The 280146-nt window shown below is 39.9% G+C and overlaps 26 protein-coding genes and 1 pseudogene across 39 annotated transcripts in view; 15 read left to right on the top strand and 12 right to left on the bottom strand.

Annotated features, from left to right (window-relative positions):
• antkmt (adenine nucleotide translocase lysine methyltransferase) overlaps positions 1-2967 on the top strand; it is a 4346-nt gene extending 1379 nt beyond the window's left edge. For both annotated transcript variants that reach the window (XM_028600279.1, XM_028600280.1), the window contains exons 2-6: positions 1-15; positions 107-211; positions 293-433; positions 775-825; positions 1957-2967. The exon at positions 1-15 is cut by the window's left edge and continues 149 nt beyond it. In XM_028600279.1, coding sequence (XP_028456080.1) covers positions 1-15; positions 107-211; positions 293-433; positions 775-825; positions 1957-2190 — 546 coding nt within the window. In that variant the 3' untranslated portion in view covers positions 2191-2967. The remainder of the gene's footprint in view (positions 16-106; positions 212-292; positions 434-774; positions 826-1956) is intronic.
• A 600-nt stretch (positions 2968-3567) lies between these two features.
• On the top strand, positions 3568-22939 carry xpo6 (exportin 6). Its single transcript, XM_028598819.1, has 24 exons — positions 3568-4369; positions 5331-5421; positions 5966-6078; positions 6596-6793; positions 8860-9019; positions 9576-9653; positions 9820-10351; positions 11032-11158; positions 11284-11393; positions 11547-11655; positions 11852-11944; positions 13831-13900; positions 13998-14157; positions 14437-14529; positions 17731-17875; positions 18052-18201; positions 18385-18574; positions 18693-18848; positions 19209-19323; positions 19489-19660; positions 19909-20070; positions 20260-20358; positions 20919-21149; positions 22297-22939. Exons 1-24 carry the CDS (start codon positions 4367-4369, stop codon positions 22396-22398), a joined length of 3459 nt encoding a protein of 1152 aa, XP_028454620.1. The 5' UTR covers positions 3568-4366; the 3' UTR covers positions 22399-22939.
• A 1416-nt stretch (positions 22940-24355) lies between these two features.
• nme4 (NME/NM23 nucleoside diphosphate kinase 4) lies at positions 24356-27754 on the top strand. The gene is made up of 5 exons (XM_028598820.1): positions 24356-24591; positions 26104-26234; positions 26329-26430; positions 26619-26731; positions 26882-27754. The coding sequence occupies exons 1-5, from the start codon at positions 24450-24452 to the stop codon at positions 27000-27002; spliced, it is 609 nt and encodes a 202-aa protein (XP_028454621.1). The 5' UTR covers positions 24356-24449; the 3' UTR covers positions 27003-27754.
• A 1722-nt stretch (positions 27755-29476) lies between these two features.
• Positions 29477-41100, bottom strand: eps8l1a (EPS8 signaling adaptor L1a). The gene is given in 14 exon segments (XM_028599153.1): positions 29477-29563; positions 31193-31325; positions 35852-35991; positions 35994-36016; positions 36653-36797; positions 36915-37061; positions 37168-37276; positions 37540-37749; positions 37839-37987; positions 38064-38138; positions 38255-38343; positions 39460-39595; positions 40808-40866; positions 41043-41100. Coding segments are annotated over 14 exon segments (1560 nt in total).
• Positions 41101-46205: 5105 nt separating this feature from the next.
• Positions 46206-58662, top strand: slc6a16a (solute carrier family 6 member 16a). Its single transcript, XM_028599113.1, has 12 exons — positions 46206-46581; positions 50983-51208; positions 51794-51951; positions 52843-52969; positions 53066-53241; positions 54111-54221; positions 54393-54634; positions 55062-55254; positions 56283-56484; positions 56777-56936; positions 57046-57208; positions 57645-58662. The coding sequence occupies exons 1-12, from the start codon at positions 46579-46581 to the stop codon at positions 57996-57998; spliced, it is 2115 nt and encodes a 704-aa protein (XP_028454914.1). The 5' UTR covers positions 46206-46578; the 3' UTR covers positions 57999-58662.
• An 801-nt stretch (positions 58663-59463) lies between these two features.
• Positions 59464-74877, top strand: slc17a7a (solute carrier family 17 member 7a). The gene is made up of 13 exons (XM_028600246.1): positions 59464-59528; positions 67231-67483; positions 68057-68175; positions 68668-68782; positions 68864-68951; positions 70606-70692; positions 70997-71139; positions 71281-71430; positions 72573-72705; positions 73373-73483; positions 73759-73886; positions 73978-74047; positions 74259-74877. Exons 1-13 carry the CDS (start codon positions 59467-59469, stop codon positions 74552-74554), a joined length of 1755 nt encoding a protein of 584 aa, XP_028456047.1. The 5' UTR covers positions 59464-59466; the 3' UTR covers positions 74555-74877.
• Positions 74878-85176: 10299 nt separating this feature from the next.
• Positions 85177-87355, bottom strand: LOC114569321 (C-X-C chemokine receptor type 1-like; annotated as a pseudogene).
• On the top strand, positions 86669-89425 carry LOC114570115 (C-X-C chemokine receptor type 3). The gene is made up of 3 exons (XM_028600343.1): positions 86669-86740; positions 87997-88383; positions 88492-89425. Exons 2-3 carry the CDS (start codon positions 88006-88008, stop codon positions 89152-89154), a joined length of 1041 nt encoding a protein of 346 aa, XP_028456144.1. The 5' UTR covers positions 86669-86740; positions 87997-88005; the 3' UTR covers positions 89155-89425.
• A 4020-nt stretch (positions 89426-93445) lies between these two features.
• On the top strand, positions 93446-98827 carry zgc:55558. Its single transcript, XM_028599491.1, has 5 exons — positions 93446-93780; positions 94013-94125; positions 96152-96330; positions 96769-96928; positions 97106-98827. The coding sequence occupies exons 2-5, from the start codon at positions 94015-94017 to the stop codon at positions 97217-97219; spliced, it is 564 nt and encodes a 187-aa protein (XP_028455292.1). The 5' UTR covers positions 93446-93780; positions 94013-94014; the 3' UTR covers positions 97220-98827.
• Positions 98828-99656: 829 nt separating this feature from the next.
• pold1 (polymerase (DNA directed), delta 1, catalytic subunit) lies at positions 99657-111848 on the bottom strand. The gene is made up of 27 exons (XM_028599353.1): positions 111584-111848; positions 110343-110531; positions 109766-109879; positions 109255-109395; positions 108898-109023; positions 108545-108713; positions 107645-107759; positions 107412-107541; positions 107116-107282; positions 106885-106989; positions 106570-106710; positions 106318-106428; positions 106022-106213; positions 105849-105937; positions 105626-105742; positions 105213-105326; positions 104929-105076; positions 102803-102898; positions 102451-102588; positions 102076-102251; positions 101715-101867; positions 101499-101601; positions 101246-101378; positions 100691-100804; positions 100502-100554; positions 100017-100114; positions 99657-99918 (listed from the first exon to the last, which is right to left on the bottom strand). Exons 2-27 carry the CDS (start codon positions 110527-110529, stop codon positions 99831-99833), a joined length of 3318 nt encoding a protein of 1105 aa, XP_028455154.1. The 5' UTR covers positions 110530-110531; positions 111584-111848; the 3' UTR covers positions 99657-99830.
• A 1617-nt stretch (positions 111849-113465) lies between these two features.
• Positions 113466-126217, top strand: gys1 (glycogen synthase 1 (muscle)). The gene is made up of 16 exons (XM_028600035.1): positions 113466-113652; positions 116494-116612; positions 117009-117190; positions 118218-118409; positions 118648-118833; positions 119012-119156; positions 120458-120575; positions 120799-120919; positions 121014-121120; positions 121279-121338; positions 121494-121686; positions 123913-124039; positions 124131-124226; positions 124332-124495; positions 124594-124674; positions 124819-126217. The coding sequence occupies exons 2-16, from the start codon at positions 116495-116497 to the stop codon at positions 125065-125067; spliced, it is 2139 nt and encodes a 712-aa protein (XP_028455836.1). The 5' UTR covers positions 113466-113652; position 116494; the 3' UTR covers positions 125068-126217.
• A 30-nt stretch (positions 126218-126247) lies between these two features.
• Positions 126248-128661, bottom strand: aspdh (aspartate dehydrogenase domain containing). The gene is made up of 7 exons (XM_028599148.1): positions 128607-128661; positions 128313-128457; positions 128103-128187; positions 127467-127616; positions 127029-127252; positions 126796-126935; positions 126248-126442 (listed from the first exon to the last, which is right to left on the bottom strand). Exons 1-7 carry the CDS (start codon positions 128659-128661, stop codon positions 126405-126407), a joined length of 837 nt encoding a protein of 278 aa, XP_028454949.1. The 3' UTR covers positions 126248-126404.
• Positions 128662-130027: 1366 nt separating this feature from the next.
• tmem86b (transmembrane protein 86B) lies at positions 130028-131420 on the top strand. The gene is made up of 3 exons (XM_028598667.1): positions 130028-130078; positions 130243-130486; positions 130966-131420. Exons 1-3 carry the CDS (start codon positions 130028-130030, stop codon positions 131418-131420), a joined length of 750 nt encoding a protein of 249 aa, XP_028454468.1.
• A 305-nt stretch (positions 131421-131725) lies between these two features.
• Positions 131726-136169, bottom strand: hspbp1 (HSPA (heat shock 70kDa) binding protein, cytoplasmic cochaperone 1). Of its 3 annotated transcripts, none has more exons than XM_028599872.1 (8): positions 136032-136169; positions 135319-135449; positions 134440-134656; positions 134071-134295; positions 133688-133843; positions 133074-133170; positions 132848-132959; positions 131726-132421 (listed from the first exon to the last, which is right to left on the bottom strand). In XM_028599872.1, exons 2-8 carry the CDS (start codon positions 135436-135438, stop codon positions 132341-132343), a joined length of 1008 nt encoding a protein of 335 aa, XP_028455673.1. In that variant the 5' UTR covers positions 135439-135449; positions 136032-136169; the 3' UTR covers positions 131726-132340. The 3 variants fall into 3 exon arrangements, with proteins under 3 accessions (XP_028455673.1, XP_028455672.1, XP_028455674.1); XM_028599871.1 differs by lacking the exon at positions 136032-136169 and adding an exon at positions 135722-136000; XM_028599873.1 differs by lacking the exon at positions 136032-136169 and adding an exon at positions 135584-135653.
• Positions 136164-142171, top strand: tufm (Tu translation elongation factor, mitochondrial). Of its 2 annotated transcripts, XM_028599869.1 has the most exons (11): positions 136164-136243; positions 136625-136725; positions 137470-137516; positions 137619-137757; positions 137955-138121; positions 138325-138594; positions 138818-138950; positions 139200-139304; positions 139653-139804; positions 140728-140847; positions 141708-142171. In XM_028599869.1, the coding sequence occupies exons 2-11, from the start codon at positions 136689-136691 to the stop codon at positions 141876-141878; spliced, it is 1341 nt and encodes a 446-aa protein (XP_028455670.1). In that variant the 5' UTR covers positions 136164-136243; positions 136625-136688; the 3' UTR covers positions 141879-142171. The 2 variants fall into 2 exon arrangements, with proteins under 2 accessions (XP_028455670.1, XP_028455669.1); XM_028599868.1 differs by lacking the exon at positions 136164-136243 and having other exon boundaries at positions 136491-136725.
• A 6468-nt stretch (positions 142172-148639) lies between these two features.
• kcnj12b (potassium inwardly rectifying channel subfamily J member 12b) lies at positions 148640-153688 on the bottom strand. Its single transcript, XM_028599356.1, has 3 exons — positions 153520-153688; positions 153115-153255; positions 148640-150851 (listed from the first exon to the last, which is right to left on the bottom strand). Exon 3 carries the CDS (start codon positions 150706-150708, stop codon positions 149428-149430), a length of 1281 nt encoding a protein of 426 aa, XP_028455157.1. The 5' UTR covers positions 150709-150851; positions 153115-153255; positions 153520-153688; the 3' UTR covers positions 148640-149427.
• Positions 153689-159249: 5561 nt separating this feature from the next.
• On the bottom strand, positions 159250-174330 carry LOC114569316 (trichohyalin). The gene is made up of 22 exons (XM_028599144.1): positions 174311-174330; positions 173316-173376; positions 172012-172351; positions 171656-171758; positions 171400-171532; positions 170256-170312; positions 170100-170168; positions 169754-169843; positions 168030-168139; positions 167697-167944; positions 167336-167514; positions 167087-167197; positions 166640-167003; positions 164171-166590; positions 163931-164078; positions 163430-163535; positions 161896-162052; positions 161641-161733; positions 161212-161298; positions 160594-160735; positions 160171-160262; positions 159250-159999 (listed from the first exon to the last, which is right to left on the bottom strand). The coding sequence occupies exons 1-22, from the start codon at positions 174328-174330 to the stop codon at positions 159943-159945; spliced, it is 5187 nt and encodes a 1728-aa protein (XP_028454945.1). The 3' UTR covers positions 159250-159942.
• A 1120-nt stretch (positions 174331-175450) lies between these two features.
• On the top strand, positions 175451-179574 carry natd1 (protein NATD1). Its single transcript, XM_028599948.1, has 3 exons — positions 175451-175845; positions 177023-177141; positions 177335-179574. The coding sequence occupies exons 1-3, from the start codon at positions 175746-175748 to the stop codon at positions 177449-177451; spliced, it is 336 nt and encodes a 111-aa protein (XP_028455749.1). The 5' UTR covers positions 175451-175745; the 3' UTR covers positions 177452-179574.
• Positions 179575-181205: 1631 nt separating this feature from the next.
• tmem11 (transmembrane protein 11) lies at positions 181206-185064 on the top strand. Of its 2 annotated transcripts, XM_028599496.1 has the most exons (3): positions 181224-181380; positions 181687-181855; positions 183375-185064. In XM_028599496.1, exons 2-3 carry the CDS (start codon positions 181809-181811, stop codon positions 183889-183891), a joined length of 564 nt encoding a protein of 187 aa, XP_028455297.1. In that variant the 5' UTR covers positions 181224-181380; positions 181687-181808; the 3' UTR covers positions 183892-185064. The 2 variants fall into 2 exon arrangements, with proteins under 2 accessions (XP_028455298.1, XP_028455297.1); XM_028599497.1 differs by lacking the exon at positions 181687-181855 and having other exon boundaries at positions 181206-181380.
• A 667-nt stretch (positions 185065-185731) lies between these two features.
• dhrs7b (dehydrogenase/reductase (SDR family) member 7B) lies at positions 185732-191286 on the top strand. Its single transcript, XM_028599784.1, has 7 exons — positions 185732-185903; positions 188266-188422; positions 188629-188747; positions 189583-189793; positions 190065-190157; positions 190271-190423; positions 190735-191286. The coding sequence occupies exons 2-7, from the start codon at positions 188269-188271 to the stop codon at positions 190938-190940; spliced, it is 936 nt and encodes a 311-aa protein (XP_028455585.1). The 5' UTR covers positions 185732-185903; positions 188266-188268; the 3' UTR covers positions 190941-191286.
• A 5051-nt stretch (positions 191287-196337) lies between these two features.
• cramp1 (cramped chromatin regulator 1) lies at positions 196338-213284 on the bottom strand. Of its 3 annotated transcripts, XM_028598719.1 has the most exons (21): positions 213212-213284; positions 212317-212447; positions 210168-210544; positions 208394-208596; positions 208137-208290; positions 207594-207677; positions 207375-207423; positions 206937-207022; positions 205416-205539; positions 204716-204797; positions 203014-203970; positions 202428-202605; positions 201737-201909; positions 201541-201609; positions 201060-201141; positions 200663-200773; positions 199776-199933; positions 197853-198039; positions 197390-197557; positions 196915-197060; positions 196338-196564 (listed from the first exon to the last, which is right to left on the bottom strand). In XM_028598719.1, the coding sequence occupies exons 3-21, from the start codon at positions 210541-210543 to the stop codon at positions 196451-196453; spliced, it is 3501 nt and encodes a 1166-aa protein (XP_028454520.1). In that variant the 5' UTR covers position 210544; positions 212317-212447; positions 213212-213284; the 3' UTR covers positions 196338-196450. The 3 variants fall into 3 exon arrangements, with proteins under 3 accessions (XP_028454520.1, XP_028454519.1, XP_028454521.1); XM_028598718.1 differs by lacking the exons at positions 212317-212447; positions 213212-213284 and adding an exon at positions 210926-211143; XM_028598720.1 differs by lacking the exons at positions 212317-212447; positions 213212-213284 and adding an exon at positions 210769-210852.
• jpt2 (Jupiter microtubule associated homolog 2) lies at positions 213223-218965 on the top strand. Of its 2 annotated transcripts, none has more exons than XM_028598721.1 (5): positions 213223-213431; positions 214378-214583; positions 215942-216093; positions 217334-217367; positions 217595-218965. In XM_028598721.1, the coding sequence occupies exons 1-5, from the start codon at positions 213376-213378 to the stop codon at positions 217855-217857; spliced, it is 711 nt and encodes a 236-aa protein (XP_028454522.1). In that variant the 5' UTR covers positions 213223-213375; the 3' UTR covers positions 217858-218965. The 2 variants fall into 2 exon arrangements, with proteins under 2 accessions (XP_028454522.1, XP_028454523.1); XM_028598722.1 differs by having other exon boundaries at positions 213247-213431; positions 214378-214529.
• Positions 218966-223138: 4173 nt separating this feature from the next.
• On the top strand, positions 223139-253117 carry mapk8ip3 (mitogen-activated protein kinase 8 interacting protein 3). The gene is given in 34 exon segments (XM_028598951.1): positions 223139-224170; positions 229460-229580; positions 229910-229980; positions 231141-231232; positions 233708-233867; positions 234917-235148; positions 235687-235789; positions 236460-236578; positions 237442-237453; positions 238146-238163; positions 240060-240117; positions 240534-240686; positions 241693-241750; positions 242041-242192; positions 242719-242775; positions 242879-243049; positions 243820-243946; positions 244629-244679; positions 245126-245215; positions 245501-245656; positions 245954-246113; positions 246440-246640; positions 246741-246910; positions 246912-246940; positions 247095-247214; positions 247519-247599; positions 247723-247790; positions 248304-248452; positions 248557-248728; positions 248892-249005; positions 249685-249723; positions 250291-250455; positions 251065-251211; positions 251712-253117. Coding segments are annotated over 34 exon segments (4047 nt in total). The 5' UTR covers positions 223139-223864; the 3' UTR covers positions 251837-253117.
• Positions 253118-253207: 90 nt separating this feature from the next.
• Positions 253208-258524, bottom strand: nme3 (NME/NM23 nucleoside diphosphate kinase 3). Of its 2 annotated transcripts, none has more exons than XM_028599508.1 (5): positions 258391-258524; positions 256983-257113; positions 256753-256854; positions 256356-256468; positions 253208-254126 (listed from the first exon to the last, which is right to left on the bottom strand). In XM_028599508.1, the coding sequence occupies exons 1-5, from the start codon at positions 258458-258460 to the stop codon at positions 254009-254011; spliced, it is 534 nt and encodes a 177-aa protein (XP_028455309.1). In that variant the 5' UTR covers positions 258461-258524; the 3' UTR covers positions 253208-254008. The 2 variants fall into 2 exon arrangements, with proteins under 2 accessions (XP_028455309.1, XP_028455310.1); XM_028599509.1 differs by lacking the exon at positions 258391-258524 and adding an exon at positions 257214-258375.
• Positions 258525-259140: 616 nt separating this feature from the next.
• mrps34 (mitochondrial ribosomal protein S34) lies at positions 259141-261267 on the bottom strand. 2 transcript variants are annotated; one of them, XM_028600091.1, is made up of 4 exons: positions 261156-261267; positions 260458-260838; positions 259796-259838; positions 259141-259637 (listed from the first exon to the last, which is right to left on the bottom strand). In XM_028600091.1, exons 2-4 carry the CDS (start codon positions 260773-260775, stop codon positions 259339-259341), a joined length of 660 nt encoding a protein of 219 aa, XP_028455892.1. In that variant the 5' UTR covers positions 260776-260838; positions 261156-261267; the 3' UTR covers positions 259141-259338. The 2 variants fall into 2 exon arrangements, with proteins under 2 accessions (XP_028455892.1, XP_028455893.1); XM_028600092.1 differs by lacking the exon at positions 261156-261267 and adding an exon at positions 260935-261149.
• Positions 261268-261880: 613 nt separating this feature from the next.
• Positions 261881-269368, bottom strand: spsb3a (splA/ryanodine receptor domain and SOCS box containing 3a). 4 transcript variants are annotated; one of them, XM_028599468.1, is made up of 7 exons: positions 269066-269368; positions 268074-268268; positions 267458-267638; positions 265766-265953; positions 265515-265617; positions 265301-265426; positions 261881-264617 (listed from the first exon to the last, which is right to left on the bottom strand). In XM_028599468.1, exons 2-7 carry the CDS (start codon positions 268179-268181, stop codon positions 264226-264228), a joined length of 1098 nt encoding a protein of 365 aa, XP_028455269.1. In that variant the 5' UTR covers positions 268182-268268; positions 269066-269368; the 3' UTR covers positions 261881-264225. The 4 variants fall into 4 exon arrangements, with proteins under 4 accessions (XP_028455269.1, XP_028455270.1, XP_028455271.1 ...); XM_028599469.1 differs by having other exon boundaries at positions 268074-268265; XM_028599470.1 differs by lacking the exon at positions 269066-269368 and adding an exon at positions 268886-269050.
• A 2868-nt stretch (positions 269369-272236) lies between these two features.
• Positions 272237-278867, bottom strand: atp6v0ca (ATPase H+ transporting V0 subunit ca). The gene is made up of 3 exons (XM_028600573.1): positions 278586-278867; positions 275766-275949; positions 272237-273456 (listed from the first exon to the last, which is right to left on the bottom strand). Exons 1-3 carry the CDS (start codon positions 278659-278661, stop codon positions 273252-273254), a joined length of 465 nt encoding a protein of 154 aa, XP_028456374.1. The 5' UTR covers positions 278662-278867; the 3' UTR covers positions 272237-273251.
• Between the last annotated feature and the right edge of the window lie 1279 nt (positions 278868-280146).

The raw sequence follows: 280146 nt of genomic DNA, 5'->3' as shown, positions 1-280146 counted from the left end.
CCCTTGAGGCTACAGGTATGGTCTACATCTTCAATAACTATTGATGTAACTCATTTTGTACTATTTGTACATGTTTTTATCAGAAGCTCTTTAAAATTTCTTCCAGGTCCCATACATTCCTGCCAGCAAAGCTCAAGTAGACCATGTAATGACATTGCTGAGAGGTCGAAAGGGAGGCCTTGTAGATTTGGGATCTGGTGATGGTCGCATTGTAAGTATAAGCATATTTGGGCTCCTTTTTCTTCCACTGGAGCGCAATGGGTTTTGACCGGGGCTATTTTAAACCCTAAAGGTCTTGGAAGCCCATCGGCAGGGTTTCACTCCTGCTGTTGGTTATGAGCTCAACCCTTGGCTTGTTCTCATGTCCCGCTTTCATGCGTGGAGAGCAGGCCATCATGAAAAAGTATCGTACCGACGTGAAGATCTCTGGAAGGTTTGACATTTATCAATTGTACACATAAGTAACCATTTAATGAGAACATTTTACAGTATTATTGTAATTTGTCTTGGCAACAATATGTTATTGCAACAACATAATAGTTTGAATGGAAATGTCTGCTCAAACTAGAAAAAGATAGCAAGAATGACACAGTCAGACTCCCTCACATACACATACATTGTTCCTAGTGGTCTAGGTTGCCCTTCTGGTTTACTTTATTCTGGCCATTTGAATACTGAAAGAACATTGTTTTTTTATGTGATCTGTGTATTTGTGTTATTTTATGCTAAATTGTTAATAAAGTGGCCTATTTACCACCTCCCTTGTATCTTCAGGTCAACTTGACAGAATGCAAGAATGTCACAGTGTTTTTGGCTCCAAGCGTGGTGAGTAATATAGAGATCCATAGTGTATGAAGGGTACATAACAACAGTATTCCCTTGATGGTATAACATACCATGTGTGCACACTCTCCATGTGGGTTTGTTTTTGGCTGTTGCATTTTCTCTTGAAATTTTAGTTTTTACCTTGCTGGGATAACATAACATAATAACATAATCCTTAAACAGGCAGGAGTAATTGGACAATTTAAGAAGAAATTTTGGATTCTGTGGTGCAGCTACTTTTCTATAGGTATGATGAAGTAAAAATGCAAATGCTTTGTGTGTGATGGTCAAAGGTCCTCAGTACTGTGGAAATGTCTTTGTCTCAGCAAGTGTGGAACGTGGCTTTTCAGGCTTTGGACGTTAAAGGTGGCTTGTGTGTTTTTAGTACAAACAGTGACAACAGTATTCCTGTGTATAGTACATCCCTTGACATAGAGCTGGGCGATATGGAGAAAATCAAATATCACAATATGTTTGACCATATACATCAATGTTGATATTTCTGCAGTATTTTAGGGTTGACTTTTGGTGCTTTCACAAAAAGGACACAATGAGATTTTTAATAAATAATCATCAATAATGTCAATATAATGACTTAGCGGCTAAAAGCAAATAACAGAACATCTAGAACAGTCTGGTAAATTCAGAAAATTGCATCACTTTACTGATATTGCAGACTTTAAAACCAGGAAAAGACAACACTTGAGTCATATTACGATATCCAAAATGTAAGACGATATCTAGCTAGTCTCATATGTTTTGATGTCGATACATATGGGTGTGAGATATTAATATTATTAGGCGTGGTGGGTCACGCATAGGCATTACGGAAACTCTTGTCTCCAACTTAAAACCGGTTATTCCAGGGTGCATTTTTTGCACTTTTTTTTCTTAAATATTTCAGAGATTTCTTTTAGAAATGGAAAAGCAGCATCACTTCTAAATTGTTTGTAATTTGTTACCTGAGTACCATGACCTTACTACATTTTTACAGATCCCTGATACACCAGGGGAAAAAATCTAGGAAGAATCTTTCAGCACATGGTTGAGGTGCTGTTGCGTTCAGATGCGCATTATCATGGGTCAATTTTAACATTGCAGTAATTTTCTATTGTGCTCTTGTGTTCCTAGCTTTCATTATTGCAGCAGAAGTTGGAGGCTGAGCTTCCTGATGATGCCTTAATGGTAGCTGGTCGTTTTCCCTTCCCTGACTGGACACCCTGCAGGATTGAAGGACATGGTGTGGACAGGGCCTGGGCATATAGCATGCAAGCACAAAGACGGAACACCTTCAAGAAAAATGACAGACAGCTCACAGATATCGACCTCAACAAGGAACTAACCAAGGAGAAAGGATCCACTTAAAGCTACATGGGTGATTTGTTTGTACATTTGATTTGTTATTAGCAAAGTTTAAACCAGAAATTCCTGAGCAAGGGTTTCTGTTATATTCATAAATGGAAAACCATACCTTTGCCTTAAGAAAACTGTAGATATTTTAGGGATTACCTGCCTGGGGGGGAGGGGGGTGAGTAAACTGCATTTTGTTCTGCTGTGTTAAGTATATTCTAGAGATTCTTTTATTCCCGATTTGAATACCTGACCTTGCGTATCGGCTAATACTGAGCACAGATCCGATACCAGTGCGTATGGATGTGATACATTATTGCTATCATTGTTGTATGGCCTAGCTCAGGTTCAACGGCCTTTTAAACATGAACAAATACATACAGAAAATTAATGTCATAGAACTTTATGTTTTTATCAAGTTTCAAAGTTGGTCTTACAGTAAAAAGAACATAAATAAACTATTTTAAAGTAGATGGTGCTGCTAGTTTTGTACCTGTATGATGAGTAAAAATGTAAATGCTTTGTGTGTGATGGTCAAAGGCCGTTAGTGCTGTGGAAATGTCTTTGTCTCAGCAAGTTTGGAATGTGGCTATTCACGCTCTGACGTCAAAAGGGGTTAGTGTGTTTTCCCCCAATCTCCCAAACAGATTGTAACACTTGTTTTATGGGGTCCATAGTGTATAAAGGGTACATGCAGTATTATTGCAGCAGTAACAACAGTATCCCTGTAGTACATCCCTTGATGGTAAAACATACCCTCTGTATACATACTGTATGTAGGTGCATATTTTGTTTTGGGCTGTTGCATTTTGTCATGATTTTTTAGATTTTACCTTCATGTGATAATTTCTGCTATAAAAGTAATTGCTCTAATCTATGTATGGTCTTTAAATTCACTTAATGTGCTACCTTAATTCAGGTAATGTGTGTGCAGTATTTGGATGAAATTCCGCTGTGGCTGACATTTAATATTGGTTTACAGTGACTAAAACATGTCATTGTTGTAAGCAGCCACATATGGATATACAGTGTTAATTGATATGAGAAAAGGCGCAGTGGAGAAATTGTGTAATGTTGCTTAAATAAGTAAAAAGAAAACAGTTTCCACGCTGTCTCTAGCAGAAAGGCAGTATTATAGGAGCATTTTATTTATGGTTTTAGGACTTAAAATATAGGCTATTTAACGCTATGTAAATAACTTTTTAATACGATTTCATTTTATTCATAACTAATTGCGCGTTCTTTTTTTATTTTTATTTGTACACTGATACAATGTTACTCCCAAACTTTGTATTTATTTGTCCAAAAAGTGCTGTAAGATATACTGAAAATCATGCTTTTATTATTGTGACTGACTTGACACAAGCTGATTGGTTTGGTTGACTTTTGCAGCAAAAGAGGAAGTTGAGAAACAAACCCGATGAGCAAACCCTGTAACCAGAAGCTAGTTGTATTCTTGAGCCGCCCTCAGCATTGAGAAGGGGAATAACAGGAACAAGCGCGCATAGTATTATATATTTAGTGTTATTATAAATGTGTCTGATGTATAACTTAAGTGTGCATATTCACCCGCTTTGAAGTTACAAACGGTTAAGGCAAATTGTCGCGACCAATAGCCGTAGAAGCATGTCTAGGTTTGACAGAATGCTTTCATCCTTCTAGAAAAGCTAGCGAGTTAGCCATCCTCTGCAACGTTAGCAGCTGGGTAACTCAGCTTCAAACCGCTTGACATAGAAAGCCAATTAACGTTGCACATTTCTCCGGTGCTGCAGCCACGTTAGATTTTCCACTAAACATATTTCTATATTTAACCTGACGGTAAATGGAAATTACACGACAATGCAGCTAGCTAACTCATCAATTCGAGATAGCTGATTTAATCTTAAGCCTTTAGCTATGTTTGGTAAGCGAAAACACGTTTTATTCGAGCAAGGTAAAATTTTGCTGTGTGTTTAACGTTTGTTATTGTAAGCACAGTCAACGACGCCAACCTTTGCTAGCTAGTTTTGTGTGGAGTATCGACCGAAGCAGGCGAGCAGACCATGATGAGCCCCCTCTGCGGTTACGTTAGCCAGCAACACCTAAGCTAACGTTAGCTACAGAATTGGCTAGCTAGAGAGCTAATGTTGGCTTATTAGTGAAATTAATTCGAGAACAAGTAAACTGAAGAAAGCATCTGAGCCAGCTAAACATGGTAAGTATAATTAAACGCATATTATTTACCTAGTTATTCACGTTGTCTTCCTGTCTTATTTGCTAATAGCTAACGTGGAGGCATTCGCTTTTGATTCGTAATTTTTGAACTGAAACACTCAAAGTTTTGTTAATAATGTATTAAACTTTCTTCACATTCAGTTAATCGTGTATGATTGTGTGCATTACGATCCTCCATGTCTGTTAATCCATATAACGGTTTGTGAGAGGCCAGGTATTTCACGGGATGTGACAGTTCGTTAAGCCATGTCACGGTAACGTTAAAAGACGCCCATCTTGCAAAACCGAATATTTGCTGCGAGTAGTGTTGAGCCTTGGCAAGTTGTGGCTTATTTGAGGAATTCAAACCTGCCTGTCGCAGGAGCTACTCTATACAATCTCAATTTGCTATCTCATTAGTGATAGGCATAGGCACTAAGCAGGGCCCAACATCCTCCACCTACCAAAGCGTGGTACTAACCTACTATTGATATAACGCAGTTGTTTTTAAATTACAGAATGACCAAGACTGGGATTCTCATGCAATCTTCAATGCTAAACCATATAAGCAAATCACATACCATTGTGAATGGTAGACTTGCCAAGCTGTGTGAACTATATTTTCATGAAATTATGCCAAAATGTAAAGCACTAACACACAAAAACTCTTATTTAAATCAGTCTACATTCAAGCATCTGCTGTGCATGTTTAACTTTCTGCATGACAAGCACACCACTGAAGTGGATATAAAAAAATTCAACAACTTTTTCCCCCAGGTTCACACCACTGAATTGTATCTGTCAAATGGACAGACACTGGTCTAAGTGTGATTTTTGTCATGCTAATGAATAGATGATTATGACACAAATGCAGCATTTTGTGGTTTGGATTATGCATATTTTCAAATAAATAGTCTAAATGTGTGTTTTGTACGTAACTTTACCTTTTTTATATCCACTAGGCTTCAGAGGAGGGATCGCTGCGTGCACTGGAGAGCCTTATGACTGAGTTCTTTCACAGCTGCACAACCAATGAGCGGAAGAGAGAAATAGGTAAGTGTGACCTTGTTAAACCTACTGCTACACTTTAGAAGCAAGGGCATGGTCCACACGTATTTTCAGGGGTGCGTTTCCCACTAAACCAGGGTTGTAATGGAAACAATATAGGACTTATCTCTAAAACAATGAAGAGGGAATATATGTCATTTAGAGTAAAAAACTTGGACAACTTTTCCCCCCAGGTTCAGTTTAATATCACATTAACTTACAATTTTTAGTTATGTTTTAGTCAAGGTGAAGTAGATCTCTTTGTGGATCTCTTCTTGTTCTTTGATAAAACAGTAAAGGTTTATCCCTATGTGATACTCTTTCCCAAATTCTTTTAACAGTTGACACATATCTGGCTTAGCATGTCAGTATACTATAGTGTAGTTGTCACTGTAGAGTGTTGTGTCCTGAAATATATTCTTTGTATCTTCTTTTTTTTTTTAACACACTTCCTGTGTTGTGACGCATTACTTTTAGTGTGTCTGCAAGTCAAGTACTTCATTGTCATGTACCGCTGTTAGAGATCATGCCTACTTCCTTTTTTCTGCAGAAGAGCTGCTGAATAACTTCGCACAGCAGACTGGAGCGTGGCGCCACTGCTTGTTCTTTCTTTCCAATACTCTGAATGAGTATGTAATGATGTACAGCCTCACAGTTTTTGAAGTAAGTTCTGCTGGTGGGAGATGCATATTTTTAGTTCCTAGTACGGTCTAGGGCCGTCTTTACCGTTTTGTGCTTTGAAAATAAGACAGTACACAGAGAAAACTATTATTTATAGGTACTGAGAAGAGAATTTGTTTCACACGGTTCCTGTTTCCTCATTTCTTTAATACCGCAAAACAAGTAAGCCATGTGTAATACGTTTTGCATGGGATAAAAGGCTGAACATACTGTGACCCCTATTGACATACTTCTACCTTCTTTAATGCATATCTGAGATATGTATGCTTAAGTTTAGGTGTTTCATTTGCAGCATTATATTTGCAGTGAAAGATGTGTCAGTAAAAATGTGTTTCAGTGGGCAATATATTGTTAAAAAAAATCTTGCTAAATAAATCTTCACTCAAATGAATTACTGATTACACAGATTATTGAGAACTGTTACAAAATATTTGTCTGTATAATTTGTAGTCTCCTTCAGACACAGCTTTGATAGCGGATTGTTCCCTTTTACTTTAAGAACCTGGTAAACAAGATGTGGATTGGAGTGGCTTCACAAGACAAGATGGAGATTCGCAGCTGTCTGCCCAAACTCCTACTTGCTCAACACAAATCGGTGCCCTATTTCATCCGTAACAAACTGTGCAAAGTTATTGTCGACATTGGTCGCCAGGACTGGCCGATGTTCTACCATGATTTCTTTACAAGCACCCTTCAGGTAAGCCCTACTTATGTTGCTTCTGCTAAGGTTTAGTGTAAGTTTCAATCATCAGTAACTGGGTGCTGGTTGATGTGTTCTTAAATAGTCAACAAAAGCTGACAAAGACAAGTTACATTAGGCACGTTCAAGATGAGCCAGACCTGCGCAGAATTGATCACCGGTGATCGCCGCCCAATGCATGCCGGTGAGATTTGCGTCCAACTTGATCCCGACATGCTCTTGGCGTCATGCACACATGGACAACTATAACCTCACGAGATCAAGGTGGCTGCAGTTTTAAGAGCCAGGTGCCGCAATTGCTCTCCACTGACTGCAAGACCCAGGGCATGATGGGGAACGCCTGGCTCTCAGCTAGAGATGTTCTATCGGAGCCGATACCGATACTGGTATCGGTATCGGCTCCGATACTGCCTAAAACGCTGGTATCGGGAAGTACTGGAGTTTATGCACCGATCCGATACCACGTAATAAAGCCCTAAAGAAAATCTACATTAAAGTAGTTTATTTATGTTCTTTTTCCGTTATAACTGACTGTCAAACTGGAGAATAAAAGAAAGTTCTGGGGCATTCATTGTTTGTGTTTGTTCGTTCATGTTTCACAAAGAGTTTAACCTGAGCCAGACCGACAACAAAGATAGAAATCATATCACATCCATACAGGGATAGTAGTATACAGCTGTTAAAACATAATGAAATATATGACACTCTGGTATCAGATCGGTACTCGGTATCGGCCGATACGCAAGTTCAGGTATCGAAATCTGTATCGGGAAGCAAAAAAGTTGTATCGGGCCATCTCTACTCTCAGCTGATCGAACAGCTGATTGGTTCAGAATTGACCCAACACTGTGATGTTATATGGAAACTTTTTTATTGTTTTTGAATCAGAGAGATTTGAATTGCTTATTTGTTAACATAATACATGTTTAGTGACGTTTAGTAGACTAAATACGTTCAGATTACAGATCATCTACAAAATCAGCAGGCCTGCGGCTAAAAGTTGAGACACTTCTACACTTTTGTAGAATCGCAACCCTACGTCACGCTGCGGTGGTCAATCCTGTAAACAGCAATCAAACTTGTCGGTGTGAGAGTCCCGTACAGTCAACAGGAAACATCCCTGCCTCTATCGCTGCCGCAAGAAAGTTTTAAAACACGAAACGCAAGCACTGAACTGCACAGGAGTTTGTGTAACCGCTGAATGAACAAAGCATAGTCAGTCCGTCTCGCTTGTCTCTTTTCTTTCTCTGTGAAATGAAGCTGCCTTCAAGCAGTGGAAAACGTTGAGATCTATAAACGATCTGACGGAAAACAGTAACTGTGAAATATAAAGTCTACTTGTGCTACATTGGGGGGCGGGGTTTAAGAACGCAACATGACTTAACACAAATGTGTGGCTTCAGTGACACTTCCCCCACTGCACAACCCTGCAGAGAATCGCCCGATCACTGTTTCCCTGTCTGAACCAAGGTTATAATCATTAACGAAAACGAATGAAATAACGTTTTCGTTATCGCCTGTGTAGACTGTTTACATATTTATGACCATATTTACATTTATGTACCGGTGTTATTGTTGAATACATTGTGAATACACATTTCTAAAATTGTATGATGTTTTTGTTGAGTTATTATTACACTTAATACTAATTAATACTTAAAATACTTTTTCTGACCTTTTTGAATCTTGTCCCTGACAAATAACCCATATTACAAAAAAGACTAAAACTAACACCTAAACTAAAACTAAGCATTTTCAAAAAATAAAAACTAAAACTAGGAAACCCACTTTTAAAACTAAACTGAATTTGAAAACAAAAGTCAAAACAAAATAAAAATGCAAAACTATAATAACCTTGGTCTGAACGCAGTAGAATTGCAGCTGGTAGGACATGACTAGTGTGTACATAGATACAATGTCATGTTAAAGTTACAAAGTAAAGTACAAGTAGTTAACACTCTTTGCATTTAAACACCCATCTCCCCTTTTGTGGTCTAAGTGTGCAAAATGCAGTGATCTTTATTGATAGAGCTTTTGTTTGTCAATCTGTTTTTGGACTGCAGTTGATCCAGTCCCCAGCTCTGGCTCCATTGGGCTTGATGATGTTAAAAACCACATCAGAGGAACTTGCGTGTCCTCGAGAAGACCTGAGTGTCGCCAGGAAAGATGAGCTGCGTAAACTGCTGCTGGAGCAGGTACCGACAGTGCTTGGACTGTTGACAGGTGAGAACAACCTTTTAATACTTTGTGCAACTTGATTTCTGAATGTAAATAGATTTCCCATTTGTGTCCCAGTCCCATTTATAATTGCTGGTAGGTCAGTGGTTCAGTATAGAAACAAAAGAACATTTTGGCAAGAAGCAGCAAAGAGATGTATGCTCTTACTGTTTAAGCTACAGCACTATCTAGTTGGTGCAGAACTACTGGTTGATGCATGCACATGGGTGTAGATGACAGTGCTATTTGTTTTAACAGTGCTCTCTCTATGCAAAGTCAGTGTTATTGCATTTAAGGGATGTCTAAAATCCAATCAAATTTTTTTAGACTGAGCCACATCTGCAGAATTGCAATTTGAATTGGATATAAAACCACCTATGGTACAACCAGCTAATGAGGTTTAAATCTGACTTGTAAAATGCAGTTTCTGTTTTTGATGCCCAAATGTGACTTAAGATAACATCTGCTCAAAATTTTAGCCCGGCTGCCCGTCAAAGCAAATGTTTTGAAGGCTAACCTTCAGTTTATGTAGATAATTAGGTTATTGTCACTTGTTTTGCAGATATTCTGGAGACCTATTGGGACAAGCACAGTGTCATAGCTTCCACCCCGCCTCCCTCACCCACCTCAGGGGAAAGTGGTGAGTGGATTGTCCTTTTAGTTACATAAAACTGCAAAGACTTGCTAGTAATGTGGTGAGAATCATGGAATAGTTGTTGCCGGTTTGTATTTCGGTTTGTTGTTGTGTGTTAACAAGATTGTTTGTTTGTTTGTTTGTTTGTTTTTTGTTTTGTTTCTTCAATCAGTGGAATTGCTGGGTAGTTTGTTTCAGGGCAGCCAGTACTCAAAGCTGCTTTGCCAGCCCATGGCAGCATTGGACAATGAGAGTCAGCAGCTCTGTTGTCTCGTTTTGGAGTGTTTGGCTCACCTGTTCAGCTGGATCCCTCTGTCCACAAGCATCACACCCACCCTGCTGGCATCAATTTTCCATTTTGCACGTTTTGGGTGTGATCTTCGGACAAAGGCCAAGACAGGATGCTTCATTTCCTCAAACTCCTCCTCCTCTAATGGTCAGCTTAATCCTGGGACAATGCTACAAACATCGAATGGAGGAGGGCGAAATGGACAACAGAGTGAGGGCAACAAGGTGGATCGTGCCCGGCTTGGTGTACTCGCCATGACCTGTGTCAACGAGCTTGTGTCAAAGAACTGCGTGCCAATGGATTTTGAGGAGTACCTGCTGCGCATGTTCCAGCAGACCTTCTTTCTCCTGCAGAAGCTGACACGAGAGAATAACGCCCATACCATCAAGAGCCGCCTACAGGAACTTGATGAGAGGTTTGGCTCAGTCTATTAGTTCACACCAATATTTGTGCATATGTCAGTGTTTGCAGACGAGTGTATTCTACCATGAAAACTTCACCATGAGATATGCAGCTGGTCATATTTATTTTTCTTGTACTCAAAGCTAATTTGCAGTCAGTTGCATTGTGGTATTTCTTAGAATCTCTCAAAAATGCCTTTGTTTTCATCACTGCTGCTCTCTGCACAAGCTCTATACAGCCATGTACCTCAGCTCTGTCACATGATCATATTCTTTCAACCCATGTTTAAAACTGCACCATTATAAGTAACTTTTAAACACTGCTTGGTTTGTTTTTCAGTTGACTTGACAGTAGCTGAGATTGAATGGTCTTATGTCTCTATGGTCCCGTTAGATTTTATACATGTATGTTGGCTGTCCCACATAAGTCATTTAACTTAATTTCATCACCTCATGTGTGGCCATTATCAAACAAGGTTGATATTTTATGATCCGTTGTCAAGATGGATATTAGGGCTGGGAAATATTCTCTGACAATGTGGTACCCCAGTCTTGGATTAAGAAATCTTATTATTATTATTATTATTATTATTATTATTCTTATTGACCAGCATTGGCTATATAAGGTAACTTACAAGATGTTTGTGTTAACTTTCTGTTTTGTTTGGTTAATGTTTTCTCTTTCATCTTGCAGTTACTTGGAAAAGTTCACAGATTTTCTGCGCCTGTTTGTCAGTGTTCACTTGAGGCGGATTGAGTCCAGTCCTCAGTTTCCAATTGTAGAGTTTCTTGGCCTGCTTTTCAAGTTCACCTTCAACCAGGTAATGAGAATTGTGTCAAGCAGTCATTTGCATATGCAGTACAGCACAGGATTTTAATTCTACAGGTTTCCTTCAAAGTGTGAGTACTGAATGATTACAAAACCTGTTTCTCTTTGGTTTAACAGCCTACCCATGAAGGCTACTTTGCCTGTTTGGATATATGGAGTGTCTTTTTGGATTTTCTAACAACCAAAATCAAAAGCAGACTTGCTGACCGAGAAAGTGTTCTAAATAGGTAAGTTGCTCAAACATTTACTTATCCCTTTTACACTTTGAATGAATGCAACCTTATAAAACACAGGCAATGAAATGTATAAAATGCCTGATATATTGTTATTCATTTGTAGTTGCTTTTGTTTGCTTAATATATTTTTGTCTGGTTGAATAGGTACAAAGATGCCTTAGTTCTGCTATTGAGGGAAGTTCTGAATCGCATACAGTTCAGATACAATCAGGCCCAGTTAGAAGAGCTGGATGATGAGACTCTGGATGATGATGTAAGAACAATTTACCTGAATTTTTCAGCCTGTCAGTTGCACCTTTTTACCTAAAACTGCATGTCCTGTCTATCTCTACAAGAATTCTATAATAAAAGTTTATTATATTATTCACATATTAACCCCTTTAAGAGAGGCACACATTACAAAGGCCTACTTCAAAGTCTGAATATTCTCCTTTATTTGGTAACTATAGCAACAGACCGAGTGGCAAAGGTACCTGCGTCAGAGTCTGGAGGTGGTAGCCAAGGTGATGGAGCTGCTCCCATCCCATGCATTCTCTACTTTGGTAAGAGATCATAGTTGGTGTCACCTTGACATTTTGTAAAGTTGTAATGCATATTTCAGTGGACTTCAGTATTACCATTTTAAAATTCCAGCTGGTGCAAATTAGCTGCAGTAGTAGATTTTCTTCAACACTGACGTATAATTGTATTTGCTGGGTTCTTAATGTGTTTGGTGGCTAGAACTTTACAACACTAAACTTTGTGCATAAAGTAATACTGAAGATTATACTAGACCAGTTGGCCTTGATTGGCTGCCATGTGTGCGTTCAAATTCTGCATAAGGTCACTTCTGCAATCTGCTCCCGCTTGGTTCAATACTTAGGAAGCATGGCATGCTATTCCACTGCTTTGCTGACGACAGCCAAATCTATGTGCCACTTAAAAAGAGCAACTCTCTAAGACCACTGCTCGAATGCCTGGATGACTTCTAACTTTTTAAGTTTTAATGACACTAAAACGGAAGTGATGGTTTTTGGTGTCCACACTGGGATCCCTTCTGTCAATCTGGGTCCCTTGGCTCAATATGTCAAGCCAACCATTACCAATTTATGGATTAAAATTGACTCAGATATTAAGATGGACAAACAGATTGGGGCGGTGGTTAAAGCAGTCTTTTTTTCCAATTACGATTCTTACTAGACAGCACTTTGAGACAGTAATACACGCCTTTGTGACCACTGGGTTGGATTACTGTAACTCCCTATATGTAGGCATCAGTGCCGCTTCAGTTGCTCGTCTTCAGATGGTACAAAACGCTGCGGCGCGTCTCTTAATGGGAGCATGTAAATATGAGCACATAACCCCCGTTTTAGCTTCACTCCACTGGCTCCCCGTATATTTTAGGATCCAATTTTAAAATTTATTTACTTGTATTTAAATCCTTAAATGGTCTAGCCCCATCATACTTGTCCGACTTGCTTCACCCCTACACCCCAACCCGCTCACTCAGGTCAGCTGATCAACTGCGCCTGAGTGTTCCTAAAACAAGGCGGAAACTTAAAGGGGATCGTTCTTTTGCTTTGGCAACTCCAAAAATATGGAATGAGCTACCTCTGCATATTAGACAGGCTTCTTCACTGTCTACTTTTAAATCTCTTCTTAAAACTCACCTTTTTTCCTTGGCCTTTCCCGGCAGAGGCTGACATTTTTGTGCAATTATTTTGACTGTGATACTGTTTTATCTTTTAAATGTAGATGTTGTAAATGTTTTAAATTATTTAAAAAAAATTCTGTACAGCACCTTGTGCAACGTTGGCTGCTTTTAAAGTGCTTTATAAATAAATTTGATTGATTGACTTTAAACATATTAATGTAGTCAATAGTTTAACCACTTACCAAAATGACAAACCTATGTTATATTTAACTGCAAGTACCCACAACAATGATACTTAATAATTCATGCTATGTTACTAGTTAACGTTTATGTACAATGTGAAGGTCAAATTTCAGTTAAAACATTTCTTTTTACTCAGCTTAAATGATTTCTTACATCTGAATATAACCTTAACAGTGAACTTTAATAGTGCTGCGGCAGAATTGGAATTAAATTTTACAGAAGTTATGTACACATTTCACATATGAGAATTATGTGTTTCACTTTGTTTTTACAAGAGACAATTCAGATGCCCTAGCACAGCACTAATGCATCACAACATTTCATAAGAATGTAACACAATCAAAACCCATTTTTTAGGTATTAGTTGAGGTAACTGTTTGTTTTTTGGTAATAATGTTAGTCTTAGTTTAGTTTAGCTTTAAACAACATGTCAGACTAGAACACAAATCAGGCATATTGCAAGGTTTAGTAAAATGCTGTATCTAGTGAATGCGCTGTCATACTTGATCATACTGAAATTGAGTTCTGTCCTTATTCCTCTTTTCTCTCCAGTTTCCAGTCCTCCAAGATAATTTGGACGTGTACCTGGGTTTGCAGCAGTTTATTGTCACCAACGGCACAAGTAAGAATTTGTTTTTTGAGGTACATTCACATTGAGTGATGCTAATTTAATATATAGTAACATGTTGTGGTGACCTATCGTGGTGTCCTTTTTTCAGATCGGAGGCTTAATATCTCTGCGGAGAATGATTGCCGGCGACTTCACTGTTCTCTCAGGGACCTCAGCTCTCTACTTCAAGCTGTCGGACGCTTGGCTGAACATTTCATTGGGGAAGTTTTTGCTGCACGTTTCAATGACGCCCTGGTAGTGGTGGAGAGGTCAGTGCTCTAATATTCTTCCAAAACGTTAAAAAGTGATTTTTGTTCTAATAGTACACAATAAATGTTAGTGAATCTCAACTCGCTCTTAAGTCGGTTGTTTTCTGTTTTGGTGTTCTATTTAAATAGTTCAGTGTTAAAATGTATTCAGTGTTTTTCATCATATGATACAATGTGGTGTGCACTTACTAATAATAAATGGTGGTGGTTGATTTTCTGTTGGCTGTTGCTCCATTTAAAGAGCAAAATATCACTAACCGTGTGAACGTTGTTTTCAAGGTTGGTTGAAGTGACTTGCTACGGCTCTCAGACCAGCCTTTATGACCTGGAGACCGCTGTGCCTTCTGTGCTCAAGCCAGACCTCATTGACGTGTGAGTATCTCATGTTTAAAGCAAAACTCAAAGTCAAATTTATTTCATCCATAAATTGGAAATTACAGTGTTCATACCCGCCCAATACAATAAATATAAAAATGTATGTAACTCAACCCTAACATGGGCGTCACACTATTTGCATATGAGAAAAATTGTTTATAAAAGTCTCCGTTACAAATAACAAGACTACACTGTTCTGTTTGCGTGTTGCTGTTTGTGTTTCCCAGCATCAACAAAAGCCAGTTGAATAGCAGCCCTGGCTGTTTGCACAGTTTTGGTATAGTTACCTCTTCTTTATAGCAAAGTTACCTCTTCTTTATAGCTATCAGAGCTGCTAGTTTACATAATGAAGCTCCAGAACAGTTTTATTTCTGGGATTGACTTGACCTGACTCCAGATAAATCTTTGATTCATTTTAACTAGGGCTGCACGATGTTTCGTTTCATTGTCTACATCGCGATGTGCGCATGCGCGATAGTCACATCGCAGGACGTTGCGATATTGACGCTAAAACGTTTTTGCTGCTTGATAGAAAAGTAAATTTTCACCAGTCTCCTTTTACATGATTGTTACACGCCGACCCTTCCCCTTTAAGACAGGTAGCCATGGGGGCAACGTGTGTATGTGACGTAACGTAAGTCCGACAGGGTTTGTTTTGGGAAGAGAGGCTGCTGCCGCTGACACAGTGATGCAAAAACGACATCAATTAAATATGACAAGCAGCACCACTGCATCAGCTTTCTATCGTTTTGTCATACACTGCATTTTATGATCTCTGTCAGAGGAGCAGAAGTGTTAATGACAACTTCTATATATTTATTTTGAATTCAATTCACAACGTGGATGAGACTGTGCGGGGGTCGTACATTTTCTCTCTCTCTCTCTCTCTCTCTCTCTCTCTCTCTCTCTCTCTCTCTCTCTCTCTCTCTCTCTCTCTCTCTCTCTCTCTCTCTCTCTCACGCATACATACATGGGCCTATATATATAATAGCCTATGGCCTCCATACACATTATGGCTATATATTTAGTGTAAAACACTACAAATGTTTGTATGAAAAGAACTATACAAATATAAAGGCTAGGCATATATTATATACACACAAACGCACTCTATCGGCGTGGATCGGCTCTTTAACCGAATAAGCTTAACATCTACCACCTTCCACCCACCTGAATGAATTATTTTCTCCGATTTAGAAACGGATGGACGTTTAACTGGCCCTCTGCTGTCTCCGTTGCTTTTTAAATGATTTATTGTATTAATGTACAGTACATGCCAGAAGTTTGGACAGACCTTCTCATTCAATGTGTTTCCTTTTATTTTCATGACTATTTACATTGTAGATTCTCACTGAAGGCATCAAAACTATGATTGAACACATGTGGAATTATGTACTTAACAAAAAAGTGTGAAATAACTGAAAACATGTCTTATATTCTAGTTTCTTCAAAGTAGCCACCCTTTGCTCTGATTACTGCTTTGCACACTCTTGGCATTCTCTTGATGAGCTTCAAGAGGTAGTCACCTGAAATGGTTTTCCAACAGTCTTGAAGGAGTTCCCAGAGATGCTTAGCACTTGTTGGCCCTTTTGCCTTCACTCTGCGTTCCAGCTCACCCCAAACCATCTCGATTGGGTTCAGGTCCGGTGACTGTGGAGGCCAGGTCATCTGGCGCCGCACTCCATCACTCTCCTTCTTGGTCAAATAGCTCTTACACAGGCTGGAGGTGTGTTTGGGGTCATTGTCCTGTTGAAAAGTGGTTTCCTAGCAGCTACTTGACCATAAAGGCCTGATTCGCGCAGTCTCCTCTTAACAGTTGTTCTAGAGATGTGTCTGCTGCTAGAACTCTGTGTGGCATTTATCTGGTCTCTAATCAGAGTTGCTGTTAACTTGCGATTTCTGAGGCTGGTGACTCGGATGAACTTATCCTCAGCAGCAGAGGTGACTCTTGGTCTTCCTTTCCTGGGGCGGTCCTCATGTGAGCCAGTTTAGTTGTAGTGCTTGATGGTTTTTGCGACTGCACTTGGAGACACATTCAAAGTTTTCACAATTTTCCAGACTGACTGACCTTCATTTGTTAAAGTAATGATGGCCACTCGTTTCTCTTTACTTAGCTGATTGGTTATTGCCATAATATGTCCAATAGGGCTGTCGGCTGTGTATCAACCTGACTTCTGCACAACACAACTGATGGTCCCAGCCCCATTAATAAAGGAAAAAATGCCACTAATTAACCCTGACAAAGCACACCTGTGAAGTGAAAACCATTTCAGGTGACTACCTCATGAAGCTCATTGAGAGAACACCAAGGGTTTGCAGCACTATCAAAAAAGCAAAGGGTGGCTACTTTGAGGAATCTAAAATATAAGACATGTTTTCAGTTATTTCACAGTTTTTTGTAAAGTACATAATTCCATATGTGTTCATTCATAGTTTTGATGCCTTCAGTGAGAATCTACAATGTAAATAGTCATGAAAATAAAAAAACGCATTGAATGAGAAGGTGTGTCCAAACTTTTGGCCTGTACTGTATAAGTGTTTTCTATAACAATTTACTTTTGATTAGAGATGCTGTTTGTAAAAGTTTCCATGTGCGCAGAAATGCCACTGCAGCTGATATGGTCCGATATTTAAGCAGCAAAACTAACTGTAGTTATAAACTGGACAGAGTAAACAGAACTAGACCTTTTTAAATTCTGAAATAATCCTGTTTCCCTGCACTACACCTTGAAAACACAGCACCGAGTTGTTTTCCCTCTAGTCCTCTGGATGGAAACAAACTGTTGTTGGTTTTGTGGTTCTATTCTATCTGAATTCGCAAGATCTCGTGGGTCCTGGTGACTTCAGCTGTCAGTCATGACAGCCGTTACGCAACAAATCTGGACCTGGTGGGTATTGACAGACGGCGGAGCACGGAGCCGAGACGCAGCGGAACCGGTCCGCAGACGTTGTGCATTCGGTGGAAATCCCCAATAAAGCTAATATAGTTAGCCTAAAGAAACAAGGGGCCTGTCCCAACTAACGTTACGGTTTGGAGCCGCGACGCTGGAAACGTAACACTGATCTACAACAGAAGTCTCTGTCTGATATAACGTAATTTACACTGATTTAGGTGTTCTTGGACATGCAGGTCTGCTGTTTTATGGAGTTGTGTGTGTGTGTGTGTGTGTGTGTGTGTGTGTGTATTGATTATTACAGACACGCACAAGCCCTTGCTGCTTTGCAAGCCTACTCTCATTGGCTTGCACAGTTCTACAGTGAGGTCCACAGTCAAAACCAGAGCCAGTTCATGAACCTCATCACATCGACAATAGATGCCAGTAGCCCACTCATCACAGCAAAGGTACCTTGCCTTATACTCATGCTTAAATATGATTTATACAGAAAAATGCAAGCAAATAGTTTTGAAAACCTAAGGAGGATTTAAGGTTGGGCGGAGATAGTGAAAAGAGAAACGGAATGGAGAATGTTGTTACCAAATGGTTCTCCTTTCAACACTTTTTCTGTCTTTATTTTTAGGTACCGGAAAAGTTGCTGCTCTCAGCATGTCATCTGATGGTTTCCATCACCTCTACAGTGAGGCCTGTGTTCTTAGTCACTTTGCCAGCTGTTCGGAACATCTTCAACCTCATTACTGCAGAGAATCAGACCCGCAGACTTCCCCAAGAGGTACATGTTTTTTGTTTTTTGTTTTGCATATACCGGTAATATGTTACGACTTGATTATTTAATGGATATATTCAGTTTTGAGAAGTAGCAAAGTATGTGTACCTTCATAGGACTTCCATAGTCCTATGAATCCAGTCCTATATCCAAGATGGATGACTGGAAACTTCTATTTTATGCATACAGGCTCACATGTTGGTGTGTAGGGCTTTGTCCAACATGCTGCTACTGCCGTGGCCGAATTTACCAGAGAGTGAGCAGCAGTGGCAAACCCGCTCCAGCAACCATGCCAGCCTACTGGCAGCACTCACTCGTGAATATAAGGGAATAAGAGGGACAGTAAACATTACTCCACGGCAACCCGATCTGAATAACAGTCAGTATTTCTTTCTCTTGGTTTTGTTTTTTAAATTGTACTGCTATCCTTTTTCACATATTTTCATTTTTTATCCTAATGTAATTGTGTTCTCTGAATATATTTTTTTCTACTCCAGTGAAAGCGGTGATACAGCAGACCCTGCCTGTGCTTAGAGACGTAGTGGACAGCATTTCTGGGGAATCCACCAAATCACGTCAGATCTGTTACCAGAGTCTTCAGGAATCTGTCCAAGTGTCCCTCAGCCTCTTCCCAGTGTTTATTCAGCAGCCAGGTATGTGTCTCTCTCATCCACTGAAGGGATTTTGAGAACAGTAACACACAGATAGCAGAAGGGGAGGGGCAAAGCCTGATGTCAGGCTTTATTCTAGCAATGTACTTTGTTGCGCCAGACTACCTTACTATAGACCCGGCTTTCATCAGCACAGCAAGCAGCAATGCACATGAATGTCAACGCTTACTTTAATTTTAAATCCTATTGTTCACTTAAAAGAAAATATTAGGATGTCATGTTAAGAAGAGTCCTATGTCTCAAATTCAGTACAAAACCATACTCTGTTCAGATTTCAACAAACTTCATCACAAAAGGTTGTCTCACTGGCTAGCTTTGTTAATTGTCACTTCTCTTTCACAGATGTGACAGACGAGATGTTGGCCTTCTTCTTGACGCTGTTTCAGGCGTTGCGAGTCCAGATGGGTGTTGCCTTTACAGGACAGATTATTCACACTTTCCTCAGCATGTTCACCAGGTAAAAAAATAAAAATAATAATGGGAACTTTTACTAGTTGTATCCCCAGTAGTATTACACCCTGTCTAGATGGATAAAGGTTCAATTGGCATGGGGCAAACACTGAAAATACTGGTATCACTCTCTCAACACTAATTCATGTAATGTCACTTGTATGTGCTCCAGGGAACAGCTGGCAGCCAGTATTTTGCAAGAAGGCAGTGCGGGGTGTAGAGTCGTACAGAAGTTCCTGAAAATCTTGCAGGTGGTGGTGCAAGAGCCTGGTCAAGCTTTCAAGCCCTTCCTACCCAGCATCCTCTCTCTGTGCATGGAGCAGGTTTACCCAGTTGTGGCAGAGGTCAGTTAGTGTTCACCTTGTTGTCTTGTGTTAATATTTATTCTGGACTTCGATTTCATTTGCTTCTGCATTGATTAGCCTGCTAGCACCTAAACTTAAACTTAGTGTGTGGAAATCCTTCGGAAGTCATACAAAAATGTGCCTACAGTTAAATATGAACAATGTGGAAAACCAATGTTACAAAAATAATCTAATTATTATTTGGTCTGTGGAATCAAGACACTCTTGTCTTCTCTTGTCTTTGATAGAGGTCTTCCCCAGACGTCAAGGCTGAGATGTTTGAGTTGCTATACCAAATACTTCACCAAAACTGGAGGTACTTCTTTAAAACGTCAGTGTTAACAAGTGTCCAAAGAGGAGCTGCTGAAGAGACCATGGAAAATGAGGCCCAGTTCACAGCTGCTATGCAGGTGTGTTTATGAATGTGGCTAAAGTTGCCGTCATCATCATTATCATACCTTTTTTAATAGAAAAAGAAAATCAATTGATTTGACCTTTTTGTTTAAGCTTTCATATACAATAAATGAAATTAGCTAATTGTGCTTCTGATAATGGATAAAGTTATTGTTAAATCTATCTCCACTTGATTTCTTTTCCAGGCTTTTGGACAGTCTTTCTTGCAGCCTGACATCCACCTCTTCAAGCAGAATATCTTCTATTTGGAGTTACTCAACAGCAAGCACAAGTTGTATCACAGAGTAAGTTGAGCTTTTATGTCAGTATCTTTGTTTTTAGAGGCAAAACAGGTCAGTGGAGTTAACTCACCATCAAATTCTGAATTTCGCTCATTCTTCATTAGCGGTCTGCAGATTGTTGTCGAGGGGCAATTTTTCATTATCAGATGTCCTTTTTTATGAGGTTTTACCCTACATTTGTTAGCAGTAAAACTTGTTTGATTTAAAAATTGTCTCTTTTATTTTATGTTGCCCATCGCATCTTGTTTTAACAGATATAATCTCATTAGTAATCAGGAGGACAGATAACGCATAGTGGCACTCGGATTATATATTATCAGAATCCGCTTTATTTGCCAGGTATGAGGACATATACAAGGAATTTTGCTTTGGATTAAACATTGCTCACAATGTGCTTACTGATACAAAACAAACAACAAAAACATATTCTCATATGTCCTTACGCCTGTAATTAAGACATGTGTCCCTTCATTCACACATTGTAATTGATCGAGCGCTTCAGTGAGGGCTTATAATCAATATATAGACTCCATTCTCATCACTTTGTTTTTATTGTGCTTTAGAAGCTTTTCCGGACCTCGATGCTCTTCCACTTCATCAACGTGCTACTGCAGGTCCTTCTCCACAAAAGTCACGACCTTCTTCAGGAGGAAATCACCCTTGCTATTTACAACATGGCCTGTGTGGACTTTGATGCCTTCTACTCTGCCTTCATGCCAGAGTTCCTCAATGGCTGCCAGGGTGTGGACACCAGCCAACGGGCTGTTCTCGCACGCAACTTCAAGCTTGAACGGGTAAGCATGACATTGTTTTACTAACATTGTTTTTCTTCCTGCTTAACTGACTAATACTGAAATCACAGCTTCAAAGCTAACATATGCATTGACCTGTGCATTTTGTAAGTAATTCTCTACCTAATGGGCAACCATGGCAATGTGCACTCACCTAAAGGATTATTAGGAACACCTGTTAAATTTCTCTAAAATGATCACATCAGATGGCAGCTGCTTCAATGCATTTAGGGGTGTGGTCCTGGTCAAGCCAATCTCCTGAACTCCAAACTGAATGTCAGAATGGGAAAGAAAGGCGATCTAAGCAACTTTGAGCGTGGCATGGTTGTTGGTGCCAGACGGGCTGGTCAGTTACTGGGATTTTCACACACAACCATTTCTAGGGTTTACAAAGAACGGTCTGAAAAAGGAAAAACAGCCAGTATGCGGCAGTCCAGGGGGGCGAAAATGCCTTGTTGATGCTAGAAGTCGGAGGAGATTGGGACTAATTCAAGCTGATAGAAAATCAACTTTGACTCAAATAACCACCCGTTTCAACCGAGGCAAAGCATTGCAACCTTGAGGCGGATGGGCTACACCAGCAGAAGACCTCATCGGGTACCACTCATCTCCTCTAAAAATAGGAAAATGAGGCTACAATTTGCAAAATTGAACAGTTGAAGACTGGAAAGATGTTGCCTAGTCTGAGTCTCGATTTCTGTTGAGACATTCAGATGGTAGAGTCAGAATTTGGTGTAATGAGAACATGGATCCGTCATGCCTTGTTACCACTAGGTAGGCTGGTGGTGGTGTAATGGTGTGTGGGATGCTATCCTATCACTTTGGGCCAACAGTTCTAAAGAATGCTTCCAGCACCTTGTTGAATCAATGCCACGAAGAATTAAGGCAGTTCTGACGGCGAAAGGTGGTCAAACACAGTATTGGTATGGTGTTCCTAATAATCCTTTAGGTGAGTGTATTTTGCGGGTTGTTGGCACGTATGTTGTATTAGACAAAGACAGAGTTAACCATTACATATATGATGTAGCAAGGCGGCTTTGATTTCTCCACAACATGCTGCATGGAAAAAAACAAAACAAATCAAGACTACAGTGGTATTTCAAAGTTTAGCCGTAGGATTATTGTTCAACTTTTCTCTTTTTTTCTCAAGGACTTGCCTTCATTCACTCAAAGCGTGCAGCGGCTGGTGAATGACCTTCGCTACTACAGACTGTGTAATAGTAGCCTGCCGACTGGCACCATCAAGCTATAGCACAACGACTGCTGGAACCACTCCACACATCAACTATGATCTTCAAGGACTGCCTGTGCTGACCACTTTGCCCAACACTCCTACTCCAATCCAGCTTTGCTCCGTCTATTCAAAGTAATCGGAAGGAACAACACCCATCGTATTGTTGAGTAGTTGGAGGTTGAGGATGCTGCTGATGTTTCTCTTTGATCTCTACTGTAGAAGGTTGGCGCGTTATTTTTTTAAAGCAGCGCCCACCTAATGTGTTGCCAATGATAATTTGGCAAGAAATGTAAACCTGGTCTGCAGTTGGCTTTTGCCCAGACCTAGAGCAGTCTGAGCCAGGCCTTCTTTCCCATACGTCCAGAACAAAGCTGGGCTGGGACTGAGCACTTTGAACTCATTTTGAGTTTTTAATATGTCTGCTTTTATTCATTTTGCCTTTAATTTTTTTTCATCTCCAAAGGAGACAGACTCTCAACTTAAGATCTTTCATATCATTCCATTCTGAAAAAGTGAAAATCTGCTTGATTAATAAAGTGCTTTTTTTTAGTAAAACTCACTCTTGCAGTGGTTTGTAAGAATAATGGTTGTATTGAGAGATTCATAGGCTTGTCTGTAGGTTTACACTGTTTTGCTTTACACTTGTCAATGGCATCTTTTTAAAATTCCTTTTTAACTTAAATACGTCTACTTAACTGCTGAATAATTGTTTAGGACTTGAATTGTTTAAGAACACATGCACAAATAATCAAATAGTTTGTTTAGGTCTTTACAGAGCCAATGGATAATGCCGATTTTAATTGTGAGAATTGCTAAAGCTTTTGACAGAATGCAAAGCATCAACATGTGACAAATGCTGCGTGAGGACGCAGCATGCAGAAGAAAGGAAGCGTCAGCGTAGAAAGAATAATTAAACAACTTAACAGTAATGATGAGGTGAAACAGCTACACCAACGCAACCTGTTGCATTACATTTTCTTTTGATTGAGTTCACGGTGAGGGTTGACGTTGGTGTATGTCTATCGGGGCTTCTAGTAGCTCTGACGCTTTTCTTGGCTGCTGTCTTAATACTAAAGGCAAATGCTTGTTCAGTTAGGATGGTAGGTAAACCTACATAGTAAAGCTATGCAATTGGTGGATATTACAGTACAGGCTGTAAATTGATGTGACTCAGAACAGCCTACAAATTGAACATAATGGATTTGATCGTTCGACTCCCTCAATTTGATAAGATCTTGTTTTTGGCTCAAAATCTAATGTTTATGCTAATTATTTACTAGTTATGTCTTGAATGAATGTAAAACGAATATAAATGTTATTGTAAGATATTAGACTTCCAATAAGTGCAAATAGAACTTTTACAGACTAACCTCAGCATCAAAGATTAACCTAAAATGTTTTGAAATCCCTAGCTTTTCATATTTGTGGTTTACGGCATTCCACCAATTTTACACCTCAAGACATTATTTTCATTATTATTGGGTACTTTTAATGCCTTTTAAAAAAAGTTGTATGTGTTCTATGGCTGTCAAGTCTGTAACAATAACCCTAACCTGCTGTACAATGTTTGGAGCTTGGAGTGTTTAAGACACTAGTGAGTTGCATTATGGGAAGTGTAGGATCCATCAGTTTTGGAGCAAAAACAAAGGGTCAAAAATGCTTCTGGGGTATTTAATTTTTTTCCTTTTTTTGTTTGTTTCTTGCAAGTCCATCAACACAAAATTGTGGTTAACCTTAAACGTTTGAATATGCTGTAAAATTCGAATGTTATCAAAGCTCTGTTGGTAAAAATTGAAGTGCAGGATCAATGTGTTTATTATTAAATCCAAGGATGGAATTATACATCGTACAAGTGAAAGGTTTTGGAATCATTGATAAATTCTGGAATAAAAAAAATTCTGCAGAAATAAGAGACACCGCACACACGTCTGGCATCACTGGAGTTAAAGATGTTACACTTTAATCGACTATCAGGGGGAGGTTGGCAGACGGGGGTGACTCGTGAGTTTTGATTGAGGCGGGTTTACTTTCCTCTCTACAGGCTGACAAACGCACGTCAAAACGTGGTCATGTTGCAGCGGTGCATTTTGAAGAAATGTCTCCAGCAGTTTTTTTTCGGGAATCAAGAAACTACTAAAAGTCTGCTATCAGCTGGGTTTCGGACTGCGCTTCTGGGTGGACACCGATTTGCTGGGCACAGGAGCAAATCAAGTAAGTGACTGAATGTAATATATCAACTGGTCAGTAAGGCGGTCGGTTTTACTTTGTACATTTCTTGTGGTCTTTTACGCGCATTTCTTTTCACAAAGAACTAAATGGCACTCTTTCGGGACTTGAGTTTAATTCAGAAGTTAACCTGAGTTATGTCAGAAATCTCTTCTTTTTTGAGCATTTGATTATGACCTAAATATATATTTCTTTAGATTTAATGAATATATAACTGTTCGACATGCTTGGCACCGAGTCAAAGAGACTTTACCTCCGAGGCTCAACGTTCAGCCTATTTGTTGTTTAAACTTAACGGGGGCATTTGCGAAATCAAATTCGCTTGCCAAACTCATGGGTTCATGAACTGGAAATAGGTTAGAGACACAGGAGATACTGATGATGATGAGGGTAACAGCGATGCTTGAGAAACGGTGACCCGCGGTGTGCGTAATCGTGCCAAAGCCAGTGCGCATTCTGCGTAATAGACGAGGCACAGTACCATGTACGACACCCGAACCTTTTTCTCAGGAGGAAACTTCCATACAGTCCGTTAACGAGTCGATGGAGCCTACTTTACCGGCACAGGCTCCAGTCTGCAAGTTAAATGTCCGTAGATTGGGTTCGTCCCGTGACGAGTCACGTGTGTATGTAATTGATCGCATGCAGTTATTCATTAGCTCCTATAGCAGCTGCTGGCCTATTCTGTGCGCAACTAACTATCTAATCTAAATACATACTATCCGGTGTGTGTGTGTATGTTATCCTGCATGTGGGAGTAAATATTTGTCCTCTTCAAATGTGAGAGTCATTGGTGGAATGAAACTAGTAGCCTACATTTACTCAAGTACTGAAGTACAATTTTGAAGTAATTGTACAGTGCTTTACTTGGGTAATTACATTGTATGCAACTCTATACTTCTACTCTGCGACATTTTGAGAAGCAGTAGCAGCAAAAACTGTCATGTCCTGTTAGTAGTGTCCTGAGGAGTGTCCCGGGACAGTCAGACACTGTCCTGTGACTCCATGACTGTCCCGGGCCAGTCAGACACTGTCCTGTACACTGTCCTGTGACTCCATGACTGTCAGTCAGTGAGGCAGGCAGCGCTGCGACCACTGACTTCAAGGCACCTAACCTTAACCTTAACCTTAACCATAACCATTGCCTAATCCTAGTGCCTTCCAGGCAGCGTTGTCTGGAAGGAGATGTTGGGGACTTAAAACACCAATAAACAGGACAGTGTCTGACTGTCCCGGGACAGTCATGGGAGTCACAGGACAGTGTACAGGACACTACTAACAAGACAGGACAGTTTTTGCTGCCACTGCTGCTATACATTTTGGAGGCAAATATTGTACTTTTAACTACATTTATGTGTCAGCTTTAGTTACGTTGCAGATTCAGATTGTTAGAATCTGAAACAACTAATAACTAAATATAAAAAAACTAATAAATGATGATAGATTGTTATAGATTAAGCTACTCAGCAGCAGTATGTAAAGTAGCTGTCCCACCAGGTGTTCCAGATGTAAGGGAGCGGACTCTTATTGCTGTAAAGCCAGATGGAGTTCAACGTCGTCTTGTGGGACAAATAATTCAGCGGTTTGAGCAGCGGGGCTTCAAGCTGGTTGGCCTGAAAATGTTGCAGGTAAAGAAGTCTGAAATGAATCGGTTTGTCGATGTTTGTGTTGATGCGCAAGTTCTCTGTTTAATTTCTAACTGTAGCTGACTCTGTTGTGAAGGTGTCTGATGATCTCCTGTCTCAGCACTACTGTGAACTGAGGACTAAGCCCTTCTATCCAAGCCTGCTGCATTACATGACCTCAGGGCCTGTTGTTGCCATGGTGAGGACTCCTCTTTCTGCCTCCTTGTGGGATACTCCTGTATTTTACATTATTTCTGCTTCTTTTTCGAATTATTTCTACCTTTGCATTAGGTTGACAGCCATGAAAGGTATGGTTTTCAAATCTCTTTAAAACGTGAATATCTTGTTTTTGTGGGCGCATATATGTGTTGTTTTATTTTTGTTTAGGTGTGGGAAGGGCACAAAGTTGTCCAGACGTCACGTACGATGGTGGGACATACTAACCCAGTGGAGGCCCAGGCAGGCACAGTCAGAGGAGATTTCAGCTTTCATGTCAGCAGGTAACATGATGTAATTTGATCTCATTACAGTAAGTTACAGCATTAAACAATAACTTTGTGGCACTTTCCAGGTATTTCATCTTGTGAAGCTTTTTTTATGTGATTTTTCTGTCTTGGAGTAAAACAACTACGTGTGTTGGTTATTTAAAGGAATGTAGTTCATGCCAGTGATTCACCAGAGGGGGCACAGAGGGAGATCCAGCTGTGGTTTCAGAGAACGGAGCTCCTGAACTGGGACTGCTGTGACCAGACCATGACCTGTGAAGTGTGAAGACTCTGAGAGCCGGAAACAGTGAGAATCAGTAGCCTAATACTACCTCTTCTCTTGCGGCTCAGAGGTCTGTTTCTTGTGACCACAGGGATTAAAAAAGATGAGTCATATTCAGTTTTCCTACCAAATAATTTACCTCAGTAAGTGCACTTATGGTCACAAAGATTGTTGTTGAAACAAATGTGACATTTAATTATAAATCAAGCTATATTAGCAACTACACACTTACTTTTATAGCTATACAAGTAAAAGTTTGAATTTGCCCTTAAAGTGAAATGTGTGTAGTAATCATTTGTCATTCTGACCCTTGCAGCAGATAAATACAGTATTTCAATAATATGTGTGAAACATTGAGGTGTAATGTGGAGCCGTGGTGGATTCATTTAATTAAACATGAATGACGGATGCAGAAATAGTTGTTAGTGGCTCAGTACCTGATTCACAGCTTAAATGTATTGCATGTGGCTAACAATCAATCTAAATAGCTAGTGGTCTGGACAGTCTAAACTGCTATGAAGTTACAATTTACTATATGTCTAAATCAAATTTTATTACCAAAAGGTAATCTTACAAAGTAAGATCTAATTTGATTTAAAAAGAACTGACTTTCACCCCACGTAGCTGCTCTGTCCTATAATGATCAGCTCCAGCTGGCTAATAGATTCACAAATAATTGTGTTAATATTATAACTTTTTTCATCTCAGAGAGAAAAAATCTTTAAGTGGCGGAAATCCCCTTTTTGGCAATATTATATGACATTTTGGCAAAGCCTTGTTGTGTAATAATAAGTAATATGTAAAATGTTTTTTTGTTTAACCAATTATATGTAGTAGTTTTGTTTTGGAAGTAATGTGTTTACTTGAACTATGTCCTCAAATACTGTGTAATAAATAAGTGTAATAATAATACTTGACTGAAATTGTAACCAAGTACTATTGTAAAAATGAAATTGTTAAGTAATCATTCTACCTTTTTAAATGACGATAGAAATTAAATAAGAGGAAAAGAAATAACAGTTTTAAGTGCAAACCTTGACAGGAGTTGTCTGAAATAGTAATAGTTGTTCGCAGTTCAGCCAAAATCAAATAATCACTGTTTACACTAAAACATTTGACCTCTGAAGAGTTATTTGTAAAATGTGCTGGTGCTGTCAGTGTAAAAATTAAGGAAGTAACATGATGACATGATGATAAATGATTCAGATTGTAAGTATGTTGACATCTTCAGTGTCACTTTTGTAATCAATCATACAGCGGAAGAAAATACTTTAGTCTGTTGCACATAATATCAATTATGGAAATACTTATTCAGCATTCTTCTCATAATTTAAATAAAAGTGATTACTTTGATCATATAACTTGTCTTTGTCAGAATATGGAATGAAGGGTTGCAGTAATCTCACAGATATGATACAAAAATACACATCATTTAAGTTCTATTTAAGCCAATACATTGACAGCAATTTATCACGTATGTTACTGTGTTGTACATTATGTCATGATATAAGCCACAGCTAAAGTCACAATGAAAAAAAAACACAGAATCAGAAATATTTTAGTCTCCAATGAATATCATAGAAAGAGCCAGGACTAAAATAGTGTAATAATCATGTATCAGTCGAATGTGTATTTGGTCTAAAACAGCATTTGGCTGCAATAAGCAACATTGTCTTAATACAGATTGATGTGCAAGCAATAAAAACTCTAAATTAATCAAACCACACTGTTCTGTAGAGTCATAAACATTTTTAACAGATTGCATTTTTTTATTTTTTTTAAAGCTCTAAAAACCAATTTCAGTCCATTGTTGTTAACACATCAAACTAATCATCAGAATGTGTATTGTGTTTAGATATTGCCTAAACAAAGGATGAGAGAAATGTTAAAATTGTAAAAACTATAATGTTATCAAAAGTAAGAATAGCTTAAAGGTCCCATGACATGAAAATTTCATTTGAGGTTTTTAAACATTAATATGCGTTCCCCCAGCCTGCCTATGGTCCCCCAGTGGCTAGAAATGGCGATGGGTGTAAACCGAGCCCTGGGTATCCTGCTCTGCCTTTGAGAAAATGAAAGCTCAGATCGGCCGATCTGGAATCTTCTCCTTATCCTTTTCGGGAAAGAGACTTCAGATACAGTATTATGGGACCACTAAGGCCTATATAAAAGCTTCCAAAGACGCCATGTCATTGGACCTTTAAGTAAAACTCTTACAAAAAGTTAAAGTTTAAAACATGTAAAAATCTATAGTACATAATAGTCCCAATGTTAATCACAGTATTAGTGAGTGAGCTTTACTGACACACTCTAGCTAGCTTTACAGTGCACTTTTGCTGCTAGATCTGTAGCACATACTAGATATAAAAGCATGTATGAATAAACGATTAAAACCCATCTGCAACATCACTTTGTGCATCCAGTAAATGCAATACCACAGGTATCTCCATTCATCATCCAAATCTTTAATACCACTGTCACATTACATCACTCTCGGATTTCAGGTCAATCTTCAGCTTTTGTTTCTCCATTACCGTTTCTAGTTCCGAGGCTTTGTGCACATCCTGAGGAGGACACAAGATAAAATGTGATTTAACAGAGAAATGTCAAGGAAACTTTGTTTTTTGGGAGGGGAGGGGGCAAACTTCCAAAGACTAAAGAAAATCTGTTTTACTCTATTCATTTGAAACTGTCCTAAAAAATGACATATGCACTTACATTCTAGTCCCATTTAGTCCCATTTTAACCCTTAACAATCCGACGAACCGCTGGCAGACCTGGACAACCTTTTTGTTTTAAGAGGCTGTAGCAGGCTCAGGAAGGTAAAGTGAAGATATTGGTATCGTATGAAACTAGACCGTCTAAGGAATCCAGTCGTACCAACCATGTCATGCTAACTTGTTGTCAAGGAAGCAAAATAATGCTCCAAAGTTAAGCTAAGTTTTGGCGAGGGAAAAACTGGCATGGGCATATTCAAAGGGGTCCCTTGACCTCCAACCTTAAGATATCTGAATGAGAATGGGTTCTATGGGAACCTACAAGCCTCCCCTTTACCGACATAACCCCTTCTTGATATTCCCATATCGTTTGGAGCATAAACTATGCAGTTTTTCTCATGCAGTACAAATGTGTTGTTTTGCCTGTTCTAAAATTGTGTATTTAAATAATTCTGCATACTGGGGTCCCTAAACAGTCTTGGAGCATATATTGGGTATGACTGGAAAGCTGAAACTCTTGTGGACTCAATGAGCCCAATTGTATTCATATGTGATATGGTAGGCCCCATAGCAGCCATTTCAATTTAGTGAGACCATTTTTTGAAACTTGTGTCACTGTATAAAATGACTTGTTGTGATCTCTAGGATAATCACAGCCTCATGGAACTTTACAAACACAAACTAAAGTTCTATGGCATTCAGAGGATCTATGGCTTTCCTAGGTATATTGATAATAGGGGGGTTTCTGAGCAGATTTCAGAACACAAGTGCAAAAATGCAATTCTTACAAAAATCTCCAAATGTCAAAAGGTTTTTATTTCTAATCACAGCATGGATTTTGTACCTCAAGGTCTTGGTGTCTTAATGTGGTATTTTGGAGGGATTTGTGACCATTGTTATAAATTATATGAACATGTGAATGGCCATCATATACTTCCATCATGAAGTTCTTACACACTTTCACTTTTTTTTAAATTAATTTAATAATTACTTGATTCATTTTTATTTCGGATTCATGACTAGTAAAACTTGACACACATTGTTGAGTGCATCTCAAATTCATCTTCATGTTCCCAGCTTTTAAATGCTCATCTACTATTGTCCTGCTTTCTCCCCCTTAACCTCCCCTGTCCCTCACCCCTAACCCTCTAGAAAAAGGGGGCGGAATGCTAAGAGGGTAAACCTTATGAAATTCCTTCAGTACCAGACCAAGAACAAGAAGGATCTCTAGAAATTAACAACTGTAAAATCTACTCCCTGCAACTTTCGACCTATGAGGTCTGTAGGAACTTGTATGCATTTTGTGGTTGCTAGGTAACAATGTTTTAGTAAATGTAGGTCAGTAACAATGTCTTAGTCTTTGTCAAAGTCTTTGTATAAGTCAAGGTTAAGCAAACAAACCACTCATGGACACATGGACCCACGCAAACACACACAAGGAAACAGAGTACACCCAGAAAGAAACTGGTTACAAACCTCGAGAAGGGCCTTCTGCACCATAATTTGGCTGTAGGCTCTTGCACCTTCCTCTGGTGACACAGTGCGGAGCTCCTCCTTATTCAGGGAAAAAAGCTGCGCTCCATTTAAAATGCCCAGACTCTGAACTGTCCTAACAGAGGAGGAAGGAACAAAATCAGTGTTCAAGAGAGCTGTCATTGTCTGAAGTTCACCTATAACCTTCGTCTTTGTCAGAGAGAAGAATCTAAAGGAAATCTAAGTTAATCTCCTCCTAAGACTCTACTTCTTTATTTTTATACTAAATATCAGATCTTTGTCTTCTAAAGCAGTACTCGTAAATGAATTGATATCTGATAATCAAATTGATCTATTCTGTCTTACTGAAACCTGGCTGGGCCATGAAGAATATGTTAGTCTAAATGAAGCCACCCCTCCCAGTCATATTAATACTCAAATTCCTAGAGGCTCAGGCCGAGGAGGGGGAGTTGCAGCCATATTTGATTCAAGCCTGTTAATTAACCCTAAACCCAAACTAAATTATAACTCTTTTGAAAGCCTTGTTCTTAATCTTCAACATCCAACACGGAAATCAGTACAGCCAATTATATTTGTTGTTGTCTACCGAGCTCCAGGTCCGTATTCTGAATTTTTATCTGAATTCTCAGAGTTTTTATCATGTGTAGTCCTTAAATCAGACAAAGTACTTATTGTTGGTGATTTTAATATCCATGTGGACGTTGACAGCAATAGCCTTACTACTGCTTTCAACTCATTACTGGATTCAATCGGTTTCAGTCAGGTGTGCACAAGGCGATTGTTTTAACCACACCCTCGACCTTGTGCTGGCATATGGTATTGAAATTGAGGATTTAATAATATTTCCGCAGAATCTGGTATTATCAGATCATTTTTAATTACTTTTGAATTCTTGCTACCTGACCATACTAAACCAGATAGCAGCTTCTACACTAGATGCCTATCTGACAGTGCTATAGCTAAATTTAAGGAAAATATTCCTACAGCATTCCAGTCTATGTCTTGCCTTAACATAACAGAGGACCTCTATGTTAACCTCAGTCCCTCTCAAATTGATACATTTGTAGACGGTGCTACGACTTGCCTACGGACGACCTTAGACTCTGTCGCTCCTCTCAAAAAGAAGACGATAAAGCAAAGGAAATTAGCTCCTTGGTATAACTCCCAAACTCGCAAATTAAAACAAATCTCACGAAACATCGAAAGTAAGTGGCGCCCACCAAAGTGGAGGAATCCCGTTTGGAATGGCAAGACAGTCTGAAAACCTATAGGAAGGCCCTAAGAAAGGCCAGATCAGACTATTACTCATCATTAATAGAAGAAAACAAGAACAACCCAAGGTTTCTTTTCAGCACTGTAGCCAGGCTGACAGATAGCCACAGCTCTACTGAGCCATCTATTCCTCTAGCTCTGAGTAGTGATGACTTCATGAGCTTCTTTAATGATAAAATTATAACAATTAGAGATAAAATTCAACACCTTTTGCCCTTAACTTCTAACAGTTCATCTTTAAATGCAGGACCGCTAGAAAGAACGACGACTCCCGACATATACTTGGACTGCTTTTATCCTATAGACCTTCAACAATTAATGTTAAAGATATCCTCAGCTAAGCCGTCTACCTGTCTCTTAGACCCCATCCCAACGAGGCTACTCAAAGAAGCGCCACCCGTGGTAAACACTTCATTATTAGATATGATCAACATGTCCTTACTAACAGGTTATGTACCACAGTCATTTAAAATTGCTGTGATAAAACCTCTTCTGAAAAAACCCACCCTAGATCCTGAGGTCTTAGCAAACTATAGACCTATATCTAACCTTCCCTTTCTATCCAAGATCCTTGAGAAGGTGGTTGCTAATCAGTTATGTGATTTTCTACATAGCAACAGTCTATTTGATGATTTTCAATCAGGATTTAGAAAGAATCATAGCACAGAGACGGCACTGGTGAAAATTACTAACGACCTTCTAACTGCTGCAGACAAAGGACTTGTCTCCATTCTTGTTCTACTAGATCTTAGTGCTGCATTTGACACTATTGACCATACTATCCTGTTACAGAGACTGGAACACTTAGTTGGCATTAAAGGAATCGCACTAAGCTGGTTTAAGTCCTATTTCTCTGAACGATCCCAGTTTGTTAATGTTAATGATAAACCCTCCAAGCACGCTAAAGTTAGCCATGGCGTTCCTCAAGGCTCAGTGCTTGGACCAATTCTATTTTCCTTATATATGCTTCCTCTAGGTAATATTATTAGGAAACACTCGATTAACTATCACTGTTACGCAGACGATACCCAATTATATCTGTCAATTAAGCCAGATGAAAGTGGTCAGTTAGCAAGACTTCAAACGTGTATTGAGGATATAAAATCCTGGATGACCCACAATTTCCTGATGTTAAACTCAGACAAAACTGAAGTTATTGTGATAGGACCAACGCACCGCCAACTTCGTTTTCGAAAGATATAGTTACTCTGGATGGTATTACCCTGGCCTCCAGCACTGCTGTCAGAAATCTAGGAGTTATTTTTGATCAGGATATATCCTTCAACGCCCACTTAAAACAAACCTCAAGAATAGCCTTTTTCCATCTTCGTAACATTGCCAAAATTAGGAATATCCTGTCTCAAAACGATGCTGAAAAACTAGTCCATGCATTCGTTACTTCTAGACTAGATTACTGCAATTCCTTATTATCAGGTTGCCCAAATAAGTCCATTAAGACTCTCCAACTGATCCAGAATGCTGCAGCACGTGTTCTGACGAGAACTAAGAGAAGAGATCATATTTCTCCTGTATTAGCTTCTCTGCATTGGCTTCCAGTGAAATATAGGATTGAATTTAAAATCCTCCTCCTGACTTACAAAGCTCTAAATGGTCAAGCACCATCATACTTAGAAGAGCTCATAGTACCTTATTGTCCCACTAGAGCACTGCGCTCCCAGAATGCGGGGCTACTTATGGTTCCTAGAGTCTCTGGAAGTAGACTGGGGGCCAGGGCCTTCAGCTATCAGGCTCCAGTATTATGGAACCAGCTCCCAGTCGGGGTTCGAGAGGCAGACACCGTTACCACATTTAGGAGTAAACTGAAAACCCTCCTCTTTGATAAAGCTTATAGTTAGGGGACGAGGAGTTGAAGCGTCCACCTAACCCGCCCACTGCTTCTCCTCGTAGTCATCAGTTTTTTTTTTCTATACTGTATAATTAATAATCGAGCGAGAGTAGAGGGAGGCGGTCCAGTACAGCCCGACCCGGTTGGGGGAGTTCTAGCCCGACCAGGCACCTCTCTTTAACCTGCCTCTCTTAAGTTATGCTATTACAATTCTAGACTGCCGGGAGGCTGTTCCTCCCTAAGACACACTGAGCTGCTCTCTCATCTCTACTTGTTACTTTTGTATGCATCCTGTACCAGAAATTCTTGTTACTAATCTAGCTCTGGGGAGTTTACTCCCGGAGTCCTTATGTTTTTTCTTCGCAGAGCTATGCTCTGCGATTCTCTGCATTTCCCGGCTGCATCCTGTTGCGTCCTGCTGCATCCGCAGCCTCCCCGTGCTCTGCAGCGCCAACATCCCGCAACGCCCTGCTGTGATGTTCCTATGCACAGAGTAGTCAGGATCCGGTATAGGAGACTGCACTACTCAGTATGACACGATGTGCCCCTGCTATGACATGAACTTCCACGATAACCTTCAAAGTCAATGTGACTTCTAATGTGACTGTTATCACCACTGTTCATCACGCCCCCAACCGCCCCGTCAGACACCGCCTACCAAGAGTCTGGGTCTGCTGAGGTTTCTTCCTAAAAGGGAGTTTTTTTCTTGCCACTGTCGCAATAGCCACTGCTAATGCTTGCTCTTGAGGGAATTACTGTAATTGTTGGGCTTTTGGAATTTATAGAGTGTGGTCTAGACCTACTCTATCTGTAAAGTGTCTCGAGATAACTTTTGTTATGATTTGATACTATAAATAAAATTGAATTGAATTGAATTAATAGCACCCATAAATGTCCTCTTAGCCGACTGTTTATGTTCAACTCCAACTCACCTCAGTTCACAGTTAAGTTGCAATACATAAAAACTGGCAGGGAGGACATTTTGACATTTGAGGGCGCTATTGTACACTAAACAAAATCAGAGACTGTTCATTTGAAAGCTGCATGTGCTGTATACAGTATGTAATGCAACAAACCGTGGAGATTACATTGTCTTGTTGTTCTTCAAATCCAAATTACCCAAATGTTCAATAAGCACCCCCCATACAACTCACTGAAGCCAAGGCAGTCCACTTGACCAATAAAATCCACTTCTTATTTTACATTTCCTGGTACAGTGGAGTCAATAATGCTCTTGGATCATTTTCATTTAGTAGAATTCCATTCATTAGATTAAAACTATTTCAGTATAATCTGGGTAATAATATAATCAGTGATAGAAACGCATAGATTGAGTCATTTAGGCACGTAACCAGTGTTGGACATGTTGGATGTGATATTCCTTTTGTATTACTTGATATCCCAGGTGGATCTTGAGAACAACATGATTACTAAGTGATTACTAGGTTCTACAAACTAGCCTTGTTCTAAATCAGGTTTTTGGAGGTCTGGAGCTGGAGTTTCCTCCATCAGTGCACACTCACTGCTGACTGAAGCCTTTGGCGGTGAGCCAGGCCTCCACCTCGGCAGACGTTGAGTGGTAGTTCAGGGGAGAAGAAGTGTCAGCGGTGCGGGGAACCACCAGCGGACGAACTGAGTCTCTTTTCCCAGCTAACCGCCGAAAAAAAGCTCATCATTCATTTTTAGGACTGCAAATATAATACAAAATAACACACACACACACACAAACCAATTTAACACAATTCTCCAATTTATGACTAGTGCTCAACCTCCAGGGTTGTTTTGTGTTTAGTGTTCATGTAAGGTGTTACAAAAATTGCTATAACAAAATTTCTAATAATTTATACACCACATGGACTGAGGTTTGAGTATGGCCAGATATCTCTGTATTTACTATCAGCATTGTCCCAGTGTTTTGTAGGACTGAGATGTTTAAAAATCTGACTGGCACTGCCTTCAATTGCATCAAATATGCCATTTACTAACTAACAAAATATAGTGTCAAAGACATCAGCAGTGTCATGTGGCATGGTGTTCCATGGAGATACAGGGGCACAGCACTCAGCTTCTTCCTCTTAGAAATTAGAGCAACAACATGCTAGGAGGAGCATCTTAATAAAGCTATGTGTGTCTGCTGGAGACAGGACTTTAGTAGCACTTAAGTGACAGATGAGAAACTAACTGCTACTGCTGTTATATGCTGAAAGAACGTAAGAAGCTCCTGAGATCCAATATGTTTGTGAACTGATATTCCAACAAGTTCTTTTTTATGTTTGTACACATGATTTACCATTGCTCATAATCAGCATGTATGGGCATGTTACCTCGCTCACTGTTTTCTTCCTTTGTTGTTGCAGATGGTAAAACCATACTCTGTGGTCGCATTTGGCTTGTAGCAGTAGGATTGGTCCCAAATTGGTTTGGTGAAGCATATGAGAAGTACTTTGTCCGAGGGTAAATAGGAGTCTTCTGTTGTGGAAAGCCAGGAATTAATAAAAACTGAGATTGCATGAGACAAAAAGCCCCAGTGTGTGCAATGTTTGAGGCACTGTATCAAAGCTCTGGATGTGTGTGTTGTGTCTGTACTTGCACCTGTGACTCTCTGCGTACCACTGGGATGTCTCTCCCAGTGTTATTCAGTGCAGACAGAGGCTCCAGGATATTGGAGGGGACAAATCCGATCTGGTCAAAGCGATTTCGACACTTCCACCATCTCTTTGATGACTCAATAACCTAAAGAAAGTTCAGTCAACTTTTGTGATACATTCCAAGAATATATCTACATTTACAGGTGCGGCCCCACCTCCCCACCTATCTACTTCTAATTATGGGTGTGTACCTCTAGTGTTTCTCCTTGTAGCACAGAAAGCTCACTGCTGTTTCTTGCCACAAAGTCATAACTGCAGCAGTAAAGTCTCTCTCCCTCTGGTGGGAGCCAATTTCCTTCTCTGAAAATAGAAATGCCATTTAAAAGATAATATGCAACATGCTTAAAACAAGTGAACCCATTTAACAAATTCAGATATCATAATCCTAATTTCTAATGTGAGACATTGACATGAGTCATACTCAGACTTTATAACCTCCAGACTGATTTTATTAGGCAATATACTAACCATTAAGAAAGTGTTTGGCTAGCAGTGTCCCTCCTGTAATGAAAACATAATTATACCTTGATCTGTAACACTTCTTTCAATGCCTACAGACTTACACTTCATCAGTGCCTGCACCATGGCCCTCCGCTGTCCTTCGAGCTTGGTCGTGTAAAGTCTGCGCCTGCCTACTTTCCCTGAAAGCATCTTGTTTGTGCTGTGACGTGATGGGATCTTCAATAAGCTGGCACGTTGAGTTATAGGCCTGAGGCTGCCACCCATCCAGGAAGACAGGTGAGTATGGAGAACCAGACACACTAAGGTGCGAACTGGAAAAAGGGCAAGAAGATTTTGTTAGAGCAACATAACACACTCTCAAACCAAGATTTACACACACACACACACACAACACACAGACCAGCTTGAAATCCAGTTAGGTCCTAAGGAAGTCCACAGCTGTTTTTCCTCCTCAGTCAGGTGCTTCTGAAGCAGTGAAACAGCACCACTGGTCATAGCAGGACTGACCACCGATGAACCTAACGCTGGCCCTCCAGTGGTTTCCACCATCTGTGAAAGAAATGGTTGCTACAGTCAGTATCACAGAGAAAGAGAAACTACTAAATGAAACATTAGAAAGACTCACCAGTCTAAGAGGCACAAAGATGGGATGCAGCAGCTCTGGTGCATCAGGCTCTGCGATGGATGACTTTAGACGGTCCTAAATAATCCAGCAAAATGGCTTCATTTGAGTTTTCATTTGCAGAGGTTTTATCATAATTTACTTGTACATTTCCAGAGTTACTCAATGCTCAATTATGACTAATCTAGGCTTACGAGAAGACAGAGGGAGTACTTGATTTTCTGAAAGATGTCCACAAATTCTTCCTCTGATGGAGGGCAAGCTTTCAGGGTCAACAAATCATCTGCACACAGAAGAGCACCATCACAGCTACAACTTAACAGCTTGCATATGAAACACAGACACAAAACCACGATCACTGTTGTTATTATTCATGCATTGATTTTTCAAACTTGATATACAGTACGTTGGTGTCAGTATCATTTGTCAAGTCTTTTAATTATCTAGAACAATTTGTAAGCTGCCAAATCCAAGTTATATAGCAGGTTTTTTAGGGAAGAAAACAGAAACACTATGACGTCTTCAAGTAAAGGTGTGGAGTGCTTGTTCTAGCGTGTTTCAGCAAGTACTCCTACAAAACAAAGCCAGTGGTAGTGACTAATAACAATCTTCTATTACATTTTTAATACATGTATATGTTCACTATCTTTAGTTTTATCTAGGGCCACACCTATCCTATCAAACACTGGCCAGAAACCTGGGTCACGTTGCCTCTGACAACACAGGGCGAAGACAGATTGACTCAAACTCCTATTCACATACTTGCAATTTATAGTGTCCAATGATGAAGAAACCAAATCTTCTTGCTTTTCTTTCTAATAATCTTCATGTCCCAGTAAAAAATGCCATCGAGGTAACTTATGTATTCATAATCAAACAGGATGCAAACAGGATATAAAAAATGTCTGGTGTGAATTTTTTGACCATGTTCATACGACTGGATGGCCACGACCCAACACAATAAACAGGTGAATAATGCTTATTTGAAATTAGTTGAAGTTTTTAAAAATACATTTTAATGGTGCTTCTTAATGTCCCTGGATTGACTTGGGCCCAGCTTCAGTATCTCCTCTGTCATGTTTCTTGTTCATGCTTGCTGTATGCAAGAATTTTAAGAATCATCTGAAGGACTTTTTGGCACCACACGCAATTTCCAGCGTGTACAATAGTGTGCCATTATTCTGCCTTTGTCTCTACTCTTCTTCTGCAGTCGTACCAGAAGCCAGCACTAACCAATCTCCTGCCAAGCACCTCCAACTTCTGTCCTTCTCTGCCGCCAGCTGATCTCCATTTCTTCAAACTTCAAACCTACCTTAGACATATCATCTGACTACTGTACATATTTTTTGGGTCAAATGGACCCAAAAAATAGCTGATACAATGGAAGAACAACTCTCACCATCTTGGTCCTTATTCTTCTTGCTCTTTCTGCTTTTCTTCTTCTTCGTTTGGTTGAGAACACTCTGGGCCTCAGCTGTCTGCTGCAAGCGTGACATGAATCGCTCCACGTCGTCAAAGCAGTGGTTCATAATCTCCTAAAGAAAAATACTGTGTTTTAGCCATTTACCAGAGCAACTTACAGCAAGTGATTTTTTTAAGTTAACAGTTAATATTACTGGTAATTTAATAAGGTATTAGTGAGTCAAACAACATACAAGGAGGTGAAACTAAAAAGCTGCATTCAACATATGGTATGCTAACATGTGTATGCAATTCAAAGCAATAGCCCTGCAATAATTACATTTGTAATGCTTATACTGTTAAATATTTGAGAATGTGTAAAAGAGTTATTGATTTATGTGCAATCTTCTAAGTTGTTCCTCATATTCATCCGCCATATGAATATCTTATCAAATTCAATCCAATACAACAGCATCACCACAAACTACAGCCTCAAATATTACCATGGAGTTGGATAAACACCTCTCATTTTCTTAACCAACAAACTGAACATAATAACCTCCACTTGGTAGTTCTTACTGCAGGGCTGTAGTCCCGGATTGCAATAAATAACTATTGGTCACATTGGGAAGCTCAGCTGATGATGTGGGCCTGGTCAATTAAACTTCCAGAGGTAGTCCCTGCCATTTACTCAGGACTGAATCAAATCACCTCTTTCCTATCTGTCACAGGCTCTTGCTCAACTTTAAACCCCCACCTCTTTTTATAGCAACTAAATATTGTATTAACTCTTAATATGGCTATTGTAGGGCTGCTTGTGGTTAACTGTAATATCAGTAAACAGAAAAGTCAACTAAACGTCTAAAATAATATTGTATTGTATTGTATAAACTAACATCCTGTACATAACTCTTTTTATTCCAAGCATCATATGCATTACATATTTTATATTAGCATATGTTGATGTCCACTATTCAAAATGTAAACACCCAGTACAGAGTTTTTTAATATGACAATTTAATATGTCTATACATGGACATATTAAATTGTCTTTGTGATCTACACCTCCCGTGCAGAGCCTCAAGACTTATCAGTTACATACTTAAGAATGAAAATTTTACATTTCCATCCATATCGTATGGTTGCTGTATTGATTGTGCATAAATACAGTACACTGACATAAACTTGATGGGACCACATACTTTCTTTAAACTTCTTTGCACAGTTGGCCTCCTCTCATTTGACTTTAACATCTTATTGATTATTTGTAAGCTTTATTCACAAACCCTTTTGCCCGAATACACATATAAAAACATAATATCAAAATGATTTATGCATGTACATACCACTTCTCTCTCTGCATTCAATAGAGATGTATCATTTGACTCCCCACTGGCACCCTTTTCTAAGCAGAGGAAGAACAAAGCCATTAAAGCAAACTTGGATATATAAATAAAACCAAGCCTGCTATATTAAGTCAGTTGCAAGCAGCAGGACAACATGTGCACAGAATAACAACACATATTTGTGGCAAGAGCAGATGCTCACACATATACATACACATTAGGCAGATGAATATACCTTTGCCAAAATTTGTGTAGATGGGCAGGCCACTAGGAGGAGGCTGCTCTCCCGGCATTATCATGACTCTGACACCTGAATGCTTTCTAGGGGCCACCGGAGGCGGTGATGCAGACATCTATTGTGTGTGGATGCAGACAGAGTAAAATCAGCGATATATGTACAATCATGGATAAGGCTTAGGTGCTAAAATTTCTAGGTAAATGTTTACATAGAAAATGAAAAAATGACGAATGAGAGTTTTAGATTGTGACATTCCACAAGATTGTCCATCCATCCATCCATCCATCTTCGTCCGCTTATCCGGTGTCGGGTCGCGGGGGGAGCAGCTCCAGCAGGGGACCCCAAACTTCCCTTTCCCGAGCAACATTCACAAGATTGTAGGAATGCCAAATATTTACACCCGTATAATCACATGCATGTAAGTGACAGATGCACACAACAAGAAAAACCTGTCATGAGACGTATGGTATGTAGATAACACAACCACCAAAACTGTATAACGAAATTGTACCAGCTAAAGATAGATAGATAGATAGATAGATAGATAGATAGATAGATAGATAGATAGATACTTTATTGATCCCCAAGGGGAAATTCAAGATCCCAGTAGCTTAAAGATATCAAACACAACATACAAATACATCATAAACAGGATGATAAAATAACAAATCCACATGAATAATATGGACAATAAAAGAAAAGATACTAAATAAAAAATCCACATGAAGTACTAAGGGATGTATAAGCATGCGACGCTTGCAGTGACAGGGCAGGGACTGACCCTGTGATTCAGTATGCATGGTAAGGTGCTCAATGAGAGTGTGTGTCATGGTGGTAGTGCAAATATAGTTTGTTTGTTTGTTATAATACGTTTGTGCTTTGCAAACACATTGTAGCTTTGACATCTCTTTTCCTCATCTTCCAACATACTGATGAAGTACTGGACACTGCATTATCTATTTTTAAGCGTTAACAATTTACCATAAAATGCACATTGCGCAGACAAAGCCCATGCAATTACACTATTAATAATTAAGTATTCTAATGTATACAGATCAAAAGTCTCCTCTGAGCAACATATTACTGACACAAGCTCTATCTATGACAAGTATACCTGCCTCTCTAACCCTCTCTCAAACATACATACACACACACACACACACACACACACACACACACACACACACACACACACACACACACACACACACACACACACACACACACACACACACCTTGTTTGTACGAAGTTAACACACAGAATCTAGATGCATCACTGTACCTTTTAGTGCGGTTTGTGTGTTTAAATCCAGGGCACATAGACCAATCCTCATGCTGAGTTGTAAGAGCACTAAGCTGAGCTGTTTACACAAAAATCCTACCTTCTTGACATATGCAGAAACGAGAAAAACAAGTCTGGCTTTCCCTTCGCAGTTACTCTGTGAGGCTTTCGCTCTCGTCTGATTCTCTAAAACACTCACACATGCTCCCTCCCATTCTTCTCTCTGCACCTTTATAAGCCTCTCCCTCCTTATGACTGGCATTTCTATCATCAACCGCCTATGGCTTGTGCCAAGGGGCTATATGATCTGCAACATATGCAATTCCACAAATGCAATGAAGTATTCCTCAAAAACCCCACCACAGATTCACTGACATCAAGTTTTGCTTGAGACTATGCCAAGATAATGCTCAAACGTGAAAGGGGTAAGGAAAGGCTGAAGATTAATACAAATAAACTGAAGATTTAAATGCAATTCATTTTTGGGATTTTCCTCAAAGGAGAAATCCTATAAATTGGCTTAACTAATTTGTTCCGAACATTGCTTCCCTTTATGGCCACACAACCACCTACCAAACACATTCCTTAATACAATAATTTCACACTAAATAGCCCTTTTTCTTAAAGTTGTCTCACAATTGTCTGTTCTTCAAATGCTCTCATTGGCTAAGTAAAATCAAATGAAATTGTTTAACTGAGCTCTTGGTAAACAGTGACACCAACTGGTTGTTAACATCTGTCTGTGATGCTCTCCTCGTGTTTGACTGTTGCACAGGTCCAGGAGGTGTAAACATGTGGTCAAACTGAAAATTCAGAAGTTGATGGTATTAGCAAGTGTAGAGGAGAATGGGTCTACCACACAACCGCAAGCTTAATAGATTTACCTCCGTGCTTCATACTTTCTTTTTGTGCCAAAAAGCCTTGTGTTTTGGCACTGCATACTGCAGACATTCACTATATCCAAATTACTATACTGATACTATGATGAATATACTATAGTTATACCACTGTTCACACTGCAATATTAGCAGTTTTTAATTCATTTCTATAAGTTTTGTAAAAACAGGACATGCAACTTTGCAGTAACTGTGGGGATTTGGTTTGCAGTGAACAGATTATGTTGCAAACACTTTGATCTAGAGTTTTCTTGGTGGTTCAGATTGTGTCTTGACTTTGTGACATCTTTGACAGCAGCAATAATACACTGGTGGGGTGTAGGCATATTTGTGTATAGCCTTTCCCTGCTTTGGGTCAGTTATCTTCAGGTCAGCTGCTCCACTGCTGACCATAGAATACAAGTTTGTATGAACAGAAAATGTTCTCTTCCCATGGCCTGACTACTCAAGTGAGTTCTTGGCCACACGAGTGAAGCAAATCTGCTGAAATTACATTTTTTTCCTGTGTTTAATAAAGAGTAAATGTGCATGTTACACTGTTGATATGATACACATAACTTTGAGCAGCAACAGGTTTCATCTCAGCCTATGAATTTTTCAGTTGATCTCCACAATTAGTTTAGGATTTACTGTACCGCTTTGAGCCTTGCATTCATTCCAAGCTTTGACTTGTAGAAAGACACTTTATATAATCTGCATCCCAACAGTAGAAGTACATCGCTGCTCTGGTGACGCACACAGGGGAAAGAGGGGACACCCCGATGCCTGCCTTTTTTTTTTTCAGTTGGTGGAAAAGTGCCCTTTTCAACTGCCAGTTAAAACATTTATCGGTAACACTTTACAATAAGGTACACAAAAAATAGGTAGTTAATGATTAGTTACTGTTTTTGAAAGAGTAACAAATGATTAGTTACTGTTTTTCAAATGGGTAGTTACTGTTTTTCAGAAGTATAGTTACTGTTTTTTAAAAGAGTAACTAATCATTTGTTACTCTTTCAAAAAACAGTAACTAATCATTAACTACCTATTTTTTGTGTACCTTATTGTAAAGTGTTACCCATTTGTTTCATTATATGTTGCCTGTATCATCTGGCTGTGTAAAGGGTAAGCCCTTCATGTTACAGAAATAGGCAAAAATACACAACAGAGAGCTCATGTTTCAGAGGTAACGTTAGGCCTATGATGTTTATCTGCCTCTAAATGTCCAATGTAACCATGCGAATTTCTTCAGCCACTTTAAATGGAGCTCAGCGACTTCTAAACTTAATCACATTTCTCTCTCTTCTAAAACTGAACAGCTGTTAGAGGCGTTCACTTTTATTTTAACCAATCAGAAGCGGCCTTGAATTTCACGAGCCAATCGCAGCATGACATCCCTGTTTTAAACCTGTCTCTGCTGCTCAGTTGTCATTTCAGGCTAAGAGCACAACCCTCCTCCTCCCCTTGCACCTCCGGTCTTCATCTTGCACGGCTTCTGGTTCATCCTCCGGCAAGACTGCCGTCGGCTCTTCCCTTCGGTCTTCGGGTTCCTGTAGGCTATAGGCTATCTGCAACGAAGTCTCTCGATTGAAATACACTTGAGTGGTAACTGTGAAAAACCTGGTTTGTTACCCATATTACAGAGATAAGCTTTAATACAAATTTTGGATTCCTGAATTAATTAATTGGTGCCTGCAAATTAGGGTCATTTTGGCACATTTTTCTACACAGTTGGAGTAGATATTTTCCTGGCATTCAGCCAACAGGTAGCTGAAAATGTAATTTGTTTAGCTTTGTGTGACCGCAGAGGCTTGTTTTCATACACAATTCTTTAGGGCAATTATATCCTTGTCTGTGCCAATAAAACTTTTTTTGTAGTACAAATTTCCCAACACCAGTAGGCCTACTAGGCCTATAGACTACTTTAAGTTTTTCAGGATTACTGTTTTGGGATCTGTTATCATGAATGTAGGCCTATGAGGTGGTGATGACTTCACCCAGAGCATCTCTTTTACTCCACTACACTGCATGTACATACAAACTATATGATGCCTTACTTTTGCACTATTTAGAATGTATTACTGTATTGTAGCCTACATTACTTATATTTGTAATTGTATAGCCTATAGGCTACTTGTTGTAGCTACGTGTCCTTATATTGCACCGTGGGTTGGAGAAAAACGTATATTCAATTGCTCTGTATGTCTGGCACATATTGCAGAATTGACAATAAAGTTGACTTGACTTTACTTGATTGTTAGTTCATAAAATATAATCTCCCTCTCACAAAGCTACAACATTAAACTGCTGTATGGGAGGTAGCCTATGGCTCTGGACAGTGAGTGTATTTTACTTTTGATACCAAAAGATATGTAGGCTAGCCTACAAAAGATGCAGTCAAATATAGCCTAGGCCTATTGGCAAAAACAAATCGTATTTAAATGCGGCAGAACGGTGATTAGGCCTATAGGCCTAGGCCCTAAGACCACAGGGGACATTCTAACACGTTTAACGTGAAAAGGCTTAACATGGTTTAATGTACCTAAACAACGATCAATCATCACCAAATTTCTCATGGCCATATCTTGTCATGAACACTTAAGCCAGTCAAAAAAAAACTAAACCGAAATCCAACGATTAGGCCTATAGAAGTTATCTCACGTTAACGTTTTCTTCTTCATTGGCTCCAGGAAAAAGCTTAACGTGGTTTAATGTAGTCTACCTAAACAACGATCAATTATCACCAAATTTGCTTCAAGCAATATGAGAGAAATTTGGTGATGATTGATGAAGAAAACGTTAACGTGAGATAACTTCTATAATCGTTGGATTTTGGTTTAGTTTTTTTTGACAGGCTTAAGTGTTCATGACAAGATATGGCCATGAGAAATTTGGTGATGATTGATCATTGTTTAGCTACATTAAACCACGTTAAGCGTTTTAGAATGTCCCCGACCACAGTCACACAGCTCTCTTCTGCAAGTGTTTTTTTTTTACACAACGGCTACACACAGTAACATCCAGCAGTGTGTATTCTTGTGTTGTCCAGCCCCGCTGAACGTTTAGGGGAAGGGCTCTATTCAGCCCCCTCGGTCCTCCCATTGGCTCCATCTGCAGTTACTTCTCCTTTATGACTTCTCGGGTTGGCGACGACAGAGTTTTTTTCCAGCACAAGAAACGTGGCCGCAAGTTATCAGAACTTGCCTACATGGTCGAGACTTTTCTTCCTTAGCAGATTATATTTGGTACCCTGAATATTAGCAAAACCTAAGGAAGAAGTAAAAGAGTAACCTTGTGAGAGAAGGACAAAAAGTGACGAGCAGAGAAACCAACACCAAGACTTCTGGTCACTCCTCTCTTGGACCGTGCTGTCAGCATGGTATGTCCACAAATGTTTTAACACTTTATTAACGCGATTTTACGAGCTCTAATGTGCAAAATCCGTATGCTCTTATTTTTCACTTCTTTATTTTGCATTACTACCTTTTTTTTCTCGTTGTAAGTGTTGGACATAACTTAGGCCTACATGTAGCCTATATGTTGTATAGTTTGCCGTTATGCTTATCCAGTCATGAATAGGCTTTAAGGCTGTGGTTTGCCTCACTTTCGGTAATCTCGGGTATGCAGCTGATTTTCTGTACATTTTTTACATGCTTAATATGTTCAGCCACAGATATGTTACAAAACCCACAACAATTGTAGGCCTCTATATAAGCTATTGTGAGACATTTGAAATACCATTAGTACACTATGGGCTACAGCAGCACAGACCAAATATTTAATTTTATTACTTATTATTTTAAGTCTATGTTGATTTTTTACAATCAGTTAGTCCCTTTATTTTGGGGCACTGATAACATTGACAACAATCAAATCTGATGTGGATGTAAACAACCTCAAATTGAAGCTGAAAGGCAGCACTTTAACCTTTTTAAATCGAATGTGACACAATAATGTGGTATCCCATAGGCAATAAACTATTGCCAGCTGCGCGTGTGTGTGTGTGTGTGTGTGTGTGCGTGTGTGTACAGTGTGTACAGTGTGTGTAGTGTGTGTGTGCTGGGGAAAGAGTATGGTGTGTGTATTTGCTAGTGTACCTCTGCAGGGTGTTGGCAATTTTTCTTTCCTTTTAGATAAATGTATACTGGGACAAATTCCCTCCTTAAAACATGGTGAATCAGGTAGAGCTCTTAATATGCTGTAGCTCTCATTCTGCAGCTTCTTGGTGCAGTTGTGCTACAGCTGTTATTTTTTTAATAGTAGAATGCCTTGTTATTATGATGCCTCTTTAAATCCTTTGCATGTAATCTACAGGATTATTTTTCTGTATTTTGTAGTTGCACATGTGTTTACACAGTGTTTTTTTGCACAAGATCGACATCAGCACTACGATAGATCTTGTGAGCTACTTATTTAAATACAAGACATTAGTATTACAGTTATGTTTTGGCTCTTGTTCGATTCCTGTTTTTCTCACGTCAGTTTGGCTCTCTGATATTCATCCTGTAAGCAGCTGTGTTGAATAAAAGTTAAATATATGGCAAGTTTTCTAATGGCCTGATAAGTGTGATTGTTTAATTTACTCTTGAGCCATAATGGATGATTACAGAAATGTTAAAAGGTCCTGAGCAGGCAGATTGCCAAAAGGTATTTACAGAAGAAAAGAAAAAAAGACTCTGGCTCCTTTTCCGACATGACGTCCACATGTAAAATTGCAAGAGTGAAAGGGTCTTTATTCTGGCTGTTTGTTGAGGGTTAGGGTGTCTGCAAACTGAGACACACGTTTGTAACGCTGTATTATATTGGTCCTCTACATACCTCCACAACATATACAAAGTAGCAGTTTCAATAAAATTTAACATGTTATTGCAGGTTATGCATTACATCATACAGATTTATTTTTATTATTATTAAGAAATATTAATGTCATTTTGACTGTAGTTATTTAGAGTTTATCTGATGAAATGATTTTGTCAGATGTGATCCAGTAAACTATATCTGCACAAATTCTGAAGCCAAAAAACATTTCTGTCATCTATAAATATAAAAACAAAAAAGGTGCTTTTAGAGAGGAGTTAGGCGTGTCTTTGCTATCACAGTTCAACAAAGACAGAAGTGTGGTTGCCTGTTTTCCAACTGTACCCAGAGATAGTGCCTGCTGACCAATAGGCATGTGTGTGTGTGTGTGTGTGTGTGTGAGATAGAAAAATACAGTACTTCTTTCACAAAAGACTGTAGCTTGCAGTTTTTTTTCCCAGTTTCAGAAATAGTGGAAATAAACAGGAAATACCTCTGCCTCTCAATTTCAAACAAAGTACAGTTGTGTGTAAATTGGTTCGACAAACTACACGACTACCTGGTACAGGCTTGTTGTGTTGTTGAGAAGCGTGTGAGGATTCACTGAAATATTCAAACTTGTAGATCTGAGTTGAACTGTATCTGCATGCATGCAAAGGTTTGTTTCAATTACAACTTTTGTGATTAAGTTTGGTTCTGTCATTTTCAGTCATTTTGAAGTGCATTTAATTTTTTCTTTGAAAGGAAAGAGCTACACCTCCAAGGTTACTCACACATCTGATAGCCGTACTCTATCAGTTTACAAAATAGTAATACTGATTAAAATTCAGGTAACCTTCATCAATTGCTATCCACTGAATCTGAAGGCAAATAGGGCTGCAACTAGCAGTTTTTTTTAATCGATAATAGTATAATCTATAAAATCTTCAAATGGCTTGCTTTGTCTGATTAACAGTCCAAAACCCAAAGACGCTGGAGCCAGTGATTTTCCGGTTTATGTACTTAATAAAGAACACTAATAAAGAATCATTACTTGATTATCAAAATTGTTGCACATACATTATCCCAATTACTGACTTTATCTAACAATCAGCTCTAGAGGTAACATTAGATGGTGTTTGACATACATGTGGCACCACTACTACAACAAAAGCCTGTTTTGGTCCTTGATAAATAGGTCCTCAAGCCTAAAAGCCTTCTAATAGCAAGCCTCCTGCTTTGTTGCCAACTACATCCACCACATGGTGCACCTATGTGCCTCAGCACCACCCCCAGTGTGAACCAATGTAAACCTAACACCTCCCACTGGATCTCCCACCCACACAACACCAAAGACTATCCCTCTTTCACCCAGAGATCTGCCAAGTGGCTACTCCTCTTCCCACTTCCCCTTTATTCTATTTGTGTGTGCATGCATATTTTTATCACTCTCCCAGACTATTCTGTGTATGTGTGTATACATATTTCTCAAATCACCTGACATATCTCGCCATGTGTCCTGACCAACTACATACTTTTCTGGGTCATACACCTCCTGTAATTTTCCGTTCTCACTGACACCAGCAGTAGTACTGCGAGGTCATGTCATAAAGCCAGTTTGACACACGTTAAACCATTTTGGATCTTGCCCACTCATCTGAGGTCAGTTAGTTGGCAACAGTGTGTAGTTCAAGTGCAGTCTGATTATCTGATGTTCTTTTGCATAGAGAGTTTCCTTATTTTTTTGAACAGTGACATCTGACATGCGCCTTTTCTGTAAATTCAGTGGCAGATAATTCAGATGATATAATCACCTTTTTATTTGGATAATTTTCACATAAACCACAGTAGATAACACATATGTCTTAGAAATGTTGCAGGAATCGTTAATATGATGCACTCTGTGACAGTGTAAGCATAATATAGTGTAGCAAACAACACATTTCTATTGATGTTGTTGTCCTTGAGATTTTAGTCTTGGTTTGCAGCGCAAAAATGACAATTGTTTTGCGCACTCATTATTGATGCATGATTATTATTTTAATAATGATTTTATTTCACTATAAAAGCCACCAGAGTTTTGCCAGTTGAATGGTTTAAATGTGAAGCAGTAGGAAATGCTGGGTGTTCATTAGCAGTAATTTAACACAGCTCTGATACAGCTGGAGGAAAGTGAGCAGTAGACAGTTAAAAATATTAACGCTGGATTAGATGCATTCATCATTTCCTGTGAAATGCTTGTGCATGTGAAGGCAATTTGAAATCCAGTGCGAGAATGGTGGATTCCGCCACTAATAATAAAAAAGAAGATACAGAATGTATATAAAATAATAAATAATGTAAATAATGAAATATGTATTGCTACATTGATACCATACATAGTATCAAAAACGGAATTTGATTTCATGAAAATGTTAAGGATTATAATTTAAATAATAAATAAATAAACTAAAATATTTGACTTTTGATCAGAAACTGCTCTTTCTTCTTTGTCAGACTTTTTCCAACATGAAGCATATCCTTGTTTATTTATAAAGAATTGGAGTGCTGCATGAGTTACAGCATACATGTCTTACAATTGTGTTTTCACATAGCAGGTGAGGTGTGGAGGCCACACACCTTCTTGTTCCCTCCTCTGGCTCTTTGTAGCCATTTCCCCAGACACTGTACACCTTACATATTGTTATACACTGTTGTGGTCCTTGATAAATGATAAGTTGGCCCTAGTGGGTATCTGCAGACAGTGATGGCACTCAAACACATTCAGTGTTGCATGTGGGGCAGAACCTAGATTCTTACCTTTTACATTATTTTAGTTTGCAGGTGTGGGTGGAATATTTTGTCTATATACAGTACATAACTTTTCTTATTTTCTTGGCATAAAATATCATGTTTACTTTAATGTTTTGACTTTGACTGTCCCATGTCAATAAGTAGGCCTAACTTTCTGTCAACTGATTATCTGTGAAGTTTATCATTCTTCTTTTTCTTTGTTGATGTCAAGACAGAGAAACCTCCACTGGACAGCAACGAGGACGAAACTTGGCTGGGCGAAGGCCAGTCTCAAACTCAGCTTACGACTGTGTGCGGTCCAGATGGAGTTGAGACATGTGATGCAGACCGACCAGCATGGGACTCTAAGATCCAGTATGTGTTGGCCCAAGTGGGATTCAGTGTGGGCCTCGGGAATGTGTGGAGGTTCCCATACCTTTGCCACCAAAATGGAGGAGGTGAGTGTCTTTAAAGAAAAAATTGTATGTTTCAACTCAGTGGTTTTGACTGTTCATCATCATGGCAGCTCTCCTGAAACCAGTAGCTGACAATTTTGTCTATATGGGCATTTTAAAGTAAGAAGAGAAGTAAGACAAACATACAACAGCACATACTGTATCTGTCTATAAGAAAATGTAATAAGAAATGTACACAAGAAAATATGTTCAAAAATAAAGCCTGCATGTATGACATGAACTTCCACGATAACCTTCGAAGTCACTGTGACTTCTAATGTGACTGTTATCACCACTGTTCATCACGCCCCCAACCGGCCCGTCAGACACCGCCTACCAAGAGTCTGGGTCTGCCGAGGTTTCTTCCTAAAAGGGAGTTTTTTCTTGCCACTGTCGCAATAGCCACTGCTAATGCTTGCTATTGAGGGAATTACTGTAATTGTTGGGGTTTTGGAATTTATAGAGTGTGGTCTAGACCTACTCTATCTGTAAAGTGTCTCGAGATAACTTTTGTTATGATTTGATACTATAAATAAAATTGAATTGAATTGAATTGAATGTTTTAAAATCTTCTTTCCCTCCTTCCAGGGGCCTTCATGCTGCTGTATGTTTTTCTTTTACTGATTGTGGGAGTTCCACTTTTTTTTATGGAGTTGGCAGCTGGCCAGAGCATTCGCCAGGGCAGCATCGGTGTATGGAAGCACATCTCCCCAAAGCTGGCAGGGATCGGTTACTCCAGCTGCATGGTGAGGAGTGATTTTTATTTTTTTACATTGCTTTTGTTCTGGGTTTGGGATCGTACTCTTCATGTATGAATAAAAAGTTATACTTTGGATTACTTGTCAGTTGGGGCCAATAAAAGCCAAAATGGGGAAGCAATAAAATCAATTCACCATCCTGTATTGTACGTTTGCAGAATGATTACTCATAGTATCACAGCTAGGCTGCTGTGGTTGGGTAGCTGCCTGGCTGTTTCATTTTTGGGTTTTAAAGATAAAATGAGCCCCAGAATGAAAAGATTTATAAGCATGAGTGTCTTCCTCCACTTGCCTTAGCCAAGCCGTAGCATTGCACCTCATTTATCCCTTCTCTGTGAACAAATTTCTTTTTATTACTAGCCACACTGTATGTATACTTAAGAAAAGACGCTGATGACATAATGCCATGTTGTAATGTGAGAGAGGCAGTGTGCTGTAGTGCTGGCAGTTTGTTGCGTAACACTTTTCTCTACAAACCAGACACGGCAAACAGACTGGGCAAGAATTTCTGTGCACATAAAGCAGACAGTTATATACTTGTATGCTTAGAGGCCCATGTTTTTTTTCTTTTCCAAAAAGCCTCATTGCTCTGTTAGTCCCAGTCAATGTCAGTGTCACAATTCATTACAGCGACACTAAAAGAATACAGGTGTCAACAGGTTAATTGTAACTTTTGCATTAAAGTTAAATGCATTAAATTCTAAAGAAAATCCTTGATTTGTTGTTCTTCACTTGGAAAGCAAAACGTTGACCTTCATAGAACTTTTCATAGACTATACAGCCCAGCACATACTGTATCCTATATCGCAAAGGCCTTACTATGTAAATATTGATAATTCATTAAGTTATTTTATTCATGAACCCTTTCTTTTCCTCTAGGTCTGTTTTTATGTGGCTCTTTACTACAATGTTATTATTGCTTGGAGCTTGTTCTACATGGGTAATTCTTTCCAGTATCCTCTGCCATGGCAGCGGTGTCCAATTGATGTAACCACCAATGACACAGGTACTGACGCAACTGAGAAGTTATTCAAAATGAGATTTCATGTAGATGCCAGTCCAGATTATACAAAGTATAATGTTGTCTATCTTCAATCACCAGTGAAAGAATGTGCAGGTTCTTCCCCAACGTCATATTTCTGGTTTCGGAAAGCCCTTGACATCACAAATTCCATCGATGAAACCGGAGAGTTTAACCCCATCATGACGGGCTGTTTATTGGCTGCTTGGGCAATTGTCTCCTTGGCTATGATCAAGGGCATCAAGTCTTCTGCAAAGGTAAATTAACATCTCTTTTCTTTGTCACCCCAGGCCCGGGGATCCCTGTATCAACAACCAACACATACACACATTTATGTTAAAGTAATAAGGCGATATTTGGGGGGGGAACGCTTTCCGGCAGAGAGTTAGATGAGAAGATGGGTGGTGATGGCGCAGTGGATATGACACATGCCTTTGGTGTTGGAGATCTGGGTTCAATTCCCACTGCTATACATCAACCAATGTGTCCCTGAGCAAGACACTTAACCCATATTTGCTCCAGAGGCGTACGGCCTCTGACATATGTACTGTAGCAATTGTAAGTCGCTTTGGATAAAAGCATCAGCTAAATGACACATAATGTAATGTAATAAAAGATCAATACCACTCTCATGTGTCCAATAAATATAAGCGACAGCCTGTTAGCTTAGCTTAGCACAAAGACAAAACAAGGGGAAACGGTAACAGGCAACAAAATCCGTCTACCAGCACTCCTAAAGATCAGCCAAGAAAAAGTTTAGAACACACCCCCTGTAAAATTGTGAATTGTAAATTTTTACACATTGTTTGTTGGTATGAAATTAAAAAACAAGATATAATGTGTTAATTAATGAGCTTTAGAGGTGTTTGTAGGCAGAATGTATTACCTCCAGACTGAGCCAAGCTATCTGCATACCCCTGTTCCCTGTCTTTATGCTCAGCTATGCTAACTAGCTGTTCATCATACAGTATGAGAAGGAGTAGGACAGACATTGAAGTGGTATTAGTCTTTTTATCTAACTCTCCGACAGGAAGCAAATAAGCATTATTCCCAAAATGTCACATGTCCAAACCAAATGTTCTGGCACATAATTCATCTTCCATTTTGTTTTTTTTCCAAATCTTAGGTGATGTACTTTTCCTCAGTCTTTCCGTATGTGGTGCTCTTTATTTTCCTCATCAGAGGGTTGATGTTGGACGGTGCGATTGACGGAATCACATATATGTTTTATCCTAAAGTAAGCACAGATTTCATTGTGATCATATTCAAATCACATCTATTGATTATTATTTTTTAATCTAATGAAAATGTATTGGAGAGTATTTTAAATGTCATAGGACGTTTTCCAAGTTTGTAGCCTTTGCTATAATTTTGACTTAATGAGACCTTATTTTGTGGTATCTTTCAGCTGGAAATCTGGGGTAATGTGCAGGTGTGGCGGCAGGCTGCTACACAAGTGTTTTTTGCCCTTGGATTGGGCTATGGCTCCGTTATTGCATATTCCTCCTACAATCCAGTCCATAACAACTGCCACAGGGACGCGCTGATGGTCTCCGGCATCAACTTCATGACGTCTGTGCTGGCCTCGCTGGTGGTTTTCGTTGTGCTGGGTTTCCGTGCCAAGAACATCGCTCTACGCTGCGTGGCTGAGTACGGATGTATGCGTGTGTGTGCATGAATATTGACTAAACACATTACTCTCTACCACATTATTTCTAATGCTGCTAACTACTATTATACAAGCCTATAAGTTTGTATAATTGCAACAAACCAAAAAGGACCGTATTCTCAAAGACCATACCATCTAATTAAGTAAAGCAACTTGTTTTGCCTAAGGTTCAGGGTGTTAAACGTGAGAATTAATTACTCAGCTGATTGAAAAAACACTTTCATGTAATGACAGTCAAAGATTGATGAAATACAACAGTGGAGCCAAGGGTGGAATGTTATGCAATAATCCCTGATATTCGACCATTCCTAATAAATATTCACAATTAATAATAATATTGGAGCAAATGGTATTTCACAGCAGATATTGCCTGTCTTATATTTTATCTTTTATTCTAACCTCTTCCAGAAATCTTGGTCTTCTAAGCCTCATGTCGTCCCATGAATCTAACCAGCACTTGGTTGGCCCTGGTTGGCCTGGGATCAACATGACAGATCCCAGCTCTGTGTCTATAGCTGAATACAGAGAGTGGTACAGTCACCACAGCTCCATGGTGGGCCCTAACATCACTGACTGCAGTCTGGAGCAGGAGATGAATAAGGTATCCTTGAGATATAATTAAGAGATGAATTAACTTTCTTTATGTAGGGGTTATCAAGACAGATGTTGTGCTTCACAAAGGGAGAAACCCAGAAAAAGAATTATTTAACAGTGACAGGGATTAAAAAAAAATTTGAATAAGTCCTTAGTTAAAAAAAACAAAATTAAGGACTTTTCATTGTGAAACTGATCAGTAGATAGAGGTGATTCTTGGAAGTTCAAAGCGTGATCACCCTTAGTATATGGTTTAAGTGAGGGACATTTAACAGATTTTGATTAAAAGAGTGTTCATAGTGTCTTTGTTGAAATGTACAGAATGGATGCACTAAATTACATGAAATATGCACCCAACCCAAGTATGTATATATGTATATATATATATATGGTCACTGGTGAAAATCTGAATTTAAAAAAGTGTTATCTATCGATTACCATGAAACATTTTCATGTGATTACCTTAGAGAGAGAGAGAGAGAGAGAGAGAGAAAGAGAGAGAGATTTATAAGGTGCAACCTAGCTTGTTTAAAAAAAACAAATCACAAATCAGCAATGAACATTGCAATAACAATAAGAAGGTGTGGTGCTGAGGTTCCCAGGACCCCTAAGGAATCTGTGAGATACTGTAAAATATCCAGCCGGCAAGAGGAAGAAAACATATGGGGCACGGTATCTAGTAGGTTTCTCGGAAAGATGGGAGCAGGCTGTGACAGAGCGGTGAAAGGAGAAGCTAAAGAAATAGAGTAAGTAATTTTATCTAATAGTGTTTATTTTACTAAAACGGTAACTCACCCCTTACTGCAGAGACTACTACAGCAGTGCTTCTGGTATAGTGCTATCGAATTATAACTACAAATAGGGGTCCAAGCACTGGGTTGGGTAATGTGCTTGCATATGACGCTGCTGGAAATGCCAATCCCAACTCACAAGTTTTGTTTTCTCCATGGATGCATGGGGCCACCTTATACTTGTTTGCAATCCGTCAATATTTATTCCCTCTACCTTTTCTGTCTTCCCTTTGTATGAGCACAGGGTATTGAAGGGACAGGCCTGGCATTCATAGCATTCACTGAGGTGATGGCCCTTTTCCCTGCCAGCCCCTTCTGGTCCACATTGTTTTTCCTAATGCTGCTCAACCTGGGCCTCAGCACCATGTTTGGGACCATGCAGGGAATCCTCACACCTCTCATGGACAATTTTAACCTCTTGGGCCGCCACCGGACTCTACTCACTGGTAACGCACACATGTCAACATGAGATTTCACATGATGCTATGTCTTATAGGCACTGCTAATTTGTGTTTTTTTTAATGACTCTTGTCCAGGCATATTTGGTTAAATTGAAGATGTATACAGGTGAAATAGACAGGATATTTTTATGTCTATATAGGCCTGTCAGTCTACTTACAGACATCTAATTGCCTCTAAAGAGTACAATGATTGTCTGTTTGCAGTAATTGAAAATGACTAAAAGGTTCAGATAACTGCTAATATCTAACACTGTCTGCTTTCTTATTTGTTTTTCAGTGTCCAGCTGTGCTTTGGGGTTCTTAATAGGACTGCTATTCACTCAGCGCTCAGGAAACTATTTTGTGACTATGTTTGACGACTACTCTGCAACTCTACCATTAGTCATTGTAGTAATCTTTGAAACCATTAGCGTGGCATGGGTTTATGGAACAGATCGGTAAGAAACTAATAATACTATTAAATTTTTCTGTCCTGTTTCATTGTCTTTTTATTTCTTATTTTGAAAAGATAACTGTACATCTCATAAATGTTTCCCATCACTGCAGCTTCCTAGATGACATTGAAGTCATGCTTAAATGGCGCCCCCCGGTGGTGTACAAATATCTTTGGAAGTATGTTTGTTTGTTGGCGATGGTTGGTCTTCTGGCTGCAAGTTTGTTGCGCATGGTCTTCAAAAGGCCCACATACACTGCCTGGAATCAAACCACAGTAAGATACTGGACTTCTTTTTTTCCTACAAAGAACAATTCAATCTCTAAATCCTCTGTTATAGTTTATAATATATACATCTCTGTATATTTGTTCTCCCAACTGCACTCAATAACTACAATAGCAACTGTTGATTTGTTTTTAAGCTGTTAAAGCATATGTTGTAATGTGAGCAACTTAATATTCATTAATTATACTTTCATTGTGTGATTATTTTGTCTAAGTCTTTGTTTGGTACACAACTTTGCCTATTCGTTTTTCTATTCTTATCTATGGATGGGCTAGTATTAGCTGCTACAAAGAACCTGTTTCCTTCAGGAATCATTTAATCTTAACTTTGCACGTTTTTCATTATCACGGACAAAATATTTGGGGATGAAGTAATTTGTGCTTCCCATATTTCTCTCTCGGACATGCTGTTTCTTCCTCTCATCAGGCTTCTGAGATGACTCTTGAGTACCCTGGCTGGGCTCTTGCTATGATTGTATTGCTGATAGTCGTCGCCAGCTTGCCTGTGCCTATTGGCTACATCCATTTCACGTTGAAAAACCACGTGGTCCGTGACACTCGCTCTGAAGAGGGACGCTGCCAGGAGGTGCACCGTGAGTTGTACAATAAATGCAGCTCCACTGAGCAGCTGGATTCCAACTTCCAGCACAGAGTCCCTTCTGAGGAAGAGGAGGCTCATCCCAGGACTGCCTTCCTGCCGATGGGCAACGAACACTACCGGCTCTTGCCCCAGCAAGAGGTGGAAGATGATGATGATGATGAACAAGATACTGTGGTGTGAACATGTCTGTGGGAGGATAAAATGTTTAGATTCTAAACCTCAGAGAGTGTATGAGCAAGACCCTGCAAGAGATATTGCAAAGTGAACGGAGGGCGCTCATAAACAGAATTATTCTTAATCTGAGGAATCGTTGGGTTGCACAAATTATCACATTCAGCAAGTTCTACATTGTTGACAAGCCAAAGTTATTTTAACTATTTATATTATTGAAGATACATTACCAGCCGGAAGCTTTTTAGATTCTGTAGTTGTGAAACTACCACTCCTCCATGTAGCTCCCTCCATTCATTTTCTGAACCACTCACACGGTTTGGAAAATAAAACACTCGCAGATACATGGAAAAGGAATAAGCTGCTATGTTTAGTGAAACAAATAAATTATGTAAAGTTTTAGGAAATTGACAAACCACCAGCATGTTAAATTAGGGTTTGTCTGATGTGTGTGTGTGTGTGTGTGTGTGTGTGTGTGTGTGTGTGTGTGTGTGTGTGTGTGTGTGTGTGTGTGAGAGAGAGAGTGTGTGAGAGAGAGAGTGTGTGAGACAGTGTGAGATTATATTTGTATCATTTTACCTCATAAGACCATAGCAATGTTTTTACATGTGTTAAAGTGCTCAGTGTAGCAGTAGTGTATACTGTACTAGATGAGGACCTCAATAAAACTCTAGATGGCAGCAACCTGACTTGGGTAATCTTTTTATGATGTACACATTACTACTCAAACCTGTTAACACCTTACAAATCTCAAAGATAATATTGATGAGGATGTTGAGTATGGACATATGATTGTTTGTGTTTATTTAGATTAAGAAAAAAAACAAGAGTAACAATTATATTTTAGCGATGTTTTTTTGCATGTGCTTTTTACAGTGTGGAGCTTTGGTGGGATTGGATTTTATAAATTAACAAATGTTGGCTGCCAATAACTGCAGAGAATCGCAAAATACAGTATAAATGAAAATGAAGAGGTTGCAGGGAAAATAGGCAAGTGGCAAACCTGAACGTTCTTTCCCATCACACACACAGGAATGCCCTTATTATCCCACTTTAGCCAAAACAGAAAAAAAAATCATAATATAAACAATTGTAGGAAATGTATATGGTTTGTGCCACAGCCCAATTGGGGTTTGTTTAATAAGTTTGCCCTGTATTTTCAACTTTATTGCTTTCTCAGGTTGGTGGCAATATTCCTAGGTTTAAACCTGGCACAAAAGACTTGAATATTCGATATCATCCATATTCCCATAGTCCACACCATAAATCCAATAAAGACCAGCTGCATGCCATTTGTTACGGTGGACCAGAAAGGCCTACACCTTTCTGTGGCCCATCTGAGAGTAAAGTGGAGTGTGGTGCGGGTAGGGAGGGAGGAGAGAGGGAGGGATAGACAGAGAGAGGACTGTGCGCGTTCAGGCAGGACAGGAGGGCGCGCGGGACATCAGTACACCGGCCGGGTCAAGAAGCTGCAAGGATGGATATCCGACCAGATAGGTTTAAGGCGGTCGCGGCCAAAACTCTGGGGAAAATTAACAGGTACACACCTATTTCAAATATCCCTCACTCCACCTCTGACTTTTCCCCATTTTCACGCGTTTGCGGATTTTGTTCTGCGGGACACAGCAGTTCATTATGCTGCGGGTTCCCATCCTCTCTCCTCCCAAACAGTAGCCTAACTAGTGGAGAAAAAGTTTGTTCGATGTTGATTTCACCTGAGAAAAGAGGCGACTGTTGGGTGGAGAGGTTTAACCATTTAGGTATAGCGTTAAAAGTCCAGCTTTGCGCAACACATAGTGCAGTAATTGGATTGAAATTCTTGGCTGTCTTTTCATGGATATTTCATTTTTATTTGGACATAATCAAACAAATTACGACAGAAACCACCATAGCAAAAACTTAAGTAATTGATGGAGATGTCGTCGGAATAAAAGTGTGCAGTGAAAGCGCCTGAGGGACAAGAGGTAGGCTATTCTCGTTGTGGCTTGATGCTTTGTTGCACACATTTACTTTAAAAGTCATGGATGGCTGTTGTCTCTGAGACTCTTGCTTTCCCGTTTGTTTGTTTGTTTGTTTTTGTCAAATTTAGCACCGCTCAAAGTGGACTGATTAGCCTAAATTGGTGTTTCAGACGAGTGTGTAAGTGTGGTTACATAATGTGTCCGTGCGTTTTCTGAATGAGAACCTTGACAGATGGAACCAAAGCCCTATCTATCTATCTATATATCTATCTATCTATCTATCTATCTATCTATCTATCTATCTATCTATCTATCTATCTATCTATCTGTTAACCATAATAATCATTATAGTAATTCTTGTATAGTGATTAGTCGGTTTATTGATTAGTTGATCAACAGAAACTTAATGGAAAATATTTTGATAATCGATTAATCTTATGAGTAATTGTTTTTGTTGCAAAAATGTTACGTATCTAGTCACTTGCAGTAGAACTACTTCAGACAGTGTTCTGCATCTTATGTTATGGAAAATGGAATACTTGGGGTTGTGGACTGTTGGATTGACAAAACAAGCAATTTAAAAATGTCACACATGGACTGTAGGAAATTTGTGATGGACATTTCTATTAACCATTTTGACATTTTCTAAAATAATTGTAGTCCTATAGTAATAAAAGGAAATCTGTACATCTGTATCACCTCTACAGCCTTTACATGACACTCAGTAGCTCTTTGAGATGGTTAATAAAGAAGCTGACCTTGACCAGTTCATGTCTCTGGCAGTGTAATTTCTTTTAAAGATCATTATCACTGCAGTCTATTATTCATAAATGTGTTAAAGCACTAGATACTGTACATGTGAATACATTTAATACATAAGTTGCAAAACAGATTGGTGTTCTGATAATATTATTATTTTTCCGTCAAAAAAGAGAGATTAAAGACATTGATAGTACCTCATGCAATAACCATTGCTTTAAGCTTTCACGCTCTCAGGATTTGAGGTAGCAACCAAACGTATAAATCCCGTCCTGAAATAGCCTGTTTTTTAGTCCAGCTGTCGAGCCACGCAAATCCCTAAACTCTCCCCTCCCACTCACTCCATCCCAGCCCATGTCACTTCCTCCAGCCGCTCCCTCCATCTCCTCATCTCCTCCTCCTCCTCCATCCTCCATCCTCCATCCATTGAGCCATTGAGACACCAGCACAGATAACTTTCAGCCTATCGGGGTCTCTCAGATTAATGGACATGCAAATCTCAGGCTTTTTCTCTTTTACAGGTTGTGAGCCAAGCGTGTAGATGGCCACAGCTGATGCTATATTTTCGTTGGCGTTTCCCCGGCTAAGCCAGTGAACTCTGGTTTTATGGTGCCACAGTATTAGGTACAGGCAACGGTTTAAAAAGAAAAAGTGACTATTTCTGTTTAGAATTGATGTGGAAAATGCATGTTTTGAGGCACGCATCTGTGTGTGTATATATATATATAAATACACAGGATGTCCTGTGTATATATATATATATATATATATATACACACAGGACATCCCTGCACTGTAGATGGGTGTGTTTGTGTGCAATCTCACCACTTCACAGACAAAATCCCTCCTGATGAAAGCAGCCAGGAGTTCATCTATTATTTAAACATTTTCTCCATCAGAATGCATCTCCTGTTTCTATATTAAACTCCACTAGGTAAGCATAAACTTCATCACTGTAAGGTCAAGTGTACTCTGCATTTCTTCTCTCACTATTCCCTCTGTTATCGTCTTCAAATCAATGCCTAAATATCATCTATTCATCTCCTCATGCCAAGGAATTACTCCACAGCCCTCCATGAAATATAATCACACTACAAATGTCTTCTCGTCAGACTGTATGTTGTAAGTTTTTAATAGCATGCCATTAAAAAGTCACATATAGGTTTATTAAAATACTTCAGTTGTGAATTTGGATTACATTGCATGGCCACACAGGGAGAGCTTGTGTTTCACTATGCACAAGGCAATACAGAACATAGCAAGTAATCCATTTTTAATCCATTTTACTTGTGGCGGAGTGCTACATTTCCAGTGGTCTGAAAAGTGGTCTAAATAAAATATTCAAATAATGATTTTTTTACCATTTAGGCTTTGGAAACTGCAATAACTGCATACGTTTTGGCATCATTTTAATTACTGCATAGCATTCTTATGAATGTAAGAATTATTGTCAATAATATTGAATATTACACTATGTTCTTGATTTGAATTCTTCAAGTACATCTAGAGACAGAGCAGATTTGCTACTTGACTTCACTTCTCTGTGCATGTGCACAATCAAGGGGGTTTCCTGATGTCTTAGGCAGTGTTTCTATTATTTTAAATCCTAGTGGCCTGAGGGTGGAACTCCTACTGAGCTTCTGCTGGTCTGGTGTGTCCAATATCTTTTACCCGACCTCAACAGGGAGAAAAGGTTACCCTGGTGGTTTGGATCTTTAATGATTCTCCTAGCCTTTTTCTTGTAACGCCTGTAAATATCCTTTAGGCTTTAGCCAATCGAACCACTCTCTCCAGGGCCTTGCAGTCCCGTTAGGTGCTGTTCCTCGTCAGGACACTCTCAATGATACAGGAGTAGAAATTCTTCAGAATTTAAGGGGGTACATCCAGGGGGGGCGAACTGGGGGCGAAGGGGACTGAGTACCCAGGGCCTTCCTGTGAGTAGGGCCCAAAAAGAAGTATATCTGTGGATGCGGGGAGGGGCCCATAAAGAATGCCATTCTACAGGGCCCTTTCACTCAGTGAATGAATGAGAGCAAACAGGATTTTTTTGTAGACTTAAAGAATTTTAAAGACACCAAAATGCTACATTTGAGACACTTCTGCTTGTGTTCTCTGTCTTGATCTTTTGTCTTTCTGTCTGAGCTGAGCAGTTTGGAAAGTCAGCTGCTCAGCATGACTTGTTATTGGCAGCGATGCAATTTGTATCCATGATGTCAGTAATGCCTCATTTTTTCATATTTATGCTGCCTCCATGCGTTATTGGGTTTGAGTTTGAAAACACAACAGAATGGGAACTGGGCATGCAGTGAGAAACACTGTGTGTGTGTGTGTGTGTGTGTGTGTGTGTGTGTGTGTGTGTGTGTGTGTGTGTGTGTGTGTGTGTGTGTGTGTGTGTGTGTGTGTGTGTGTGTGTGTGTGTGCGTGCGTGCGTGCGTCCACAGGGTTTCTCCCTGGGTGACTCAGTCCCACCGAGACCCAATCTGTTCAGCTCAGGGAGAGTGAGAGGTTTGCAGAGGGAGGAGGAGACACCACTATCGAAATGGCAAATAATTACGATTTCAAAATTAAAACATTCCTCAAGCTTCCACCCATACTTCCAAATGCCTGGCCTACAAATAGAGGGCAAATAAGCGATAAATCACTTGTAGACTACAGTACTACATTGGGTGTCCTGGCATGAGGAAAGAAAAGTATGTTTCAGCACAATCAACAAATAATGTCCAGGGCGTCTGGCATTATATAATATTTTTACTGTCAACCTCTGTTGTTGCTGTCTCTCTCTCTCTCTCTCTCTCTCTCTCTCTCTCTCTCTCTCTCCCTCTCTCTCTCTCTCTCTCTCTCTCTCTTTCTCTCTCTCTCTCTCTCTCTGTCTCTCTCTCTCTATCATCCTCTTATCAGAGGATTACACAAAACGCTCTGTGAATTGGTGAATTTAATATACAGGGTAACAAAAGTCCCAGGTCACCAACCAGCATGTGAGAGTCACGGTTTTATTTTGTCATAGCTTTTTTTTTATTATTATTGCAAAATCACAAATTAAGCACATTTATTAATACATTCTAACAATCTAACAGCAAATGTAAAACCTTTACAGAGTTTCACATTATATATGAATAAATAGTCCTTGTTTGATTAAAAAATGGTTTGTGGGCTCAGCGGGTGGGAGGTTCAGATGAATTCATAAGAGCGACAATGTTTAGTTAATTATTTGATGTGAGGATATCTTTGTCATATATAAGAGTAAAACTAAAAATATTTGGGTTTTGGACTGTTCATTGAATAAAATAAGATGCATAAATACATTAACTAATTATTACATTATAGCATTTTTTACTCATTTTCTTATTTTTTATAAACAAAACAATGAATCTATTATAAATTATGTTAATTTAATCAAATAGTTAAAATCCATTGTGTTAAGGCATGACGTCTATTCATTTTTAGACAAAATTTCTTTGATCGACTCTGTCAGGTTGACTTTGTACATTTCATGTCAGATTTTAATTCAGGCTTTTAGTTGGTTGAATTTTGCATTTTTTTGCTCAGGTGTAAGGCACAGATATGAGCTCAGTTTGATTTGTTACTGAGCCTGTTACTATTGTAATTATGATATTCCAGAGAGCCTGTGGTCACGGGACTCCTGCCTGCTTATGCTCTCTGGCTCATTAATTGTTGCCAGCTGAGACCAATCAGGTCCTCGCTATGCTAACGAGAGAAGATACATCAGCTGAGTGCAAGCTCACACTGTAGTAAGCCTCACACGATGGCAAATGTCCAGGGACAACGCTTCTTTTCTCTGTTTCATACCTGTACTTGTTTTACAAGTTATGTGCTGGCTTGCAGGCATACTGCCAAATGCTGATTTATGTTAAATGACTGTATTTGTTTGGAAGTGAAAGTACCAGTACACCTTCACTACCACCTTAAAACATCACTCTGCTACTCAGCTATTTTGAATGACTTTCACAAACACACACATTAGAGTGAGATTGCCCGTTAGTGGGAAGCATGTGTAATTAACGGTAATTTTTGCTGTGGGCTAGCCTCGTTAGCTGGTAGCGTATGTGTGGTGTCAGGCTGCAATCTGTCGTGAGGTTTAATGAGAATCCTCCTGCAACCTAACTCGGGGCGAGTCAGCATGTTTGTTTATTTTGTTTGGCCAACTGATTCATCAGAAGAAGAATGTGCACACCTTCCTTTGTGTCACGTCATCTTTTTTGATCAACTTTTTGCATTGATTTACATAATTTGGAACAATGTCATATCTCTGTTACTTGTGTACATTGCTAAAGCTCCTTGTCTGCAGGCCTGTGCCCCTTCTATCAAATATATAGCTGTCTTCTGGTCTTTACCTACACAAAAAATGCATGAACTCTACAGTGTGTCGTGATAGAGGAAGAAGCATGCCGAACCACGCCAAGCACTAGTCTGTCCTTCCATATTCATTTCCGGAAGTAAATCATTTTTGTAATCCTAATCTGAATGTGGTAAGAGATTAACAGAGAGAGGGAGAGAGAGAGAGAGAGAGAGAGAGAGAGAGAGAGAGAGAGAGAGAGAGAGAGAGAGAGAGAGAGAGAGAGAGAGAGATGATGCAGCCTCTCTAATCTCTTACAAATTCCCCAAATGTTGCTTTACAAAGTACTATTACTTTTCTGTTGTGCATTGTGTTTTACTTAACAAGTACACTATCTCATGTTGGACCCCATTTTGATTTATACATCATTATACTGGCATATATGGTATTGCATAGATAGCAAAGAGATTATGCAGTCTGCTGTGTGAAAATGGGTGAGGGAGTGAAATCCACATGCATAGAGAAATATAACGAGTTGCTGGATGAGAGTGTATAGATAGATAGATAGATAGATAGATAGATAGATAGATAGATAGATAGTGACAGATCATGGTGTAAAAGCTTGAGTGAATTATTTATCTCAACCAAAAACACATGAATAATTTAGCAGCGTCAGAGTCTGACTTGTCTTGTGTTAGCGTGCGTGAATAAGTTATCTTGGATTTTCGGTGTGAGAGATGAATTGCCTTGAACGTTTGCTTGAAACACATTGAGCTGAATTTAATGCAATAACACTTGTTTTGGGATCTTATTAAAGCTTGAATTTAAAGCAAGTTTTTAAAAATACAACCATCTTCGTCACATTGAACAAATCCTTTTTATGATTGTGCCCGTTTCTGTGCATAATTCTCCAGCTCACTGACTAACTGGATCAGCCCAATGGAAAGTGGGGCTGATCCTGACACACAAATGCATTTTGCTGTGAACTCACACCTACTCAAAAAAAAACACACTCAGGTTAAGGCTAAAACATAAACTAGAACGTGTGGCACTATGTCTAATTTAATCTGAGAAATGTATCTGCAGAAAGCATGTACTTAAGTGTGTGTGTGTGTGTGTGTGTGGGGGGGAGGGGTTGATACACAGATGGCCGCTTTCCTGAAGTCTCTGTTTGACTCGGTGGAAAAAAGTGACACTCACCACTTGACAAAAAGGGCCAGCCTAACAGCCTATAACAAGCATCTTATAACAACAAATGCCAAAATAATTTAAAGGGAGACGCAGAAGTTCCATGGTTGGCACAAAAAAATGTGTGTTTGACAGAATGGATGTATTTTTGGAAATTAAATTTCAGGTTCTTTCACTGCTTTCATTATCTCTGTTCACCATCTAAAAACGTTCATGATGTGGTTAGATATAGGTCTCCAGAGAGCTCCTTTGTCTGAGAGAGTGGATGTCTTAAACAGCACCAGTATGGCAGCAGGTACCAGGTGTCCTGAAGGAGCGGACACTGGGGGGTGCTGCCGTAGCTAACTCTGCTCCTCCACTAGTGACAGCTGCTTCCACACACTGGGTCGTGCTTAGTCAGACACAACCCCAACATGGTGCATGTTGTCTGCATGGAGGTGTGTGTGTGTGTGTGTGTGTGTGTGTGTGTGTGTGTGTGTGTGTGTGTGTGTGTGTGGGGGGGGTGAGAGAGGTAGAGAGAGAGAAAGTCAGTGAAATGTATACACATTTTACAAAGACCCTGCAGTGAAATAAATAATATATACTTTGCCACAGCCTCAAAACAACAAAAAATATAGCATCTTCCTCCCATTTGTGAAAATATTGTAAATTGCTTCTCGCCGAGAAAGGCAGAGATCAATGTGGTGTCTGGAAGATGTACATGAAGATGAAGACAAGCTGTTTGCTGACACCAGGTCAGCATCAGCATGTCACCCCACTAGCACCTATCCTAATCAGGCTGTTTAAAGAATCAGTATTATAAAGATGCATAACTTCGCAGTGTTAACCTGTTACACTGTGTTCAACTCACAAGTGCATCACTGCAAACTTAAGTGTTGTCTATACCAACAGATAAACCCAAAATGTATTGTTTTTCATGGCAGCAATATTACTGCAAATAGAAATAGATTTGGAAGCCTTTTGATCCACATTATGTAAGTGCAGAGGCTGGTTTGTAGTTCTCCTTTCCTGCACGCTCGGTCTCTGTGTCTCCCCTTAGGCTGATTGACAAGCGGCAGCCCAATGGAGAAACCATTGAATTATCAGCTGAGGGACGTCCTGAGCTGGTGGAGGAGAAGGAGCTGCCGGTGGTGGACTGTACCTGCTTTGGCTTGCCGAGGAGGTACATCATCGCCATCCTGTCTGGCCTGGGATTTTGCATCTCTTTTGGCATCCGGTGCAACCTGGGTGTGGCCATTGTAAGCATGGTGAATGACCACACTGTCTACAAAGGCAATAAGGAAGTACTTGTGGTAAGTGGCAAAAACAGAAATCAAAGCTCTTTGATTCACTGCATCAGTCTGCCTTTGACAAGGACATTTGCATTATTTATTAGGATTTGTTTCTGTCTCTCTATGATCTGCTTTATTTCTGCTTAGAGGCTGAGTAATGCCAATACATATTTTTTTAATAAAAGAATGAAATGAATGATAGAGAAAAAAAATTTCTCAGGCCACATGTACTTACATATAAATTAAACATGAGTGATACAATGTAAGCAAACATTCTGTACTGTAATTGTGCCTTCTTTCCTACTCACCACTTTGCCTTCTCATTTTGGAACTGAAAGCTATAATAATAATAATAATAATAATAATAATAATAATAATAATAATAATAATAATAATAATAATAATAAATTATCATACAGACAGATTTACTAAGCTAGGAAGTACATCAAAATATTGCATTTTAGTTAGGGAATATTACAGTGTTGTTGAACAATAGAAGTTCTGATGACTTCTGATACAACTGATCTATTTTGTTTTGAAGTAAGTACATTTCTAATTGAATGAAGTTAAAGTCATATATCTTCTATTCTCCAGGCTGCACAGTTCACCTGGGACCCTGAGACAGTGGGGATGATCCACGGCTCCTTCTTCTGGGGCTATATCGTCACACAGATACCGGGTGGCTTTATATGTCGAAAATTTGCAGCCAACAGGTAAATGTTTTCATGTTTATAATATCTTCTCCAATACAGGCACTGTAATCTGGTGTAAATTGGTTGATTTGATTACAAAAATTGGCATTTGTGCTGGGTATGACTAATTATTTAAATCAGTTGTCAAATATTGAGTATCAAACCACACATAAATTCAGGAAAAGTACATTCAACATGGTTTTCACAAAGCACAGTGGACCCAAAAGCACGACTCAAAGCAGATGTAACAGGTAATGGAGTTGTACAAAGGTACAGTGGAGGCAAAGGTACAAAAACGGCAGGCAAAAACATGGTCAAAAACCGGCATAGAAAAACACAGGGAAGAGACACTAGGAATAATACTGGAGAGTGAGAAACAAGGTACAACAACAATTTGGCAACAGACAAGGGACACAAGGTAAGTATACAGTATATACACTGAAGTGGGTGAAGACAATTACTGTTGTTACTGTTGAATATTCAATCTGCTTGTTTGTCTTTTGTGTGTTTAAGAGTGTTTGGATTTGCTATAGTGGCCACATCCGCCCTCAACATGCTGATTCCATCTGCTGCTCGCTGCCATTACAGCTGCGTCATATTGGTCAGAATATGCCAGGGTCTTGTTGAGGTACAGTATGTGTCACATGTGCTCTGTGTAAGACTAGTCCTACATGCAAGAGTGTTTCCCTGACTATATTGTGTCCTTCAGGGTGTATCATACCCAGCCTGCCACGGGATCTGGGCCAAGTGGGCGCCTCCTCTTGAGAGAAGTCGATTAGCCACTACAGCCTTTTGTGGTAACATTTCTCACCTTACTGACACATGTATCCCCAAATTCAATATCTCTGATATCTGCAGAAACTTTGGGATCACCACTTAAGTTAAGTTCTGTGAGTTTGAACATGAGGTTGCAAAGATAGAGCTGCCAGAGGTTCCTGCAAAGCTTAAGTATTGAATATGTTATGTGGATTTTACGGTGGCTTTGAAGTGCAAACTACGACAGCAAATCCCACAACACGACAGCAAATCCCACAATATGACAGCAAATCGCCACAGCACAACAGCAAATCCCGCAACATTACAGCAATTAACCACAACACAACAGCAATTCACAACAACACGACAGCAAATCACACAACACAACAGCAAATCACCAACACCACACAATTCACCAAAACATGACAGCAAATCCCACAACACGACAGCAAATCGTCATAACACGACAGCAAATCGTCACAACACAACAGCTATTCACCACAGCAACGACAGCAATTCAATCAGGATAGACTTTGTTTGCAGATATGCAAAGATATTTATTGTACAACTGTATGATATTGAATGTAAAAAGTCTTTTGGAGATTGTACTCCATCGAATTAATCTTCTTAAAGGGGTAGGGAATAGGAACATAACTCCCCGATGGAGCCCAGACACTGGTGGCGGCGGCGAAGAGACCAAAGACCGGACCGAAGAGACAACGGAGCGGTCAGCCGGGAGAAACACACGGCCGGAGGCGGCAGGAGAGGAGGAGGGTTGAGCGCTTTGCCTGCAACGACAGCTGACAGCACAAGGAGAGAACAGATTTAAAGCAGAGTTGTAAGGCTGTGATTGGCCCTTGAATCTCATGGCCAAGTCTGATTGGTTTAACTGACAGCGTCACTTCTTGAACAGCTGATTTGATTTAAGAATGAGTAGTGATTGGGTTAATGACGTCTTCCTGAAAGAATTTGCGCTGAGCTTCATTTCACCACAACACAATGGCAATCGCCACAACACAACATAATAGCATTGGTGAGACTGAAATAGTAACAGAAAGGAACGGTACGTATTGGTAACTGATCCTCATCCTGATTGGTTGTCTGGCACTGGCACACAGTATATTTGGGCTATCTGTTAATTTAAAGGCAAATTTACTCAAACATTCATTCAGACATTGGGCCAACTGAAGAATGCAGTGCAAACCAACAGTTTACTCCAACACATGATCTTATGCCTTTATACTCACATAAGGAATACATTAAATGGGGGTATCTGTCATTTTTGCAAATATACAGAATTAAATTCTACATTCAATAAAAAAATAACAGTGCCAAGTACCCCAAAATATACTATATGCCACACAACCAATCAGGACAAGGATCAGTGTCCAATAGGTACCTCCCCTTTCCGTTTCAGTCTTACCAATGCTGTCATGTTATGGGATTTGTTGTTGTGTTGTGGTGAATAGCTGTGGTATTGTGTCGGTTTGCAGTCCTGTTGTGGCAAATTGCTGTCATGTTGTGGCGATTTGCTGTCGTGTTGTGGGATTTGCTGTCGTGGTTTGCACTTCAGGGCCACCGTAGGATTTACAGTGAATAACAAAAAATATTAAGCATTTTGAGTGTAGAAATGATTACATGATTATGAGAGAAAATTAATAATTGGTTGGTTTTCTCTGTTTGATTCCTTCTTAGGATCCTATGCAGGGGCGGTGGTGGCCATGCCTTTAGCAGGGATACTGGTGCAATACACTGGGTGGTCTTCAGTATTCTATGTCTATGGTTAGTGTCCTTATAATGAAATATGTGTTTGCTTACTGCATGACTTTGACCAAGTAATACATTAATACATATACTAACACTCCTCAGTTCAGATGCAAATGTTTCCACATCCATTAAGTACTGTGTTTTTGTTGCTTACAATCAAGACTAAATGGCAAAGCTTTTATTAAATTCTCAAGGAATTTAATTTAACTTGAGCAGCTACTTCTCATTTTCTCTCTTTTTACTCCTTTACCCTTTAACTATCTTTCTCTTTCTCTGCTGTACCCATGTCTTCTGCTTTCTATCTCTCTTCCTCTCCTAGGCAGCTTTGGGATATGCTGGTATTTGTTCTGGATTCTGGTGTCGTATGAGAGTCCCGCTGCTCATCCCACTATTACACCGGAGGAGAGGAAGTACATTGAAGAGGCAATCGGAGAGTCTGCAACATTTCTTAATCCTCTGCATGTAGGTCTCATAGACCTGCACACAACCACAGATAGTGCAGATTTACACATGAATGTATACATGTTCAGCTGACTCTCTAGTTCTTGATCCATTTTAGTGAAGTCAGAGAATCCCATTATATCTTATTCTTTTTGGTGGCAGAAATTTAAAACACCATGGAGACACTTCTTCACCTCCATGCCAGTCTACGCCATCATTGTGGCCAACTTCTGCAGGAGCTGGACCTTCTACCTGCTGCTCATCAGCCAGCCGGCCTACTTTGAAGAAGTATTTGGCTTTGAGATCAGCAAGGTGAGATTATATCAGCTATAAAGACTTTGTTCTTCTTCTTTACAGAAGCTATAGTTTGATTTTTTTTCAGAAATGTCTACTCACAATTGGAATATACCCAAAGCTGCAGTCGACTACCGTAGCCAACTGCAATTTCACTGGAGAGTTCAAGTGTTAAGGCTTTGCTCTAGGTCACTTCAATTGGAGTTAAAGGGAAATGCTGGTATTTTCCCTATAATTATGGCTCTTGTGACTATGGGTCATAATGACGTTGCCCTTAAGCATTTTAAATTATTTATGTAAAATGTTATAAATATAAAATGAAATATAAATTATTTGAAAATCTTTAGGACGTTTGCACTGCTTGCTGCGATATACACGAGTTGTGTTTTCCAAATCTCTTACGATGAAGTGCAACATTATTATGACCCATAGGCAAAAAAGCCACAATTAAGAATATAAACCCCAGGTTGTAAAATACCAGAATTCTTCTTTAGGGTGTGGGTTTGTGTAAGCCCCATACCTAAATATTATGAGCAGTTTCAGGGATTTAAACTATCAATAAAGTCCCAGACTCATCTCTACAAACCAAGTAAGAAGGAAGATTCTAGTAACACATTTAGGTTGTGTAAACGAGTGTAGTGTTATTTATATACTGTAATTTTTCTTTCGTGTGTGTCAAATTTTCTTTTCCATGTTTTATTTAAAAACAAGACTGATAATAAGAGTTTGAGGGTTACCATGACAAGCCATTGGCATGTTTGGGGGTATTTTGATTTTATTTGTTAGTAGATAGTGTAGAGGTGATAGGAAATGCGTAGAGAGAGGGGGAGACTGCTTGAATGGATATACTGTATGATCAGAATTTTAGACCCCCACACCACCACAACACCAAAAAAGAAATTACCATTTGACCTCCTATTGTCTTATCTCTTTTCTTTGATATTATGTCATAATTTAGATCACGTTACCTCAGTTCAGTTCTAAGGAGCACTAATCAGCATGAATTATTATTCAGATCGATGTGCTATTATCAAAACAAAACTTCAACCTTCAGCCTTTCATTGTTTCTAACACTCAAATGAATAAAAACACTATTCCCATGTGTCTTTCTCACATGCACATAACTCTCATAAACTCACTCTCCCCCTTTCCTCTTTCAGGTGGGCATGGTGTCAGCTTTGCCCCATCTGGTGATGACAATAATTGTGCCTATTGGAGGCCAGTTGGCAGACTACCTGAGAACCCACAATTTAATGACCACCACCAACGTGAGGAAGCTCATGAACTGTGGAGGTGAGAGTGACAAGATAAATTACATTTTATAGGTGTATTTAAGTAATTGCCATAATTGTCCTGAAATTTAAAGCAACACCAAAGCACTTTTCCTCTTCGGTCTCCCTACAGGTTGGAAGCAGAATTTACCATTACCGCTGTCATAGTAATTTATTATGTCTCATTCGAACTACAGATCCGCTACACAATCTGGCAAACTTGCATAGTGCGGTTATAGCCGATAGATGGCGGCAAAGCAAATGCAGAAGTGCCGTTCACCCTGTTACAAGTTGATGAACCACTGAAACGATTTTGGAAACATTATTTTAAGGTATACAAAAGAATCTTTGGCGTTGCTTTAAGGACTTAACATGTAGTAATACAATATTTGTCTGGAACATTTTACCCAGCAACTTTCATTCAGAATGTTTGAAGTGCAGCAGCTGCCAGTACTGGAATCATATCAATATTTTAGCACAACCTAAAGGCTGCATTCGGTTTTTTTCTGCATGTGCATTGACACGTGTACCATTTTAAACATAACTATAATGCACTGCTGTATAACAAGTGACCATTGCTTGTTGAGACCTTAATTTTACAGTCTATAGTTGAGACAGAGAATAAAGTTGTGGATTAGTTTCCTCATTCATTCATCAGTTTTTGATGTGTTTATGTGGATGTGTTTCAGGTTTTGGGATGGAGGCCACCCTCCTGCTGGTGGTGGGATACTCTCACACAAAAGGTGTTGCCATTTCCTTCCTGGTCCTCGCTGTGGGTTTCAGTGGATTTGCTATCTCAGGTAAAAGAAGTTATAAACAAGTATGTTTGCTGGCTTTAGCAACATATTTACTGTACATGAGAGGGATCGATCTTCTCATCTAACTCTCGGAAAGGAAGCGAATAAGCGTATTTCCCAAAATGTCGAACTATTCCTTTAATACTGATAAGGGCTGACTTAATTCTTCATGATGATTATAACTGCATCAGTAAATATCTCCCTTAATTGATGTCCCTTTACTCAGTTGTTGTGATAAATATCTTTTTTCTAACCCTATCTGTAAAAATCTGCTTCAGGGTTTAATGTCAATCACTTGGATATCGCCCCTCGATATGCCAGCATACTGATGGGCATCTCAAACGGGGTGGGAACATTATCTGGAATGGTGTGTCCTCTCATAGTGGGAGCCATGACCAAACACAAGGTAAATAAACATTCACTTGTATTGACTTTATAATGCCATGTATAACATTTGGAACTCACCTATGTTCCACACCTTTTTTACATAATTTCAGACACGTGAAGAGTGGCAGGGTGTCTTCCTAATAGCTTCACTCGTACATTACGGAGGAGTGATTTTCTATGGTATGACTTGACTTTGAATATAGTGTGTTGTGAGGCATGTGCAGAAGACCTCAGTCTAAATGCTGATCATATTGTACATACTGTATTTGTTATAGTGTATTTTACATATTTTTTATTGTAATATTTCTATTCTATATTTACGTTCATGCCTTTTGCAGTACTTTGATATATTGTAAATCTTATTCTGATTCTGATATTTGTTTCTCACTAGGTATCTTTGCATCAGGGGAAAAGCAGTCTTGGGCGGATATAGAGGACACCAGTGAGGAGAAGTGCGGTATTATCGATGAGGATGAACTGGCCAATGAAACAGATGAGCTCTACCGCGGAGGCGGGCAGTACGGGGCCATGAACCAACCAGTTGTTGGTTCTAATGGAGGAGGGACTGGCGGAGGAGGAGCCGGGTCTGGATGGGTGTCGGACTGGGATAAGTCTGAGGAGTATGTCCAGCCACCTGGATACAACTCGTACATGTATAGGGGAAAAGAGGAGAAGGAGCTGACATAGAAGATCAAAATTATACAAGTTAAAAAAAAAAAAATTTGAAAAAAAGGTAAAGAAAAGAGGAATATTGTTTTTGGAAAGGGATTGTAAGAGAGTCACTGTTTTACTGAATGGACCTGCTGTGTGCTTTTGTACAATATTTTCAACTGCACATATCAAAAGTATGCATCTAATTCATTTCTGTGTTAGTGTGTGTGCGTGTTTGCATTCTGTGCAAACACATACAATTCAACAGCATTCAACAGCAAAAACTGAACTCAGATCCCAGACTTCCTTCCTGCTCCTGAGCTCGTTGTGATTGGTCAAGCGTCCTGTTTTCCACAACATCACTGTGGAGATTCTGTGTGCGTGCGTGCGTGCGTGCGTGTGTGTGCGTGTGTGCGTGCATTCATGGGGGCATGCGTAGTTGGCTTTTTGCCTGTACAGCAACTCTCTCAAGCCACTGGCATTGTGTTGTATTTAAATTTTTATGTGTAAGCCACACATTTACTTTTCTTGCTGAGAAAGCACCTTTGGGTCCTCAGTTTTGAAACTTTTGAGCTTACAACATTGTCCAAATTATTAAATACAAAATGTGATGCCACTAGTGTAGATTGCTTACACTTTCTAGTCTATATTACTCCCAAGGCCCTCAGCCTCAATATAAATCATATTGAGCATATGATTTTTAAAAATCAATACACAAACTAAAAGCTAATGTGTTTTTATGAGTGAGGCCCCTTGTGGACAATCTTGTCTGGACGCTGGTGATGGATCCACTTAATCTTTTTCTTTGCAGAATAATTTTTCTACAGCACTGCATAACTATAGTATGCATGCATATGCCGACTACTTTCAAACTATTAAATCAAAGAGAAAAAATGTGCTTAAGTGTTGTATCAGTCTGTGTTTGTGTGTGTGAAGCTGTGTAGCTTTTGTTACAACAGGCCCCCTTTATGTGTATGCATTTGATTGTGCAAAGGTGTGTGTTTGAGCTTGCATTTGGTGTCTAGCTGAATGTCACCTGGGTCTGACCTAACTAGGTCACGTCCAGCCAGGCTTATGGGTCACATGAGTAATCATCTGACATTTGTGACTTTTCATTTGGCGTGTACGCTCCCGTCAGATAGGTGGCCCAGAATGACAAGTAGAGTGTGATAGCTGGTTAACTGATCCACTGCGTAACCAGCGAGGAACAACAGTTTAATATATTTAATAATATTCCCAGGCATCACAGCACGTGCTGCCTCTGTTTCTGCCTTGTTCTGTGTCTTTGTGGCTGCTCTGTTTCCACGTCTTTAGTATCTAAATTTTAGTCATGTTTGAGTTGGTGGGTCAGATAATCTAAGTGTGTGTGTGTGTGTGTGTGTGTATGTGCGTGCGTGCGTGCGTGCGTGCGTGCATGAGTGTGTGCAAGCGTTCGTTGTGTTGGGTGCAGGTGCTGAAACATTGTGCGGTGAGCATGTTTTAATGAGCACATCAGTGTAATACCCCACCATCCCGCTCTTCTTTTTGCAGACACACACACACACACACACACACACGGTGCTAATTTCATGCAAGCACAGTCAAGTACACTATGCACAGTGTGCAGAGGGAGTGGTGGCACACTTTTTTGTATTTACATGGCTGTGAAGCACCCATGGAAACAGGGTGGGATTAGGAAGTATTATCATACATTGTCAGAGGGTGTGTTAAGGTTTGGTAACAATCATGGCCAATCAACTCAGCTCCTATCAAGCCCTTCAAAAGCAGCACCTTCTCCATCGTGACGCACTGGGTAATGGAGTAGGGAGTTCAGAGGTGGTTCTCTTGAGAGGACACCAACATGCTTATACAGGAGAGGAACTGTCATATTAAACAAAACTGCACAGTATAACTCTGTGCGCCTGCACATACAGCCAGCATACAGTACATTAAACATGTTCATGCACACGCAAACACAACGTCTGCCCTCTGTGTGTACTCACAGGTCATGCCAACACACAATGTTTTTTTTTATTTAAAGTACATTTGCAGATGGCTCTTTATCAGATCAAGAATCTAATTCTGTTTAACTTGTAGAGAGTTTGTGAATTGAGCTCACTTTTGTGAGAAAAAAAAATACACTACTGGATTGTTAAAATAATTGTATTTGATTAAACTGAGGGTTTAATGGTAAAATGTGTTGGTATGTCAATAAATTATTTGAAAAAGTGATTAAGGCTAATTTTGTTTTGAATGAAATGTCTAAAAGACGTGAATGATTATTCCTGTATAGAATTTCATTTTCAAGTGTTGTATTGGTGTATTTTTAATCAAGTTTCTCTTTGTCTCATTTATGGCTAGTCCAATGTTGTCCTCCTCCTTCTTGATGAAATGTGTGGTGGGAATCAGTTAAAAAAGAAAATGATCATAATGCAAAAGTGTGCAAAATATTCTATGTATAAAAGATGTATATGTGAGATATCCTTGTGTATAATAAAATTTAAGCAATTTGAGAAGATGTCACTATTTCAGCACAACTTTTCATCAGGATTTACTACCCACAGCATGATGACGCATTAAATTAGTCTTCACATCATAAGCGCAATGTCAGTTCTCTGTCTTTCTCTCAGGACAGATGGATGCAGGATTATCTCTGTGATTTTAGGCAAAGATTAGATAGGAGAGCAGATGCACTCAGTGGGAGAGTAAGGGAGAAACATGCACGTCACAGACAAGGGAAGTGAGGATGACGAACCAGAGGGTGGGGCATGATGGCGTGTGTGTGTGTGTGTGTGTTACAAAAAAATCAAATTTTAGTGATTTGTTTAGTAATACTGCTCTTTTTCTCAGTGAACTAGGATTTCCATATTTCGATAATCATGTTTAGAATCATTTCTTACTTCGTTTCTAAATGCTTCAGTTTGGTCTTTATTTTGAAGGAACTTGCCGGAAGTATTATCGTGTCTGCATTGATGCTAATATTACACATTTGCTGTAGTGTTGCAGTTCATCACTGTGACCACTAGATGGGGATAAACATACATTATTCTACACAAGTGAGCCGTACACTGTCTTGACCCTGGTGTTAGTCTCTGGATGCAGACTGGCCCTCACATTGTTAAAAGAAAAGCTCTTAAACCTGCAATAACTTTTTTTTGCCTGGGGACAGCAGAAACAAGCTGCTAACACAACATTAAAATTTGTTACCAAGAAGTTGCCTATTTTACACATCCACCACACACAGAGCCACATTAGCATTAATTCAGAGTTTGTTGTTTGTAATATGACTTATGAAATCAATGATATTTGACCACACGGGTAATAATAACTGTTCTGTCATTGTGTGAATGCTGATTCAGCAGCATTCACAGTATTGTTGATCGATTCTTTCGTACAGTTCTCGGTCACCTACTTCTTCTGCATACTTTCAGCTACAAAAACCATTCAGTTATCAAAATGTTCAGCTCTTTGAGGAGATTTGTGTTTGCAACTTTTTTCTACCATTTATACTTTTTCAAATATTAAGCCTTTTTCTTTCTACATTGAAAGTCAGTGGACAAACCTTCAAATCCTCTTCAGGGCTTCTTCCACTTTGAAATACTACTCCCACATACTTTCACCTACAGACGATTTATTACTATTCACAAAAACCTTCAGATATTAAAAAATGATTCAGCTTTTTGATATATTTTACAGTTTTTTGTGTTATCACTGTTTAAGTTTAGTGCTTGTTTTAGGCTTTTTTTTTTTTAAATACTAAACACTGACTTTTTTCAACATACTATATTAAGATTTTTTTATCCCTTTTTTTGACATACTATACTATAACTTTTTGATAGACTATACTATGACTTTTTGATAGACTATTTTTGACATGTTATACTATTACTGTTTTATCACTTTTATCAATATACTATATTAGGACTTTTTATATAGTATACTATGACTTTTTCATGACTTTTTTCAACTCTACTATGACTTTAATGGCATTTTGGTGGCATACTATACTATGACTTTTTCATGGCATACTCTACTATGACATTTTATCACATTTTATGAGCTTTTGTAAGTCTGGCAGTAGCTCAGTACTATGTGGTGTTTTGTATTGGGAAACAATGGGTCACTGGTTCAAGTCTCATACATACCAAAACAGGGAGTGTGAATTGGTACATGGAAAGGTGTGAAATGCAATTCAACATTTTTTGACAAACTATACTCTGACTTTTTTATTACTTTTTTCGACATACTATATTGTTACTTTTTTCAAAATACTATAATATGACGTTTTTGTGCTTTTCTTTTTGACATACAATACTATGACTTTTTTCGACATACTATACTGTGATGTTTTTTTTGAGACTTTTTTGACATACTATTATATACTACTTTTTCATGAATTTTTCTAAATAGTATACTATATAGGTTCAAGTCCCCTTACAGATCAAAGCAATGAGTGTGGATTGGTAGCTGCAAAGCTGTGAATTACTTTTTTTCGACATACTATGACTTTTTTTGACAGACTATACTATGACTTTAATGACATTTTCTGACATACTATACTATGATGTTTTATAACATTTTATGCAGTTGTGTACTAGTTCTGCCAGTAGCTCAGTGCATAGTGAATTGAGTCTAGGAACAATGGGTCACTGGTTGAAGACCCCATATAACCCACAATTCTCTAACTTTATTGACATTCTATGACTTTTAATACTTTTTGCGACATACTATAGTATGACTTTTTAATGACTTTTGTTCGACATAATATACCATGTTTTTTTTTACTTTTTTCAACATACTATACTATGACTTTTTTATGACTTTCTTGACATACTATACTATGACATCTTTGTGCCTTTTTTGGACATACAATACTGTGACTTTTTTGGACATACTATAATATGACATTTTTGTTATTTTTTTCGACATACTATACTATGACTTTTTTCCGCCTACTATGCTATGTCTTTTTCGAAATCCTAGTTAAGTCATACTAGTTAACTATGTTCAACTTTGTTGACATTCTATGACTTTTAATACTTTTTGCGACATACTATACTATGACTTTTTAATGACTTTTGTTCAACATACTATACCATGTTTTTTTTTTGTTTTTATTTTAACTTTTTTCAACATATTATACAATGACGTTTTTATGACTTTCTTGACATACTATGACATCTTTGTGCCTTTTTTGGACATACAATACTGTGATTTTTTTTGGACATACTATAATATGACATTTTTGTAATTTTTTTCGACATACTATACTATGACTTTTTTCTGCCTACTATGCTATGACTTTTTCCTACTTTTTTTTTGACGTACTATTCTATCACTTTTTTATCACTTTTTTTCGACATACTATACTTTGACAGTTGATGGCATGGGTTCTTTTGTGTTTAGTTAGTATTGAGTTAGTATATCAAAGAATATTCTTCCGAACATTCTTTTATTTAATATACAATGACTTTTTTTTTTATGACTTTCTTGACACAATATACTATGACTGTTTTCGTCATACTATACTATGACTTTTTAACAACTCTTTTTGTCGAACTAAACTATGACTTGTTTTGACATACTATAGCCTACTCAATATCTTTTGGAAAGGCAAAATCGTAATCGCGATTAAAATTTTGATTAGTTGCACAGCCCTATTGGCTTGTACGGCCCTTCACTTGATGTCCATTTGTCCTGGTTGTCTCTACCAGGACACGGTGTCACACACACTGCTAGTGTTGTAATTCATGAGGGGCATGAATTACAACACTAGGCCCTGGTAATGCCACCTGGCATCCTTTCTTTTGATATTTCTAGGTATGACTAACTTGAGGAGATCATGGGTTAAAGCTAAGATATAGTGAAAGCAATAAGTTATATTAAATGGATGGATGGGTTCAAATTTTACTACTTATCCACCTCAGCCCAACCAGCACAGAATCATACTTATATTGGGAATGGAAGACATAACCTAACCCTGGTGTGTATACTGTACCTCAGTGTAATTAGCAGGGCTTCGTGAGCTATGGTACGTACACGTATAATGATGAACATGAAGAACGTAAAATTGACCAACACGGACAAGTTTCAGATTTACTTTCAACAGGCAATTTGTGGTTCATGACTTATAGCAAGAAGCTTTCTAGAATGTTCTATATGCTTATGACGTTGTCAAGATCAGATGATTAAATATGATATATGCAAGAACAACGAAAACTGCAAACCCACATGTGGAAGTTTATGTTCTTTTTACAGGAAATTAAAACAAAGTGACAAAAAGCAGTCGCACATCCTGAAACATGTGGCTTGAGCAGAAACGACAAGAAATGTCATGACTTGTGGCAGTCTTCTGCCAATCAACCAATGTGCACACAACACCAATATAAACCAGAGATCTTCAACAGGGGGTCCTCAGAGTCACTACAGAGGGGCTCCAAATTATTATCCAAAAGGTTTTTTCATAAATTAAAATGTCTTAACATATTATTAGTAAATATAAATCACCACTGATTATAGGCTCACTGGCCTATAGGCAAGGTAGTCACTAAGATAGCCATCTACAGATACAGTTAACTAAGATTCTTGTGCCACATACTGTACATATGTTTAACATTAAAAGATGATTTATAAAATCATGCCAACAATTATTGTTTTAATAGCTTGGTATTCTATGCAAAAAATATACATATAAAGGCTTCAGGTCGCCAAGACGTTATTGTAGGCCCAGTTTAATATGCAACTTAATTTCATACAATATATGTAGTAGGGGGTCCCTGCTCCATCTCTCTTTTAGTTAAGGGGTCCTTGGCTTAAAAAACGTTGAAGACTCCTGATATAAACCACAACGTGCCACCACTGCTATCCCTTGCAACACTTGAGAGACAAACATTAGACTACAGCAGGGTGGTGGCGGTGTTAAAAGAGATCATACCTTAAACTGGATATTGTTTAATTCCTGCAACAACCAGTGTGTATATATAGTAAACCGTTAAATCCAGAAGCAGCAGCTCTACTGGTTTAGTCACTGAGTCACTTATAAACTCTTCCAGTCTTGCCTGCATGCCCATTCAAGCACATCAAGCTCTGTGTGGTATGTGGTCAACATGCATCGGCCTTGTTTTTAATCATCTAGTCCCGATACTTAATGTTTTTTTTTGTAACTTTTGTACTTTAATGAAGAAGTGTGCCTTGATCTTATGAGAGGAGTCAACTCCCTTTCATGTGGACAGTACAGCAAAGTTTAGGTTTGTACTGATAACAGGTTTGGTTCTCATTGAAGAAAAGTGATTAGCCGCTCGTCTCTGTCTTATAGTAGGTAGCAGATAAGCTCTAGCTTATGCAGGAAGAAACACTTTAATCTGATGCAACACTCAAGACTAATTATAATCAGAAATGCTATAAACTTGACATGTTGCTGCTGTCACAGTCCACCAGCATTTCTCAGATAAGACCATATTCTTAATGAAACTTCGGCTTGAAATAAACTTAAACACCATTTTACTTAAAACAGAAACAGGAACAAAAATATGCTGCCTGAGAGGAAGGAAAGTGTTTATTTATTGTGTGAATTATAGGACATTGAGTTTTTTTTAAAGAACACCTAGTTGTGAAAGTACATTTTATTTCAGGTTACATTAACATGATTATCTTGTCTTGAGCGCAGAAATAAAGCATTGCAGTCAGGCCAAAACCTGCACAGCAGCGTGGAAATGAAACCACAAATGTAGTGCTCAGCACAACAAGCACTGTAATCTTTTAAAATAAGATATTATCTTCTCTAATTCCGCTCTTCTTCATATCCTACACTTTTTTTTTTTTTCCCAGTCAATTTCCCTTACGCATAAAGCATGCCACTGTTCTCTCGCGACCGAACAAACAGACAAGTCTTTAGATGAGAGTAAACCGAGAACTATGAAAAGGCTGCAGCATCAGCAGAGATCAAACAGGCACAACCATATCACCCCTCTGCTATGCTCTCTTCACTGGCTTCCTTTAACCTACATGATCCAATTCAAAATTTTCACCATAACCTATAGGGCTCTATATGGTCAGGCCCCTGACAATCTTGCCAACATAATTCACTTACATACCCCCTCACGGTCTCTCAGGTCTGTCAATCAAAATCTGCTATCCACGCCACGCACTCGTCTGAAGACATGTGGGGATAGAGCCTTTGAAGCTATGGCACACAGACTCTGGAATGCTCTACCAACCAGCATTAGGTTTGCTGAGAATGTGGACTGTTTTAAGGGACAAGTGAAGACTCACTTGTTTAGGCTAGCTTTTGGGTAGCCTATGTCTTTTATTTATTTGATAATTGTATTTTATATTAGACCGTTTCATTGTCTATGCACAATGTAAAGCACTTTGTGACCTTGTCTGTGAAAAGCGCTGTACAAATAAATTTTACTTCCTTACTTTGTCTCCTCCTCCGTCTCGCTCTCTGTCACCTGACTGAAGGCATCACAAGCTGTTTGTGACATCTTGTGTCCAACAGCCCACATACCCATGTTACAACAATGAAGTCAAAAAACAAATAAGGCTGTGGGATTCTCCAAATGGAAATTCCCTCACTGCACTGTACTTACACACACTCACTGCGCAATCGTGGAATCCACAGTCTCTACCGCCTGAAGATAACAAGAGAAGACGTAAAATGAAAAGTGAAACAGTTTGTGTTATCAGCAATGAAATTATAAATTTATAAAGTTATAAACTTTATCAGACTGTTTTATGGCAGATTACAACAAACAATGACAAGGTTTATAATATATTCTTTTGACAATAACTTATTTTTCCACCAATTATTAGCTTTATTATGATTGTGACACCTGAAAACTGTTAATTGACACAATGTTTTCATGACTATTTACATTGTAGATTCTCACTGAAGGCATCAAAACTATGAATGAACACATATGGAATTATGTTCTTAAAAGTGTGAAATAACTGAAAACATGTCTTATATTCTAGTTTCTTCAAAGTAGCCACCCTTTGCTCTGATTACTGCTTTGTACACTCTTGGCATTCTCTTGATGAGCTTTAAGAGGTAGTCACCTGAAATGGTTTTCCAACAGTCTTGAAGGAGTTCCCAGAGATATTTAGCACTTGTTGGCCCTTTTGCCTTCACTCTTCGGTCCAGTTCACCCCAAACCATCTCGATCGGGTTCAGGTCCGGTGACCGTGGAGGCCAGGTCATCTGGCGCAGCACTCCATCACTCGCCTTTTTGGTCAAATAGCCCTTACACAGGCTGGAGGTGTGTTTGGAGTCATTGTCCTGTTGAAAAATAACTGATGGTCCAACTAAACGCAAACCGGATGGGATAGCATGTCGCTGCAGGATGCTGTGGTAGCCATGCTGGTTCAGTATGCCTTCAATTTTGAATAAATCTCCAACAGTGTCACCAGCAAAGCACCCCCACACCATCACACCTCCTCCTCCATGCTTCACGGTGGGAACCAGGCATGTAGAATCCATCCGTTCACCTTTTCTGCGTCGCACAAAGACACAGCGGTTGGAACAGAAGATCTCAAATTTGGACTCATCAGACCAAAGCACAGATTTCCACTCGTGTCCACCTAATGTCCATTCCTTGTGTTTCTTGGCCCAAACAAATCTCTTCTGCTTCTTGCCTCTCCTTAGCAGTGGTTTCCTAGCAGCTACTTGACCATGAAGGCCTGATTCGCGCAGTCTCCTCTTAACAGTTGTTCTAGAGATGTGTCTGCTGCTAGAACTCTGTGTGGCATTTATCTGGTCTCTAATCTGAGTTGCTGTTAACTTGCGATTTCTGAGGCTGGTGACTCGGATGAACTTATCCTCAGCAGCAGAGGTGACTCTTGGTCTTCCTTTCCTGGGGTGGTCCTCATGTGAGCCAGTTTAGTTGTAGTGCTTGATGGTTTTTGCGACTGCAAAAACATTAAAAGTTTTCGCAATTTTCCAGACTGACTGACCTTCATTTGTTAAAGTAATGAAGGGCCACTCGTTTTTTACTTAGCTGATTGGTTCTTGCCATAATATGAATTCTAACAGTTGTCCAATAGGGCTGTCGGCTGTGTATCAACCTGACTTCTGCCCAACACAACCGATGGTCCCAACCCCTTTAATATTGGAAAAAAATGCCACTAATTAACACTGACAAGGCACACCTGTGAAGTGAAAACCATTTCAGGTGACTACCTCATGAAGCTCATTGAGAGAACACCAAGGGTTTGCAACGCTATCAAAAAAGCAAAGGGTGGCTACTTTGAGGAATCTAAAATATAAGACATGTTTTCAGTTATTTCACACTTTTTTGTTAAGTACATAATTCCATATGTGTTCATTCATAGTTGTGATGCCTTCAGTGAGAATCTACAATGTAAATAGTCATGAAAATAAAGAAAACGCATTGAATGAGAAGGTGTGTCCAAACTTTTGGCCTGTACTGTATATACAAAATAGTTTGCGTTCAATAATGATAATAATAATAATAATAATAATAATAATAATAATAATAATACATGATAAAAATAAAAAAAATAGAAATATCAGATATCTACAATTTAATTAAAAACTCATGATTTAGGGTGACAAGCTAAAGTCACCCTGCAACGGTGATTACAAAATAAAAGTACAACAGTATATGTCACCATGATGTGGTTCAGAAACCTTCACATTAAAGTGCAATGTGAAAGAGTCATTCTTTATAAATATCTATTTCTAATCCTGATCTCATCATAAACTCCTGCATTCCTTGAACCCATGACACAACTGTAGTACGTTTCAACATGGCCAGCGTCCGTTTCCTGAAGTTTCCACGCAGGCCGAGAGAGAGCAGAGGCCTGAGGCAGGCGTGCATGCAGCCCAGACCAGATGTGACCATCAGAGCTTATTTCAGGGAACATTGAGGATTTCCAGATAAACCATTATCAGGTTCCTTAGAGCTGTTCCTGAAGGTGTCCACAATGAGTGTGATCTTGTATGGCATCCAGCAGAGAAAGAAGGCCACTACCAGGGGCAGGATGACCATGATGGCCCTCTGTTTCTGGAGGCCTTCAGAGCTTCGCTTCAGCTGCAGCAGGATACAGGAGCAGCAGATGATCAGGGTGACTGCAGGCAGCAGGAAGCCCAGCGTGTGGTGGAGCAGGTGTGACGCAAGCTTCCAGTCAGTTACTGACTGAGTGTAGCTGTGAACACACTCATCTGTCGTCGCCACCAGGAAAATCCAGTGAGGGATGGTGAGGATCAGGGAGACAAGCCAGGCCGACAGGCAGCTGATATGAGCTAACCTGGACTTCTTCTGACTGGGAGTAGCCTACAGCCGGGTGGCGTGGACGATGGACAGGTAGCGATCTAGACTGATGCAAACCAGCAGAAAGATCCCACAGTAAAAATTGAATCTAGGAAAAAGAAAAGGAAAACTTTGGCCATCTTTATCCCTTTCACTTCTTCACCCTGCTCTGATCCCCCACTCCTGCCTCTTCCCAGAAATGCTGAAATGCCTGGAGAAATGCCACCCGGGAGTATACTTACTCAATAACAGTATTAAATGACCTTAGTCTGCCAAGAGTGTAGATTGAGTGGGAAATAATGGCCTAAACCCAAACACATCTTTTTCGCAGCTTTATTGAAAAGATCTCCCTTTTTACTTTCCAGCCCCTGCCTGTTCTAAACACCACTTGGTACTTACATTAAAAAGCTCCACAGATCTTACAGAGAAAACCCCAAACGCACCATCCACATTGTTGATTGGCCTGTGCAGCCCAGAAGGGCAGCGTCGCTAGCAGCAGAATGTCAGCAACACTCAGGTGGAGGATGACGGTGTCTGATATACTCCAGGATTGCCTCTTCTGAGCCAAGTGGCAACCATACTTCCAGGCGCTTCTTGTGTTTCAGCCGTGGAGCACAGTAAGCGGCGCTCTAAAGTGTGGCTTTATTTTATATTGAAAAAGCCTGGTAAAACTAGGGCTGGGCGATATGGAGAAAATATCACAATATCTTTTACCAAACACCTCAATATCGATACCCCAACAATATTGTAGCGTTGACTATTGGTGCTTTCACAAAATATTTACACAATGAGATTTTGATACAGTGACTTCATGCGTGACTAGAGGCGGGTTTCTTGTCTAGTCTTTCTGTGCTTCCTCTGGAGTGGCTCTATAGATGTTATTGATGACACTGGATCACTAGTGCTAATTTCTGCTAGCCTTGTGAACCTGCTCACTGAGGAGACTACAATATTAAAGGATTACACTTTGGTAAGTTATTACATTATCTTATTTTTTTAGCTGAAGCATATATCTAAGAAGATTTTAACATATCATTAGTTGTTATTTGATGATTTCAATTCACATGTATGAATCAATGCATGTACTTCTTAGATCTTTTTTTGTGCATGTGATCTTCACCTTATTAACTAATTACTGATAAACATGAATGAAATATTGAATGTTGGGTTTCTTTTATCTTTGTTCACCCTTTTTTTTTTTGCTTTAGTTCACAGTATGAGACCATAGACTGTGATGTGGTTTGTAGCGTGACAGTGTTCCGTTAAAATCACAGTGTCATTCAGTAAAAAAGTTGCTGCATTTTGGATCGTGCAATAAGACAATGATGGAGCTACAGTCAAATTAGGCTTTTGAATCATTCACTGTGACCAAATGATAATTTATGAAAACAGTTAACAATGCTAATTAACATTGTGATTAATATTTTGGTACATTAAGGCTCTTAACTTGAAACTAAAACTAAAACTGAAAATACAAAAGCTTCCTCTTTGACATATGCATCAATTTCTCCTCCCCATCTGCGAGCATAAAGCAATTCTGTACGTACCCTAGTACAGTGTGACTGAAATGGTACTTCTTAACCATACAAAGCCTTGCATTGTAACACCAGTCAAGAAAATGTATGGTGGTATTTCACCCTTACATTTAAAATACAACTAAAAGTAGTAGCTAAAAGTGCTCTTCTTTCATATTCAGATTATTTAATGGTGATGGCCACTTCTCTGTCCAGAGGGAACAGAATGACTTCTTTTGTAAAAGACAAAGGGTTAGAGTTGCTCTAATGCACTTCTGTTCTACTCTCCCAGAAAGTCATTAGCACAGAAACAACTTGTCCAGAATACTGCTGTGAGAGTTTTAACAATGCTTAAATAAATAATAATAATAATAAGCTAATTGTCTTTTTTTATGTTCACTTATGTTCAAGATTACATTTAATAAACAGACTGCCAACAGACTCTTTTAAGGCCATATTTTGCTTTTACTCAAATGCTTATAATGGTGACTAATTAAATTTGGTCTGATTGTGTATTTTTTGTTCTTTTATTGTATTGCACAGATCATTTAAATGAACTGTGAGAAAAGTGCTGTAAAAAACAGATAGAGTAGATGGACAGATTTGTGTAAAGCTACACAGCACCACCATGTGGTTGACACAGACTACGCTTGTCAAATACTCAAACCAAATTGATGTAAATATTTTTATTCTTCTTCTTCTTTTTGTGCAGAGTTCACTGATGGATGACTTTGGTGAGATTAAATGGGACATGGAAAGCTTCCTTGACGGGCTTGATGACTTATATTTGAACTACTCTGATTATGATTACAATCGTTGGAAGGGCGACCTAGAAGACGGCATACATTTTGAGGCGATTTTCATCCCAGTTCTGTACTCTGTGGCATTTGTTGTGGGTGTCCTGGGTAACGGAGTGCTGCTGGTAGTTCTGGTTCAGAGAAGGAGGACCTGGAGTGTGACAGACACCTTCATTCTCCATCTGGGTGTGGCAGATGTCCTGCTGCTGGTGACGCTACCCCTCTGGGCTGCACGGTCCGCTCAAGATAGAGGATGGACCTTTGGCACTCCTCTCTGTAAGATCACTGGAGCTGTTTTTACGGTAAGAGGTGTGCAGCAGGAAAGGTGCACCAAAACTGCATAAAAGTGCATGATATACAGTGGTTGCAAAATGACTTTTCACTTGTCTCTGATTTCTTTGTATCCTCAGATCAGTTTCTACTGTGGGATCTTTCTGCAGGCCTGCATCAGTCTGGACCGGTACCTGTCTATCGTCCACGCCACCCAGATGTATTCCCGCAGAAAGCCCTGGGTCGTTAAGGTCAGCTGCTTGGCAGTGTGGCTCTTCTCCCTGCTCCTCTCGATCCCAGACTGGATCTTTTTGGACACTGTGGTGGATGTTAGACAACAAAAAACAGAGTGCGTTCCCAACTACTTTGACTTCAACTCTGAGTCAGTAAAGTACTGGAGACTGGCATCACGCCTGCTTTACCACACGGTGGGCTTCCTGCTGCCTTCAGCCGTCCTGATCTTCTGCTATTCCTGCATCCTGCTTCGGCTGCGGCGCGGCTCCCAGGGCCTCCAAAAGCAGAACGATTTTAAGGTCATTGTGGCCGTGGTGGTGGTTTTCTTTCTCGGCTGGACGCCATACAACATCACACTCATGGTGGACACACTTCATTCCAACAACACCAGCGGGGACTGCGAAGTCAGAACATTTCTGGAGAAAGCCAAGATAGTCACCCTCTCCATCGGTTACCTCCACTGCAGCCTCAATCCCATCCTGTATGCCTTTGTGGGTGTGAAGTTCCGGCGTCAGCTCCTGGACATCCTGAGGTCTCTGGGCTGCAAGCTAAATTCTAATGAACCCTAACCCTAATGAATCCCAATTCTCCCCCTTACCCCTTCCCCTTTGTCTTACCCCTAGCCCTTGTCCCTCGAACCAAGTGGCAAGGTCTAGGGGTGAAAACGTACCCCTATGAAATGGGACACAACTTGGTTATGGTTATGTCACCTTACAGTATTGATCACAAACTTCCAAGATGCCGTCTACAAGTGTGTGTATGTCTATTGCATGGGTTTTGACAAGTGTCATATGCATGTATATATTTTATAGTTCTTTTATGTTCACTTTGGTGGTGAAGATGTTCTTATCTGTGTACTACTTAGGTTTGTTTGCAATACATATTTTTAAACACACTGCATGGTGTGTTGTATATCTGTTTCAGTTATCACTGTTTTGAATGTCACTGATGTTCAGAAACACTTTCTTTGTTAATAAAAATCTGTCTTTATTGCCCAATAAAGTAAACACAACAGGCAAAAACATTATATAAAAATACACTGTTACAGAACCATTATCAACTATTAAAACCATAACTTACATATCACACACACATATAAAAAGGCACTCAAATGTATAAAACTCAAAAAAGACACGCAAGACCACAAAAAACCTACAGTTATTCAGAAATTCCAGACCACAGTGTGATGCCTGTTAGTTTCCCTCCTGTATCATAACCAACAACAATGTACAGGTACATCAACAGGTATGCATTACAAATTATTAGAATAATACAGTAGCCTACCAATACAATAATGACTCACCCCCATAGTTGCTTTGCAGCATATTTTGATTTTAGAAACTTCTGCTCGTTTTCAGCCTCAAAGTGGATCAGCTGCTGGGTTTCCACTTGCGTCCCTGTGTGTGATACAGGACGGTAGCCTATATGTAAAGCACGTACCAATGTTCCCAAAGCAAGTAGTGTTAAGCACTGATATCAAACGAAATTTGCTGCTAATGGAGTTTAGTCATCTTTTTGTCTTTAAGGGGGTCTCTCTAGCTCATAAAAAAAAGTTGGCACACCCCGCACATAGCCTAACAAGGCTATACATGAAGACAATGACAGCTGCAAACTTGTAATGCAACATTTACTCGTATACTTTTTCCAACACCTTTTCGCGGCACATTTGTGTCGAGAATGTTTTACAAGGGCTGTCAATGAAGGAATGCTTGTGGCTCTCCTTATTTGGAGGATCACAGAGCCAGATGCCTAATTGCTTATCTGAGGCTATGATGGCTAAAAGTATATATATATATATATATATATATATATATATAGAAAGTATATCTACTTTATAAAAAGTCAATCGAAAATAGTCATAAAAAAATCCTAGTAACTATAGTGTGTTGGAAAAAAAGTGATGAAAAGGTCATATACTAGGCCTAATCATGTTAAATAATCATGATTTCAATATTGACCAAAATAATCGTGATTAGGATTTTTTTCCATAATCGAGCAGCCCTACAAGCCAATTAATTCCTCTCCCTAATTCTCAAAAGATGTAAGCAAAACAGATTAATATATAAAGCAAAAACAGATTAATATGTAAGAAAAACAGATTAATATGTAAGCAAGATGTTATTTTTTGGGGTTTTCAACACACACACACACACACACACACACACACACACAAAGCAACGATATAGTTTGCTTTAAAAAAAAAACATCTATCTAAGTGATTATATAGTTATCCTGTTAATACTGACAACGTTATATATGTTGTAAAGCAAGGAATAATATGGATTCTGCTATTTTTTCGTTTTGGGGTTTTCAATATGACCTTGCGGTCAACAAAATGGATTGTTCACAAACCAAATAACATGTTATTTTTTTATTCATAACCAGTGTGTTTTCAACATTGTTGCAAAAGGACCCCTTAAAGGGCATTCCTGAGATTATTTAGAGAATGTATAAACATGTGAAAAAGATATACCTGGTAGAATAGAGAATGCTTTGAAACTACTGTTAGCCCATGATGTACATAGGTAAAATTAATTATAAACATTTTTTTTAGATAGCTAAAAGTTTTTACAGTGTGGTTGGTGGCTATAAAAAACTTAAAACAAATATCTACTCATTTGTTCAATGTTTATTTGACAAGTTGTCACTTTAATAAAATGAAGAAACAAAAACTTTACTGTTACTGTGTTTACTTGCATCTGTCATTTCAATTAACATCTTTGATAAATACTGTATGTTGTTCAGGAACATATTATGACTCAAGGTGACGTGATGTTGTGCTTAAAAGTAATCTTATAAGTTTTAATTACAATTGTTGTATCACAATTGTTCTTGTTATATATTCCTTCAACACTAAGGGGTGATACATTCAAAACTTATTTTTCCTGTGTATTCTTACAAAAAGCAAGCATACATACATATACTTCAGATAAAAGTAAATTATGTCTATATTTATTAGTACAGTCGTACTAGTATGCAAAACATCATTTTAGTGCTCTCATTGTGCATCTTTGGAGGCAACTCATCTATCAGACCGTCATCTAAAAGCACCATTCCCACTCAAGAAGTGGGCTCCACTATCAAGGGTCCTAGTGACCTTTTGAGAATTATATAGGGAGAGGAATTAATTGGCTTGTAGGGCGGCTCGATTATGGAAAAAATCCTAATCACGATTATTTTGGTCAATATTCAAATCACGATTATTTAACATGATTAGGCCTATGACCTTTTCATCACTTTTTTTCCAACGTAGATATACTTTCTATATATATATATATATATATATATATATATATATATATATATATATATATATAAATAAATATGTATATAAAGTATGTATATATATATATATATATATATATATATATATACATACTTTTAGCCATCATAGCCTCAGATAAGCAATTAGGCATCTGGCTCTGTGATCCTCCAAATGACGAGAGCCACAAGCATTCCTTCATTGACAGCCCTTGTAAAACATTCTCGACATTTCTGGACGAAAGCACATCGTACCAGTTTTGCAAATCTCTAATATGCCCCCAATTTTTTAACTTTATATTTAAAGTTCTGGTCCATATCGCCAGACCACCACTGAATGTGGTCTAAATAATTGGATCTCAATGCGTCCTCAAAGCATCCTGAGTGCATTTTCTCCTGTACTTAAAGCTGTCTACTTTTGATCCGATCACTCAGGATTTTAATACCAGGTCAAAACAGGGGCTCTCTATCCATATCTTTCTGTCTGTCTTTCATTTCTTACTCTTTATATTGCTTCCTTCATTCCTTTCCCACTTTTTCATCTCATGTATACTACTTGAACTGCTGTCCATGCATATTCAAGTCTTATTTACAGATTTATACTCTATTCAAACCTTAATATTTCACATCTTTTATTCATTAAGAGTTTCACACAACTAAAAAAATATTAAATACATATTCATCCAAATTGAAACCGGCAATTCAGTTTGGCATCAGCTTTTACAGAAACTTTCATACAATGTTGGTGTTACTTTTTAAAGACATAATATATATTAATTAGAACCATTTCCACATTTCCACCTATTCTCACTACTTTACCTTCTTCTTACGCAATTATGCCAACAATCCAGTTTAGCTTTAGCAATTTAGCTTTTCAGCCTTCAAAAGCATTTTCTGCAGTAAATGCATTTTCTAGTTAAATTAAGGCATTTTGCCACATTAAGGCATTAGCCACAAATGTAATTGAGTGTTGTAGTTCCTAATGTGACCACTAGAGGCCAGTTAACACAAACTCGTGATTTTAAATATTATATACTTGGTTATTTGTAATAGTCGCACAAATAATGAGTTGACCGTATTGTTATTAGGCAGGTATAATGACCATTATTATTCTGCCACAAATTTAAATGTAGTATTGTAGTTGCGTACTGTGGCCACTGGAGGGCAGTGGACACTCTATATAAAGGGCACTAATTCTATATAGTTCAAACTACGCCCAGGTGTCAGTGTCAAGGCAGACACAATATCATACTGACACTTTCGGTTATAAGTTTCGCAATAAAATGTAGGTATAACATTCACAAAGATGGTAGTTACTGCAGCGCTGTTTAGTGGAATGCATTAAATGATGCATACGTTCATAAACTTTGGAAATGTTTGATAATAAAGATTAAATTAGTAGGCCTACTTAAATGAGGATGAGTATGAATACCCTTACTGATTTTCATTAGTATTGATTTCTATGGTTGAGAAGAACAATATGGCCACGCCCAATTATGGTTACTCCTGTTAATGATTGGACAGATTTGCAATCTTTGGGCGGGGCTACAAGCTAAAAACTCCATTGTGATTGGACCGTTACGACATCAGTCTGTATGCCGTCGCTTCATTCGTTGTGTGACGAAGGGGATTAACGCGATATAGCTCTGCTTTCAATGAGCCACGATAGACTAGGAACTCGCACGGATTCAGGCTTTTAATTTATTCATTATATGAAGTTCGATTTTTTACTAGTAGCTTCACAAACTGTGTTTTATATTTCGACACGTAATTCTAGTGAGGAAAACAAGTTGCGAATAGATCGTGAAGTTTTGTCTCCAAGTGTTTTGAATAAGGAAATCGTCTTAGGCTAACGTAATGTAGCAAGCTAATCTCATTTATCCATTCGTAAACTCAGCTATCATTTCACAGAGTGTTATAACCCCTACATAAAGGTAAGTGCGTTTAAAGAGTTCCCACTTCTACCACTAGCACTCATTGATATCGATTCAGTCATTATAAGGAAGACTTAACATAAAGACAAGTAACGTTAACGACTTAAAACTAGGTCAGTCTCTTCGCCATGTCAGTGTAGGAAGGAAGAGGGTTTGATTTGCTCATGTTCACCTGATACTCTGCTAATCCGACCTGGAATCACGGCGACCTGCTGGTTGTAATCCTTTCCAGGCATGACCGAGTACAAACTTGTGGTGGTCGGGGCAGGAGGTGTGGGGAAGAGCGCTCTCACCATCCAGCTCATCCAGAACCACTTCGTAGATGAATATGATCCAACCATCGAGGTGAGAGACTACCCATTAGACACACACACACAGTGTCCTGGATTAATTTAAATGGAATAACACAGAAACGAAACTACACGGTCAGTTTTATGTGTACAACCATGTGAGTTATTCTTAACTATTTTGGATAGTTTTCAACAATCACAGCTAAATCATATGTGGAGTGTTAGTGGATATTAACCGATACACAGGATACGATGTCTCCCTTATGTTGTAAGAAGTGGTGGAAGAAGCACTTCCCATATAAAAATCGTTTATTTACAAAGCTAGGGGTAGGACAAAGCTCTTTGTTTGCATTTTCATTTTATATGTAAGGTGTTATGTTCTTCTCCCAAAAAAAAAATGTTACAGCAACAGCGAGTGTAAGTGGTGTCTTATAAGTCAACGTGGGATGGGCACTTGTATGTACTAAATAACTAAGTTAAGTAAATGTAGCAATACAAACGTGAAAATACTCCAGTCCTGCATTAAAAACTTACCTTAAAACTGTAAAAGTATTGGCAACGAAACCATACTTAAATATCAAAAGTATTCATTATGCAGCAGAATGGCTCCTGTCAGTCATATCGTTATACATTTCATTTTAGGATTATTATGATTTATTATTCATTTTTCAGCTGGTCAAGGTTGAAACTCCTTTTAACTGCTTCGTATACTGCTGGGCAGTTTATTTTGTTTTGTAAAGTTATCACTAAAAACTAATCATCATCAATCAAAGTAAATAGTAAAGCAATATGTCAAATAAATGCAGCATAGTAAAGCATCACTATGCAAAATGGTACCATAGCAAACACATGCTGTCACAAATCTACAGCACCATCAGATGCAAAGACCTGTGAAAAACTGCTAAATGTTCATTTCAACTAAAACCTGGTAGAACCCATTAAAGCAGACCGCCCTTCTGTAAGCTGTCATTAGTTTTCAAATCATTTTCACTAACGGATATAAATCAACAGTGATAACACTGCTGAGCAATCTCTTATTTTTATCACATTGTTGCCCAAAAATACACACGTTGGATGTAAATCTCGTTTTTTTTTTTTTTTTAGACCGTGTTAAAATACATTTCTGCAAATTGATTGCCAAACTTTTCACTCAGCAAGGTCTTGTTGCTACGCAGCAGTGTGACATTAAAAACCACCATAGGAAATAACATGATGCAATCTATTGTGAGATTCCTTGGTGTAATCATGGACTCGGAGCTGAATTTCAAGAGCCACGTTAAGACAATTACAAAGTCAGCCTAATATCACTTTAAGAATATATCAAGGATTGAAGGACTTGTCCATGCTTTTATCTTCAGTAGACTCGACTTCTGTAACGGTGTATTTACAGGTCTCCCTAAAAAATCAATTAGACAGCTGCATCTGATTCAGAACACTTTTGCTCGCTGCCTCACTAAGACCAAGTAAATGGTTTACATCACTACAGCCCTGAGGTCTTTACGCTGGCTTCCTGTCCCTCAAAGAATTGATTCAATATACTACTGTTGGTGTATAAAGCACTGAATGGTTCAGGGCCAAAATACATTTCTGATCTGCTGCTACATTATGAACCATCCAGACCTCTCGGGTCGTCTGGGAAAGGGCTTTCTGTCCCCAGAACCGTGAGTAAACATGGAGAAGCAGCATTCAGTTTTTATGCTCCACATATCTGGAACAAACTCCTGGAAAACTTCAGGTCCGCCGCAACTCTGTTCTTTTAAATCAAGGCTGAAGACTAATGAAGTTACTTTCATTAGTTTCTTTTATACCCGTCTTCTATTTTAGCTGTGTGTATATATATATATATATATATATATATATATATATATATATATATATATATATATATATATATATATATATATATATATATATTCTCTGTAATTCATGTTTTTAATTGTCTTTAACTGCTTTTCAATGTTTTACGTAAAGCACTTTGAATTGCCTTGTTGCTGAAATGTGCTATATAAATAAGGCTGCCTTGCCTTCTTGGCAGACGTGTTTGGTCACGTCCGCATGATTATGTCAATGCTGTGTTACAGGACTCGTACAGAAAACAGGTGGTGATTGATGGGGAGACTTGTCTGTTGGACATCCTGGACACTGCAGGTCAGGAGGAGTACAGCGCCATGAGGGACCAGTATATGAGGACAGGAGAGGGCTTCCTCTGTGTGTTTGCGATCAACAACATCAAGTCCTTTGAGGACGTTCACCTCTACAGGTAAAAGATGCTTCGTGGTCTTGCAAGTACACACCACCGTAGACCAGGATCAGTAATAAATCCCAAAAGAAAGAAGTGGAAACAATACTGCGGACAAGGGATGAATAATAATAATCTATTCAAATAGTGTGTGTTTCACTTGGCAGTCAGTAATTCAGCTGTGTATAATAGTGTACTGTGCTGGTTCAGACAGTCTAGCACTACAAAGGCTGCTTCCGGATCAGCAGGAACTGCTCTTGTAGTTATCTGTACCACAAATCTATAGATGTGCTGAGTGTGGTCACAAGTTCTGTGGGGCTGTTGGGACACTAGAGTCGGGTTCACATTTTTGAACTGATCTAAATACATAAAGCAATACTGAAAATATTAGGGTGTTTCAACAATAAAAGTAGGGTGGCCTGAGTCTCTTAGGTGCTGTTGCATGTGTCTCCTCCTCAGAGAGCAGATCAACAGGGTGAAGGACAGTGACAGTGTTCCCATGGTGCTGGTGGGGAATAAGAGCGACCTGGGTACCCGCGCGGTGGAGTCGCGGCAGGCGCAGGAGCTGGCACGAAGCTACGGAGTACCATTTGTCGAGACTTCTGCCAAAACCAGACAGGTACGTAGGAAAGACGGTAACACCAGTATTCAGTTTGCAATGATGCATGCATGAGCCTGGCTTGAGTAAATAATATCTGCAAATCAACATCTGAAATAAAACTTCTAATTAACAAAATATCATTAGACACATTTTAATCTTAATTTTGTGTAAAAAAATTATTTCTCTGTCTTGCAGGGTGTGGAGGAAGCTTTCTATTCACTGGTACGGGAGATTAGAAGATATAAGGAGACCAACCGTAGCAACAAGAAAAGCAAGAAAAACACTCAGAGACGTTGCGCAATACTATAGCAAGCCACACACCAGCACTTGTTTCACGCTCACACACACACACACTGCACCTCCTCTGTCATGTTGGAGATGTCCAGCACAACTCCAAACAGGGAAGCAAACATGGCAAAAAAAATTTTTTCATGCTGTCACAGTTTTCACTTACAGTATTTGCCATGTATTCATCCAATGTGCAGTGTCCGTTTAACGCTGTGAATTCAGTTTTTGTTCGGTGACCAAACAACTAGAAACTGCAGTTTTAAAATGATTTTTTTTTTTTTTTTTTTTAAAGTCAGCATTTCTGCAAACTTAAAATTTGACTGTAAAGATAATTACCTTTTACTAACTCTATTCTAATTTTGTCTAGCCAGTGTTTTTAAAAGACTGTTCAGCTCTTGTTGACTTTTTGGGGGCCAGGTGTTCACAGTGGTGCGTCACTGCACTTTGCACGGTCACATCAGGTGAGGCGTTCAGTCAAAATCCAAAATTGTTCCAGGACTCAACACGCCAAGGGAGGGGAACGTTTTCCTTGGTAAACATCTAACTTCACAAAGTCCCACAAATAACATAAAAACAGTGTCATATTGACTCGGGCACTGTTTACTTGTGAAAAAGCTTTGCTTCCAGATGATTGGTTAAAACTTTTTGAAAGTTTGGGAAAAAATGTCGTCCTCCCTGCATGTTTTTTTTTTTTTTTTTTAGTTTAGTGTGTCCTCTGGGGCTTGAAACACAACAGCAATATCCATTTTTTTTTTCTCTTCTCACAAAGTGCATATGTCAATGAAAAGGCTGTAGCAGGATAGGATTACCACAGTAACAAAGCCACAAAATTGTGTTCCAGACTCCTAGGTGCACTTTATTCATTTCCTGTTATTTGTTTTATTGTAGAATTTAGGATTAGTTTGTGCAATTTAAAAAGTTTACTCAGGAATATAGTGTTGTATCAGGAACTGAGGAATAGCAGACTGAGAGCTGTGTCAAATGATGGGTTGAGATCTGATGTCCATCATTAACTTACTGTTTGAAGCGTCAGCCCTGCTGTTTGTTCCACACAGTCACACTTTATTCCAAAGTCCACTTTCAATGCCGTTTTTATGTCAGTCAGTGTTGTTGGTGTTTATGTGGTACTACATACATTTAAACCACACTGATGCTGAAACCAGTGTTTAACGCCAACCGACAGGGCTCAGACACAGTGACAGTCATGTTATCCGATCATGCTGGATGATAAGGATATTCACTAGGGCATCTTTTTTTATAGCAATGTTTGTCCTCTTTGATAATTACTGTAACCCTAAATTTCTATTTTTGTAGCATTACAAACCACATTCCCCAATTTAAAAACTTCTGCAATAAGAAACTGCTGTCTACATATTTACTAAAATTATATTTAAGTTTAATGAGCTAACTTCAGTTTCATCCTGCTTAGAAGTGAATCCATCTATTAAGGGGTTCCTACTTTGCTATGGTGTCAAACCAGCAGCTTCCAAATGCCTCTTATTATCTGAATTTAATGTAGTTCCATTGTTATATGGAGTAACTCTAAAATGTTCAAGTTTCTCACAGACAGCTATGTAAACTCTTTAATGCAATCTGCTATAATGAACAAGTAAATTTCTTCAGCTTTAATGTCTTGTCTGTTTTATTTATCAGAGGTGGATCTTTACTGGTAAGGTTTTCAAAAGGTTAAATGTATTTCGAAAAAGACGCACAAGAAGAACTTTTCTCAAACACACAAACTAAGTAGAGAATGTGCTTCATTTATGCCAGATCGGACTTGTAATTACTGATAAGAGACCTCATCTTTTTGTCTTTCAAGAACGAAGAACACTACATCCAGTTTGTGCCATTAAAAGTTAACAATCAGGGTTTTTGTTCTGAGGTGCCAAGATTAATCCATTAGTTGTCAACTTTTAAATTAATCACCAACTATTTTGATAACCGATTAGTCGGTTTGAGTAATTTACAAATACAAATTCTTTGATTCCAGCTTGTTAAAATGTGAATAGTTTCTAGTTTCTTCTCTCCTCCGTGACTGTAAACTGAATATCTGAGTTGTGGACAAAACAAGACATTTAAGGACGTCTTGGGCGTTTGGGAAACACCAATCCACATTTTATAGACCAAACAACTAATCGATTAATCGAGAAAATAATCAGATTAATAGACTATGAAAATAATTGTTAGTTGCAGCCCTAGTAGGGATGTTGTTTTATGAGGTCTGACTGAGACAATACCGCTGAAGAGGATGGCAATGAAGTTCCTTTTTTCATTTCCGAAAATGTTACACTTTTACTTTGATGTTAAGGTAAGGGAATGTACACACACACCGTAAACGTCTTTGCGCATGTACACTTACTGTATGGTGTGGGGATCAGAATCCTGGGTTTACATTTAGTTACTTCTAATACAATTGGAAAGATTTATAAATAAGTAATGATACGTGACAGCCCAAAAGGAATAGATTGATTTTTGATTTTATTTTACAAAAACACTAAATGTCATATTAGAAAAACATAGAAATAGTGATATATATGCATTTATACAAGCACCCAAAAACATGAAAGAAAAATTGAGTGATTCCATGGTCATCTGAAATGAGGCACGTGAGGATTGAGTGTGTGTGCGCCTCTCACCATCCAAAACGATCCACCAGCTTACTCTGGTCATCCAAATCTTTCTGAACTTTCTTTCTCATGTAAAAGATGGGACAATCCCGACTGCAGAGGAGTCAGGAGGAACAGTGTTACGATGTGTTCAGCCACAATTGTGCAGTAAACACTTTTAATAAGTATGTCCACATGTACTGTATATGTACCTGGTACAGAGCACATCCTCATGGAGGGAGCCCTGGCAACGCTGACACTGAGTCCACAGGCGAGAGAAACGCTCCTCCAGTGTGCTGAGGTGAAAGATCTGTAATTAACAACCTAAATGTTAGAAACTCATCAGGCATGTTTTCAGATATTAACCCCATAATTCTTAAAAACAATTTGATCAGTTCCGTTTCACTGGAACAGCACACTAGCAGCAATAATTAAAAAAGAAAATAGACTAAAGTTCATTTTATAGTAAAATAGGTGTTCTGCTTGATGTATTTAAATACATTTGATATCAAAACCCCTGAGCTCTGAGGAGCCGCAGAGGCAATATGATGATTAACTCTAAGACAACCATTGATTATAAATAAGACATTAAAGCTTTTCTTCAAATATAGTCAGAGTTGGGACTTTAATCAAACACACTTAGCCCTGTTAGTGATGAAAACCAACATATTTAGAAGTCATCTGGCATTTTGCCTACCTCTTTTTGGTACAATTCAGACTCCTTCTTCTTACAGAAATCGCACACAGCCGCTGCAATGACACATGTTAGATGTCACAAATATAAAGCTTTTTAACACCGCTCCCACCCAAAATGTGGTACCTAACCATATTAGGTCGATAGTAGGAGAAGTAGGAAAAACAATATCTTAGAAATGTGAGCACACACCGTCCGTCTTGAGCACAGCTTTGCAGCCAATGCAGGTGCTTCTCTTCTGAGCAAATGCCATGAGGCCCCCGATTTTCGAGGTCAACACAGTCTTGCAGCGCGTGTGGTCGCCCTCTGAACGACACCAGAAAAATCAACAGCAATGTTAAGTTTCAAAGCTCGAGAAGATAACTTAACTAGCAAATCTATATTATATCTTTTGGAGTAGTTTATACAATTCTTGGCTGAACTGCAGCTTTGACACTTGTTATAATGTCGGTAATGTTACATATTAGACTTCTGCATGATACACAGAAAGATGAACTGTGATTGTTTTGATGATCTATCTATAGATTACTTAATGAATCGGTTTTTAAGTTACGCTTTAAAATATCAAGAATAATGACAAATGCCCAAAGTGGTATCTTAAAGTTTTATCTTAGAAGTAACTTTGTGTTAATCAACTAACTCAACTTATCATTTCACTAATATGCAAATGCGTGAGGAAAACAAGTGTCAGCTAATAGAAATACTACATTGTAAACAAGACTATGACGTGTGTGTTTGTAAACTTACTGAGCAGGATGTTCTCTGCCTTGCTCTCTCCCAGGATTGGCTCAAATATTCTCAGCAGGGGCTTGGACAGCTGCTGCTCCAGGTAGTATTGTGTGTCTATAGGAATGTTGTTCTCCAGGACAAAGATGGGGTCCTAAAGCGACATGTGGAAGAATAAGGATTATCCTTGGGATTAAGCATGCATTATAAGAAAAGGGGGATGCACAAATTAAAATCAAATTATTAACAGACAATGAAAGGGGACACCACAGACCTCTGACTTCATGTATGCTGCTACTCCCTTTGCAGCCTTAATAATGACGTATGGAACTCGGTCTCCCAAATTCGGGGCGCTGCCAGCATCTCTTTTCTTCATCCTGTAAAACATCAATTTGTGGGTCATTAATGGTTCAGTTCACCCATATCACACACACAAACATTTTCCCTTGGAGTATGATTTGAAATGAGATGAATCAAAGATGTCACAGACCTCTCAGCCAGCTCCACGTGTGCCTGTTTGCCAGCATACTCCTGGGCGGTGCGCGTCAGCTCCTTGGTGATGACAAGCTGGCTGATGTCGATACGGTTGCACAGTAGGTCTGAGATCACTTCTTTAGCATGAGCCACAGCACCCTGGGGATCCCTGACAAAACATCACATCAGCTGTGATTACTTTCATAACAAATTAACCGCTCGTAGTGTGGTAAAGATTCAGCATCTGAACATAAGTTTAGGTCTTTTTGGACACCAAAAATGTCAAATTAAATTAAAGATGAAATTATGAAAATGGATGAAATCTAACTTCTAACAAAATGAATTGATAATGCATTATGTGCAGAATGTGTGTGTACCTGTCTATGAGGATTCTCTGCAGACAGGTGTTGATGAGGTTAGCCACCAGAGGGCAGTTGTCTCTGCGGACAGTCTCAATGCCTTTACAGTCCATCTTGTCATGCGTGTCTGCACTGGCGGAGAAATAGAGGCCAGCGTAGCGCTTCTTGTTGATCAGCAGGTATGGGTAGTACACCTGAGGAAGTGACAGATACGAGCTCCAATTAGCTGGGAGGATTGCTTCAACTCTCCTGTGGTCCCAAATCCTGGCTCCTACATTATCAACTAGTTAGCTGACTCTCAAATACACACTCAAGAGCTCAATCAACAACTTCCACAGATGATGAAATTACTGGGACAAGTGCTTTGATGAATCAAGTGGACTGAAACGGTACCTTCTCAAACTCCAGTTTGATGGGCGGTGTGAAATGGGACGATACCCACTCTGCTGCCTCCGTCCCAATATCCATAGCCTCCTTCACCGTAGCAACTCCAAGCTTAACCATGACGGAGTCTGTGTCCCCATAAATTACCTTTAAAAGATAAAAAATAAAAACATTTAGACAACATTAACACAAAGGGGGTCCATCGAAAACATCAGATAGTAGGTCCCATACTTTCAGTCAAGTATTTTATAATCTATACTAAGCTGATATGTTAACTCATAAGGTTAACGAGCAAAAAGGTAAAAAAGAAAAGAGGAGTTTGGGTCAGTATTGGTGGGGCGTAGCTACATGCATTTCTCACCTTGGCATCACCTTGGTAACCATTGGAAATGTTGTACTTGGACTCCACCAACTGTTTAGTTTGCTCGATCATCTGTCTTCCAAAACCTGTGACACTCTAAAGGAGAAAAAAAAGAAAAAAGGATTTGAATAAGGTCTTCACTAAATGATCTGTGCCCTTAGAATGCGCTTTCATTAGCCAAGGAGCAAAAACATCATCAGACACGTTACAGACCATGACTTTCAATGTCTGGGGAAAATATTTGCCATTAACAAAGCCATTTTATCCTAAAATGGCTCATGTAGAAGGCAGCAGTTATCTTCTTAGCTCTCTCAGAGGGTGTAACTATTTAAGTAAACCCTCCACAAAACATCAAGAAACACAGCCTGTTGTGGTTCATCTTTACACTCTTTGTGATTTCCACCTGTTCTGTGGTTTCTATCGCAACAATTATCTTTGCTCTACATCTTTGTCTGTGCCCTGACTTCACATCTGTGCAGAACAGTAAAAAGAAGTGATGGCAAGTGAAGTGGGCACAGCATCATTTAGCATAAATGAAAAACAGTTACGTTGGGCCAGAATTGTAAACATTTAATATGTTAAATGACAGCCTGTTATTAGTTGTATTGAAAGTAAGGACCACACCAGCAACTAACCAAACCAAAGTGACACTTGCAGGTTAATTTACATGCCGTTCAATGTGCTGCAGCTGAGTAGCTAGTTAGCTATCTAGCATGCAAACTAATGTTAGCACTGCATTTTTCACCAGTGAATTGTTTGTCTCGTTCAACCAGCTAAGGTGCAGGACATTAGCCTTCGGAAAACCCTGACGGACTTCCGGCAAATTTGAGATTTGCTCTACAAGTCAGTCTGGCTAAGAGCCCATTCAAGCCCATTTCCAATTTTTTCAAAATCGAGGCACCAATCACAACCGTTGAGACGGGCTTTACATGATGACGATAGTGCAGCGAAGGCAAGCAGCTTTTTGTTTAAATTCAGCATGACGGCCACCACTTCTGTCACTGCTACGTCACCCAGATCGTTGGTCTGATTGGTTGAAGGACTCTCTTTGCGCCCAGAGGCATTTGAGCAGCGCATGTTGGTGACGCCCCTTTGGAAATGCGCTGCGAAGGAAGCTTGCCCAGATCCACTCTCAGTTACAACCGAGAAGGGTCTGGTGTCAACCAGGCTAGCAGGACTTGTGTTTATGTATGTTAGTTAGATAAGAAAGAGACTAGCAGGAAAGCTAATGTGGGTCGTTGTCCAGAGTCTTGTGTTGTTTAGATTATTGCAATGCACTCTACACTGGCATTAGCAAATCTAATTTGGCACGATTACAATTGGTTCAAAATGCAGCTGCTCGTCTTTTAACTGGAACTCGAAAATTTGACCATATCACACCTATCCTTCAATCTCTCCACTGGTTTCCTGTGCATTTTCGCACAGATTTTAAAATTCTTTTATTTGTTTTTAAATGTCTGCATGATTTGGCCCCCAAGTATTTGTCCGATTTGATTGTACCCTATACCCCCTCTCGTTTGCTCCGGTCAGCGGACCAGGCACTACTGGTCATCCCTAAGACCAAACGTAAATCCAGGGGTGATTGTGCGTTTGTGGTGGTAGCTCCAAAACTCTGGAATGAACTGCCTTTGCACATCAGATTGACCGAGTCTCTTCCCGTTTTTAAATCTCGTCTTAAAACTCATTTATTTTCTTTGGCTTTTAACTCAGTTTGAGGGATGATTTTTGAGGCTGTTTTTTTTTTTAGAATTCTTTTGTATTGCTATTTTATTGTTCTATTGTGTCACTACTATATGTTATTGCTTATTTTAGATTGTGTTCAGCACTTTGGTCAACTATGTTGTTTTTAAAGTGCTTTATAAATAAAGGTGGATTGGATTGTGTAGCAGGCTGACCTATACCTAATGGTATCACATTGAATTAATGCAAAACTAGGGGCCGTCATCAGGAAACCAAAAAAATATATACATAAATTTCCCCCTTTTTGGCTTCAGATTTTTTTCTCAAAAAGGAGAACACAGGACATGTGATTTACACAGCAGATATGTATGCTGTTCCAGACAAAACATTTTTATGTAAATTCAGTTGAACTTAAACTAGCATGAGACACAGAGTCAAGAGCTCACCTGTGAGATCTCTAGGCAGGGCAGCTTGCCCACCTGAGCACCTGTGAAGCCATAGACGGAGTTTGCGCTGATTTTGAGTGCGAGCTGTCGGCCGTCCAGCACCTGCCTCTTGAAAGGGTCAGTCTCCTTCTTTAGCTCCGTTTTGGCCCTGTGGACAGATGGGATAGTTGAGTCATTCAGTACATTTTTAAGGTACAGTGGTACTGAAGCCATCTACAAAATTGCTAACTTTTCACTCCAGTTCAGGTCAGTTTGATTTTGTGATTTATTTAAAGAATTCAAACCTCTTCCTGGCAGACAGCAGATTCTCCAGGATCTCAGGTAGAAGTCCTTTCCTCACAGAGCTCTTCACAAACAGATCACCAGTCGGAGTCTTGATGAAGTCCTCTGGTGAGAGGCTGAAGACACACAAACGCTTCAGATATTAGCTCATTATTTTTGATACGAGATATAAAAGCATTCAAGTGTTTTACGTGTTTTATTGGCCATTAAGAAAGAAAAAAAATCACTGAAGAATGAAGATCTGAAATGCCATGCCATTGACTTATTGTAAGAAAGTGGCATAAATTCAGCAATACATTTCATGAAACATTTTTCAGATCCAAGAAGACAAAAACGTTTAGGGAAACCAAAGCAAACCAAAACTAATTTCTTGTGGACTTTCAATATAACCACACATTTAAAAAGAACAGCTAACCTCTGTTTCTCTGCTGAGCCTTTCTGCAGCAGGGTGGTGTAGCACAGATTGTGAGCCATCATGATGGACGGATACAAGGAGGAGAAATCCAGGGTGGCAATAGGGACACTGTAATACCTGTACAGAGAAGAAGGTGGTGGTGAGAAGCTTGCCGTACCAAACCAGCAGCACCAAGAGCAGAGAGGAGTCATACACTCACGTAAACAACCAATATACTACATACCCTTTCTCTGGCTCAATGACAGTCGCTCCAGTGTAGTCTTCTCCTCCTCCTGCTTTTACAACAGGCATGACCAGGTCCTGTTTCATGGCCTAAACATGCAGACACTTTCAGTTGTCATCTTTAAATCCACACATACGCATACAGTAAATGTCCCTTGCGTTTGACTTTGTTACCTGTCGCAGCAGCTGAGAGACGACTTTGATCTGCTGTCCTCTTGATAGCAGGTAGGTGAGAGGCACACCGGTCACTCTGGCCATCTCCATGTAGTTAATCACACACATCAGCTTCTGCAGCAAGCGGAGTGGGAGGTAGGCGTCTTTCAGGCAGTAGACAGCCAAACGACGACGTGTTTGTTCATTCCCATTCTGTGATTGGAGGAAAAAAGGGGGAGGGCCATTTGAATCGGAACAGCTCTTAATGATGACCAGCTCTCTTACAGATGCAACAAGGTTACTGTTTTGTGCTTTACCTGCAGATCAGTGATGATGGAGTGCTGCACATCCTCTTTCTGCTCTTGCAGGAAGTGGAAACTCACTGCGTTCAGTGTGTACGAGCGCAGTTTATAGTCCCTGAGAAGAACCTGCGAGAAACACACCAATCAGAATACGTGCAGTGTCTTTTCCTGAAAATGCGCTTACATAAGCAATGCAATACATACTAACTGTGTAGTAACTTAAATAATGTTAAAGTTATGATTGCTGTTACTGCCATTGAAGCTGACCTGCAGGAGATCAAACTGAACTCGGCCCTCCATGTTAATGGTCTTGTTCTCTCTGCGGCCCATCTGCTTGCTCTGGAAGTTTAATTCTCGCAAGACTGACTTGATGCCTCGCACTCGGCCGAGGTAAGGAAAGAGATTCACCTGAACACAAAGAACATGTTATTTTGAGTAAAAAAGGGGGAAACAGGAATGTCTGACTTACACCAAATAGAAAGGGGAAATCTGAAGTATTTCTACTACTGCACTACTCTTAATCTGGTGATTCTAGGCCTTGGTATTGCATGGACGTAGTAGACAAATGTGGCTCCATCTAACCTTTAAAGCAGTTGCCCTGTCAATCAAGTAGGGAAAGTCAAAGTTTTGGATGTTGTATCCAGTGATAATGTCTGGGTCCACCGTCCTCAAAAACTCCGCCCAGCTCTGCTCACAGAGATGTAAACAGAGACACAACAGCATGGTAGATGATCAACAAAACATTAAAAAAGGGAACAAGGAAAACATGTCAAAATATGTATGTTTTTCAGTTACCGAAACCAGTGTGTATACCTGCAGTAGCTGTTTCTCCTGTGTAAAGCACAATATCTGAGAGCCCACGATGCTGGCGCAGGACTGAAGAGTGAACACAGTGCGAATGAAGGGCTCTGTCTCCCCCTGCCGCTGCACCATAGATGCTATCTGAATCACAGGGTCTTTGTCTGCTTCTGGGAAGATTCCTGGAAAGAAAAGAGTTGACACCAGAGTCAAACTCTGCATCTGCTTTTCATCAAGTGTGATCAGGCCTTGTAGACAAAAAATAGGTTAGTATGCTGTTTAGTAAGAATATAAGCGAGAAAGAAACCCACCTTTTCTTCCTGCACACTCGATGTCAAAGCTGAGGACCCTGAGCGGTGCGATCCTTTGCCAGTCTCCTTCTGCAGGGTGTCTTATCAAATCTGTCCATCCCACATCCACCTCATACTGACACAAGGACTCCTGAAGGATAAAAACAGGGGAGAAAACTTTAGCGTCACAGCCATTTGTTCTACTGACAGGCCAGATTGTGTCATGCGACGTGTAAGATGTGAACTCAACCTACCTTGCCTGGGTACCGAGCATCCGTGCCCCCCATGCTTTTCTCTTCACGCACTCTGTACTTGCTTTTGGGAAGTTCAATCCAGCAGCATCCCACCACATCACTGTCCACCATAAATCTGACAACACAGAGAGGCTCATTAAGCTGAAAAATACAGCTTTAGTGTTGCTTTTAGTCATCAGTTTGTGAGAAATCCATTTACAAAAACTAACATCTTTAGTTGCAACAAATTCCCCTGATGTCTTCTTCCTAGAGCTACATTTTCATGAATAAAATTAGTGAGATGCCCATGTTGGCCATGCATATGTACACATCAGCAGACAAATACTTTATGATAACTCAACAATATAAGAATATGGCTATGAAATTACTCAAAAACTGTGAACAGTCTGTTTAGCCTGACAAAAGCAAGAACAAACACCATGTTTAATTTCATAAATAAATAAATCTTGAATGAATATATTCTGAGGTACATGCATCTCATAACAGAAATAACAACATACAAATATTAGATGCATCTCCACGTTTCTGTTTTCCCTGGTAATCTTGCATGCACCACAGGTTGCATTGAGCTAGCAGCCAACACAGGCAGGTAGCCAGATATATCAGTGTGGCAAGTCCACAATAATTTGTCTGCTTACATCAGCCAAGAAAACATTCTGTGTGCAGTCTCATGCAGCTGAATTGATGATTTTCTCTAGTCTTAACTGTTGCCTTCTCCTTCTTCTGTGCTCATTGTGTGAGTTATGAGCACACAATTAAATTTAGACATAAATGTCATGTCTATTGTCACCACCTTTTCAGACTTTAAATAATTAGATCTTAAAATTCCACACAATGCCTTATGTTTTGATGACAAAGCCAATCACAATATAATTAGCAAAATGAACCACACGCACATACCTTATCTCAAAATCTATGTTGGCCTCAAAGGATTGGTAAACCTGGATGGGGAAAGGTCCAAACTTGAAGCCCTGCTCCAGCAGTCTCTTTGCTGGGGCAATGAGACGAGGCATCGCCATTGTTATCCTCAAAAAATCCAGACTGCGTTTTCCATGGTAACCATACATGCCTGCATGAAAAAAGAAAAAGAATAAGTTGAAGTCCAAGAATCACAATAAAAGCATAGACACTTTGCAAGTACATTTATCATCAAATGATTTGTAAGTAGGATCAGCCTTCTCTGTTCACAAAAAAATGTGAGAGAATTCCTTTACACAATATTCAGTGAACAAATGCACATCGCTTGTACTCACTCTCTTTGCGGGTAATGTCCACAGCCAAAACTGTGACAGAGATGTTGTCCTTATTGGATCGCATGTCCTTCAGGACAACAGAGTTCAACTCTCTTTTAAATTCACCCAGGTAATCAGATGTGAACCCTTTTCAGAGCAGGCAGAAAAAAGGTTAACATTGTAGGATTTATAAGAATTAATTAACAGCTGAAATCATTCAGAAAAGTGACATGCCCCAAAGACAGAAATGTGTTCGGAGAGAATTTTTTAATAGTAACCAACTGAAAACTATTTTGCTAGTGTCACAATAAGGATTCTAAGTATTTCTGACTTTACTTAAGGATTCTATGTATTGACAAAATAATGACAAGTACTCACCGCTTGGTGCAGGAACATAGAAGTAAGGTGCAAAACCGTGGATGTGGCAACACACACTGTTGCCACTGTCTGTCACCCCAAACATTCGAATGATTGGGACTTTTCCCTGTGACTGGCCAGGCATGCCAGCCACTGTTGCCCCTGCATAACAGAAAAGTAGAAACCAACTTAGATACCATTTTATAATTACATAAAGCAAATGCATTTGAGCAGTTAGATGTGTTGTACACTCTTATTTAGATCCAAACAACAAAGAAGCCCAAATAACTAAGTTGTCTTGTTTCAAAAGTCCTTTGATGGGGCGACCTCTTGCTCACCCAGTAAGAGCGTGCACCCCATGGAGACTGAGTCCTTTTCAGCGGCCCAGGTTCGAGCCCGACCTGCGGCCCTTTGCTGCATGTCATCCCCTATCTCTCTCCCATCTATCCTGTCTATCCACTGTCACTATCTAATAAAGGGGGAAAAGCCCCAAAAAATTATCTTTAATAACAAAAAGTCCTTTGATAATTACCTAAATAATAGTCAAGATCAATCTGCTGAAACACCAAAGTATCAGATGATGGGTCCAGTGAAGGGGCATGAGGCCGCCGCCAACGAGGGTTAAGGTCTGCTGAGAAGAGGTCACCTAAAACAACAAGGTGGTAAGACAGAAGTGAAACAAAGTGCGTTATTTATTAGCTTAATGGGTATAGACATGAACTGTTTAAGTAAAGTCAGAAATTGAAGGGTAATTGCCTGGAACAATAGTTTCACATTTGCCACTTATTGTGAGCACACCATTGCATTAGTCAAAATGCAAACTAACCATCCAGCCATTAGCTATACCTGCATATTCTTGATGGTTGTTGCAAAGCTGACAAGCTAAGCACGCCTAATGATTAACATGATTATTATTCTACAGGCAGCTGAGTTCTGTATATAGCGTGTAGTTGTGCTTGTTTAAGAAAATGATATGTCTTAGTGTGTGACATATAGACTTTGATACAGGTCTGCAGCTCATTTACATAACTCAATAATCTCTTCCTACACCAAGAAAACCATTTTACTGCTGCCACCTATGATTGTGTGTTTTTCTGTGCAAGACTTACCTACAGGAATGACATCATGACCTGCCTGCCCCTCCATCTCCTCTGCCTCCATCTCTGCTTCGTCGAACATGGACAATTCCTCTTCAAACTGTGATGGACTGTCCTCCCATTCACCAGCTGTTTTATCCCGTTTGGCCTGGGACGCACCACCCATATAAGGGCCACCATTGCGTCTTTTATAATCCATGCCTGAAATAAACATTGGAGGCAGAAGGTACATTAGGGAAGATGATTACAGAGAAAGAAGTAGCTTAACTCAGTTAACCAGGCAATGTTCATAGTATAGCAATAAACCTTATTGATAGTAGTAGACAAACATATATTAAGAATGAGGCAGAACTATCAAATAAACTCATCCTATTGTACTAGTTTAAGAGCTTATTACCACCTGCAAACAGAGCTAACTCATTGATAGACAACCAAGACTGAACTATACATATGAAAGAAAGGAAGCAATTGTGTGGCTAAGCTTGTATTACTATTCCTTGTACTGTCAGGGCATATTTGGCATGTACTACATATGCTTTTAAACTCTATATGCTGGGCTGTGGACTGTGGATAATAGGTAAAAGTACAGTGCTGTAAGCACAGTTTTTTTTTCAGCGGATGAGATGAAGTGCAATAAAATTAAAAACAAAAAGATAAAGATAGGCAATAAATACTAAGAGGAAAATAAAGTTGCCCGGACGCAGTTCAAAATTAAAGTATTAGCGACAAAGCGGTAATGACATTTGATACATTAAATCATGCTTTGTTGTTAATGTCATGAACAGTGAAGGCGAAAGGTAATACACTGGATGGCATGTGTTTGGTAATAAGCACCAACAAATAAGAAAACCTTCCATACTGCACGTTGTAGCCGTTTCACCATGTAACTAGCATGACTCGTAACGTTAACCCTCCTAACTTCCCACAACACGTTTATACAGTTGGCATCACAACTAGCCTAGTAGGTACTAACGTAAGTTAGCAAGCTAACGTTACATTGTGTCTTCCTAAGCCTCTCGATTCTGTTTCAGTTGTGCACTCATGGTTAATGTTGATAACCTATCCCGTCTTTTGCTGTACTTTCACATTTAACATTTCTCTATAAGACATAATAACCATTGACCTCAGTATTACAGCGGTAACGTTTATGTCAAGTTATCTTTTGGCTAGCTGTCTTTTGTAACGAGCTAGAGCAGCAAGCTAACGTGCGCCAGTGTAAACACAGAACAGTCCCGCGCCAAAGCTGATCTTACCCAATCGTAGGACTAATCTCACTGTGAAACCTGTCAAGACTACGGCAGATCAACGGCTGGTGCGATTATAACGAAGTTATGAATGCCTATCAATGTAACTTCTTGACAACAGCCCCAGGTTGACAACAGCTCCCGCCACTCTTCTTCAATTTGTGAGCTGAAAGCGCGGAAATTTTCGTTTTGTTACTAGGCCCAATAGCAAAGGAATGGCCAATGACGAAACTGAGAGGGCGGAAACTCAGCGGTAATGAGAAGGAAGTTGAACGCAGCCTGACTATACCATAGGACTAAAGATCGTGTGTTCCCGGCAAAAATAAAAAACGTCAGAATACACGCAGCAGCGAAGGAGGGAAAACGGCTGACCAGTTAAAAGAAAAAAAACTTATAATTTTATTTTGTTTTTGTATTAACTATCTACAAGAATAAAAATTTGCCAAACAAATCCCTTTTTGTAATTTTGTATTTTATTTAAGGCATCATATATACACACACACAAAAAAGAGAAACAGTTTACACAAACAAATGACCCCCTTTTTGAGTTGTTTTATTATTGACAATAACATGCTTTATTGTTGATAGTGTGATGAGTATATCCTTGTACTTCTAATGTAAATGTGAAGTATATCTCTGGAAAATAATTCTCATGTTCAATGAGATGTTACATATATGGTTTCGGATTTAAGTGGCAATACAGTGAGTAGCGAGTAGTAAGTAAGTATAGGGAAGGCAACAGTGTTTTGTAGAGATATGACTGCAGACTATTTTTTTTTTTTTGTCATAACGTGATAGTTAATTGTATATCTTTGGCTTTTGGTCAGATAAACAAGACATTTGATGACATGACTTTGGGCTCTATGCATAGATATATACGTATTATATCAAATATATACATTTTTTATTGTGTGTACAGGGTATTTTATTGGCCAAACCACTAATCAATGAATCAATAAAATGATCAGCAGATCAAGAAAAACAGTCATGTCTCGTTCAGTTTGTAAAGAGGATTTTCTAAAGCTAACCTATCCTATGATCTAGTGTCATGGTTATTCACTTTAAACTCACGATGTTTCAATGATAGTAAATCCCCCAAAAAACATAAAGAGCAAGGCTTTATAAATGAAAATGTGATACCTAGATGTCAGCGACGATGACCATCCAATCTTTATCCATATTTATCAGTGCACTCAATGTGTCTGTAGGCTACTTATCGTTGAAAGTTGTTGGTGCTTTCTGTCAACCCATCTAGACACACGTAACACAGTCAGAGTTCACAGGTCATAGTTCAGTGGTCACGCCACACCGCAGACCAACTTGCAGGAGGATAGCATCATGCTCACCTCAGCTGTGCAGACATTTACTGAAATCGGGGTCTGTGATACTGACTCTGTGACCACAGGGCCACTCTTATTTTCAGCAGCATTACCACTACTGTGGTCAGGCCTATCAAGGGTGGAACTTGGTGGGGTTAGACAGATGGCAGCCAGTGGAGTAGGCCTATGTCATATATCAGAAATATGTAAAGGGATTGGGTGTCTTAATGTCACTGGTCACGTTGCATTCTCAAAACTATATGCACATGACCCTTAGAAGACATTATAAATAACTATCTTGCTCTTCTACCTCCTCATTGAAAGAAAACAAGTTGCCCGGTTTCCCATGACTCCCCCTTTTTGTATGGATGAAAAGATAATTCACCAACCACTGCATATCCATTTAACCTCTGCTCAGCCAATTGCGTCTCTCAGCTGAGGAAAACGCCCAGTTCCCGTCACGTTGTGTGCAGAGGCAGAGACAAAGATGAGACTGAGGTCCAATGGGAGTAAAGCTCATGAATAATGTGACAGCAGAGACCCCGCATTCACCAACCCAACCTTCTTCCTGCATCGCAGGTCATGAGCGCCCTGTCCTTCAGTCTGACAGCAAACGCACCAAACCAATGTGAATAGCTGGCATTTAACTAAAGCCGCCGCCCCCTTTTCCTCCCTCTCCGTTGGTTTCAGTTTTTTCGATTGACTGCGACAGCTGCCAATGTGTTGTTCATCTTCTTGAAATTGGGACGAAACCGTAGGGTGAGTAGACATCTGTATTTTTCATTTCCACATTGAATATAGTTGAATACTTTCTCAACAGACAGGGGCGCGCATCAGGACGCTGTGTCCTTTGCGCGTGTCCGCAGATGCAGTAGATGCACGCCTGATGTCACGTTCGCTCCTCAACTCGTGAGAAAGCATAGACGACACACACAACAGCATGCAAATTCAGCCTCCTGGAGGTCTTCTGTTGGTTTTATGGTGCTGTTGTGTCCGGTAGTCTTTGGACGAGCCGTCGCTGCTCGAGGCTTACGTGCAGTACGTGCTCCATTGCCTGTTGTGGGACAGATCTGTAGGCCCTGGCAGTTCTAATCAAAATATCCTTAAAAGGGTATCCACTGACAGGGGCATGATGGTGATTAGCGTGAAGTGTCATTCATTCGTGAAAGCATCGGTTCCCAAGGAGACCCCAAGGGAATCCCAGGGGGTCCCCTAATCTGAACAGCAATTCAGTTTCAGCACTGTGATATTTACTCCCTTTTAAAAGGATGGTGGATTGTTCAGAAGTTTGTTTCTCCCTCCATATGACACCAAACTATATAACTCTTCCCACTTTTAAAGTCAACCTCCACTAAATGTGTTTTGCTCATGGTTAGCCTACTTCACTTGGTTGGCTTAGGCTAAAAATATTTGTGTATCCTAGATATTTCAAAGAGAATGAAGGAGTAGATCTAATTTGAGGCAATTCTAACAAAGTAATTGACATTATTTTGTTAAAATACAATAATTCCAAACAGAGTATTTTACTCTATTTTTCATATCTGAAAACATGTCTGGAGGGGATATTGAAGTTCTATTTAAGTTGGTCTGATGTGAATATCTGACGTACGTGCAAATGAAGGAAAGATTATTTGAAAAGATGTTTGTCATCAATTCGAACCACACATTTTAATCAGATTCGAGTTCTGGTTCATCTGGGCCTTTATCAGGCTTGGACAGTGACAGATCTATTGTTAATCACTGAACTACCTTTTGTCCACTGCTCTCAGTAGCAATTCAACACTTGTAATCACCTGGGAATTTGAAATCAGCTTGTCTGTTGTACGCTGTACACACCGCTTGAATTTCTTGTAAGCAATGAGCAGTTGAAAGGGCAGGTGGAAGGGCATTTGCTATCTGTCTATGTGTAACCCAGTGTTTGTCCACTGGTTAGTTTTTATAGTTCACCACATGTCTCAACTTTACGCAATTTCAAAATTTCATAGTAGCATATCATCGAGTGCCACAGCGTGAACGCCTGGATCAAGTTTATACTTGATCTGTGACCATGTCTGTGCCTTCCTGCATCCTGTTTCACCCCACTCCCACGCCCTCCCCCATTTGTTTAGGAGGTTTCACCATTTCTGCAAGCAGAAACTGAACACAAAGTTGTATTTTCAGTGCATCTTACAGTCAGCTTGATTTCACTCCTCTGTTAATTATACCTTTTAAATGTCTCCACTGCTAATAGGAAGACAAATAAATAAACTTTTTCTGTTGCAGTAGGATGCATTGACAGGAGCAGCAGTATGTGATATGTTTGACTGTACGCGTGTGTGTTTTGTGTAGTTAATGAGAAGTAGTAGTTAGGCCTGTAACAATTATTACATCATTGTCTAATTGTCCATTTTGTTTACGTAATCGCAGTTTCTTTGTTTAACCGCAATTAATTGCTAACATTAGCTAAGGTCTTAAGGAGTATGACTGTTGAGGGTGATTGTTTATTTTTATTTAGATATGCCAAATGGTAATTTTATTGGTTGGACTGTTGAGCTAAAGCTATGCTAGTTGTTGGCAATTGAGCCTATACACGTTCATAGTAACAAAAATGACAAGGGGGGATACAAAAATGTTTTATGATCATAAATAGGCAGTGTTTACTTCATAGGCTGTATACCTTTGTTATTACATTATCTGGCTCAGGTAACAGTGAAATATAAGATGTATCCTGGAATTAATTTAAAACTTGAATTTTTTTTAAAAAGTAATAACTAAATAAATATTTTTAAATTAGACTGAAAGAGACAATGATATTGTTAATTGCAATAATTTCTGAGACAATTAATTGTACAGCAAAATTTTGAATTGTTACAGCTCTAGTAGTAGTAGGCAGAAAAAGCCCTTTGACCATATCAGATAATAGACAGAGCAAATACCATAGACACACAACCCACATACACACACAACCCCCACACATATACGTTGGCACAACCCCCACACATATACGTTGGATCCCTATCTATTAATCAATGTACCATTTTAGTGTTGTGTGTTTGCACAGGGGTTCCTATAGGAACAGCCAAGGTTAAGCTTACGCATGTATTCCAAAGGCCAAATAGAAATAATAGGCTTGACTACAAATTCAATCATCAGAGTTTCACAAGAGAGGATTGTTAACATGGTGAAAGAATCTGTAAAGGTTGTATTTACATAACAGTGGTATAATGTAATAGTGTTATGAAATGGGATGTGTGTTTCATTGATGACATACTAGCATGTGTGAGGAAATGTTAGTCAAGAGAAAGTTACACTGTTTAAAAGAATGTGTCATTTACACTTGAGGTTTATCTGATACTGTTATCCAGAGAAACTTGCATTGATACAATAGAAAAAATGTAATGCTTCAGTTTCTGTCATCACAGGCAATTGGTTATAACAGCTTATATGATTTCATTTCGTTCTTTCGAAAGAAATAACATCAAAGAAGAGGTTTCGATATAAAAACCCTGTTTCTAAGACGTGAATTGCTTACACATCAAAAGACTTCTGGTAAATAAGTTCAATAAGTGACAATCATGTAGGTGCTCCCATCTCAGCTGAGTGTGTTCTGTGTTTACCCAGCATGCCGCTGGCTCGCAGCCTCTCTGTCACGTCCCTGTCAGGACTGGAGGAGTGGGACGAGGAGTTTGATTTGGAGGACGCTGTTCTTTTTGAAATTGCATGGGAGGTTGCTAACAAAGGCAAGTGTGTGTGTGTGTGTGTGTGTGTGTGTGTGTGTGTGTGTGTGTGTGTGTGTGTGTGTGTGTGTGTGTGTGTGTGTGTGTGTGTGTGTGTGTGTGTGTGTGTGTGTGTGTGTGTGTGTGTGTGTGTGTGTGTTTTCCAGTTTGTGAAAAAAAATGGTTTGCATATATAAACTGAATGAAAATAATGTTAAAAAGCACTTATTGTAAGTCGCTTATACATTTGTAATTTATTCTGTTTTCATGTCCAATCTTGTTTATTCACATAATCTTCAGGGAAATTCTAGTTGTTAGAGAGACCTATCACAGGAATGTCTCATATATATCTGGTTGAATCACATTATATCCATCTCTGCTTTGTGTGCGATGTGTGGCATGTTTGCTGCATGTGTGAAGTTGGAGGTATCTACACTGTCCTCCAGACCAAAGCCCGTCTGACCGCAGAGGAATGGGGGGAGAACTATTTCCTCGTGGGTCCCTATGTGGAGAGCAACGTGCGCACTCAGGTGGAGCTGATCGAGCCCACCAACCCGGCGCTGAAGAGAACCATTGACAAGATGAACTCCAGTGGGTGCAAGGTAGTACCACACGTACACAGTAAACACATACGCCTCTGAGTTAAATTTGTAAGATCCACTCAAGGATATTACTACACATAGTTGGAGGGATTATAGAGTGAGATTTGTGAAAACGTGTGGTAAATGTGAACTACACTTGGAAAACCAGTTTAAGATCATCCTTAGTCCCTCTTTTATATCCGACCCACTCGGTCTCTGCTCACTGGCCACGTCTCTAAACCCTGTGACATTTCCTCGCAAAGGTTAGAGGTTGTATCAGTGTCTCTCTGTCTCTCTCTCAAAAACACACTCCAGAAATAGATGACTATCAGTGTGTGTGCGTGATACTTTTAAAGCTTTGTGCTGTGTCACTCTGGGAGTGCTGTGGAATTATTGGTCAAGGCTGGGAGAGGGGCTTTTTTCAAATGTACAGTGTATCCTTTTTCAACGAAGCCTATCTGGTTTACCTTGAATCACACAACTTTTAAGCTTAGGATAGACATGCACTAGTTTCTTAAGATATATTTATGTCCTGTTTTATTACATTAAATGTGCTGTAGGTAGGATTGTAAAGATCCAGGACTTAGCCAAAGAATTTGAACTATATTGCCAACTTCTCAGTCCCTCCCCCCCTTTCTGCTGAATCCCAAACGGTCTCCTAAACCCCTACCCCCCAAGGGAGAATGAATGCGTGTGCATGAGCCATGATTGACATGCAGTTAGACCCCCCCCACCCCTGGCCCTGATTGGAAGATCTAAACAGGGAGTGGTGGATTTTTGCAAATCGCACTACAGGCTGTAGGTGGTGCCAGAGCTGGATTATTTTTTTAGATTAGTGCTTTTAGATTAGAGACAGAAGAACTGAACCATTTACATACAAAACACATGGTGAAGGTAAATGTAACAAAAAATAAGAGTTGCTGTTACAGCTGCGGGTCTTTATGCTTCCTATGATTTGCGTGGTTTATTTGGTATGGTGGATGGTGGATGGCATAAAGAATTAAAGTTATGTTTACCTCTCTCACCCTTTTCTCCATTTTCCCTGCAGGTCTACTTTGGGCGGTGGCTTATCGAGGGCAGTCCCTATGTTATTCTGATTGATGTCGCATTCACCGCCTGGTCTCTGGACAGCTGGAAGAGCGAGTTGTGGGATCTTTGTGACATCGGCGTGCCGTGGTTCGACCGCGAGGCCAACGATGCCGTGCTGTTTGGCTTCCTGACTGCCTGGCTTCTGGGAGAGGTCAGCAGCAAGAAAACTGTCAAGTGACAAGAATTTCTATAAACATTAAATGTTTTACCTATGTTGTGTCGAACGAAGAAGTTGAATACTGTGTGTTTAAGTGCTGAAAGAAAATCAATTATCTGTAGATCTTTGAAAAGTCTGAAATTGTCTAATTGATCTCCAAATAATCTGAAGGTTTGAAATATATGTGTGTGTAGTAATGTACATATAAACCCTGTTTTTTCCCGTATTGCAGTTCGCAGCCCAGAGTGAGCAGCCTTCACACATCGTGGCCCATTTCCATGAATGGTTGGCCGGCCTGGGCCTGGTGTTGTGTAGACATAGACAGTTGTCCATCGCAACCATCTTCACCACTCACGCCACACTGCTGGGACGATACCTGTGTGCTGGAAATGTGGACTTCTATAACAAACTTGCAGAGGTACGTGCGTACATTTTATTGCAGGAATGTAATTAATCAAATGCAAAACAATAGAAATAGGCCCTTGAACAGTCATGTTGACTTTGATTTTTCTGTAGGTAAATTAGAAATGAATACATAATCAGACAGTTCAACAAAAAATGTACTCATCGCCCTCTTTCTCCTGTGTCTTATTTAGTTCAATGTGGATAAGGAAGCAGGCGATAGACAGATCTACCACCGCTACTGTTTGGAGCGGGCAGCTGCTCACTGTGCCCATGTCTTCACCACTGTGTCACAGATCACAGCCATTGAGGCAGAGTTTCTGCTCAAGAGGAAACCAGGTGTGTTGAGGTGAATTAAAGCGTGGTATTCAGAAACGTCCTATCCTCATTTGTCACTGCCTGGGCAAGCAGGTCTTACTGTACGGGGATATGATGTGTTTCTTATTGCTTTATTAGTGAATGTTTCAATGTATCATCATTTCAATTAAAGCTTTAGTGCGTAACGTTTTTATATTAATGAACGTCCGTTACATTCAAGCCATTGCCAAATGAGTTGCTGCAAAGCTAATTAAAGTGGCCATATTATGAAAAAATCCCTTTTTCTGGGATTTGGGGTGATATTTTGTGTCTCTGGTGCTTCCACACGCATACAAACTTGGAAAAAAAAACATCCACGCTGTTTTGAGTGAGATAGGGGTTTCTGAATGTATCCTGCCTTTAGTCTCCGGGTGAGCTGTTCAAAATCTGCAGGGCTTTCTATGTCAGCAGCTGAGACGAGGTGGCTAACGGAAGCATGCTAGCTCGTTCTCAATGGCAAAACACTGCTACAACACACACTAGTTCACCATAATCTACAAAAGAACTACTTACATGTCCCTGTTCTGCAGGTATTCCATGCAAAGTTGGAAGTGTGCCCTCGTTTAGAAGAAGTCTCCCGGCGAATCCTGCCTTGTACTAACTGAAGTTGTAGAAACAAACAGCTATCTGATGGGATCCTTACCTAGCTACTGTACATGTGCGCCTCCCAACAAAGATGGGATAGAAGTGTGAAGCCTCACTCTGTAGCTAAAACAGAGACTTGAACACACACAGGGTGAAAAGAGGCTCTGCAGCAATGTGCAGTACAACAAAAACATGGTGTTTTTTGAAAATTAAACCATGTAAACCTATTCTGGTACAACCTCAAAATATGAACCTGAAATGAGCATAATATGGGCACTTTAAGATTATCGGCTCCACACAACTCTCTCTGTATTTCTCAGTATGGCTACGTTCAGAAACTGGTGTCATCCGGCGACTTTCGCACGCAGAAAATCAAGAAAAAGATGATTACCTCTTCTCAAGTGTCCATCATGATTTTGTAATCCTCCGTATCCTCCTTGGCTACTAGCAACTGCATGGCCGAGGGGTGGGAGCCCTTAACAGTGGGAGGGGTGCGCAATCACGGAAGGCTTGTGTCATGCGGACGCTCTGAACGTTTTTTTTTATTACTTAGAATTCCTCATGGGGGAAGCAGAAACTACGCACTATAGCTTTAACACAGTTAGCTACCTAGCTAATCAGATACTTTACTAAAGTTTGACTGATTTCTATGTCTCTATGTTGTATTTAATGCCCCTAATCTCTCCAATCACACACAGACATTGTTACTCCCAATGGGCTCAATGTGAAGAAGTTCTCAGCCGTGCACGAGTTTCAAAACCTCCACGCTCAGAGCAAGAATCGTATTCAGGAGTTCGTCAGGGGACACTTCTACGGGTCAGACACCCCACAACACACATTACAACAGCACAGTCAGAACTTTAAGAAGTGAAATTGAGAGTTTTTTGCTGGTTACTTTTCATCAAATGAATTGTTATAAGAAAGCGATGAATCACATTCTGAAGAATATAGTACTTGTTATGCTATTAAAGAGAGGGGGGGACATTGTAAGTGCTAAACTCATCCAGCTCTCAGATTTTGGTTTGTGTTTGACCATCAGGCACCTTGACTTCAACCTGGACAAGTGTTTGTTTCTCTTCATTGCTGGAAGGTATGAGTTCTCCAACAAAGGAGCCGACATCTTTTTGGAAGCTTTGGCCAGACTCAACTATCTACTGAGGGTAAGTGTGTCTGTCTGTCTGTCTGTCTGTCTGTCTGTCTGTCTGTAGAAGGACGAAGGTAAATCTTTTTGATAAAATGATCTGTCTGTTGCAGGTCAATCACAGTGACGTGACCGTTATTGCATTCTTCATCATGCCGGCTCGGACTAACAACTTCAATGTGGAGACCTTGAAGGGCCAAGCAGTCAGGAAACAGCTCTGGTGAGGTTTATGTTATGTTAAACAAGGAGATGAAGTATCTTACTAAAAGTGTACATTGACTTCAAGTGTATATACTTGATTTCAACTTGAAAAAGTGTGGTGTAGTGTGTAGTTGTCTTATTTCCCTTGTATTCTCTTTTTGTTTTTGTCACTTACAGGGATACTGCTCAGACTGTGAAGGAACGTTTCGGAAAGAAACTTTATGAGTCACTACTAGTGTAAGTTGACCACTTTCAGTCTACTTAATGAAACCTGATGTGGAATAACCTGTTTTAAAGTATGAGATATGGTTGAGTTTATTCATACTAATACATATTGTATTGTAGTCATTTTACAATTTTCCTTTGAATCTAAAACACGCTTTTTTCATCAGTGGGCAGCTGCCAGATGTGTCAAAGATAATGGACAAAGAGGATTTCACCTTAATGAAGCGTGCCATTTTTGCGACTCAGAGACAATGCCAGCCTCCAGTCTGCACTCATAACATGCTGGAGGACAGCAATGACCCCATCCTTACCTCCGTTCGCCGTATCGGCCTTTTCAACAGCTCTGCTGACCGTGTCAAGGTAAGGTCAGCTGTCAGTAGTGCAAAAATGGCACAGGCCACAAAAAAGATGTCTTCTCACCTTTTTACGTGTTGTTACATCAAAAAAGAAAAGAAAAAACACGTTAAACTTAGTGTAGATATAAACAGTACACTAAGTTTAACGTGTTTTTTTCTTTTCTTTTTTCTTGTTTGAAGGCATCCTAAACTTAAAGGTGCGCTATGCAGTTTTGGCCATTTCTTCTCTGTTTTCTTGCTTTTTGCTCGCAGGTTTCTCTATAGAGCTCCCCCTACAGCTTCAGAATAGATTTGGCAGCTCCTATGTTTACTTGTGTCTGACTCCTCGCTCGGTCAGTCTGCCGTTTCCTCTTTCTCTGTTCCTCCGACAATGCTTTCCTAGCTTTCTGCTTCTTTTTTGCCGGCTCAGCCATGACAATAGTGTGAAAAACTCCCTCGCTACCTTGTTAGCCGGTTCCTGAATGAGCGTATGTGTGCGATGCCGTGAAGCAATTCATTACATCGCAAGACCTGATATCACGCAATACTTACTTATTTACTGAGGCCCGCCGCGCCGAAAGTTGCAAGGATGGTTTTTCCGCTCACAGGCTCTAGGGGGGAGCAAGAAGACCACCATTCAACTCGAAAAAAAAGTCATATAACTAAGCTGTTCAGTTAAACAAACTGCATAGTTCAATTCAATTTTATTTATAGTATCAAATCATAACAAGAGTTATCTCGAGACCCTTTACAGATAGAGTAGGTCAAGACCACACTCTATAATTTACAAAGCCCCAACAATTCCAATAATTCCTCCAAGAGCAAGCATTAGCAGTGGCTATTGCGACAGTGGCAAGGAGAAACTCCCTTTTAGGAAGAAACCTCGGCAGACCCAGACTCTTGGTAGGCGGTGTCTGACTGTGCCGGTTGGGGGTGTGATGAACAGTGGCGTAATAGTCACAATAGAGATAATGGAACAGTGACTACAATGGTAGTTGTAGTAGTTTATGTCATAGCAGGGCACAGCAGGGCGTTATGGGATGTAGCGTGGCACAGCAGAGCATGGGTGGACGCGGTGGACGCGGCAGGACCTAGCTGGACATTGCAGGGAATCGCAGAGCGTAGCAGGGTGTAGCCGGTCCACAGCGACAGCTGCACCCAAGACCCAGATCTTGGTGTCACCCTAATCCGAGGCAATGTTCTGGGCGAAGAAGAAACATAAGGACTCCGGGGTGTAAACTCCCCAGAGCTAGGTTAGTAACAAGCATTTCTGGGACAAGGATGCACATAAAAGGAAACAAAAGAAAAGAGAGAGGAGCGAGCAGCTTATTGTGTCATAAGAAGGAAGGAACTTCCCCGGCAGTATAAAATAATAATAGAATGACTAAGAGAAGCAGGTTAAAGAGAAGTGCCTGGTCGGGCTAGAACTCTCCCCAACCGGGATCGGGCTGTACTGGCCTGCCTCCCTCTACTCTCACTATATTAATGAATATGTGATAGGTAAATCTGATGACTATAAAGAGAAGCAGAGAAAAGCAGGGGTGCTGTGTCTGTAGATATACACCCTTCCCCGCCGGTCTAGTCGTACACTGCAACTCCTCACTCCCTAACTATAAGCTTTATCAAAGAGGAGTGTTTTCAGTTTAGACTTAAATGTGGTGACGGTGTCTGCCCCCCGAGCTGGTTCCACATGAGAGGAGCCTGGTAGCTGAAGGCTCTGGCTCCCATTCTACTTTTAGAGACTCTAGGAACCACAAGTAACTCTGCATTCTGGGAGTGCAGTGCTCTAGTGGAACAATAAGGTATTAGGAGCTCTTCTAGATATGAAGGTGCTTGACCATTTAGAGCTTTGTAGGTCAGAAGAAGGATTTTAAATTCAATCCTGGATTTTACAGGAAGCCAATGCAGAGAAGCTAATACAGGAGAAATATGATCTCTTTTTTATTAGTTTTTTGTCAGAACACACGCTGCAGCATTCTGGATCAGCTGGAGAGTTTTATTTGAGCATCCTGATAATACAGAATTGCATAGCATAGTTCCCCTTTACTGTAAGTAATAAATAATGCATTAGATGTATAGGTGGGCAGAAAATGTGCCTGCTGGTACATCACCATTTCAGGAGTGCACACATGATTCAAATTTCTGCAGTGATTATAATTCCACTTTGTGACTTTTTAGAGCGTCATGTGGCCAAGAATATCAGTTTGTATAATAGTAAATACTGACACAGAATGGTCTCTCCGTCCTTTAGATTATCTTTCATCCAGAGTTCCTTTCGTCCACCTCTCCTCTACTTCCAATGGATTATGAGGAGTTTGTAAGAGGCTGCCACCTTGGCGTCTTCCCCTCTTACTACGAGCCTTGGGGCTACACACCAGGTACGTTCTCATGTATGCTGACAAGGTGTATTTATGTATGCAGGTATATTGTATAATATTAAGAGGGCCTTGCTGTTTCTGTTACCATCAGCTGAGTGCACAGTCATGGGAATTCCATCCATCTCAACTAACCTGTCAGGATTTGGCTGTTTCATGGAGGAACACATAGCAGACCCCTCAGCGTATGGTGCGTATCTCATACGTCATCTGTTACATTCTCAAAGTTTGTCTTTTAAAAGATACGCAGTGATAACTGTTGCTTTCTATGACATCATGCCCTTTCTTTTTGCAGGCATTTACATCCTGGACCGGCGGTATCGGGGGGTGGACGAGTCGTGTAACCAGCTCACGTCCTTCCTGTTTCAGTTTTGCAAGCAGAGCCGGCGCCAGCGGATCATCCAGAGGAACCGTACTGAGCGTCTGAGCGACCTCTTGGACTGGAAATACCTCGGCAGGGTGAGATACCAAATCCCAAGGACTCCTTTTGTGTATGTGATAACTTCAAGATGAACTAATATTAATTATTTTTAAATTATGTTTGTTTGCTGCACTAGTATTATATATCTGCCCGTCATATGGCCTTGGCTAAAGCCTTCCCCGACACCTACACGTATGAACTTCAGGAGCCCACCTCAGTAAGTTAACATGTGTGTATCTGATGGGAGATGTACTGTGTTGTCACTATTCATTGTTCATTTTATTTTATTCATGCATTCATCAAGGTGAAATCTTTACACTTCAACCCACTGGTTCTGAAGCCTTTTGGTTCTCATCCTCAGACCTCTGGTTTCCGTTACCCCCGGCCAGCCTCTGTGCCACCATCTCCATCTCTGTCCCGCCACTCCTCCCCCCACCACAGCGAGGCTGAGGACAACGATGAAGAAGAACGCTATGATGAAGATGTAGAGGCAGAAAAGGACCGGGTAAACATCCGCCAGCCCTACACCCTGCCATTCAAAAACAAGTCTTCTGCTGTACATGGGGCTAATGGAAACGGCGATGACAATGGAAACGGCGAGAAAGACTGAAACAGACACACACATATACATACAGTACATGCTAAACCTCACTAGTGAGAAAGTTTATCACCAATTGTTAAAGTGATCCATGTACTTTATAAATGAGTGCATTTGTGTGAATGGGAGTGATAAATGTAATATTGGCTTGTTGTGAAAAATTGCATCACTGTCTGTGTCTTCCCAACCTGTTCGTACCTCAGATATTGAGAAATATTTGTGAGTTTGATATGTTTTGGTATTGTTTCAGTTACACCAGCAGTGCAACCAGTGGCTTGCTTTGTGGAATAAATGCAGCAGCTAGAAAGGGCTAAACAACAGCTCAACATGGGAAACAAATCAGGATTGCTGGATTTTGTAGTGTACTAACACTGGATAACATACTGTAGGTCTGAAGCATTGGAAAAAAATAATAGAGGATTATTTTGAGTCTCTGGAGGGGTTTTTATACTTAAATTCAAAGGTGGGTCAGAGCAGGGAAAATAACATAACCATCCTTTTTACCAGAGTCCGTCTGTCATATTTAAACATTCAAAACTGTTTTCCTAGTTTCAAGAAATGCTCATGTAAAGACAGTGTGAATACCCACAAAGAACACTTGTTCTTTTTATTTGTGTTTGGCTTAAAAGTGTGATGATGATGATGATGATACAGTACTTCAAACTCAACTGTCCACCTTATAGCATCGTCTCCTTTCTTTCAAATGCCTTGTTGACTACAAAACTTGAAGAAAGTAGAATGGGGAAACCATGTACAACATACACACACACATGCACAAGAAATAGCATCAGAAAACAAAAAAAGCATAGTGTTGCGTGTGTTTTCATTTTCTTTCTGCACCTTCTTGTATTACAGACTTTCAGTGACGATCACCAACACAAATTTCGCACTCCTGTCTGTGTGTGTGTGCTTGTGTGAATTATTTCTGGGTTTGCCGGTTATTTTTTTTAAGGTTATAGAGATGAGACAGACAGCAAAAAAGGGAACAGGTGAAGGACATAGAGAGATGGCTGGGAAAGAGCTAGACTTGACTTTTTGTCTGTAACCGAAGATTGAAATGATTTTACCAGGCATATGCTCACTCTGCCTGTAAGAGTTTTATCATTTGTACAATCTTGCACCAGATTAACTAATAATAAATATATATATACCTACAGTATAAGTGTTTACAAATGATAACTGGCTCTTCTTTGTATGCATGCAGTTTATTGGAACACAAATATCCAAGGTCTGTGGGTTTTCAAGTTCTTTGTAACATACTGATCCAGTGACACCATCCACATAAACCTTCTGATTTATCTGGCTTGTTTTGCTGTGTCGTAGGTAATCCTGCAGAGTTCTCGTCTGCTTCAGCACAAGTAAACTCGGCCCCCATGACCTTTGCAAACTGTAAAAAAAAAAAAAAATATATATATAATTATAACATATACTTTTATTAATTAAATAATTAAAAATTACAATTGTACGCTCTGTTGATATTACACACTTATTATGAAGGGTAATTGACAACAGTTCACTTATTTGCACACAAACAAACTCAAAATCTGTTCACTTATTTGGACCTTAACAGTTATTTCATGACATTAATTACATCATTGTTTCCAAATGACTTTCCCGTAGACAGTGGCAGAAATACCTACATTGGTACTTTCACTAAAGTATCTGAGGACTTCTTCCACTAGTGCTAGCAGATAGCTGACAGGATCCATCAGGATCTTTGAGGAACCACGCAGGACTCACCTAGTAAACTATTCCAGAAGGAGTTGTATGTTGCACTGCCGGTTACAGCTCCGAGTTTGGCTGGATTCCTCCTTACTGTGTGTACTGAGAAGCCACCGGGCCCAGTCACCTCCACCTCCACCACATGATACTCACTTAACCTGGGGCAGGAGGAACAGGTATGGAAAGTAAAGTGTGATTAAAGCAGATATGAAAGGCTCAATCAGATCAATCAGCTGTTTAATAGGACTCACACTGTGTCAGACACAATCTCTCCCTGAACACCCGTAAAGCCGAGTGTTCCTGCTGCCACTGCTGCTGCTGCCATGGTGTTAACATTGTTTGGAGCAAGTGGGCACAACTCTGCCACTGAGCCTCTGAATAAAACACGCCTGCCCTCTTCCTCCGTCCAATCAGAGAGGACGTCTCCTGTCAGACGGAAGCAGGATGGATGCTTGGACATTCTTATAAACAAAGCCTGAAAACAAATCAAGAGAAGGAACAGAGTTCAATCAGAACACAATAAGGTTTACCAGAAGACACTGAGTACTAATTTAAAATAATATTTTACTTGCCACTTGCCAGCTGCACCTTTATTCTCAAAGTGTAAACCATGTGAAGAGTGGCCACTGTATGCCTTCCTCTTCCTGTACTACTCAGTCTTAACCACACCTGCACCACCCCATTGTTACCTTCAAGGCTCCACTATCATTTAGCCTCTGGATGTCCTGGCCTCCCCATAATGCACCACTGGGGACGTACAGTGTCCTACCATACTGATGAGCCACCTGACGCAGCTTCTGATTCAGAGCAGGGTCAGAGAGGGCAGAGGGAGAACCCACCTGAGAGGAGGATACATAAAGGCACAATAGACAATGTCATCATTCTGTGATTAATAACTGAAACTTTGTGTACCCTTATGTGTTTTTATTTTCTGTAATGGCATATATATGCATAAGCATATATCTGTTGGAGACAACAAAATAAAACAATGCTACCATATTAAAATTCATAACATATCAGACAGTTGCCCGAACATATTGAGTATCCCTAAAATACAGAAAACCAAAATAATATAACTAAATTAACTCTTTAGAATAGACCAGACTGCTAATTTTAAAAAAACTCACCGATTAACATGAACACACCTTGTCACCCCTCTTACTCTTACCTGTTATAGTCTACAGTTGAGGAGCTGGAACATCAGAAGCAAAGGGTGTATCAAGGCTAATCTATCTCTCTATATATAAAATGCTATAAAATAGAAAAAGGAAATACCCTGTTTTGCAACAACCACATATTCCACATAAAACAGAGGAGAATCTCACCATTAAGTGAGACTTAGACAGGAAGTGAAGCCCAAATTCTTTCACTATCTGTGGATGGCACACTTCTACAATCACATCACATCGCCTGTAAAACACAGTTTTAAAATGATTTTTAAAAGATGTCTCGGAACATTCTGTGCATGTTGTCTATGCTAGCACAGAGATCATATAAGATGCAAATACTGGTGTTTGGAATATGAGTTTATGCACCTTTCTGCAAAGGATGATAGGTCACCAAGTATGAGTTCATCAGGAACTAAACCTTTGAGCTTGTCGATATTTCTGTTCCAAACGAAAGCCAGTGTTAGACCGAGAGCAGCTCCATCTTTAAGGATCCTCTCCACCAGGTACTGCCCTGAAGTGCGCGCACGCATGCACGCACACACACACACACACACACACACACACACACACACAGACACATGCATTGATCTAAGCAAAAGACTTATATAATAAAATCCTTCTTTGATGTATGTCAGAGTGTTTGAAAGGGGGAGTTCACACCTAGATGTCCGTAACCTACAACTCCAATCCTTTGGAAGGAAGAGCTGGTTGCCATGTCCTGTGCTGACAAAAGGAAACATGCTGAGAATAGCCCAGAATATTCACCTGCAACTTGACAACACAAACCAAAACACACGTATACAATTCGACTTTCAACATTACTTCCTATCTTGACATCTATAACACTTATTTATTGCTCTACTCACCAGATAATCCCACACCTCTGCAGAGCTGCGTTTCTCCCACTGTGAAGCACAACAACTGGCCCACGACTCCAGGAATTGTGGGAAATCACAGTACAAAGTTTAGAGAGGCCATAGTTAATCATTGTTAGTTCTCAGTGTGCGGAATTAACACATCATAAGCTTCCATCCATTCAAGTGATTTCAGGTGCATTCAGAATCTCTTGTAAAGTGCAACAAAGAAAAAGATGTGTATGACAGATTATTTTTGAGGACTTTTCCCTTTATTAAGTAGTGACAGTAAATAGACATGAAAGGGGGAGAGGGAGATGACAGGCAGCAAAGGGCAGCAGTTGAGATTGTCAATACTGTACATCAATCAACATATTTACATTTCTCCTACATGCACAATGTAACTATGTGTTTCATTTTTTGTTTCAACTATATTGATTTTATATTTATAGCTTTGTGTTTTTTTCTGTTCTTGTTGGAGAAATCGAAAGCAGTGTGGCCATCTGGTGAACTCATACAATGCAATGTGAAATCATTTTTTTCTTTATTAAGATTATCCTTTGATCACAACCCCTCAAAATGTGTCATATATCACATTTTATACATATGTTGGCAAATAATCCTGTACAGCAGCAGAATTTTGCTTTGACATGAAACAGTTGTGAAAACTGTTTTCAGCCTTGACATACAGCAGTCATCTATCTCTGTCTGTGGTCAAAGTTGTTGCAGAGAGGAATAGTTCATTTTGCATCACCTACAAGGTTAAGAGATATGATTTAAAGGATTATACCAAAGGAAATCCCTTTCTGGCCATTTCCACACCATTCATTTGCCATTACCAACAATCATCAGACGTTTACATGTAAAGTAAGAGAAGGACCTTTATCATACGAGTTTACTACTAGTTCAACTTTGCTCCTAATGTGTTTGTGTCACCAAAGAGGTCAAAGGTCAGCTGTTTGTCCATGAGAACTCAACACAGGGAGAACACTGATTATCAGAGTGCGATCAGAAGGCGAGGATCAGTCTAAAGTTCATTTGCTGTGAAATACCACCGGACAGAGACACAGCAGAGATTTGAGACAGGGGAACAGGACAAGAACATCTGAGGATTGTGTGTTGGTAACAAAGACAGAAAAGGCAAAGACAGGATATAAAATACAAAGTGCGTAAAAGGATCCAATTGGTACATCTGCTTGAGCTCACGGCAGTGCTGATTCTGAGACGATGGACATCCTTGAGACAGCTGCCTATGACAGGCGGCAGAGGAGAAACATGGTACCTAATATTCCTTTATTCTTACCAACAGTCATTGGCCAATAGTTGTTTTTGTTAGTTACATTTTCTTGATGTGGAAAGAATAAAATCATAATTTCAGCCAATTCTTCAAATTCATGCTGTGACATGTCTCCCGTTTCTTTCTGTCATTTCCTCTCTATCAGTCCTGTGCTCTCCTTTTTTCTCTCTCGCCTTTCTTTTTATCCACAGCTGTGTACTTCTACCTGTGGACTCCTGACTCACCCGCTTCCATCATGTCTGCGGGTGTCAAATCAGCACCAACACTCCTATTGGCTGCAGCAGTGCTGAGCTGGAATGGAGGGCAGAGTGTCCTGGGTGTGGTGGGAGGACTGCTCTTCTCTGCTGTTGGTGACTGCTGTCTGGTATGGCCTGAGCTTTTTCTGCATGGTAAGAATTTGTACATCAGTGAAGCACGAATCCAGGCATTTTCAAGATGCAAACTAAGCTGTAGGTTGGCCTCATAATCTGAGAATGTACATTGCATGTATAGTACTACATGTAATGGCATGTTGCAGAGAGTGTAGACGGGGTCTGCCCTCAACCACAAGATTGGTGGTTTGATCCTGGACATCTCCGGCCTAATGTCAGTGTCCATGCGCAAGACACTGAACCCCAAGTTGCTCCCCGGTGGGCACTGCATGTCTATGTCTACTGCTCCTAATGCTTAGGATAGGTTAAATGCAGCTTGAATTTCACTACATTGTACTGCAGTTGTAGGTGACGAATAAAGTTTTATTTTTTGAATAAAAAAATATTAATATATTCTGTGATCAATAGAACCCTCTAAATTTAAGCTGCAAATAATTGATTGGCCTGCTATTTATTGATGTATTGTATGGCCTGAACATGTCACACGTCTGTTTCAGGAATGGCTGCATTTGCTGTGGCTCATTTGCTGTACTCACTCACCTTCCTCTCCAGTCGTTATGTGGCATATTCCTCTTCCTCTTCCTCCTGGATCCGTTTTCTATATCTGATCCTGTTCATGGTGGGAGGAGGTGTCTACATCTACATATATCCATTCCTGCAGAAGGCACCAAACTCAGACATAATGCTTCCAGCTGTGGGGGTCTACATTGTTTTAATTTCTCTAATGGGGGCATTAGCCATCAGAACCCGCCATGTGCCAACACTGTTAGGAAGTTTGTCCTTCATGGTGTCTGACCTGTCACTGGCTCTGCAGGTTTTCAAGGTGACAGATCCTATTGAGCATGGTAATGCTATTGTCATGGTGACATATTATTTGGCACAGCTACTAATTGCTGTGGGCGATGTAAAGGCAGTGGAGAAGGAGGACTTTGCAAAATGGAAGAGGTCCTAATCAGCATCCCTGTGGATGAGTCTGAAGTATCTCCATCACCTTAGTAAGATCCAAAACTACCTATTAATACTTTTTGTAGGTCTTTGAGTTTTTTTTAATATGAACCAATCAAAGAAGGAAAGTAGTTCTTTGACTGGTCAGCACTTGACAGCTACTAGCTAGTTCAAAAGATTAAAAAAAAGCAACTTTCAATGTCAAGATATTTTACTATGTGTTTCCTGTTGTCATTTGAAATATCATATGAATATTCATAACATTTTAAAATACCATGGTCTACAACAAAACCTAAAGAAACACCACGCATATCAGTTTAGAATAATCTGTATTCTCTGATTTGTGCCAAAATATTTTAATTTTGCGTGACATCCATGTTTATGTGTAGGTTGTGCATGTTTTCACTTGTGAGCTGGCTATTATATGTATAAATATGTTGTTTTGTTAATGAATAAATATGGTGAAAAACATAAACAATGATGTCCATAATTCTGAGTAATTTCTTAAGAGACAATTGACTAAAATGAAAAGGAATAAACTTTAACTCAGAGACTTCAGACAATGCTAACTTATAACAATCAATACCTGGTTGCATGTGTAACTAAATTAACATTCAGGATGTAAATATTAACAACTCAAACAGAAAATACATACTACCTGTGAGGGAGATTGGTATTTGGTTAGGGGTTACATTTATGATATGAAGAACTGAAAACATGGGACTAAAAATAGCAGCTGACTTGAGAAGTATTTTTATACATTAGAGCTATTTACACAGTACAATCCAGCTCCTGCATTGCATGCAAAATATGGACAGCATCTGTCCTAACAGACAAAAACATTGCTTAACATCTACGATCCAGATCATAAATGTTCTGTTAACATCTTTTCACACTGATACCAAAACAGGTGAGGTAAATAAGACTTCAGCGATCCATCCCATTGTCATCTGACTGCTGCCCGCGGAAACAAGTAACCCTCAAACGCTCACAGAAGTCCAGTTCTTCCTGTTGGAAACAAAAACATGACTTTGAAAGATGTTCCTGGACAAGAATAAAGTTTTTTTTTTTTTTTTTTTTTTTTTTTTTTTTTAACAGATATCTTCATTTGCCTAAAAGTTAAATTTTCTGATGGAAAATTATCGACGTGTTGGCTTCTAGCTGGCACTTGAAAATACATTTAGTCAGAAGTTGGTTGCTTTTTGTTTGTTGACTTACTATTTCATTAATATTTTACACATTTCCACAACACTAAATTTTGCCATCATGCAGTCATAGTTTTGTACATGAGAAAAGACAACCGTCTTATAAACTCTGTTTGCTTTTAAAAATAAAAAAAAAGACAAAAAAAAACTATTTTAGGTCTACATTCACACAATACTTGAACCGAGGTTTACCATCTTTTACCAGCAGGCTTAAAGACATAGGCGTTACCTGGCTTTCTTCTTTTCCTTGGAGCTCTTTGGATAGCTGTCTGAGTAACTCCTCCAGACCCAAAGCAGGATTCCTGCAGTCTTTGAGACCCTGTGGACATTCTTCCACCAGACTAGACAAGACATCAGACACACAAAAGAGTTCAACTACTAATGAACCATGAGTTAATGTCAACTTGTGAGTGTTGGAGACAGCAAGGTTGAAATTAAGAGAAGATGTTTCTTACCAGCAAAGGGCGCCAAGCACATGTTCATGGAAATCTGAGTGTGGTGTGCGAAGAACAGATACCAGCTGCTGTACCATACCCATGGAGACAACGGTGTCTGCAGGAAGAAGGAAAAATATATAGATAATATATCGGACCCAAAATGAACAAAGTACTTACCAGTCAAAACTGCAAGCCCATCAGTCATCAGTTTATTAGACCAGAGCAATGGAAAAATACAAATCGATAACCCAACAACAGTAGTTAAAAACTAGATAAATACTCATCGCTTTATGTTTTCAACACACCTGTAGCAACTCACCAGCCCTACTGTTGGAGGGCTTGAGCATCAGCTGGTAGGGGTGATAGGTTTGGAGTTGGGAACCCAGGTTCTAGGCTATAGGCTATTATTATTATTAATATTAAGCTTCTTTTTGGAAAATAATTAGTGAACTGTTCGCCATAACTTTTTTTATTTGTGAATATCTGCCCTTTTAATTTACAGAATATGATTTTACAGGGTAAACATTGCCAGATTTTCAGACAAAGGCTGTGATGGCAAAAAAATAAATAAAAAAAATCCCAAGCTTAGTTAAAAACGCACTGTCCTGTTTCGATTCCTCTCTCATTCTTACCTTTTGTTTCAGGATGTGACATGAGCAGGTTGAGCAGAAGGAATGCAGACTTAGTTCTGAGCTTCTCGTTGTCTGACTGCATGCCTCGCATCAGCATTGAGAAGCCATCATGGGACAAGAATGCCTGGAGTCCTGCCTCCTGCTCTCGAACCAGACCTAAAGTCACAACAGGATACAGTTACAGTCTGTTCTGAGGTGAACTGTATGCTGAACGTCAAATCTAGTCTAAGTTTTTTACACTCTCTTTCAATGTGGTCAGAAAACCAATTCATGCTTCTGATCAAACTACTAGTCAGTAACATTATTAGCCAGTTTCAAGTAAACAGTATTCAACATTGAGTGAGTTTCATACTTAATTTTGCAGCTCTGTCTGAGATACTCACACGACACAGCATAAAGGGCTTTCACTCTGACTGTGGGGTGGGGGTCTGAGTCTGTCAGCTGCAGCAGTTTTGGCAGTGCCCCGATGCTAAACAAGTGGACCTGCACCTGCGACATGTTCTGGGCACAGGTAGCGATAAGATGGGCAGCACGCCACCTCAGTCCACTTTGGGCATGACACAGATACTGGGAGAGGCACAAATCCAGTCCACCAAGAGTCATTAGGTCTGTGAAGCACAGTCAGACAAAGTCAGGATAGGGCCAACATATAGTATTTTTTTTTTCTTCATAATCTCTAGTCTGCTAGTGGTTCTAAGTCCATGCTAACGAATGCTTGGAAAATATCAACTATAATACTGTTTATAACAAACCTCTAGCATTGTCCAGGTTCTCACACAACTCGGACAGCAATTCAAAGGCGGATTCCCGCTCATCTTCATCCTCCTCATCCCTTTCCTCCTCTCCTTCTCTCTCCCTTTCTCTCCTTCCCTCTTTGCGTAAGACGGCCAAGCAGTGCTTTATCTGCTCCACTTCATCCATTGGGCCTTTACAGACTTCTGCAAGAGCATCTCCCAGCCATGTCTTCCTCTGTAACAAATAAAGAGTACAAGAATGTTGCTTAACTTTGATGCAAGTTAGAGGTCTTCATGGATCCAAATTAAAACGTGTACTCCCTTAGATGGACTGTCCTTTTACAACATCTCAAACACACACAAAAATCCAAAGTACCTGGACTGAGGCCAAATTGACTCAAAAAGAGTTATAATTTCAGAAGAACCCATGGGGCACTGGGATATATTTGGTTTTGGTTCTGATAGAGACATTATGAGAAACAATGGATAAACACATATGACCTTGTGATGGAACAAGGCCTGCTTATAGTTTTGAGCACTTGAAGAACACTTGTGTCTAGAGCTGTAACTAACAATTAGTTTCATCATCAATTAAATGTCAGAAAATAGCCTTTAACAATTTCCCACAGTCCATGTTGCCAAAATCCAATGATGTTTACTTCAAAAGCATAGAAAAGAAAAACAACAAATATTAAAATTGTAGTTGTTGAAACCAGTAAATATGGGCCTTTTCGCTTAAAAAAAATGGAGTTAAAACAATCAATAACCAAAAAAGACCGTCAGTGAGAACTAACTGACGCGAGGACTAGAAAGTCTGGAACAAACGAGATGTGTGCGTGTAGGGCTTTCTGCCCAAAGCCTCCTTAGGTTTGCAATGTATTATTAACAGGCCCTCACCTCCTCTGACATGGGTTCAACAGTGGCAGGTCCCTCTGCGGCTGAACCAACATCCACTGCTAGCTGCAGGACCCCCTGGAGGTTCTGGGGATATCTCCTAGTTGGTCTGTCTTCTGCCATGATGTGCACCGCTGAGGAGTAAAACAAGAACATCAACAAGACAATTGGACCACTGGATTCAGAAATGACGTGCAGTAGACAGGGCCTGTGAAAATGAATCCAAAATACAGTTTTAAACTTTACTCTCTGATGACCCTGGCGTTACCCTTGCACTACCTCCAAGGACCCCATTCACTGCTATTCGACAGTAACGTTACAGCTCATTAGTTTACATCACTAGAATCATGCTACATTTTAAAATACGCAGTAGCCCTATATAACCCTGAATCTTAACACAATTTACCTTTACACGAGTCCTATGAAGCTGCGTTGGAAAAAAAATAGACACACTGCGTCTTTTTAAAACAAGTTAACTTCCCTTTAAACACAGATACATGAATGCGCTAGAAGAACATTCTAGCTAACGTAACATTAGCTGATCTCACGAGTGGCGAGGAGGCTGCCATGCTGTACCGTAAACCTTGAACCAAATTGGCAAGCAAAATGTTTTTCCGAACTCTTTTCTCATCTCTTGTGTCATTTAAGTATTCACATGTTCTATGCTAACTCAGTACTTTAAAATTATAATATTGTAAAACTGACAGTATTCTAACCTTGGCATTTAAAAGGCACAACAGTAATCTACTTCTTTCTATGCAAACTCCACCTATTAGTGTGTTTAAGGTAAATCAGTGACGTTTACGCACGGCGTTCAGAGAGTATCAGTAAAAGTAAGAGGAGAATAGTGCCTCATGAAATTCCAATTAATTGCAATTAGATAATGATCATGTCCTCGTGTCGTGCAGACCCAATATATTGTTACAACTTATGTGATTTTGATGATTGATTTAGATTTAGACATTTGTTAAAAGCGTGAAAAGTAAAAATCAAACATTTCTCCACCAATGCCACAGATAAATTAAGCAAGTTGGAGAAATGAATACAAAACAACAGCTTTTACAATAACTTTAAAAACGAACTACTCAGTCTGATCTGCTCGTATCCTAAAACCTGCAGTTTGGCACTTTCTCTTATTAAATAATTGTAATATGTCGTGTCTTGATGTGCATTATTATCATTAGTAGTAGTGGTATTGAAAACATAACTAACACCATTCGTAGTGGTAGTATTCTATTAGTAAACCGTTGTAACCAATCTATGTTTGTAACGAATAAAACGCCATTTGTGTCTGCTGTGTGGGCGACAGCTTTGGAGTTGGTGAGGTACTCTCTTGATTTTATGATCGTCTTGGTTTTGCCTCACCATCCAAGATGGCGGCGCTTGTGGGATTGCGTGCATGTTTCTCCGGTAAATGAGTTTAATTTTCTTGTAGTAAATGATTCTGTATGCATTTCTGGCACTTTGTTGATTCATAGCACCCGGATTTGTTCTACACATGAGAGAATATGTTGTTTGTGTTTGTAGAAACATATTCTATCATGAAAAAAGAGATGCTGCTGTCTCTTCAATAGCAGAGCAAGGTCACGTTACCAGTGATTGTTAGCTAACGATACAGCTAGCTGAGAATGAGAACTGACTAATGAGTAATGATTGAAAGTAGCTACTATTATAGGCGGCAAGATATCGAAACCTACTGTTTAATAACTAATTTGGATGAGACTGATAGTGTGGGGTCTTCCCTTCTGGTTCAAAGGGTCTGTTAGCTTAATGCAAGCTGCTGCAGAGGTGCTTCAGCTAATTACCTGATGTAAACTGTAAATCAGATTCAAAAACTCTGACACAGTCACATTCCTATTATCAAAAAATAATGAGACTGATCAATTCAGTTGCAAAACATGCTTATTTTACTGTATTTGAGTGTTTTCTTTTATTAAAATGAAAGTGATGCTTTACCTTGTTAATTATTTAACACTGGCATATTTTTTAATTAGATGATAGCCAGTAGAGATGTGTGAGAAATTCAGTGCTAACAGAAAATGGAGACAAATTATTGCTATCAACAGATGTCTACATACAGTATATTTTGCAGTGAGACTGAAATTTTTTTTTCAAAATTAATATAATTCTCATATTTTGATTCCCTCTTCTCAGCCCTTCAGCTGTCTTCGCCATGCCTCCGGCACAGCTCCTTTAAATTGGTGAGTGTGCATGACAAACAGCAGTCTACAGAATGTTTAACATGGATTTTGAAACTGCATTATTCCTGTATTTTTTTTTTTTTTTTTTTTTTTGTCTTGTAGTCTGCGGTGCCCCTGAGTCGGCGGACCTTTGCTGCAGAGGCTAAGAAGACATACAGCAGGGACAAGCCCCATGTGAACATTGGAACAATTGGTCATGTTGATCACGGAAAGACAACCCTGACTGCAGCCATCACAAAAGGTAGAGTCACTGACGTCCTAGGTTTTACTCTACACTGGCCCAGATTACCTTAAATCCAACATTAATTGGATCTAGAGACTGAGTTTGCTCCACTAACCTCTGACAAAAATGTAAGGCCTAATTTTTTTTTAATATATATATCGTTTTGGGTAACAAGAAATCAGAAATGTGACCTTGTTGTGTTTTTGGGTCCTTAGTGCTCGCTGACGCTGGTGGTGCTAACTATAAAAAATATGAAGACATTGACAATGCCCCTGAAGAGAAGGCCAGAGGAATCACCATCAATGCTTCTCATGTAGAATACACCACAGCCAACAGACATTATGCTCACACAGACTGTCCTGGTCATGCTGACTATGTCAAGGTAATCTTCCTCTACAAAGCACCAGCAACGGGCCTGGCCTGGAAAGTGCTGAACATCATGCAGCTTTGTTGTTATTTTAGCTGATCAGAATCCTTGTTTCTCCATAAGCATTTCAACCTTATTTATTTACATCATCAATAAATTAAATGTAATTTAATTACCTCAACATCTTTTTTTTTATTTTTTTATTTTTTTTATTTTAGAACATGATTACAGGCACAGCTCAGATGGACGGCTGCATCCTGGTGGTGGCGGCCACTGACGGCCAGATGCCTCAGACACGAGAGCACCTCCTGTTGGCCAGGCAGATTGGCGTCGAGCATGTTGTGGTTTTCATCAACAAGGCCGATGCCGTGGAGGACCGGGAGATGGTGGAACTGGTGGAGATCGAGATCCGCGAGCTGCTCACAGAGTTCGGCTATGATGGCGAGAACACACCTGTTGTGATAGGCTCAGCCCTCTGCGCCCTGGAGGTGAGGGGAACGCCTGCAGTCATTTTTCTTACAATACTTTGCTGAGCTTAACCACTAGTGGTTTACAGCTCTGTCAGCTACCTTTGCATGGTTTTAACAACAAGCTACAGTAAAAATAATGGTTCAGTCAGCAAAATCTTGTGGCTAAGTGCAGTACATTTTGAGTCTCTAACGTGAGGCGTCTAGATGTGATCTGACTAGAAAATTTTTTGCTCCATCTCAGAACAGAGAGCCTGAACTCGGTGTAAATGCAGTGATGAGTCTGCTGGAGATCGTGGATTCTTATGTTCCTCTGCCCAAAAGAGAGCTGGAAAAATCCTTTCTTCTGCCCATTGAAGGGGTTTACTCAATCCCAGGTAGGAAACTACAAGAAATGCGACCTGCACACTTTTCATCTCAACACTGTACTGTAATGCTGAACCCAATTAGGGAGGAATATTGGTGGTATTAGTTTCGTTGTAATGAATTCATAGCTTTAATGTATTTGCCTCTGTTCAGTGGTGAAATATTATGACTGACTTGCACTTCCTAGCTGTAAAAATGCACCATCTCACGTGAAAAAGTTATTTGCTCAAAATTTGAGTGTTATCTTTTGTGTCCTTCAGGCAGAGGTACGGTGGTGACGGGCACTATGGAGAGGGGTATCATCAAGAAAGGAGATGACTGTGAGTTTGTGGGCCACAATCGCAGCTTCAAGTCAGTGGTTACAGGTGAGTGAAAGGGGGGGGAAAGCAACAGAAACTCAAGAGGAGGAGCTCCTGTGTTACTTACAAAGCACATAACCACAGCATGACACATTTACAGACAGGTCACAATATATAAAAGAAAAATCTGAATAAATGAGTGGAGAAACTTTACAAATGCAGACACCTCCATACAGGGCATTAGGGGCTCACTGAATTGTTTGAGTATGTAAATATGAATCATATAGCATGACCTTCACAATCACGAAATATCATCCCAGTTGAACACGTATGTGTGATTATTTGCTGAAATGTTTAGCTTAAATGATACCTTACTGTATGAGTGGTGGTGTTCACCTAGCCTATTTTGCTCAGGTATTGAGATGTTCCACAAGTCTCTGGATCGGGCAGAAGCAGGAGATAACCTGGGCGCTCTGGTCCGAGGACTGAAGAGAGAAGATATAAGGAGAGGGATGGTGATGTGCAAACCAGGATCCATCCAGCCTTACCAGAAAATCAAGGCCCAGGTCCGAGCGCACAAACCAGTTGACAGACCAATAGTCACATTTATTTTTATTTATTACATGACTACCGGCCAAAGAGCAGTTTTAAAGGCAAACTGGGAGACCAGACAGATGCCTGACACAAGTCATGTTTCCATCTAATTGTCAAGCAAATTTTAAGCAAACTTTTAAAATGTCGCCAAAAAGAGAGGGGGAAAAAAGCGAATTGGCAGCGTTTCCATCAACTGGTTTAGAGCAAATAAACTACTGTTGACCGGGACTATAGTCATGTGAGTTACATGTTCACTATGTCACAACTTATTCAGCAAAGCATTAACTCTTTTTCAAAGAAGGCAAAAACCACCTCAAGCGAGCTTAAAAACTTTTTTGCGAATTTGAGGATTTTTTTTCTAATTTTGCCATTTTCTAATGCGATACTTCAAAATGCGCATAAAAATAAGTTGATGGAAACATGACTACTGACTATCTACTGGCAAAGCAAAATAGCTAGAGTGAGGGTGGTTATGTAATGTAAATGCACATTTTTTTTATTCTTTGTTTAGTTTAATTTTTACTATTTGAAAGAGTGCGGAACTTTTACATATAAATGAACGTCTGTTACATTCAAGCCCTTGCCTAATGAGTTCAGACGGTGCTGATTAAGCCTATTAGCTGCTATTCTGGTTCTCTGATTGGTTACACAGTATGTCATTCTACCAGTTTTACTCAATACCTTGACATGCAGGAAGGGTGGAGAGACCCCAGCATGCAGCTGGCTGAATCCCGCTGCTTCTTTTTAGCATGTCCACAGTGTTTATGTAATTACTCTCACAGCCAGAGGGGGGAGACAAAGGTTATGCACTCCAGCTTTTAAAATCAAAATGCACAAATGTCTAGTAACTGAAACACTGATGTGTGTGGACATGTTTGTGCTTCCTGTATTACAGGTGTATGTTCTGAGTAAGGAAGAGGGAGGCAGACACAAACCTTTTGTCACCAACTTCATGCCCGTCATGTTCTCTCTAACCTGGGACATGGCCTGCAGAGTCACTCTGCCCGATGATAAGGTTTGTTTGTGTGTCGGTCTGTCAGTGAATGGGGGGGAAAAAGCCCTTCATTCAAAACACTTCATTAAGTTAAAATGTACTTGAAGTATCTGAAATAAAGGTACTCGTTATGCATAAATATAGCCCCTTTTGAGTGCTATATTTTTAATTAGATTATTATAACTGATGCATCATTGCTTAAGCAGCATTTTACTGTTGTAGCTGGTTAAGGTAGAACTAGTTTTATATGCTGATCAGGGTCATAAAATAAATCTGGGTGGTCTTGAGATTAAGTGGAGTAGAAGTATAAAGTTGCAGAAAATGGAAAAACTCAAGTAAGAATACCTCAACATTGTACTTAAGAACAGTACTTAAGTGTAAAATAGTGTTTGAATCCCATCCAAAACAGTTCACTCAGCTAGTGCATGTATTCAACATCTTAATGTACTTTATGTAACTTGAGAATATTTCCAGTCAAACATAGATATTAAAATAATTGTGCTTGTGTGTGTGTGTGTGTGTGTATATATATATATATATATATATATATATATATATATATATATATATATATATATATATATATATATATATATATATATAAATAAATAAATAAAGCAATGCTGCATTTTGCAATGTAAAAAAAGTTGTAGGAATTATAAATTTCACAAAGGTAGTATTGAATTTAGACCTGTTGGATTTTGATTTTATTACAGCGTACCTGTATGGATTTGACAATAGGGTGTTGGCATACACCAGTTTATGTTTTCAATATAACCTAATGTACTTTTTAAGCTTCTTGCATTTGTAAACTATGTAGTACAACAGGATTTTGAAGGACAGTAACCACTCTCCTGTCTGTTGTTGTCATCTTTGTTCAGGAAATGGTGATGCCAGGGGAGGACACCTCCTTGACGCTCACACTCCGCCAGCCAATGGTTTTGGAAAAGGGCCAGAGGTTCACTCTGAGAGACGGAAACAGAACCATCGGCACCGGCCTGGTCACAGACATCCTGGCAGTTAAAGATGAAGACCAGTGCAACTGGGGCTGAAAGGGAAACTCTGCAGAGAGGACTGGGCTGGGGGAAGGGTGTGCTGGAGGTGCAGGGAGGAAGGGTCTGTGGATATCTGTGTCTGGTCAAATCAAATAATTCTAGAAACATATACAAATACAGTACATAAACCCATGCACAAACCTCAAACAGAAATTGACTCGAATGAATGCATGGCTCTGTTGTTCAGATTTACCCAACCAAAATACCTGAAATGTTTAGCAGTGTCTTTATGTTTAAAGGCCAAACTGTCAAAAATCCGTCATTTATGTAATAAAATCTATTTAATAATGCCTCCTTTGTTTAGTGGTATTTGCTTGCCAGGTGATTTTCCAAAAGCAAATGCGCCAAAAAAGAACATATTATATATGAACAAGAAGTATATTCCTTTCTGTTACACGTGTTATGGATAAATACTGCCAAGTCTAAATGTCTTCTGTGAAAAAGGCCTATGGCATTTGCATAATACTGCATGTTACAAGATGAATATGTCACATGAGGGCAGCAAAGAGGTGCTGCAAGAGCCTGTTTGCAAGTGATGTCAAAATGATTTGTAATTATAATGAACAAAATTAGGAAGTCAGTATTTTTCTTAACTAATCTTTTTTTGATGAGGTATAAAAAAAAATTAAAAGTTAAATACAATAAAACTAGTAACTTAAACATTACTTTCATTATACAATTTGTGGTTAATATATTTCTTGACGGCTCAGAGGGTCAATAAAGACCATCGATGTATTATATCGATAAAGACATGGTCTGATCAAATGCTTTGGTCTGATCAACTGAAGTACATTTCCAGGATAATTTTCTGACATCCGTTGCATCCCACACCTTCTGCTCTGTGTGTTGCTGTTCTCAAAAAGCCTTCGCTTCGGGAAACAACAAACTTCGAGCGAGAAAGGTACATGCCAAAAATTGCTGTTTTGAAGAAAATTTCGATCGCAATAAGGCAGGCGGGCCTGCTTGGTTCTTTCGGGAATGATTGTAAAGATTTACAAAGAATATTTTTACGGCATTTACTATCTAGCTGGGACATTTTGGGACCAAAATGAAAAAAAAAGAATATATTTCTTGACATATATTTAGACTATCAACTCCATTAGTTAACTATGTGTAGATGTTTTGAAATGTGATGAAACGATACGGTCTGCTAACCCGAGAGGTGATGGATTAAAAGTTTGACTGGTCTGACTCTCCTGTTGTAGCATGACGTCGTCCTACTCAGATTCTAGTCAGAATATGAACTTCCCAACCTCAAATGTTTTGGGCGGGGCCAAATTCTGCTGTCATCCAGGCTACTCCTGTCATGCCTTCAAGGCCAGATAAAAGATTCCTTTATGAAAAAGGTTTAAGATGTACTTAAAATAACAGTGTACCAAGTATTGCAGAAATTAATGTAATACTTAAATGTAAGCACCATGCCATACAACTTATGTCAGTATCTTATGGTTCTATTAAAAATAGTTTCGTCATTTGCTCTATTTACAGTCTTTTAAGTAAAAGTTGTGAGACTGAATGATAAAATTAAGAAAGAAATAATTAGTCATAGCAATTCAATCCACTAAATTCACCAATGAGATGTGAAACGAAACCCACATCTCTGTTAGATGAAGACCAACATCAGCCTGAGAGAAATTATCCTCAAGGGTGGTTGACATTGGAGATCCTAATGGTTTATGAAGGTATACTGTAGCTTCATTTAGCAGATCATATCATCTTGATAGTCCAGAATGACCGTGTTGGTGTTTGTGTGCACTGAATAGTTAGCGTCTTCTCTGCTCGATCATCCCCAGCAGGAAGTTCTCCAGTTGCTCTGTGTTTGCTGTAGGTATTTGAGTCAGTGCCTCCTGTAATCCAATCAGCCTGTTGCTGTAATCAAATACTGTATGTCTGCAGGAGTCTGGGCTGAGGCTTCTAGTACTACTGAGTGATGTGCTCAGCTGGAGGATGAATGTCTCCATAAGCAAAATAACTTAGAGAGATAGATGATCAGACAGTAAACACTAGTAATACTCTGCTTTAACTGTATCTCAAGGAGAGTGCTGATCCACTGAATGAGGTTCAAACCAGCGTTCACCTGTGACTGATGTTTGCTGAATCATGTTAAGACACATGTTCACATTCTTGTTCATCTTCACAGTGTTATACAGATATACATGAGATACATTACGCTGTCAGCTTTCAACATTATTAGTTTGATTGCCTGAATGATAGAAGAAAAGGTAACACTTGACTTTAACCACCTTATTAGCATGTAACAAATACTGGTTTATAACACATTATAATGTAGTAGTAAGCCACTATAAGGACCTTTTTAAGTGTTAATATATTTGTCAACAACTAACTTGGGATCTGGGCAGTGAGAAAGCATTCACTGGCATATACGCAGATGGGAAACTTGAAACTCTGATTCCTGAGTGAAATTTTCCACGCAGTACAATACATTGGAAAATCTTGATGTTATCTGTATTGATTCTCTTTCTGTTTTATGGGAATACATGTATTTAATACATTATTCTTGAAGTGATACTGTCAAAAAGGAAAAAATTATATTTATGTAAACAAATATAATATATATGTATTTTTGGTAATGATAAGTGGCCTGATGTTTTATATTTGTTATGTTTCTTAGCATGTTTAAAGCTATAGTGCGTAGTTTCTGTCTCCCCCATGAGGAATTCTAAGTAATGACAACAAAACTGTCGGCTCATCCACATGATACAAGCCTTCCGTGATCACGCACCAGCCCCACCCCTCCTCCACACAGTCGCTAGTAGCCAAGGAGGACACGGAGGATTAAAAAAACATGATGGACTCTTCAGAAGAGGTAATTACCTTCACTCTATTTTCTGTATGTGTCGTAAGTCACCAGACGAGACCAGCTTCTGAACATAGCCAGCTGAGAAATCCAGAGAGAGTTGTGTGGAGCTGATAGTCTTAATTAGCTTTGTATCAACTCATTTGGCAATGACTTGAATGTAACGGACGTTCATTAATATAAAAAAGTTACGCACTGAAGCTTTAACTTAATGTGCTTATTTTAGACAACATGACTCCAGAAAAAAATAATTTATGTTTACTAATGATTTTTAGTAAGGACACTAATGTAGACTTGATTTGTCTACTGCATCAACTTACCGCTCCGTGTTAATACAACTCGACCTGTTAAGTTTCACCTTGTGTAAAAAACGTAGACGGTTTAAGGCAAAAGGTTTCCAGGCAAATTTCTAGTAAAGTCAACTAATTCGGGATAGCAGTGTATACTGTGTTATATAGAAATACATTAATAAACACTTAAAATGTTCTGATAATTTTCGAGAATGCCTGATTATGACTACATTATAGTGAGTTAACAATTCAACAATATTGTTTTTTATATTATTATTATTATTATTATTATTATTATTATTATTATTATTATTATTATTATAAGATATTCCATGCTGAATATTTCAGTGTTATGTGTTGTACATTGATTTTTATTTTGTTTTTGAAAGTAAAGACAATTCACACGGTCTCTTTTGTGTAGTTTCACCTGGGGACGGTTAGACAGCAGTATTAATTACAGTCTAATCCACCCTGATTTCTAAAACCAGTTTCCCCTATCACATTTTCCCAGTCAGGGCTTTTTCCAACCAGCAATCTTCCATTCATAAGTTCACTACTCTAACCTTGAAACTCTCCACACCCTTCAAAAGAATAACACAACACTGCCTTAGCTATCTGATTTGGCTGTGAATGGAAATGGAAACTGTAATATAGTATCAGGAAGATGCTAAGAATTCTTTCCTTGAGTTGATCTGTCCTGATGTGATATCACATCCCTACGCCAAGGACAACAATACTTTAAGGCTTATTTCCAGCCAATCTTCAACATGGACGCTCATTTTCCAACACAATGACTCTGAGCAAAAGCTCTTTACATCAGAGTCTTGCCTATAGATAGGTGGTTACATTCCAGAAACACAACAAGCCAAAGAGCATCCAAAACATCTAATTGACATTTTTTAGCTGATGTATATTAAAACTGCACCAGAAAGACATTTACAGCTTCCTATCTACACCTTTTATGACAGAGAGAACAATCAAGCTGTTGGAAAAGACAAAAAATTCTAAAACTCAAGTGAGAAAGTAAATCAAATCAGACACAATACATTATTGTCTTGTCTTGTCTTGTCAGGTACTAAAAAGTTTAAACTTCAGATATGCAACATTTTCATCCATTAGTGGCATTAAGTACTTTTAAAGTGAAAAAAATTGAAATGGTCTCAGTCACAATTGATAGTTAATAGAAAATACACTATGAATCAGGTCTCATATATCTGGAGTGATGGCTAAAGGAGAAGAAGTGCAGCTGTTGCATCATGTTACTGTTTTCCACCCTCCACCTCCCTCTGGCAGCTGAGGGAAACCAGCGAAGAATAGAACTGCTGCAATTAAGGCCAAATTTGCCTTTCAACAACCCACTCTGCATGTTGGAAGACTGACCCTCCGCAGCTTCTTCATCCTCCAACACTGCCGAGTGGGTGGGAAGAATCTCAGTTTATTCTCGGTGCTCCTTCCATCACACAGCAGCTCTCAAAGGATTCAGCACCGTTAAAGTAAGAAATGAGACTTTCATTTGCCGCTTGAGATTACTTCCTGAAAGTTAAATGCATGAAAGAGTAGAACAGTTTATTCTGTTGAATGTCACTGTGATGGGACTTGATGCCAGGATAAAAGTTTAATATCTTATACACCTGCTCTTTAGCCCTTTAGCTGACAGGTCATATTAAATGGTAATTGAATAATACCAGATCTGGGTACTACCAACCCATAGATACAATGATATTGTACTCATATCTGTCCATTTTACAGGACTTTTAACAAGCATCACTAAGCATTTACCATCAGTAGAAACTGTAAGCTGTGTTTGTGTGTGTGTGTGTGTGTGTGTGTGTGTGTGTGTGTGTGTGTGTGTGTGTGTGTGTGTGTGTGTGTGTGTGTGTGTGTGTGTGTGTGTGTTCAAGGTTACAGGGCAGTGAAATCAAGCGGGACTGCCAAGTCTTGTCTGTACATATGCAAAGACATGCCTGATTGGTTGCATAAGAGTGAAAGAAGAAACCTCTGGCCCCAACCAGATATCATCCCACCAAATCACTGCCATAAACTACAGTCCATTCCTCCATGTTTATCAAACAGCTCCCACTTTCCCGTCCCACTTATTTGTTTTAACTCGACAACAAATGCATTCAACAGATGCGTATTGTTAAAATAATCCCTGCACTTTGTGTTGTCTGCCACGAAGGAAAAAGGAATCTGTTGGCTTTGTGAGATATATTTTATTGTGGTAATCAACAGGAGATTTTTCTTTTTTCTGTCAATTTATATATTGTTGTCTCACCCAACAAACTAAAATATTGTGAGAAGAAAACAAAGTACAGATTGCTTCAAATGCATTTAGTGGAAGACAAGAAGAGGTCGTTCAATTCAGTAGACGTTATTTCAGTCCATCAAGCAAAGAGAGTATTTCCAGTTTCTTGCTTTGATTAAGACATGTATGACATTAACACAGATTATTTTTTAATAATGTTTTAATACTTAGTGTCTATTCAGCCAGAAAGATGACAAAACCAAAAATTATAAAGATTTATTTACAATAATGGCCTGACAAATGTACAAATTAGCTATCTTTTCTCTGACTTTACATGCAGTGGACCCACAATCTGTTTCTGGAGCAAGCCCATTCTGATATTTTCAGCAAGTCAGCAAGATATAAATACAAATGTGTTGAAATTTGCTGAAATGGCAGTCAGGTGTAGTAAGTTAACCCACATGGTGCAATTAGTTTGAGAAATGTGGAGGCAAAACAAATTAATCTCACCTGGGATAAGTGAAGCAGTGGTACACAGTCTGACCTAAAATCTGTATTACTTGCCCTATTAATAGTAAGAGAAAGAAAGAGAATAATGCCTCTGGAGAAGAACTAAGAAAAATAATGTATAAACTAGGATGCGCATGTCTCTACAAAACGTGATTAAATAAATGTTTCTTGATTGCCTGCATGTCTACTTGTTTTTACGTTAATATAATATGCCAAGAGTTATCTCAGGGTATGGTTTGATCTGTTTACACTGATTTCCAGGTAGACTATTTTTTATTATTGTCATGTAATCTTCAAATCCATTAAGTACCTTAAATTAATTTTCATTTCATTAATTTTTCATTCATTTTTGTTTAAAAAAATCTGATATAATATTTTATTATGACATGAAGATAACTCTATAACGCATCTAAATCTGAGTTAGAGCTTATTAAAACGTCACACAATATATATATATATATAATATATTATATATATATATATATATATATATATATATATATATATATATATATGTATATATATATTAATACAAGTGATTACAGAACATGTAAATGTGAGAAACTTTATATCGATATTCAAGCACTTGAGATATTCTCAGTACTGTATTTTGTGTTGTGTGCTTGGGTTCCCTTTGGTCAATATTTGTGTTTTTTTGGATTTGGCCTTTAAACTTAAAAGAGACATATCTTGAAAAACTCACTTTTTAAAATACTGTGAAGTAGACAGGCAATCAGTTTTTTTGTGGGCTGCCTAACTTTAGCCAGTGAGAGTGAGATATAATCAACGGTTGTCTGCTAAAAAATTATAAGCCTGCTTTTGTCTACCACTGCATCAAATCAAGGACCCATTCTTTCTGAAAATACTTGCTTCCGAGGGTTAAATCTGCTTATTATTGTTGTTATTATTACATAGCATGTTGCTGTGGAAGAACGGAAAGTTTCACAGGTGTAGCAACACCAAGGGGATCGCGGCTTGGAAAAACGCTCAGTCACTCAGTGTACGCTCAAAAACGTTTCTGGTAAACTGTTGAGAAAGAAACTCCATATTTAACATCTACTCAGGTCAAATGTTTCCTTCTGGCTGAATATATAAGACAAAGATATGCATGAATGAGTTCTTTCCCTTTTTGTGTTAGAAATATTTAAAACTCTACCTTGTCATGTGCCCCCCATAGTTAGCCTACATGCATGCATGCATGTACATATCAGTATGTATGCCAACTTCCATCCATTTACATTGTATAATGTAGAATATTTAGTCTTGTTTTTCACAAAAGTCACATCATTAAGAGGAAAATCCACTGTTAATCTACACTTCTGTTTTTACCAAATTAATCTGGAGAAATATTCCCAAGGTTTAGTTTCCTAAACATCATCTGCAAAGTCTCAAAATATTCATACAAAACTATGCTATTGTCATGCACTTTATGACTAGTTTCGTCTGTAAATTGAAACATGACAGTTTTTTTTTTTGTTGCATTAAAGCTCCATAACAATTTCGGGAAAGCAAAAGAGTAAATCCGATGAGAAATGTCCTTGCTTTTCTGATGGAGATCATTACTGCTGTTTCTCCACCTTTATTGGTATCCTCGTGTCAGGAGAATGACAGTCATAGGGCTCTTCCCACAACGCTTTCATTGCTCTGCATCCAAAAACAAATCAAACAAGCAACAGCCAAAGGTTAGATCTCTGATTCTTTACGGGAGGACTTTTGATCATGTCCAGGAATGGCCTGCTCATCCACTAGCTCTGTTGAACACTTTTTGTCTTCCTCTTTCTCCCCATCCCCCTCCTCCTCCTCATCCCTGCTGATGAAGGCCAGCTCGTTCTCATAGCAGAAAGAGTTGGCGCCAGATGTTGGGAATTTTCTCTCCTCCATGTCCTTGGCACTGCATCTGGGGGTTGATAGTACTTCGAATGTTTTGTGAAAGTAGGCATAATCTATCCTGTACTGGCTCTTCTCCTCAAAGATGACGGGTTCAAAGCGATGACCCCACAGGATCTCTGAAGGCAGGTAAGAGCTGCGCGCCTGCGTCGTCATGGCTGTGGCCTCCACCAACCCCTCAAGTATAATTACTATCTCAAAGTCAGATGTTTCAAGATCTTGTTTACTGATGCCAAACAGTGGACTTTCTTCATTAATCTCGTGTATGACAGTGAGGGGTGCAACCAGAAACAGGCGGTCTGTGCCATTGTCATAACCTACGTTCATGTCAATCTGATCCAAGGGGATGTATTCGCCTTCCTCAGTATAACGGGGCTTGACGAGCTGGGCTCGTACATGAGCTTCCACAATGTGGCTCTTCCTTAGATTAGCAACCCTAAACATGAAGCACAGTTTCCCATCACGCAAAGCGATGACTGCGTTGTGGCTGAACAGTAGAGTCTCTGCACGTTTTTTGGGCCTTGCCATCTTGGCCATGATGGCGCCAATCATGAAGGCATCGATGATGCAGCCCATGATGGACTGAAAGACCACCATGAAGACAGCAACCGGGCATTCCTCTGTCACAACGCGAGCACCATACCCAATGGTCGTCTGGGTCTCAACAGAGAACAGGAAAGCTGCCACAAAGGTGTTAACCTGCATGACACAAGGAACAAAGTTGCCATCCCCTTCAGGATGTTCCATGTCACCGTGTAGGAGGCCGATGACCCAGTATGACAGGCCGAATGTTAGCCAGGACACCACAAACACCAGGCTGAATAGCAAGAACATGTATCGCCAGCGGACGTCCACACACGTTGTGAAAATGTCAGATATGTACCGCTGTGACTTCTCATCCATGTTTGAGAAGTGGATGTTGCATTGTCCAGCCTTGCTGACAAACCGGCTGTGGTATTTGCGTCTTGTGTGAATCTTGCCATTGCCGAAGCTGCCCACAGCAGGCATGGTACTTAGTCTCAGGCCGTCTTCTTCACAGGACACGAAGCTGTGGTGGTGGGCCCTTCCCACACTCATGCCTCAGTGGGGCACAGCGACGTGGCTTCACACTATCAGCTTGGATCATACAAAACTGACCAGGCTCAGAGGAAGTGCACAGCTCCTCCCAAAACAGTGTCAGTGTCAACTGGAATTGAGAAGTGAGGCATAAAAGTATTTTCCTGTAAAGGAAGGACAGGTAAAATATTAGTATTTGTATGAATGTAAAGTGATGGCTATCATCTGAAAAGTTGAATATGAATTAATTTACCTTTGTTTAAACAGACATACAGTAATGTTTGCAATAGTACATTAATGTGTTGCTGCTTCTGGACTCAGCAGAAACACTGCACATTAAATACACTGGACACGGCCAATGAACGTGATGTACATTTCCCCTTCAAATTTCCCCGTAAGTAGCTTTAGTGTGAGATTAAAAAAAACTTCAGTTTAAGAATAACACACATCCTCTATCTACACATTATCTCTTTGTTCCACACTATTGACTATAACTACTTTTGACTACTTGTTTAGGACAGACTTCTGCTACTTATGATGTACTTAAAAAAAATATAGACTTCTCTAAGGATTCACTCACTGTCAACCCACATAGTTAAGGAGATGGTTTCTAATAATAGCTGTTGATTTACAAAGCTTTCCTAGCCACTGTTGATTTAGTAACAACTCTTTTGATTGTTTTTCCTCTCAACATAAATGTTGTTGATGAATGTAATTTACAATTATCTGTGTTTTGAAGCTGTTTAGACGTTGATTTATTTATGCTACACAATTTAGGGCATGCAAATGATACAGTTATACATAGATTTTCAAACACAACTACATTTTATTTTTAATATATCCTTTCAGACATTTGATTTTCTGTCCTTCTCTTTCCACCCTGCTCTATTGGAAATACTCTGGTGTATACAATACATGTTTCTCTGATCAACAAGGTACAGAAATAGCCAGCTAATCCAATGTCCTGCCATTTTATGTGACGTATATTCTGTTTCCTCCAGCTGGCACAACTATTAGAGTCACTGGAGTACTGTGATGAGGCTGTGTGATTCCCTTGTGAGGCTGGACTGGAAAATAATATGGGCTGAAAAAGACCGGGCAGAAAATTGGGTATCATAGAAAAGGCCTCAGATCCAAATGGTTTGATGGTAATCGATGGAATCACTTCAGGCACATTAACGGAAATAATATTCTAAAAAAAGGGGAACTTCATCCAATTGCAGCCTTCAGCACATCCTAGAAATAAAATGTGTTACATTTTCTATGTGATTTCCAGCCATACAGTTTTGATTGGTTAATGATAGTGCCAGAACCAGTATTATACAGTAAATGTAATCAGATTCCTTCTCAACATCCTGTTCACACAGAAACACATTACACAAAGGAAGACAATTGTGATTCCAGGTCATTATCAGCAAAAGGTTTACAGGCCTTCTGCCTGAATATTTTGGAGTCAAACTGTCTAAATGTCTTAAATGTCTCTGTTTTAATGTTTTGGTCTACAGCCATGTTAGTGGCTCTGTGAGGCTGTACTTAAATGCTAAGGACAACATGCTAACATGCTTGCAATATTTAGAAAGTATAATTTTTACTTTAGTTTAGCATGTTGGCTTGCTAACATTTGCTAATTAGCACAGAGCTACGCTGATGGGAATGTCATTCATTTTGTAGGTATTTGGTCATAAACAAAAAATGTTGGACGGATTGAATTTTTTACCTGATGATGGCTCTAAATGAAAGGTTAAGTGTACCACCTTCATATCCACCTCAGAATGCATTGTAATCCCTCAACTTGTTTTGAAGTTCAAGTTTATTATCACATGTATAAGTACAGTGAAATGCTTGTTTTTTTCAAGAGACAAGATGCAGTCGAGATTTCATCTTTAATAAAACAACCAAATGGGGTCACAAAGGCTGCTGTGCAGGTGTCCCCACCATTGATACCCTATAGCTATAGACATCAATACATTGCACAGAACAGTAACATAAAGTAAATGATGAATTTGATATATACTTTCTGTACATATTCAAGTTGAGTTATGTTTCAAACCCTCAACCTGAATTGAGTACAGACTCCAGGATGACAATTGATAACAACAAATCTGACATTACGTGCATGTTTGAGTATGGATATGTGTGTGTTTTTTATGCAGCAGTTTCTGTTTCTCAATGCTCTAGTTGCTAGGAAGCAAAGGTTATTAATATCTAATATTCTGTCTGACAGCTTCTCAGCTCTCAAAGGAGCCACTCTTTGCCTGCTGGGCTGTGATCTCAGCATTGGAGCAGAGATGAGTCTATTTCTCTCCTGATCACGACAGAGACTTAAAACATATTAGAATTAAACAATGAGAGACAGTCCACAGGTCTCTTTTAAAGGTTGTTGGCTACAGTATTATATTTATAGTTTTTCTGTCTAAAGCAGCTTACCTTGTATGCAAGTGTTCCCAATAAAGGTTGATTTCCAACTTTCCTTTTTTCCCCCAGGTCTTTTAGCCAAACTGCTGCATCCTTCTCCTCAGGCTTTCTTCAAATCTTCTCTTTTGTTACGGGTAGAACCACTCTATCCTCCTGAGGCAGAAAAGTAAATGGCCACAGAGTACCATCATGTCTGTGCCTCCTACTTTAAATGTGTCTCTTTTTCCACTCAATAAGCAGAGCATTACAATTGCTCCTTCTGTCAAGTCCTCCAAAGTTGTTGCTCGATTGATATCCAGTAGATCAGAAACAGACAAGAAATTAGAAAATGACTTTAGTGAAGAACTGAAGTCATAATTTGAACCACTGAAATAGCCTTGATCACAGCTATCCCAAATTAAATTCTGTAGGACTCACATGGCCTTGAAGGTCCAATCCAATCACAAAATTATTCCCTCACAGCTCATTTCAGAGTCATGGGCAGTCGACAGTATCACACTTTCTTGGTATATCAGCTATCTGATCATGTTCTGCTGCAGATCCCACTCTGTATCCCACATCCAGTGAACTCTTGCTCACTGCTCAGCTCTCGTCCTCCCCCTCCCTTTCACGGTGTCACTGTAGATACTTGGCATTTGGAGACAAAGTGCTCTTCCCCTACCAAGTGTTGCACCCACTGGTCAGCAATGCTCAGAGTTGAAAAGACCAACTGGTTTATTCAGGACTGATGTGTACTAGAGAGACCAGCCATGACCAGAACATAAACATATAGCCTACAATTGATTTCTCTGGGTTAGATTGGCACATTGGGTGTATTATTGGTCCAGAGGTAATCAGGTGGGCATAAATGGAAGTAAAGTTAACACTTCTAATTCACTACCATACTCTGTAATGTTGTCTTTATTTTCTAACTAAAAACCAAACATATCACAGAGTGGGTGGTGTGGTCTCCATTTTGACTCATTCATGAAGCAAAGCAGCTCCTGTTGAACACGCTGGACTTTGAAAAGCCCATGTAGGCAGTGCTGAACATCACTCATTTGTCTTATGTGTGTGCATGCCTGGAGGAAGGAGGAAATCATTGAATACTTAGTGTATCACAGGGCCAATGAGCAGTTGTTCCCTTGATCAGAGTAAAACGAGACTATGAGTCTACAGCCACGCTAGCAGCTGTGTGAAACTGTAATTAGGCAATGCTAACATCAGCATGTTTGCTGATGTTAACCAGGTGTAATGTTTACCATGTTCACCTTACTGCATGTTAGCATGCTATCTGCTGTTTGCTTTTTAGCACTAAACTCAAGCTAAAGCTACAGTAAGGCTGGTGGGAATGTCATACATTTTGCAGTTATTTGGTCCTAAACCAAAGAATTTGACAAACTAAATATTTGATTTAATGATGGCACCACTTGACAAGTTATGATCACCAAAGTCATTAGGATACGTTGTCTGGGGGCCATGAATATCTGTACCAAATTGTGTGCCAGTCCATCTAGATGTTGAGATATTTCACAGAATAAGGGAAAACATCAGAGGATCACCAAAGTATTCATCCTAAGGGGACCATGAATGTATGTAAAAAAAATACCATGGCGAACCATCTGATAATTATTGAGATCCAACATAGCCACGGTTCTAGCATGACTTGAAAAGAAGTGTCCATAGTATAGTGAAAGATATTTCACTCTGGGCCAAAGCATAGGAAATACACACTTACTTTGTCACTAAATATTTCTTCTGGGTAAGTGCAATTTCCAATCACTCCGGATGAAAAATATATCTGCTATGTGTAGTGGGCAAGCTACGACACATCTCATGCTGGTTTTTTAACAACCCACCGACACACCGCTCTTCCCAGGAGTTTGTAATTATTTTACAGGACAGAAACAGGATCAGTAATTCTAGTACTGGCCTAACCCAGATTCACTAGATGCCTTCACAGAGCAAAGAGATGGGTGGAAGGTACACATTGCACGGCATCCAAGGAAGCTAAGCCATGGTTGTCTGAGTATCAGTTTTCTAATTCTAAGAGGAATTCTAGACAATAATGTTTGACCTTTGAGAGTGTCGGTGCCGTTGGATCTGTGTTCACTAAAGCAGTAAGACTAGTGTATCTTCACATATTTTCACATTTATTAAGTCAAATCTTTAACAAAAAATCTGTTGACTGTAACATTTGGCAGGCCATAAATGTAATTATTCATAAAGCACATTTCTAAACCTTAAAATACAAGGAGCTTTGGGTGTGTGATCCTGTGTGTGGGTGAGTCATAACTTTACATACACACTACGTTACTGTTACTGTACGTTACTATGATATTAGGCCTGTAAATGGGTTGTGGGTTCAGTTATGAGATGGCAGACCAGATGGGGATGTGAAGTGTGCTATAGGGACAGAGAGAGCCCGGCCAATACCTCGTACCCAGCGAGTTATTTAAAGGCAGCCTCACTGCGGCAGGACAAAGTGGGCCAGGCTTGACCACACTCAGGACACACGCTGCAGTTTGATCACCTTTCAGATAATCAGCACAAACTCTCCTGATTCATATCGAGTGTTATGTCATGTTGTGGTTATCCAACATATGTGATATGGAAGACACAGGATGTTTACTCAAAGCTCAGTCAGACATGAGACATCATTGTTCTATTATCTATAGCTATCTATATATAGCTAAATATCCGTATCTATGGCTGTAAGACGTGGCCTGTAATTGCTGTTGGGAATAACATCAATCACACAGTTACATAAGTGTTTTTACTATGCTAGTGCATAGTGTAAAATCTTTGAGCAAGAGCTTGTAACTTGTTTTCCCCTCTTAGTCAGTGCTGCCACATTAGGTTACATTGGCCTCGTTATTGAGGCTATTTATTCAACTATAGAAAAACTGCAGAAAATTCATTCATTTTTGTCTGTCTTAGGAACAGAGCTAACTCTATTGCTAAGATGGACCTCCAACAAAATGGTTGCGCACCTATTTAACACAGCAGTGATCACAAGGAAGAGAGAAATAAAACACAAAAGATACTGTAAAGAGTGTGAGTGATATTTATGTCTCTGTTGGCAGCCAACACCGCCAAAAACAACCTGAGTGGGGAAGAGAGGCGTTGTGCTCCCACCGAACAGAAAGAAACGCTGCACATACACAAGACGCGCAACTCTTTTTAGGGAGCTGTTCACTAACCTCCCTGCTCCAGTTAGAGAATCTGCTCCAGATCAGCCTAATCAACATCCTGCCTCATCATAATAAAGTGCCCTCACCTTGTGATAAACAGGGGGAGACCCTGGAGGTTGAACTTCAGGTCCCTCTTACTGTGAAGCGACTTCTGCATTAAATCCAAAAACTTTAGTTAATTGTTATTCTACCCCATACAAGTGGATAATTATGTTTATTTTTCTTCAAATAGCAAAAAGGTTATTTGAAAAGTTTATGAAAGGTTTAAAGTCGTGGTCTGGTCCTGTTCTAAAAATTTGTCAATCTGTCGGTACATGTTAGTCATTGAGTTATAAAACTGGTGCCTATTAAGTGATTTCATATTGAATTATTGTTCATGGCTTTTAAAGATGTCCATATCATAAGTGATGTAAATATGCTTCACATCTTCACACCTGTTTTTGCACCAACAAAACTTTGCTTGTTTGTTTCTGACACATTTTATGCCAATCAGCCTCATCATCCTACATGCCGAGGCTGGCACAAATTTATATTTGTCCCAGGTGAACAACGTAAGATATATCCATTGTCATGGAAACACTGACAAATTTGAATTCCAAGTAGGTCACACACCTCTGGACCTGATTTTGTAACACTGTGATCCAAATCAAAATGGAAATAAACAAGCCCATGCAACTCCTTCGTGTTCACACCCACTTTAAAACACAAACGCAGATTTGTGTTGCATGTTGTGAGAGGAAAAACAAGCAGAGTTGTGGTCCTGTCAGCTGCAATGTAAACGCTGCTCAAGTGTATCATTGTGGAAGCAGGCTGTGCTGGTTGCAGTAATTGATCTTTGCAAATGGGCCACTTATTTTTACAGCCTGAGCAGGTGCACCTTTGTACTGGTGTTTCTACATCAGCCGCTGATCAGTCATGAGGACTGAGAGCGTTTGTGGGGCAGCTCGACCCGGCAGGTGCACATACACTCATACACACACACATACACATTGTACTCCCCACACAAAGAAATGCAGAAACAAACTGAGAGAAGTTTATATTTGAGATTTATAACAGAATTACTTTCTTTATTCCTTTTAACATGTTGTAATCAGTGTAAAAGTCATTAGTATTAGAAAGGCATGTCGAGAAAATAATGAAGGAATTAAAAAAAAGAAAGTACATGATAATAAAGCCATATTTGATAATAAAGCCATATTTGTGAGCGTGTTTGTAAAAGGTTTTCAAAGATTTAAGTTTTATTTAATTCATATTTCAGTTAAATTTGCATCCAATGAGCTATCAAGATTACGAAGACAAGACAAATATATTTTCTAAAGGAAATGATGTGGTTAAAGGGACAGAATTCATGCAACACCAGGAACCCTTACTTTATCACAGATGCAATTTTTTATGCATTATTCAAAAGGATATCAGTCAGATATCATTCTCAGCCTACTGGTAACCGACCAATAAACAACAGAATAGAGAAAACCCACCTTATGAGGCTGAATCCTTAAAATTCCAATCATGCTCAAATGCTTTTGTATACGTTGGCCCTTTGAAATGAATTTATTTCTAAGAAAAGTTCTTTAATGTGATAATTTAGAGAAAATCCAGTTTGCAAATCATACACATGATAGAATTATCCCACACCACGGTCAAAATACAGTTGTGTAATGTACTTGTCCAACTGTAGACCAGTTACTCTTTTTCCAGAGCTTTAACCCACATCTTAAAGTGCTCTTCAGCAGATGAAAGCTTCAGAGCTAGCAAAGCTAGAACACGGATATGAAATTAAGATTATGTCAAACTACTATTTCCATTCTTCTTGAGGTGTTTTAGGATGAAAAATCTTACCTGCCTGATGTATAGCAACGTTGATTTTCAGGTATCAAGTGCAAAAATTGTGGTTATATCGTTTTAAATGTCACTGCAAGCCAAAAGAGCTCATAGGTGCAGAATTATATCCGTGATGGATAACATTAAGAAACAGCGTTGCTCTGTCAAAGTGTTGGCTCACATGACTGCAGTTTCACACGCAGGAGTCACAGGGAAGGAAAGATCAGTGTTGGGTTTTAATGAGGTGCGATGTTCCTCTTTAGGAATATGACTCCAAAGAACAAATTAGGGCTTCTGCAAGGACACCAAGCTATGATTTATAATAAACACAGAAATGCATTTTATGTGAATGAACTGTGTTCCCATAGAATAAAGTTGGACAGTCTAAAAATGAAATAAAAGCTCTCCATGTAACATTCTAGATAATTCTAGGTTTACAAATATTAGGCGTCAGGAGTTAACTGAGGCGACTTGTAACATATCGCTGAGTAATGTGAGGCATGTTAAATGTCAACGGCATTTTAATAACACACTCATTCAGAAGTGATTCAATAGGTTTGGGATCTCTGAACTATGAAACCAGGGAATCCTTGACTATTTTCCTCCTGTATAACATGTGGTCTGATGTTGGAGACCCTGCTGACATCACTGGCAGGATCAGTTCAGACTTGATGCTCCACTAATGAGGTACTGTACTGTGTAGTCCTGAGAGAGAGCGGACATCAGTGTTCTCCTGCACCAGCCTCCTCAGGTTCATGTGTCACACGCTGCCAATGCTGTTGACAAAAGCACAGCTGCACAGTGGTTCAGTTTTTTGTTGACATTCGGCCATATCAACACATACGTGACCCGAACGTCCATATAAGCTCTGTGTCTTTTTCATTTAAAATCTTGACACTGTTATTTAGTTTTAGTAGCCTATACTTTTTCATCAGTGTGGAACATGTACCTGGTGTGGAAACAAATCTCCCTCTGGGATAATAAAGGCTCCCTATCCTTACAGCATGCTACTGATAATAATTTCCATTTACATACCTTACAACACAGTTATTTATAGGCTCTCGCAATCAGAGAAACAGGGAAACACAAACGTGTGTTTTGGTAAACTAAAAAATACTTTATTGTTTGAATTTATATAACTGAATGATGCCAGAATAGAACATCTTCATACATCATGACTAATTGTTTCATATGTTGATAAAAAATAGTAACCTTCCTAAAATTCTTGCCCTAATTTTATTTTGCAGCTCAAATATTTTGGGTCATAAAACAACTGCATGTCATCAGAAAAGATACACCGACATCAACCTCTGTTGTAGTAAAAGTAATAAATGTTGTATTATGCTACATCTAGTGGTACAATATGTAAATAACATAACAATAACACATTTTTATACAACTGATACAACACACTGAGTGATTTCATGAAAACACAGGCAGTGTGCCTATAAGTTACACTGTGCAATGTACTGATGAACAAAATATATATAATTTCTTTGTGATTACAGTGTTATATTTTAAATATTAGTAAATATTTTAGAAATGTTATCTAAAACAGTTTGTTGCTCCCTCTAGTGGTATTCTGATGCCTTTTCTCTCTCCCTCTCACAGAGACACACACATACTGTACATATTCTCTAAAGCATATTAACAACAACAACAAACAACAACAAATCAACTTTTTACACAGTAAAAAACAGTTACATATAATATAACACATACTGTGTAATAACAAATGTTACATATAACAGACATAATGTATAATACATCCTCTGTCTTTAAACTGCACTGACCAAACAGCAGTTTTACTCTGAAACACATATTCCACTTTCTCATCTTGTTTGGATCAGAATGACTCAAACAACTTCATTCTTTCTTGGGCAGAGAGGCCTTCTTTTAAACTCTGCAAGCCAAACACACATACAAAAAAGAAAATAACAGAAAGAGTAAACGTTCTTAATCTCCAGTTAGTATGATTGTAACACTTTACTGTGAGGTGAAGGTTTAAAAAAAGGGTTTAAAATGGTTCATATGAAGGGAACATGTTTGTCATTTCTCAGTTGACAAAGGTTACCTTTGATCTCACTCCTCTAATCTGACGTGTGAGGGAGGATTTCTCGGTTTTCTTCAGAAAAGCAGCATTACTTGTGTTCGTCACAGTTTCCTCTGAAGAAAACAAGAGGGTAGGAACAGCCAGGAAGGGAATTAAAGCAGTAGTTCTACATTTTGGGGAATGCACTTTATGAGAGTTAGATGAGGAGATCGATAGAAGTGCTGGTAAATGGATTTTGTTAACTTGGGACAGAGCCAGGCTAGCTGTTTTCCCTTGTTTCCAGTCTTTATGCTAAGCTATTCTATAGGGTGCTGGCTGTATAGCTACATAGTCACTAATCTTCTCCTCTAACTCTTGGCAAGAAAGCAAATAAGCTTTATTTCTCAGACTTGAATGTGTGTGTGAGTAGAAATCCCATACGCAACAAAATAAAAAGTGTCTCACCGATGCTCTGTCCTGAGGCGTCCCCGCTTGGAGACCAAGTGGCAAACTTGACATCTTCACAGAGTTTGTTGACATCATGATAGGGTTCATCCTGGCTGTTCGTATAGAGGGCCTTGAGCTTGTTCTGGGCATATATTTTGTCCTGTTACACATACACACACATACACACAGACAGACATAGTTTATATTCAAAAGGGTTGAAGGAATCTGAGGCACTCAAGAGGGTAGTGGTTAAAAAGCCTTTAATATCTTCTTGGCTACATAAAGTCATTAGAACATGTCTATGTGGTTCGGCCATTAGGGCCTTCATCAGAGCAAGTACAAAATGGTCACCTTTGGGCTGTCTCTAATACTTGTTCGAAAGTGATTGCATGGTCAATATCCCCTTTTGAAACTAGAGCACCAGAGGGACACTCTATACAACACTACACACCGGAGCAGCTCTCCATGCAGACTGTATTGTGACTGATAATTCATACTCATTCACTAATTTCAGTAAATACAAAATTAATTATGTTTTTCTTCAAGTATGAATGCAAAAGATTCTCTAACGATTTATTTCACAATTTTATCTCGTAATCTAGCAAGATCCCCAGATGTTAAAAGAGATTTCAGTACCATTCGAGCAATCTTCAAATCTTCCCTGAGAGAACGAGCTTCCTGTCTGAGAAACTGCATTTCTGCCTCCCTCGCTCGCAGAATCACCTGTAACATAAAGTACATCAACACAGTACATCCCAGTTATTCAGTAGTTTATATGTTGTGTGTTCTAGTAAAGGAGAGAAGAGTATACGTTAAGTGTGAACATTATACTGTATACCTATGGAAATCATTATCATTATTCCAACTTTTCTTCCAGCACTCACATGTGTATTTATAACCTCAAGTTAGATAAATCAATATAAACACAAGCCACTTCTACCATCACAAACAATTTAAAACGCATGTTAACAATTAAACACACAGACAGCATCACTACTTTCTTCTTCTTGAAAGTTTTTTTGTTGGACAAAGATAAAGGTTAAACCGTGTTTTCCAGACACTTACCTCCATCTCATAGAAGTCATTTACTTGAGGGGCAACACGTGTTTGTTGTCCATTTAGCGAGAAATGTAACTGAGACATGTCATCTGTCTCTCTCTTTAAGGGACGACAGAGGAGGGAGATGACACATTTTACAAATGGCTTTTGAAAAACACACACTGTTTACACTACTGACATGTGGATATGTTAATCGAAGACAAACGAAGAATACTCAGCTACACTGTCTGAGACACCTTTGTGGAAAGAAAATGTTTATACCTGCTTCTTTTTGAGCTCCTGGTTTTCTTTTTGGTACTGCATCAAAGCTTGTTTCTCATCCTGCAGCTCTTGGCTCAGCTGAGAGTTTTCCAGGCATCTCTGAGTGTGCTGAAGCGACAACACCTCGAGCTCCTTATGCATCAACTGGATCTCCTTCCTGCAGTGGCAAAGCAGAAGCATTATGTTGTACAGTAAAGTGAGAAGAGCAAGTAAAAAAGCTATTATGAGGAATTGGGAAAAACAGCTCCCAGACACAGGTCCAATGGTTAATAATTGTTGACTTTATGGAAAAACTGCCATAAATGGTGAGACTTAAAGTACAACTGGAGGAAAAATGGGAAACATTGACATTATTCAAGACTAAATGGAGCTACACATTTAAAACACAGATTCACTATCAGGCCTGCATTGAATGATGGAAATACTGGTAGTGTATTTCCCATATAGTTTTTGGCAGCGTTTTTACATCTTCATTAGAACAGGTGCATGTTCTAACATGGCATTTGTATATTCTTCCAACCAGTCTATGTAAAAGAAAAAGTTAGAGTTTATAAACACAATGGCACTCTAATCCAGTATTTGGTCTTCTGTCACTCTCCAGGTATCAGCACCATGGACAGTGGTCAGTGATACAGGCCAAGACCTTAAGTTGTCTTGCAGCCAATTCAGGGCTCGTTAGTTTGTCCTCATCCGTGTGGTGAAGCGCACATAAATGTTGCTGCCGATGCTTTGTATGAACATCAACTTTAGTCAATCTTTTTTTTTATTAAAATCTTTTTTTTAAGATTATTTTTTGGGGGTTTATCCCTGTAATTGACAGTGATAGTGGATAGACTGGAAAGGGGGAGAGAAAGAGAGGGGATGACATGAAGGAAAGGGCCGCAGGTCGGATTCGAACCCGGGCCGCTGCAAAGGACTCAGCCTACATGGGGCGAACGCTCTTACTGGGTGAGCTAGAGGCTGCCCCAACTTCAGTCGATCTTGACTGGAAAACCAAATACAGAGCAACTCCTAATACATTTTACCTGCTAGCTATTTAATTAATTGATTGCTTAATTATTGTGTTATTCAAACTTATCAATTTTCTTTAAACTTTAGAAAGGAAACTAATTCTGAGTTAATGAATTGACTGATTATATTCTCAATCTAAGACAGGAAGTCAACCTGCTGTAGGTGTGGTTTTTGTATATATTTCTGTTTGCGATGAATTCATTTTTAAGTGAAACATGATGATTTTGCAGAAGAATAAGAATATATAAAATAAATACATTCAAAAAAGGAAAACCCAGAACTGTAACCCCTGCAGTAATTCTAAAACCGCTTCACGCCGCCAAACACGGTTACCTTGTGATGTGTAGCCTACCTTATGCGGTACTGCAAAATTGACACATCACAATAAAATGCAATCCAATCCAAGAGTCCCGCAATATATGCTGCAGTAGTGTACACAGTAGCTAGATGTATGCAGGTGACTTTCAGTGGCTTCAACGTAAGAGAAAAAACAAATGCAGTGAAAGGACCAGTAGTCACTCACTCATATTCCACGCGCAGTTGTGCGATGTCATCGCTCTCCTTGATGTGCTGTGCTGATCGGCTTTTCTCCAGATCCTGTTTATGGGCTCTCCTCATTGCTACAATGGCTGCAGAAAGATATGAAAACTTGCGGAATTGTTTACCATTGTTACCTTAGAGTAACTTAATTTCTGCTAATCTTCAACTAACTTTTCACGATGGACAAAAGCTTCTTGTATAGTAAGTCTTCTTTTGGCTGATCTCATAAATTGCTCATCTAAATATATATATACAGTATATATATTCGTAACATTTATTTAACTAATGCAGTCGGTTCCCATGTTATTATAAGAGTGTCCTTCATTGTTATATATTGTTTGTGAATCAATTTAAACACTGTTACAACTTCAGCAAAAATTCCCTGTCACGAAAAAAAATTTTAAAAAGTGAAATTCAGTTTGTATTGACATAACAGCCTAAAGTGCTTTTATTTTTGTATGACTTCTTGCTGAAAGACGTTTACCTGCCATTGTGGCAGATGTCTCTTCCTGCAGCAGCTTGTCTTTCTCCTTCAGAAGTGCTGCCACCTCTGTCTGATGCTGCTGCTGTAGATCACCTATCAGCTGCCTGTGCATTTCCTCCATAGCAGTGACACCTTGATGACAGGATGCCTGTATTGAAATTTAGAAAAAGGTTCTCTATTACAAATCAATAATTGCTTTAAGAGACAGAGTATCTGATAAAGAAATAAGGTCTTTGTTACCTCAAGTTTTTCAAGATCTTTCTGGTAAGCCTCTCTCATGGCTGCTGCACCACCTGCCAATATTGTTTTTCTCTCCGCCGCAGTCTGGTCTGGTAGAGAGGAGGTACTTTCGGTCAAAGCAGGTGTCTCTGTGCAGGTTTTGGTCTGTTTCTCTTTGGAAGACTTGGTGTAGTAACCATGCAAGTGCTTCATCTCTTTTTCGTGGATCTGTTGCAGTTCCCTAATCTTCTCTTGAAACCCCATTTCCAGTTTTTTCATCCGTTCCTCGTGATAAGCCTCGATTTTCCGTAAGTCTTCCAGGAGTCTCTGCTTCCCAGTCTCTACAGATACTATCTTTTGCTCAGCACGCTCCAGTTCTTCTCTTAATACGCTGTTGTCCTCCTGAAGCTGACATAAGGTGTGATTAAAAGCCTCTTGCTCATCCTTTAATGTGATATCCTGCTCTTCACACAAAGTTTGCAGTTTGTCCTGTAACACCTCACTTTGCTGCTGCTCTAAATCTGAGTGCAGCCTGTCTAACAAATAAATTAACTTTGCCTGCTCCTGCATCCAATTTAAGTCAGCCGCAGAAGCATTTTCCCAATTATCATCCACTCTACACTCTACTGCATTGCCATCAGAAATCTCCTGGCAGAGTTGGTGTAAGGATTTAGCCCTTCTCTGCAGCCGGGATATTAGTCGCTCTAACCAGTCTGGTTCTTTCTCTGCCTCTACCTTTTGGACATCAGATTCATTCCTTTCAACTGGTTTTGCAGCTCCTTCTGAACCTCTGCCCTCTCCCTGCACTTGCTCCTCATAGGAACCCAACTCTGGGGGGTTAATATCTGCCAGACTCTTCCTTTGAGGCTCCACTTCTTGATTATTTACTTGAGTTGTGCTCTCATATTGATGCTGAACTTTTAAGGCAGCATAAATGAGCTCCGCTTCAGCACAGACTCCAACAATGGCTCGCTCTAAAGGTCCATTGTTGTCACATTCTGCTCTCCCAGTCCTTTTTTCTGTTTTTAAGGCTATTCTTTGGGAGAATATGTTTTTGTACTTTTGTGCCAAATCCCCCACATCCTCTCTTGATGCTAAGGATATTTGCCCAATGCCATTTTGACTCTGAAGGACAGACACAATTTTTTCTACTAGAAATACTTCCCTCATTAAACACTTCCCAATACTTTCCATGTCATCCTTTGGGGGTTTACTTTGAGCACTAATGTTGCTCTCAGCTCCAGCTAATGTCTCATCATTGAGGATCCTGTCCTCTCCTTTGCTTTCATTGTGTGATTCATGCTGCTGTTTCTCTGCATCTTTCTCTCCCTGCTGAAGGCAGGCAGCAACAGTTGCTAGTTGCTTCTCAAAGTCCGTAATATTAATCGGAGTGGCTTGGAGCCTCTCCCTGCAGGCTTGTATGATGTTCAGTGCGACCTGAAACCTACCGACCAACATCCTACAGCGGTTTTCTGTCTCCTGGGCGAAGCGCTGGCTCTGCTTGGCCTGACTGTGAAGCAGCAGACTGAGGTGCTGAGCGGTGGCTCGGCTTTGAGTTAGCTGGGAGCAAAGGTGGGGGTCCCGGCAGCTGATGTGACTGTGGTGCTCCTCCAGTCTTTGCATGATGTCCCTTAGTTTCTCCTCTGTTACATAAAGCTTGCTTTCAAGCATTTGGATCACAGACATAAATCTTTCTGGGTAATCTCCTGCATGTTCAACTGCATCGGAGTCTCTTGCATTTGGCCTGCTGTCATTTACAGTGAGAAGATCAGTTGTCTGTCTCTCATTTTTCTCATCCTTATGCTGAGAAAAGGCACAGGTGCAACCTTTCAATACATCGTTCAGCTTCACTTCCGTGTCCTCCAGGCTATTACCTAGGACTTCCATCTTCAGCAAAACTTCACTCAGCTCTTGCTCCTTCCTGTCCAGGAGTCTCTCGTAGCCTTCTCGTATATCCTGTGTTTCAGACTCCTTTTGCTGCACCTTCCCTAAGGCCAGCTGCAGCTCCTCACTAACTCTCTCGTATGAGTGCTCAAGATTGTAGTATTGCGTCTCATCTGTTTTCAAGCGGTTTTGCAGCCTGCTCACCTCCTCATCTGCCTCACATAACTGGTTCTGCAGCTCTTGACAGCGATGGTCGAGCTGCTCTCTTTCCTCTTGAAGTTTCTGCAGAGTAGATACTGTACACGCTAGCTCCTCTTGAAGCTGTTGTTGAGCCTCCTCAATGTCCCTGGTCCAGGCGTGAGTCTTATTCAGGCTCTCAACCTGCTGTTCAGCCCTGTCCAGTCTCTTCTGAAGGTTGTGAGTGTTGCTCTGCCTGTGCCAGGCTAGCGGCCAAGCTCTTCCGTTCTCTGTCCTGACTTGCTTGAAGGAGTGTGAGGTGCTTCTGCAGGCGAGCCTCCTTTTGAGCCTGCGCTTCTTCATTAGCATGAAGTTGAGTTGTCACCTCTTGGAGATGTTTGTGCAAGCGATCAGCGTCCTGCTGGAGACTGTGGAAACTCTGCAACTCCTGCTGCAGCTGTGTGAAGCGCAACCCGGCCTCCCTCCTCTGCTCCTCACTGGCACTCAGCTGGGCCTTCAGGGTCGCTACGCAATGCTCCCACTCCATCTGCTGCTCACGAAACTGCCGACGATCTTGCTCCAGATGGGCTTGTGCAAGTGCTGTGGCGTCACCCGTGACCAGTAGCTGCGCTTGTTGAGCTAAGAGATCTACCCTTCGCCGTAGTTCATCTTCCCTGGCTTCCTCCTGGCTACTCTTTTGAGCCTCTAGCTCAAAGTGGAGGTCATGGTTTACCTTCTGCAGCCGCTGTAAAGCCAATGCTTGTTCCGAAGACGAGTTGAAGAAAAGATCATTCTATGGGACAACAGTGAGCTTTTAGGGCAAACTGTGCTTTACATGCTGATATGGTATATGTTTGAGTGTCTTCTGTGTTTTACCTGTGGATGCACCCTTTCCTTGGAATGCTTCTCTCTCTCTCGTTTTAGCTCTTCCTGCAGATCCCTGTTTAACTGCTGCAGTCGAGAGAGTTCCTTCTGTGTTTGTTCCAGCTGTAGAGAAATAGTAACAAAACTGTCACACGAATCAGGTATTCCTGTGTTTACGTATTTAGGTGAACATGCTTTAGTCAAATGTTGTGTCAATTGTGTCAATTACAAACATACACACACACCCAAACATAATCCCACCTTTTTGACAAGTTGCCCAGTTTGCTGCTCACAGGGCAATTTATCCTTCTCCTTTGTGCGCTCACAGGTGGCGTTTATTGATAATTGTTGCTCCAAACACTCAAGATTTGAAAGCATTGTTGTGGAGGTAGAGCTGTCACTTCCAGCTCCTTCTACACACAATGATACATCTGTCACACCTGGTGCACAGAAGGTTATACACAGAAATACATTTAGTACAATGTGATATGTACCGATATGTAGACATCTATCATTGCGTCTGTTCCCCTATGAAGCAAATATATAGAACATGATTGCAAACCACTAATATAGAAGCACCACGTGGTTGCAACATGAAGCGTACACTGAAGACAGAAAGCACCTTCACCCTCCTCCACCCGCCGTGGAGGAGCAGAGGAGGAGGCGATCATTGACGACGCATCAGCAGAACTCTCCTCTGCCTCTGGCTGCAGTTTGACTTTTTTCTGCTGTTGATGTGTTTCCTCTGCACTGTCACTGGTTTTTTGCTCTTGCAAAAAGCTGTCTGGGTTTTCAGCTTTCTCCAGACCCTCAGCTGACTGTGAGTCTGCATGCTGTGATTTCTGATGAGTCTGTTGCTCTGAAAGGGAGCTGTTAGAAATGAAAAGGGAACTTATGTAGACTATGTACTGCTAATTGACACCAATTATGCAGCATTTTTAACAAGTTTATTTACCTTGTGACGTCAAGGGTAAGACTGGGCCTCACATTCTTCAACACTGCTTGGACCCAGTTTTGTCTCATCCCAGAGGTCATAGCACCGAGCGTGTACACTCCATCGCTGGTCTGTGGTAAGAAAATAAATATTATTCATTACACACCATTAAGTGAAAGGTAGTGGATGTGTTGGCTTTAAAATCTGGTTTCCATCTTGTCATAGTTTATCTAAAATGTGTGAATACTTTGATTTAACCCTCGATATTTGGTAACATCAAAGAATCTTGACTTCTCTTTACTCAAGCATCCATTCCAGTCTCAATTTAATATGTTTTATGGTTAGTGAAACCATTTTTCAAATGTACTACAATATGTTGCAAAGAAGAATGTGCATAGACTGTAGTAGATGTGTAGATGGATTGTTACTGGTATACAATACAACACAATACAGCACAATACAACACAGTACAGTTAAAAAGCAGGAATATTGGCGGTTTGCAATGGCATACAGAACCAGACAGATAAAATCAATACACTGTAAGAAAACAACCCGTAGGAAACCTGGCAGAAAATTACCAGTACCTTTTTCATTAAGTTTACAGACATTTATGTTAATCCAAAGACGGAAAATTCTGTAGATTTACAGTATACCTTATGTACCTTTAACGGACATTTCTGTCCAAATCCAAATACAGAAAAACACCTATGAAATATCATTACAGAAAATGTCTTCATATTAACACAGTATATTTCTACAGAGTTGTCTAACAGTGTACTTTGTGAACTCACTGAAGTACACTGTTACATAAAAGAGAGTACATAAAAGAGGACATCAAATCTCAAACACAGAGGAACCAAAAAGCCACATGATTCCAGAGTGGCAGAGAGATTTGTTTATGTGGATTCCTACTCTAGATATTTAAGACCATAATCATTTTGACAGCATAAACAACACAACAAACTAAAATTAACCTTGGTCCCAGTGCAAAGCAACAGAGCCTGTATAATTTACGCCCACAGAGTTCCTCCATACTAGGTCCACACTTGCTTAAACAGCCTCTGCAGACTGAGACATTCCTAGTAGAAAAGCCAAAATAATTAATTTTAACAATAATTCATACTTTTTATTGATCCCCAGTGGGGTAATTACAATTTACACTCTGTTTGTTAGAGCACACTACACGCAGGCCTGAAATACACACATGCTCAGGTCCTATACATGCACAAATGGAGAGATGTCAGAGTGAGTGGCTGCAACTGCTGGACAATTGGGGGGATTCATTTTGCCTTGCTCAAGAGCACCTTGGCAGTGCTCAGGTGCATCCGGGCAACTGGCATCTGAACTGGCATCTCTCCAGCTACAGTCTGCAGTCCTCACTCCCTACATTGGTCCATACAGTGACTTGAACCAGCAACCCTGTGTTTCCCAACCCAACTCCCTACGGACTGAGCTACTGCCACCCCAAAGTCACAAATGGGCTGCTGTGCCATTTTTCTTTTCAAGCTCCAACAGGCAGCTTCAACCAAAAGTGATGCTTAAAGATCCTTGATTCTGATTGGTTAGACTCTGGCATATACTTTTTGGCCTACCTGCCTGTGTAGCAGCTGGATTCTTTTTATTGATTATTTATATGTGGGTAAAATTAAATCATGATAAATAAATCTTTTTAAAATACAAAAATGTCTGCCTTTACCATACTGAATTGATATGTTATCAGATTCATCCTACTATTTGCAACTCACATGAATTTGAAAACCACAGTTCTTCTGAGCTGGGTAGTCTTTGATGTCAAAACATGTGGACAAGTTTATCTCACCGTCCACATCCGCTGCCTGAAATGAACAATCAGGGAACAAAGACAGCTTAGGGCAAATATCTGTGACATGAAACTCCATTCAAGCATTCACTCACAGTTAATGTTGAGTAGCGTGTCATATGTGGGTCATGATTTGTTTTTTACCTACAGTATTTAATTATTTTGTTAGGATCAATCTCCATACTGACAGACATATGAGCTTCTTATTCAACTGTAAAGTTACATTTCTCTTTTTTTTTAACAGAGCAGAATATAGCAGAATACCAGCGCACCTCCTCAGCTACTGAATCTTTGTAGAACTTCAGGATTTGGTCAGTCAGGACAAACCAGTTTTTCTGCCACTAAGCAGAACAAGACAGTGCACAGGATTATTATTATAATCCAGCAAACTGTCCACTGTTCCTAAAATTGTGAATTGACCAGTTCACCTGACCAGATGCATCCTTCCGCATCATCCATCCTTTCTGAAAGTTGAGCAGGGAAGGCTGAAGAAGAAGCAAAGCATCTTATTTGCAATACCAAAGAAATATTGTGTATTATAATAACGGCTAGGAATAATCAACAAATGTGATCAATTACTTTATTGATGAACATCATCATTAATTATTCTGGGTCTTGGTCACGAGCCACACCTGGGCCTGGGGCGGTTCTTATTATAAAGATCACCACGTTCCTACGGAGCCCAGCTCTTCCCTCACTCCCCACACACCCATACACACATAGATGACTGATTACTGACTTTAACGTTTCTGTTTTATCAGTATGGTTTCTGTAAATATATGCCTATTTTACGTTTATACCTCTTCTGCTTTCCCATGTTTGTTGCAGCCTATGAGCCAGTTGTGACACAAGATAAACACAGAAAGCTCAAACATCTGAGTTTCACTAAAGGTTAGCTAATGTTTAAACACAATTATTCTTTGTTGATGATATTTTATTGTGTGATTATTAAGAGTTCTGATATTGTGCAGTTCCTGTCTTTCCTATACCCCAATGACTTTGACTTAATTTCATTCTTTGAAAATCCTGATAATTTCATGAATTAGTAAATGCGGCATGACAAAATACACAAATTGCCAAGGTATGAAACAGTAAGAAACATTGCAAACATAAAAACCAACAAAGCCTCATTATCAAGTGCTACATACACTATCATTTAAATAAATGGTCAACAGCACAGGCCCCAAAATGTGGCATGCCTTCAGTAACCAGCAAGAAACCAGACTGGACATATCCTTCAATCATATACTCCTGCCTGTCACACTCACATCATGATTATTATTGAAACTATGGTAACAGCCGAGGCAGTGCCATTATTGGCTATGACTTCATTTGGCTTTTAACTCAGCAATATTTATAATAAGCAGGAAAACAAAGAATTTGGATTATTAAGATCACTGCAGTGTCCCCCTTTAAATGTAGGGGCTACATGAGTCAGTTCCAATTGACTATGCAAGAAGATATAGAACAATTAATATATGTATGTAATTTGCTGAATGGTATAGACAACAGCAGTTAACAGTTAGCCTATTTAAGTGTGTAATCATAAATACACGTTAAAAGTAAAAGTACCTGTTTCTTTACTTTGTTGCAGTGATGACGAAATGAAGTGGTGGAAACCAAAGAGGAGGAAGACTCCAGTGGGTCAGAGGAGCTGCTTGTTTTCATTTTCTCAGCTTTTTTATCGCCATGACATTTGTTATCCCTTTAATAATGGAAACATAAATGGAACAGATTAACAAAACTGGTTATCATATTTCATTTGAAATATAGCACAATAACAGCAACAACTTAAATCCTCAAAAATTATTCAAAAATAACAACAAACCTGATTTGCTCATCAGAGGAGAACAGCTGGCCAGAATTCAGGGCTTTCTTTTCTGCAGTTTGTCCTTTTTTTACTTGTGAACTTGATACTGCATGGTCTGAATCTATTTCAGAGACAGCAGTAAAGAAACAACAGCTGTATATAAAGCAATTTCAGAAGCTTCTTTAGTGACATTGTGATTAACAAAGAACAAAAAAAACAAAAAAACAGAATAAATAGAATCATACAAATGAGCTACCACAATTAGATTTTTAGCCATATCTAGGATTTTTGACTGTAATTAACTTAATTTGGATATTTTTTCTGTATAATACTTTACAAATAGACATACATAAATAACACATGAATGCAATTACCGCCTCCGGTGGTTCTTTGGTCGAGTCTGCTGAGAGAGCGGCTGCTTCTCATGAACGGAGCAGCAGTGAGAGAGGAGGTGTGGAGGGACGAGAAGCTGCGGCTGCTGCAGAGGCGGAAAGCTGGTCTGGCCGGGCGAGATGCTTGTCTGGTACCCTGGTGGCCTTGGTGGCTGAGGCTGCCTCTTTTCAAACTGCCACCAGCCTTACTGCCGCTAGCAGTTGAGTCACTACCTCTGCTGCTGAGGCTTTTGCTCCTTCCAACAGTAATGCTGGTTTTAGACGTACTGCTGCCAGTCTGTTTACCTCTACTAGATGCAGGTACAGTTAATGCTGCTGGTTCCTTTGGGAGAAAGAAAAGAGCAAGAGTAGAGACTAGTGATTGTCTGAGAAAAGAAGTCACAAAAATACATATTTGTAAGTATAAAGTTTTGTATGGTTTTCAGTTTTGAGGATGATAATTATTAAATGGTCAAACATCGCACCTCTTGCTCAACCCCATCCCAACCTGGACTCTTTCACACATACAATCCAATCACCGCTGGAGAGAACCTTTTAATCCTCAAAAGAGCTCTTAATTTGCTTAAGTACCATCTGACCAACACTGTGATCATGGACACAAACACACTTGAACTTAATCACTCTTGAGCAATGGAAAGCCATCAGACATAGGCAGTTTATTCCAGTCTCTAGAGATGCAGCCTCACCAACTGCAGGGGCAATCAATCTGTGGCCAGACCGCAAGACAGAAAAATCAATTAGAGGAGGCTCGAAGAGTCCTGACTTAGCAGCTTGTGAAGGTTGTAAATGCACTAACTTCATCGTCGGCCATTAATGGTTACATAAATAAAACCAAATGCATTCACGTCTAGCAAAAACATGCACCCAGTCTGAGAAAATTGTGTCCATGTTAAGTTAGTGAGTATGCTACAGGGTTTGGACGCTCAAAGGTATTTGGGGGATCTTATTTAAAGGACCCCCACAGGATCCTGTAAATGATAAGTCAATTTCACAACTCAAAACAATCTTAACAATACTGCTGTTGTATTTTATAAACATCATAAACTATCTCAAATCTTGTTTATTGTGATCAAATGTGCTCTACATCAATATGTTTCCAATGCAGCTGAGCAACAGTTTGCAGGGGGAAAATACATTTTCTAGAAGATTGAATGAAAAATGAAAATGTAAAGTAAATCGTAATTTAAAGGGCACATGTTGCCTAATCCCCATGACACTTAAAGGATGAACACACTTAAGGTCATCACTTACCAAACCAGCATTTATAAAGTGAGTTTGGCACTTACCTTCCCCCCTGTCTTCTGTGCAGGTTTGTTGGTCTTAGAGTTGACCAGGGTATCAGGCCACCTGTTATAGATAAGATTAAGACTAAGATTAAGTTAAGCATAATAAACCATCCTGTCATCCCGCACTTTCAGAAACGTTTGGTGGGGGGGTCACAATGTTATTACATTTTATATGGCAATATTTAATAATGTATACATTTATAGAAAGCATTTCTGTGCTGATCATTTTATTGTATGTATTATGTGTACTTGTAAGCTACTTGTGGATGTGGCCCAAGTTATTGGCAATAGTATGTAGTTGACAAGCATCTGTGTCAGTGATCATTGTTGTTGTTTCAAAGGGATAATCTGACACAATTATTTCAAGTGCAGTTCAAGATTCAGATAAAATAATTAAAGTTATTGATAATTTCTGTGCTCCTTATGCCTACCTGACAAGTCAACAAGCTCTTTCCCGAATCAGTCTACTGCACTGTTTAGAAAACGCAATGCAAAATCATTACTGAAAGTCAACATGTTGTCTTTTTCTCTAATTTTCCCAAAATGACACATGGAAAAGCTGTGATTACTTCAGAGGAGATGGAGGGGCTTTTTACATCATAAATTAGAGCCCAGAGTTGGCAGGATGGTGCAAGGAAACATTTACATAATTTGGCAGCCAGAGGCTGCGCAGAGTCTACAATGCTAAGTGTTAAAAAAACATTTGAATCTATACCACATCCATCTCTCTCACATCAAGAAAGAGAGAATTCACTGCCAATAAAATAAATCACATTTAGAAACAGAACAGGTAAATATTACAAACTTTTGTCTATAAAGAATTGAACATGCTCACTGTTCCTTACTCGTGTATTTAGTATTTCAGCTGCCATGTGAGAATACTGCATGTATGTTTATTATAGTAGAGATGTTATGGTCATCATAATCCAAAAATAGCTTAAAAGCAATGATACACTGATAGAAATATAGGAAACAGCTGGATAATGCTGACTTACCTTGGCGCCTTGGACATCATTTTCGGCAGTATAATGAAAAAAACACTGAATGAGAATATTAAGATAAACGTGAGAACTTCTGGCTGATATTGTTATCCATCTGCAAAAGAGGTGCGCTCCCTCTCACTCGATCTGGCAAAAACCAGAGAGAACAAATCACAAACAGGTCTTTACAATAGTGTCCCAAAGAACTACACACACACACACACACACACACACACACACACACACAATCCCATACAGAGTTGACAAACTCCATTAGAGTTTTGCTGGATTAAGCCAACAGCTTAACAGGATTACTTCACTGTATTTTAGTGATGTGGACATACCTGCCTACAATGTCTAGAAATACTGCAAAGGCTCTCAAAGTTTATATCACGACACAGTATTTAACTTATATGAGTACAATCCACAACAGTAGTGGAGAGAAACACATGAACCAAGTCCAACAGAGAAGAATTTGTCTGCTGACTTTACATTTGCTCTGCTGAGAACACACACAGCTGTCACTGTGGATCTGTGAGCTGTGACCTGACCTGAACTATTAAAAACTACTGTACATCACTAGTCTGAATAAAAACACTTTTTATACACCAAGAAATCCATTATCACGTGATTATAGCAAATGTGCCTAAACTCATTAGTAAAACACTTGTGTGGTCAAGGCAAAAAAAAAGTGTAAAGCAGTACACTGAGATGGAAAATGAAAATAGAGTAAGCTATGTATATAAAAAGGTTTGAAGTAAATTCCTCATCATTTTTCAATTCCAAATACTGGCACGAAAGAGAAATGTAAAAAGTTTTAATATGGCATGTTATTTTTAGTACCATAGGTAAGGTTGGCCCATTGTAGCTTCCAGTTCTAGTTAACCATAGTCTTGCTGTGGAGTAAATTAACCTCAACTGCAGACTAAAATCAACATTGGGTATACTTCAAGTGCTCTGAACATTTAGTAAATATTGTTGACTCCAAATGTTTCTTTTGCCAAATGTAAAATTCGCCTTTGCACGACTTAACTAAAGAGACAACGTTAATTAAATTCGCAAAATTGCAATGATTAAACTGCACTTTTACACGCACTTCCCATTTTCCCAGGTGACTTGAATGTTGCATTTGAAACATTTGCGGTCTGTCTCAAAGTTAGGAGGGTCTCAGCTCCCACAACTCTGTATAACATAATACAGAATAACGTGTTATTATAACTATGTGTAACGGTTACTAATATTGCAATTATCTTAATTTTTACATCTGTTCTCTCCTCTCTGACAATGCTCGGCGTTGATTGGCTGGCTGTCACATTACCTCACAGCTGATTTCGTTGGATGAGGTGTTGTGTGCTGCTTTGACCGTTCATCATTTATTTTCATGTAGCCATTTCTGGTTAGCAACGCTGAAGAGTAGCATAGCAGTCATCGTTAACTGTAGCAAGCTACTATGGCACAGGCAGCACCGGCGAATGTCTTCGACGCAAACAACTCTCAGATCCAGGTGGAACACGATAAAAAGCGTCGGCAGTTTGTTATAAGACTAAATGGTAAGTTCAACATGTAAACATTAGCATGCTAGCTGGCTAACGTTAGCTCAGAGGTTGGTGTAGCTAGGTTTTCTTGCTGGCAACGTCGTCGCCGTGTCCTTATTGATAACTCCAGCTGCCATTTCAGACACGGAGGCGTGATTTAATTCACATAGTCGGAATGTCACGTCTTTATTCGATTATTACTCCGTGTCAGGAACTAAACAGACGACTGTGCGTCTTGGTCAAAGCTGCCTTGCCTTGTAACTTCACCAGCTTGTTTTTCGGAAACATTTTCTTCGTTCCATTCTAATTCACCCATGGTTCCATTCCTGAAAGCAAATATACAACTTTCAATGGCATCCACTTACAAAAGACAATTTAATAGACATTCCTAACCATCAATCATCATTTGTAGTGACGTTACCGTATAACAACTTAGTTATCCAACCTGTATCCTTAAAACACCAAAAGAATTCCCTGCATAGACATACACTACATTTTTTTAATCAGACCCATATATGGGTTGTGGCACTTCTTTTTATAACTTTTATTTCAAACCCATTTTATTTACACAGTGATTTATATATGTGTGTTAAGTTTAAAGCTAATATATATATTTTTTTTTAGTTTATGACAAACTAAACGGATGGTTTGAAGTCTGTTAATGTGTGTGTATGTCCAGGTTAGTTTCATTTAATGTTTTCATGGAAATATCTATGAATTTAGATGTGTGATATGTGTTTACAGCAAATAGGTGAAGATCTTTATCACATTTCTGTCTTTCTCCTACCAGCTACATTATCCTTTTCCACAAGCATTGTCTGAACCTGCTAGGCGATGTGTTCTTTTCTATTAAAGTTCTAGGCTATTAACTTTGGCACCACATGGTATCAAACCCTGTTGTTTTGAGGTTATTGAAAGCTCACTGAAGGAAATTACTCATGCCTTGTCTTATTGTGCAGCCATGTTTCAGTATTATTTATAGATTTCAAGCTGCTCCTGCAACTTGATCAATAACTTACACTCAATTTTTGTGAATCGGCTTTGCCCCTAAAGATTGACAATTGCATTTTAAGTATTATCCGTATCCCCCAGCAAGGTGGGGTTGCTGTTGCTTTTTGCAAGCTGTATGAAACTGGGTTGGCTTGAGACCAACTTAACACAATCAAGAACTATGACCTGTGTCTGCCCTCAGGATCTCATGATCGTGCAGTTTTGCTGTATGAATATGTTGGGAAGAAGACCGTGGACTTGCAACACACTGAAGTTCCAGATGCTTACAGAGGTAGAGGAATTGCCAAGCACCTGGCCAAGGTAAAACTCAGACTGGTTATTTTCATCTATCATCATCTTAAGAGAAGAGAGAAAGTTTATCTTTCTGTTCATTTCTTAAAGGCCCAATATGTTGTAATATTATTATAATAATAATAATAATAATAATAACATTAAAAATATAAAATGACTGTCAGAACTGTTGTGATGTGGTTTTATGCTTCTGTGATGGCAGGCAGCCATGGATTTTGTGGTGGAAGAGGATCTGAAAGCCCACTTGACCTGCTGGTACATTCAGAAATATGTCAAAGAGAATCCTCAGCCTCAATACTTTGAACATATTTATCAGTGACCCTACATGACTCTGACAGAGAAGAGGAGGAGAAAGAGACTCTCAGGGGATAAATGCTGTGTGGCATCGTGCTTTGGAGTTACAGGCTGACATACAACAAATGACCTTCCAGGCATGTCACTCCAGAGACAACTGATCTCACGGCAAAGACGTCCATGAGCTGAACGTTGGGTCTACGGGTCCGTAACATGGGGATACACACTCGCCAGAAACAGGAAGTGCATCTGCTGGTCACTACCTGTAAAAACATGAGCAAATAAACTAACCAAAGCTGAAGCCGGTTACCTCATACAGAAACCTTCAGGATCCACCCATTATGGACTGGAAACAAGGGTTAGGCTGCATTCACATCAAATTGGGCGTTTAGGGGAAAACGCCAGTCCTCCCATTCATGTGAATGTGGCTAGTGCGATTAGGCTGCAGAGAATGCCGGGGGGGGAAAAAACGCAGCAGCTTACAGCGAAAAGTTGAAACAGAATAAACTTTTGGAGAAATGCAACCCAACGACACACTGCCAATAACTGAGTGTTTCGTACTGGCAATCAATCTAAACACAATGGAGTGGGGAACACAATGGAGACACAAATGGGTCCTTTAAGTGACACTCCCATACCGCCGCACAATGCTGCGCTGATCACCACAACGCCTGATTTGGTGGGAATGCAGCCTTAGGCCTGTAATGAGAACTGATGCGAGTCAAATCTTATATGTTGCAAATTTCCTGTCCTTTGGACTCACTGGTTGTGAGCAGAAGCCATAATGGCTTCACTGATGCTCAAACGTTGATGACTTTTATATTTCGAGCCCCTTTAATATTCTTTGGCTTTTTTTGTTATTTCTTTCTATTTGCTTTCCTCTCCTCTCTGAGAAATAGTTTTTTTAGGGCTGAAGTGCTACTTTGGTAAACTGATTCATAAAAATAGAATGAGAGTAGAACAGACATTCCCATTCAAATCAACATGGCAGGATGGTTGGAGTGGCGGCCACTGTGCCATTGCAAACGGACATTGTAGCGAGCCAACTCATTCTATTTCTATGGTCAATGCAAGGTGCTGAGCGCCATTTTCTTTTGAACTAATCAAATTACCACATCAAACAGTTCAATGTCCACTCTACTTATATTATATTTCTATGCTGTGAATGCTAAACGCATCTTTGAAACATTAACATACTCAAAAGAGGGTTTTTTTTTTTTTTTTTTGTAATTGCAAAGAGGTATAGGCATACATTGGTGGGTAATTTAAAAAAAAACATTGAATCTGCATTTTGAAGACATTATTTTCCCAAACTCTCAATTTGGTTCCAGTGTTAACTCTATCCACTCTTCCCAGTAACATAAATGTACCGTTCATTATTGGAGTCACAAATGGATTAGTCAAAGGTGCAGAGATTTGTAAACCAAAGAACACAAACTGAGTCTAACTCTGGGGACAAAACTCACAATTGTCTCCATTGTATGCATTAAATATTACAGGCACTCGTGATACATTGGGTCTGAAGGTTGTCAGACACTTCCACGTGGAGATGGATAAATATCTCCGCTTACAACAGCATTTAAAAAAAACAGCTGTTACATTCAGGGCATTTACATTGTATTGTGCCCACCATCACAAAAATGACACTGGATCGCTGAAGCTTACTCACTTGTCTTTTTGTTCATACTCACAAGGCTTCTTTCACCAGCTGATATTAAAATGATAAAGGTCATCATGGAAGAAATGTTTTACTGAAAGATAGGTTTACTGTGGTTTCCCTTTTTAGGCTCTTCAGGAGCTTCTGCTGTTGACAATCTTCATGTGTTGAGGAGAAAAATACCTCAGGTTCCTCAACACACTCTGGCAGGACACCCATCAACTGCTTTAATCACTTGAGGTAATTGCAGGAAACCACTTTCCCTTTGTAAAACTTTGCTTTTGGTGACCCACCTATTAATAGACCAAGGTATTATTTTATTTGTTGTGCTAATGTATATTTGTGTGTTTTCTTGAAAGGAAACAAATGTCTGATTTAACAGTTTTGAGCAGGTGGCTCTACCATAATGTACCAATTCCTGTTATATTGTTTTGTGCTTTTACTTTTTTTCCCTCATTCTTGTATACATAAATAAAACAATACTCATCACATTGTTAATGTTAAAGTATGTTTTTATAACAAAACAGGAAAAGATGCACATACAGCCAACTTTAAAAAGATTAGATACTGCAAAATAGATTTTCATTAAGGGTGCCGCCAACTGAGCTGTTTTTTTCTTTTATAAGACTTTTTTTGGAGGCCATTTCAGCCTTTAATGGAAAGAACAGATAGATATGAAAGGGGAAAGATAAGAGGATGACATGCAGGAAATTACCTCTGGTCAGACTTGAACGCTGGACTTTCTGCGTTGAGGCGACCTCCACACTACCAACTGAGCTAATCCAGCCACAATTGAGCGGTTTGTTATTACAGTGCCAAACTGGTTTTTAGTAATGTGGCATTGAAGCAATTATGTTTTTCCAGTATTAATACGATGGGTGGATTTAAATCTCATGGCAGTACAATAGTTTTTAAACCTTGAATGACCAGAGACTAGCCTAGGACTGATGCTTGTTTCAATGTTTGATTTGTTTGGAAAATATTTTAAATGTTCACCTCAAAACATCTTTACTTAAGTTGAATCTGAATAAATACATTACATAAGTACCACATGTACAGTAAATTAGAAAGCTACTTAAACTTTAAACTATGTAATTTATATCGTGGTAACTTTAAGCATATATCATGCTCTTAATAAACACAGTAACTTTGCTTTTGGTGCCATCTAGTGACACTATGAAGAATTACCTTAACTCTTGTGTCACAATGTGTATTGTTGACAATCTAGGGGCGAGCGCCCTTCAAATGGGTGAGCTGGAAAGATATCTGCTTGCTTGTCTCTTGTTTTTCAGCGCAGCAGTTCACCCACAAACCCAGCTGAGATACCCAGATTCTTTGGGACTCTCATCATAGAGCATCTCATGTTTCCTTAAGAAGACCCAGAAGAAGTGCTCTCAGTGAAGTTAATTGCTCGGTTAGCTTCCCATACGCTCAATACGTGTATAAACTCCAATTGATGTCTAAAGTCCTCTTGAATGAGGTCTGTGTCAGGTCTGCAGCCAGGGCCATGGCTACCAGTGAGGACACTGCGGTCATGTCCTGTGTAGTCTTTCTGGGAATCTGGGGGTTTCAGGGACCTCAGGGAGAGTTAATGTTCTAGTTTGGGGCCAGGACTAGGGCTGTGCATTGATATCAGTGCCAACTTGATATCTAACTTTGAGGAATAGCCTTTAAACGGGCATTTGCCATTTTCTTTTTATATGATAAAATATATCACAGTGTTGAATAAAAAAAACTTTGCCTGAATAACATGTAGCCTACTCTAACCGTTTTCCAGTTTCAATCAGGAACTACCTGATCCTGGAGCAAGTAAACAAGCCTAAGAATATAACCAAACATACTGTACCAACCTTCAATATTAGACTAGTTTTCTAGAATGTAGCCTAATTAAAGGCTTAAGACGACCGATCCATAAAGGATTAATAATGAACGCATTAATTAATTAATCATTTACCGACCAACAAATAGCTAAACAAATCAGTTAAAATGACTCTTGATGGTATTAAATGGGGGGTCTGAGGCGACATGACAAGTCAAGTAACCATAACATCAATCATCCAATATTATTTTTTTATTTGATTTGTATTGATTCGTCATACCTGCATCACTTAGTCAGATTGAATTTGAAGCTGTTACGATTGTAGTCACAGTCCCAGCATTTAGGTTCAGCTGATCTCACATTCTTGAACGTAGCTTTTAAAAAGTTGTTACACCAAAAGCGCTTCGGGTTACAGCACAGCACGCGGACAGGGAGCCCATACTTGAGCACGGTGACACAGAGACAGAGCACAATATGGGTGAGTAACCAGAATCTACGAACATAGCTAAATCCTATCATGAGACGGCTGCGGTTTAGAGGGACACTATATTAGCCTACTACACACTTTGATTGTAACCAATACATGCAATTTACTTGCACAATTAAAAAATCTAAATAGCTGCTGTATTTGTATTTGCTGTTCAGTTTTAATATAGTCACTTGATAATGATGGACAAACATACCTCCGTTTATTTGTGTTAGCTTCATTTAGAATATGGTCTGACCTCTCAAACTTCTATGTGCTATTATAAAATACGTAAAGGCAGGTACTCTTGCTTTATAGCTTCATGGGAATAGTAGTCCTCATTCAAGTCGAAGTGATGCGCCGACTGTCTTGACACACTACATTACCCAGAAGGCTTGGTGATCTCATACGTCAACTGCAAACACGGTTGTATCTCCAACATGGCGTCGCTGGGAAGGAGGCGCGGTGTCCCAGTAAGCAGGGAGAGGTCAGTTACTAAACATCTTAGTTATTAAACGAAAATGTTTTAATATGATACATAATTTTGTCGATGTCGCCATTCACCAGATCCCGAACATGCACATCGTTTGAGACTTGGAGTGAAATGCCAACACGACAAGTCGGGATTTTATCCCAGGGTTAGCTAACGTTAGCAGGCTAACGTGCACAACTAGCTAGCTAACGTTAGCAAGGAAATAAACGAGCAGCTCATGTGATGTTTTGGTTATTTCACACCAGCCGATCACCGTGGGAAAAGTTGCGTTTAACCGTTCGTTGTGGCGAACGCTGGTGTGATATTCCACGGCTCACATGCTACACAATTCTGGCTGAGTTAACAGCACTGTCCGCTGCTTGTCGACCTGTTTCAAAAGTAAAACGGTCCTCAACTTAGCTGGCCAGTCTTCCCAACTTTTTACCATGCGAGCGAGTCAGCTAAAACTAGCTAATGTGTTGTTGTTATCTAACCGACGCTCAGTTACATTATGTTCTACTGTGATCCTCCTCAATACTCCTTTAGCCAATGCTCCGCTGTTCTTTAAAAAGTCGAATAAGCTTGGTGTCCATCTCGTTAGGGTTTGTTTGCCATCTTGTCAACATGTACTGGAAGGCCTCAGAGTGGTGTCACTGATCCACACACGTTTCATATTTAAAGCTATTTTACAAACTACCGGAAATCAGTTTCCAGAAAATAGTAGTCGATTAATCAGCTACACGTAAACAAGTTAACGGTTGTAATTTATTTGTAAAAAATAAAAGTTGTTGGTTACAGATCCACAAATGCTACGTTTTATGTGTCATTCCATATTTCAAACGGAGATTTTTGCCTCTTGGAGAGAGTATTTTGTTGACAGCACTTAAGCTCCGAAAACGTGATGACCATTCGGTAAACACACACAATTATGTGACATTTCATGAATTGATGTAAAAGAATATGGAGCAAAATGACTTACGCAACCCCAGTCTATACATTTGAAATAATTGAAAAATGTTTAGATATCTATAGTTGAGGGATTATTTTATAAAGGAAATACAAACCTCAAAAAACATAAATGCAGTACTTGACGTAATGGAACAGGATTCAAAGTAATCCCAGTGCTATACACAGAGACTGAACAGCTCCCTCTACTATGTATATCAAGGCCAAATGGAAAAGTGAACTTAACATCGAAATTACGACGGAAGACTGGTTTAACATGTGTGAAATGCAACCCACCACTACAAATTCAAGAATATGGAAGGAGTTTTGATGGAAAAATGTAACTCAATACTTCATCCCTCCTAAAATAAAGAGTAAACCGGTACACAAGAAGTATGTTGGCTGATGTGTGGGAACAGAAATGCAAACCATTCTAGACATAAACTATTCACGGGTCCATGACAAATGGGCAGGTTGTTGTAAAAATATAGGCAAACCAGCCTTCGATATGTCAAGTCTTGATATTCTACTCATTATCCTTTCTCTCACTGTTCCCTGCTGTTTTTTTTTTTTTTTTGTTTTTGAAAAGGGGAGTGATGGCGGCGACAGACTGCTACATTGTGCACGAGATCTACAACGGGGAGAATGCGCAGGACCAGTTTGAGTACGAGCTGGAGCAGGCGCTGGAGGCCCAGTATAAATACATTGTCATCGAGCCCACCCGCATCGGAGATGAAACGGCCCGTTGGATTACCGTGGGCAACTGCCTGCACAAGACGGCCGTGTTGTCAGGTGCTGCTTGCCTCCTGACGCCACTTTCACTGCCTGTTGAATACTCGCGCTATGTGGCGTTGCCCGCTGGCGCCCTCAGTGTGGCTTGCTCTGCCCTCTATGGGATTTCATGGCAATTTGATCCCTGCTGCAAGTACCAGGTGGAATACGACAGCCAAAAACTCTCGCGGCTGCCCCTGCATACACTCACCTCCTCGACGCCCGTGGTGTTGGTACGCAGAGATGACGTCCACAGAAAGAGACTCCATAATACGATAGCACTGGCTGCCCTGGCGTATTGCGCCAAGAAGATCTACGAACTCTATGCGGTATGAGTGCACTCTGAAGAGGGTTTAAGAACCAACAGAAAAAAGGAAGAAAAAAAAAACAGAACCTATCCACCCCCGATGTAAGAAAAAGTGGAAGTCACGATCAGGCCCAGCAGTTAGCTCCTCACATGGTGGGTGCTTCCATTTTGAACTATGATCAGAGGGATATAGTTAAAACTAGAAGGAATTGTTTTTTTCTTTTTCTTTACTTCTATGTGACAACAACAGCACACTTATCTCTGTAATACCCTTGCGCCTCCTCCCCTGCGCCCTCCACCTGCATCCTTGACACACAAGCAAGTGCACAAGGGTATGGCAGCAGTTCATCTGGATTGAATTGTATTGCAATTGAAACGGACCGACATGTGTTGGGTACCGAGCTCTTTCCCCTTTCCCTCGTAATTTTACTGTACCCCTCTCTTGCTGATCATTACATCACCCTTTCATTAAACATTAGAATATTTCAAACTAACTTTTCAGTATTTTATTTTACCTTTTTCGTTAAATGGATCCTACATGATGTCTAGAAAAGAGAAAATAACTGCAACTTATTTGAGATTGTGTCTTGTTCATGTAGATATTTTTGTTTAAAAGAGTGCAAGAAAGATCTTATGTGACAATGCTATGGCTCAATGTCATCTTTTGAAACACTACAATAACACTAACTTTACAAAGCCACATGTCACACATGCTTCTAATAATGTATATTACATTGACATCAAACCATTATAATTTAAATTTAAACACTGTTTGACACAACAGATACCAATTGCACAGCAAATTATAAATTCATACTTTCTTGTGTATGTTTATCCAATGGTGCTAGTTATGAGTTGCTGTCTAGACCTGCAGTTTTAAACTTTGGGGTCCAAGGAGGAGGTAAAAGTATAGACAAAGTAAAGGAGGAGTTGTGATATAACAAGAGACTTTCAACAATTTAATAATAAAGTGGAGTTTAGATATGAATTAGTTGAACACCAAGAGTGACCGTAATCTTGTTAGTCACTGATTTAAAGTACATTTTATTTAAATGTCCATTACAAGCAGAATAAAGATTGTTGTCTTTGCCAGCAGGAGTTGAGCCAATTAAAACATGTTCATGAAGAGTTTCCTAAATCATTTTGTGTAAATCCCTTAAAAGTCAATAAAACAATGTATCAAATAAATTGTAAACTTCAAGGTTTGAAAGCTGGTGGTGTTTCAGTAAGTAGTGTGATCACATATGCCAATAGACAGCTGTTAGTGGTAGCAGTTTATCACGGAAATGTAAAAGTCTTGCCTTCACAAAATGTTGTCAATTTCTGGCAAAGAGGAAATCTATAACACATATTACACTGGTTTCAAAGGACAGTGGCTGGGTTTCAAAGAGTTCACTTGTTAATGTTAATAGCTGTTGACATTGATAATTGTCATCCTATTGTCCTTTGGTGTCCTGAAGTTTAAACCAGGGTGCTTTTGTTTTTAAACTCATAGATATAACTTATAGTTTCTTAAGATGTGTACTGTGTATGAAAGTACCTTAAACAACAGACGCTGTCTTAACCTGGAGAAGAATCACTCTGCACCTTTGACACCTTTTACATGCAACCGTGTCTGCTCTTGAAACAGCCCATTATTCCGAAATGGTTTAAAAACTGGATTTGATATTAAAGATAAGATAAATCTTGTCTGAGGTTAAAAATAAAGCTCTATAGGTTTATTTGGCTGCTTTATGTTGTCCTTGGCAAATTAATTGTGTCCGACAGACATTCAAATAGGCACTTGAGCCCAAATGTGCTCGATCAGTCCATAGACCTATACATAGACACCTCCTAATTATTATTTGTACATGTCTGTAGATCAGTCAGCTTACTGGCTTACCTAACTTCAACTCCCACAATTCCTTGCGGGGAACAAAACCGGTAGCCGTTCATGTATGCCCGGTAGCGCCTTCAGAAAACCATAGACAGTATATAAACACATTACCGAGCCCGGAACTGCTTATAACCAACTCACCCTGCAGCAGCACAGTAACTCAGGTGAGCTCTAACTATACACGAACATTAGTGTATGAGCGTTTTATTACAATGTGGAAGCTAGCTAACGTTAGCATTAGCATCCCCATTCACATGTAAACGTAAACACGACTTTGCTCACTGTGACGTTAGAACATGCCGAGCTCATTGTGTTTTGTCACTTGTAAGCAGGGTCCAACATTATTAGCATCATCTACTAGCCAAAAGCTGGTAAAATATGCAAGTGGCTTGTAGATTAGCTTCACTCACCAGCCAAAAAACAATGGTAATCGATTGAGTGGCTGGTACAATTTAAACATCCGCTAGCCATTTGATTGGTGGACAAAAAAGTTAATTTTGGACCTTGCTTGTAAGTTAGGGTTTTAACTAGAGCTGGGCAATATATCGATATTATATCGATATTGTGATTATGAGACTAGATATCGTCTTAGATTTTGGATATCGTAATATGGCACAAATGTTGTCTTTTCCTGGTTTTAAAGGCTGCATTACAGTAAAGTGATGCCATTTTCTGAACTTACCAGACTGTTGTTAACTGTTATTTGCCTTTACCCATTTAGTTACTATATCCACATTACTGATGATTATTTATCAAAAATCTCATTGTGTAAATATTTTCTGAAAGCACCAATAGTCAACCCTACAATATGATTGCGGTATCGATATCGAGGTATTTGGTCAAAAATATCGCCCAGCCCTAGTTTTAACATCTAACCTTTTTATATTGTGTGCTCGTGTGAAAGGTGGACGTTATCACTAGTTCCAGTTGTTTCAAGAAAAGCTCCTTTTACTCATAAATATGTAGATGATCTAATCCGGGGAATGTGTGGTGTAAGCATGAAGCTCATGTCATGTCAGATGATCGAGTCATTGTGCTCACAATCAGGAATATGTACACATGCAAGGAAAGAAGGAAAATCAAGGAACAATTTTTTTTGAACATACTTTTTTATTTTGATCATACATATACACAACACATACGTTAGGAACGTGCATTAGGAGACACTTGTACAGTTTCAGTTCTAACATATACTCATGCCCTCACCTCCTATCTTAAAATATTCCGTCTACCTTAAAAGGAGGGAACATGAGCAACATGTAGCAATGAGTACATACCTTTACTGTCAACTGTACTGCAATAGTTGTAAAAAAATAAAATTCACTTGTTTAAATCAGCATGTATTGAGGATATGGAGAGTATTAAAATGGCTAACTTCTCTGTATACCACTACTGTAACTCTGAGATCCAATATGCTAATCTTGGCACTATTAGTATTTTATTGTGCAAATAAAAAGTAGCACAAGGGGACTCTAAATTGAATAAATGCAATATTATTTTCTGTATATTCCGTCTATAAATCCTGATACTCAACCCTGTGTGTGTGTGTGTGTGTGTGTGTGTGTGTGTGTGTGTGTGTGTGTGTGTGTGTGTGTGTGTGTGTGATATATATGATAGTTCTTGTCACTGTTGCCATGTTGGTTGTGTTGTGCTTTGGAGAAGTGGAAGGGGCTTAACTAAATGCACTGGACATTAAAACATTCACAATCCCTTTGGCATGGGGGCTTGAGAGCTTACATAACACACACACACACACACATCAAGGTCACAACTGTAGTTTGTTTAAAGCCCTTTTTTGTGTTTTTATTAGTATTTTATTCCAATATGGATTATTTTGTTTATGAACCGAATAGCACTGCAACAAGGATTTGAATTCATTATCAAATATACTATCAATCATTGATCAATGATCTATCATTTAGCCTATTAACTATCAAACATTATGAGGAATTACTTGTCAGTCATGTCTTAAAATTGCTGTCTGAAAACCAGCTAACCAGTGTTTTGCATGTTAGCAGTGGTGGTTCATTTGACATCCGACAGAGATATATAAAATGTTATAAAAAGACCTTTTCTTTGGTGTCTTTTACAAGACCAATGGATTTAAAGGAACACGCCGACTTATTGGGACTTTAGCTTATGTATGTATACGTATGTATACGGTTAGAAGATGGCTGTGTCTCATGTGACCTTGTTATTTGTACACGCTGTGACTATACAAATCACAATGTGTAAATAGGAAAATGTTGGCGTTATTTTGTCACTTATTGGGAGCAGTAGGCTAGTTGGAGCCGGTTACCTCCAGGATCTGTGCTAAGCGAGGATAGCGATGGGTGCGTCAGAGAGAGTTATGACACGCATGGCGAAGAGAAGGGTATGTATTGACTTATCTAACTCTGGGGGATACGGTGAATAAGACAAAGTCCCAATAAGTCAGCGTGTTCCTTTTTAAATGTTGTAATATTGCAAATAAACAGTTGCAGTTGGGATAAACTCTTCCTAAATGTTTTTCTCTTGTATCTGCAGCTCATGGAGCGCGTCATGGGAGGTGGAGTGCTTCCGCTTGTTTTAGCAAGTGCAGGGATCTTGCTGCTTTATCGGATAATTGTACGCCTCAGACCAGGAGCTGCTCTGCAGGATGCTGTGGTGGTCATCACAGGGGCCAGCTCTGGACTGGGGAAAGGTCAGCCTCCTGGTCATTTCTTCTTCTCTTCAGTTTACATGTAGATGCTTTCTACAAACTAAGTGATATTGGTATGCGGCAGTTAATTTCCATCGGGTGGTAGTGAGATATTGTACAGTAATGTGTGTCATTATCGTGGTGCGTGTGCTAACATGCTCTGGTTTGATATTCACCATGAACAAGAGGTGTGTTTTTTTGTGTTGCAGAGTGTGCTCAGGTCTTTCACGCAGCAGGCGCACGGCTCGTGCTGTGTGGACGAGATGCAGCCCGCCTGCAGCAGGTGGTCCAGGAGCTCACAGCAAGTTTAACAGGCTCAGGGCGGCAGGTGTGTACACTTACACATAGTCAGACACAACCAAAGACTAAATAGCGGCAGGCTCTGAGGCCATTAAGAAAGAACGAGAAAACGTGGCCGGGTTGGGTCAGTGGTAGAGCAGGCGCACATATGCTCAGAGGTTTATGCCTCGACGCAGAGGTCAAGGGTTTCGAATTCGAACTGTGACGATTTTCTGCATGTCTTCCCCTCTTTCTCCCCTTTCTCACTTAGCTGTCCTTTCAAATAAAGGCAGAAGAGCCCCCAAAAAAAATCTTAAAGAAGAAGAAAATGTTTAAATATCTTTTGATGTATGCACCAAACCAAAGCACACTCCTAGTAAGTGCTACTTACCTGGCAATAAATTTTTTTTTCTGAGGCTGAAAAGAAACTGGGATGGCTGTGGTTTAGATGTAGAGGGATCGGCCCTCAACCACAAGATTGGTGGTTCGATCCCAGGGCTACTTGTCAAAGTGTCCTTGAGCATGACACTGAACTCCAAGTGGCTCCCCGGATGCTGTATGTGGCGCTCCACTGTTCCTAATGCTTAGGATGGGTTAAATGCAGAGATTGAATTTCACTACAACGTACACATTGTATGTAATGACGAAAAAAAAAGTTTTCTTTTCTTAAAATGAGGCCAACCTTTTTTACAAGTCTGCGTTATAAATATCTCTATTATCACTCCGTCTTTTCCAAGAACCCGCCACTATTCTGCATGAGAAGAGAAACCGTTTTTCTTAACTCTGCGTATCATCCAATATTTAAGCTCTAAGATATCTAAGATCTAAGTATTATATAATCATTTGAAACAGATGACAGCTCTTCTGTTTTGTTTAACCCCTAGACGTACACTCCCTGCACCGTTATCTTCGATCTGGCTGACACAGACACAGTGGACAGAGCTGCAGAGGAGATCCTGAAATGTTACGGACAAGTGGATGTCCTGATCAATAATGCTGGAATCAGTTACCGTGGCAACATACTGGATACACACCTTTCAGTTCAGCGGGACGTTATGGAAACAAATTACTTTGGGCCCATTGCGCTTACTCAAGGTTTGTGAGCAGTGCTTTTGGTTGATCGATCTGAGTAGTCTTGATGCAGTAAGTGGGGTTAAAAAAAGAAATACACCAGGGAGCCAAATCCTAGTGAAGTTATTTAAAGAATCTTTAATTAAAATAAGGATGGGAAGCGGTTGATGCATAAACATACACTAACAAAGCTAGATTATCATGGACAATTTCAGATTTCCTAGGAGAGGAAGCACAATATACATAATACATTAGTCAGCTGTTTCACTTTCTTGCTTTATTCTCTCCTTCACAGCTCTCCTGCCCTCCATGGTTCATCGGCGCAGTGGCCACATCGTTGTCATTAGCAGCGTCCAGGGCAAGATCGCCATTCCTTACAGATCAGCTTGTAAGTTGTCTTTACTTGTTTAATTAAAAGCAAAGAAATACCCAAGAGGTTTTTCAATCAGTGCGACTGATTGGAAATGAAGCAGGACTCTGGTTTGCACTCACTTTGGTCAGATGCAGCCTCTAAGCACGCGACCCAGGCCTACTTTGACTGCTTACGGGCCGAGATTGAGCGCTACGGGATTCCAGTGACCGTGATCAGTCCAGGATACATCCGAACCAGCCTGTCGGTCAACGCTGTCACATGTGACGGCTCTAAGTATGGAGGTGAGGCAGTGAGATGTGACTGTTGACACTAACCGTAAGATAATTTCAATCAGTATGACAAATATGCATTGTAGACATGAAAAGACATTAAGATGAGCTATAGAAAAAAACCAAGATGCTGTAAAAAGAGACATCAATTAAATAAATGAAATTGGATAGAAGATTAAAAAAAAAGAGCTAACAATGGAATTAAAATGATTAGACAAGAGAAGGCACAACATCCCAGTAATTTAACCATTTTCTGTATTAGTTGACCTACTGACTCCTCTGTATCATTGACATGTTTCTTGTTTGTGCAACACTGTATTCAGTTTTGGATAAAACCACAGAAATGGGTCGGGACCCCAGGGATGTGGCTCAGGCAGTTCTGAAGGCTGTCCGTCAGAAGAGCAAAGATGTTGTCTTGGCAGGACCTCTGCCCAATCTGGCCATTTATCTCCGCACACTGTGGCCCGCACTCTTCTTCAAACTAATGTCCTCTCGCGCTCGCAAGGAGCAGAAACCAAAAGACGAGTGATGACGGCAGCATGTGAGGACCACAAGGCTCACGGAGCACGTTAGAGGCACATGGACCGAAACATGAAAGTGACTACTTTACATGGAGGACAGGAGGTGGGATTAGATGCAGCCCTTCAGTAACACAAAACAAACCAGAAACCCTTTTTGTTGTTACAGGATCTATGGTGAGTGTATTTTATGTTTTTGACTTACATCTGTGATTGACCAGGTTAGCAAGGTGTGCTGTTCAGCTATTTCAGACATTGACAAGACTCGAGGCTGTGCTGGGAAGATGTGAGCATGTGATGCTGTTTTTCAGATTGACTCCCATGGATTTGGTTAACAAATAAAATGTTAAACTGTTATCTATTTACAGGAACATTAATGTTTAATTTGTAATTCTGTCAGGTCTGGGAAATATTATTGTCCAGGTTGTACTACTATTATCTCACTGTCTTCTGGTGTCCCACTCGTGGTAATCACCCTTAAAAGCATACAGTATACAAGGTAATGACTGAAAAAGAGAACAGAGATTTAATTTGTAAACATAACGCTGACTTGCTGTTCATCTGAACAGTAGAAACAACTCTATGAGAACTTTATCTACCAAAATGCAGGATTTAATAAAAGTGTTCTGTATGCTGTTTTGGCTAGAGGATCTACCCACAACAGTTGCAGAAAGATATAAAAAAAGAACACTTCGTCATTCATCTTGAGTCTTTCCTAGAGATGTGGTACAGCACCGGACATGTTTCTGCGTCAACTGTACAATACAGCACATCACCGTAAATGATTGACAAAAAAAAAGTGCAGAGTAAAAATGTAGAGGAAATACTGCTTGTTGCTTTTGTGGTCAGTTTGATTTCCTGTTCAGGTCAAGCAGTTGTCAATGTTTTATCACTTTTTTTCTGTTTTGTTTTGATGAGTGAGAACAGTCGGGGATTCAGTATGGGGCCAGCAGAGAACCCACTTGGCTAGCTCTGGAAAAGCTGACCAACCTTAAAGTGACAGACATATTTTTCCTCTTACATGTAGTGCAGGTTATTTAAGATAATCCTGAGCAGTTGATGTAGGATCTAGTTTCGGTAACACATTACCATGACACATGAACCCTAACCATAACTTGTCATGACAAAAACCGAATGACACTTACTAAAAGAAGCGTTATGTCATAAACATGTATGACTTGTTTACAATGTTTATGACACGTTCACGACAGTGTCATGTCACTCTTATGTAGATACCTTCAAGTAAAGCGTAACCCTATTTTCTTTTACCGAAATAGACCCATCAACCATATCGCAGTACAGAAATCCCTCGTGGTCCAACTTTGCTAGCTTGTGGACATTAGTTTATAGCCAACTAATACTGCTAGCTCACTTGAGCTATAGCTAACATCTCAGCCATTGAGCCATGAGGATGCCATTTATGTTTACATCTCGCGCTGTCACGAGCACAAACCAAGGGGGTAAACTTCTCTCCACAACGCGTACCTCCTATGGCGCCATTTTGATGCTAACAAGCCATCACCCGCCGTTAGCATTCCGTTGACTGCCATTCATTTTGACATTACTTTGACAGCGAATAACTTTACATCTGAAGTGTTTAAGACTTTATTTGTCCATTGTTTATTTCTAAAGAAACACGACAATGTATAAAAGGCTCCATTACCTTGTATCTCACGTTATGGCTACGTAGCAGACGTTTTTGTAAAAGTAGGCTAACGATTGTGTCATAACCAAGAAACTAATGGTGCATTCTTTTTGTCTTGTAATCGCGACTAGTAGCTCGAGTGTGACATCACATCCATGTCGAAAAACGAATAACCGCGGGTAGGCTACTGCTCTGCTTTCTGCTCAAGACTCGGCCATTGTTGTCATATAGCAACCGAGCATCTCTAGCCAATTTCAGCTGCACAAGCTACAAAATAACTAATTAGGCGGTATAGGTAGCAGTATACAGCGCTATGTGTACGACTTCTTCATTTGGTTACAACAAAGACAAAAGTGCTTAAAATTGTAGAAAACCACAATGTTTACTACGTGTGATGCACGACGTAGCCATCTTTGAAAGTGAACTCGGGGTCCTCGGAGTTCAGATGACTTGACGAGTTGTATATACGATCTCGGGGGCGCTCTTTTTGAAACATCCGGTTCGTAACTCCGGAAAACGACTCGTAGATAGACTTTGGTGGACAAAAAAAACCGCACCATTACTGTCGCACAGTAAAGGAATTACCGTATTGTACAGGAGAAGCTTGCAGGCAGTTTCGACTTACATTAGCGGTTTAAGTTTAATTACTAATGTTAACTAGCATCTTAGTTAGCAATAATTAGCCTGTGCCTATGTTATCTCCTTACATATACTTACTCTCTCAGTCTCTGTAAGATTGGGAATGATTGAGATTTCTCTTGGCACAGCTACCAGAAGACGTACAACTTTCAGACGTCACATCTACATCAGCAAACTCAGTTGGAAGCTGCGCAGTAACGCTCAGCCATCACCGAAAAAGTGCTTCTAATATCCTTCACTAGTCTCCGTCCAGAACAACTGGATCTGTTGGTCCATTTATTTCAATGTCTATGGCACAAACCCCCTCGTTCATTAGTATGCTTTTGGGTGAATCTTTCCTTTTAAACTGTTGGTATAGTAACCAAAAGGCCACATACTATACTTGTTAAAGTTTGCATTTAAGTTTGAACTGGTTTTACCACAGTCCAAAGTAAATAATAAATACAAAATTCAAGCAGTTTTTTTTATAACTATCTTTATACACAGAATAAAAACACCTTTTTACAAACAACTTTGAACAGGTTTTTTTCCTTTTTTAGATGCCATCTTAATATTAACTTAAAAAAAAAAAATACACACATTCTCCTGAAATGTTAATAAATAGTCCAAATAAAAATGTACATATGTTACAAAAGCGCAGTGAATACTGGAATTGACATTTGTAATTCTTCAACAACAACAAAAAAACATGCCAGATTCAAAGACGAACCTGATGTTTATTCCTTATTAAGAATCATCTTCATTGTATCTAGTGTGAGAAGATGAAGCCTTTTCACAAATGAATAAACATCACAAGAGCTTTTACAATGTAGTCAAAGCCCTCAAGGTGCTTGAAGGAGACAAACTATTTAATTCCCATTTGTGGAATGACAAGAGCTCCCCTAAAATTTACACTCAGATGAAGTTAAACATGTGGATGAGACAAAATGTTCACAATACTGCATATTAGCGATGCTGGTTTAATGAAATTTATAGAAAATCTGGATGCCACAAGTCTGGACTTCACATTTGTATTTGCTGTGACCAACAGTACATCGCTATAGTGAAACTACATGGGAAAAGTAGGAGAAGCATCCATTTACCTTCACCACATAGATAGTGACTGATGTAAAAGGAACACGCCGACTTATTGGGACTCTTATTCACCGTATCCCACAGATTTAGATAAGTTCATACATAGCCTTCTCATCTGTGTGTGTTGTAACTCTGTCTGACGCTCCCAGCGCTAGCTAAGCCTAGCACAGATCCTGGAGGTAACCGGTTCCAACTAGCCTACTGCTCCGAATAGGTGACAAAATAACGCCAACATGTTCCCGTTTACATGTAGGGATTTGTATAGTCACAGGGTGTACAAATATTAAGGTCACTATGCTTTTACTATCTAGTAATTGTTGACTCTATTACTCCAACTCTGAGCAAACTCTCTGCTCCTCACCATGGGGCTTCAGGTGCTGCGAGCAAATCACTCCGCCCAAGTAGCAGTGCTTCGCCTTTCTGAGAATATAGTTCCCAGTTTGTATACAGTTAGAAGACGGCTGTGTCTCATGTGACCTTGTTATTTGTATACCCTGTGACTATGCAAATCGCAACATGTAAATAGGAACATGTTGGCGTTATTTTGTCACTTATTCGGAGCAGTAGGCTAGTAGGAGCTGGTTACCCCCAGAATCTGTGCTAGGCTTAGCTAGCGGTGGGGGAGTCAGACAGAGTTACAACACGCATGGAGATGAGAAGGGTATGTATGGACTTATCTAACTCTGGGGGATACGGTGAATAAGACAAAGTCCCAATAAGTCGCCGTGTTCCTTTTTAAAAGGGATGGTGAACATGTTAAGAAGCCAATCATGTTGACATTAGCTATAGTGTTTTGTTAGCATCCAGTATCAGTAAGAGTTAATAAAGCTTGAATGGGGAATTAATGTTTTTGAGCACAACCAATCAAAAGGTTTACTAGTGATTTAAAGAATGACTACATCACTCTAAAAAAACTGAATGGAGTGGAGTGGCTTTAGTGTTTGATTTCATTAGATTCTTCTGACTGCTTGCTTTTTTGGAGTTGAAACAGAGTGTAACACTACTGGGAACTTTGAATGGTACCCATGACATTTTAAATTTCACTCGTCAATGAAATTGAATACATGGTTGGTCACATTCTTGGTTAAGGGTGCCTCGGTTTAGTCCTCGATTGAAAACAGTTTGACTCGCTTCTTCATTTGAACTAACGAGGGCTGTGAGCTACAAGCAAAGAGCTAAAGTAAATGAGTAAATAGTAGTTGAGTGAAAAATACCCCAACTACTGTGACAAGGTTATTTAAAATAAGTTCAAAAATAAATGTCTTTATGCAACAACAAACCAACCCTGAAGACTGTTGCAATTGGTATTATCTCAACTGTATCTCAAATGTATTAAAAGGTGATGAAAATTGCATGAAGCGACTGGCGATGGACATTGAACTCCAATGTGATTTCAGCACAAACTTCAAGGCTAGTAGCTTGAGCTAATTAACTCAACCAACAAAAGCTGCCATTTTGCATGTGACATTTGACCGTAAGAAATGACAGACCTGATTCCAAACACACATGACAGGCTATGTTCCTAAAATTCAACCAATAAAACCTGAAGTGATCAGGAGCACGTGAAATGGAGGGCAGTATCAAATAATTTGACTTCTACCTGCCCTGCTGTGTTTTGATCTACTTTCACAACTGAGGCCACAAAAACAACTGAAAAGAAACTAGTATCTCACCACATTAAACCTCTTTCTTGCTGCCATTACTTTCAAAATCACCCAGCAGTTGTTTGTCACCAGATAGGATCTAAACAGCACATTTTGGCGGATTTACACATTTTGTGGGGTTAAATCTGAGAGAGAAGAAGACAGACCAACACACAAAGAGCAGGAAGAGACATAAAAGATCAGTGAAAATATTTTGTTCAGATATGGCATAGTATTTTCCTGTACATGAGGTTGTGTTTTGTAAACGCATTTGTTTTTCTGAAGTGTTGGTTTTTAAAGGGCATTTCAACTTAAAGAACAGTTCCGTGAAAGCAACAAGTTTCAAACTTACTTTGAACAATGGTCAAAGGTTCACTCTCATTATTGCACTTTTACAAACAGGGCGGGGGGGGGGGCGGCCTTTACTCTACAGCCGTCTTTTCTCCAAAGTAGATCTGACCGTCTAGACAAAGCAAAGTCGTATCCTTCGGATGGCCGTTGGAGCCAGGTCCTCTCTTCCTCAGGGTGGTGGGATGGAGGGCTCTGTCACAGCCAGCTCCTGAGCCAGGTCATTGAAGCGAGCGATGTAGTCCACACTGCTCTCACTCATCATACAAGCAAGCTGAGAGTCCATCTGGGAGAACAACCAAAGAGCTTTCAATGTACAACAGTAATGACAACTGAAAAAATATTAAAATGCCTTTTTTTTGGACAGAGCCATGCGAGCAGTTTCATCCGTTTCCAGTATTTATGCCGAGCTAAGCCAACTGTAGCTTCATATTTACATGTGAGTGGTATCAAACTCTAACTCTCGACATAAAAATTCAACAAGTGTATTTACCAACATTTTAAACTATTCACAAGGAAGCCAATTTTTAGACTGACAAGTGTAAGAGAAAAATAGCAAAATTGCTATGTTTAGAAGACTGGATACCAACATTCTTTCTACTTACATATCCCTTAATGAGAAAGGGATCAACTTACTTCTGCCACATCAGGAATGCCACGGGACTGAAAGGAATCATGGGAGTTGCAGTCCAGGAGGCTAGGACCAAGCAAAGCCGTGCCGCTGGAGGGACCAGAGGGGGTTAGGGTGTTCCGCTTGCCCTTATCAGGAGAGACCATGCTGGCTGGAAGGAAAAGAGACAGACCGTGAATAAAGGGGACAGCACACATGAAGAAAGTTGTCTTTATGGGACATTGCTGCAAGAGGAAGTCTACAGCTATGTCAGTGTTCTTGTGCACTAACAAGAGAATGAAAGTTTGAAGGCACAGAGGTCTCGGACACAAAGGGAGCAGAGACCGGCAGTCTGTAGATTATTTTGCTTGTCTGTCTCAGGCTTTAACTTCCATTTCTATTACCAACTCTTTGGATAGGAAGCACACAGTAGAGTTCAGTAGAGCTAAAACGAAGATCTGTAATAGTATGTGTATATTTATTTGAGAGAAATAGACTTACACAGGAGGCATCCCAGTGTGGAGTCAGATGAGTCGCTGGGGTACCACTGGGGGTCATGGCTTGGCGAAGGGATCCAGCCTCTGGACGGGCTGACTGACGGAGACGAGGCCAACAGTTTGGAGCCGTCATTGTTGCTCAGCTTGGCTGGAGAGAGAGCGGCCTCCTCGCCTGCAGCAGAACAGGCAAACAGCCATTACACACACACAATGTTCAATAAGCCTGACGTCTCAGAAGTTTAGTTTGTTGCCTGTCACCATATTTCAAACTGTCTTACACGCAACACAACCTCTCAGGAGAACGCCCAACCAAATGCTGTTGGTGTGGATTGAAATTTTCTGACTTGTCACTTTTCATCTCAATTAGAAAACTGCGCCCCAGTATAAACATTTACAAGTACTAACTGCAATTTGTCATTTTTAAAGAAAGAAATCTACCCCACTGTGGGATTGAAACACACACGCACCATAGTGGGCAGAGTTGATGGCGAGCTCGATGATGGAGTCACTGATGTGTGTCTGAGGTTCTCCGGGGGCTAGAGCCTCTTCGGGGGGGCCGGGGAGAGAGATGTCCAGGAGCGAGGCTACGCTGGGTGGAGAGAGGAGAGAGTCCCCACCACCGGTCACTTCAGGAGACGTTGGAGGCTGACCATTCTGTGAAAAGAACAAGTTGAACACTTAATTGGGGCTGCTTTGCTAGATTTTCTATGGTTTTATTTCCCCCCACAGATGAGATTTCAGAGCAACAACATGTTTTCTACCCAGCTGGCCAGGCAAAGACAGGAAATGCAAAAAAAAAAAAAAAAAAAAAAAAAAAAAACATGACTTGTCCATGTTGTGGGTACCAAACAATTGTTTCGTACGCACAAGCAGTACATTACTGAGGCCTTTCTCAATGGAGTCCTACTTCACCCTCACAGTAAAGTAGTTATTCTTCATCATGCTATGCTGGCGCTATGCAGTTTTGGCCATTTCTTCGGTGTTTTCTCACAGGTTTCTCTATAGAGCTCCCACCAACAGCTTCAGAATAGATGTTTGGCAGCTCCTACGTCTACTTGTGTCTGACTCCTCGCTCGGTCAGTCTGCCGTTTTCCTCTTTCTCTGTTCCTCCGACAATGCTTTCCTAGCTTTCTGCTTCTTATTTGCCGGCTCAGCCATGACGATAGTGTGCAAAAACTCCATCGCTACCTTGTTAGCCGGTTCCTGAATGGCCGTATGTGTGCAGTGCCGTGAAGCAATTTGTTACATCACGAGACCTGATATCACGCGATACTTCCTGATGCTGAGGCTGGTTAGCCTCGTGAGACCGTCTTGATCTCGCGAGCTCCAGTTTTCCACTCGCAGATCAGTCTGGCATCTTGAGGCAGAGAAAATTTGGAGCCGTTAGCCAAACGACAGGGCCAATCAGCGTTGGTTTTGAGGTGGGTTAGGTGGTGATAGACAGATGGCTTATCCAATCAGCTAACCAGTATTATCAGACAGCGGTAGCCCTAATTCTGTTAGCCGCTCGATAATGCTTTTTTTCTCTTGGATCCTTCTTTTGGAATATGGTCCGTGAAACTGAAATGGTTCCTTTTATTCCTAAATTCTCGTTACACAAACGGCAAATCTCCTTTACCGACATGTTTGCATGCTGAGCTAACGAGCTATGCTTTGCCTGTAGCAGCAGGGGCGGGCTTGTGGTTGTATTTTCATACGCTTTGTGGATCTGATTGGTTGATTTGGCCCGTCTATCACCAACATAGGTGATAGACAGATCATCCAATCAGCTAACCAGTATTTCCGCCCCTTCCCAAAAGTTCTCCAACGGAAAGTTCCCAGATGGATATGCCGAGCAAATGCGAAGCAATCCATCTGGCGGAGTCAGGTTAGAGGCCGGTGGCTCGCCGGCCGAAAGTTGCAAGGGTGATTTTTCCGCTCACAGGCGCTAAGGTGGAGCGAGACGACCACCATTCAACTCGAAAACAAGTCACATAACCATTCCAGTGACTCCGAAGCTGTTCAGTTAAGGTTAATTAAGCTAAAAAAAACTGCATAGTTTCCTTTTAAATGCCGCAGCCTTGTAGGTTCTACTGTATACTCTACCAAGATGTGACCTGCATTCATGTTGAACCGCAAATATTCAGTCCCACGTTCAACCAGCATTGATGTGGTGTTCAGTGACCGGGCATGATAACCACTGAATCCATCACTCATTAAAATTAAATTTGATCTAGTGGTATGTAAGCAGAAACTAGCTTTGCTAATTTACAAATAACTACTGAGATACTGAATAGCCATTTAGCATTAACGTGGAGGTGAGGAGACATAAAAACCGAAGAAGAAGGTATAGTGCAGACACCAAGTGAAGCAAAGCTCCCAGTTTGTGTATGTGAGTGTGTGCTGCTGACCTCTGGGACATTGTGCTGGAGGAGTTGAGAGTCTGGTTCAGCATCAACAATGGGTGTGGTGGCGAGCAGGGTGCTGTTATTAACAGCGGGAGAATTTAGCTCCCGACAGGGACTGCCAGGGATGATACCTGCAGACTTCGCTGCCAGGTCAATGGCACCTGAAAGAGGAATAACAGTTTGGAAACACAAGGGATCAGCACACACCTGATAAGTATTAACAGTAACTGAGCATGTGGAGATGGACCAACATTTTTTAACTTCAACAATTAACAACATACAAAATTGAAAAGCATGAAAAAAGCAAGTTGTTCCTCTTGGAGAGAGTAGCTGGAAGAGTGTTCTTTTTGTCATTTTACTCCAGCACAAAAAATAATTATTTAAAACCATATTGACAGAGATCATGTGGGAGTAGAAATATCTAGTATAAAATCTGTGTAATCTCCTTCAATTGCGTTGAATGTGCACAGCAAGCGAGTGGTTGTGTGTGAAGTTTCATGCTGCTCGCACAAAACCGGAAGAAACAAACATCCAAGGCTGAAGACCTGGATGGGCTACGTGGACCTGATTCCTCGGACATAGTCTGGAGTTTATATGTAAAAACAAAAATGGCTTACGACTCTATGAGATGGCCGAACAAAAGGTATACAAAATATAAATCAGCCAAATGACTGGTAATGTAGAGTTACTTTAGTTTTCAAAATGTAGAACTCTCTTTAAGTGGTTTAATTTTGTTGCTTCCTGTTTTGTTGAGCCCAGTTAGTGAAGGACACATGTAAAAAAAATAAATTAAACTTCAACAGTATAATGTCAATTATACTCCATCTAGAAAAAAAGAACAAATTTGAATCAAACAGAAAAATAGATGAAATAATGAAAGCTGTACATACTTGAGAGCTGGCTGGCCGCTGCAGAGCTGGACGCTGCAGTGGAAGCTTTGGACAGGAGGGGGCGGGAGGAAGGAGCCAGGCGAGTGTGGATTGGCCGGAAAGATCCAGTTCCTGAGGGAAGAAACAGGAAGTTAGAGAGCGAGAGATTACCAGGGCTGTTGTTGAAAAAGAGAAATTACATTTAATTATGTACAAAGAGCACATTAGCCGAGTGTATGAGTGTTACACATAAATAAGCCTATTCAAGGACCTACTTTCAAGGACCTAGTTTCAAGAACGCTGATGACGTAGCGTACCAGGTAACGGTTTTACATTACGCTATAGGGAGTGGGGAAAAGTACAATCTAAAACATTTCTATATTTTCACAACAAATTGTACTGTAGAACAGAAGAGTACCTGTGGCAGACGAGTTGGAGAGGATAGAGAAGGAGCAGACATGCTGAGGAGTATCTCCTGTAGTTCGGGGTAGGAGTGTTCGCTGTGGACGACACAGAAGCAACTGAACTAAATGCAGTTTATAGCATAGCCCAAAGAAGCCCTATATACATTTACAGTACAAGTATTCAACCAATTCCCTAACCCCATAAGTTAGCATTTAACCCGATCCAAACCCCACCGTAGCAGACTATGTGGACTGTGGAGTTTGTACATGTTACAGACTCTCAAGCCTTAACTGTGATGTTTTGTATTACTTGTTCCACACCTGTAGGAACTTTGTTAACTCCATAGTCTTTATCGCAGCCCTATAATGGGCAGCATTTGTGTTCAGGGCAATTACAAAAGGACAGTTTATACTACTGTCCAGAGCGACAGAGGCGTGTTGGTGTTCACTGCGATACTCCAGAATAGATAAAACACCCTTCCGTTCTTCTCTTACCTGAACTACAAGTGGTTTCCGAAGTTGTCGGTTTCGAGGTTTTCTCTGTCTTGAAAAAAGATCTGACTGCTGTAAAAAAATAAATAAAAATAAATAAAAAATACATATTAACATTTGTGCATATTCCTGTGGACGGTGTACCAATTTAGTCTTTGTACAACTGGTGTAAAAAAAAGAATGCGTTGCTCTGTCTTACACTGATAGAGTCGAGCTGCTGTTTGAGGGCTAGCTCAGCTTCCTTATTGGGGGAAAACATTCTGTTGTGCCGTGAGCTGTTGGGGGGCAGTGTGGTGGGTACTGCAAACACACCGCTTTCTCCGTCGCTGCCCGCCGTCGACCCCAGCAGAGAGCGGGGCAGGTTGCGTCCACCTGCAGAGGGGAGGAACACGCAAGATATGTAAAGTACGTGAGGAGGGACAATTATTTGAGAATAATGTATAAAGCCATTGAACAGCATCCAGAGATTCTTTGCGCACACACAGCGTACAAGTACAGTACACAAAATAAGTATTCAAACAATCCCCTATGAAGCAGGAAGGAGTTGCACTACAGTTAGACAGGAAGGAGTTGCACTACATAATAACTTCTCATTGTCAAGCAAAATTGATAAACACATCAGTAATATCGGCAGACTTACATGGGTCAACAAACACAGCTAAATTGGGAGTAGATATGATTTATCATAAAGCATCATAACCATTCTTTGACATCCTATTGATTTCAAATTAATTTAAACCCAAACAAGATTTTGTTTATGCAAAAACAGAGTAGCTACTGTGCTGAAAACCGCAGCTACAATCTTTATGGGATTCAGCTACACTGAATTGAATGCACATTTAGTGCCTGTAGTAGAGGCTTTAGAGTATGTGTGAGAGACCCACAAATACCTGAGACTCCAGTATTTGGCAGGTGTAACCGGGCCCCTCGGATAGACCCCTGCTGCCGGCCAAAGCTGGGGCTGCGGACACCTGCTATGGGACCCTTCCCTGGAGGTGTGAGGGCCTGGTTTTGCTCCTCTTGATGGGTCTTAAGTGGTGATGTAGCTGTGGAGCATAGCTCTGGAGCCTGGAGAAGAAGACACATTGTTGACACAATCTGCTCATTTACATGTAATGCTTTAACTAGAGTTTACACGTGCCACAAAATAATTCACATTGCATTCCCAGTGCTAACTTTCAGCCGACATTGTACAAATACAACATTACACTTACGTGTGTTGAACCTTTTGTTGTGGATTAATTCACTTAGCAATGCAATTTTATGAATCCACATCCAGGAATATGCATCCATGCATTCTCTTGGGCTGCGCAAATTAATTGAAATCTTTTTGCCCAAGTTTAAAATGTTAAACTTCTAATTTGTAACAAGTCTGCACAAATAATCATGACTTTCAAAAGTTGTGTTCACAAATAAAAAGATAAAATGGGTATCTGGCAACCAGCAGCAACATTGTGAGAAACAGTTAATCCGTACCAAAGGTTTAGGATTGACCTCGGTGGCAACCAGCTTGAGCAGGCAGCGCAAAACGCGGTGTGTCCTGTTGGGCTTGAGCTGTGACGAGGCTTGTCCGTTTTCTTGGTTGTTGAAAGGAGCTGCAATGGGCTGCCACTCATACTCCAGCTGCAGCTTGCCAGGCTTCCCAAACATCAGGTAGAGCTCAGCCAGGGTGACGTTCTCTGCGTCACGGGCGCTCCAGCCCTCCCCTCTGATCTGCTCAACAGCCCGTTCTTTGGCTGCTGGTGCAGATCCCTGCAACATTCCCTCCTCTGAGCCAGTCACTGAAGGTTTGGCTGGGGGAGTCTGGTTGCCCTCTGGGGAAGAGGTGATGGTGTTCAGCTCCTCTTTGCACTGCTCAGCTGAGCTTTCTGTACCACTACACAAGTTGTCCATGCTTTTGGTCACTGCTAAACCACTACTGGCCTCCACACCACTACCGGTTGTTCCCCCTTCAAAGGGCCCTATCCCAATTCCCTCTTCCCTAGGAGCCACAGTCTGTTGTGAGGAGGCAGGGACTGAAACAGACTGAGGTCTCTTCTCCTCTACCTTTGTAGAACAGTCTTGTGAAGGCTCAGGATTAAGGGGCTCAGTTCGTCTACTATCACCCAATACAGTCACTGAAGAGCCAGCACCTCCAGCAGCAGCTACGCCTCCCCTTCCAGATTTAGTGCTAGTCCTAAGTGGTGGAGCCGTGTGAATACCCAGAATCTGAGCAGCTGGCAGTTCCTTGGCATTAGGCCGGTTCTTGCCACTTTCTAGCCAGTGTACAGTGCAGGAGGCCTTGGAGTGAACGACACGTGCCACACCAGGCAGTGTGGTCAAAGTACTGCTCTCGGCGGGGAAAAGAAAGAGCTCATCCTGCTGGGATTTGCTGGGAGACGCTGTGTTGGACTGGCCGCCCTCCAGAGCCTCCCTCTCCATGAGACTCTTAAGCTGAAACATCAGTGTCAAGGACTGTGTCAAGAAATAGGCATGTTTACAGTGCAATATCACTGACCAAAGATAATAAAAATATTGTATTGTGCAACATATTGTAGTGTGTTATTTGCAGCTAGCTGTATATAACATTACTGTATGAAAGAGTGATGTAAAAAAAAACTAATTTAAAATTAGGCCATGATCACGTCAAAAAAAAAAAAGAAGACGCTGACAGCATTTTGATTCCAAAAAGCAGCCGAGAGCATCTTTTGTTGCTATAACAACAGCTACTGCTACAGTATCCAAGAGCGCTATGTGGAGCGGTGCTAACGTTAGAGAAAACAAAGCGGTGAAGGGAGCTAGAAACGAACACAGAGAGGGAGCAGTGATACTAACGTTAGATAAAACAAAGAGAGTTCCCCAACAGTCATTCCTTGAACAGGGAGCACCCGGTCATATTACTGTTCTCCAACTCCATTTTTTCTTGTTATTATGAAAACGACTCCGCTTGTCATTGGTCGGCTGTCAAAAAAAGAGCTTGACGTGGGGCATTTTTTTACGAAAAGTTAAACTTTTTTCAAATTCAAAAAGACGCCCTGAGCTACAGGAAAAAAAACGGCAGTGCTGTTTAAAAAAAAGCGCTCAGGACCTTTTTGAGTGTGAACATAGCCTTAGCCCATCATTAACTGATTAAATGGATTCTTTGAAATGCAATCAATGCTCTACAAAGTTGCAAATCATATGCTGTTTTAAAGGATACAATCCGCTGGTCATGGTACGCCCACTTCTGTTTCAGATACTCAATGAGGCTGGAGACTTTCCTGTGGAGCTCCACCACCATCCTGGGTTGGAGAAGACACAAAAAGAGATAGTTGCTGTGGTAACAGGGTGCAGACCAGCATTGGGCTTTAGTTTTTATGCGGCTAACACGTATAGCACTTTTAGGTCTCATTCTAAACTAATACACATTAACTTTAGCCATTGATCCTGGCAACTAACAATATACTATACATATATAGTTAGGACTTTTGCTGACCATTTTCCAAAGCACACATACGTTTTTTAATAGTTTTTTTTTGGCAATCCTATGTTATAGTCTTGCAGTGTTTCAGTTGCAAACAAAATATGGACTGGCATTCATTTGCCAAAAGGCATCGAATTATTGAGCTGTGCTGTTGGAAAATTGACCCTGAAAACAATGGCAAAGGTGGATATTTGTGAATTTGTATTTTCTTACATTATTAAAAACTATCCAACTCAAGTGTGAGGTGTCAGAGCATTCTGAAGACGCCAACAGGGGAATTAGAATATGGCTGCAAACTAATTCTGGTGATTAAATAAATTCGGAGGTCTGCTTTCAAGCTAAATATGAAGAAATTATTGTGATGTCATATGGTATGCTTTTGAAAGTGTTTGTTGGTAATTAACTCCTCAGCCATTAGTTAACAGGCAAGTCTAACCTGAGGCGAGGGTTGTGGGCTAGACTCTGAACGCGGGCCCAGGACTGGTTACTCCGTGGTTGGAGCTCCACTGCCACCTTCAGGGGTAGACGCACCGGCTTCTGGTCCTCCTCGTCACTCACTCCTGCAGGGACACAAAGACACAGTGAGACTGAATTGAGAAACACCAAAAAAAATTCTCTCAGGAGAAAAGGTTGTGTGTTTCTGAAAAGCGAGAGCAGGCGCCTAGTCAGAGGGATTTTGTAAGAGTATGAAGTCACAAAAAATTCTACAACTGCACAACAAAATACTGAACCTAAAGACCACAGAAGTACTACATGACAGTACAATACAGCTGACAGTGCAATTGAGTTGAATTGAGAAAGAGTATGCGCGCTTTCAACAGATCGTCCGGTGAATGAATGAACAACACACAGCAGAGCAACACGATCCACACTAGCCCAATGCAAGTAGCGCATTGGAACAGACTGCCAAGCTAACTTATGCCACAGCCGGCCAAATTGAGAAAAGGAAGTAACTTATTTCACCTGTAGTATCTTGTGTTACCTATGTTTGTATTGAAATAAGAGGCTGCTGCGGCCTGCCATACAGGTTGAGCAGAGGATACACAGTTTGACCAGTGGGCAGTGCTCACACACCAGGCCGTCGGATAGTGTTGCTAAGAACTTGCAACGTTTAAACTATTATCAGACCGGCCCTCGTGGCCTCGAAACACTACCGGCCCACTGGGAAAAGTCCTGACTCTCCCGATTGCCACTCCGATACAGATTTCGCCGGCCATCTACTCTGCACCAAATAGGCCATGCTTCCACGGATGATCTCATTTTTATGGAGACAGATGCGGTGTGCACAGAGGGGAGGGGCTGTGTTGTGTGTGTGTGTGTGTGTGTGTATGTGAGAGAGACGCATGAGTGACAGAGAGATGGCGGGAGAGCAGGGAAAGGAAATGCAGCTGAACGAATACACTGCATGTTTTAAATAACGTTAAAAAAAAAAAAGTGTTTTTAAAAAGAATAACGAAACGCAATATGTGACAGTCGGTGTTGATTCTGTGGCGCACCGCCACAAATTAGTCTATGTGTGGGAAATACTGGATTACCAGGCTACAAAAAGACAGTAGCCAAACTCGGTAGTACTGAAGAGGAAACAGCACATACAAGTACAATGCCTTTTGCCAAGATTTTTTGCAAAACACTGACTACATGAGAAAGTTGTCAGATGCACAGTGGGATTCTAATTTTCCATCCTTGAATAAATAAAATGTTTTATCTAAGGTTGGTGGGTGGATGTTATTGAACAGAGGGGCAGATGCCAGTCGATCAGACCAGTCATCTCCATCCTGCTCCTCAATTTGCTCCCACAGAGTTACCAAGGAAACGCCACGAGCCCACACGCGCTGCCATAGTTATTGCCACAACACCACAAACCCTGTGCCTCACCATCGCCATGGTTTGTATTTTCAGCCCTGATGTTTGTTTACTTTTTATGTATGTGTTGGAGGCCTGTGCATCACACGCTCACCATCTGGATCACAAAGTTTCTTCAGTGCTCGGCACATGGGTGCTTTGATCCGCAAGTTCCTCCCTTTGGAGCGCACGGTGGTGGCTCTGGTCAAACAGACAGAACAGCAATGAAATATTCAATGTTAGGGACAACTTTGCTGGATCACATACTACACATCACAGAATAAGCTGAACATACTAGTAGTAAACAAAATACCAAAAACATTTGACAAAACAGTAATGCAATGCAGTAATATTATACTATACCATATCATACAATGTTTTAAAAGAAAAACTCATACTGAGGGTTAAAGCATGTATGTGTTGTGATATAGCACTTAAATCCCAAAACTGCATACTTGACAATCCCAGATGTGTGTATGTAAACACAATACCTGTAATTAAAAACAGTATGAGTGGGAAATGTGTTTGTTTTTTTATTTTACTACCAACTTACCCTTGCTGGATTAGTTCGTTCAGCTTTGCCACATTCTTATCATCCATTACTAAAACAAAAAACAAAACACAGAGCTGTTTACCACATCATCCCTCAGGAGCCGCTGTCCCCCATGACTGGGAGGGTGCAGCGTTTAATCACATCCCTTGTGTCCCAAAGAAACAGCAGAAAAACACTTTAAAAAGACATGCATTCAAACACGTGTGCAGCCTCACTTACGCCCTCCAACTTTTTTGCGGAGCTCGGCATAGCAGATAAGGCCATACAGTTCTTGAGAGGATTTCTTCAGCACTCTGGAGTACACTGAGAAGGAAAGGTGGCACAAGTCACAACAGTGCTGTAACTAGCAAGGCAGGAGACATGTTTATGCAAAATAAAGATAACACACGACAGTGACACAGAGGTTTTTTTTTGTAGTGAAGAGGTGCTCAAGCTTATCTGGAGAGGTTTTTTAACATATGTTTTGGGATAAGTCTGTACATACATACATATATATATATGTATGATCAGACAAAATGAATGTGTCTTCCCATCATAACATACAGAGTGTATAATATAAACAAAAGCCCCTTTCAGCTCTCAAAGACATACGACTGCCATGTTAACTTTACTGACATTTCTAATGGACATAACAGGATAAGTAAGACAAGATGAGTAGTATAAGTTGTACGATAATATTTTGAAAAAGAAATGAAAAAGTTATATGTGGAGCTCCAACTCTAAGAAATAAATACTATTCTACCCTCCAACCCGACAGCTCACCATTGGCAAAGTCAATGTGTTTAGAGATCTTGTGCCAGGTCCGGTAGTAAAAGTGGCGAACCTGCTCCTTGTTCTTCACCATGTTGGCTGGCTTGCCTCTTTTCTTATACTTCATTGCAATGTTGTTCTGGATAGCCTCAAAATCCTTCCCATGCTGGAAACCAGAGTAGTTAGAGGTGAGTATAAGATGTCAAAAATAAATGCCAACACTGCATACACTAGTGCCCATTTTTAAACTATTTGATTCTACCCTTTACCTCGTAGAGCCCCTCAAAAAAGCTGTTTTTGTCCTCTGTGCTCCAAGATTCCCACTGCCGACGGGCCCTCTTCTGGTTACCAGATTGCTCCTCCTTCTCAGCAGACCCTTGGCCCTTGGAGGCCTTCGACACTCCCCCCGTGGAGCCTGACACAGGCCCTGACTGTCCCACTGTCCCCTGGGAGGACGAGCCATTCTCTGCCCCTGTGTTACACAGAGCCCACAAATCCATCAGTCAAGAAACATTCAGTGAAAAAACACAAATTTAATATCAGAATGAAAAAGGATTGAGCCAAACGTTTTAGTTGACTGCCTGGGTTGTTTTGTATGGCATGGAAAGAAAAATACAATTGTAGTAGTTTGGGAGATGTTAAAATGCATGCACAGAAAGCCAACCACTGCCAATACACTGCCCACAACCTGCAGAGCTTCCCGTTCTGTGGTTCAGGTCTGGCAAGGAGACAGGAAAAGCAATCAGTCCCTACGGCCGGGTCTACAGTACATAGGTCCAAAACCAACTCTCCAATGGCTGAGTTTACCCCAGCGTAAAGCACAATGCCAGAGGCACTAACCCAAGCACAGAGGCAGTTGCTGTTGCAGCACTGCACTACTTTAAGGCAAATGTAGATTTTCAGCCAAAATGGGTGTTCATTTACAAATACAAATATCTGTGTGGGTCACACGTACTAACCTTGATATGTCTCAGTTGCTTCCTCTGTCAACTAGTCAACACTTTGGCAATCTAAATTTAAATTTGATGAAACAATCACAGTCCCTCTCTCTTTCTAACAACAAAATGAATCCAATCATACCTGTCAGAGCACACAAACTCATCAATACACTGTAAATGTTTTGTCTGATCTGATACCGTCATTAACAGAGCAGCATTATTATACACCCTAAAACAAGTAATAATTCCTCACTAAATCTGTGTGAGAAAAAGAAATCTTGAGTAAGGAAGATGTAGGTTTTTGATTGGTGATGTATCACTTTAATATCAGGCTTTCAAATGAATAGAAGCCACATCAGCGTAAGTTTCAAACATACTGGACATTGTTGCTCCTGCCCCATCGTCTCATCTATCTTTAGTGTTTATCATTATTTGTGATCAATAATCGACGAGGCAAATCCTTTGTTGTGTTTAAAAGTCAGTAAAGCCCGAGAGCCTTAGGTTATCTCTAGCTAGAATTGCTAAAAATGAAAATGAAACACTAGGCATTTCAGTTGGTTGTTGCATAATCACTATTGTTTGTGATGACATGTAGGCTATGGATACATTGTACATAATGATTTTTTTTTATTATTTAAAAATGACAAAAACACAAAATGTTTGAATCAATGGATTAATGAAATTGTTGATCCTGCTGTTTTTTTCTATTTGCTGACAAAAAATTAAAAATAATGTAATCAAAGCGGAGCAACTGTTTAATGCTGCTTTCCGGTCCTGCTATCTTTTCCATGCTTAGAGGTCTACACTCACTTGATAATGACAGCCATAACAGCTCCGGTGTTTTTAAAGCCATATTGGCACGTTTTCAAGAAATGTTAAATGGAAATAGTCAGATCTCAATTAAATTTAAGTTCTGGTCTGCCACTCTCCTCCTTACAAGTACAACCCAGCTAGTGGCCCAGAGGGAACAGCAACAAAACCAGCATCAGTTTAGCCACCACTGATAAACAAACTACAAACAGTATACACAGTGACAGCTGAGGGCAGACCCCCTGCTAATCCCACCTATGCACACACTTTTCTATGAGCTGGTCATATTCCGTACCTTTCGATTTTGCCCCGCCATGCCCATTAATGGTCGAGCCGATTGAATCCTTCCGGATGCGTTTGCTCGGAGGTCGAACGCTTGATCGGAGAAAATGATGCTGGTCTTGACACGGAGGGGCGAGCTCCGCTGAGGTCTGGGAATGCTGGGTTGAGCCAAGCCCGGTTTGGTTCGGCGGAGAGGCGGGGAGAACCGGAGCTGAACCGGGGCTCAGATCCGTGGTTGATGGATTAAGAATTTCCACTCCGTCGTCTCCCTTTGTACTGCGCTCCTCGCTCGCCTGCTCTCCGCTCTCCTCTTCGTCGCAACCCTCGGGCTTTCTGGACGGATTCCTCCTCCCATCGACACCGATCCCCTCCCTGGAGCCCAGTGTCATGCTGCCAAAACACATTTAGGGAAAATTTGTCACATTAGGAGAAAAGCGGCGTGCAAAATTAACTTCTAAAGACGACGTTCTCTGTCTCTCAACATGGCCGCCGCTGTTTGTTTCAAATCCCCTCTCCAGTCCCGACAAAACAACACCAAATATATGCATTTAACGTCTTGAGATAAATTATATTCAACAACCAAAATAGTTGAGTAAGTGGCAACGGTGTTTTACCAAGTGTCTTTCGGCTCAAATGGCCAATATTTTAGGCTGAATTTCAACTAAATTCAAATGCGAGCGCTTTTCAGTTTAGCGCCCTGCAGAAACGACAACGAAACCCCTCGGTGCATTCGACCTCTAAATAAAGTGTTTATTTCAAACATAATTTTACCCATTTTCGTGCTCTTCGCTAGTAGGCGACGTCTTCTTTCTCTTCACCATCAGTCCGACCGGTTAGATTGGCAAATACTGATCAAATTGAGCATAATAAAACCGAGACCGTTCTCTCCGCTTTCTGCCCTCTTCTTGCTCCTGATTCGACTGAGCTGAACTCTCTGCGCAGTTCAACTGTTTTCTATCAGCAACAACATTACTCAATGATTCTTTGCAACAAGAAATACAACTATAAAACCACTGGCAAATAAGATATATCTTTACTGCATGCAGTGAATTAGAACGTATTGTAGCATATGTCAGTTAAGCTCATCTGAATTGATAAGATAGTTTTATTAACCTGTATGCAAGTGGACTTTGGTTGTCACTACGTCACCATCGCCTTTAGAAATGAGGTTTGCAAAACAATGTATTTCATATACATCCTGCAATTATAAGGCTTTGTGACAATACACTCTATTTGCACAGCTCTAACATTATCGCCTCATACAAATACTTAAATCATACGTCAAAGCCATAACCATGTGCCTTGCGCACATTAAGACCTGGAGTATAACATTTTAAAAACAGTGTTATGATGTGTAAACATGATACAATTTATAATATTATGTTTGCTCGATTTTTATAATTGTTATCCACTAATCTATTTATTTTGAACAATCAGGAGTGTGGCAGCGCAGAGGGATGACAGCAAGAGAAAGCTACACACAACAACAAAAAAGGTGAATTGTACATGATAGCTTGAGTATGAAAATGACGAGGGACCCTTTTCTATATTCCCTCACAGCCTTACATTGTCATCGAAACGCTAAAACTCAGATCCCATCAGCCACAAAGTATAACTGATCAAACAGTGAGAGCCCTAAATTGGTAAAGTTTATTTGCGCTCCTTGGTATCTTACAACTTCAAGTCATTGTAATGTTAAAATATGAATGTAACTATAATTTAATCTATACTCAACGTCAAAATATCGTTTCACCGTAGCTTCATGTTAATCTAAAATTTTACAGCATAACACTGATTTCACAGTTATATTATTGACCCTGTCCTGGCAGGCTAGTGAGTAGTCTAACCACTGGTTTGGTATAATACTAGAAGGTTGACATTACTTTAGAAGTGCAACGTGGTAACGTTAATAGTTAATAATAAGCATGTTATTTATACTAACAGTTGTCGTTAACTTCGTTGTAATAAACTGTATTACATGCATACAAGAGTCTCCATACATAACGTGGTACTTAGCATGGCTGCTGTTGTTGGCTAGCCAACGCTACTGCAGTCAAACAAGCAATAACGTTGCAAACCCTGCTTGTAACATAATTACTAATTCACGCAGAGCATCAAACAGTTTGTTAGATGGATAACATTATTCAAAGTTTAGGAATTACCTGAAGTGTAAGCCTGGTGTTGGTATTACCAATCGAAACACAGGCTAGCATTCCTAGCTGACGGCAGCCGTCCAGCTTGTTACAGATGACAGTTCCTGCGGTTCGATTGTACACGCGTTTAGGCACGCCCACTACAACTCAAAAACAAATCCTATGATTGGTCAGAAATACACGAGGACGACGGTTAGATTTTGATTGACAGACGGCTCCGCCAATTGTTAGTGAGAGAAACCCTGCGATGGACCAATTGCCATTATTTTCCTGTCATGCCGGATACGTTTTCCAATATTTTTTTTTTTTTTTTAAGTTTTAAACCAGTTTCACTCTTAAATAATCTAACATTTTGCTCAGTAATAAATCGTTATTTCAACAAGATTGGATTAATGCAATTGAGGTTTTTGGCACTCTAAAAATAAATTCCGCCCAGAAAGTGATTGACATTTTGACGATCAAATCAATAGGCGGAACACAGAGGCTGCAGTATAATTTATCCTGGCGTACGCCGAAAAGCAACCGGCTAGCGGAATCAGAATCTGATATTTAGGGCTGTCAACAAAACATTGGCCTACAATGCGCCAGCTAGAAAGCACACAAAATATGGTACAAATGGCTTTTAATTCAATAACAGTTACAGTACCAAATCTTAGATTAAGCCCACGTTGCTTTTGTTCAGACAAAGTGCATCGGCTCTGTGACAGACCAGCAGGGCGGAGTTATTCGTTTACATTCTATACGACATGTTTAGAATATCGCATGTGCTAAAGTATGTAACACACAAATCAGTGGCTTCATTACTCTTGTTTTCAAAGAACAATTTTGTCTCAAAATACTTCACGCAATGGATACTTAATCAATCTTTTCTTGAGGTGTACCAGGTGAAATGAAACGAGCGTACCGCATCAGATTGACAGTGGACCAGTTATATTCGTCATCCTTGGGTGGATTTAAATTCTTCACCACGGAGTTTGGCTGGGCATGCGCAAACAGGAGGAACTTTCTCCAGTCCAGTTGGCAAACTGACGAAGTTGTCTTCGGAAACTTGAAGGCTCAAAACCCACTATGACTTCGACAAACATGTTTCAAGGGTTGGATACTGGTACAAAACCAAGTTCAAGGTGATTAATATAGTCGTGTAGCTTGTTTATCTGTGTAAGAAATGGCCAACATTGACTTACTTCGAGGGTAGGCAGTCGTTCGGTCAGATAGCTAATGTTAGTTATCTTAACGTAGGTTAACGTTAACATTAGCTATATGATAGGAGCTTTCGTCACTTTTCTGCTAATGCCTTCAAACATAAAGCTAGCACATCGCTAAGCCAAACATCTGTGTTGGAGCTCAACTCGAGCTAGCTTAGGTTGAGTTGTCTTTCGTTAGCAAAGTTAAGAGTCAAGAATTAGCTTTAAAGCTAACCGACCAGGCGTTGTCCGCTGCGCCTGCGGAAGTGTTGGAAAGCCACTCACTGCTCTTCTTTGTACTCGACAACAACGGCGTTGCGGCCAGATTGTTCTAGGGCAGATTCCGTTTCCTCTTACTGACTCGAAAGCGTCAGTTATTGGGTCAGCTCTGCAAAATGGTACAGTTAACGTATTTTGAGAAACTATAGCGTCAATTCTAACTAGCTAGCTAGAGTTTTCAAGACGTGTGGCGCCATTCCCAATATATAATCAAATAACCTGTAATTTGGCTGCGTTGGCTCAAGTTGTCGGATGTTCTGTAGCATACCATATTTATACCCAAGTTACTTTCTGTTTTCTATTTGTCCTCTTTGTGTGTTGGAGTGCAAAATGTGCAAATGTTTCTTACCGTTCAGTAAACATGAAACTATGACTCAACGGTTCTCTTAATACATTAGCTAGTGTCCACTCTTTCATTTTGACGTGTTTACTTTAATCTTTTATGATTTTAGTTATGATTCCAAGTAAACCGGTGAAAATCATCTATCTCTATTTGAAGTCTGTCTTTGCCAGTGCCTGCGCAGGGTAATTGATTTAAATGAGACTTGGATGAATACATTGTATAGGATCCTATATAAACGGTACTGTAATCTTTCATCTCCTGCAGGGTGTTGCAGCCTCCTGGAGGTGGCTCCAGTAACCTCTTTGGTGGATATGAAGATGACTCTGCAGCATCAAGAAGACCTAATAAGATGGCCTCTAAAGTTTTTGCTCCAGCAGAGGACTCCCAGTGTGTACCCAAACGCTCCAATCCTCCAGGTCAGACAAGCTTGTCAGGGCTTGATGTGCAGAGGCAGGCCAGTAAAAAACAGGGTGTGAAAACTGTTACTATGATGTGATAATTACAGTATACACTTTCACGGTTCTCTAAGTACACAAGACTTGTTTCTCTCAAATATTGTTCACAAATATGTCTAAATCTTTGTTAGTGAGCACTTCTCCTTTGCTGAGATAATCCATCCACCTCACAGGTGTGTAGGGGTGGGGAAAAAATCGATACAGCATAGTATCGCAATATTTTCTGTGGCAATACTGTATCGATACACAGACGCTAAGTATCGATCTTTTATTATATATGTGTTGGTCAGTTTGTCTGCTTGACAATCTGATTTTGCAGCAATACAATTGAAGTGAGATGAACAAACCGAGAAATGTATCTTTTTAGATATAACAGATCTTGACAAAGTTTCTTTTTGGGGACATACTTTGAAATTGGGGAAAAATTTGAGATTGGAAAAAAGTTAATGAATTGCAGTATATTGCAATATGTTTAAAACCGCAATAATATCGTATCGTGACATAAGTATTATGATTATATCGTGTCGTAAGGCCTCTAGTGATTCCCACCCCTACAGGTGTGGCATATCAAAATGCTGATTAGACAGCATGATTATTGCACAGGTGTGCCTTAGGCTGGCCCAAATAAAAGGCCACTCTAAAATGTGCAGTTTTACTGTATTGGGGAGTGTGGGCCAGGTCCGAAAACCAGTCAGTATTTGGTGTTATGGTTAGGGTCCATCTCTCTCTCTCTCTCTCTCTCTCGTCTTAACCGACTTGAGTGGGCAAATGCTCACATTTCGATGGCATTTGGCTCTTTACCAATACAGTAAAACTGCACATTTTGTGTCCTTTTATTGTGGCCAGCCTAAGGCACACCAGTGCAATAACCATGCTGTCTAATCAGCATCTTGATGTGCCACGAGGAGAAGTGCTCACTAACACGGATTTAGACAGATTTGTGAACAATATTTGAGAGAAGTAAGCGTTTTGTGTACATGTTGCGTTTTATAATTTTGTTCAGTATTGAAAAAGGGTCTGAGTTTTCAGACAGGGACTGCCGAGTCACCCTGACTGCCATATCGGCTTATTTTCACTGTGGCATTGGCATCCCTTAAATGGTCAGTGAATTGCTGCCACTGTAGAATGTGTACAGTATGGGACACTATCATTTTCTTATGTGCATGGTATGGGGGGGGACCGGCCATGAAAAAGCACCATTCCTATGTCAATCTATTTCTTAATCTCATAACCATAGAGTAGATTCAGCCACAGTGTCATACATCTGCAGGACCACCAAATGCACAGTGCAGTCCACTAGCCAATCAAAAGTGTCATGATTACGCTGTCACTGCTGCAAAACTTAACAAACATCTTGGTAATACTTTATGTAGGTGGGAAGACTAGTGGAATATTTGGGGAACCTGAACCTCCAGCTCAGCAACAGAGACCCAAACCTCCTGGTGGCCCAACCAGCAACATATTCGGTGCTGCAGAGAGTGCACCTGCTCAAAGCCAGAACCGAAGCCACCCAAATAAGCCAAAGGTAGGCCATGCACCTACATTTTATATTTCACTTAGACTTTGGATTTTACTTTATTTTTTATTTTTATATTATTCCTTTCCCCTCTTTAGCTCACCAACAAGTTAGTTTCTAAAGAAATATAAAAATATATATACATATTATTTGTCTACTTACCACTGTGCAGTTAGGGTCCAGTATCAGTCTGTCTTCCCCACAGGTCAATAGTGTTTGTGCAACCAGAGTATTGTTTGCTTAGACTCCTGAGACCAAACCTAAAGGTTTTCTGTAAACATGTTGAGGTTGGTGGTGGTATTTGTACATTCAACTGTCTACTTGCAGCCTGGAAAGGCATGTAAACATACTTTTAAAGGTGGTGGTGGTGGTGGTAGTAGTAGTAGTAGTTCATTTAGTCCAGTGAATGTCCAATGAACAACATGGAGCAAAGATTTGTTGCTGTGTTTTAGTTAAAATGGTGTACTAGTGATACACGAACAGGAGTCTGCACAGTGTTTATTTTGAAAATGACCAAATGCTCGAGCTGTTCCATCCACTTTCTGCCTGGCCTGTGCGACACCCGCTGCTCCATCAAAAATAGACCTAGTGTGTATTTTTAGCGGAGCAGAGAGACGCTTCTGGGAGACGCTGTGTGTCGTGGCTGGTGGAATCACAAGCGTTGTCTTGAGTGGCCGTGATTGCTCCGGTGGCCACGCCGCTGCAGGAATGCAGCACATTTAGGGGTTAGATAGGACCCTTGGTCATGGAAGTTGCACTGTTTTCCAGAATTTGAGCAGCTGCTTTAGCTTTATTCTAGTAGCATGAAGAAGAGGGCCTGTGTTAAGTCCTTTTCAGTGATTACTAGGGGTGGGAATGACCAGAGGCCCCACGATTCGATATTATCACAATACTTTTGTCATGATACAATATTATTGCGATTTTAAACATATTGTGATATTCGGCGATATATTGCAATTTATTACCCCTTTCCCAACTTCAAATAATGTCCCCAAAGGAAAACTGTCAACATGTGTTTTATCTAAAAAGGAAAAAAAAAAATGCATTTTGCTGTTTATTCATCTACCTTCAGTTTTCCATATAGTGGGCTGAAAAAGCAATTTTATTATTCTAGTAGCAAAACGTTAAATTCTCATGTGTAATCTATATAATAAAAGATCGATACTTTGCATCCGTGTATCGATACAGTATTGCCGTGGAAAATATTGTGATACTATGCTATATCGATATTCTTTATTTTATTTTACAGGACAATCTAAGTGTGGGACCTGAATCATCACCATGTAAGTTGCATAAAGGAAAATGTCCATGTGAAATCTTTTTGGGGGGATTTTCCTACTCGCTGTAGCTTTGAAAGTACCTCTGTTCAAGAGTCTTGTTATGTAGATCACAGGCATTAGAAAATAGTTGGGTCTTCCTTTTTCTTAGATGGATAGATATAGATTGTTACTTTTAGGATAAAATTCTATTCTGGCATTTCTGTAAGGCTTTCTTTTTTTTCCTGTTCAAGCACTTGAAGCCAAGGTCAGCCAACCTGAAGGGAAGGTGGAAGCTGCCCCCCCAGCTCCCATTCCAGCCAAAGAAGAGCCTGCTGTTGTCTCGGCCCCTCCTGAGCCCAAGCCCCAGTCCCCTTCTTTCTCTTCTTCACCTCCTGTTGAGAAAGAGGAGACTGGTGAGCTGAAGAACCACGAGCCTCATCTGGGACCCAAGCCTCGCTCTCACAACAGGGTCCTCAACCCCCCTGGAGGAAAGTCTAGTGTGGTATTCTACTGATGAGCTGAACACATCTCTACTCCCTGTTTGTGTCCATACGCTCCTTGTCTGCTCCCCTGTTAATCTTCTTTCATTCCAACACCCCACGGTTATTTCACCTGTACATCTAAACGCAGAGCAGGATTTTTTGTTCTTCTCACCAGATTCCTATTCAAATATGTTGTCCTCAACATCATGCACTTTGAGCCCTATTTCTGGTTTCCAGCTCTTTGTCCAATTCGTCATATTGTTCTTTAATGAAACCTGCGATCATTCAATCACCAATCAACAGGCTCGCTATTACCTAATCACTTTAACTGTGACACTATCAATCTCAGTATTGTGGTTACTAATTTCACAGTTTGTTTGTAGATGTAGTTTGGTTTAAGGCACAGTTTGTCATTTTGAAAAACGTTTTTGCATCTCAAGTATGGTTAAGACATCCGAGTGCTTGTACAATGTTCAGCTTTAAACAGTGATTGATGTGAAACGAAAATCCTTGAGTAAAAAATCAGACATTTGCTCAAATTTCAAGGTGCTCATTTTAAATCTTTAATGTGTAGGCATTCAGTCAGAAGGGGGTGAATAGATCTTCTCACCAATGGAAAATGTTTCAGGGAGTTCCACTAGTGCCACCTTTTATGTTGCTGGATCCTGATTGGATGACTACATAAAACCTGTCAATTTTACTAAATAATAGTTTAGTACTCGGTTAAAGGATAGATGCCAAAAATTTACTTTGAAACAAAGATGAATGCTTGACTCCCAAATGTTTCTGCTTCCTTAAAGAAAATTCCATTTTGATTGTATGCGGATGTATTGTGCAGGTACTTCTCTGCTTTGTCGTCATTGCTTGCTTTATCTGAGAACATGCCTTTTTTGCTTGGGGTAGGCCTCTGTTTATGTTTTAAATTAAAACGGCTGAAGATAAGTGAACTCTGGACCAGCGCGTGGCCTACCTGAGTCCAGGTGGGCTCATTGATAATCACCTTTTTCACTCACTTCACGATGCACATTCATGGTATTCTGGTGCCAGCCTGTCCCCAGTGTGTTGATGTGCCTGGCAGGCAATGAGCACAGCAGAAGAAGATCCTGTGTATTGCAATAAAACTGTTGTTTTGCATTTAAAGTTTGCTCATCTTGTTTACTTTCTAAAAACAGCAATAACCCTTTTTCTCTCAGTTTGAGATTTAATAATAACTGATTTAAAGTGGTGAAATACTTACCGGTAGGTTGAATTTACTTTCCAGAAATGGAAATACTCTGCATACTGTGTTAAATGTTTGTATGGATCAGTGTAAATGTGACCTACAAATTAAGTCTTGTCTGCTCCAAATGTATAGTTAATTCTTGAATCCCTGACACTGGTGCTTTTGTCTAGTTTTTTCCCTTTGGCACCTCTCTTTGCAAGCTGCTTGTTCTGAGACAAAATGGCCACTTTATGCCTGGGTGTAAAATGTAGTTCTTGCTGTGGAATTCCACGTTGGAATTTGCAGTACGGTTATTTCTTTCATTTTAAGCAACCGTCTAAAAGGGCAAACAAAATGTTTGTGCATGTGAGTAGTGGTACTGAGATGGGTAGGAGTCCTATTTGTATGTTACCTGGAAAACAAGGTCTCCTTATGTTACATTTTATTAAGTATTGATAAACCTTTTATAGCTTAAAAGAAAAGTGACACTGAAGCACACATTTCCAAAAAAACTAAGTCCAGAGACGGCAGGCAAGAAAGGGCTATTACTGGTACAGGATGTCAGCCTTGAAATTAAAATGTCACACTCAGCATATTTTTGTGCTAAAAATTTTGGGTGAGAATGACTTTGCATTGGTGAGGAATGAGTTTTGGCTGATTGCTTGGACCATTGTGACCAGCAACTTGAGTAACCAAAGCCTCTTTCACACGCAGCGTGTCTGTAAGAGTAGAACTAATGCTTAATAAGGTATTAAGGAAAACTAGGCAATTGCTTAACCTCTTCAACCTTGATTATGGTGCACTTGTGTGATATGAGAGGAAGACCGATAAACAACTCGTGTCTCTGTTGACTGAATGATCGTACATAATGGCTTATGGTACATTTTAGGCAATAAGAACATAAGACAAGTGATCCATAGGTGTAAATCGCAAGTCACTCGAGTAAGTCACATTTGTTTCCAGATTCTCTGAAGAAATTCAGTATGAGGTTATTGTGCTTATTTTCTCTATACTGCATTAATTGTTTCTGCTTATTGTAACTTTTTACCTGGGTGATAAAGATTTGCAGTATAATGCTTTAAATAAGATTTTTAGTTTCCAATGAACAAACACAAAGAGGTCCAGTAATTTTTACATTTTACATGCTGACACATACAAACCAGGTTTATACAAGTTCATGTAGGTTTACATCTGCTTTATCCACTTTTGGTTCAATACAAGGATTAGTGTAGGCCACCCACCTTCTGCTGAGCCTCTAAAGAAAACTGATGAATGGTGTGAAATGTAAATATTCTAAGTATTTCACTGCCACCTACTGCATGAAATAAGAACAACTGAAGACTGTCTGACTATTGCATATTGTACGTTTTTCCTGCCATCTCCCTTTTTGAGTGGCAGTTTGAAGAGCCACATGTGAGTATTTACTATTTTTTAATTTGGTTGTGTTGCTGTTAGAAATAGTTAAATATGGAGGTAGTTAAGATTGATTTGGCCTTGGCGGTGTGTGTCCTTTATCTGCATTGACCAGTTTTTGTCTCCATTGTTGTCCTCTCCACAGCAAACAATAGCCTTAGCTACACTTGTCAGACTGAAAGTTCAAGTGAAAGAAATTTGCTCTCAATTCCTTCCCTTTTTTTCACATGTCCTATGCTGTTCTATCTGTGTGGTCTTGATGCTGAACCCTTCCCTCTTATGTTAAGGCATTAGTCTTGTTGAGCATACATTCATACTAATCTTATACAGGGAAGAACAGTCCACATTTGTTAATAATGTTATAGGAAGTGTAAAGTTTTCTTTAAAAGGCAAGCAAAAAATATAACACTACCATCTTCGAAAGCCGATCCTTTTATGATAAGTGTTCTTGTTTGCGTGCTAATATACTTTTTCTGATACATCCAGTAAAGTTACTTTGTTTATTTTAACATCCTATTGGTTTTCATGTGTACAGCATTTACTTTAATATCACATGCCAACTGGAGATATTCATCTCTCTTAATGCTGATGGTGGGAATGTCCACTGAAGAAAGATATATTTTGACTCTATTCATCTCTTTTGCAGAGTCAGGTGCATTTGCAAGTACCTAATGATAAAAGTCTGACAGTGGAAAGCTGAATTCCTCCACATCTTGCCTTGTCATTGGAATATAATGAGGAGGTAATCTCTTTTCTGATCATATTTTAAATTGCACCCAGGCGGCAAAAAAAAAATTCCGAAATGTTGATTAAGCCTAACTCTTATTGTATCTCTTTCTGCATTCATTTTAAATATGTAGCTGCTGGTATGCTTAATGATCCAAGCTATCATTTATTTTAAATGAGTAGCAGACATTCACATCAGCATCATCTTTTTGAAGCAAATGATGACCACTTAAATCATGCAGATTCTGGATCAGCACTCTTATACTTATAATAATCCTGATTATGTATACTGTAGTTAGTAAAAGATAATTCATCATTAGGTTAAATAAATATTGTAAGGTACTTGCTACCTTTTTCCAGTGTCTTGAACCATGATGTTTGATTCTGCCTCCTGAGCTGAACTTTTGTCAGTATTTACTAAATAACCAAACTGAGTACTGACTTTCAGGAACAGAGCTGTTTTGTCTGGGGTAGTTCAGTATTTTTCAGTATTCTGTCAAGTGCGAAATAGTAGGCTATCTATTAAAATGGGCTGCCAAATTTTAACTTTAAATTAATCTATCAATAAGGTTCTGTATGGCCTAACCATGTGTACTTGCTTTTGTTTGTGGACGTTTCTGGATTGCAAAAGCATTTTACAGTATTTCATTTTTGGAGAGTGCATTGTCATTATTATTAAATTCTAGCACCATGTACTGCTGCAGACCTGGGTCAAGTGGGCTACGAAGATAGTTACAACTTCCGGTTTCATCTTCCAAAATAAAACTTGGCAAACGTGACTGCATAACCAAACCCAAAAGACAGAGCTGTAAGCTACTATTGACAACACTGAGGTCACACCTTCAGTATTGTTTATTAGAATTTGGTATTTAGATCACCATAAAGAGAGAGAAGTTATATGAAATAGAACTGAACAAATATATCAATAACTGAAAAATAAGTTAAAATGTATTTTTTGATGTCTATTTCTTGGGTTGCACAAGGGGAATTTGGACGCCTGACCCCAGTAATTTTAAAATCCTAAATACGGCTCTAACATGAGATGTTACATGTATGTTCACTTCTGATTTAAGAATGTTACCATGTTTTTCAGACACTGGCTAAACAGAAGAACAAACTAACCCAATTCAAAACCATATGGAAAGAAGTATTTCAAGCGGTGAGTACATAAAATCCCAGACCTTAAATTTAGTCATATAAATGTATGATGTAGAATAGTATATTAATGAAGACAGTCTTTAAGCTCTGACGTAATTGGTTGAGTATTATATATTGGTTGACAATTATATATTAGGAAGATCTTTATTCAAAAAAGATTGTTAACGTACAATAACAGAGAATTGTCTAGTGTCTATGAAGAGGTAATAATAAATGAGCTCATTGGGAATGGAGTAGTTTTTAAGGATAGAGAGCTAATAATTCAAATGACGATCGTATGAAGCAAAGCACTTCAATTAGCCTATCACAAAAGAGTGTTTTTTTTTTTTTTATTGTCAAAATTGATCCAGCAGGGGCTGAAATATCCTGATATTCAGAACATAGAATGGGTCAAGCTTCAGAAACATTGAATCTCATACATTTCCCATGATGCAACAAGTGGCACACTGATTTATTTCACCCTCCCTGCCTGCCAAACTTCCTAGAAACTCCACGTTTTGTAAAAACGGCTTTGCCATTAAAAAAAAAAGTTTAGTTTCCAAACCCAAACTGAGATGAACATGGTGAAAACATCAGGGTTATTTACTTTAGAAAGCTCTAACAGTTAGCATGTTTCATGTGTAAAATTGGTGTGTCCCTCCCTTTAAAAACGGTGTTGTTTTGACATCATTGAGCATCTATCATTATTTAACATAATCATAAGTCATCAGCTTTTGTAGCTTTATTCTGAAATCGTGGAGGTGACTTCCGGTATTATTTTCCTGACTTGACGCAGGCGTGACTATGGTAGTGCCGCTAGCTCAATGCAGACGGTGTGACGTCAGCCAGAGTCGGTCAGCTGGCTCCTCAATCTGAACAGCAGGGAGAGCCTCTCCCATAGGGAGACATCACCATCAACGCCCGAGCCTGGCCAGCAGCGTCGGCCGCCCGCTGGAAGGGGGAACAAAACATGGAGGAAACGATATTATAGCCTAGTGGTGGATCGGGAGTCGGCGGGGATCGAGAGCGTTAGATTATTTATTTACTCCTATTTATTTATTAATTTATTTATTTCCCCTGCCAGCAATGGCTGGGATCCATGGCTGCGGTTGCTGAGAGGCAGGTGCAATATCATCGACGAAGGCATTTCGTTCCTGGGCATGGGCTCAACGAAGGCCGATCGACAGGCTGGCCCTCTCCACATCCGCTGCTCCCCGGATCAGATGCTCCCTGCGGGAGGAGAGCAGTAGCTGGTCTGCGTCTGGAGGCGATACAACGGGCTGGTGGCGGAGGAGGGGGCCCTCTTTACATCAAAATATTAGAGCCAGTAATTTCAAGGTTATGCGCCGTTACACACAGCAACAGGCAGTGTTTGTTCAGTGAATCTGGGCTGCTGCAACATGACATAGGTGTCTTTAGTTGCAGAAATTCTGTGATTGAATGTCACCCTTTTTCTGCGGTGATCGGATCCAAACCTTGTGAAAGTCTCGCCTAACAGGCCCGAAAAACGGTTGAGCGCAGCCTCCTCATCTGGAAAACAGAAGTCGGTTCCAGTTGCCAAGATGATGGAGCTGCAGATAGACGAGGTGGTCTACCAGGACGACTACGGCTCCGGCTCCGTGATGTCGGAGCGCGTGTCGGGTTTGGCTAACAGCATCTACCGGGAGTTCGAGCGGCTGATCCGCAGCTATGACGAGGAGGTAGTGAAGGAGCTGATGCCGCTGGTGGTGAACGTCCTGGAGAACCTGGACGCGGTGCTGACCGAAAACCAGGAGCACGAAGTCGAGCTGGAGCTGCTGAAAGAGGACAACGAGCAGCTCATCACGCAGTACGAAAGGGAGAAAGCGCTTCGCAAGCAGGCAGAAGAGGTGAGTCACCCCCGGTTCGATGGGCCTCTACCCGCATCATCACATCTAGCTTCACGCTGCTTCCTTCAGTCATGGTGTCCTGTATGAACTGATAGGTTTCACCAGACATGTGACTCATGTTTAGGCCTGTGACATGAGCTTATTTTTGGTCTCAATGCACTGCAGACACTGCTGACAAATGTTCAACACTGTCTTCTATCAAGCGGTTAAAAATAAAATCTATAACCCTATAATAAACGTAGTTTAAGCCTATCATACAGTTTTATAGCAGAACTGCTTATAAAGTAGGCCTACCTCAAAGATGTACTCAAACTCTACTTACTTTTGTAAAAATACTTTTACTACATTATAATACCCAAACCAAAGTAACAACGGATTATACAATTTCATTTAATTTTGTACAAGTTTTGTTGTACTTTAGCAGGTAACCTCAGGTGTGTAGGCCTACTTAAGAGACACCGGTGCAAAGTTTGAAGTGTAGTAAAGCAAAAGAATAAAGTCCTGCAAAATGGAAACAATTTAGAAAACAAAATTTTAATCTAAATCTGCTTTCCAGGAATATTGCAGAATCCAGTTAAGCAAAGATGTTGAGGTCTAAATACAGTCATTACATCGCAGACAAAGTAATGTTTCTTTAGGAAATGGTTGCAGCGGAGTAAATGTGTACAGTATGTCAGCTACCTTATGCAAGAACATGCAAGTAAACAGTTCTCAAAGATTAAACAGATTTCTACTTATAGTCACTGTTAAAGCCAAATTGTCATAGAAACACATTTATATGTATCAATAACAGCATTTTTATTGACTGCTACAATTGCTCATACTACTACTAGATCTGCTAATACCACTATACTATTTTTGGACCTGCCTTTGTTTTTTACTATTACAGGTGTTACTGTCACAACTACTTCTGCTCCTACTTCCACCGCCAACATTACAACTACTAACAGTGCTTCCACCACTGCAAACATTAATGCTAACTAACAACAAAATGCTAATTTTTACAATAAATAAGATAAATTAGATTCCTTTTTTGTGCTTTTTTTATTATACATGAGTTTCCACACAGCACAGCTGAAGTCTCAAATGTAAATACATATGCAAATAAAAAGTTATGACATGATAGCGCACATACAGTATATGGTGATAAAGAGACAGTCAGCACAGCTTTGACAGATGAATGGTGTAGGCTTGACTCTCAGTGGGTGTTTCCATTTAAAAACACAGCAAGAACAGGAACACAAACAACAAAAGTGGAAATCCATATGAAGCTATTACATTACCGGCCGAGCTCCACCTCCTTCCTCTGACCAGTGTAACAGCAGCCATGGGATCCAGTAGGCATCATAAAGCAACTTTAATCCTGCTCCCATCCAAAGAGGCCTCAGCATATCACTGGCAGCCCTGCTAGTATCAGCTTAGCTCAGCTTTTAGTCTGTTTCATCATCTGCTCTCCCCAGTGTGTTTCCTCCCTTTGTCGGTTATCTGGTCTGTTTTCCCTTTAAGCCTGTAATTTAAAGAGGACTTGCTGCTTCATGTTAGCATTTCAGCATTTCAGCATATTTAAGCTTATTTTAATGTCATGACGGGAAACAATCCTTTTTTGTAAAAATGTGGTTGCATTGTAAGTATTAATACTTGAAAGCCAACAAGTAATGCAGATAACAGTAGGAGTGACCGATGCCAACAGGTCCAGACATGGTTTTAGTTTTTTTCCTAACATTAATACCAAAAATCAAAACTAAAAGTGTCTGTATGATAACTTGCTGGTGATGAGGAAAAGGGGTAATCATCATTAACAATAACTGTATATATGCTGGATATAGAAATCAGAACTGCTACCTAAATCAGACAATGAGCTGGGGGAAGGTCTGTTTTAGCTCAATGATAAAACATGCTTTAAAAGCAGACTTTATCTTTCCTTGAGATCTTGAAAATGACATCGTCAATTTTAGTTAAAAACTGTAACACATACATCCTGCTTCTTCTTTTTTTCGTCCAATGACACACTTTGGCTCACCGGACAAGAGAAAACCTAGATTTAAAAACTTCATATGTGGCACACACGTCCACAATTTGAATTATATTCCCCTTTCATCACATTATCAATTAGGTCTATAATGTTTATTTTCTGTATCCAGGGAAGGTTGTGGTGAGTGTATGGGCACATTGACGCAGAGGAGCTGCCGGTACTGTTTTCTTCTGCTGACTGCCCAACAGTACTGAAGCAGTTGACTGTGAAGTGCCTTGCTCAGTAGTTTTTACGAGCATATTGTTGTATTCTTTCACTTTCTATGTCTGGATCCTTTCAGCAAAAACTGGGATTCATATTGGACCCACACCTATAGAATGTTAAGCTTTGGCCTTATTTATATCTTAAGCAATTTAACCAAGTCGGATTTTAATATAATATAATCATGTTTCTTGATTTTCTTTGTCGTTCGGGAAGGTTATGTTTGCAGCCAGTGAGAAAAGTTTACATCTTCAGCTCAAATTAGGTGATGCATTTGAATGGAACAAAAAACCAGAGAGACAGTTTTGTCTGACTATCTGAGGGAATAATGGGGGATGGGACAACGTGCGAGGCGTGGGGAATCATAGGAAATCAATAGTGCACAGAGCACACTGAGGGAGCCTGGCACTGTAGCCTGATTTGTGCTTATGAGGAGCAGAGACAAAACAACAAGAGCAAAGAGAGAGAGAGAGAGAAAGAAAGAAACTGAGGATTAGAAAGCTGCAGCATGGGCGACTTAACGCACAGATCGGACAGAGGCAAAAGCTAATGCAAAGAAATGGCAGTATGACAGAGAATCTCAGAAAACAATAACACACCCTCTAACAAGACACTGGAACAACAAGCAAAAAGGGAATCAGATTACAAGGTTATTAGGCTCAAGCTAATGGTAAACAAAGCCACAGCTCCCTGTCTGCTCATATAGCCTTCACCAAGATAACCAGGATTACAGTTACTAAAGTGTGCTTAACAAGTTCAGCCATTTTGTAGCATCTTTATTGTTTTCTGTTTTGTTCTGCAGGCCGCCTGATGGAGTGATCCATCCCTTTGTAACACTTTCCACAGACAGTAAAATGTAAACAGTAACCGATCTGCCTCTGAACATGCTCTTATCACATTCTCTCTTGATGTGATTTGCTTTAGTCAGTTGTACACGGAAAACAGATTTTAACTTATCAGCTTCAATCCATATGACCTGCAGATTCGACATGGTCACAAATACATTTTTCCACTATGTGACGTGAGACATTTTCTATAAGATTTTTTCTACTAAACGCAAACAAATGGAGACATGCTACTGTCGCTTCGCTCTCTGTTGTTCAGGCAATACACAGTGTAAATAGTTGGAAGTGTGACCACATCACAGTCAAAAGCACTTAGCTACGGTTTGGCAGGAAAGCACAATAGCTTCAATCAGTCATTACAGGGTTACTTCATGAATTAATCATACTGGACAGAATAGCACAATAGTCCAGCCCATAAACACAAACATTGTGTTATTCTACCTGTGTAATTATTGTCTGCATAAATCAAATGTCCTTTTGATAATACACCACTATGGTTTTTTAAAGTGCTCATATTATGCTTTTTGGATTTTCCCCTTTCCCCGTGTTATATATCTTTTTTTTGTGCATGTAATAGGTTTACAAAGTGTAAAAGCCCAAAGTCCACCCCAAAGGGACTTACCATCTCCAACAGAAAACACTGTTCACAAACTGCTCCAAACAGCTCTATTGGAGTCCAGCCTTTATTTCAGAGACAAACGTGTTCACTTTGGAACACACGTTATAATGCTCGCCTAGCTGCTAGCATGGCACGTCCTCATACTCTGCAACTGTCTAGCTAGTAGTCCTTACCTAGTTACTACGCATGTGCGACTCCCAACGAAGATGGAACAGAAGTGAGATGTCTCACTCTGTAGCTAAAACAGAGAGCTCAACACACAGGGTGAAAAGAGGAGCTGCAGCAATGTGCAGTACAACAAAAATATGGTGTTTTTTGAAAATTAAACCATGTAAACCTGTTCTGATATAACCTCTAAATACAATTATGAACCTGACAATAAGCATAATATGAGCACTTTAAAAGTTTCTAGTTAGCAAACCACTACATACTGTATGCTGCACCTCCTTAACCATTAATTTTAATAGCAAATACTGCAGAGAAGGGAGAGGTAAGGTGTCTGATGCAGGTAAATGTGGTTGATAGAGGAGTGCATTTCAAGGGCATTACAGTAGGACGTGTTCCCAGTCCAAGGGGATACGACGAAGGGTATTATTTCATGAAGCTGTGGTCTGCTGCTACTGTACAGCATGATGGTGGTCAACTAGTGGTCACTAGTTTTAGGGCATTTCAATTAGGCCATTACATTTTTAATTTTATAAAGACATCCAATCGGAGTAGAAAACACACCTGCTTTTTTCTATTTAGAGAAGAGTTTTTTGCTCTAGAAAACAACATGCAGGCCCTCGGATAGGAATATTAAATGTTATGAGAGATGGAGAATATAAATGTGTATGTAGTCAGATTTTTTTTATTGGATATAAAACTTTGGTTATTATATTGATAGCAAAGTTCCAAAAACAAAACAGTGTGACGGCTGTATATTCATCTTGTTGGTTGATAATAAGATGCAAATTCAAACTGTGTTGCTCTCCACAGTGCTAAATATCACTATTAGTAGTTGTATCATACTGAAGGTCATCACATTGTAGCAATTGTCTTTTTTGTGTGGTGCATATCTGCTGCGTATTCCTGGTTCAATCTCCCTGCAGTCAGAGGATTACAGTATTAAGACTTTGTGGACTTGCTGCACTGAAAAAGGGCGTCATTGTGAACAGCTTTATATAATCATAAAAACATGCAATGTGAAAGGGAAGTAGACAGCTCTGTGTTTTCCTGTTCCTCAGTACACTGTGGGACCAACTGAGGTATTTCATAGAGCTGTTGACAAACTCCAACCTTTCTGTAAGAGGCAAAGGCTTTATTAAAAAATAACATGTTTCTCACCCAAACACCCACACTTGACTCAACCAGGCCAGACGGCACAGTTGGTGTTGCTGAAAGGTGATTTTGCTGCTGTGAAAAATGTCATTAGTACATGACAACACTGTGTATTAACCACAAGCATAGTAATCTTAGTGTGCAGTGTTCTTTTCTCTATGATTTCCTCAAATCAATATACAATACTTACAGTGTTGTAAAACTTGTCAATTTTAGTGAAGTTTGTGATTGTATATTTGCAGCATAATTTTTGTTCATGTCTCTTTCATCAGAAATTCATTGAATTTGAGGATGCGTTGGAAGCTGACAAGAAGGACCTGCAGGTGCAGGTGGAGTTTTTGGAGCTGCAGGCGAAACAGCAGGAGCTCAAGACAAAGAACTATTCTGACCAGAGTAAGTGGACAGACATCCTTACTACAAACTTCTGTGTTCCCATAAAATATAATGTACTGTGCACACGTGGCTGCTCTTGATGAATGTCCCAGACATAGATTATGATGCCTTTGTTCAATTTATGAATACTGGCATGCATATTTGATTGGCTCTTTGGTTTTGTTTTCTTTGCCATCTACCTGTAAGATGTTTTTCTGTGTGAAGTTTAGACCCAAACAGGTAAATGGCTTAAATACTGGCGAGTAAGATTGGTTAGCTCTTTGCTCTAACTATCAGAGTGCCTCCTGGTTTTTTTCTTGCTGTTAAACTGTTCTCTCTCTGTCTCCTAGTCACACGGTTGGAGGAGCGAGAATCAGACATGAAGAAAGAGTACAATGCTCTGCACCAGCGTCACACTGAGGTAAGAGCAAACATTCAGCCTAACAACTTTTCAACTGGAGTCCCTAGACCTAAGCTCTTACATTTCCATATCCAAAATCCCCCAGTGGCTAGAAATGGCAATAGGTGTAAACCGAGCCCTGGGTATCCTGCTCTGCCTTTGAGAAAATGAAAGCTCAGATGGGCCGTTCTGGAATCTTGCTCCTTATGAGGTCATAAGGAGCTCCTTATGAGGTCATAATGAGGTCATAAGGAGCAAGGTTACCTCCCCGTTCTCTGCTTTGCCCGCCCGGAGAATTTGGCCCACACATGAGAGAGAGAGAGACATCATGGCTTTCAAATGGGCAAAGTGGCAGTTGGTCAAGGCTGCACCCCCACCCTCCACCTTGTCCCCCCTCTCTCTCCTCCTCAGTAGCTACAGAAATGGCACATACTAAGGAAAGCTCATTGTGGGACTGGCTCTAGTGGCTGTTATTCTGCACCAAGACTGAATTTCGGGGAAGAGACTTCCGATACAGTATTAGGGGACCACTTAGGTTTATATGAAAGCATCCAAAAAGCATAATGTCATGGGACCTTTAATAAGGCAAAATATTGCAGTAAAGGAGCATACCAATGTTTTGCTTTTTTAGGCCTTTCTCCACAAATCAGATGCTTTACTCTGGTGCCGACCATTTCTTCTAAACCATATTGTTTTACCTTTTAAATGTTTCATCCTACATTCCAGGCAGCCATTGGTTTCAGCTAAGGAAGCCCTTGTAAGTGCAGACATGTTTGTTACTGTTATGGATCACCTAACAAGCAAATCTCTATAAATGAATGGAAAACAATGGCTGCCTGGAAAGGAGAGAAACACAATTTGAACATTGAAAACAAAGTGTGTGCATTTAAAGTCGTATGTGATGTGTAGTAAATAACCAGCAATAAGCAAAAGCCCTAGTATATGGTCCTTTTGAGCTTTATAATCTCACAATATGATTGTCCTTTTTGTTCACAAAATTGTATCCAGGGTTATCCAACATTTAGTAGATTATAATTAATCTTGTAATTAAATCAATTTTTAACCTTTTACATGCAACTCCTTTACACACCAGTCCAGGGGTGTCTCTCCTGCTTTCTCATGTACTTTTCCTCTCCCTCATTTCTGACATCTTTTCTTTTTCTTGCCATCGTGCATCACAGATGATCCAGACGTATGTCGAGCACATAGAGCGGTCCAAATTGCAGCAGGCAGGGAGCAACAGCCAATCAGAAGGCCCCGGCTGTGGAAGAACGTGAGTTGTTTTTTTACGCATGTGTTTTTGGGTGTAAATGTGTATATCTTTGTGTGGATTTGAATTGTGACTGTCACCCATCGTCTTGTTGCTAACGTTTCATGTTTTTGTTATGAATGTATTAGGCTTTTCATGTTTCAACATTCTCATTGTGTTGATGCCGGCATTTGTTTGTCAGGAGCCACGATGAACCGCTGCTACTTTTTACCCACTGACAAAGGAAAGAGGAAATGTACAAACAAACCTGTCAGCCATAATGAGCCTTGTTGTTAATAATTAGAAGAAGAACAAAGTTTGGACTTATCAGTTAAACTTAAAAATAGACTGCAAGTGATGCAAAATAATACCTAAATGCACCACCCCGGACTCCTATTGGTAGAGATGCTTTTAAAAGGGTAGGGTTGCTGCCAGTTCATGTTAGAGTGGAGCAGTTAAAGTTGAATCATATGTTTAATGTTATAAATGGCTCTGCTCCCAAATATTTGCATTCCCATATAAAAATGGTTCATACACAGCATAATCACAATACTCGGGCCAGTGTCCGTTCTTGTAAAGTGCCCAGAGTCAACAATGCAGCTAGAAGTTCTTTTTTTATACAGGTATAACATTGTGGAATAATCTGCCACTTTCCCTCAAAATTGTAAATACCAGGGGGGCTTTTAGATATGAAGTAAAGGTATTTTTATGGAACAGAGTAGCCAATATTTTTTAGTTAGAGTAGATTGATTATTTTATGTGATTTATGATTCTTTAATTTTAGAATGCTTTTAAACCTTGGATGATTTGTATTATATGTTATTGTTTTTGACCAGAAATAGGTCTTTGTTATGTGTTGCATGTTTTAACACCAAGGACCATGTTGGAAATAAGTGTTTACACTTTAACATGCTATCCTTTGGATTATGTTGTTTGTCAAATCCAAAATAAATCAATCAATCAATCAATCAATCAAATGTTCCAGCTTGCAGGGTTCAGCAATTAGCCAGCCCATGAGTTCCGAAAATGTATAAGCACGAAGCAAGACAAGGCTTCTGTAGCTGGGCTGCAGATTAGTCGTGTTCACTATACACACAGTATCTTAAAAATCTGTTCAGCTACACTGTCCAAGGCATTTATAATCCTACAAATCGTCATAAACTGTTAGAAACAAAGCCCTGAATGAGGCCGGTGTTTCTCATGATGGTTTGTGTTTTGTTGTGATTCTTTTAGTATTATTATTATGGTTGCATTATAAACACTGATTAATCTTGCAAGATTCATTACATATTAACAAACTGCTGATTATCTGGATTATCCGTTTTAATAGGAATAAGTGAAGAAAAAGTGCAGAATTGTAAAATTGTTTTAAAACTGGAGCCAACTTGTAAAGGTGAAATTGTGTGTGTGTGTGTGTGTTTGTGGTTTCATGTCTCATGGCATGTTCCTGTGTCTTGTTTTTTTCTAATCATTGTCTGTCTGTCTGTCTTGCTGGTTTGCTCTCTGTTGCTGCTGTTTGCACAGTCAACGCCACAAATGGAGGAAAAGGTAAATCCAACATGGTACTACAACGGCCCTACCTTGGCTCTGCCGTCTAAACCAGCCTGCTTTTGACTCAAAATGTGACTTGAGAATTGTTGATGTCCCTTCTCATATGTTTGCCGTGCCTCAAAAACTTGTGTAAAGAAGAATTCAATCATGCGTCTTTATTAGTTATTGATGCTTGTGACAAGAATTTATTATTGTTATGTAAGCAACTTACAAGCAGATGTAAGTAGTTGTGGAAATATTGATTGGCAGCCTGCACACACAGTTTCAGTCCGTTTTGTTCAGGCATCATACAACAAACAAACTGCATGTAGTTAATCAGCAATACAAGAAACTAATTCCTGTATGGTACATTGCTCTTTATAGGAATATCTTAAGATAGCTTCTCTGTGTTGAGTTTTCCACAAACTGTCTGTAGTGGTCTGTATTGATGACTCCGTCTTTTTGAATGACTTGCATCTGTATGCCCATCAAATTGAGAATGCTGATGACTGGCCTGGTGGACTGGACTGCATGCCCTCAAAGCCCTTGTTGCTTCTCGTTGTAGGGCTTGTAAATCAGCCATTTTGCCTCTCCCCTAAAATCTCTATCCCGGTCTTGCTCTATTTTCACATTTATGCAGGTTTGAGAGCAGGCATTTGCTGTTTCCTCATGTTTGTGTGTGTTTTTTTTTTATGTGTGCTCCAGTTTTCTCCACACAGTCCAAAAACATAAAGTGTAACACTTATTCACATTCTTGCCAAGAATTATCAATCTTCTCATCTAACTCAGCATAAGAATAAGCGTATTTCCAAAATGTTGTCCGGGTTGTTTTGGGCCTTGCATCTAATGCATGCCAGGAAAAGCTCCAGCCCTGTAGAAGAAAAAGTGATTAATAAATAGAATAAATTAATAAACAATAATCAGTCTCACTTTAGTCTCCACTCCTCTCTGTGTGTCCTCTACCAGCAGCAAAACGGAACGTCCGCCTTCATTGAGTCTGTACCCCAGCGGCGAGGGCATGGTACGTGGGGGTCTCGGGGGGGCTAGGATGATGCCCGGGAAAGACATCTGGCAGGTCAGCGAGCTCGGCCAGTCGACCTTCTGCTCTGCCTATCAGGTGGGACAGACAGTGGCCCTGTCCTCCTCTGTGACCACAACCGCAGCCTGGGGAGTGGAAGTGGGAGGGGCCGGCCTTACTGCTGCCTGTCCTGCTAGGCACAACCACACGGACCACCTCCCCTCCCATGCCTCCTTGTGTCACTTTTTAGGAAACTATTTTATTCACAACACTTGGAAAGCGACCCTTAAAAGTCAGCCACTGAGTTTTCTTTATAAATGTGTAATCATAGAGCTTCTACTCATGTTTTAGTTTATATTAAGTTTTTAATGTCCCTTGTTTTTTTAAAACTAGTGCTTTATCTGTGAGAGAAACAGTCAAGGTAAGGAAAAAAAGAGGACAGTGTTGCTTTGTTGTTGTGGCTTCTCCTGGTATTTAGCTTTGAAAACAAGCTGAGCTTATAGTGCACATTTTAGGAGTTAGATACCCTTATTTTAAGTTGTGTTACTAGTTGAATGGAATATGTTATGTGTGACAGTGACTTTAAGATGCTGGACAACCTGTGAAGTCCAACATTTTTTTTAAGTATTTTACTGAGGATAAATTCAGAACTGAAAGACTTGAGCTACCTACTTGACCTGTAAACTTCCCTAAATAATTCAATATGGAGAATTTTTTCACAGAACAGCTAAGTTATTTGTATTCATGGGTTTCATGCATCAAGAAGTCACTGAACATTTTACATTTTTTGGCATCACACCAAAGTTGCCCACAATTTGACAAAGATTAACACTAGGAATTTAAATGTGGAATCCATGTCCAGAACTTTAACTTTTCAAAATAACCAAAAAATTAAGTAAATCAATTTTGTCATTCATAAAAACATGAAGCCTAGAAAACTAAAGGGAATTGTACCACAAAACATGCGAGCTGCTTACAAGAAAGTCATAATTGTCTCTATCTGGTATAATTTTGCCAACAAACCACCAGTCACACCAGATGCTACCAGATGTGCAGATGTTTTAGGTAAAAATGTAGTGCCTGAGCCTGCCATCACTATATAGTTCTCATAAAGAAGCTGTTTGTCTCTTGCTTCCATGTCATCGACTCAAACCACCAAGGAGGATGAATCAGAGTCCGACTCAGTGGCGGCCACACCCAGCAGCACAGGAAGCAAGTCCAACACACCCACCTCCTCCGTCCCCTCCGCCACTGTCACCCCCATCAACGAGGGCTTCCTCCCACAATCTGAATTTGATGCGATGCGGACTGGGAACCGCAGGAAAAGTGCCAAGCGACTCAGCCGGAATATGGAGGTGCAGGTTTCCCAGGAAACCAGGAATGTCAGCATCGGTAAGAGGGTGTCAAAAATACACCCTACGACAGTGGTCTTTTTTTAGGCCAGGGACCCCTTAGCTGAAAGAGAGACCGAGTAGGGACCCCCTACTGCATATATTGTCTACAATTGAGTTGCATATTAAACTGGGCTGAATGGATGAAAGAATGGTCATTATTCATGCATCATGTTTTAACATTAAACATACATGTGGAAGGCACAGTGAATCTTAACATAGTAGCAAAAAATAAATAAATAATCCACAAATGTATCTTTGCTATTGATATGTTGGATTCATATTAATGTATATTTTCAGACATTTAAATCTTTGAAAAAAGAAACTTAAAAAAAAAATATATTTAAAATAATTTGGCGGCCCCCCTGCACTAACTCTGAGGACCCCCTAGGGGTCACGGGTCCCTTGTTGAAGATCTCTGCCCTACGACCTTTGTTCCCTCCCAAATATTGGAGTGGTGCAAAGTGCAAAAAATATATATAATTAAAATGTTTCTGCTAACATTCAGTTCCGTTCATGTTTCCGTCATGTTTTTCCAGGCATGGGAAGCAGCGATGAGTGGTCCGAGTTTCAGGAGATCATCGACTCTACCCCTGAGCTGGACATGTGTGTGGACCCCCGTGTGTATGGAGGAGGAAACAGGTACAAATACACTGTGGCTGCACTGCACATATTGACAGTGCACAGTGAAAATCCTGCATTAAAGCCCAGTTATTACTAAACATCTACACGTCATGTAAGTTTTAAAGCAAATGCGGCCTTTTTTGAAGTCCAGTTTTCTTTCATTCTACTTTGGTGTGAAAAAACAGCTTGTAGAGACTTTTCCTTCTTGAGTTAGCTAATTCAACATAGTGAACATCATGTCTGCAGTTATTCTTTGTTGAAGTTAGGGTAGGGTTTTTTGTATGCAGATTTATAGTCTGTTTCATCCAAACAAAGCGAGTAGCAGTTGCTTGAAAATCACCAAGGCTAAAGTTGTGCAGATATTTGGTGGACAGTGTTAACTTACACATGTGCTGGACTGCCATAACAAAGTCTCATATTTTGATTAAAATTAAATATGGTTTCTGTCTCACTGACCTTAATCTGTAAAAACTAATAGGTGTTGTTGGCAACTTCTCATTGGTGTGTTTTTTTTTACCCACCTGTGTTTACATATTTAAGGTTTTGGTGTTGTATGAACCTGTATGAATTTTACCAGGTGTAAGTCTGAGGACCAAAATGTCATAATTTAAGGGAGTGACCGGCAGCGAGCAAAATATTTTTGGTCCTTTCACAACTATTGTCTAATGAAATCTAATGCGTGTTTCAGCCCCTCTCAGGGCATAGTGAACGAGGCCTTCGGCATCAACACCGACTCGCTCTACCACGAGATCAAAGACGCCAAGTCGGACATCATTGGAGACGTTGATGCAGGCGCCGAGCTGCTAGGTATGAATAGAACTTTGACTGCCATAACTTTTGCTGTGGTCATAGGTTGATTAGTTAAAATACTTAACCCTAACCCTTGAAGCTTGGCAGTAAAGTGAAGCAAATTTTTGCCATGTTATCACTTTGCTGGTTGCAGCTTAGTGATATCCTTCTCTTTTGCTCAGTTGTAAATATTTCACTTCAAAGGAAATGCCTGAACACTGCTGCTGCCTTCTTCACCTCCTCATGAATTGGTGAAAGTGAAGCTTGACTTCTATGCTAACATGCCAAGATGTGATATTACTTAGTAATATCAGATTCAGTGCAGATCCAAAGGAAGGGAAGTAATGGCGGATGCTTGAACACATTACACAATGATAGCAATTGTTTTGGCTCTGCGTAACTGCAGGGCAGGAGCTCCATGTGAGGCTGTGCGAATATGCCACTGCACTGACTCTGACTTTTTACCTTGCATGGCCGAGGCTGGATTATGCACTCCATGGCAGCAGCTCATCCCTGCGTCACATCCTGAAAAACCATACAATCCCTCTCTGGCTGCACCCGCAACCCCAGCTGCCCATTCATGCAGTGTTACTTTTATTTTGTATTTTTGTCTTTCTACTTTTTTTTTTTTCTCTCTCTCTCTTTAAACATTGAGTTTATTCTATTTCTCAGATTTCATTGCACTTTATATTTATACTTATTGATTATCATAGATGTACACTTTAAGGGAACCTGGTGGATTTTGTTTGTTCATTTCTGGGTTGTTTTGATTTTTGTGCAGCATAATTAGAACGGGAGATTTGATCCATCTTCTTCTAACTTCTCACCACGTTTCCTTTTTTTCTCTTTTTTTTATGTGCTTCTGCTGGTGACACCCATAGGCGAGTTCTCAGGTGTGTATCTGAACATGCATTGGTTGGTATATATTTTTGTACTCTTTCGACTCCTCTCTACTTTCTAAACTCCACATCTAAGAGTAGATATTGACCAGTGTGTACAAATTAGAAAAAAAGGCATAACTATAGTTGTAGCATGTTGTTATTCATTTATTGCTTGGTCAAGCAATTGGAAATTTGGATGATACAGTAGATACCCACTCTTCGTTTTTCGTGTTCCTTTAAAGTCACAATGAAAATGTTTTGATCTTTAGTGATTGCCACAAGCTGTCAGTCTGCATACCCTAAGTTTTCAGCCAATTGTATTAAAAACTTATAGTAGATTGTGTTGGTTTGGAAGGACCCTCCCACCCAGTATCATGTTAAAACAGGAAATGCATAATTTCACAGAAGCAATATGCTCTTAAAATTCAGTTTCACTGGGACTCTAAAATAAATCTGATGCTATTTGAATAACTTATCTGTCGGGCCACAGAAATATTCTTTTGTTTCAGTTTGAAGGCCAAATAGCAGCTTTTGTGTTCTTGAGCCCTGCTGCTCTTCCTCAAGTCTAAATTAATAAATGCTTATCAGCATCCTCTCTCTTCTCTCTTCCATTCCTGTCCTTCTCTTTTTCCTTTCTGATCCGTGGCCTCTCTTCTTCCTCTCTCCGACTTTTCTCCCCTCTTTTCTTCTTCTTTTGCCTCCAGTCCGTGATGATTTCTTCGGTAAGGCGCACCTTGCCTATGCTCATGGTCACATTTGCTTGTTGTGTCATTCTCTGGCCTCTAGCTTTCACATGCTTCTGGTTCCTTCTTTCTGTCCGTTTGTTTTTGTGTATTTACATTGTTTTAAAATATACAACTTTGCATCTCACGTACGTAATTTTGAGATATTTCTCAATAACAAGCTGCTCATTTGTAGAACATTGAAATAACAATACCCTTTTGTTAAGAAAGGAAACGCTACTAGTCTGTAGGGCTGTGTATTGGCAAGAATATGGCGATACAATACGTATCACGATACATGGGTCACGATTCAATATATTGCAATATATTTCGATACTGTGCGTAAGGGATTTTTTTTAAGTATAATTTTAGAAAAACTAATATTTATAAAAAGACATTATGTGCATAAAAGTGAAAGAAGTTTACTTTAGGTAAACAAATCAGTACACAGAAAATCAAACTGCCAGTTTGGGATTGTGGTTCACAGGTTCTTAGTGAGCTAATGTGTATATGCTAAAGTAGGCCAAAGTTCAGCTATAGCTACATTGTTAGCTTCTAGCAAAAAGTCAGGCACTGTTAGGCAAGGACACTAGTGGTGCGTCTCAGCATAGCCATCTACCGATAGGGGGTTTAAACACAACATAAACGTGAACCACTGTCTTATATGAATATTTTTGCATGTAAACTAAAAAAAATAATGATATTGCTTTTTTGAAAATCAATATAGTATTGCTAAATAAAACATTGCGATACTCAAGTGTATCGATTTTTTTCTTACACCCCTAGTCTGGAGAAAAAATGAATTGTAAAGAGAGAGTGAAATCAAGATAAAACCATGAAAGTGCATTTCTTGGAAAGATAAACAGGAGGAAACAACAGGAGACAACCTCAGTGGTCTTCGATAAAGTGTTTTTTCATTTCAGTAAAATGGTGTGTTTACTACCTGTAGTGAACATCAGTTGTCCACTTTAGTAAATGACAATGAGCAGAGAACCAAAGCCTAGGAACAAATTGATGTATCAGAAATATTATATATATTAAGTCGACACAAGTTGAACCCAGAAAGATGTGCACTTATTTTTCTGCCTTTGTAAGGTTTATGTTGTGATATGTGATGTGACTGCAGTTTTCTAATCCAGTGTCCACTACGACTTTTAACACACGCTATACAAGAATCTCTTGGCTTTTAGTTTTTGTTTGTTCTGATGCCCAAATTCTTCTATGTGTTAAAACTTCTGCTGTTTGTGTGCTTGGCTTCTGTCGCACAGTGCTTGCTGCTTGCACATACAATTTTAAATTAATGTCTGGCAATGATTAAGATGATTAAGATTTAATTACAAAGGTAATAGGTTGAGCATGACATCAATCAACCCTCAATTCTGAATATATGTGCACCCATGGAGCTAGATTGAGTTTTGATCAAATTACATGTTATATTTTGAGGAGAAGAATTGTTATGATTGTACTGTTCTCATCTGTTGGCTTTCTACTAAATGTTAAAATGATAGTTAAAGATGCTCCAGAACTCCTCCCAGCTGTCTCTGTCTGAACAGGAGTCAAATACTTTTCAAACAATTTTAGTTTATAAGTGTTTACTTATTGTTCTCCCAATATATAATATCAAACGTTCCTTTTCAACCTGATTTAGCTTTTGTTGTTAATACATGTGCTCAAATCAATAATTTGGCAATTATTTTCATTTTGTTGAATTATAAAACCTTTGGCTTTTGTGTTGTTTTTTTTTCATAATTTACCATGGTTGGTCTGTAAGACAGCATTGCCACAGACAGACAGTCTGGGAAATGCATTTTGCTTATCGATCAATGGATTTATTGATTTATGGATGTTGTGCATTGTGTGTGACTATTGACCGAGATGTGAATGTGACTGTTTCAGGGATGGGTAAGGAGGTGGAGAACCTGCTGACAGAGAACAAACAGCTCCTAGAGACCAAGTAAGAGACACAGAGAAGTGTCTGTTAGTGTTAGTCCTTCATCCTTATACTCCTTCCATCCTTTTAGATGTGTCTTATACCAACTGAAAGATAATTTGGTGTGTGTGTGTGTGTGTGTGTGTGTGTGTGTGTGTGTGTGTGTGTGTGTGTGTGTGTGTGTGTGTGTTCTATTGATATTGTACTCATATCTGTCCATTTTACAGAACTTTTAACAGGCATTACTAAGCATTTACCATCAGTAGAAGGTGTGTGTGTGTGTGTGTGTGTGTGTGTGTGTGTGTGTGTGTGTGTGTGTGTGTGTGTGTGTGTGTGTGTGTGTGTGTGTGTGTGTGTGTGTGTGTGTGAGTGAGTGTGTGAGTGAGTGAGTGAGTGAGAGTGTGTGGAGATATCTTACTTCCTGCTCTTCGCTTCGACAGAAATGCTCTCAACATTGTGAAAAATGACCTTATTGCCAAAGTGGACGAGCTGTCAGGGGAGCAGGAAGCGCTGAGGGAGGAGCTGGAGGCTTTGAGGCAGTCCAAGAACAAGGCGGACGTCAGAGTCAAGGAGCTGGAAGAAGAACTCAAGAGGTGAAAACCGCACGTTTTAGCTTTTTTAATAACATGACACGTTAACGGGGAAAAAATAATATATTCCTTCAAAATTGGTAATGGAATGAGAAATGCATTTGGAGAGGCTACATGCAGCTGTAAAAATGTCAAATGCAAGTTAAAATAGCAGTGCAGCAAGGCAATAACTTTTATCCCTCAACATAATGGCTTTAACTGTTGACCTGTAATCCAGACCTTAGCGACCCTACGTTACTAACCACATGAATGCATCCTGGCAAGAGACACAGAGGAAGAGTATCGTAACGCACCCAACGTATGAGAACCAGTGGACAAAATGTCTTAATACAGATGTCAGTTTTTCTGTGTTGTAGACAGAATCTTGTTCACTTCAAACTCCTGTAATTTCCTGTATTGATCATTCAGTAATCTGAGTACTGATTGTAGCAGGTGTAACTGCTGAGTGTACTCCTTAACTGAAAGTTTTATGGCCTCAGTTTCACTATTTTCTGGGGATACATTCATTTCGCTGTTCACCAGTTCAGATCATTTTCAATTTTTTCTTTATTCAGCCATGTTTACCTGTAGGTCAAATGTCTGTGTATTACATCTGAGCAAAAGATTTCATAGTATATACATATTTCAGAGTGGCAGCTTATTTGTGTTTATTTGAGGAAGTTGCTCACATTGTGATCCCACCTGGGCACAGTTCTGGAGGCTGAACAACACCCAATATATACACTTGGGGTCTACAAAGCCAGACAGTTTTGCGAGAGGATCAAACTACGTCTGAGTTCAAAATGACTTAAGAAGACATATATAACGAGGTTATGCTCGTTTCTGGTTAAATCTCTTGTGCCCACGGAAGCTCCAGAGGTCCCAAATTTCTCCCACTAATAGATCCTATCAGTGACTACCAGTCTCACTGGACTTGTGGCATCAACTCGTTCCCTGCATGTTCAGAAGATCACAAGCCAGAAGTAGAAATAACGTTTGTGTAATGCTTGTTTTTGCTTCTGGGCTCCAGGTTAAGAGCAGAGGCTCTCGGTGCGTCTCGGGACTCCAAGGATGAAGGAGGTGACGATGTGAGTAAATCTGTCTCTGTCCCCGTCTGCATTACTCATCCTATACATTGAATCAGTGTGCATGGAGATATCAGAGTCATTTTCTTTATCGCTAGTATAATGAGAATCTCACATCGTAGAAAAAAACAGTGCATAGCAGCAGCTTTAATTTGCTTCATTCAACTACAGATTTGTTGGTTGTTTGGTAACATGACATAAGTACTGTCAGTATACTGCATATCTCTGCCTGTAAATCTTTGTTTTCAGACCTTTTTTGATTATTAAATGGCACTATGCTCTCGTGTGCCCAGTTTTCATCACCCATGCAGGACGGCGACATGACAATGACGCAGCGCCGGCGGTTCACCCGGGTGGAGATGGCCCGCGTGCTGATGGAGAGGAATCAGTACAAAGAGAGACTGATGGAGCTGCAGGAGGCCGTACGGTGGACAGAGATGATCAGGTAGACGAAAGGAAGTTTTATTCATTTTTTGGGCATTTTTAGGCCTTTATTTGACAGGACAGCTGCCAACATGAAAGGGGAGAGAGAGAGATGGGGGAATGACATGCAGCAAAGGGCCACAGGTCGGAATCCAACCCGGGACTGCTGCGTCGAGGAGTAAACCTCTACATATGGGCGCCCGCTCTACCAACTGAGCTATCCGGGCGCCCGAAAGGTAGCTTTAAACTAGAGATGAAGGACTTGGATGGTAGGATTCAACTCAACATATTAAAATGTTTGTCTAATTCAAGGTGCCAGTTCAACTCAACCCTCAAATTTATGAGCTGAATTTTGTGTTTTTATACTAATGATCTTACAGAAAAGATATCTTTTAAAAAAAAAAAAAAAAAAATTTTTGACATTTAATGTTGCATTGAGTCACACATTTATTTAAAATGTTATTTCAGTGTCCTCATTTTTTGTCTCTGCCTGTTTAGCCGTACTTTTATTTCTTCTCCTTGGACTCACACCTCCGTTTCACCTTCAGGGCGTCCAGGGAAAGTCCTCAGATCCAAGAGAAAAAGAAGTCCACCATCTGGCAGTTGTGAGATTCTGCTTTTATTAAAGACATTTACAATTAGAAAAACCCTGAATAAATGTCTTGGCCAACATCAAAAGTAAAACCTCTTTCTCTTTCTATCCACCAGCTTTGCACGTCTCTTCAGCACATCGTCCAGCCCCCCGCCTGTCAAGCGGCCATACTACAGCGTCAACATCCACTACAAGTCGCCCTCGCCGGCTGGTTTCTCTCAGCGACGCAGCCACACCATGTGTCAGATCTCCACCTCCAACCGCACGCTGGAGTTCTTCCCCGAAGAGTGAGCCGCAACCAGCTACATACCGTCACTAAACCTACCTTCACTTCTCACTGAACCTCCATTTTTGATCTGCTTCTCACTCGCTTTGATCTAAACGCCTGGTTGCTTGCTCGCTTTGTGGCAGCTTGGAGAATAGAAAGCTTCCAGCATGGATCTAATGTGTGTTTAAATTAACACACTGCCGCCACATCCGATTCAGATAAATCTCTTCAGCCAATATTCTGTCCTATCTGAATCTTGGGTTATAACTCTAAAGCCTTTCTAGATTGCACAGCTGTTATTAAAAAGATGATTTGGAAAGATAATGTCCTTTTTAATGGTAGAAATTGTAAAGTTGCACATTGAACGTTTTAATTTTGAGTGATAATGAACATGACGTCCAACATGATTAAACATTTCTTATGCCTTCCTATTTTGAGTGTAAAGCGAGGATTGGATGGCAGCGTTTGAGAGTTTGTTCTCAAGTTGTATTTTGCTTTTAACCTCTCACACAGACACATAAATACGTCAGACACAAAGTTAGAACGTGCTGGCACGAATACTAAACATCAAGAATGTTTTCATAATTTTCAGTCTAGTGTCTTGAAACACATTGCGTTGTTCGAGCTAGAAAAAAAAGCTTAGATAAAAGATGTGCTGGTAACATCTGCTGTTGCTCTCTCTAGCTCTTGCTGCTGGCTGGCCTGGCTGCTAACGCTTCGCTTCTCTCTTTCCTCCCTCCCAACCTTTGCTTCTAGACTGGCCAGTAACGGTGTTGCATCTCTCCTCAGTGACTCAGCACTGTTGGCCCGCCGAGAGCAGCGGCGTGAACAGTACCGGCAGGTCCGTGAGCACATGCGCCGCGACGATGGCATCATGCAGGCCTGTGGCTGGAGCGTGCCGTCTCGCTTCAAACAGGTACACACAGACACACACAAGCCCAGCCTCCGTGGTCAGAGACCTCTCTGGGCCTCCTCGTACACAACAAAGACATAACTCAGCAGTTGTTTGACTAATTGGTATAAGTTACTGACAGGAAAGTTCTATGGCCTCAAATGAAGGTCAGTAAGATTTTAAGCTTGTAAAATGATGTCATTTGGCTGAAAATTAACACTTGTAAACCTGTGAGGAACTCTGCATGAGGAATTCAAGTTTGTTTGGAACGGGGAGGTCACACAAAAACATTTAAATATAAAATAAAAACTGTGTGAAATGCAGCGCTTAAATCTCCCACAATGTGGGTGACATTGAAGTTACACATGCAAACACTGTTTGTCCCTGGTTTTACACTAGAAAGCAGAGACAAAATCTTTTTTTTTTAACATATTTATCAACAAATTTCTCATCCTGTTAGGTATTGGTATCAATTCGTTGTTGGTTTTGGTCTTTTTATGGGATTTAATGACAATAACAAAATAACAACACCTGTAAGAATAGTAGAACACTCTCAGTCGTCTTCACTTTGGTTTCAAGCATAAACATGATTTCATAGCATGGAAGTGTACTTTAAACTGGCCGGCAGACCTTGTGCAGCTGGAAGGCCAATGGGAAGAGTTTTGGTAGGCAGGCGGCTCTAACTCTAACTCTGGTCTCCCCACAGACAGGAGGTCAGCCGGACAGCGCTCAGGACAGCCCGCTGAAGAGAACACAGGCAAGTGAGACTGACAGGAGTGCCAGCATGCACCTTTAGGGCTGTTCCTCCCTTTAACCTTCCTGAAGACATATCCAGATAATCAGGAGAGTATTTTCTGTACTTTTTAAACTGAAGACACTGTCAGCTCCATGTGCATTTTTTTATAGATAAAGGAACAACACTGTACAACTAAGTACAACTTTGCTATGCAATGCAACTCTGGAAAAGCATGAAATAACACACACACACACACACACAGAGTACACAAACACATACCTTATGACTGCATCTCTCTGATAAACTGTCTTTTTTTCTCTGCAAATGTTGCAACCTTTCTAAAGATTTAACCTATGTCTGCCTCAACCATAGCTGTTGTTATCACTCACAATACTTACTTTTGCTTTGCCCTTAGTGTTCTTCCTTGATTGATTTTCTCCTGACCTCTCATCACATCCTGCTTTTAGCCCACAAACGAGAAGGAGGACAACCGCATGAAGAATGTTCCCGTCCCGGTGTACTGTCGTCCTCTGGTAGAGAAGGACCCCAACAGGAAGGTGAGGAGTTCAGGGGGACATCAGGGGCATCAGTTTCTTTTGGTGGGGGGATATGAACCACCAGAACTGTACTCAAAAACTGTGTTTTACTTGTTAGTTCCCTTGAATGTTGGGTCCTCACTGGGCATAATGATTTATGTGCAGTTTGACGCTAAAACGTTTTCACATCCATCCGGGGAAAGTTTCTCTGCGCTAACCTTAAAATCTCAGTTCAACACAATCATAACTAGTGTGTGTGTGTGGGTGTGTGTATGTGCGTGTGTATGTGCGCGTGCATGCTTGAAGTTGTGGTGTGCAGCTGGAGTGGACCTGACAGGATGGAGGGCCAGCAACCAGGAGTCGGTACCAGCCAAAGCACCATCGGGCGGCAGCGATCCCCTGCACGCTGAGGAGAACGGACCTGGAAAGAAGAGCAGCCACAGCTCCCCAGAAAAGAGGAAGGTAGAGAACAATGATAGAAAATATTAATTTTATTACTACTAGACGGTAGTTCAAAGCTAATATTGGACGCTCAACTAGAAGTGAATCGCAGATGTGGAAAAAATAATATTCACATATTAGTAATAAGTTTAAAAAAACAAGTTTGCATGGGAGTATAAGGCATTAAACTACACAGAGAAATAAGAGGACACACACATGGACCACGTCTGTCCTTTTTCAGTTAGTCGTCATTGTGTTGTCTCCTCTCTCTCTCTTTCTCTCTCTCTTTCTCGCTCCTCCACTCGCCCCCGGTCCAAGGAGCTCCAGGAAACCGACACCATGAGCAGTCGAGTGTGGATCCTCACCAGCACCCACTCTGCCAGCAAGGTGGTCATCATCGACGCCAACCAGCCGGGCTCACTGGTCGACCAGTTCAACGTCTGCAACGCCCACGTGCTCTGCATCTCCAGCGTGCCAGGTGAGACGGAAAGTTTACATTACGTTTCTATACGTCTGGTATGTTGAAGGGCGAAACCTCTTTGTACTTTAAGTGTGTTGTTACTCAATTTTTTTTTCTAGAGAATTCTTTTTGAATAATACGATGTAAAAATGCAAATGGTCATCTCTTGTTTAGTATCGGATTGCAAATCAACAGATCTGTGTGACATTGTCATCAGATGTGTTGTTATTAATTCAGAAAACTTTTTCTGCTGAGCAATTTCCCCACAATGTGAAATGCAAACATGTTGTTATTGTGTGTACAAAAAGATAGATGTGTGTTAATATGTGTGTGTTTGTATCCAGCTGCCAGCGAGAGCGACTATCCAGCAGGAGAGATTGTGTTGGATCCAGGTGACAGCGGAGCAGGGGGGGGAGGCGAGGATGCTGGCGGCGTGGAGGGCATGTTGGCTGGTATCACTCTTGTCGGATGTGCCACCAACTGCAGTGTCGCCCGTAGCAACTGCTCCTCGCGCACTGATACGCCCATAATGGACAAAGGACAAGGTGGGCACATCCTCAATGCTCCTGCATCTTTTTTTTTTTTCTTCATCATTATGGAAAGCTGACCAGTTTGTCTATTTATGTTAATGGTGTTGTGCGGCAGCCCCTACTGCCCCCCCCCTGAATGGGAAGATTCACCCTGGCCAGTCAGCCGAGGAGGCCACGGAGGCCACCGAGGTTCCCGAGTCAACGGCCAGCCACGCAGGGCTGAGATCTGGACCTCCAGGACCGTTCACTGAGCACGTCTTCACCGACCCCCAGCCCCGTTTATCAGACGCCTCTGACAGGTAGGAGGCCAAAGTCGTTCCATATAAAGACCATCAGGAATGTCGTGAATACATGTATGTGTACATCTGATAACTGAGAACTATTTAATACACTAGATCCTGTACGGGCGAGATATGTTGTCCTTTTTGAACTGGTAAAGATAAGTGTGTTTTGTTGTCTGTCCACACAGAAGCGCCGGTCAATCCAAAGACGAAACGTCTCAGCCTCCAGAGTCAGAGGACGGAGGGGAAGAGACCAAGAACTACACCAGCGTGGCCCCCACTATGTGGCTCGGGGCCCAGAACGGCTGGTAAGTTGCTCAGCAGAACTACTCGCAACTTCTGCTGAAGCCACACAGTATCTTAAAAAAAAAAAAAAAAAAAAACACATATTACAATCATTTCTTTACCCTCATTTTTATTGTTATCGCTTAACTTTTGCAAGAAAGGATCAGTCACATGCTGGATAGGAAGATTCTTATTGGGTCTTTCCACCAAAAGAGTGCTTGTATCTTCCATCGAAAACGCACATATAAATATCATGACATGCTTCTTTTGAACTCTATATGCAGTTTGGTTTTGCTCTGGAGTATCTTGCCTCTGTTCTCCCTCAAGGCTCTACGTCCACTCAGCGGTTGGAAACTGGAAGAAGTGCCTCCACTCCATCAAACTCAAAGACTCTGTGCTCAGTCTGGTGTAAGTGGTGGCGACAGTTAAACTGTAATTGTAGGCAAATGTTGTGTAGTTTGGGATTTCAGAATCACAAGTCTTTATGTATTTCCGTGAATGCAGCAGTCTCCGTCTCCTCTCTAATTGCAGACACGTGAAAGGTCGTGTGCTGGTTGCCCTCGCTGACGGGACCCTCGCCATATTCCATAGATCAGAGGGTATTTGGGATTTTCTTTTTTTTTTATTTGTATTTTATTAGTGTTCAGAATCTCGCGTACACATATTTCAATTTTTTGAGATCAGATAAACAAACGGATATACAAATGAACCAACAAAAATAACACCATAATAACAAAACTATAAATAAAACGGGGAGACATCACTTTCAATATAATGAAGAAATACAGTCAGGCAATTCATTTGAGACATAGTTGTGTATTTGGAATTTTAAATATTTGATTTAGCAGAGCGCCCGTGCACCAAACTGCTAGTTGGTTCCAGGACCTAAGAAAAGCCCAATTCAGGCTGATATTGCCAAAACTCTGAAACAGGAAAACATGCATTTAACTTGTTTTTTAAAAGCTCTTATCGCTGCTTCATTGATCATAAAACATAGATGATAAAACACTAAGCTGTGAATGAATGCTTTCAGTGTTTTTTGTATAGACATGCATGCAACTAGGAACTGCTGTTAACTTTTGACAATTTAATAATAAAAAAAACAAAAACAGATGGCCAGTGGGATTTATCCAACTACCACCTAATGGACCTCGGACGGCCTCATCACTCCATCCGCTGCATGGCTGTAGTACATGATAAGGTTTGGTGCGGCTACAAGAACAAGATCCACGTCATCCAGCCCAAGAGCATGCAGATCGAGGTGAGTCATGAAACTACCGTTGCTTTATCCTCCTGAAAAATGAGTCCAACGATAGAACTGTAATAATGAGTTGATTTGCTCCACGTTCTTTCACCGCTCCCCAGAAGTCCTTCGACGCCCACCCTCGCAGGGAGAGTCAGGTGCGGCAGCTGGCGTGGATCGGTGATGGTGTGTGGGTGTCGATCCGGCTAGATTCGACCCTGCGTCTCTACCACGCGCACACACACCAGCACCTCCAGGACGTGGACATAGAGCCGTACGTCAGCAAGATGCTGGGTGAGATTACACGTCGGCTTGTTTTTAGAGAGAATCTACAGACACTTTGGCTTACTTCACTGCTAAATGTGAATGATGGTGCTTGAAGCCGGTTATGTTCTCACTGACATGCAGCCTGTTCAGTCTTAGGTCGTTCTCCACTGACTCTGGTTGTAATTCACAGGCACTGGCAAGCTGGGCTTCTCTTTTGTGCGAATCACAGCGCTTCTGATTGGTGGAAACCGTCTCTGGGTAGGAACTGGAAACGGCGTGATCATCTCCATCCCACTGACAGAGAGTGAGTTTCATCTATACAGCTTACAACAACTAAATGTGTGGTAAGGCAACAGTGCCTTCCTAATGATAGAATAAAAGGGCACTAAAACTACAACCACAAAAATGGAGGTTATTTCGTGCTACGATTTGTCTGTCTGGATGTTTACTTAGAAGAATCTCAAAAACTTGTCAACAGATTTATTTATATTTTGGTGTAGATCTGAATCCAGCTGCACTACCATTACCATTTTGGCTTAAAATCCCTAAACCATAAGGAGTTAAAGGACTCTCCCCCCTCCCCCTTAGTTCAAGACAAATTGCTAATTTTCTACTTTATAGATCTTTTATTTATTTTTTTAGATCTGAAATTCAGCTAATGGGGTGTACATGTCTTTCATACACTGCAGAAACTAACAGCAGCTTCATAATCAAATGTTAGCAAATTGCATCATTAGGTAGCCGTAACTGACCAAAAAAAACAAAACAAGAGGCTTTTCCTCACAAACTGCAATGCTGTTTACCGGTGTTCTTCTTTAGCGTGCGCCCTCTTCGCCCCATGAACTCCATCGTCTTTCTTTCCACCTTCTGTTTTCCTGCCTCCCCTCAGTGGTTTCCATTCTTTCACAGACAGTCTTAGTTATAACCGTTACTGTCCTCTTTCTCCTCCGCTCTCCTCCCCCCTCCTCTCCCCCCTCCTGTAGCGGTGGTCCTTCACCGGGGACAGCTCCTTGGTTTGAGGGGTAAGTGGGAGCCCTCCCTCCCGCTGTTGTGATCTTTTCTTGCCCGCCTTCGCCCGGTCAAACCTTCATGTCCCCTGAAACAGTGTCATGTCTGCAGACTAAAGCTACCTGTTTCTTTATGCTAAGTTAAGATATGAACTCCATTGCATATTAGGCACTCCATTAGTCCTCTTTTATCTGTTAACATTTAGCAGGTGAAGGTCACCAAAAGTATTGTGTGCTCTGTATGATTTTAACTTCTTACTGTATATCGGAGCAGTGCTTTTACTCATTGGTTGCTTTGCATGTTATTCATCATTGTGCTTTACTGCATCAATGACTAAAAGAGGATGGTGTGTACCAGATCCATTGCATGCAAGGGATGTGTTTTAACAGTTTCAAATTGTTTTTGTTAGTTGTTTTTTTTTTAATTCTAAAATCATTTCTCAATTTCAGTTGATCCGTGGATATATGTGGATTTTGTGGGTGTTTTTTTTGCCACCTGTCTCATGCTGCCTACCACATATGATTTGCTAGTAAACACTCCTCGTTGGTTAGTTTCTCACTCCTAGCTTCTTCATCCCTCAGCCAATAAGGTGTCTCCCACATCGTCCGGCGGAGTGATCCACGTGTACGGTGACGATGGCTCTGAGAAGAGCACCGGCAGCTTTATCCCCTACTGCTCCATGGCACAAGCCCAGCTCTGTTTCCATGGACACCGCGATGCTGTCAAGTTCTTTGTCTCTGTACCCGGTAAGTAACCTGACTCCGCCAGATGGATCGCTTCGCATTTGCTCGGCATATCCATCTGGGAACTTTCCGTTGGAGAACTTTTGGGAAGGGGCGAAAATACTGGTTAGCTGATTGGATAAACCATCTGCCTATCACCACCTATGTTGGTGGTAGACGGGCCAAATCAACCCAAATCAAATCAATTTCCTCCGAGAAAATCCTCGCTCTTCTTTCAATGAAGGAATACTTTCTAATTCGGATTAAACCTGCGCGATAGTTACGCTCCTCTCATCCGCGGAAGCTGCCATGTTGTTTGAACAGTCGCTTCTCGTTGCGTCACACCTAAACCCGCCTCAAAACCAACGCTGATTGGTCGGTAGTTTGGCGAACTGCTCCAAATTTTCTCAATCTCAAGATGCCAGACTGATCTGCGAGTGGAAAACTGCCAGATCAGGACGATCACGAGGCTACCCGGTAAGCACAAAGCCCGTCTGTTTCTGTTATTCTTTATCCTGTTTTTGTTTTCCTCCCGTGTGTGTGTGTGTGTGTGTGTGTGTGTGTGTGTGTGTGTGTGTGTGTGTGTGTGTGTGTGTGTGTGTGTGTGTGTGTGTGTGTGTGTGTGTGTGTCAGGCAACGTTCTGGCCACCCTAAACGGCAGTGTGCTGGACAGTCCATCGGAGGGTCAGGGGTCAGCAGCGCCCCAAGAGACGGAGGCCCAGAGTGTTCACAACGTGCTGGTGCTGAGCGGAGGAGAGGGCTACATCGATTTTCGTATAGGTGAGAAGTCACACCTGACGACACACACGCTGTGTTATAGCTGTGTGACGCAGCAAACCGCTGAGCTATGAGAAGAAAAGTACTTGAATTATGTTGCTGCATGTTGATATTTTGCCAATAACGTCTTTTTTTAAAAGGGGTCCTTTAAGGGGCACGGGCTATAAATTGAATAAATGTATCTTTTGCAAAACAAAATGAAGGGGCACAATTTTGAAAAAAATTATATACTTTCCACACTTCATTTGTATGTTTGTAATTATTTTTTATTCATAGCACATTATTGGTGCGACTGTTTTGAGTGTTACTGTCCTCCAGTGGTCACCATGACACTACAACACTACATAATGTGCAGTTCTCCACGGTGACCACTGGAGGGCAGCGATTTGAAATACACTATTTAGAAAATACAGAAATAAGACACTCGACTATAACAAAAAGGTATTAAAATAAAGTTTAGCATTTGTTCATCGTGGATTTACAGCTTCCTGTTTTTCCTTTAGGAGATGGAGAGGACGATGAAACCGAGGAAGGAGACAGTGGCGGAGCTTCGCAGATAAAACCTGCTTTGTGTAAAGCAGAGCGAAGCCACATCATCGTCTGGCAGGTGTCCTACATACCTGAGTGACACCCGGATTTGCTTTAACACCCAAACCCCACTCACCTCCTCAAAGGAATCTCCTCTTGTCCCCAAAAAGCTTCCAGCCACTCCAAACCTTGTAATTATCCCTGGTCATGTACAAGTTCCCCCCCTTGGCTCTAAAATGACCCTCCAAGCCATGTATCGTCCCTTGTAACTATTCTATCCCCTCCTGCCCCCGTCACCTTGTAACTTTAATGCCTTGTAATTACCTCCTCTGATATAGTAATCTGCCTGCCATCCTGTTTCTGTCCCACCCAGGGCATTGTAACTATCTTCATGAGCCTTGTAACCCAGCCTCATAACTACCTCCCTCCTCTGTATCAATCTTATATTCACCCTGCAAGCACACTGTATCTCCTCCTATATTTATCTCAATTGTCCTGCATCTGCCCCAGTCTACTCCTTCTCTTCCTCAACTTAGTTTGTCATCTGTGAAGCCTACACCTTATCTTAAAGCAAAGCTCAGAGCCCCAAAATTGCATCAAATTGTACTAATAACAAAAAAAAAACAAGTACAGAAATGTGGATGACCCCGACTTTTCACCAGAAAATTGCTCAGATTTTTTTCCTGAACAGCCAATCAGCAATCCATAATAACCATAAATGCTATTATGTTTAAACTGAGTTAATGGATGCAGGTGTCAGGTGTTTACGGATCGACAGTCTTTGACAGTGTGTGGGAGTGAAAACAAATTCTTGTTTTGGCTTTAAGATTGTAGTGGATGGCAAATGAGTTTGGGTCACATTTTACGACAACGAGGAACAAATTGGAAACTGAAAAGTACAATGAATTCAGCACTAAAGTCTGGGCTTTTTTTTGGGCTGTTACCCAAAATATTTTGCATCCAATTTTGCAGTCACGTCTATTTAGAGTCTTGATTAACGACCTTGCTCATTTTCTACCCTAAAATGGTAAAAAGAGGATATAATGGCAATGTGCGAGAACAGACCCAAAGTGATAGGAAATATCTAATGCCTGATGTAAATTAAAGAGTCGTGTGAACAAGATTATTAAACCAGATGAAGGGTTTGTGTTGAAAGTGTCAAGGGTTCAGTCCGAGACTTATTCCTCTCATCTGACTGGCTGTTGATCAGGCGGTTTGTTGTAAAGCAGGTGAACAGTGATGTGTTGTCATTATGTGTACAGGGATTATTGTAAATCCCCAGACACACTGAAGCCCATCCTCTTTGTTCAGTATGGAAATTCATGCATTGATCTCTATCTGTGTGAATTAAATATTAAACATATTTGTGTGCTGAAAAAAGGTACAGTGTCTGTGTTTCTTACTTTACCAAACAAACATAATAACTGACTAAACATTTAAAAAAAATGATTTCCTGATAAGATATATTTTATTTGTTTTTAGACAATTCCAAAACAATTCATACAGCATCATAGGACAAAAGCAGCTATTGGAGAAATTAAAAGTTTTATAGAACTAAATATACTAGCGCATTTATTTCAGTGCAGTATCTTTAATTTGGAAACTAAGCCTGACAAATTACAAAATAAGAGCTCATCGAAAGCTGTTAAGCGTCTTATTTTTGAAACTTGTCCCAAGTAATGTGACAATCCGTTTTACACCCTTACATACATAAAGGTACAGGAAACTGGAAAAAAAAAAAAAAAAACATGTTTGTAGAAAGGCAATAATTGTGTTAATTGCTCCCATTTTCATGAGTTTTCAATGCAAGTACTACTACAGGAGAAACATGTATATTTTAGAAATCAACCTTTAGGGTGGATTTAAATGCAGCTATTCACTTGCCATTCCCTGATGTGTTAACCCCCGATAAACAGGAATCAAAACCTTTTATTGCTCCACATTCCAAGCTTATTGCTTAAAAACTATAAACACGAGCTAGCGTCTGGACTAACGGGAAGACGACAATGAAAACTGTAACGGAAGCAGACACTGTCATGTTAACAAGTATTGCTCGCTTAGTGCATGATTGCTTTGTAATGTAATTTCACCTCAGAAATGTAGTTCAGATAGATACAAAATAAATGTTATGAAAAGAAAGGACATCCCATGTGGCTACAAGCTACTAAAGCCCCAAAAGATATGTATCTGAGGTATGATGTGATCCATCTTGTAATGATAGCAATATAAACACTGGTTTACCTACAGGAGTACACACAGCACACGTAGACCGTCAGTTGTAGATCCAGTGGCTGCTGTTGTCCTCCCAGCAGTGAAGCTCGTTCTGTCGAAACCACAGAGAGATTTCCTTCTGGGCGCTCTCCACAGAGTCACTGCCGTGGATCACGTTCCTGCAACGCACAACCAAAACACAGACAACCTCAGGACATTCAGACACAGACCCCATTCAGCTTCTTTTTTTTTTTTTTTTTTTTAAAACCAGGGATGAAAAAAAATCTGTAGATACTACCTGAAAAAGAATAGCAACTGTTTGTAACACCTGGATCAGGTGATGAGTCATCAGATATATTTAAACACAACCTGTCAGCCGTCAGTGACAGGTTTATCACAATCATGTGAGCTTTCTACATTCACACAATCCTTCAAAATGTTGGCAATTTAGAAGCATTAATGAAAAGGTTATTGAGGGTAGAGGCAACTACACCACCAGGGAAATTAAAGACGTGTTGGTCTATTTGCAACCTAGGTCGACCCCTGATGTAATAACACTCAAAACAAATTGGATAAATGTGGCATCGATAATGTTGTTTGTGTTTTTATTTGTTCTTTTATATGGAAGATTTTAGAAATCTTTCCGGAGATTTCATGCAATTGGATAAATATAATAAAGGGTAACCACAAATGGAAGAAAAAAAATGACAGAGGGCAGCAGAGAAAGGGAAGGTAATGATTTATACCTTAAAATACTTGCACCAAATTCCATAAAAATAGCTTGGTTTTAAAAGGCTCTGCACGCCCATGTTAAACCCACAAAGGTCATTTTAATTAATTGGCTTCTTCTCAAGACTGTTTGGGCGTGTACAGACTGTGCATCATTGACATTCCCTCACTGTGCTGTTAGGTTTGCTGCACCAGTTTGAGCAGGACAAATGACAACTGTATCATTCTTATAGGCCTTATTTACAGCAGACATTCATAGTAGGAAAAGCACAGGTGTAAATAATAAAATGTACCAGAAAATACATTTCCTGCAGAAAATGGGTGTGAATGCTGAAAGGCTGAATTGCTAAAATGGATTGCTATCTTAACTGCATAAGAAGGTGGTGAAGTAGTGAGAAAGTCATAAAAAAGTCATAGTATGTCAAAAAAAGTGATAAAAAGGTCAGTATTGTATGTTGAAAGAAATAAAAAAAAAGCCATAGTATATAGTCGAAAGAACTGAAACACACAACCTTCAGTCTTCTAAGCATTCTCCTATCACCCTGAGTCATGTCGAAAAACTCATGAAAAGGTCATAGTACAGGTGTGGCTGGTTAGCTCGGTTGGTAGAGCAAGCGCACAAGTATAGAGCTTTATTCCTTGACACAGGAGGTCCAGGGTTCGAGTCCGCCTGTGACAGTTTCCAGTTTCCTGCACGTCTTCCATTTCATGTCTGAGCTGTCCTATACGTTAAAGGCGGAAATGCCAGAAAAAATAACATAAAAGCATGTTGAAAATGTTTCGTAGTATGTTGAAAAACAGGCATGTCTGAAAAAAAAAGTCATAAAATAGTATGTTGAAAAAAAAATTATAAAAGTCCTAGTATTGCATATCGGAAAAAAGGCATAGTATGTTGAAAAACTGAACAAAAAAAAAGGTCATAGTATTGTATATAAAAAAAGTCATAGTATAGTATATAAATAGTATAGTATGTCAAAGAAAGTCTGAAAGAACATTCAAACACCACACAAAAACTCTAAGTCACACAATACAGACTCCATTATAAGCACAGAAAAGGCCTGAATGAAGCACTTAACTTAAACAGCGATAACACAAAAACTGTAAAAGATATCAAAAAGCTAAATCAATATCTAAATTTTATTAAAGTTTTAATGATTGTGAATCGCTCGGTCAAAGTATGTGGAGTAGCATTTCAAAGAGGAAGAAGCCTGAACAGGATTTGAAGATTGTTCCATTGACTTCAATGTAAAACTTTTTTTTTTAAATTGATACTTTCAAAATAAATAAATAAATAAAAAAGGCCTAATATTTAAAACATTATAAATAGCAGTAGAAAAGTTGAATAGTTGCCATCATGTCCTTAAGGAGCGTAACATTTTGATATTTGAATGTTTTTTGTAGCTGAATGTATGCAGAAGTAAGAGGCGACCTAAGAAAGTTGAAGAATAACGAATCGGATAACAATACTGTGAACGCTGCTGAATCAGCATTCACACAATGATGCCGGAGTTTTATTCCGGGGACTGATATTGTCCATGCTGGAATACTCCCCACTCCCTAATGGGACACATGAATCGACAGAGCAACCTGTGCTTTTCATACTATGGCAAGTCAAAACGTCTGCTGCCTGCTGCTGTTCTCACTCACATTTTCCTTCAGAGGAGGAGAACCGATCTTACCTGCCCACTTCTACACAGTAATCTCCTCGGATGGTTCCAGGCAGCGAGTCAGCAGGATTGGTCTCTCCCAACATCTTGCGTGCGGTCTTGACCACGTCCAAACCCTCCCACACCTGAACACAGAAATGTACGTGACTAGAGCATGCAGAACAAGCACAAACATCAAATGACGTATGGAAACTGATGAGACAAAAACTAAAAATGACTACTGATTTTGCATACAAATGGCTCAAAACGAGTCTTTGTATCTAGAGAAGCATAAAACACAACACAGTTTCTACTCAACAGCAGCTTTTTTTCCTGTTGTATCAGGAGAGTAAACTATGACCTATTATGTGAGATAAAAACTAATACTTTAGTATCCTGTGTACACCTAAACAGTATGTGGGAGACTCACCATTGCTACGATTGGTCCAGAGCTCATGTAGCTTATCAGTCCCTGAAAGAAAGGCTTACTCCTCAGTTCCCAGTAGTGTTCCCTCAGAAGATCCTCTGATGCCTGACACACAAGACATACACATTCAATTAAAATGTAAAAAAAAAAAAATATCATTCATTTATTATATTAGCCTTGGTAAATTACTTGAAAACAAAAAGTCCCAGCGGAGAATAAAAGGCATAAAATACCTGCACAAGTTTGAGGCCCACCAGTTTGAAACCTCTCTTTTCAAAGCGATGCACGATTTCTCCCACCAGCTTCCGCTGCACGCCATCTGGTTTTACAGCAATGAAGGTGCGTTCATTTACACCGGTCCAGCCTAGGATCAGAAATAACACACAGCAAAAATGAAGGTAAAAACCAACAAGTGTTTAAAGTGAACAATGACGGACACTACACACAACCTAGTTTGCATGCACCTTGGAATAGACAGGAGGAGGCAGCTTCATTCATGCATGAGACAAATGGTCGATGACAACTCAGACATTAGTGACAGCTGTGAAGGCATTTATGTATATGGTATAACGGTGTCTAATCCGTGTTAAAAGACAGACACTCTACATTTATTAGGTTATATTTTAGACCTATATTTTAACTTGCATGTCTTCTTAGATTCACATTGTTTTACTAGTGGTTTTCATTCTTTTTTTATACAAATTTAATTAGCATTGTTGGAGCGAGTCTGAAACCCAAGATTACCATTGACAACGACTGCTTCAGTAAAGACATCAGAACTTGAAGTCAGTCAACAATCCACCCATAGTGCACACACGTTTGAACGTAATAACCAAACGTCTGTCATTTGTTAGTTTTACGAGCCACTGTAGGATCCACAAATATCATTTTCAGGTGTTCACTAGTAACGTTATAGTCCCCTCACCGTGCTTGTGTAACTTCAGATGATAAATACAAGCACGGGAGACGCCTGAACCCTGCATTTTGACAACCTCTGAGCCACAGCAAGGTTAAATCTCAATGATTTTGGCATACGGTGGATCTCACCAGATTCTTTAATCCGTGCATGTTTAAAAACCAAACCTTCAAGTTCATGTATTTCTCTCTGTGACCTTTTTCTCGGCCCCATAGCTGACCTCTTGCAACAGCCAGCTCTTACAGGCTCCAAATGAATGCCAGCGGCACCAATGACAGCACTGACAGCACACACACACACAATTAATAGGATGGTGAATCAACTTATTTTACAGTGAGGAGAGGAGGGCACATGGACTAACGTTAACGTGACGATGCTGGTAGTTGGACAAAGTAGCCGCTATGAGAATAGATTAGTAAACTAGCTGTAGTTTTACCCAAACGGTTAATATGCACACTTTAAAGCCGAGCAGCTCTACATTGCCTCTGTTTAATAGACAATGACTAACAAAAGCTCTGTTAAAAATTATTGAAGGTTTCATGACACCACTGCTTCACCAGTTAACTCCGCTGCTTCAGGTAGCTAGCCGAGGCGTCTGTCGCGATGAGGTAAAGTTAGCATCTCCTGCTCACACATGGTGGAAACTGTGAGCATATTATCCGGTGTGAAAGTCAAACGGAATGGCATTGGACGATACATGGCGTTTAAACTGACATAGCACCAACCTGGCTGAAATAAGTAAGAAAATATAGACAAAAACAGGCAAATCATTGTCGCCGGTAGACGGAGGACCATTAGGACACTTGAAGAAGGGAGTAATGGGACGTACGGACGCGCGCACGTTACTTTTTAGCCTAGCCTTCCCCAAAGCGCGGGCACGTTGTGTGCCCGAGGCTCACGAGCATTTATACTACAGCCACGCTCACTAAGAGCAAATTTGATGCAAATCCGTGAAAGACCATTTTCGCCCGAATGTTATCAATTAATCAATCAATCAACCAATCAATTTATTTGTCACGTTAAATCATAAAAAAAAAAGTGTTAGGCAGGATGGTTGTATGAGGATTAAAACACTGGAATAATCAAGTAACACCATCTCTATTAAATGTAGGTTGAATAACATCAAACGGTGGTGTTTTGCTGGTGTGAAGCTATTGCATATGAAGCGTCTTTATTTGTTTTGTTTATCAGGCACCTCCAAAAAAGGGCCAATTTGGATATATCAGAGCTCTCTGACAAATCTAAATTACCCAGTCTAAATTAGGACCAGGAAGTTGATGTGAACGCTATTAACCAGTTGGAAACTTGTGATGATTATGATGAGTCCAATATGCCATAACCGCAGCATGAGAAGAGGTCTAATCGGGCAAAATAACATCACTTTTGGAAGCTGCGGTCCCTTCCTTTTTTTTAAATAAGTGATTTAGTCTTTACTGCAGGCACACACACACAAAAAAAAAAACACTGACAGCAGCTTTATTTTCATCTCAAGTTTAATATTTACCACATTACACAGATGCACATTACAACCAAAGAGGCCTGCTTCAGATGAAAATAGCAGAGAATTCCTTTGAGTCCAGGATATATCGGGACATTGAGCAGAGGGCTTCCAATGTACATAAAACAGATTTGGTTCAAAATGTCCAAGATTTGCATCTTCAGAACCATGAGTATCACACCGCTGTCCCCTCTGTCCTCCGCGTCTCTTGCTCCTGCTTTCGGAAATAGTCTTTGTTGAGCAGGACGTCCCTCTTTAAAGGCAAGGCTGGCTCCTCGGCCATTACGCTGCCTACTGCCTTCTTGTACTGGGCCAGCAGCATAGCACGAAGAAGGGGCGGGTAGGGGACGTAGCGCACAGGCGGCTCAGGGAGCGGCTTAAAGTCCTTGATCTGGTGCTCCATGTGTTTGGGAATCAGGCGCCAGTCATGGTACATCACCTTGTCTACCTCCTTGACCTCGCTCTCCTGTTTTCCTGCAAAGCACAAAATTAAAACACAGTCACTACATGAAGTTTATTTAAATGCAACTCCCAAAAGGCTGCGGAAACCTTTTAAACGACATGACATCAGTGCCCTCAATAGTAGTTACAGATACACTCAAATCAAATAAACAGGGTTCAATCAATCTTACCTTTGTGGGTGAGGATCCCCCATGCTCTGCCGTGATCCATGTTCTAAAAAAACACAAGAATCAGGTGTCATTTGGTAACAGGTATCCCTATCAGACCCCATGCCAAATTGGACCCGTTTTCAAAGTTTTTTTATATCAGAAATATGGGTTTCTTTGAACCAAAATGCCGAAATATAACATGGATACATGAATGTTGTATGGAACCCACACAACGTTCTTTGCAGGTAAAAGTATTCCTTTCATTGAATTTTGGGTGTTTTATTCAATTTTTATAACATCCGAAAAACATGTTTAAACGGTTTTAAAACAGTATCGTGACTACACTTTGGCATAAACCAGTCCGTGATCCACTCAACATCCTTTGATCTTAACTATTAGTCAAAATAATTAATAATTTCTGCCTTTTTAACTCACAAATTAGGTATAATGTAATATACATTTGTCTTATTGATCATGAATTTAAAACAAAACGTTGAAAAAAGGGATAAAAACGTTTTAAAAAAAAGTGTCAAAAGCATAAAAGAGCCAAACAAGCTGAAAAATTCCATTTTGACCTGGATAGACAACAAGTTCATGGTCGAAGGGAAGACAACACAAGGGTTAAGATGATAATATGCAGACTCGACACTCAGTGGCAGTGCATGGATATGGCCCGCTCTCACCTCAGCTGTGTAGTCCACCTTGACCTTGGTGATCTGCCAGTAGCTGGGCTCGGTGTGGTCCTCCAGCCACGACTTGCGGGTAAAGAGGCGGCCCACTCCGAACAGCCTCATGCCTGCCAGCAGAGAGAAGAGGCGACTCTCCCTGCGGACATCCTGCCAGGCCAGCACAGGCAGCATCTTTCCCGTGTGAGGCCGCTTCATCGTCTCGTAGTCCAGGGCGTACTTCTGGGACTCCCGCGGCCGGGACTTGAGCTCTCGGTACGCCCGGATCTTCCGAGCCATTTCGGCTATGAGGCGAAGACGCTTTTTCTTCACCATGACTGCCTGATGTGCCGCAGCTACTCCACAGTCCTCACTGGTCAACAGCGGTCAGTGTTTCTCCTGCAAGAGATTACAGTGAGTTCAGCTAAACATCTGAACGTAGCAGCTCTACAGCATAGATATATAGCTCTACAGAAGAAGCTAATTCATGTCAACCTGTCAACATGTGGAAAGCATCAACAGCCCTGATGTAACGTTAACGTTAACAAGGCTAACCTAAGCTGAGTATGTTAGCTAGCGTTAAAAACACCTCGTACAATTTCATTCCTACACTCACACCGACTGATAGATATTATTATAACCGACTGCTTGAATATTAACTATTGCCAAACTATCGATAATTTTCATACTCGGTAAATATCCGGAATTAAAAATACCTGAATGTCCCTGATGAGCAGAACCAATTTAAGTTGACCTCCGCAAGCAAGGCACACAACTTCCGCTCACTTTGTCCGACCGCAAAGATTTCCCTGTGAACTGCCAGTGAACTTTTTGTTCCGCATGCGATAAATTAAGTAGAAGACTTCAGGTAGCACGTTATTAATTTCACTGGAGGAATAATATTATTATTAGATAATAATTGATATTTAATAAAGGTTTTCAACATGATTTTTGAATACCCATTTAACCAAGTAAATGTTCTATTATGTTTGATGCAGTCTCTAAATTTCTTCAAGAAAGATGGTAGTCTTGGCCTTTTCACACAAATTCATTTTTTTACTTCAAATGATTTAAAATTGATATGGATATGGACTTGTCAAGGAAAGTGTCTCGAGGATGTTTTTAACTGATTTAACTAACATAGACACTTGGAATGAAAATTAATCGTTTCCATTTAATGTTTATTTTGACCACACAATGGATAAAAGTTCTACAATTATGTTGTTTATTTTAATCGGGAAGTGTGCTATTCAAAAACGAAAATGGTCAAATTCCAGGCCATTTTTTCCATTTGAATTTAAGTGTTATATTTGATGTATAATGAAAAGTAAAAAAGCAATCCAAACTTTAAGTGTTTTAGTTGATAATAAGAATTTGACATCGTGAAATGTCCTTGGTACCAGTTTCATTGGTAATTAATGAATCCATACAGCCCTTTGTGCATATTTAGCATTCATTTTATTTTCAGCTGAAAATCATGCTGATAAGTTATACAGAAAAAGGCAGTTAGAGGCCTTTACATACAGTATTATTAATATGACATGGTACAGAAGAAACACTTAGAATGTCTTTCTATTTACAGTAAAACAGTAAGAAAAAGTGCTTGGATGCATCAATGTGAAGACAAATACTGTGAAAAAAGACACAAAAATATATCTACTGGACTACGACTAACCTCTTGGTGGTTACATACATCTTTAGGGATAAATCTGATAAATTACACAACTGGACATGATTAAGTGTGTCATATCACTAATGATCATGGTCCTCTGGTACCTTCACTGCTGTTGTTGTGTCAGTGCCTCCATCATCTTAAAACACACACATTCCTTCTAAAAAACATTATCATATAAGATGCCTGTATTGCATAGTACCTTAAATCATTGTGTATGTCTACTTAAGATCCTTGAGGAGTGAGCATGATCAAAGACTGGTGACTGAGGCAGCAGTTGGCTTCAAAATCTGGTTGTGGCTTCAACATCTGGGTCAAACACTATTTAATACTTATATTGGCATGGTTTGATACTCCAAAGAAAGTAAAAATAAGAATTATTTAAATACCCGAGCCAAGGGGTAACGTTCACCTTCTCAGTCATTTATGATCAAGTTATACTTGAACTGATCTTAACACCACTCAGCCCCTGTAGTCTTGAAAGGTGGCCATAAAAAAAAAATATATAAACATCCACAGAAACATTGCAAACCACTCCTGCAGTATAATCCACCTACTGTTCTTTCATGTGCTCAATATGTAAACTGTGTTTTAGCCATATAAAAAAAAAAAAAAAAGATTGTTAGAAACACACTAAGCACACAGAGAGCTGAGTGGTAGATAATGAGCAGGAGCAGTGTGAGAAGTTTCTATAACCAAAAACAATTTTTTGCTGTAAAAACCTCAAACTATCATCATTGGAATAACATTAATGCTGACCAAAGTTCTCCTTTAATGGGGAAACAAGGAACCTTCCACAGCCAACTGTAAGGCCAACAGAGGCTAAGTGTTTGATCCTAAAAGGATTCAGAATAGAGTACAACCTTAATGAATTACAGTAAAGAGGAGTTTGTAAAGGAAGTGATGGGACAAGGCATTGGGAAAACCAAAAGAACATACTTGCATAAACAGGTCAGTACAAAAAAAACCATTAAAACTGCTCATAATATCATATTTTGTCAATCAAAGAAACTAACTTTTTTTAAAGTTCCAAAAAATGATAATGTATAACAGCAATGAAAAGTTACTTTGTGTGGCAGTATCTTCTGAGTGGCATGCTTGTCTCATGATCAGATTTAAAGAGCTACACCAAATAATGTATACTACTGCTTACATCTTTAAAAAATAAAAATCCAGAATTTCTACAAACAAGAAGCATAACATTTCAACAGGAGACTTTCTAAATCTGGTGACAAACGGATGTTGCCATTTAAATGTAACAAACGTTTGACTTGTAACTTTATTTCTCAAGAAAGTTAGAATTATCTGAAAAGGAATCATAGGTGTGGGAGTTGTTTGGAGATGATGGCTGCTCTATGAGGACTAAAAGTACAGTACATTCAGGTTCATTTCACCTCTTTCTAACATTTCTCAAGTTTTTGATCTGTCTAAACATTTTTGGATTGTTGTTATTGTTAAGTTTTTGCTTAAGAGCTGTAACCTGTGGGTAAGAAATAAAGAATATTCTATGACCTATAGTGTGCAGCTTCCTGTCTGTTCCACTCACAGGACATAGTGCCCCAATCATTCTCACTTTGGCAACCTAACAAATAATTGCAGATGCAAGTAAAACAGGTAACAGATTACTATGATAATGCATTGATAACATTGACGTTGAGAACAATATACATTAACATAAACCCCCTTTTTGCAAATACTATATCATGATGACCACCAAAATGTGGCCATCCATACTTGACTTCAGTGTTGCACTGTGCAGTCCATTCCTGCACCACTTCACTAATCCCCATACATAATTGCAACAAATTATGATAGCTAACAACGTAACACCACATCTTTTCACTTATTACTAAAGCTGGTTTGGATATTGAATGTATGATGAGCATGAAGACATCTGAATGGCATGAGAGAAGATCACAGTAAAAGCGTGTAGGCAGAAATACTACCTTCACAGTTTTCCACCTAGGTACCACTCCCATCCTGGTTATTTTCTTCACTACTGGATAACATTGACGTTGAGGAAAGCTTGAGGCAGGTAGAAAACACTAGATTAGACGCCACAGGACATTAACGTCTGCCAGAGTTTAAGAGGAGGTAGGAGTCGAGCTGTCCAGTCATGTCCAGCGACATCTCTTCCTCTGACAGGCTTCGGGGTCAGACGTACAACCCTCTGAGTCGCTCTCAGAGGAGGACGGTCCAGCCAAAGGGGGGACAGGCAAGAGCGGGGGGGCCTCGGGCCCATCTGGGGCTCCATCCGTGGTGCCACTGTTGAGACTGAGCACCCAACCCAGTTTGTTGTGGAGCAACTGGCGAAGGCCGGGCGGCAGCGGTAACACATCCAGGGTGTCTATACAGTCCGGCAGCAGCTGGCGAAGGCGAGCACAGCAAAGGTACAGCAGGGAGGTGGACGCAGAGCAGGATCTGATCACCTTCATGCTGCTCTTCGCTGCTGTGGAGCACGCCATCGGATAAAACCTCTTATTTTGTAGCTCTGTGGCGGCAACACCTAGGTCCAGAATGGTGACAAAAAAACGTTACGTTAATGTGTATTATCTTATGTATTCCATATGTATTACAGTTAGCAAATAATCTCTACTAACCGCTGTGTAATGTGTACACAGGTATGTTTCATACATATGGCCATATGGTATTAAACAATGTTACAAATATGCTTAAGATGCAGTTGTTGAGGTTTGTAAATTGGTAGAAATGTGTACACAAATGATTAGGGATGCACTGATCCGATGCTCCAAATCAGTATCAGCCAGATGTGACAGATTCACGTTAAATACATTTTCTTTTTCAACATCATAACAATGTTTTGTTTCTGCTACGAGACAGGCCACCTACTCAAGTTTAGTGCCACAGTATTCTTTTTGGTAACCCTTACATAAAAACAATGTTGACAGTGAGGGACACAGCAGAACTAGATCAATATATCGGCAGGTATTATCTTATCACAGATTTTTATTGGTGAACATGTCAGCCGATATGCAACAAGAAAATTGCAGTACAGAAATGGCAAATTAGGTTTGAGGTCATTTAAAAAGTGTCTCCATTACATAGTTTGGCCACCAGAGAGCACTGACAAGTTGATCTTTTAACTGTAAGTATGTATCTCAGTATGTAGCTATTCAAGTTAGAAATAAAGATTGTTTGGTTATGTTATGTGTTTATGTTGGTACTAACCTATACACTTGCGATTCTTGAAGAAAGTGAGTGTGCCGTGCCACGTGTCCAGATGGATTCCAATGATGGACCCCTGTCCGAACCGGGAGGAGAAGTTCATCTTGTCTCCTTTATGAAGCAACAAGCCTGACAAAAGGAAGACAACCACTGATGTCCAACTTAGACAATATCCGTTGTGAGAAGTTACTGCAACATCACAGCATGTTAATCTTACCAGTGTAAGAAAGACCCCAGCTGTCTGCATCTTTTCCCAACAGGCTGCAGAACGTGTGTCTGTATTTGTCTAGATTGACATCAGAAGTACCGATGCCGACCATCTGTACAGAAACAGAGAACAATTTAGAGACAAATAAATTTGATCTTCCACGCACTTAGACAAAACATTTGCTCTATGTTTTGATTTCTTCAGGAAAAGTTTTACGTAATAACAACAGGTCATGTAAATAGGCTGGTTTAGAGGTTTACCATGTCTGTTCCATACACTGGGGACGTCATCTTGATCTCCCAGAAGTGCTGCCCTTCAGCCAGCTCTTTGGAGCCACGGATTGCTGCTGTGCCACAGCTGTATTCAGAGTGAAAGTTCACTTTTCGATTGTCGCAGCTCAGTAATGTTGCTGTCGATCGGCTGTTGGCATCCCAAACCCAGTCAAACTCTGAAACATCAGAAGTCATTCATGGCCAAAGAATATACAAGTAGTGAAATATTTCTTGTTAACTGTCTTTAGTGACCATTATATGTTGTTGTCATTCTGCTACATTCCATTCTGTGAGAACTCTGAGCCAAGCCTTTCTCATCGGACTTAATTGGTATCATGAATTGTAACACTGTTTTCCTCCCTGAAGATGTATCTGCGTGAACCTCCTCCTTTCCTCTGGTGATGAATGGAGCCATTGTTACAAAATGGATATATTTTTGTGTCTTATTAGACCTTTAGATAATTGTTGAACTGAACCCTGCTTCCTGTCACTTTGTTCTCCGAGTAACTGCTTTTAGAGTCAACTCACAGGTGTCAAGCCAGTGGATGATAGGGTATAAACCACAAAACAATGGTGATAGGATTGTTTCATAACAACTGTAGAATCTATATGTGAGCAAATCATAGATCTCAATAATTGGCTTACAATGGTGTAATTCAAGTAACATCTCTTAAAAGGTCCCATGACATGGTGTTCTTTGGATGCTTTTATATAGACCTTAGTGGTCCCCTAATACTGTATCTGAAGTCTCTTTTATATAGACCTTAGTGGTCCCCTAATACTGTATCTGAAGTCTCTTTTATATAGACCTTAGTAGTCCCCTAATACTGTATCTGAAGTCTCTTTTATATAGACCTTAGTGGTCCCCTAATACTGTATCTGAAGTCTCTTTTATATAGACCTTAGTGGTCCCCTAATACTGTATCTGAAGTCTCTTTTATATACAGTAGACCTTAGTGGTCCCCTAATACTGTATCTGAAGTCTCTTTTATATAGACCTTAGTGGTCCCCTAATACTGTATCTGAAGTCTCTTTTATATACTGTAGACCTTAGTGATCCCCTAATACTGTATCTGAAGTCTCTTTCCCATAATTCAGCCTTGGTGCAGAATTACAGCCACTAGAGCCAGTCCCACAATGAGCTTTCCTTAGGATGTGCCATTTCTGTGTCTGTAGCTATTGAGGAGGAGAGAGAGGGGGGCAAGGTGGAGGGGGGGGGTGTGTGGCCTTGACCAACTGCCACTTTGCTCGTTTGAAAGCCTCTCTCTCTCTCTCTCTCTCTCTCTCTCTCTCTCTCTCTCTCTCTCTCTCTCTCTCTCTCTCTCTCTCTCTCTCTCTCTCTCTCTCTCTCTCTCTCTCTCTCTCTCTCTCTCTCATGGGCGGGCCAAATTCTCTGGGCGGGCAAAGCAGAGAAAGGGGAGTTAACCTTGCTCCTTATGACCTCATAAGGAGAAGATTCCTGATTGGTCCATCTGAGCTTTCATTTTCTCAAAGGCAGAGCAGGATACCCAGGGCTCGGTTTACACCTATCACCATTTCTAGCCACTGGGGGACCATAGGCAGGCTGGGGGAACTCATATTAATGTTAAAAAAAACTTCATAAAGTGATTTTCATGACATGGGACCTTTAATCAACCTTAGTATAAACTGAGTTCTTGAAATGCAGCAGTTGTCTTGTACCTTGGTCATCCTCTCCACAGTGGCAGTCTTTAACCTGGTGAAAACCTCGCATACGAGGGTTGTAGTTAGTCTCAGCCTGGGAGTCACAGCCACAGTAGGACTCTCCGGTGACCGGCACTGCACTGGGGACTGGAGGGACCATCACTGCTGAAAAATCCGCCTCAGAGTCTGAATCACTGTACTGGGGAGCAACAATGTAAAATTAAAAAACTAAGTCAAATGGCAGCAGCATTGCTTATGTAACAACACATCACTGATTTTAAGCCAAAATTGGGCACTGCATTGGAAAAATGTATGCATCTCTAAAATTGAATAGTGAAATGCAGACATTGTGTTTTATTCCTTTCTGTGGAAAAAAAGTATTGGTTCTGACAAAAAAGCATGCAAACAACAACAACAACATACACTGTTTATAATGGCCAAAGGCAAATTAGAGGCTTTAAGTCTGACAGGGATTCCTGAGGTGAATTTTGTCCGTCTTCTCACGGTGACACATCCTATCTCCTGCCTAGAGTGTAAACAAGTGGCATCATATGACTCAGACATAAACCACTGACGCTTCATATCTGTTCAGAGCTTTAAGTCCAGGGGAAAACAGCAGCCTTTGTATGCTTACCTCTAGGCGGTCGTAGTTCCATTCTTCTAGTGCCTGAGCATCAGCATCCCGTCGTATCCCACCCCAGACATATCGCCATGCACGACTATTCCTGCTTCGCCTTGACATGGCAGCAACACAGTCTCACCAGTAGAAGAGCTTGCCAGTCAGTTCAGGTTCAGTTCAGGTGCTGGAAGAACAGCATCAGTCCAGCTGCTGAAAGACAAAATGACAACATGGTTACCATAGACACTGAAGTCTCTGTGGCAGTTAACCTGGGTAGCTTTTTACATATTGTTGTTCTTTTAAATTGCTTATTACAGAAAGAGTATGAAACCATTGACCCAAATAGTTATACATTCTGTCACTGTGTTACTTATAGAATTATTCTTCTTTTTGCCGGGGATCCCATGAAAATCCCCTTAAGGACCCCCCATTTTGGGAACCACTTATCTCACCACCATTGATTACACTTTTTCGGTAACGTACTTTATTAATATTTGAACCTTCAATTCTACGTTTCTCCACGACACTGATCAGTTTCATCTTATTTTTTAAGCAACCATATCAAATGCCGTTAAAGTTACACACACATCATCCTATTTAATTTAGTGCTAAGTAATTGTTAGTAGTCTGGTCCCTGTCAGTCGTCATCAGTGAAATTGGCAAGATGTTGTTTTCCTAACTAGCTTTAGACAACGTTAGCCACCTAGCCAAGCTAACAGGAGCAGCTAACTAACGCATTTATCAACATGTTAGCAGGCTACAACAAGGTCAGAGGCATCAAAATTCAACTCAGACTGCTGGTTATGCGTGTGTAAAGGCTTGCGTACCGTGCGTTCGCGTGTTAACGCTAATAAGCCATGCATTAAGGAAAGGGTGTCCCGGGGGCGGAATAACTTGGCTGGTGATGCAGATTCAGACCTAGCTAGCGCAAACTAGCTAACGTTAGTTAGCTTCCGTTAGCTGCGTGCTGCTATCAGTACGGGATAAAATGATTGCGTTAACGTTACCTGCCTGTTGTTCACAACCAGCGGTCACGGAAAGGGAAAATCACTGACAGCACATCAGAGACGTTGTTGTTCATGGAAGCCTCCTATTGCTAGATAGTTACGCTGCATTCATGTGGTGTCGGAATAATTGTAAAAAATAGTTCCCAACTGGGAAAATCACCTGAATGCCCCTCAAACTTGATACATCCATGCCCTCAAGTGAGATCAACAACTCGGAAAATCGGCATGCGACTTGCCGAGTTGGCGTCCTATTCTCTGTTCTCTTAATCCATCCATGGTGCTATTACACAGTAACATGGTGGACGAAAGTTAATGGTAGGTTAATGGTAAAAACATTTTTTTTTTATTAATTCACGTGTTGCATATGCTTTTTTTTTTGCTCACGTGTAACGTTAATTTCAAATGTCGTGTAACCGGTAGTTACTGTCCACGTAAATTGACCTAAAGCTTTTGTATTAACATTTAGCCTGATAAATCAGGTAAAGCTATATTTTTCTGGTTTTAGGGAATAAACTGGTGCAGCAACAAGTCTGGGACAAAACAGCTGTCGACGCGTTGTTTGAACGTTTTGAGCAATACATTACAATACATCTTCTCAATAACACATCTTCTTTGTAACGTCCATGTTTTTTTTTTTTTTTACCACAGTAAAGCTCATGAACAGGAAGAACGACTTCCCAAATCGGTAAATGGGAACATCCGAGGAGCAGGTAAATGCAGCATACACGACAACTAAATGAGTGGCTAGATAGCTTCTTTTTTTTTTTTTTACTGTCTATGTGTTTTTTCCATGGCCTACTTTACATCAGTCTGACCGTAAACAACAACAGCCAGGCAGGCCAGCACCATTGTCTCCTTCACACAAAGTTTTCAATACACATCAAAGACTGCTGTCATTGTTTTATGATTATTCAGTGATGGAAGTATTTAGATGTTATTTAAGTGCATTACAACATCAAAAAATAACTCCAAATAAAAGCAGAAGTTCTGCATAAAAAATATATCGAAATTAGTAGTTATTAATAATTTATTATGAAGATTGCCCACGAGTGTTTTAATCATTATATAACATATTTAGTGGTGGAAAACGTATTCATAATCCGACCATTTTTCACCATTATTCAAAGTGTTACTTTAAGTAGATTAAGTAGATTTACAGAAGTATTAGACATAAAAATGTACTTGAAGGATATAAGTTCACAATTGTTCAAGTCTGCCTGAAAACAATATAGTCAGGTAGCTTTATGAACATTGAAACAGGTTTTGCTTGCTGTAATCATTCCTCCTGTTCATACTGGCCATATAAGATCCACTCTTAAAGCACTTTCTATGTAGGCCTAAGTTTCTTCGTTTTGTGCAAAATTTATTCAAAGGTTTATGTGAAGCTAATATGAATATAAAATTATGAAATTCCCTGTTTTCGTTTCCCTGGTCAGTGTTTCACTGCTGAGCTGCAGTGGAAGGATAGTAACAAAAAAAAGGAATTTTGTACTAAAATGTCATTAACCTAAAGATACTCAGACTATCCTTTAGTATCAAAAGTCAAAGTACTCATTATGCAGAATGACTATATATGTTTTTTATATTTGTGGCTCATTATTGTTTATCCATAAGCCTCTATTAATACTGTAATTTTATACTGTATATACATATTTATATCATGTGCTGTTGTTGTTGCTGATAGTTTTATCTAAATAAAATCATATTTTAAACTGTTAAACTAAAATATTTATATCCTAATCTAAATAGTAACTAGTAACTATAGCTGTTATATGTAGTGGAGTAAAAAGTACAATGTTTACCTCTGAAATGTAGTGACGTAGAAGTGTAAAAATGCAAGAACCCTAAAAATATACATAAGTAAAGCACTTGAGTTATTACTTGAATTATGATTATTACTGGCACATTAATGTGTAAGCAGTATTTTAACACACTGAACACAATACATGTGGGTATCATTGTTTGAAATGCCATTTAGCACAATACATTCTGCTGCATTCGGTTTGCATCAGTAGCTATTTGTAGCTCGGAGGATTTGATGTTTTAATGTAAAACTTGCTACAGGCAGTGTGAACAGCACTGCCACTTTGTTTTTACATTTTCAGTCTCGTAAATTCGTCCCTATTTTTTTTTCTTTTTTGGTATAGCCCAGAGCTTTCTCTATCACTCTGGTATAGCCTATTGCAAGGTGAACTCTACGCTTTGCCACGGGTCAGTGCTGCAGCTCTCCCGGACTGGACCAAAGCGGTGACAATGCTCTTTGTGAGCTCAATAATAACGTGTATGGGCAGTCAGTGTTTCACCCTTCAACGATTCAAGGAATCACATACAAATGTATTTCTCAAAGGCTTTTTTTTTCCCAGTTGCTGAATATGTGTAAAATTCACACTGATTTAGTTCTCAAAAGACATTTTGGATTCTGTGCTGATCGAGCTCCCTGAAGATCAGGCTTCTGCAACTCTTGATTGATCTTAATTGACTGTCTGAGTCATTAGTTCACTCCCAATCCCATTTTTTTAAATTATTGATGCAAGTGGGGAAAAAACACGGGACTGCATAAATCCACGTTAAAGAGGAAGTGAATGAGTTGGCTAACATATTCATTGGCATTTATTAATCAAAAGGCACCGAGAAGACTGCTCTCCCAGGTGCTTCTGAGAGTTGCACGCAGCTAGGAATAAAAACAAATAAAAAAAGCTCTTCATACACCACAAAACCATTAATTATGCATTGTCTTTTTTAATTTCAACTTCTGAACACTGCAGCATGAAAAAAAATCAAGCAGACAGTCCACACATCATCCCACAACAACAAATACATCTTCATGCCCGTTCAGTACTCACAGTATTATGCATTGTCTTTTTTAATTTCAACTTATGAACACTGCAGCATGAGGGAATTAACTGAAGATGAAGCAAGCAATTCTCTTCAATCTTATGTGTGGCATATCAACATATGCTGTAATTAAAAATATTAATATGGAGGCAAGTCTCGTACACCTCAGGATGTATTATAATAACTATTTCGATTCTTTCATCTAGCTGTCAATTTAAAACCCAAGTTTCACTTTCACCAAGTGCTTGAAGCTGTCTAAATGTTGTTGGTACGGTTAGTTTAGTCATCCCATTAATATCAGACAAAAAATAAATAAAAAATAAGGGTCAACAATGATGTTCTGGAGGAGGTTGAGTTTTATTTGGAAATCTGACAGGCATGGCTGAACAGTGAGCTCTTGAACAAAACAAACAAAAAAATCAAGACCGCAGTACTACAGGTAAACGATACTAGTGTTTGAGAATGTCATATTAAACATAAAGACTTGCACACACATTATTCACTCAGGTCATTCACACACACACACACACACACACACACACACACACACACACACACACACACACACACACACACACACACACACACACACACACACACAACATGTGGACATCCTCCATTAATAATCACACTACATCCAGAGGAATTCCAAGCACTTAGAACAATTACCCACAGTGCAATTAATCTAACTATACACAGATAATTTATATATATTTTTTATGTATATAGGGTATTCAATAAACAGTGTTCCATTTAGACAGTTTCATTAAGTCAAAATCTTCATAACTTTCCATAAATAGTGACAAAAAAATATGTATTGACAGCTCCTCACCACTGTGATTAAAAAAATGGTCCCCGAAAAAAAAAACATGATAAAATTAAATACTAGTGTGCATGAATCTTCAGCAGTCTCGAAATGGAGAATGACAATCAAATCCAACAACAGAAAACAAAAACCAAAAGGAGGGGAATGGGCAGCAGGATAAACGTTGATACTCACACTCACAGCACAGACTGGTTACTACATTTACGGGGGGGGCGGGGTCTCTGGGTCACTGTACAGGTTAAGATCAGACAAAAAAAATCAAGCAGACTGTCCACACATCATCCCACAACAACCAATACATCTTCATGCCCGTTCAGTACTCACAAGACCTGACACAACTGGATGGCTTTAAACAATATGGATAGATCACATCTACTGAGGACACCGCTGTCAAGCCAACTTGTTTCTGTTGCCATCCCATCCTGTCAGACCCACGGGGTGTAATGGAAAGTAGGTGAAAATCTCCTATTTGTTCTTGCTGCTTTGACGTGGAATGAATGAGATGGCGTTTGATGCGGACACTTATTATTTTGTAGATAGGATGAGGGCCACGATGAGGCCGTAAAGCCCCAGCACCTCGGCGAAGATCAGGATCAGGATCATGCCCACGAAAAGCCGGGGCTGCTGGGCAGTGCCTCTCACACCGGCGTCGCCCACGATGCCAATGGCGAACCCGGCCGCCAGACCGCTCAGGCCCACACTCAGACCAGCACCGAGATGCAGGAAACTCCTGTCGGGAGAGAAACCAAGAAAAGAGCACCGTCATTGCACAAGGTAAGTCCGAAACATAGAATAATAAAATATAGGTCAAAACAATTATTTTTGAGTCCCTCGCTCTTCTCATTCTGTTCGGGAACCTTGGGATGTATACGTAAATGTATTCAAGCAAATGTAATTTGGGGCAACTAGCTATCCCCGCCCATCACATAAAACCACAGTTGACTATTAGTGTCTTGGTTCCGTAAGCGGGATCCCGTGTCAGGGGCGTGCGTTGTAAACGTTGTTTTCATTTTAAAGGATTTGGTCGAGGTGTAATTTATTCATCTTGTTAAATAACAAAATGCGAGAAGGATCAAAAATAGTGCCAAAACCCTCTAAGACTTAGGTACTCCAGCCCACACAGCCTGTATGGTCTGGTCTTACAGCGCTCACCAAACCCACGTATAAAACTGTTCCAGAAAACAAGTTCTGACCGGTGAACTGTTTACTATCTGCCCAGCATAACACGGCACAGAGCCATACAAAACAAATGTGCCGTAAGGAAGGAAATCAAACATTTAGCGAGCACGAGAGCCAGATGTTTTTTCTTTGGAGTTGATCAAAACACATAAAAAAAAAAAAAAAAAAAAAAAGACCTAAATTCATCATGTTGTCAGAACTAGTAGAGGTCAAAAATAGCTTCAGGACTATTTAACTAATGAATGTCTTTGGGTAATTAATTTCATTTTGAGGATTTATTTCTTTCATTGTGTTTGTGAGTTACGGAGGTTGGGGGTTATGTGTATGTGCTTCAACTCAAAAGCACCCAAACTATGCAGAAAATGCTGTATGAAATGTTTCTTGATTTACACAAATAACAAGCAGAATTAATATAGAATTATAGCTGCTCCGCAGCGATGGTCGGGGCCGAGCATTTTAAACTCGCAGGGAAGGTGTCCAAAGTACAATGGCTGATTGTGTATAAGATGTGACATCGTGACCTATGAGCTTTGAACTCACAATCTTCAGGTCCAAAGACAAACGCAGATCTCAGTGAGCTGTTGTCCAGTCCTCTACCTATTTGGGCTATATTTAATTGAGTCAGCCTGGGTTGACTCAATAACATGACTTTCCTTAACTGGACTGATAATCAGAATCAGGTGTTAATGCAGACACACATTTAAAATATGCAGGGCAGCTGTCCACAGCACAATGCCTGATTAGATATGTATGATCATCTAGCAACACCATGGGCTCAAACTCGGAACCATTGAGGCAGTAGGCTGTTTCTGATCTCAGGGAGCTATTATCTGGGTGATGTCACAAGTGGCATCGCAGCACCTGGTAGACAAGGAGCAGGCTTGCGTGAAAATACAGAATTTAAAGCTGCTGTGAAAAAATGATTTCTGGGCGCCTGGATAGCTCAGTTGGTGGAGCGGGCGCCCATATGTCGAGGTTTACGCTTCAACGCAGCGGGCCCGGCCCTTTGCTAAATATTCTTAATTTGTTTTTATTTCTTATTAGAAAATTCTGAGAATTTGTGTACTTGGTTAAGACAACATAGAGATGCCTGTAATGTATTTTCAAAAAGATCAATAAATGCCAAACTGATATTTAAAGATTCTCTATTTTGCAATGACTGCAATGCGTATATGGGGACACAATAAAAAAATAAAAAAATAAAAATGTAACTTTTTTAGTTAACATTCTGAAATTTTGCACACCAAATCTACATTGATCTTTAAATGTTGTGAATTTTTTCCATGAACATCAAAGATTTAGTTTGGAAGAAATTGCAGGATTTGTTTACACTACTGTATGCAGTAAAATGTTTTAATGCACTGTGGGCTCAATTTTTGATAAATCAAAAATTTGAAATGGTAAATTTGTGGAGGACAGTCTGAAGATGAAGTTGCCCAAATTGGGTGTCAATTGAAACAAACGTGGGAGGAGATTGGTTTAAGAGGTTTTGCAGTTTTTGCAAAAAGTAGAGTGATGGACTTCAAAATTGCTACAAGGTAACAGCAGAGCATAGTTTCTGCACTATTGGGGCTACAGTTGGCATAAGTTGTGACGTAATAGAATGTATGGCTGATTTGTTATGAATTTTTCAAGTTTAAAATTTTAGATACTGCTGTAGCGCCACCATCGGGACAATTAGCACACAAATTGCACTGATTGAGTTTAGCATAGGACTGGACTTATGTGCAACGTTTGGTGAGTTTTCGTGCATGGGAACATGGATTTCTTAAGAAGAAGAATAATACAGGCAAAAACAATAGATCTAATAAAATGACTTAAACTGTTCTAATGGGCTACTGTATCAGAGCTTCATCTTACTTGTAAAGGGTGACTCTCTCAGAGATGTTGTTGGCTATCAGCACAGCCACTACCAGCCCGTAGATGGCGATGATACCAGCCATGACCACGGGGATGATGGACTTCATGATGAGCTCTGGCCGCATCACAGACATGGCAGCGATGCCTGTGCCGCTCTTTGCTGTCCCATATGCTGCTCCTAATGCTGCGCAGGAGAGGAGAGAGATCCTGTTAATTCATCTGTTCAGTGTCTATTCTTCACTTACAAATGATTCCTGACAAAACAACTCAAACCGGACAAGATATGGATCCGGCTGGAGCTGGGTGACAATGATTTATCCAGTCGATCGATTTTAGACCAGACGTGCAGGTAACAGACAAAATTAAACAGTAGAAGATATTAGAGTGCCAGTTTTCTTCCGCCTAGCCATAAATAACTGAGAGATGAAAGTGATACATCAACAACAACAAAGAGGCGTATTTGCAAATCACACACAACAGTGTGTCTATTTGTGGAGACTAGTAAGTCTCCACACAAAACCATCTCTGAAACCATTTTAAAAAAGTGATTAACAGTTGCCCTCTAGAGCCTTGCTACCCCATTAAAACCTTGCCCACTTCAGTACTAGGTTATATAAGTATTTTCATGACTAATGTCACAAATGGTAGCTTCTCCTAACTTTTCCTGTCTGCTCAGTTGTCCCCTTATGTTTCATGGATATCTGCCTGTAACATTTTTGTGATTTCCACTGCACATCACAAGTCTCTGCAGCATGTTGTCAGTTATAGGATGTTCAGTATACTTGTACAATCTAAAACCAACAGGACATCATGACTTGCGTAAACATACACGCCCACTTTCTTAAGCCAAGTCACGTGTTATCTGTACGCATTTTGAGCTATCCGCGTGTATGTCTACGCTGTATACAGCGGACGAAAACATTGTATGCCACTTGGCGCGTTATCGCGAGAAGAAAGCTACGGTTGGGTTTAGGAAACGTGACATGCGGGACATGATCCCCGGTCTCCTGGGTGAAAGTCCTGTGTTGTTTAACATTTTAACACAGCTCTTTTCTCTATATTCAGGGAGGGAAAGGCCATACAAAAGAGGAATCCCATATTTTCTTTTTCAATTATATTTTCTGCAGTTGTTAATTGCATAAAAGTACAACATAACTTCCGACAACTTCCATTTTCACTGCATCACGGGCTAATTCTGTACTGGCTGGTTCCCCACTGTGCATCCCATAGATAATGAATAAGGACAGACATCACACCTCCAGCGGGTCTTCAGCCTTTACACAGATGTAGATGCCTGATTGAGTAGCCTTGAGTGTTTCTAAAGAATCTGCTTTCCTATCTCCTTTTCTAAACGTTACATCATTGTTCACGCTTCATGCAACTGTCACCTCGAGACATCCTGGACCAAATCTATTGTGACCAATCAAACAACTGTTATGACAGTCTAACAGCACCCATGGAGAGTTTACTTTGGGGCTGCAAGTAACTGTGTTTTCCCTTTGCTTTGGGATACAGTGTCAAAATGACAATGCAACATAAGGAGGTAAGACTTCTAAACATTATTAGGAAGGTTTTTTTTTTTTTACCATCCTGCCATCTTTACACAAGCTGAATAAATGAACCATAAGCAGACCAAAGTTTGTGCAGTCCCGACATGTAATTGATTTGAAACAGGTAGCCTATACACAAGCAACAAAACGGATACCTCTGACATAAGTAATAAGAAGTCTTAAGCCCTATATTAGTTAATAAAACTAATTTGGATTACAGATGCGCTGAAACCAATTGGGTGTGACCTATACAATTTAGTGTTTCAGTTACATTCATTCAGGCAGGACAGGCCACAGGCTCAGCTTTGAATGCCACAACAATCCCTGGCAAAATGTTACCTTACATAAAAATGAATCTAAATTGCATGCAGTGTGGTATACTGTACAGAAAAGAGAGAGCACTGGTATTGGATTGAATGATATCCTAGGGTTAGGTATCAAAAAGTTTAATCTGTGCATTATGATAACTGTCATCAACTCATCAATAGTACAGACTCCACAAAGTGTCACCTGCAGTCAGTCATCCTCAATGATTTCGACATTATGGAGACAGTTGTCTGTAGGAATTGACATCATCTAATTGACTATACTTCCCCAAAAAAATAAATCACTGTAAGAGCACGATGCATATTCCGTTATTTCCTCTTTGACAGACTGGGTGTACCCCCGCCTCCCGCGCATGCTAAACGTGAATGAATGAATGACGATGGATGGATGTTCCCTTAAATTTCCCACACTGATGTTAAGGCCTTGAATCTGCCCCCTCCTGCAATACAATACATTACAACTAATGGGAAACACGGCTGGATTATTCCCAACAATAATCGTATTTATTTTATGATTTATGAACATCTGGACCTTCCTGTGCTGTAAAATAACTTAATTATGAGAGATTGTGGAGGGCTGCTGCCACCTAAACAAGGGTCTGCGTCACCAACCAGCAGCTACCAGAAGACAGCATCACAGCTTGACAGAATATATCCAGGCGCATACAGGAGGTAACGTCAGCTAACGTTACAGTGTTAGCAGTGTGAGGAGCTAGCTAACGTTAACGGTAAGCAGCTTGATGTCGGTGGAAATCTCCCCCCGCCTCTTGCCTTGCATCCCTGGCAGGTGTGTGAGCCGTGACCGACTCAGCTAACACCCAACACCGTGTCTCTAAAGACAGCCCCCATTGTTGTCGTTTCAACATCTGGCTAGGCCAATTCGTCGTTAGCGTTATGACAGTAAACGGTTGAGATGTCAGATGAAGAAGCTGGTGTAACGTTACCGCTGAAGACCATGGCCGCAGAGGCTCCCATCACAGCGAAGAAAGGCGAGTACTCGGGGCTCTCATCAGAAGACATTCTAGCACTTTTCTCGGGACGATACAGCTACAAGGCAGACTATCTTTTTTTGTCAGGTTTTCCCCTTTTCCCACCGTCAGCTTCGGACAGGTTAAAAGTATTAGTAAGGGGCGAATACGTAGCTGCCAGTAAGAGCGCCGGTGTAGAAGAGGAAAATGGCGAAACGGAAAAGGTCACATGAACAAGCATCTCCGAAAGATCCATTTGTGTTGACACGGGGGTGCTCGACACAAACATGCTTGACATATATAACCGTTGTTGTTTATTGCACCGTAAAATATATTGTAGATATTATTTTTCTTTTAATAGTAATTTTCACAGCGATGATATTTACAGCAGTGTGTAACACCACAATATATGATAGGAGTAGTTTGCACAGTGTGTGTATTGTGGTATGTTCTGCTGCAAGTGTACTGACTGCAGTTGAAACGCTAGTAGTCACTAAGCTACATGCTGGCGTATTAATTATTAGGTGTCAAATATAGGCTATAGTAAAAAATCAACTATAAACACCATGTTTGCTATATAATTTAAAAAACAAAAACAAATAAACAAGAGTAATAAAGAGGCGCAAGAAAGCACAGTAATAGAGTGTGCATAACCAACATGTACGATATATCCATCCTCGTATACAGCAGGGTTGTATATTATTTTCACTATGGAATAATCTGTAAGACAGGTCAATTTAAATTAACATTTGACTCTCTTTAGGAGTCAAACAAACTAGGACTACCTTTATTGAGTGACCTGGAGACACATCCTGGAGCTGACTTTGTCAAGGTGACAATGTAAAATCAATGTCAGCTAAAAGGACATATTGCCTCAGAACATATAAGCTTCTTATGGGCAGATTTTCTCAATTACATTTTTTGGATCCTATTTACCTTCTTTACACAATTTAGTTTCCTAAAATGTTTATTTCTCTCACAGCATCTCAGTGAGTCTTGATGGTTATCAAAGTTTGCAATCTTCATAGGCCTACTATAGTTCTATTGAGGTTTATATCCTGAGACCAGTTTTGGTTTGAAGGATGTTTTTTGTACAAGACCAACATGTCACAATATTTGTCTTAGCCTTTAATAATCCATCTCCTTGAACATAATCATGTATAGTTTGCATTTTAATAATGATGATGATAATAATAAACGTATAGCACTTTTCTTAACAAGCAAAGCGCTTTACAGAAGAAAAAACGGCCGATAAAAACAGATAAGTTTAAAACACAGAGATCATAAAAGGGGATACTGTATATTGCATTTATAAATCATAAAGACTTCTTATGCATTCAAAAAACATTCAGTATAATTAAACTGAAAGATTACAGCAAAACACTTTTTAAAGTTGCATCACTTATCTTCCAGAATATTACTCCAGAAATGTGTTTTTACTTCTTTTAGATTTGAACTGTGTTGCAGGTTTGCACGTTGAGGAATGGCCTCTGCCAAAAACGGCGGCACATAAACACTGGAATTGGAGTGCGGTCTG

Source organism: Perca flavescens, chromosome 15 (assembly GCF_004354835.1).
Source record: "Perca flavescens isolate YP-PL-M2 chromosome 15, PFLA_1.0, whole genome shotgun sequence".
In the NCBI taxonomy this organism is placed as follows: Eukaryota; Metazoa; Chordata; class Actinopteri; order Perciformes; family Percidae; genus Perca; species Perca flavescens.
The sequence above is the reverse complement of the archived record's forward strand: the minus strand, read 5'-3'. Positions and strand labels throughout refer to the sequence as shown.

Bases quoted from the DNA above. Each gene is read 5' to 3' on its own strand.
- xpo6 (XM_028598819.1), top strand. The intron at 18,575-18,692 runs GTCAGTATTTCT...TTTCTACTCCAG, and splicing joins GCAACCCGATCTGAATAACA to TGAAAGCGGTGATACAGCAG. The intron at 20,071-20,259 runs GTGTGTTTATGA...TTTCTTTTCCAG, and splicing joins AGTTCACAGCTGCTATGCAG to GCTTTTGGACAGTCTTTCTT.
- nme4 (XM_028598820.1), top strand. From the start codon at position 24,450: ATGTTGCAGCGGTGCATTTTGAAGAAATGTCTCCAGCAGTTTTTTTTC. The intron at 26,235-26,328 runs GTAAAGAAGTCT...TCTGTTGTGAAG, and splicing joins TTGGCCTGAAAATGTTGCAG to GTGTCTGATGATCTCCTGTC. The intron at 26,431-26,618 runs GTGAGGACTCCT...ATTTTTGTTTAG, and splicing joins CAGGGCCTGTTGTTGCCATG to GTGTGGGAAGGGCACAAAGT.
- slc6a16a (XM_028599113.1), top strand. The intron at 51,209-51,793 runs GTGAGTGTCTTT...CCCTCCTTCCAG, and splicing joins TTGCCACCAAAATGGAGGAG to GGGCCTTCATGCTGCTGTAT. The intron at 56,485-56,776 runs GTAACGCACACA...TTTGTTTTTCAG, and splicing joins CCACCGGACTCTACTCACTG to TGTCCAGCTGTGCTTTGGGG.
- slc17a7a (XM_028600246.1), top strand. From the start codon at position 59,467: ATGGATATCCGACCAGATAGGTTTAAGGCGGTCGCGGCCAAAACTCTG. The intron at 67,484-68,056 runs GTAAGTGGCAAA...TCTATTCTCCAG, and splicing joins GCAATAAGGAAGTACTTGTG to GCTGCACAGTTCACCTGGGA. The intron at 73,887-73,977 runs GTAAATAAACAT...ACATAATTTCAG, and splicing joins GAGCCATGACCAAACACAAG to ACACGTGAAGAGTGGCAGGG.
- LOC114570115 (XM_028600343.1), top strand. From the start codon at position 88,006: ATGGATGACTTTGGTGAGATTAAATGGGACATGGAAAGCTTCCTTGAC. The intron at 88,384-88,491 runs GTAAGAGGTGTG...TTGTATCCTCAG, and splicing joins TCACTGGAGCTGTTTTTACG to ATCAGTTTCTACTGTGGGAT.
- zgc:55558 (XM_028599491.1), top strand. From the start codon at position 94,015: ATGACCGAGTACAAACTTGTGGTGGTCGGGGCAGGAGGTGTGGGGAAG. The intron at 94,126-96,151 runs GTGAGAGACTAC...GCTGTGTTACAG, and splicing joins AATATGATCCAACCATCGAG to GACTCGTACAGAAAACAGGT. The intron at 96,929-97,105 runs GTACGTAGGAAA...TCTGTCTTGCAG, and splicing joins CTTCTGCCAAAACCAGACAG to GGTGTGGAGGAAGCTTTCTA.
- pold1 (XM_028599353.1), bottom strand. From the start codon at position 110,529: ATGGATTATAAAAGACGCAATGGTGGCCCTTATATGGGTGGTGCGTCC. The intron at 106,429-106,569 runs GTCAGCTTCAAT...TGTTTCTCGCAG, and splicing joins TTCAGTTTGATCTCCTGCAG to GTTCTTCTCAGGGACTATAA. The intron at 101,379-101,498 runs GTCTGTGGTGTC...ATGTCGCTTTAG, and splicing joins CAGCATACATGAAGTCAGAG to GACCCCATCTTTGTCCTGGA.
- gys1 (XM_028600035.1), top strand. From the start codon at position 116,495: ATGCCGCTGGCTCGCAGCCTCTCTGTCACGTCCCTGTCAGGACTGGAG. The intron at 118,410-118,647 runs GTCAGCAGCAAG...CCCGTATTGCAG, and splicing joins CTGCCTGGCTTCTGGGAGAG to TTCGCAGCCCAGAGTGAGCA. The intron at 121,121-121,278 runs GTGAGGTTTATG...TGTCACTTACAG, and splicing joins GCAGTCAGGAAACAGCTCTG to GGATACTGCTCAGACTGTGA.
- aspdh (XM_028599148.1), bottom strand. From the start codon at position 128,661: ATGGCAACCAGCTCTTCCTTCCAAAGGATTGGAGTTGTAGGTTACGGA. The intron at 127,253-127,466 runs GTAACAATGGGG...ATTTGTTTTCAG, and splicing joins ATGATAGTGGAGCCTTGAAG to GCTTTGTTTATAAGAATGTC. The intron at 126,936-127,028 runs GTGAGTCCTATT...CTCCTGCCCCAG, and splicing joins GAGATTGTGTCTGACACAGT to GTTAAGTGAGTATCATGTGG.
- tmem86b (XM_028598667.1), top strand. From the start codon at position 130,028: ATGGACATCCTTGAGACAGCTGCCTATGACAGGCGGCAGAGGAGAAAC. The intron at 130,079-130,242 runs GTACCTAATATT...CCTCTCTATCAG, and splicing joins GGCGGCAGAGGAGAAACATG to TCCTGTGCTCTCCTTTTTTC. The intron at 130,487-130,965 runs GTAAGAATTTGT...CGTCTGTTTCAG, and splicing joins GCCTGAGCTTTTTCTGCATG to GAATGGCTGCATTTGCTGTG.
- hspbp1 (XM_028599872.1), bottom strand. From the start codon at position 135,438: ATGGCAGAAGACAGACCAACTAGGAGATATCCCCAGAACCTCCAGGGG. The intron at 134,296-134,439 runs GTTTGTTATAAA...TGTGCTTCACAG, and splicing joins GAACCTGGACAATGCTAGAG to ACCTAATGACTCTTGGTGGA. The intron at 133,171-133,687 runs GTAAGAATGAGA...TTCTTCCTGCAG, and splicing joins GTCACATCCTGAAACAAAAG to ACACCGTTGTCTCCATGGGT.
- tufm (XM_028599869.1), top strand. From the start codon at position 136,689: ATGGCGGCGCTTGTGGGATTGCGTGCATGTTTCTCCG. The intron at 137,758-137,954 runs GTAGAGTCACTG...TTGGGTCCTTAG, and splicing joins GACTGCAGCCATCACAAAAG to TGCTCGCTGACGCTGGTGGT. The intron at 139,305-139,652 runs GTGAGTGAAAGG...TATTTTGCTCAG, and splicing joins CTTCAAGTCAGTGGTTACAG to GTATTGAGATGTTCCACAAG.
- kcnj12b (XM_028599356.1), bottom strand. From the start codon at position 150,708: ATGAGTGTGGGAAGGGCCCACCACCACAGCTTCGTGTCCTGTGAAGAA.
- LOC114569316 (XM_028599144.1), bottom strand. From the start codon at position 174,330: ATGATGTCCAAGGCGCCAAG. The intron at 170,313-171,399 runs GTACTTTTACTT...CTTCTTCTTCAG, and splicing joins GCAACAAAGTAAAGAAACAG to CCTTCCCTGCTCAACTTTCA. The intron at 163,536-163,930 runs GTAAACGTCTTT...ATCTTTCTGCAG, and splicing joins GACATCTGCCACAATGGCAG to CCATTGTAGCAATGAGGAGA.
- natd1 (XM_028599948.1), top strand. From the start codon at position 175,746: ATGGCACAGGCAGCACCGGCGAATGTCTTCGACGCAAACAACTCTCAG. The intron at 175,846-177,022 runs GTAAGTTCAACA...GTCTGCCCTCAG, and splicing joins GTTTGTTATAAGACTAAATG to GATCTCATGATCGTGCAGTT. The intron at 177,142-177,334 runs GTAAAACTCAGA...CTGTGATGGCAG, and splicing joins TTGCCAAGCACCTGGCCAAG to GCAGCCATGGATTTTGTGGT.
- tmem11 (XM_028599496.1), top strand. From the start codon at position 181,809: ATGGCGTCGCTGGGAAGGAGGCGCGGTGTCCCAGTAAGCAGGGAGAG. The intron at 181,856-183,374 runs GTCAGTTACTAA...GTTTTTGAAAAG, and splicing joins GTCCCAGTAAGCAGGGAGAG to GGGAGTGATGGCGGCGACAG.
- dhrs7b (XM_028599784.1), top strand. From the start codon at position 188,269: ATGGAGCGCGTCATGGGAGGTGGAGTGCTTCCGCTTGTTTTAGCAAGT. The intron at 188,748-189,582 runs GTGTGTACACTT...TTTAACCCCTAG, and splicing joins TAACAGGCTCAGGGCGGCAG to ACGTACACTCCCTGCACCGT. The intron at 190,158-190,270 runs GTAAGTTGTCTT...CACTTTGGTCAG, and splicing joins CATTCCTTACAGATCAGCTT to ATGCAGCCTCTAAGCACGCG.
- cramp1 (XM_028598718.1), bottom strand. From the start codon at position 210,975: ATGGTGAAGAGAAAGAAGACGTCGCCTACTAGCGAAGAGCACGAAAAT. The intron at 210,545-210,925 runs GTAAAATTATGT...GTGTTTTGGCAG, and splicing joins AGCGAAGAGCACGAAAATGG to CATGACACTGGGCTCCAGGG. The intron at 203,971-204,715 runs GTATCCTTTAAA...CTGATGTTTCAG, and splicing joins CGTACCATGACCAGCGGATT to CTTAAGAGTCTCATGGAGAG.
- jpt2 (XM_028598721.1), top strand. From the start codon at position 213,376: ATGACTTCGACAAACATGTTTCAAGGGTTGGATACTGGTACAAAACCA. The intron at 213,432-214,377 runs GTGATTAATATA...CATCTCCTGCAG, and splicing joins GGTACAAAACCAAGTTCAAG to GGTGTTGCAGCCTCCTGGAG. The intron at 214,584-215,941 runs GTGTGAAAACTG...TACTTTATGTAG, and splicing joins GCAGGCCAGTAAAAAACAGG to GTGGGAAGACTAGTGGAATA.
- nme3 (XM_028599508.1), bottom strand. From the start codon at position 258,460: ATGGTCCTCCGTCTACCGGCGACAATGATTTGCCTGTTTTTGTCTATA. The intron at 256,469-256,752 runs GTGAGTCTCCCA...TTCTGTGTTCAG, and splicing joins CTGGACCAATCGTAGCAATG to GTGTGGGAGGGTTTGGACGT. The intron at 254,127-256,355 runs GTAAGATCGGTT...TGTGCGTTGCAG, and splicing joins TACTGTGTAGAAGTGGGCAG to GAACGTGATCCACGGCAGTG.
- mrps34 (XM_028600091.1), bottom strand. From the start codon at position 260,775: ATGGTGAAGAAAAAGCGTCTTCGCCTCATAGCCGAAATGGCTCGGAAG. The intron at 259,839-260,457 runs GTGAGAGCGGGC...GTGTTTTTTTAG, and splicing joins AGGTGGACTACACAGCTGAG to AACATGGATCACGGCAGAGC. The intron at 259,638-259,795 runs GTAAGATTGATT...TGTGCTTTGCAG, and splicing joins GGGGATCCTCACCCACAAAG to GAAAACAGGAGAGCGAGGTC.
- spsb3a (XM_028599468.1), bottom strand. From the start codon at position 268,181: ATGTCAAGGCGAAGCAGGAATAGTCGTGCATGGCGATATGTCTGGGGT. The intron at 267,639-268,073 runs GTAAGCATACAA...GTTGCTCCCCAG, and splicing joins GGAACTACGACCGCCTAGAG to TACAGTGATTCAGACTCTGA. The intron at 265,618-265,765 runs GTAAACCTCTAA...GTTTCTGTACAG, and splicing joins CAGTGTATGGAACAGACATG to ATGGTCGGCATCGGTACTTC.
- atp6v0ca (XM_028600573.1), bottom strand. From the start codon at position 278,661: ATGTCTTCTGATGAGAGCCCCGAGTACTCGCCTTTCTTCGCTGTGATG. The intron at 275,950-278,585 runs GTAACGTTACAC...TCTCCTGCGCAG, and splicing joins TGCGGCCATGGTCTTCAGCG to CATTAGGAGCAGCATATGGG. The intron at 273,457-275,765 runs GTAAGATGAAGC...CTCTCCCGACAG, and splicing joins GAGAGAGTCACCCTTTACAA to GAGTTTCCTGCATCTCGGTG.